Consider the following 288,358-nt stretch of genomic DNA (forward strand, 5'->3'; position numbering starts at 1 on the left):
TTTGTCTGCTCTATGTCATATTGACAACCGATGCCAGCTTGGTATCAATCAAATTAACTGACTAGAAAGAGACTCAAATGAACCACATAGAGATGCAAAGAAACTACAAAGAGACACAAAACAAGCACAAAATAAAGGTGAAACAACCACAAAGATGCATAATGACCACAAAAAGACCAAAAAAAGCCCACAAAAAAAGACAAAACTGCCCCAAAGTGTCTTGCTACTATGTGGGAGAGGTGGTGGGGCCTTTCACCTATCTGTACCCATTGTCTCATAATCCGCTCATGCTATAACATGGGCTGTTAAACTCTCACTGGATTTGATAAAAACTCAGGGCAGACAGGTTTATGAGCACATCATGTAGCTAAGTATGAAGTACAAACAGTGAGAGAGCAGCAGGAATACGGCAGTAAAATGTGTTAAATTATTAGCAGCAGTACATTTTAACCATAAATAAGCTTAAGAAATGGTTTATAAATAAGTCAATAATAGCAAAAGGCATTGAAACACCTAATAAGTGCAATTCCAACTGCCTATCATTGATATAATTGCGCATGTTATTCACTGAATGTTTAATCTGCTGTAAAAACCATGAAATTGCCACACATAACAACACAGCCGCACACTGATTAGCAGAAAAATAAAGACACCATTCTGGCTGCACCATGTTATCCCACAAAGTTGTCTAACAGCGGGCAAGCTGAAGGATTGTTTAGGGGATGAACTGCAGAGGCACAGCGTGATTCTTTCACTTTCTTTTCTCAGAGATTTGGGCAGCAAGGCTCGCCTACACACACCAGCTGGCTGTTGTCTGGGGGAATCGCCTCAGCCATCTTTTTTCTGATGAAATCAGAGGAAATCCACAAGCAGCCCAAGGCAGACCACATATCCTTTTTTTTTTTTTTTTTTTACTCCTTCTCTATTCAATAATTCTCAGTGATAGGCCTCTCCTTTGAGCACTGGCACCACTCCTCATTCCAATTAGTGAAAGGCAAAGAGGCCCCCTTGTTTGTCGGCACGCAAGCGGTAATTGGATAATCCCTGAAATTTGGGCGAGTGCACAAAAGGGAATCTGTAATTAAACCAGAAAGTCTGTCAAATATTGACACAGATGAGTCCTGCAAAGTACAGATACAGAGGATGAGTCAACATTATTGTGCAGGTTTTTAAAATCTACAAAGTTTTATGCACAAGGGCAGATTGTGACGTTTTTGTCATGAAGTTTAGTCTTAGCGAAAATTCAAATACATCCTTATATTAATGTGAATGCTCTTTTGCATTGCATAATCCCTTTTTTTAATTAGACTTAAATCCACCTTAAACTTGTCTGCTCGTGTTGGTTTATGTCTCCCTTTATGAACACAGTGGATTTAGCAGGTGAACTTAGTAAGGGAAGCTTCACTTTCAGACAGATTCACCAGGTTGTTGAGTTTCATGACAAGTGTGAGTGTTGCTGTATGTTACTCTCTGACATTTATGCGGATGACCAGTTTGATAACAAAAAAAAGTTCTGGAATTGACAAAAATGTCCACTACTCCTTGGAAACAAATCTTGCCCCAGTAGAAAATAATCTGACAAGACAGCGACTCTAAAGCAATGATAGCAACTCTGTGAGGCTTAGACACAGAGGTGTTCAAAGCTAAATGCTAACATCAGCATGTGACAGGGATGTTGATGGTCCGCAGATAAACACTTGACCATATTCCCCATGTTAGTTGATGTCATGCCATTGTTGCGACAGCCCAAAATTCCAAAGCCCCATCATTAATCCATCCCATTATCCAAAAACAAATGCCCATTACTCCAAAGTCCATTGTTTTTCAGAGAGTTCTCACTCCTTGCAGTAAATCTAAGTTTTCCAGAGTTGCTGTAGCCACCAATCTTGGGTGTTTTTAACAGACCCTTCTCTGCATTTCCCAGGAGCATGTGAGCCACTGACTCAGGGAGTTTTTACCGACTCCCTGGGGCTTTTCCTAGCTTCGTTTGAGTCCCCTGCCTCTGGTGATTTTTTTACCGACTCTTCACAGTGTTCCCTAGCTGAAATTGAGCCATTGAACCTGGGTGTTTTTAACCAACCCGTCTTTTTTTATCCAGCAACTTTTGTGCGACAAACTTGATCTCTTTGGAACCTTTCCAAGTGTTTTTTGTACCTTTCCAAGTGTTTTTTTTTGTAAAACTAAAACACACATTCACCACAGCTTTGTTTACAGTATCGCACAATGCAAACATTTTTTTGGATATAGGCTTGTCTAACCGAATGATTGTGTCTGCACCAAATTTCAGCAATCCATCCATTAGCTATTGAGACATTTCACACGAAATTTAAAATGTCAACCTCATGGTGGCAGTAGAGACAAAGCCATTATTGTCTCAGCAGCATTGACTTGGAACACGTTCTCATCCCAAATTGTCACATACCACTTTACAGTGGACTGCCGTATCTACGTATTTCGCTCTAGGTATCCTTCTACGTCTGCTGTTGACATTCTGAGATGTCGCTGAGCTATGCTAGCCAACGCTGAGACGTCAGCAAACACACATGCTGGCACATACGTTTAGGATTAGGGGAAGGAGGCACTTGGCAAGGGGTTGCAAAAAACATCATATTCAGATGGGAAGTGAACGCTGAACTCTCGCATGAAAGTCTAGGGTTTGTCGGATCCATCAACCACCATTGCTGCCAACCCTATAGGAACTTTTGTGCTTATTTTATTATGCCGTTACCTGCGGCGTTTTAACATGGCGTTGTCCAGCAGCATATCATGCGGACGGGACAGGTTCTGTTTAGCCTCATTCTCAAGTGACGCTGACTGTCTGCGTATCATGCTGATGCTGCAAGTGCCGTCCGCTGGCATATAATGACACAGCAAACAGTTCTGTCCAGCCGTGCTTTCAGCTGACGACATCCAGCGGTGTATCATGTGGACACAAAAGGTGGCTTTTGGCATAGGGATCCTTTGCCGAAAGCACTGCAAAAGCAGCAGTATTTGACCGTTTTAGAATGAAAATGGGCTTGCTATCTGCCAAATTTCAAGACATCCATAAACAGGTTGTGTAGGCATATCAGAAAAAACTTTTACCCTGCAGGTGGTCCTACATGAAAAGTCAGTGGCTCACCAAAGTCAGAAGGGTACCTCGTCGTGGACCATACATTTCTGTACAATTGCAATTAATTCTATAGTTGTTGAGATATTTTAATCTGGACCAAAGTGTTTTACTAATGGACAGGCCGCCATCACCATCTACGGGGCCATGCCTGCGAGCTTTGCAGGCAAACCTGTTAAGGTAGCGAGCAACTGGACTCCTTGTATTTGCAGCCTCTAAATGATGAAAGTTCAGATACCTCATTACAAACCTGCATGGCATTTTTGGAAGCGATCTCTGCTCACAGTGTGACCTGTGGACGTCCCATTGTGACAACAGTGTGCTGAGTTACAGATTTTCTCAACATCTCACTAAAAGCCATCACAACGAGACGTCTCCTCTCTCAGAGTCCACTTAATGAGAGTGTAGCGTCAGCTTTCTGGCTGCAATTACAGTGCTTAGGACTCTTTAATGATATGTTAATGGCTTGGCTGTATTACCTCTCAGCTGCCCAAACAACATTAAATACCCTGCGGCTGATTAATCCGGCATCCACAAAAACACCCAATTAGAGGGAAAATGTTTGAATCGAGTTCTGCCAACAACTTTAGAGCAGAATAGGAGAGCACTAAAAGAAATGCTACAGGATATTTCCTGCACAGTACAGTAAATGGACATGAGAGCTGAAGCTTGAGATCCTGATTTTACATGACTCTTTGTTATATCTTAGAGATTCAGACGGAGCTCCAGTGCAACATGACTTCAGATAACTTAGGGTTACTTTGCTCAAGGGCACAGTGCCAAAACACACAGCTGTTGCTGAACACTGGGAGTCATGAGGGTCAAACCTGTGACCTCTCAGTTACATAACGCTCTGTCTAACCAGCAGGCCGCCCTTTCTATTCACTGCTGTTGTGTCTGCATCAAAGTCAGAAATAGAGAAGCTGTTAAAATATCTAACATGACTTGCACTAATTAAGTGCATCTCTTTTTTGTTCTACTTTAATGTATGAAAAGGAGCTTAACAGAATCTTGACTTGTTGTCAAATTAGCAAGAATATCAAGACTCATGACAGGAAAATTTAAAGAAAATATCAAAGCATCCTCTACAGTTTTTAAAAAATAATGATCTGAATTTTAAATTTTTTAAAAAACAAAACCATTCCTTGCCATCATCATTGTGTCAAACACGATTAATCCGTGACACGTTTCCAGCAACTCCCAACTCAACTTCACTCTCATTGGCGCATGATTGCTGTCGACGCAGAACTAGCAGGGCAATTGCGATTATTAATGTGCAACATCTGAAGTTAAGCTCATGAGAGGGGGGAATTAATTTTCCAGGAGTTTCTTTCATGGCATAGACTGAGTGGTGACAAAGCACCGTTGAGTCTGCAGAGGAGATCCCATCCCATCTAGAAAAAACACAGCAAAGTCAAGTACAAGCGGAGGAGGAGAAACAACAGCCAGGTGCTGATGAGCACATTCTGTCTTGTACTGTGCTTAATCAAAGTTCTGAGTTGCTGACACTTGGGTATACTGCTTCCACTCTAGTATGTACAGAGAAGTGATAAATTAAAGAAAAACAGACATAAAGTGTCTCTACAACAGTTTCAGTGCTTCTTGGTATAGATTCTACAACTCTCTCAATCTTAACCAGAGGAATAAGTAATAATTCTTCTAAAAAATATTCCCTCATTTGGTGTTTTGGATTGCAGTGTCTGTTCAGTGTTTGTCGTTATGGAGTAGGTTTTCCTGCATAACTGACTCACCAGAAGTTTGACCTACATCAGTATTTAACCAGGAGTGGATTATGAGACAATGGGCCCCTGAGCATAAACACACAAAGGCCCTGTCACCTTTCTATAGGAATAAAACACTCAGACATTGTGGTGGTTTTCGCTGTTTTTTGTTGTTTTGCATCTCTTTGTGATCATTTTGTGTCACCTTATGGTTGTTTTGAGTCTTTTAATGGTCACTTGGTTCTCTGGTGTTGGTTTGGTGCTTCTTGGCATGAAGGGCGACACCTCATGGCCTGTGGTTAGGGGCGCTGTCATCTTGAATTAAATTTTTTTTTTAATGTGTGTAGAGAACATACTTTGGCCTTTGGGTAACATACGAGCAACATGTTCTCATCCCAAATCGTCACATTTTGCTACTTTGCAGTGGACATCTGCGTCTACATATTTTGTGCTGTGCATTCTTCTGTATCTGCTATTAATGTTCCACTGTGCCACTACCGTGATTTTAGGCAGCAACAGCGCATGGCAACCAACACTGGGACGCCATAAAAATGCACATGCTGGCACTGATGGTTAGGATTAGACAACAAGGTCAAGTTTAGGCAAAGAAGGGACATGGTTAGGTGCAGGGGGAAAAAAAGACATTTAGATGGGAAGTGAACACCTACTCCTGCATAAAAGTTCGGGGTTTGTTGGATCCACCTGTCCTACATGAACTCCGTGCTCCTTATAATATTTCATTACAGGCAGCATATCAGCCTTATGCCGTCCAGCGACACATTGTGTGGGCGTGACAGGTTCCATCCGACTGCGTTCTCAACTGATGCCTACTCTCCTTATATCATGCTGCCATGGCAGGTGCCGTCCAGCTGTCTGCCGGTGTAAAATGACACCATGGTTCTGTCTGGATGCATTTCTGAGCTGACGCCGTTAGGTGGCATATCATGTGGGCGCAAAAGGTGGCTTTTTGCATCGGGATCTTTGACAACTTCAGAATGAGAATGGGCTGTAAAAATGTAAAATGCCCTCTTTAGGGCTTGTGTTTTTTCTCGCTCATTCTAAAGAAACAAAAACATGGTTTTTAGTTTCAGGTGATTAAATACACTAATGAAAACATAATTTTGAATATTTTACTCCAATTCTGCCAATAGATCCCTCAATTCTACACATTGAACCTTAAAGTAAAGGTAGTAGTAGTATATTATTGGTAGTGGTAGCAGAGGTACCATTGGTAATAGTACTACTGCTGATGAAAGTGACAATTTAAATGCAATCTTGTCTTGGACTAATAATATTACAACCCATAAGACTCGTACTGCTTGTAATAGTGCTAACAATCATCATTTTCTCTGCCATGAAAGCCTCTTTCAGAGAGTCAGGCAGGTCTGTGCTTTTAGCTCCATCTCGTCTGTCTCTTATCACCTCTCATCAGCAGGGGTGGAGAAAGAGGTTAGAGGGGGGGGCTGCTCATCCGAGGCGAAGAGGAGAGCCAAAAGAAGGCAGCATCCTTATCAAAGGCCCGGGTGCTGAGCCTCAGTTAAAAATAGAAACGGAGGGAGATTGGCATCGATTTCTGCAGGCGTTGACGGCCCGATTGACAGCAGCACCGCAGCGTCGGGCTGTTGAGCCATCGAGGGAATCCGCCAGACTGCCTATGATGAGATGAGATGGGAAGATAACTTCTGACAAGCCCTCCACCCGCTACCCATCTCTAATCACCCTGTCTGCACACACACACACACACACACACACACACATGCACACACACAGAGAAAAAGTAATTACCACATGCATGCACACGCGCACACACTCAGGGACACACACACTCGCTGCCCCCTGAGCAAGTAATGGGACTTTGGCTGGCTGAGCATCCACCTGTCCGGTGTCTCCTGCCAAGCCAAAGCTCATGTGCTTGCACACATACAAAATACCTCTGGATGTCCCTCCACAGCCACAAGCCTCCGTCCTTAAGGGTTATCTCACTAAATTATCCTCCATCAGTAAATAGTGCCTAATATCCATGAGACACTCTGAATGGGGATGTCAGTGACCTTTGTTTTACTGCTGTAAATGAACTCTACTAAGTGATTATTGTTATTACACTGCCTGCTTTACTGCATTTGGATGTTGTTCATCTCCCCAAAGTATTAGCAGTAATTCAGTTGAGCAAGTGTGCCTGGCATGCTAATATCAGTATTTCTGGGGTGTTGGTATGAAAATTTCAGGGCTTTACATCATCAGAGGTTATCACCATCCTGGTATCTTTGAAGGAATACTTCGGCAATTTGGGAAATATGCTTATTTGCTTTCTGGCTGAGAGTTGGATGACAAGATTGCTACCACTCTTGTATTTGTCCATGAAATATGAAGCTGAAACCAGAAGCCAGTTACCTTAGCGTAGCACAAAAACCTACCAAAAAAACCCCCAAAAACCTACCTTTAGCTCTAAAGCTCCCTATAAACGCATTACATTTCCTTTGTTTAAAGCTGTACTGCGAATGCATGGGTGGTTACTGTTTGCAAATGGTATCACCAGACTGAAGATTTACTCTCGTTTTGTGACGAGCTTTGTCCACATGCCTTTTTGCCTCGCTATGTTTGTGTCAGGGATTTTTGTTGCTTCTGCTGTAGTAGCGTGCTCCTCAGATGGTCCATTTTCCCGGGTTGGGAAGTCATTCTTCCAACATTGGCATGTTTATAGACTTGAAGTTGTAGTGTGGAAACAACACAAACGCTACAAAGAATATGTGTTGTATTTAAACAACATGTTGATACATTTTGTAGCTTTATATTACAAAGTGATTTTTGTTCCAGACTTGTTGCTGGACCAGTTAATCCCCTAAAACAGAGGTTCCCAACTGGTATGTGGGTCACAGGTCCATTCTGAATGGACCGCAAGTGACTTCTGAGCGTGTCATGTTTGTAAAAAACAAAACAAAACAAAATCAAGTGGTGTTCATTTCTGACACCTAGCTTTTATTTTGAAGGACTTTTTCTGTTTCCTCTTGCATTGTGTTTAATTTCTTTGTGTTCGAAGCCAAGATGTTGTGGACATTTTGTATAATAAAACTGAATATGTGGTAATTTATAAAAATGTCACTAAAGAGAAATCTAGACTTCCCTGCACTGAAACTACTAAAATATGCTTTACCTGACTCATGCTAAATAACTTTTCTGACTAATCTACATGGATGGCAACTATTGGTTATAACCTAATAACATATTAAAAATTACATGTGAGCAAAAAATTGACATGCAATAGGCTATGTGAATTAATAATTAACCCACCAAACAATTGTTTACTTTTGCCACGTTTCCACATTTATGATGGCAACTCAGCAACTCGTGTACCAAGATTTTTGCCCACATTCTGAGCTATTGTTCCAACTTCAGGGGGCGTTCACCTGTTTTTCCCAGTCAGGAACTCATTTTTCCAATTATATCAACACCACATATATGCAGATTTCTCTTGGAAGCAAACATCAATTTGTCATTTTTACTTTCTCAAATTTGGCTAACTGTTTACAAAATGTTTCCAGCTTTTATGCCAGGCTAAGCTAATTGGTTCCTTGCTCCACTCCAAATGGATCACAAATAGAGCGGTATCACTCTTATCATCTAACTCAGAAAGGAATCATAATCCCCAAACTGTCAAGCTTCTATTATTATTTGAGGTGCATGGTCAAATGTTAAAGAATTTACAGTCTGAGCCAGAGCAAAATTAAAGTCACCCCCCCCTCCAAGTTTTATTAATTAGTAGACTGCATAGTTCTAATTTCTTTTTAGGATTTTTTGGGGAGATTGCAGGCCTGAAGGATAATTAATATCTGGTGTAGGAATACTGAATCCTTAATTCATTTATTTTGGTGGCCTAAAAGTGATCACATTTTAGTATACTAATTTTAAACAGTTTCAAACTATAGGCTCCAAATGATGATAAAAAAAAAAAGAATGAAAAATTTGCACTTTTTGCACTTGTTCATTTTGGACATATATTATTTGCTATACAAACACATTCATTCCACTGATTGCATGTTTAATGTCATAAATTTAAAAATATTCAGTTTTGCTGCAACATTTGAACCAACATTATGTACAGTAGTTCAGTTTATCACGAGCATCACAAAAGGCCCGGAAATCAGTAACTACAAATACAGTCTTTAAAATTCAAGGAGAAAGATAAAGTACAGATGAAAATGTCAGATTCACACAGGGACATTTGTCACACACTCTCCCCCTCCCTTTCTTTCTGTCGATTGTAAAATGATTCGATAAAGCCAAAATAATCATCATTAAAAGCTGAAAGTTTGACTTCTACTTATAATTAGGTGATTTGCAGCAATCTGCCACAAGGACTCTGTCAATCTGTCAGCATGATCCTCCTCCTGTTAGAATCGCCTCAGAGACAATTACTGTGGGCTCCTACTAATTAGAAACTCATTGAAATTTATGAGTGCCTGTTATGAATTATTGAGTTCTGTTTCCTGGGAGGGTCGCCATCAGGGAAGGCTAAGCAAGTGAAATTCTTACAGGCCCCTTCATCGGTGTGTTCGTCCAGGTTTGGTTGGAATATAACAAGGTGTGTGTCTCCCTCTCGTGGTGCAAGTGAGAAATGTGACATTTGAAGTGGTGACTGTAGAAGATGCAGTTAAAGGTGACACCTCCCAGACAAAAGATAAATAAATAAATGAGAGAAGCTGTTTACATATAGAAGTTTATACTGAAATTAAATGCCTAGTGTGGCACAGTGGCTCCATTTCCATATTTCTGGACATTCAATTTTAATATATTACATACATTTTGTTTGGATTTTCAGAAAACAGTGTGTGACAATAGAGACACTGGTGAGGTTTCTTTCCACTGAAGTGGGTGCTCTAGTTTGGCTCTAAATGGGACAGAGATGTCACCTCAGCACTTGGTCAACCTCTGAGCTGTTAAGCTTTCTGGGAAGCTTCACCTGCAGTTTAAAGTGGCTCTCACTGCCGTGGCGTGGATTCACTTGCTGGTCAGGGAATGCTAATGTGACACAAAATGCCTTTTATTTAGTTACATAAGCAAATTTTGTGAAAGGGCATTCATCGCTTAATGTAGATCCATATAATTCTTCCTTGTTGTCAGAGCTTCCTGATAGAAACTAGGGGCTAGGATTCAACACCTCCACAGCTGTGGCTGTGGTTCGATTCCCAGTCAGGCCATGCTGAAGTGACATGAAGTGACATGTCAACCCTTTGAAACTTGTATCAACATCACTTTTCTTGTGCTGCTTTCAGACGCCTTTTACAAGTATTTAAACATTTGAACTCTGAGCAAATGGCAATAACCAACTTGGTAAGAAATGTTCCACAAATTGCAAATCGCTTACTTTAAGCTCACATCATTCTTCCTCCTTGGCTCCCCAATTGTCTAGTGGCAAGGATTCAGCTTTGGTTCGATTCTTGAATAGGAGGCTCTTTCCTTGATTTAACTCTGTTATTTTATCAGAATAGACCTTGAATATTCAGCCTAACGCTGATTTGGCTTCACACTAATTGACACTGTTTAGTTAGTTAGTGTTTTTGTGCGTGTTTGTGGGGACGTTAACGTCACGTTAATTGTTAACCAATGGCTGAGTCAGGTCTGATTGAAGGCAGGTGTCTGAGAGTGCCTCCTCACTCTGTGGTTTATTTGAGCATGTGCAGTAAACACTGCTGGCTCTTATTCTTGTTGTGTGTCTCTGTTTGTGCAGGTATGGAGTGTATGAGAGATCTAAGTGAATACTGTATATGAATATCAAAATGATCTCTTTTTTCTCTTGTGTTTGTCTCTGTGCAGGCCAGGGTCCAGAGTTTGTGCTCCCTGAAGTCTGAAGTTTTGCCAGGCTTTTTTTGTGATGTTGGCTCAAAGAGGCCTGCCACGAAGTATGTAAAATTGTCAAAGTAGAACTTTGTTTAAAGTGGATATCCAATTACTGTTGATGGAAAATGTTAGTGTAAAATAAATTCCTAAGTGTGTGCCCTATTGAGAGTGAAGGTTAAGTGTTTCAGAGTTTTTCTTTTTGCACAGCCGTTATTGCAGTATCTACTGCAGAGAAAGCTGTTACTTTCATGGAGTCAGCTGACCACATGGGAGACTTCAGGAGACCGCGGAGCTGCTGGGGATGATCTGTCAATCACTCTGTCGCTCGACAGCGCCATCAACTCAACCTCCAGGAACACCTGCAAGGATGGGAAGTTCAAGCTGCTGGTCTGCCTTGGATCCAGGTACGCTGCTGTCAGTTTAATATTCTGTAATGTATGTATATACTATTCACAACAAACATGGGTTTTATGATGATATTTAGAAAATGTATTTCCAAATGATAAGTAGCTCTTTTAGATTTTTGGGAGGCTTCAGCAACTCTAATATGACAAATTTACACAAACAACAGAGTGACAATGACAACTTTTGTTAGACTTATGGTCATTAATTAACAATATTTACCCATTTAATGACCAAAGAGGTGGTTAATTATCAAATATGGGATGTGAAAGATAACCGAGTCCCATCAGGACACAGTGGATGCTGGTTACAAAGATATCATTTCCCCTTTTGGTGAATTGCACTCCATCTGTCAGAAATACTTTCTTGTAAAAAGAATCTCAAGGAACTAATCAATGATTTCACCCCCAAAGTTGCCAACAGCCTTTGTTGACCTTTCCTTGCCTTTTACACTTTTTACTCAACTACACCTTAAGCGGCTTTTGTAGAAAAAAATCTAAATATTGCATACTCAGCAGCAGCAGTCCTCTTTATCTACCCTGTTCCTCAGATAATAGTCAAAGAACCATTTTTCAAAGTAGATCAAATGAAACCTCAGATCTGCATTTGGTCTGCTAAATTTGGGAATGCAAACTGGAAATGAAAACTGCCTAAAATCAGTGATCAGTAACCTCCCACTTAAAATGCTCTGATTTTAGACCGACTAAAGTATAAATTCTAACCATTAGATGATGCTAATGTGATTTGGGCAGAACACACTATTAACATGAACAATCACAAAGACAGATGCTCCCAGCGCTCTTTGCTACAGTATGTACATATGTCAATGAGGAGACGAGACATTGACACTTCTCTAGGTTTGCCATTGAGTTCATAATTCATTGTTATTGGGAAGCAAATCAATCCAGACTGTACTGGTTGTTTTTGATTGTTCTAAAAACTCCCTAAAACGTCTATATGAAACCCAGCCACCTTTAATTAGTGTGGCTCTAGCTAAAAGGCCTTAGGCTTCAACTCATACTTTGTCGAAGGCTTCCCTGTAGCTCCCACTGGAGCAGCAAAAGGTGTTAGAGAACTTGTAGCACCCAATAAAGCCATTTACTGAAAAATATGAAATAACTTGATCAAAAATGTAATAAAACCCATTAATTTAGTTACTATTACTAAAGTATTCAAATGTTGTCACTGATATTGTAATATTATATATACACTTACAAAAAACTGTACCTTCAACTAAAGTGAATTCACATATCTTACCTAAAACCAATTTTAAAACTGTAGGTATTGGTGTAATGACGCTATAAACAAGCTACAAACCTCCTGATTCACTTTGCGCATGCTCAGTTTAGTCCTTTTTCTGCATGTGAGGAATTAGCACCCTGTGGCACTCACATCCAAATTTTATAGGAAAAGAAAGACATGACTTTTTTTAAAAATTAGTTTATTTTTGTTATAGAATTGCTTGTATTGAAGTTAAGTTTTCAAACTAAAATCACACTTATTACTTGTCTATCTTTATTTATTTCTTATGCATGCTAATGGCAATGTTTTAGCTATAAGCTAGTTTGTGGCTGCAAGAGTCTGGGTAAGTTTTCACAACACGTGAAAAAACAACCTACCTCAAGCAAAATCTTAACATATTTATACATACACACACACACACACACACACACACACAAATATTCAGTCATTGAAGTTGGCAGACTTTGATGTGCAAAACTGGTGGAGCTCCCCTTTTAAAATCTAATAGGTGATAAGTATAAATTTGTTACATTTTGGGAATAAAAAAATTTTGTGTCCCTCTTTTACAATTTTTGATCTGGACTGATGGAGTGGTGAGAGATGAGTCTGTCAGCTTCTCTCCATCCAGTGAGAAAAGCTCCGTGCACAGTGCCATAGCAGCTGGGATGAGTAGCCTCTCCAGCAAACAACACCTGCAGAGGCTGAAACACACCCAAGTGTTGTGAGTTAGCGGTTAGGGAATTGTATCCGTGTAAGAGAGTGAATGAAACATGTTTTTGTACCTGTGACTGTGCCCCCTTCGTAGGTAAGGGCTCCATAATGTTGTGAAAGTCCTGCACTGACCAACCATCTTCTGTGTGGCTGTATGATCCGCATGTCCAGGGGTCATGAAACCACTGGGAGCGCAGGACCCTCCTCGGGGTGATGGTCGAGTTTCCTACATACACACAGTTAGTCTGCGAGTGCTGACAGATCTAAAAAGGCTCAGAAACACTTTTAGAAAATATAAGGATCCTGCTGAGGAAGTGATGCTTGTGTCTTCTTTAGACTCACCTGTAAATCTGCGGAGGAGTTGTGTGATGGTGTGTGTGACCTCCTGGTCAGACAGTGTCTCCATATACGCTGACTCAGGCCCAGCCATCCAGCCACACAGAACATGGCCGCACCTTGAACTAAAAACAGGGCTGCATTCCTAATCAATGTATTTACCAGTTATTTTTCCGTAAATACATCATAAACAAGCCAGGCAAGCCACAGCATGTGTGGTTGTTTACCTCTCAGTGGGTTTGACTACAGTGAAGGCCACCAACTTCCTCATCCAGGACCTCTGCATATCTGGCACTTGGTCCACCATGAGATCCTGAATCATGACAAAAGAGGGAAAAGATCAGCTCAAATGATCGTACATGTTTGATTCTTTACTAACTAGTGGCAACTTTTTTGGGAAACACATGGGTGGAGAGTTCGACAGAATTGTATGGTCCGGGTTTCTGTTGTGGTGGTTGAGAATAATCTTTGACAGCTGATTCAACACTGGGGTTTAACTCAAGATGTGTGAGTTCCACTGGTCAAAGAAGCGCTCATCCTTGTACGGCTGCAAACTTCTGGTCAGTTGGTTGACTGGTTGGTCATTTTGCTCTTACCCGACCAAATTCGAATAGGTTTTTACGTTAATAAGGCCATGTGTCCACCAAAGCGTTCCTTCTCCCAGCTGGAAACAGCAGGTGTTGTTTTTCAGCGCTTGTACATATCCTATGTGAAGTTCGGTCTTCGTTGTATTTGTTAAGGCTGCCCCTTGAAAGTCGGACATTTGAATCATTAGCCAGAGACCCCTCAGTCGACTGAGGAGTTGGTTTTTTCTATGCAGTGTACTTCTGGGAATGATTTGGTCCCCAGATTTTGCTGCAGAGTGAGTGCTCTTGATTTTTTCGCTACTCTTTGGTAAAAGGAGTTGCAGACATGCAGGCAGAGCCACAGAGGAGGAGAGTTATACATACGGTAAATATGCACCTTTATTCAATGACTGCAAGTCTCACCTCATCTTCCCACACCATGTAGATGGCCTCACATTCAGCATCCCACCATGGTGCATCAAATTCCATAAATATTTTATTTTTTGTTCCAAAACCTATATTTTGGATGGCATGCGACTTGTTTGGAGGGAGAGGAGGGCAGAACAGGGTTGACTGGTGCTTCTTTAGGTGTCCTGAACAAATGGAGCAAACCAGAATAAAGGTTACAATCAGGAGTACAAGTATCTAAGTTATGTATTTAGAATACAAAATATGAATCACTGCTTTCTGTTACAGTTTAAATTGCTTGTATTTTAAATACAGTTGCTGTCTTTAAAAAAAGCTTACTTGAAGGCATTACTTTATTTGCTTTTTGTGTGCTCTAACACATGTTGATATGAGGACTTATCTATATGATACTTCCACATTTAACTGCAAAAATCCAAATAAGGTGGCGGCTGGCTGGAGGGAGATTGCCAGGCAGCTTAAAGTTTCTGCTAAATCACCATAGCGACCAACAGCCTATTTGCTGTTGGCTATATTGTATGTTATTTCCACTTAATATAACAATATAAAACTTGTGTTTTCTATTTTAGAGGTACAAACGCATTGAGATAGAAAGTACCTGCCCATCTTTTAACCCTTTGATATCTGGATCGACATCAGTTTTCTTATGCTGCATTTAGATGCTTTACACAAGCTGTTTAACCCTTTGAAATAAATATTTTTTTCCCAGCACTTTTTTTATTTTTGTTTTTTTACTAGTCTTACTAGCAAACTGTGAATGTTTGTGTCTGGTCTACCTAGAGGTACTGTGACAATGACGTGATCAGTGGCGAGCCTCTCCCCATCATCACACTCGATCATCACAGGGTTTTCTCTCTGTTCTGTGTTTTTCCAGTGGACACAGCGAACAGGTTTATTGTAGGTCACTAGACCACTGGGGAGCTCCGACATCAAGTTTTTGATTAGACCTTCATAGCCTCTGCATGAAAAAAGAAAATTATGTTTTTAGTCAATCGCTTACCCACATTCTGAAACAGTCATTTAATTAACAGACTGAGTAATGTACTGCATGTAAATGTAGTAAATAATGACTTAATGAAATTAATTATAGAAGTGATAGTTAGTTGCTCCACTAAATATAAGCAATGTTAGAGTGCAAACCCTGGAAATGTACAGTCCAGTCCAGGAAAAGTCTTGTAAATGGCAAAAAAGCTCCTAAGGTCCACCTCATCAATGCTTTGATCCAAATTAATACCATCCCCCTTTAAAATGTTACTGATCAAAGACAGTCGCAGAGATCTGCTGGTTGCATCAATGTCTTTCCACTTCTCTGCAGCTTGTTGTTTAGCCTGTGCAAGAAAGCAGGCAACAAAATAAACTCTTTATTACTGCAAGATGTAAATTATTATCAGCAACATCTGAGATACTCCAGCACAATCCAGAATTATAATGTTTAGTCATTGAGAGAAACGTACCTTTGAACGTATGTAATCTCCCACACGGGCCCAGGGATCTCCTCTTTCAATCATAAGTTCTCCACTTTCATACAACAACTCGGTAAACATTTCCGTAGCAGGATCAATGTCCTCAGTATTTAGCTTTCGACCTGCACAAGACACACAGAGTGCTGATTAGAAAAATACCATCAGATCACACTAATCAATGGCACTAGATACGTGTCATTAAATACAATAATGCAAAACAGTGGTTTCATATGTTGTATGTATGTTGTACGTATGTATGTTTAAGGCGAGACAACCCTGGTGAAAATAGTTTTTCATGCACTGCTCAATTTTGAGATTTTGGGCTATTTTGCGTCTTTTAGACCAGTGTACAGAAAACATCCAGAATACACTTTTAGCTATATTACTTGAGAGTTCTGTTCTGAGATGTTTGCAAAAACACATATTTTGTTGGAAGAAGAACCTAAAAAAGGGTTGAAAACTGTTGTCTTTAAGAAAACACTAATCATTATTTTTTTTATAGAGATAAAATAATCTGCTCCATGAATACCAAATTTTAGCAACCAAAACAGAGAATAACACAACCTTTGTATATTAAGGAAAGACCAAACTACAGCCTGATCTAAAATATAATGCAAACTAAAATAATGCATCATGTCAGGCCACGATGATTTTAAAACGACTGCTCACCTGAACTGGTAAAGCCGTTGTAAACAAAGGGGGGACATTCTCTGATGACCATGGCCTGGTTCTCTGGGTTGAGGGCCTCTGGATCCAGCAGCCCGTATTTTCGGGCCAGACAAAACACAGGATTCTGCTCGGATGGTCCATGGAGCCATTTTGCCCCTAACTCAAGGATTTTATCACCTGCAAAATATTGTGTGGTTGCAGAAAAGACATGCATTGTTATTAAAATGGAATGTGATAGTTTGGGTTTTTTTTTTTTTTTTAGCTTTTTTATCCTTTTTATGGGGATTTGCAGGATATTTACCTAATTAGAATTAACGGACATGAACTTTTAACAAGTGAAATTATCATCATAAGAACACAGTTGTTAACTTTTGGGATTAATAACATGTTGTGAATCATACTTAGATTTTTCTTAGGACCTTTCTTATAAACAACTTTAAGAAGAAACTTCGGAAGATATTGGTGCCTGAGGCCTACACATTAAAATCTGAAGTTGATTTTACCTTAAAAAAATCAAACTGATTGCCTTGAAAAATGTAAGTAAATATAACTACTAATCTTAATTATGTTTACTTTATATCTAACTGTTAAGTTTACCTAAAGTTTAGTTGTGTTTACTTAATTTTGTAAAGTTGTTGCAACTTAAAAATGACAAGTTTAACTAAATTAAGTCTCCAAGTTTTAGCAACTTTAGTAAACCAAGTTTACTGTGCTATGATTTTGTATTCTGAAAGATCCATACTAGTTAATCATATTTGTATACTTTTCAACATCGGACGAAAAACAGAACTTGCATCATTGACAAAGTCCTCTCCATCATGATCAAGTTAAGTCAGACTTTCACTGAAGCTGCCAACACTTAGAAAGATCAACTTCACTTGTCTTTTTTAAGTTTCAACAACTTCACAAAATGAAGTAAATACAGCTAAATTTTAAGTTGCCTAAATGTAGGCACTTACACATAATGTAAACATAAATAAAAAGATTTCTAGTAACTTTTACTCTTCCTTTTCAAGGCAATCGGTTTCCAAGATTATTTTAAGTCAGATCAACTTCATATTTTACAGTAAATTGTTGCTCACCCATTCTGCAGGTTTTTATTCTTCCTCCGCTTCTTGCAGTAGCTTCAAGTATCCGCACGCGACGAAATCCAGCGTTAACGAGCCGTTGTGCCGCTGCTATACCTGATATTCCGCATCCTATGATAACCACTCTAGCGTTCACACTCATAGACATAGCTGTATTAGTACTAATGCATACAATTGACTCTGCAGACAGCTGACAATACTGTAGTGAGAGGGAGTGTGTGTCGGTGAGTGACTGCACCTGAGATGATGAAAGCATGTCGGTTTCTGAGGTTATGAGGGAGTGCAGAACTGCCCTCGAGGTTATAGGAGGGTTTGTTAAACACACACAGTTAGTCTACTCCAAGTCTTGTTTGCCTTGTTTTTGCCTTGTTTTTTTTTTTTAAACTAATTTTCAGGCAATTTTCTTGTACTTATTTCTTGCTATTTTGGGGGTATTTTTTCTTTTTTTTCTCACTGCCTTCTTCCCAAGTTTTTTAAGAAAACAAGCCAAACTGCTCAAGCATCAAAGGGTTAAAGAAAGCATGCCTTCCAAACCCACAGGTTTAAAATCAAATTTCAGGTGATCCTTGGACACATCATGTGCGATGACTGTGTCTGTCAGAAAGAAAAACAAAAACAAACAAGCAAATCTGAGTTTAGAATAATAATATTTCACCCAAATAAATTTATACCACGTATTCTAGTGTTTTAATTTTTGTTAGTTGTAACAAATTGAATTTTTTTTCCTCCTCCTGACAGTAATGGGCTTCTAAAGTTTTACCCAACAGCTGGACAAATATTTGCACAGTGGAGTGTCCTAAACCATTAGGCTACAGGACGCCTTGGAGGGAGTTTCAGACAAGTTTGTTAGGTTATGTGGCGCTGACCCCCAGAAGCTGCAACGCTGTATATCTGGTATAGTTAAATTAGTAAGTTGTACAGATGTCTGTCATCTGGACTTACCTGCTGAAGTATTGTGGTAATGTCTGACCGACCTTGGACCACCACTACAGAAATGAGCGCTAACAACCTTCAGCGAAGCTTGAGAGTCTGGTTGGTTAACCAGGCGTTCCCAAAAATTGAGAATAAATACCCTTGCTCGACACTTCTGATCTCCCTTTTTTCAGCTTGACTTTTGGGCATTTTCTGCAATGCAAACAAATAAAATATGCCCCCGGAGTTTATTTTCTGAACTAGTCCAGAATCCAATGGAAAAATCCCACAGACATTTTGATGAGGGAGCCATGGTTGGTGCCAGCTTCTTTGTTGGCTTAAAAAAAACATCATCCCTGGAGCGCTCTATAATGTAGCAATTTAAGCTTTGTAACTGTGACCATTCTGTAACCTTACAGTACTGCAAATACTCCTTTGTATGCTTATGCGTATGTATACTTAATAATAATAATAGTATACTTAATAACTTGATTGAAAAGCATTTCACTTGCTTCAAAAACAGTGTTCTCCTCAATCTTACACACTGGACATTTGATAAAATTATTCAGTTTTTGTTAGGCTTGGTTTGTTTCTGTCCAAAATCTTGTACTAAGAAAATCCACTAGAGGGCAGGAAAGTGTACATGTTAAAGTTTATTTATTGCGGCTTGGTTAAGCCTTTGACACCTGGATTGGCATCTGTTTTCTTGTGCTGTTTTTAGATGACTCTCATAAGCTATATAACCCTTTCAAACCAGAACAAATTTGTTTGATTTCTTAAACACACACAGGAGAAAAGGCAATGAGCAACTGTCCCACATATTGTAACAAAATAGTAAATTGTGACAATAAAATGCCCAGAAAGCTGGTTTTGACAAGTTGTTTTTGATATATATATATATTATTATTATTATTATTATTATTATTATTATTATTATTATTATTATTATTATTATTATTATTATTATTATATTTTAAAATTATGTTACAGAAAAAAATGTATACATGATTTTTTTGTTTTCAATTTGTGGGTAATTTTAACTTTTGCATTTAAAAAGTAAGATCCGTAGGCTATTTAAATTTATGATAAAGTTAAATTAAGAAGCTGATTTAAAGTCTACTTAGAAAATATATTTAATATATATATATATATATATATATATATATATATATATTTTTTTTTTTAAAGGGAAGAAATTTTATGCACTTGACCAAATGTTATGTATTTCTATAGTTTATTTGATAGGGACTTTCACTTGTTACAAACAAGCTGTAGTAACTGATTTTTCACATATAGAGATTGTGGCTATTGCTAGTTTACAACTCCTGTCCCTAGTTAGGCTTTCAGTAACGAAAAAGAAGAAAAAAAGAGAAAATATCAAGGGTACATACAATAACAGTAATGGTAAAAAGAAGACAAAAAGATAAATATTATCTTAATAATATAATATTTAAAAAAAGACCCGAAATAAAACTAATCAGTGATATTAAAACTGTCACTGCAATGCATCTTCATGGAAAGTTTACGATACCTGTTCTCAATCAGCTATAACGTGATGACGCATAAACTGCCGTGGCAGCTGATTGGTCAATGTCTCCGGTGGGCTTGTCCGGGCGCGCGGGCATTTAAATCAGAGGCGGGGCTTATCAAACAGCTGGAGAGAGCTGGTGGCAGTGATTGAGCACGTGAAGTAGCAAACGGGTGCAGTCTACCGCCTTTTTGGGGAAACAGCGCGCTGAACTTTGAACTGAGGCTATTTTGTAACAATGTTTGACTTGAAAAAGAGAAATAGTTTGACTCTGAACTGCAGTCGCGAGACGGAGGAGTTCAGACGGGTGGCAGTCAGACGGAAGGTCAAAGGTGCTGCTGTGGACTGCGTCGCCTCACACACAGGTGATGTACCTTTCATATAAGTGTAGCTTTCTCACTATGGCATCAATTCTAATCAAAATAATGGCACAAAACCAGAATAATAATCAAGTAATTGCCCTGTTTTGGCTCCAAAAGAGCCAGCATTCAATGAAGGCTGCATAGCAAATGAAAAACTGCAATTGTTTACTTGCTAAAATGGATAAAAAGTGACCAGTCAAGTAGCAGCTACTCCCACTTACCCCTGTTAGTATTGTCTCACCGTAGACAAACTATTGAGTTTTAGTGGAGTTTGTTGCAAAAATGAATGGTGGTTATTGTTTTGAAACACTATTCAAATGTTATATGAATATTTACCAATATGTCAGACATTTGTCCATGTTCACTGCAACCAGATTATCCAGATTGTCAAGGTTTAAACTGCCCTGTAAGAGGGTGACCAGGGCAGCTGGTAAAGACATTAACCATTTGGAACCTGAGCAAACTTGATTGGTTTCTTCCTAAAACATTGGAAGAATGCACTGAGCACTTTAAAAAGAAATGACCCAAAAGTTAGCAAAAATATTGTAAAAAGTGCAAGAAAATTACCTGAACTTTAGCATCAAAAAGAAAAAAAAACTAAACAAATACAAACAAGGAAATGACCTGAAAAAGTGCTTAAATATAGTAACAATTCTGTGAAATCATTTGAAAAAAATAATTAAGATAGTTATAAATATAGTTTTTTTTTTAACATTTCCCCTAGCTTTTTAATGGAATAATTTTCCAAATTCACTACTTTTGCAAAACACTTATTGACAAGCTGCCCATTGACTTTTTCTGTGTTTTCAAAAGAAAGTAAACCTATTTGCTCTGGGTTTGAAGGTTTAAATGCACAGAAAATGTGAAGTCACTCCAGGTTTCAAAGGGTTAACACTCAATTTTATGCCTAGTTTACATCAGTAAATATTTCCGTCAGCTTGTGAATATAATGCCTCTTGGTGTTTATGCACGTTTTTGAATGTCATTATAGGCAGTTAGCCTGTTAGCCTCTTAGTTTGTCGGATTACTACAGTGAAATCTCTTTCCCCTGATTCAGCCTGGACTTTGCTTTCTTGTCTCGAGACCAGCATTTGTCAATCCCTCTCTGTCTCTCACACACACACAAAGCCATTGATGCAGAGCTATCTGTTTAGATTAGAAAAGTATGTTTGCTCCAATGGTACAGTCAGATGCAGGGTTTAACAATGCCGTCCATCTCTCTGACCTATAATGCAAAGTATTCTTTGGCTTTGTGTGAGGCTTGTTAAAACAAGAGTCTTTGCAAAATATGGCCATTTATTACATATTAAGATGAAAATCGCTTTCTTTATTTTTGCAAGAGGGATGTTAAAACTGGGAAAAGTGCCCCTTTTCTCTGTTTTCTCTGGTCATGTAGCACCAATTTCAAGTTTTATTTGAGCAAAACTCCACAAAATTGGCTATAATCAATATTTTTGTATTGGCAATGGATCGCATGACCAAATTTAATGTGTAAAGAGTCATTCGTTGTGATGAATCCTCTTTTCTTTTTTTGCTGTTTTTGTTTTACAGACACTGTTATGCTTTTTCAGTTCAATCTCACCACCTCCATGTATGATATATGTGTTTGTGTGGGAAACCCTGGGATTTTTACCCAATAACACCAAAATTAAATTGCCTACATAAGCTTCAGTGTTGCGGTTTTATGGGGGAGTTATGTGCCAAAACTATTTCTTGACCTGGAGTTGTGAATTACAACCAGCGGAGCAGAAAAACAAAAGGTGTGTTGTGAAACTGTTCCTGTTTACAGTTATAATTTTTCAATCATCTGGGTACCTGTATATCTTGATATAACCATTTTACCTAAGTTTAATGTCAGTGGACACAACTTCAGAATATTTTTGTGTTTTATTTTTCAATATTTCTTCAGGCTGACTCAGTTCTTCGAAAAAAACCTCAAGTGTTATGGGCTTTTGAATATTTGAAAATGCAGTCACCTATAGCTGTAACCTTCAATATGCATCTTTCTCTGTTGTTCTCCCTTAAGGTTTGATGCTCCACATTGACGTCAGTGCAATCTAACAACTACAAGATACTCTGTGGGAGTAATAGTACTCTATTTAGTGCTTAATGTCATCTCAGAGATCCTGAAATAACTTGTAAAACTGATAGTGGTTGGACTCTTTTGAGAAAAGAGAGAAGTGAGAAAGCGGAAGTATTAGTGTTGAGAAAGAAAGTAGGCTTTTAGCCCTCTACACATGACCAACAAATCTGTTTTTCGGCAGAGCTGGGGGCAAACAGCAAAGCTTTACTTTGTTATATAAGTTACGGATAATCTTGCATAAATTTGGAAACAACCTGCAGGTAAGAAAACAAACAGTGACACAATGTGTAAGTTGTTGTGATGTAAGGTTGTCAGATAGTCAGATTTCAAAGAGTAAAACAGGAGTGGATACTTTCATGTGTTTAACGTGTACAGTTTATTGTCTCGGATCTTAATTAGATCAAATAGAAAACCAAGAAATACATTAGTTTGGTCTGTGGGAAGTCCTGATAGAACCTAAACCTCACCTGGAACATTCTGTACTTTAGACCACATCTAGTTTAGTCTTTGGTTAAAGATCACATACGCATGATTTTGTTATAAAACGGTTTGTGTGTAAATGCATGACCAGGGAGTGGGGAGCATATTTTGTTTAAATGTGATATTTTTCTGACAAGGCAAAATTTTGCAAAACAATTGGTTCTGGTGTTTAGTAGCCCAAAGGGAAATAGATTTGCAGCGTGAGCACAAAAAGGAACATGCACAATAAAAACAACTCACAGACACATGACAGACTCAATACCAGTAACCACAACATCATAACAGAAACATACAAGTAGAAAAAAATCACGTTACAGGAATAGAAAGGGCATTGGGGGGGATTTGATACAGCAAAGAATCATAATGTTTTGTATGGCAATATTGTATTGATACATAAAAGCCAAGTATCATTTTTTAAAATATAAATTATTAATATTGCAAATACAAACTAAACTTTTAGTAGACCACTAGAACAACTAAATCAGTTGATTTGTCAGTTCATTAGATACATTTCACTGCAAAAAAATTACTAAAGTGAGATGAACAGACTAAAAACTTATATAATCTTATTTATTTTTAAAAATAATCTTATTAGACAAAACACAAAAGTTTTTCTTTGGGCACACAATTTGCATTTTAACAAAGGTAATAAAGTAAATATATAAATAAATATATAAATATATGTTATCCCAATACTCAGCATTTTGCAAATAATATTGTAGTAAGACTTAAGTATTGACAAGATCATATTGTTGGGCCTTGAGGATTCCCACCCCTGCAGGGCACAACTTGCAGTGCCAATAAAAAAAATACATGCAACAGAATAATGTTTGAATAACCGTAGAGGAAACACTTGAGCCATAACAGTCTCAACATGAGCAATACTATGTTAAGGTCAGTTTTTCCATTTGCATGTCATATTTGTCAGCAGTTGTAGGCTCAAGAGGAACAGGACCTCTGAATCATACCCACGCCAAACGTAGGAGAGTTTGTATGTTGTTTCCATGGATTAAACAAAACAGGTCTTCAAAGTTCAAAATGTGTGCATTTTATATCAGATGTAGTCAAGATCCCAAAGATGGCAACTTGTGTACGATGAATTTGTAAGACATCTTGATTTTTCTTGTAATGATGCAACCAAACGAATTTATATTTTGTGTTTAATTATTTCACCTGCCTGATTTAAGTTGTATACAGAAAATTAGTGTAAAGACATGGATATAAATGGTTTGAATAGTAATAGTGTATGTTTCCTTTAGTTGTGGGCGGCGGCGTGTGTGGCTCATACAGCTGTGGGGGTGCTTGTGACAGAGTCTTTGGATCGGAGGAAAAGTCTGATCCTGGTGCAGAGGAAGACAACGAAAGAAGCCCAGCTAAAGGATCACCTCTCAAACCACAAGGTATGTTGAAATCCAGTAGCCTACATACATAACTTGAAAAGAAATGCTATATTCTGTAAAAAGATGCAAATACATTTGAAATTGGTGCTACATGACCAGAGAAAACAGAAAAAAGACTGTGGCATCAGGGGTGTGCCATATCATATCATTCCTGATAATACGGGTATAATTTTTGATATGATAAGAAAAATTCATTTCGTGGTAATGGCAGTATGTTGACTTGTTGACATAATAACGTCATACCGTTACTCATAGCGACAACAACCATGGCTAAAGGTGAATTTGCCACCAGCTTTGTGGTGCAGACGTTGAGGTCTGAGTGACTTCAGTAGTGTGAAATCAGTGGTGTTCTTAGGTCTGGGCGTCTGGAGTGTTTTACGAACAGCGCCTCACTTTCTTTAGGCAACTTACCACTGAGAGTAAACTCAGTCAGCGGCTCTTCTGGCTGCAGCACAGCATGTCTCTCTCCCTTTTCTCTTTCTCCATGTGCACACACACACACAAATCTGGATTGTCCTGTAAATATTATCTCATAAAATAAAAAAAAATATATCTCTTTGCAGTACCTCCTAAACCAGCTCACCTCCAGAGTCCTCTGAGGGCAGGACAAGCTCAAGCCCACAGTCCCACTGCAGGGAAGTTATTACCTCAACAAAATAACAGCACAGAGCAGAGTCCCGGTAGAGGTTGTGGAGTTTCTGTTTTTTGTGTGAGCCCAGCAAAGAATTGTCGAGGCTCCCCGACTCTCGTCAAAGGAGGAGGGAGCAGTTTTTTGAATGGAGTGTGTAAAGCGCACAGCCCTGCCAGAAATACTCAGGGCATTCCACATCGTACAAGCAGTCCACTTTTAGGATCTCCAAGTCCAGGCAAGAGAGGCATTCAGAGCTGCAGCCCACTGAGGGAAGGAGGTCACAGCCCTGCTAAGTTGTCCCCAAGGAGACACAGCCCTCTCTCAGGATTTCTGCGGACCCCCAGCCCCGTGCAGGGCAAGATGGGGAGCTACAGCCCCGCCAAGAACTCTAAATCCTGGCTCGGACTGAACAGAATCCCGAGCGGCAAGACGGAAGAAGAGAGGAGAGTGGGAAAATCTTTAAGCGTGCCAGATTTGATTGTTTACCTGGATGAGAGCAGGTTTGATTTTTAATTTGGTCCATTTCTGCACCTCAATCACCTCATATAGCACTATATAGAATTCAATCATTTCTTATTGAGCTTATGACGTGATGTGCAATTTTGATGTCAAAAGCCCTTTGTGAAGTAAAATTAAGGACGTTTATAGAAAATCAAATTTATTGTTTCTATTTATCTCTGTCCATCAATTGATAAAACATATTGAGGATGATGCAAAGTTAAAGAATTATAAGACATAGTTACAAGATGTCATACCGTATAACTGTCCGCACCTCATGGTGAAATGCAAAAAAGCTACAAAAAGTATTAAAATATCAAATATTACCCTGAATCTCTGTGTTGCCAACAATACACTTAAATACTACAAAAAAAGTGACATCTAGTTTATTGTTATGCATTGGAGCATTTTGTTCAAAAATCGTCAATTGCCCAATGTCATCTGAGATAACAAGCAATCTGGGCAATTTTATGGAGCTTTTTAAAAAATTGTTATGAGACAGTATGATACACAATAAGGAAGGCCCTGAAAGACCCCCGCACAATGGTGAAAGATTAAAAAGTTCCCTTTAAAGAGTATTAAATTTACCCTTTTTGGTCACTGGTACACTGTGGGGGATACAATCTTTTGTCATTTGGGATAATGCTGAAAATATGGGTAAGGAACTTGAACAATTAGGGTTACGTCTAAAGCAATATTAGATAAGCTGAGCTCTTGAATTAGCTGCTGTCTCATTTTATATACTTACTAAGTATACTTGATTTGACAAGAAAAATTAATTGACGTTAAGTGGTATGACATTTTTGCGGATGTCGTCATATAATTTTCAATTAAAATGCTCAAAATACGTAATAGAAAATAATATAGATTCAATAATATAGATTTTTTTTAAGTAAATAAATGATATCCTCATAAAGGCAAAAACCCTTTTCATGTACTGTTTTAACCTATTTTATGTTTTTTGGTCAACTTGAAAAAGCCTTGTTTGTCACTGGGCCAAATGTTGATGGATTCACTTTATTTCTGCAGGATTCCCACCGAAAAAGCTGAACGCTCTCCACTGCAACTGCTGCATTCTCCCAACTGTGATGGGCCAGTCATAACAGTCAAAGCACCAGTCAACCATAAACTCAATCATGCCTCAAGTGAAGCCAATCTGTCAAGCAGTAGGAAGGAGCACTCTCCAGGACAAATGAACGGCATAATACTGGGGAAAGCTTTCACTGTAGTGAATGGGAAGGTAATGCGTGACAAAATGGAAGAGGGCAAGATGTCTGTAGGATACGGCTCCAGGTCTTCCTGCAAGTGGAATCAAGCAACTACAGAGGATGGCAGGATTCACAAGGAGTCTCAAGGTGAACTAAGTGATGAGGAGATGAGGAAGGAGAGAGGAGGAGGCGAGCCAAAAAAGGAAGAGAGCACAGAGCAGAAATTGTACAACATAGCAAACGAGCTGCTGCAGACAGAGAGGGCCTACGTGGCTCGTCTCCACCTGCTAGACCAGGTCAGTGTGGTAATCCATGTGCGGCTTCCTCAATGAGAATGCAAAAAAAAGTCTGTAAGAAAATGAAATGGAGCCGATTATGTAGAGTAATTTCATTGTTAGATACACTATGCTCATTGATGCCAAAGCTTGGGTAGACAGTTTTCTTCAATAGTCCTAAATCTGATGGAAAACCCTGCAGCACTTTATAGCAAAACCCCCTTTCTGAAATGATCTGTAATTCGTCTGCTGTCACTGGATAGATATTCTAAAGCCGGAAAACAGAGCCAAGAGGAGGTGTAAAGGTCTATTTTTTCGAAGTCCACTCAAATTATAATATGCTGAAAAGTTATAGAATTTTTACCTAATTATGAAAAAACAACTCCCCATGCTTTAACATAGATCCTGTTAATTTTTGAGCCATGGCAGGGATACTCTTTATCACCACATTCTCATCAAACTTGTTTCTTATTTTCATTTCTTGTGTTGGTTTACGTGCAAAACTAATTTAGTATGTCATGACTCTCTAACCCCCACTTCAGGTGTTCTGCTTACGTCTAACAGAGGAGGCAGGTCGAGGCTCGTTTCCTCCTGATGTGATACGAAATATATTCTCCAACATTTCCTCTATCTACTCCTTCCACAACCAGTTCCTGCTTCCTGACCTGGAAAACTGCATCAGCCGCTGGTGAGTGTTGTTTTGCGAAAATCAACTTGCTATGTGACAACTCAAATTGCTAAGTACATTTTTACGAACCACTTTAAGACTTTCAGCAGCTCTTCCAAGGCGTACTGCTTCATTGTTTAAACATAGTGGAAGTGAGGGTTTTTTTGCAAAAAAAGAACACTGTTTTTTACCGGTTACATCAGTCACCTGCTCTCAAGTGAGGCTGTTACAATTGCTTAAAAACAAGTAAGTCTGCAGTGCAGCTCTGGCAGAGCATCACCAGGGGAGATGCTCAGTGTTTGTCTTAATGTAGTAAACATCAAGACTTACTACCAAAACATTAAATATGATGGCTTACTTTTCTCAAATTATTTTGAGTATAAAAAAATGTGTAAATTATACATAAAGTCAGCCTTTTAACCTGTCCTTGCTTGTATGTTTTTAAGGACATTACACCAAAACAGAAGTCTTAACTCATAATCAGGACACATGTTCACTGTCCCCTCTTCTTAAAACAGAGGGCACAGAAAACATCCATTCAGTACACCTTCAACATGAGACATTTCCTGGACACACAAAAATACTCCAGTAAAGACAAAGGGAGAAAAAAATGTCCTCATGATGCCAATTATATCAGAATCTATCAATTTGTTATTACAGGTGCCAGTATCAGGCATTTTTGTCATTACCTCTATTAGGGCCTGAAGGGCCCCAAACCTAATTAAAAATATCTTCTCTTCCCATTATTCTGTATGTAACACGTTCAAATGTAGCCATTTTTGTCATCAATTCAATCCATTCCTTAAAACAGCAAATGCTTGATAATTTCCAGTGTCTCAGTATCATTCTACATCCTGCTGTTGTAGCCAGATGGACCCATAACCTCTTCAGTTCAGACCCAAAATACACGAGCTGGAGATTTAATCAACTGTAACTGAAACAATTTATTCAAGAGGGTAATAACATCATCCCACAGGCGCACTTTTTTTTCACAGAAAAATAAAGTGTTCTTGAGTACCAACTTCTTTCTCACTTCTCCAGCATCCTTGCTTAATTTTTTTATTTAAAAATGCAGTGAACACTTCCACTTCCACCAAAACTAGGTGTGAGAGTCCAGGCCTGGGTACTGTTTTGGTGAAGCACGCACCCTTCCTGAGGATGTATGCCGACTACGTCAGAAACTTTGACCAGGCCATGGAGCTGGTGAGGACCTGGACTGAACGCTCCTCTGTCTTCAGAAACATCATTCAGGACATACAGGTAAGACATACTCAGGAGGACAGGGGTGAAGCGGAGGGAGGGAGGAGTTGATGGCTTCTGGGGCTCCAGGCCCAAATGTTTTCTAAAAGTCCCAAATCTTTTGGGTTTTAAAATGCCTTCAACTCTGTGACATTCAGATAATCATGTATGCCCATGTTGTTGGTGTCTTTAAGTATTTTACTTTTCAATCTTCCAGCTTTACAAAAAGTAAACAAAACCAGCATGTTTATACAAACAGCTCACATGTAACAGAAAGCAAGTAACAAACAAAAATTTTGCTTGCCCTATTAGAAAAAAGAAAGAAAAAATGAAAAATAGCCATTATACACATATTAAACATTTACAATTGTATTTCCTTTTAAATATTTAATGAATAGACCCCATTTTTATTGGCCAAATTATCCCCATGAAAACGTATCGTAACGTATGTTGCGCTATTTCTGAAAGCAGGAAACGGTGGATGATTTGCATGTGTTTTTTATCCTATTAGGCTAATTCCTTAAATAATAAACATTCCTCTGTTGGCATAATATTTAATTCAGAGTATAATGCCATTTTACCTTGGCATAATTGGGGATCTTTGGTTTATAGTTAGAGCAGCCCACACTGATTCAAATTTAGATTTATCAGCTCAATATTCATTTTGTGAACTCTACTCCAACATTGTGTAAAAAACCCCCCAAAAAAACAGACTTCAAGATTTGTAATGCCGTTTGCACCAATTTCCCAACTCTACCTATATCTTGTGACTTTAAAAATAGTAACATCAGTCAATTTCTCGTTGCCGGCAGCAGCAGTGAAAATTAGATTAGAACAAAATAGGCTGTAGGCTCTACAGCAGTGATACTGAACTTATAGCCTGCGGGCCAAATCTGGCCTCTGATGGGGGTGCCGGGTGGCCCCTCAACCATTTTTTTAATTGACAGTTAAAAAAATGCAATTCACACTTGGAATTGGTTTTGTGCATTTAGCATCCATAAGGTGCCATAGTGCATAAAACAGCATCAAAGTAGAGCTTGTTTATCAAAAAATGCGCCAGTGGAGGATCCCCTGCACCCTGTGACAGAGGTCCTAACTTTGCCCCTAATGTCCTAAAATCATAGAAATGTCCTAAAATCATAGAAATGTCCTGAAATCATAGAAATGTCCTGAAATCCTGGAAACGTCCTAAAATCCTAGAAACATGTAAGGGGCCGCTTTGACTGGCCCCTGGCCTGTTGTTATTTTGCAAAAGTGGCCCCCAGCAGAGCAAGTTGACTATCCCTGCACTACAAGATTTTTTTCATTGCCAACTATTATGTTTTTCCTCAAATGATGTACAGATTTTTAGGAAATCTCTCTCAAAAGGCTTGAAAAAAGCACATAAAGCTGCTGTAAATGCTAAAAAACAAAAGTCAATGAATGCATCAGTGCTTATTTCTATGCATATAACAGTCCAGACGACTGAGGGAGATATTTTACTTATGTTGTCTTTTTTTAGAGTCAGGAGGTGTGTGGCAGCTTGACCCTGCAGCACCACATGTTGGAACCAGTCCAGAGGGTCCCACGGTATGAGATGCTGCTCAGGGATTACCTGAGGAAACTGCCCAAGGATAACCCAGATTATGATCTTGCTCACAGTATGTATACTGTACCATTATTACAACCATCATTGCTATTATCTTTACTTCACAACCTACCAATATCCTTTTTATGGTACCTCTTTTTCCTCATAAAGTGTCCGTTTGTCTCTAATGGGTCATTATATTTGCAATAAGCAGAATGAACGCATTTCTTTTTCTCCTCCCACAGAATCCTTGCAAACAATTTCCATGGCAGCCACCCACTCAAACAGCGCCATCCATAAAGCTGTACGTTGTCATTACACACCACATCATTTACCATTGTGCTAAGTAAGCTTTTCACCACTACTGCATAACACATAAACTGTATTATATTGTCAAAAATGATCCTAATATTGTGGTTTCATCTGTCTACTTGGTTTTTTTTATAGCTGTACAGTTGCTCCTCATACTTTAATTTGTTTTATTACATTTGGTGATGTTGGCATCAAAGAAAGAGAAAGTGTTTCTCTTTCTTTACCTGCAGGAGAGCCTGAAGCGTCTGCTGGAGATCTACGAGATGGTTGGCGAGGAGGAGGTGGTCAACCCGACCAACGAGTTCCTCAGGGAAGGTCGTCTGCTCAAGCTTGCTGCCAGGAACACATCAGCCATGGAGAGGCACTTATTCCTGGTTAGAAAAAAAAACGTAGACACACTATTTCTCTGGACATTTTTGTACAAACATGGATCCATAATCTTGCAAGAAGCTTTTAAATGTGCCGTTTTATTATAGAATAAGTTAAAGAATTATTTTAAACAGCAACTTCTCTAACTTGCTTTAGCTGAGAGTGCCTTAAAATGTAAACTAATTATGTTCATAAAAAGATAATTTGTAAATTTGTCTTGTAACTTTTCTCCACAGTTCAACAACTTTCTGCTGTGCTGCACTCCAAAGTTCAGCCTGGTTGGGCAGCGCTTTACCGTCCGCTGCAGGATCGGAGTGGATGGCATGCAGGTGCAGCAGACCAACAATGAAGACCACCCATACACCTTTCAGGTCTCTGGAAAGGAGCGGACCCTTGAGCTGCAGGCCAGGTGTGTGTGTGTGTGTGTGTGTGTGTGTGTGCGTGCGTGCGTGCGTGCGTGCGTGCGTGCGTACGTGCATGCGTGCGGTAATAGCAGGGTGTATCATATCAGTCGAGCTGCTTTTTGTTATTTTTTTGTTTGTTCGTTGACAGTTAACTGGTGTTGTCAGACTGACATATTGCAGACTGTGAACATCATCTAAGTGCATTTATTGTCTAAGTTTGCTAACTGTGTTTTGTTTTTTTGTTGTTTCTTTTCAAGTTCTGAACAAGACAGAGATGAGTGGATAAAGGTATTTTTATTTAGCTTGATGTGCAAAACACAGTAATTGTGACATGGATTACAAAAATTGTTGTTTTCTAAAACCTGTTTTATTTCTAGGTTATCCAGGAAGCCATTGACGTGTTTCAGAAGAAAAATGAAACCTTCAAATTGGCCTCCAAGGAGATAAATGTAGAAGAACCAGTAAGTTTGATACCATTCTAGATGAATGTTGTACTGTGTGTTTTTTTTTTTTCATGTGTTCAGAAAATTCTGTAAAACATCCCAGCTAAAGTGCACGTGTTTCACAGACTGAGGAACTCGGACGACGCGCCCCCCGCTGGATCAGAGACAACGAGGTGACCGTGTGTATGAAATGCCAGGAACCTTTCAACGCACTCACCAGGAGGAGACATCACTGCAGAGCCTGTGGCTGCGTGAGTGGCGACATGTGACAGCTTTGCATTGAACACAAAATACAGACAAAAGCTGTTTTTAGGAATAGATAGCATTCTCTGCTCCCCAGGTGGTGTGCTGGAAGTGCTCAGACAATAAAGTGGCTTTGGAGTATGACGGTAACAAGCTGAACAAAGTGTGTAAAGCCTGCTACTCCATCCTGACCAGTCAGAGAGGGGAGAGGGTGGAGGGGAAGAAGAGAAAGATACTGGAGGTGAGCTTTGTTCATTTTCTAAAGGTTAAAGAAAGTGTCCTTTTCAGGAGCATAAAATACAACATAACATGTAAGTCTTTAACAACATTTTATTTCCTTGTATGTGTTTCTCCAGTCCGAGGTATCGCCGCGGTCCAGTGACTGTATAATAAGTAGCTTCCTGCTGTATGGTGACAACCCCAAGACCTGGCAACAGGTGTGGTCTGTTATCACCCAAACTGAACCGCTGCTCCTCCGTCTATATTCTGCTCCACAGGTAGGAATCTCTGTGATAGAGAATAATGTTAATCTATCAATGTGATGTATTGGTTTGTTGAGTTTATTATGTAGGAGACATTTATTTTTAAACTTTGATCAATGATGCCTCATACTCGTTTCTGTTTGTATGTGAGTGTTATTTGGGTGGGAGTGTCTCTGTAGCATATGGATGTGATGTTGTCATACACACAGTCACTCCTCCTGAGTGGTAAACACACAACACAACAGTCACCATCAGGAATAATGCACCCACATGGAAAAAAGAGGAAACACTGCTGAAACAGTGAAGAGATGTTTTGCAGTCAACTGCAGAGTCTGATTTGCCATGCACAGTTTCTACTTTTACATCCACCACCTGCTTTTCTGTCTCTTTCATCCCCACTCCTCTATATCTCCAGGATGTGAAGCCCCTATCCAGTATACCACTCCTGGGCTGCATTTTCGAGGATTCCCCTCAGGAGCTCCAGTGTCAGCCTTGTTTCAGTTTAAGCCAAAACAAAACCACCCACACGTTCACTTGTGACGGCGTGGACCTTAAACAGAGCTGGCTGACTGCTCTCAAAGTTGCTGTAACTGGTGGCTATGACATCACCACCAGTGGCTCCAGATGTGGTGTCAATGGTAGTGTGGAAGATGGTGAGGAATTTATCATCATCGGTGATGAGGAAAACCACTCCTGAATGTTTGAGATCAGGTACTATGAAAAGTACTCATACAAGCATGTACACAAACATACAACAGACAATAGACAATATCCCATTGATGTTGAAAACCGAACATTTAATAGAATGAATGAAATCTAGAGGTAAAATTCAGGAATGTAAAGGTTGTTAATATCAATATTCAGACTGAGAACTGTGTTTTCCTTACAAGTGGCGATGTACTTTATTTCTGAAATGGTTTACAGTGAAATAAATAAAGTAAAGGTGTTTTAACATAAGTCAGACTACCCCTTTAACTACAAACATGGTTGCTTCAGCTCTGTACATATGGTCTAAAAGGTGCCATGCGATGTGCACCAGGTTGCTTTCTTACAGCGGACAGCTGAACACGTAATTGCATGAGGGTACCAGTGATACACAGAGGCTCTGTGGGATCATAATTGCCTTATAAAACACATTCAACTGATCCCATTTCTTCACAGATACAGCAATTGAATATTTACACTCAAAACAAGTAACAGCTAAACAAACTCTAATAAACATAATTAATGAAAAGAAATAATGGATAAAAATGACAAAAAATGACTTAAATTGTTGCAGGAGTACCTACATCATATCTTGTATGTGCCAGGCATGAAGCCCATGGAGTAAAAAAAGCACCATGTTAGCTTGTGTTTGGTATGTTTCAATCAGAAAGAAGAAACATCCTTTTCAGTAGCAAATAAACAATACGATGGACTTTAAGTGATGTTAATTTAGTTAGTTATTTCAATCTTTCTCAGAGTGTGTTTCTATGTAGCAGTAATGTAGTGATGGTTCCTAAAGGAGATTACCCGAAAACATTGACCTTGCACACAAACTGCTTAAGTAAACCTGATCTATGGAGGTATGCTGCCTGAAATCCTAAACGTTTCATCAAAGGGAATATTGTTTAAAGCTGCATTAATCAGTCTTTTTTAAATCTGTTTTTTTACAGACTCAAACTTGCAGATAATTATTGCTAATTTCTGTAGCTGTATAGCGCTTTTCTAACTAGTTATGGATGTATTAGTTTAGCTCTTAGGATGCAGACTGTGGGTCATGAAATCTGTTATTGGCTGACTATGTCAGACAGTAGAAAGTGTCCTGTGTGTTAGTTTTCAAAATCTCCGTCCTACTTGAAACTTGTCTCCGAGCTAGCAACCTACATGGTACAATGTCTTCTTTGCCGTTTAGTCCAGATTTGTGACGGGTTCAGCCAGATCTTTCTCCAGTGCTGGCACAGCACAAGAAAGGTTTGGCCCTGCAAGAGTGGTTTTATGGAACAACATATTCCAGCATCTGCAGACTGTTTCTGGCATTTTGGTAAACCGACTCTATCTACAAAGTTAGCAGATAGCTGATGGGGGTGACTGATGTAGAACTAAAGAAACATACAAAATAAAAAAAAGTGAATGCTAATGTTTCTTTTTGTTGCAGGTTGTGTAATCTGGTCATTGTTTGCTTACACATTTGCTTTAAAAAGCGCAGCGTCAGTGATGTGGTGGTAGCAATGTATGCCTTTTATTTTGTTCTTACCCTAGAGGCCAAAAAAATGATTAATGCAGCTTTAAGTTTCTCACTTAATTTTCAAACAAGTGCAACCTTTCTGTTGACAAAGCTTGTTCTATGGAGTGCTTCAAAATGTACAGATCTTAAAAGTTATAGAGTTGTGTCTTAACCGATTCTCTATGATCTACTTTGCAGACAGCAGCTGTTAAATAAATCAACTCAGTGTCTCTGAATTGAGAGAATCATCTGAAGTGGTGAACTCGCCACCTGAAGGCCTGTCTTTGTCTTGATATGAGAGCTGAAAAACATGACTCGACATCAGAGAAAAGCCTTAAAGACTAAACAGTGCTTTTTGTGTTACAGCTAAAGCCTTTGAACTGCAGGTCCAGGTGACAGTGCGGGTGCAAATGAGCCATTTTGAAGTTGCCTCCATGTTCATGTAAACGTCATCCTTGCCTGTTGGACATCATTACAAAATCTGATATGCCCTTAGCTTAACATCAATGGCAAATTGATCTTTTTGTTGCATTAAGAGGTTATCTCTATGCATGAAAATTGAAGCCATTGCGAAGCGCTTTAAACCTGCATCCTTTCAAATGGCCAGCAGGGTGCGACTCAACTGATTGTATAGTAGTGTCAGAGAAAACGACTCCCAACATTTTCCTTATGAGTTGATGGGCTCAGTTGCTAGTCTCAAGTCTTGTTCAGTAGAGAATGATGTTCATTTTTCATGGTCCCATTTTAAGTAAAGTAGACCATGAAGCAAGAAATGCTTTAGGGCATGGCCACCTTGTGATGATAAGGTTCTCAGTCAGATCCACCCATCGCTCCTCCACAGCTCCAGCCTTTTATCGAAATATGGTCACTTCTGGCTCCAAAAAAACAAGATGGCTAAATCAGCGCTTTAAAACGGTAGTCCACAAAGAAATTATTAATGTCACGGTGGCTATATCCACTTCTTTTATAAAGTCCATGATGTCAGTTAAACAGCAGTGCTAACAGACATGGCTCCTGAAGACAAAGGTGTTTTACCTGCTTGTAGTGACCTAAGTTAGATTTCAAGAAACGAGGCCCTGATTTGGACGAAGAGGCTTAAAGATGAGATGTGTAAATCCAGCACTTGATACAAGGAAAGCAACACTGGCAGAGAGACGGAGCCCATATCACACATACGCTTACACACTATACATTAAGGGAAAAAAAACAACTATTTACAAGACAGCTACCTCTCTTTTTCACTTTCATACATTGATCCTCAGTACACGTTTTGTTTCATCTTCATTTTGCTTCATCTTAGAGGAAGTTTCATTCAAAGGAGTTATTTGATCCTGTCATCATCTTAGTTTTGAACCTGCCATCCATGCATTCAAACACGGCTCAGCGTCGAAATGCTTCAGCTGTACTCAACCAGAGAATCACTTTATCAGCCGTGGGTGAGTAATCCATCTTAAGAGGCTGTCTCAAGCAGAACTGACCACATTACTCTGGGTTACAATACATGAGACCTGACAGTTGTTGCTCTTGCCATCAGGTTTTGAAGATGTGGATCCACGGCAAACAAAAGAATCACAGGGAGATATACAACAAAAAAAATATACCAGAGAGTTCCAGACAGTCCTGAAGAAGTCAGTAGTGCAGCACTCAAAGTTTGCTTGAGGCAACCCCCCCTTTAAAACCATCAGTGATGAAAGGCAGAAAGCCGGCCGTCTGTTGTCTCTCAACTGCAGCACAGCTGCTCTGACACCAGCAGGGTGTCATAGCCGTAGATCTCCAGCAGGTGGAGCAGGAAGAGCCGATCTCCGTGGGGATCCAGACCCATGGCCCTCACGCTCTCCTGGGTCAGCGTGGGATCAGGGCTCCCTGCCACCTCGCTGAGGGTCTGGAAAATCCTGTTGTTCTGCTCCAGGAAAAATCTGGAAAAGTTGACATTTAAAGGAAAGGGTGAGTAGTTTTATACAGCTCTGCACCCAGTTCCACAACACAATTAATCTTTTTTTCCTGTAAGTTTTCCTCCTACATTCATGTGGATTTCATGTCTTGCCTCTTTGCTGAACAGCAGCAGTGGTACGATGGAAAAAGCACAAAAACCCCCAGCACAAATCTACCCTTTGTGAGATTTAATAAATACAGTTACTGTGAGAGGAGGAGAAAGGTCAGGAGATTGTGTTAGGCTCATTAACTTTTTGATTTAATTTTTTCTAAGCTGTCAATGTGCTGACTGTTCTCATAAAAAGATCAAGTTGTGTCTGTGCTGCGCTCAGTGGTTAATCAGTAGTTATCACTCCACTGGCTGGTTAAATGAATCATGTTGTACTTACAGAATAAAAAGATCCTCTTCACTGGACACACAGTCTCCATTCTCCTCCTGGGAGTACAGCAACATCTGCCTACACACACACACACACACACACACACACACACACACACACACACACACACACACACACACACACACACACACACACAGACTTTATTTCACGCTGTTAACCTTTGAAAACCTGCAGGACACAGTGCACTATTTTTAATTTATACCATGTTGTGTAGTTGTGGTACAGGCTGTAATTAGACTCAGTGGTGCTTTGAGCTAAATGTTACTATGAAAAAATGCTGATACAGTGTTAGTATGCTTAGATTGCCATGTTTAGTAGTTACTATGGTTGACATCTGAGAAAACATGATACAGACACAAAATCTCAAAAATTGTCAAAAATTTTCCTTACAATTTGTCAGAGCCCAAAGTAAAATCTACTAACTATCATACATCATTCACTGCCTTGAATGAAGAGAAGAGCAGTACATTTTCACCTTTAAGAGGCTAGAACCAGCAAATGTGCTACATTTTGCTTGAAAAATGACTGAAACAATTAATCGATTACTAAAATAGTTAGCAATTCATTTTCTTTTGATTGACCAATCGTTGCAGCTGTAATGGTACTCCAATCAATATTTATTGATTTATTAATCTTGAACAACTGCCACAATATTCTCCTACCCTGTCTGTGGCGCTCAGGCCAAAGTCTGTTCGTTCCTACCGAACACAGAAATCAATGAAAACAACTCACAAACATGGCATCATTTTTTTACACAAGTACACAAATCATTACGTAAAACAGCTGGGGACTTTTTTTTTCGTCAAATGTTACTCAAAGAGGAGGAAATAGTGAATTTATTGGGGACTATTTTCAGCTAGGATGAATACACATTTTGAAGTGTTTACAGTAGCAGGGCAGAGTAGTGCAATTGACTCAAAATAAACTACAGTGTGTGCGCTCATTGTAAATAAAGAACATGTCTCTAAGTGCAATAGTGTGGCTCACTGATGTGTTTTTAATAGTTTTTGGACAAAAGGGTTAAGATATATATTAAACTTGGCTACAGGGGAAATAGGGGGGACAATAAATAAAGGTTTATTATAAAATATATAGAATTTATCAGACTCAGTTGCATGAGCCTTTAATTCCCACCCTGGTAGTAATTATGAAGTGTAGGCAGTTGTCAGAAGTGTTACCTACCTCTGTTCAGTGAGTTTGCGGTATTTCTCCCTGTCTGCGGTGCTGAGGCGGAGCAGAGGCTTCAGGCCGTCTCTGTAGGTCTTTACATTCTGATTGTCGACATACACATCATACAGATCCTTCTTCTCCTCAAAGATCTTCTCAGTAGTGCCTAAACGCACAGACACACACAGGATCTCTAGTAGACACTGACCAAAACTACAAAAGATGTATATAAGCCTAACGAGTCCTTTTTCTGTGGGGTTTTTTCACATGTCACCATGTTTCAAGCATCCACTTACACGCCACGTAGGAGAGCTCGTTCTCCAGGGCGCTGATATCGGCCACATTAACGTAGAAGAACGGGCGGAACTCGGGCACAGCCACGCCGATCCCGGGGATGGAGATGTTCGCCAGGCAACAGCAGCAGTACACTGAGAGAGGAGAGGGGGTGGAGGGTGAAATTAGATAAATGATGCATGAGTGTGGGTGAGGAACACAGCGACACAGGATGTGAATGACGTGGGCTGTCAACACCGATACAGCTGGAGAGAAACTGCATGTATGCTGAGTTTATTGGGCTCCGGGGCTCTAAAAAATGTATACACTTTCAGCAAAGTAAACATATGAAAGTAATTTTTAAAATGACTTTCAAATTAAAGGAATATTTGGTATTTTGTGAAAAACTCTGGGGTTTTTTTAACTAGATGACACTCGGATCGTGGTGCTTAAAGCGCCAAAAAAAAAAAATCGCCAAAGTCAACCGCAATGTCTTGTTTCAGAAATCTTGTCCTGGTTATTCAGAATAATCCACTGTATCATAGTGCAAAAGGAAGCTTGCATTTACTCATGGACAAGAGGCTCGTGACAGCGTCAGATGTAAACATCAGTGGCCATGAAACTGTTCACAAGTTCTGTGAAGTACCTTTAGCAACTGGGCCATGATTTCTGGAAAGAGACATCGCTGTTGAGTTTTTCAAATGCACTGGCTGGCGCTTTGAGCACCATAAGCCGAGTGCCATATAGTTCCATTGTGGGAGAGAAGGCAGAAATCTCTACAGCCGATATCTACAACACTCTGCAACTCACAACAAAACAATCTAGATTGATAAATAACACTACAGGTAAAAGAAACGAGATATATATTCAAGATGTGGGGGTGAACTTGATCTTTAAACTAATATTTAAATATTTCCATTCTCACCTCTGTAGCAGACCACGCCCACAGGTGGAGGGGAGAAGATGAGGATGCGTCTGCGCAGGAGAGCTAGTTTCCACAACACCATGATCTGCTCGCCAAAGAAGCGAATGAACTGGGACATACAGCCGGCAGGATGGGTGATCTGGACCACACGTATTTAAACACAGAGGTACACAAGGTTACTGAGTGATATAGTGTAAAAAAAAAAAACTCCTGCTGTTGAGTTATTGAAGTGGAAATGGGCTTCGTACCTTCATCTCAGGGTGCATGCTGTGGTTAATTGCAGCTCCCCAGGCATTAGCTGGACATGCAGTAACAACACCATCACCACTGGGGGGCAGGAGTGCTCTCTTGTCCTCATAGAAGGCCTCCAGGGGAGAGTAGTGGCCTGGGGACTGAAGCTGGAGCCTAGAGCAATAAAAAAATAACATTTTGGGGAACATTTTCTAAGAATGTACATATCTACACAAATATACAAGACATTGTCTTATTAACTTCACTTTGTTTAAGATAAAAAAAACAGCGTATAACGGATAACCTACGATCACAATACAGTTTCAGTTTTGTTGATATGTGTATGTGTATCCTCCCGGTTCATGAAGTGCTTTTTGGTATATATACGTATCTAGATTTTTCCTCAAAATAGAATATTTTAAGAATGGAACAAAACATATACAATACACAAAAATAAGGTAGAAAGGTAGTAAGGAAAGGAGGAAAGGAGTAAAAAGGGTTGCTGCAGCAATCTGAGATGATGGAGTATTTAATCAATTCATAAGTTATTCCATCAATATCATTGTTTAATTTTATACATGAGGTTTTAATCTGAATCTGAAAGCAGAAAATCATCATCATCTTTGAGAAAGTGAAAACCAGCAAATGTTTGACAAAGAACTTAAATTAATTTCTTACCAGAAGTACTGTAGATTCATTTTCTGTCTATCAACTACTTTATCAATTGAGTGATTATTTCAGCAATGAATTTGATTATCATCCAGGCTATATATTGTAGAGAAGATCACTCTTGAACTAAACAAGGATCTACGGTCTTGGCTGCATCGAAGGTTCATCGTCAGTGTTTTTTAGGGTTACATACATATGTTAGGATGCAGTTGTTTTATGCCAACACACATCTCAATGTATTACTACTGTCTTTGTAAGCATCTTTACCACTTCCCTGTAAAGTTAATTAGTTTTGTTAGCTGCAAGTGCCAAGAGAAGACAAATGAGAGTCAAAATCAGAAATAGAGGGACGGAGAGAGTGAGAGAAAAGACAGGGAAAAACGCATTCCGAAATGTCTTAACCATCTCATGACCAACAGTGAGCCCTTTATATAACTGCCATGGCAGTCAGCAGATGGGGAATCTGGAACAAGCTACGTGGGGAATGATGAGTAAGGAGCATGACCGCTGCATGACTGCAGGCCAGAAGAGGCCAGAGTGTGGGAAATGAGGAGACGAAGGCGAGGAGGATCAGGGAAAGCAGAGAGGAATGTAGAGAGAGCTGTGTTCAAGGAGAAAGTGTGACAAATCTGGAGAAGTAACGCTGAAGTACACGTGTCTGTCCACACCAACAAAGATATTAATGGGATTTAAAGATAAAGGAAGTGTAGCGTTGTTGAAAGAGAGAAAACAGAAGTCATGGAAAGTGTGAGAGTGGGCTATTTGAGATGAGGGAAAAGAAGAAGAACTACATGAAGAGAAGTCAAAAAACCCCACTAGTGCTCCCTTGTGGCCATATGTGAACTCACCTGTGGATTAATATTGCCATATTTGAAGCCTCAGACTAGTAGAAGCAGTAGTGGTATCAAGGGACAACCTCTTAGATTGATATAGTAAATTACTTGAAATAAAGTTTAAAGAATAATTAAGGCTGTAGGTTGTAACTTTTAAAAAATAGCTTTTATTAATATTTCATGAAACTGTCTCTACATCCTGACAGTGCTGCATAAGACAGATAATCAATGGGGAAAAAAACATGTACCTTTGCTTCCTTGTAGTGCTACCAATGGCATTTGCTGGAATCCACTGCGCTTGAACAAAAACAACCAATAAGAGCAGAGGAGTCTCTAAAGCAACTGTCAATCATTTCAACCTGTCAAACTAGGCAATCTGTCTGCCACCCACTGCCTGGAGCAAACTTTCTCATTTTACAGCTAAACAGTGCACTAAAATATGTTTCTGAAAACATTTTGAAAACTTGCATCACATCTAATGACTTTAGACTCGACTTGACAAAATAAAAAAAGATTTGCGACTTAATCTTAAACGGCAATGACTTGTGACTTCACATAGACTTGAGCCTTTTGACTTAAAATTCTTTATACTTTTCTCCAAAGATTAAAAAGTATGTTATTCAGAACATGTGCCATATATCATTTCTTTACGTTAATTTCTTGCTTCAACAAACATTAACGCTGTTCATTCCCAGCAAGTCAACACCTCCTTCTCCAAATCCACTTAGTTTAGACAGATCTGACAGCATCCAATAAAGTTGCAGGAGAGAACCATGAAGAAATAATGTTACTTTACTAAGCGCTGGTTGGATAAAATGATTCCAATGAAAGTTTTGTTTGTGTACAAAAATTACACAATGGTCAACAAAAAATGAATTGCAGTATGCAAAATGCATGGATCAAAAATTGCATATTTTAACAAATGAATACAAATTTTAAAAAGCATTTATGATTTTTTGTAAATTTATTACAATGTTATTCTGTTGAAATGGCATTACATTTGGTGAAGTGTGTATTATGACTTGTTTAGGTCTCCAAACTCAAAGTTTAAGACATGGGACTTTGGGTCTTGCCTAACTTGACTTGGGACATGAGTGCCATGACTGAAAATTTACTTCTGACTTGCGAAACAATGATTTGGTCACACTTTTGCAATGCAGTAACAGAATCTTGATTCATATTTGATCTGCGCTGCATAGTTTGACAGTTTGACTGCACTTCATAAGCCCTGATTGACATGAATGAGAGCTGCAATAGAGACTCCTCAGCTCTGATTGTGTCACAGTCTGCTCTGTCTCCCTGCTGCTGTGGGATTTTTTCCACTTACACCACCCCCATCTCTCTCTCTCCCCCGGCCACTCCCCCTCATCAGCCTCATCACCTCCACTTGATGCTCCGCTCTTCATCAAGTGAGTATTTAAGCAGCCTCACTCGACCAACTCGACTCGCTTCTTACCGCCTCACCTCGTCTCTGCCCCGCTAAACCTAACAGCCTTCTGTCTCCTACCACGAATCTTGCCTGTGCACTTCCTGGTTCTCTGCCTGTGGCTGTGTGGTGTTCTACTGCTTCGGCTCCGTCGAGAGAGATCGCCACTCCAGCCTTCTTCAGAGCCTCCCGCCGAGCGAAACATCCACACTGTGAGTGCCACTGGTGTTTATTTTTCTGATGGTACACCGATTCCCCGCCTGTCCTCATTGATCCTGCTTCCTGCTCCTACTGGATTCGTCTGCTCTGCTTCCTGCCTGCATGACTCCAACTCTGCTTCCTCCTTGACTATAAGCCCTGCTTGCCCCTCTTTGGAGTCCCCGCTTTTCCAACAAGCTCCCTGCTGTAAGTGTTTCTGCAACTTACCTGATACATTCAACTGTCAGTCTGCTCCACCTTCACAGTTTCCCCACTCGAACTCTGAACTATCACTGGTGAACGTGAGCTCACCTCAGTCTCACTACGAACTCTGCTCGACCCCAGAACTCCTAACTGCGCCCACTTACCTGCAACCTGATTATACTCACCTTTGCTCAATTCAATCTGACAAAAGATTAAAAAAAGCTCATTACCAACTACTCACCTGCTCTGTTGTGCTGCAATTAAGTCTTACCACACCCCGTTACAAACTGGTTGTTTTTGTTCAGCTGCTCTGGATTCTGGCAAATGCCATTAAAAAAATACTATTAAGGGGCAGAAGAACATACTTTTGTTCATAGATTGTCTGTCTCGTGTAGTACTGTCTGGCTATTATGACAGTTTTAGCAAATATAACACTAAGGTATTTTTTATAAACGTAATCAACACTTGCAAAAAAACCCTCACAAGGCGCTGGTTACTTCCTGAACCCCCAACAATACAGGAGTGGATAGATAAAATAAATGATATTTATGTTATGGAAGCAATTACTTTCTCTCTTTGCCCTCAGAAAAGTGTGTTCACTCACTGTGGACCAAGTGGGTGAAATATGTAAGACCTTTACCCCCAGATTTTGTAGAGGTAGTGGATAAGTGACCTTAATATGTTTTATTCATATTGCCATTCTATTTTTCTTTCAAGTCTCCTCCTGAAATATTTACAGAACCTTTAAATGTGCACTTTGTCTTTCACAAATTGTACACAATTCCTAAATTTTAGAAAAACTGAACAGTAGGTGAAACGTAACTGTCTTGATGTATGTTCTGTAGCATAAACTGCTGTCCAACTACGGCTTCAAGGCAACATCTAAAGTGCTCAGAAAAAAAATGAAATTTAAACATCTAAAATTTAATGATCTCTTGAGGATGGTTGTGGAATTTAATAAAAAAAGATCCAGAACTAAATGGCTATGTACTGATTTGTAACATTGGTCGGACAAAACAAACAATTTGAAGTTGCCCCTTTGGCTGTGGGAAAACGTTATATTCAGTATGTTGTGACATTGTTTAAGACTACGTTTTTTTGTTGTTCAGTGAAAGTAACTTCCTGCTGTGTGCAAAAGCTAACCACTGTTGTCTTACCTGACCTGGTGCTCCAGAAAGCTCATGTAGCGGTAGAGCAGAGTGTAGGAAGGAGACAGGATCCCTACTGACTTCATCCTCGCCCCCCTCTCCACCGTGCTCTCCACCGCCATGTTGGCAAAGCAGGCGAGGCCAAAGTAGCAGCCCTTCCGGAAGTAGCTGTGGATGGATAGATTGAGGAGAGAGAGGGAGACAGACGAAGCCATGAGTCATGAAAAGCAAAGGCACTGCCAGATGGCTGGGCTTTCTTTCTTTTTTTTGCCAGGCAACACTTTGTGTCGTCGTGTCCTGCCAGGAGGAAGACATGGGGCCGCATCCTAATACTCAACAATACCTTCCTCCTCTTGGTTGTGTGCCCTTCAGGTTAAAAGTAAGGTGAACAACTTCCTCTGTAGTGCAAATGCTTACATGAAGTCTGTGGTGACTCGGTGCGAGCCGCTGGCGATGGCTTTGAACTCCACTCCCTCCAGGTCCATGTCTTTGGGCAGACACCACTCCAGCATGTTTCCTATCACACCCACACAATATTAAAACACACAGGCGAGCAGACAAGCACTGATACAAGACCAGACTGTAAATATATTATCAGAATTTCATTTCATGTTCATAAAAACAACAGTGACACAGCCCAACTGGATTCCTTGGAATTCATTAGGTGTCGGTTGAGCGCTGACGCTCGAGCGGCAGCTGAGCAAATATGGTCTGATAGGAGACAGAAGGTGACTCAGCCAGTGTGGTTTTCAAACTAATCATTAGCTACACGTATCAGTCAGTGGCGTCTCTGCAGAAATATGAGTTCAGTCATTAGACTGAGCCTACACATCTGTATCATCCACCTGCGGCTGAACACAAAAGATGCTCCATTACCCCTCTGACAGCTGTTGACTTTAAGTATTTAGCTTTAAGCATCGTGCAGTGCAAAGTCCCTATAAAAGCTATTTCCTGTGCAGACAAACCTTTATTAAAAGGCCACTAGAGACATCTGATTTTTTTCATTACAGATTTTGTGAACAAAATCAGAATGCTTTGCTCTGATTTGTGATGAATCAAGTGGCTCTTGAACTCATCGCCATTCACTCTGTCAGCCTTCTGCAGCGTTATTATAGAAGTACTCAAATTAATTTTACTCTAATTAATCCTCTACTTGTTTAACCGCAGAGTAGAATCAGACATGTTGTGGTAAATCTTCAAGTCTCATTCGTTTGCTTCAAAAAGTAACCCTCACAATGTCTTTGTGAGATTGTTGCACATATTTACCTTCACATTCCTGATTTGCTGTCACTTTTTGTTATGACTTTTCCTGCCAAAATAATACCTTAAAAAAACAAGACCATGTAACAAACGAAGTACATTAGCTACATGAGTCCTTAAGTATTTTGTGTGGATTGCTCCTTTAATGAAGCAGAAATTGAACTTTCTATCTTGTAAATATGAATGGGGCATTTTTGATGATTTCTTGCCAAAACACACAATAATAGTCTACATTTTTGGTGTGATGCTAAGGCAGAGTAGATGTACATTTTCCTTTATATTTGAAAGGTCCAGTGTGTGTGATTTAGATGTATTGGTAGAAATGGTATATATAATTTTCTCAACTATGTTTTCATTACACACTTAGAATGTGCCATGTGCCATCTATATTAACATCCTGCATGTACATGACCTGGATACAACGTTGAAGGCGGGGCAAGCTTCATCGCCACGAAATTTCTCAGTGGTGCATGAAGCCAAAAAAGCTCGATTTCCACAGTATGAAATTACCCAGATTTTCTGCATTAATGGGGCTCACAGAGAGAACAACTTATGACGGCTGAATGTACCCGAGTGGCAAACCTCCACTTGTCGAATGGCTAACTTCCAGTTTAACGCTCCGCAAACTTAAATGGGGATAACATTATTAAATCATGCCGCCCTTCTAGACTTTCGAAATGTTATCAGACCAAATGGATCAAATCCCAACATTCAAATGTCATTTGACGGGGTGTTGTGACGCTCATCAAAATGTATCTACTGATTTAGAGATATCTCTTCACAGTCTGTTCCTGATTATGTCACCTGACGGACCCAGACGGTGGCTTCAAAGCCTGGCGCTGGTGCTGGGAGCTTGATCTATGGACCTTGATATACCGATCGGGTCCTCTTTCAGGAAGTCTGCCATGTTGTTTCTACAGAATGGACAAATCATTCACTCTAGATAGGGCCATTTCTGTTTTCACTTCAGCATCTGTACTTCTCCTACACTCTTGGCACATGGGAAGTTTCAGTTCTTCAACCTCATCGCTAGATACCACTTAATCCTACACACTGGACCTTTAACATAAGAGTGACATTTATGTGCACAAACTAGATATATCTTAGTGTGAGTGCTAAAACTAACATGGCTTTGTGCAATATTTTCCATCCATTTGTTCTGCAAATATGAAAGCATTTACTTGTATATTTATTTAAGGTTACATTATCCTATACAGCTACATATATTGGTGCACTTGTCTTGTATTGTCTCCTTTAATAGATTTACCTGCTGTGTATTATGTTAGTATCATATCAGTGTATTGTGAAAGATGATATATCCTGTTTTATCTGTGTTACTCTGTATATCCTGGATCTGGTATTCAAGTTCCAGTGTGCAGGATTTAGTGGTATTGAGTGGTGATGTTGCATATGGCCGAAATGAAAACGTGAATGGCTGAGGGGGGCCGATTTAGATAATGTGAAAATACCTGGGGGGCCAGCTGCTTCTCGTGTCATATGGTTACTTCTATATGTATATAAGTAACATTTAATATCGGTCTAAGGGCTATAACTAGCCCTTGGACATTATTGTTCCAAGGTAATGAAAACACATTTCTTAGTTTCAGGTTATTATACAATAATGAAAACATGTTGATGAATACTGTATTCAATTCCCACCATTAGTATTCAATTTCTACCTATGGCTTCCCCTAAATCCTACACCTTAAAGGAAAGATGTTGCAACAGCTCATTAGTGGACTGAAAGTCCAGGGGAGCATTATTGACTGTACAGACCAGGAACTGATCAGATAATCTACTTATAATTGAAGCCTCTCATCAGATGGTGTTTGTGCTAGAGAACTAATATCAGTGAATCGTCCACTGAGCACATTTTATTGCAGTAACGTTATAACCTGTTATAACCTCACCCTGTTCTCTTGGTCTCATGAGAATATGACATGCTGCAAAATCAGAAAGCATGTGAACTCAAGCCTGCAGGGAATCTCTCCTGTTGCATGAACTCCTGTTCTTTTTCCATCATTTTGAAACACTAAATCTAATGATTCTAAGATCAATTATTCCTCTAGGTGGATTGGCTACTATTTCACAGGGGCTTATCTTGTCTTCAACATGCCCCTCATTAAAAATGTATAGGCCTGCCTGCTCTCTGCAGAAACGACCAGCTGATTGATTTCCATCACGAAACTCATCCTGACATGTCTGTTCTGTAGTGAGGCGACAGATGGCTTTTAATCGTGTCTCTAAACTTATGGCCAGGTCAGAAAAAGCCACACCTGTATGAGAAATTTCTGCACACTTAGGACAAACACGCTGTCATTTCTGGGCGTCAGACACAGGATTTCCTCACATTAGACGATTTTATTCCCTGACTATAAACATGATGCTTTCTCTTTGTTGTTTAATATAGCGATGATATATTGCATATTTTATGTCCCACCTGATCTGGTGTTGAATGTAACGACAAAGACCGACACAATCTGATCCTTTTCCTCCCATTTCACCATCCTATCTTCCAGCGAAACCTCCCTGGACGTTAGATCCGAGAGATGCTGCTCGCTGTCGGGTAGCAGGGCTTCATCCTTGCCCGCCGGGATGCTGGAGGTCGCGGGTGGGGCGCTGCAGCCGTCTGAGACAGACCTGCTGGGACCCCCTGGACTGCTGCTCCACCCTGCACGGCTGTTGGAGGGGCTCGAAAGTCGGTCCTTGGTGTGTGCCGCCACCGGTGCCGCTCCGCCGGGCTTCTCCGCGGACGGAACCTCCTCCCAGTCCAGCAGAGGAGCTCGGTCCGACCGCTCCACCATCCTGTCGGCGGTCCCGCCTCGTCAGTCTCGCAGCGGATTGTAAATGATGTCTCAGCCGCCGACGGGCACCAGGTCCATCCGTGGATAATTAAAGCTCAGGGCGATTCCCACATTGTAAAGTTATTCTCAACTGTTTAGAAAGGTTGCATTTTGTGTTAAATTTACATTACGAGCCCGGCGTTCACATCTATCTTTATAATCTTTCTTGTCTGAGGTGATCATAAATTTGATGCTGTTGCGAGAGGGCAACTCCTTCGTCTAATGTGAGCTGCGTTCAAAACAACTCAGCTGTCACACTCCCTTTACTAAAGAATAGCGATTGAAAGCCAGTTACAGCATAACTATGGATGCAAACTCCATTTTTGACCAAAAAAAAAAAATCAACAATGCTTTAATTAGAAATTAATTTATTTTTTAATTCATTTATTTTGAGAACAGTAGCACCTGCTAAACATAAATGGATAGACCGCGATGTGACAAATTGCTGTAAACAGGAATGTACTTTTTTTTTCTTTTTCCAAAATAAAGTGAAATTCAGTAAATCTTCAAGCATTTTGGAGCCAATATTGCACTCTAAACCTCACATTCGACTGTAAAATACTGGCATAAATTTGATGGTAGTATATTGTTGATGTAATTTATAATATATTATGTAAAAAAAGGGTAGGATACTGGCAAACTACATATAATTCAGCAGAAATCTATGCTGTTAAAAACTGATGTAAAAATATGGCCAAATTAGCCAAAAAATATGTAGTTTTTTTTAAAAATCTAAATTAAAATGCTATAAATCTTGATGCTTTTCGGAGCCAATATTATGCTGTAAACCTCAAATTCTATTTAAGATCACTGTAATAAATTCCACAGTAATATGCTGTTTTAGTAATTTATTGTATTGGCGCTGTAAAATAATAGTAGGATGCAGGCAACTACAGCTGGCTGTAGTTCACCAGAATTTTACAGGAAAATTTGTAATTGTGAAACACTTCCTTACAATTATTTGCTGCACAACAAAATCAAAGAGTTGCTTTGTGAATTTATGCACATATAGTAAACAGTAAATTCTGTTATTTATAGATGCATTCCTGATATGAATGACAAATGCTATTGTTGCTACTATTATTTTTTTTAGTGTGTCATGTGACTATCTTTTGGTAAGAACATTTCACTCAAAGAACCTGATTTGTTACTAATATTCAAAAGTCCAAGTTTCTCCAAGAATGAACAGAAGGCCTGTATAATTTATTTGCTCATCATTCAGGCTAAATTTTACATTCATTATGTAAAGAAAAACCGACCAAAACTATTTATTTATACAAATCTTACAGCTTTATTATATAACAAATTGATGACATGTTTGGGTGTGTTCATACTTCTGTATATTTTATTTCAGTTCAGTTTAGTCTGTCTGGTTTGTACCCACTTGTTTTCATTTGTACATTTTTTGTATTGACCACTGAACGTACTGTTTTCAAAACTTTAGATAAAAAGTTTTTTTTAAAAAAAAAAAACCTAACTTTTGAACATTTGGGAACATTACACCGTTTTGGCTTCTTGAATGTACCCTGTACTACAGCGTCGGGATGAATCTTGTCTTTATGAGCAGCACTTTCGATTATGAGATTTATGTTTTTATAAAGCAGATTCATGTCTAAAAAAATCAGATACTCTTAACATGTTATCCGGATTCTCCACATTTAAAAACTGCACGTATGGCTGCTTTCGGTCCATTTAATAGTTAAACTTTTGGCATTTTCAATGTGTCGAATGGTGTGACGTAAAATCCAAGCGCGAGTCGGTGACAGAGTTCAGCGACACGTCAACCACAAGGAAGTAGGTGTTTGTCTAACCTGCGACTTAATTGCGGCTCGAAGGACCGAAGTCTTATCGAAATGGGTGAGTATTTTAACTATTGGTCAACAAAATCTGTATTTATCCTTTGACCACCTTGACTTACATGCCTATGATTAATTAGATAGCGTCATATCTCTGCCCTGTATCTGCCATCTCCATTCACGCGCAGTGCGCCTGTCAGTTCGCGAGCTAACGTTAGCTATTTACTGTGAACACGGTATGCTTTTCACTCATGGTGTGGAATAGCTCCTAAACGTTTTGTCTCCGAGGTATTCAGACTAACTGTTTTATTTTTATATTATCTATTTTGTGTCTACACATTGTCACCAAAGACGTAAGAGAAAAAGCACGACAACTTGCATGCTTGTGTAATGTCAGTCATGCTAAAACGTCAGTTAATGAGGCTAAGCTAACCTCAGCTAACTTGCTCGACCACTTGTGATACTCATAGAAATTTAGGCACATTGTGATGAAAATCCGGAGAAGAGCTGGGTTGAAAATAGTTCTCGATATAGACAAGCTCACGTTTTTTACGCTGAATTTATGACTGTGTAGCTGTCACATTTCTGTTTCCTTAATTCCTCAGAAACTAAACATACTTTTATCTATACTAGTATCTTAAGTATTTGGGACGTTTAATAGTGTAAGTTCTGCCAAACTGTAGCCTGCTTTTTCTTATATCTTCCTTTTATTTTTTACTGCTTATAATCGTCCCTTAGCTAAGCTGTGCAGTAAATATAGCCGGCTTCTGTTGTTCGGTCGAGTGAATTCAGCCTATCATTTTATTGTATTTTGCTTTTTTACTGCTTAGATTTTATATTGCTTCATGTTTTGTGTGAAGTACGTATTGTACTGATCTCTGTTTATGTGTATGTGTTTATATGTATGTATTATGAATGCTTTGTGTTTTGTTTTTTGTTTTTTACTGACGCTTCCTGTTTGCATTTTTCTTTTGCAGCTGTTTTACAAATTTCCCTGCTGTGGGTTGAATTAAAGGCTTATCTTATCTTGTCTTGTCTTATTTTTTTGGCACTTGATTTGCCATTGTTTAATCATCATTTGAGTTATTAAGTTCATGGAAAGCCAAAATGATGAAAACACCCAACGGCGCCTAAAGTGATGAGTTATAACGAGCAAATTCAAAGTTTTAGTTTAGGTTAGTATAGTTTTACATACATGTGTATATAAAATGCAGAAAAAGAAAAGCAAGAAGATTAAACACTGTGCTGGAGAGATTAGAAGCCAAAAATGGCTTATGGAGATACTGCCCCTATTAAAAAATTCATTAAAAAAACAAAGATTGATAAAAGAAAAAAAAGGCAAAGCAGTACTTCAAAGTTGATGAAAACGTACAAATGTAACTTTGCATTTGCAAAGTGAAATGCATTACAAATAAATCCAATGAAGTGTACGAGTCTTTGCAAAATCAAGTCTTCTCAGATGTTTTTTAAAATAATGATGATGTCATTATTGATTGTAATGATGGAAGTAGCTTGTCCCAAAGAGATGATCCTCTGTATTATAATGTATATTGATTCAGGAACGTCAGACAGTACGGAAAATAAAAGTCCTTAGAGTGTTTTGTGGAGTACGAGTGAATGTCATTTAATAATGAAGATGAAGCAAGCAAACGTTGGCTCTTTTGGTTGATATATTATCAAAAGCACTTATTTCTATCCATCTGTGTTGAATTTTCAGGTCAAATCTTCACTAATATCTTTGCCGGCCTGTTTGGCAGCAGGGAGATGAGGATTCTTATCCTTGGTTTGGACGGTGCAGGAAAAACAACCATTCTCTACCGGCTGCAGGTTGGAGAGGTGGTAACCACAATCCCAAGTATGTACTTTATTTCCTTACTTATTTACTTTTATTGCTCCTCACACAACATCCCTGGATTCATATCAGTTAAACTCTGGGTTTATCAGAGGTTGTGTTTATTTATACTGTAATATGAGAACAACCTATGTATGTACAGAGAGTACATTATGAATGGCATCTATCAGTAATCCTACAGACAAATGCTTTCATACAGAGAGGCTTCACAAACTCAGGCAGCCAGTCTGGTCAACAATCTTATTTGACACACAAACTCTGAGTGGAGAGAAGCAAATAGAGGAAACAAGTCTCACTGGCTTTAATTAAAATGATTACAACTGATACAGATTGCACTGATGTTGAAAACAAACACAATGTAACCGTCAGTTTGTGGTTTTTAAATACTGAGATGGAAGTGTATACGGACATATGTGCTACTTTAAAGCCAGAATATTTAGCCAGTTCAAAATCAAAAGGGCTATAAAGGTATTCTGGACACCTGTGGACAGGTTTGCAAAAAAATATTGAGTTAATTACATGCTGCATTTCAGGCGAGACGCCCCAGGTGAAAACAGTTTTTTTTATACACTGGTAATTTTTGAGATCTTGCACTATTTTCTTCCATAACATTTCTTCTTTGAGACGTGAAAAAAAAACATGTCAAAAACACATTTACACATAGTTTAGATTTTTGTTCTGGAACTATATGCAAAAGTGCATATTTAATTAGATCAGGCCTCGGCCATACACCGAACTTTCCAGTTGCATTCCTGTCTATATTCTAAAAGGTTTTTACAGAGGGGTTTGTTAAAATATCATTTAAAGCCTGATTTATAGAACATTTATTTCTAAAAACAGGGTGATTTTTTTTACTTTTTTTATGGCTGTTGACAGTATTTTCTGATTAATTGAGTGATACATTGAGATATCCAAAATTTCTTTTTTAATATGACAACAAAGTTTAACATGGCTTTATCAAATGTTGAGATTGCTGCTCTGGTAATGTATGCAAAACAGCACATATCTAATTACGTAATGCCTCATTTGCATTATAAAACACACAATTGTAGAAAACTTGAAATATTACAAAATAACCGTCTGACTTTAAGCAATCAAATGGGCAAATTCATGATAATGTCTATTTGATAAAATAAATTACTTTATTCACTTGGGCTCCCACCAAAAATCCAGATTTTTTTTCTCTGTGTGCTGTCGATTACACAACAGTTATTTAATATTTTAGCATCGTGTTGCTCATGCTTTGTTTATTTGAATGTGCAGATTCTGAATACTTGAATACTCTACCATGACAGCATAAACCTTCCTTACACACATGTCGTTTCAATGTGGTTTGTTAAATTTAAGGGCTTTGTGGATCACCATGTAGAGAGAATAGTTTTATAGTTTTATAATGACCACATTTTGTAGAGAAAAGCACATAACAAAATGGCCTGTGTTAGTAATTTAAATCAAATATGCTGCATATTCTCACCAGTGTAAAGAATTCCATAAGATATATCTAATATAGTATTTCAGGATTGTGCTAACTCTGTATAAAAATTCTCTACCAGTACAGTTTTTCTCACATTACATAGCCTAAGAATAGAAACTGATTGCAGATGGTTCTGCATGTACTGCAGTGCATATCGTAATTCCAGTACTCAACGGTGGCAACAATCAGGCTCATATTCTTTGACCTCACTGTACTCATATGAATTCCTCTCTGCACAGCAATTGGCTTCAACGTCGAGACAGTCACCTACAAAAATCTGAAGTTCCAGGTGTGGGATCTGGGAGGACAGACAAGTATCAGGTAGGTGGCAAGTGTGCAAGGACTGTGCTGCAGAGCTTCCAGGAATGATTGTGTGAAAATAACAGCCCGATCAATATGGGATTTTTGATACTGATACAGATTTTACAGTGGAAAAATTCACAGATTACCGATTTGGCGACTAATTTTTGAGCTGGAATGAAAATGGATCATTTCTATGCAGATTTTGCACTGACTTTGCACCAATATGACTAAGCAGAAGTACTCAGAAGGCTGCTTTCTTAAACAAACAACTTTTATTTAACAATGCACTTATTTAAAATTACATTCAAACAAAAATAAAGAATAAATAAAAATAAACATCTGTACTGTATGTGTTCAGCATCAGTCTTCCCTGACCATTAAAATAAAGAATATAAAAATAATATACATCAGTACTGACTATTTAAATAAAGAACAGATACAATAAAATATATAGCTAAATAAACATCAGCACTCTTTGGTATCAGCCAATTGCTGACCATTTCTAAACCACCCAAACATTGTTTTCTGCATTGTATGGTCTGAAAAAAAACTTTTCTTATTGGTGCATATCTTAAAAAACATATGCTCCGATATGTCTGTGAAAGGCTCGTAACGGCTCAGTTGACCGATATGACGGTTGGGCTCAATTCCTATTTTTTAACTCCCCTTTTTTAAATATTTGAACCTTCTGCCTTCATTCTTGCATCTTTGCGTCAACCCACCACCTTCACTCTTTGTCATCCTCCTTCTTTCTCCTCACCTGTCTGAAAACCTCTCTGCTTCTCTCTCTGCTCGATAGACCCTACTGGCGGTGTTACTACTCAAACACAGATGCGATCATCTATGTCGTCGACAGCAGCGACCGCGACAGGATGGGCATCTCTAAGTCTGAGCTGGTGGCCATGTTGGAGGTAAGATAGCTTTTTTTGTTAAAGGCAACCGAAACCACAGTGGGGGGTCTCATTCAGCAAACTCGAGAAATTTAGGTGTATTTTAGCATTCATCAATAGTATCTCAGAAGCTCCAATCTGTTTGTAGGTATCAACAAAATCTACATCTGCCTCCTACTGCTTGTGTAAAAATGAATGCACGTAAATATTGCTTGTCATTATTAGAAATTACAATTTTCATTTGTAAGGCGCTGTGTTATGTTTAGCTTCTTGGCCAATAAAAACTAGAATTTTACTACGATCTGTCCTATCAGAGCTCTACTTCGATCTGTCCCCTTCATGCTGCCACAGACAGAAGACAAAATGTTTTTTTCTCAAATCCAGCTCACCCAAAATGACTTCAATCTCCAACATAGCAAACGTTTTTCATTCTTCCTTTGTTTACGGCATGTTGGCAGGTCGAGAGGATGCACCTACTCATAGTAATTATCACCTCCTTATGTGGTGGTCACTGGCTGTTCTTGGGTGGTATTGTATGCTCATTTCTGACTGGTGGGAGGGTGCTGTCAATTTATGAATAATTGGCATTCATAAACATACACAAGAGCTTACGATCAAATCAAAGTTCCCTGCAGCATTCATGAATCTGGTGTAGGTTTTTAGTACCAAGTTGTTTCATGTGCAAATCTCTTCACAGACTTACTAACATTTTATGGAATCAGAGCCATTGAAACAAGTCCGATTTGAGAATATTTATAACAAGCTTTAAATCATATGCTAGTGGTAAAAAAACTAATAGTTAAATGTCCATAAATACTATACTATCACAGATTTTTTTCTGACATGTTTAGCATGTCTTTTCTATTGCATATTTAATTCCATACTAGTTTGACTTTTTCTTCGCATGCTTTATGACTGCCTATGCTGTGACATAATACTTTACTATGACCTATTTAATCACATCTAATGATATAGTAACGTGGGGCTTTTTAAATGCTATTTGTAATTACAGTATAATATGACTTTCTATTGCATTTTTTTCTGACAAACTATACTATTACATTTTTTAGTCACATTTTTTATGATAATGTATGACTTTTTGCATATTTCATGACGTACGATACATCTAGACTTCTTTTATTGCATTTTTAAATTATATACTATGACATTTTTTATCAGATTTGTCATGACTTACTTTAGTGTGACTTTTTTATTGCATATTTTGTGACATTTTATACTATGACTTTTTTTAATCACATTATTGACAACATACGTGTATACAGTGTACTACGGCTGACTTATTGGATATTGTCTGACACACTACACTATGACTTTAGTATAACTGTAAAGTATTCTGACCATATCTTGAAAAGTCACCGTTGTATGTCTTTGTGTACACAACTTAGGCAATTCTAGTTCAAAAAGCACTGAAAATCTCAAAAAGAAAAATTCAAATCACCGAAACTACACAGATGGTTTTCAAAATAAACTATTTCAGAACTATGATTTTGGTGGGATTTCAGTATTAATATTGTGTGCTTAACAGTGGTTACATGTCACAAAGTGTTAAGTTGCTCATTTCGCTTCCATAACACTGCACATATTTTTTACTGCCATTCTCCGGCACTCTTTCTTTTTATGAGTTGCTCATGTTCATGACCTTGTTATTTATCCAGGAGGAAGAGCTGAAGAAAGCTATACTGGTGGTCTTCGCAAATAAACAGGACATGGACCAAGCAATGACACCTGCTGAGGTGGCACAGTCTCTGGGCCTCCCCGCCCTCAAAGAGAGAAAATGGCAGATCTTCAGGACATCAGCTCTAAAAGGCTCTGGCCTGGATGAAGGAATGGAATGGTAGGCATTACCATACTTATTATACATAGAGAGAAATAATTCAAATGGGAATAAATGATTTTAAAATAGGTGTTATTTATGTAAAAAAAAGAAATTAGTATAATTAGTATAATATGTCAAAAAGGCATAGTATAGTGTGTCAAGAAAATGTTATAGTATAGTTTGTCAAAACAAGTGTTAAATACTACAGTGTTTCATAAAAGAGTCGACTCGACTCGACTCAACTCAACTCAACTTTATTTAAAAAGCACTTTAAAAAAACAACCACAGCCGAAACAAAGTGCTGTACATAAATAGACAAAACAACACAGACATAAAACAATTTAAAAAAAAAATGGTGAAATAAAACAGATATAAACACTAAGGTAATTGTTTTATTGTTTTTAAAAACGATTCAAAAAACAATTAAAACAATAACTAAAAACAGACCATAAAACACTAAAACAGGAGCAGAGTCTCATGCGGGGTTGAAAGCCAAGGAATAAAAATGGGTTTTAAGACAAGTTTTAAAAATGGACAGTGAGGAGGCTTGTCTAATGTGGAGGGGAAGCTCATTCCACAACTTAGAACAGAACTAATTTGCAGATCCAATTTAAAACCACTGTCCACCTTAAAACCCAAGTGTTTATGCCTCCACTTGATAGTGCTAGATAATGACTTTAAACAACTAAGAGGAAACTTCTACAATGGACAACACAAACTGTTATAAACAGTAAACTGTGTGCGGCGAGCTGTTTAAGAGTCTTATGAAACACAAAGATAAACACCAGGGAAACTGGACACGGGATTGCCTCCAAAAGATTTCTAGAGGGGCCTGGACAGGAGACTGCTGGCTTTCAATAATCTGCCAAAGAGCCCAAGTCAACAGGAGGGGGTCGACAAGGGTTACTGGGACCAAACACCATTAGTTCTGTATTTTTCTCATTGAAATTTAAAAAGTTGAAAGCCATCTAGGATTTGATGTCTTCAAGACATGCAAGAATTTGTGTGAGGGAGAAAGCATTTTTCTTTTTCAGCGGCACATATATGTGACTGTTGTCAGCATAACAGTGGAAAGAGATGCCATGCTTTCTCAGGATGGAGCCCAGGGGCAGTAAATACAAAGAGAAAAGCAGGGGCCCTAAAATCAACCCTTGTGGAACCCCATACGGCAATGGAGCAGAGCTGGACCCTGAAATTCCAAGGCTTACACTCATACTTCTGTCAGCCAGATATGATTTGAACCACTCCAGTGCAGTACCACAGATACCCCCAGGTGGCGTTGCCAGGCCTGTAGGGTATTGTAAAGGCTGCAGATAGGTCCAACAGAACAAGAATTACATGGTCACCAGAGTCATTGAGTCAGGAGGATGTCATTAAAAACTAGAATTTTTTGTTTCTGAAGTAGAGGCTGCACCACTGCATGTTTAAAGCTTAGGGGAACAACACCAGAAGACCAACTGCTGTTAATGATAGCCAGAACCAACTGCCCGATACTAGGGAAAACCTGTTTAAATAGGCTAGAAGAGACAGCTTGACAGGGTCGAAAAGAGTCAAAGTGTAGTATGTAATAAAAATGTCAGTCTAGTATGTAAAAAAAAACTTATAGTATGGTGTGAAAACTTCATAGTATAGTATATAGCAACAATATAGCATGTGTTGTTTTCAGCCACTTTTTGGACATGTCAAGATTTGATGTTTTTCGCCGTACTCTAGCATGGTATATTCCATTGTTTCGACATGCTATATTATGGTGTTTTTGGCCATTTTTACAAAATTCTATGCCATGCTGTGTCTTGGCATGCTATTTCGTGCACCTGTTTTTGGGACATGTCATTTTTGGCCATTTTTCTGACATGCTAAATTATGAGGTTTTTCGCCTTTTTGGCCTTCACTCCCACTTTGTATACTATAACGCATCTCTACAAGCTATTATATGTTGTTATTAGCCATTTTTAGGAGCAGTCAAATTTTGAGTTTTTCAACATACTATACTATTGCCTTTTTGGCCATTTTTTTACGTGATAAATTATGAGGTTTTTGGCCTTTTTTGGCCTTCACTCCCACTTTGTATGGTATAACGCATCTCTACAAGCTATTATTTAACCTTTTCATCCATTTTTAGGAGCGGTCAAAATTTGACTTTTTTGACTTACTATACTATTGCCTTTTTGACCATTTTTTGACATGCTAAATCATGAGGTTTTTGGCCTTTTTTGGCCTTAATTCCCATTTTGTATACTACTACTATGAGCCAAATGGAACATCCTAACTCAACATGGTATCTGGAAGTTTGGCTTAGTAGATTGAGCAGGTGCTTGGTGTTCCTGAGGTTGTTGGCTTGAGCCTTACTTAATACATTTTAAATTTGACTTTTATGCCATGAATCAAATAAAAATATCAGCCCTGCCAAGAACTTAGTTGCTTTCCGGTCTGACTCATATGTCAGTGGAGTTTTTAATAGATGTCACTCGAAGTAATGAGCTAAATTGAAAATCAGATACATAACTTGCATCAGAACAATTGGTTTAGTGGATAAAGCAGGTGCTTGGTCTTTCTGAGGTTGTTGGTTCAAGCCTTGCTTCTTACAAATTACTGTTGACTTGAATTGACCATGAATCAAATAAAAATTAAAGCTGTGCCAAGACTGTAGTTGCATATCAGTCTGACTCATATCATTTTCATTTTTTTTTGACATGCTAAATTATGAGGTTTTTGGCCCTTTTTGGCCTTTATTCCCACTTTGTATACCATAATGTGTCTCTACAATTATTATATGTCGTTTTCAGTCATTTTTAGGAGTGGTCAATATTTGACTTTTTCGTCATACTATACTATTGCCTTTTTGGCCATTTTTTTGACATGCTAAATTATGAGTTTTTTGGCCTTTTTTGGCCTTCATTCCCACTTTGTATACAATAATGTGCCTCTACAAGTTATAATATGTCGTTTTCAGCCATTTTTATGAGCGGTCAAAATTTGACTTTTTTAACATACCATACTATTGCCTTGTTGGCCATTTTTTGGCATGCTAAATTATGAGGTTTTTGGCCTTTTTTGGCCTTCACTCCCACTTTGTATGGTATAACGCATCTCTACAAGCTATTATTTAACATTTTCATCCATTTTTAGGAGCGGTCAAAATTTGACTTTTTTGACGTACTATACTATTGCCTTTTTGACCATTTTTTGACATGCTAAATTATGAGGTTTTTGGCCTTTTTTGGCCTTAATTCCCACTTTGTATACTACTACTATGAGCCAAATGGAACATCCTAACTCAGCATGATATCTGGAAGTTTGGCTTAGTGGATTGAGCAGGTGCTTGATGTTCCTGAGGTTGTTGGCTTGAGTCTTACTTAATACATTTTAAATTTGACTTTTATGCCATGAATCAAATAAAAATATCAGCCCTGCCAAGAACTTAGTTGCTTTCCGGTCTGACTCATATGTCAGTGGAGTTTTTAATAGATGTCACTTGAAGTAATGAGCTAAATTGAAAATCCGATACATAACTTGCATCAGAGCAATTGGTTTAGAGGATAAAGCAGGTGCTTGGTCTTTCTGAGGTTGTTGGTTCAAGCCTTGCTTCTTACAAATTACTGTTGACTTGAATTGACCATGAATCAAATAAAAATTAAAGTTGTGCCAAGACTGTAGTTGCATATCAGTCTGACTCATATCATTTTCATTTTTTTTTGACATGCTAAATTATGAGGTTTTTGGCCCTTTTTGGCCTTTATTCCCACTTTGTATACCATAATGTGTCTCTACAATTATTATATGTCGTTTTCAGTCATTTTTAGGAGTGGTCAATATTTGACTTTTTCGTCATACTATACTATTGCCTTTTTGGCCATTTTTTTGACATGCTAAATTATGAGTTTTTTGGCCTTTTTTGGCCTTCATTCCCACTTTGTATACAATAATGTGCCTCTACAAGTTATAATATGTCGTTTTCAGCCATTTTTATGAGCGGTCAAAATTTGACTTTTTTAACATACCATACTATTGCCTTGTTGGCCATTTTTTGGCATGCTAAATTATGAGGTTTTTGGCCTTTTTTGGCCTTCACTCCCACTTTGTATGGTATAACGCATCTCTACAAGCTATTATTTAACATTTTCATCCATTTTTAGGAGCGGTCAAAATTTGACTTTTTTGACGTACTATACTATTGCCTTTTTGACCATTTTTTGACATGCTAAATTATGAGGTTTTTGGCCTTTTTTGGCCTTAATTCCCACTTTGTATACTACTACTATGAGCCAAATGGAACATCCTAACTCAGCATGATATCTGGAAGTTTGGCTTAGTGGATTGAGCAGGTGCTTGATGTTCCTGAGGTTGTTGGCTTGAGTCTTACTTAATACATTTTAAATTTGACTTTTATGCCATGAATCAAATAAAAATATCAGCCCTGCCAAGAACTTAGTTGCTTTCCGGTCTGACTCATATGTCAGTGGAGTTTTTAATAGATGTCACTTGAAGTAATGAGCTAAATTGAAAATCCGATACATAACTTGCATCAGAGCAATTGGTTTAGAGGATAAAGCAGGTGCTTGGTCTTTCTGAGGTTGTTGGTTCAAGCCTTGCTTCTTACAAATTACTGTTGACTTGAATTGACCATGAATCAAATAAAAATTAAAGTTGTGCCAAGACTGTAGTTGCATATCAGTCTGACTCATATCATTTTCATTTTTTTTTGACATGCTAAATTATGAGGTTTTTGGCCCCTTTTGGCCTTTATTCCCACTTTGTATACCATAATGTGTCTCTACAAGCTATTATATGTCGTTTTCAGCCATTTTTAGGAGTGGTCAATATTTGACTTTTTCGTCATACTATACTATTGCCTTTTTGGCCATTTTTTTGACATGCTAAATTATGAGTTTTTTGGCCTTTTTTGGTCTTCATTACCACTTTGTTGACGATACGATTTACGACACGTCACTGCTGATAATGAGCTACATGGAACTCAGTATGTTATCTGGAGGTTTGGTTTAGTGGATAGAGCAGGTGCTTGTTGTACCTTTGGTTCTTAGTTCAAGCTTTACTTGTTAAAAGTTACTGTTGACTTTTATGCCATGAATCTAATAAAAATGTCAGCTCTGCCAAGAACTTAGTTGCATATCAGTTTGACTCATATATCAAGTGGGGTTTTTAACACGTCAGTGCTGGTAATGAGCTAAATAGAACATCCGAAATTGATATGGTATCTGGAGGTTTGGCTCAGTGGGTAATGCAAGCGTCTGTGGTTCCAGAGGTTGTTGGTTCGAGCCCCCCTTGAAACAAGGTGCATTTCGTTCTTATTCCACAAATCAAATAAAAATATCAGCCCTACCAACAACTTGGTAGATTATCGGTCTGACTCACATCAGTTGAGTTTTCAATAGCTGTCAATGGTGAAACTAAGATAAAGGGGACGCCGAACAGTGTTCAGATGTCTGGAGGTTTGGCTCAGTTGGTAGAGCAGGAGGTTGGAGTGCAAGAGATTGCTAGTTCAAATCTCACCTGTAACAGGTGGCTTTTGGAGGCTGCCATCTGAGCACAGAGTTCTCGTCAAAGCAGACATATATCAGCCGATACATGTTATTTTATTTATGCCACAAGATATAATTTGGTTGTACGTTCATACCGTTAAGACACTGATTGTGATATGGCAGAACACATTAAGGCATGTAAAGTTTATTAATATATTGTAACGAAAATATAAATCAACTTTACATGCCTTAATATTTTCTGCTATATCATAATCAGTGTCTAAAATGATATTTTAGGGCATAAAAAAAAAAATATCGGCTTCTATATATCTGTCTAAAATCGACAGACGTCACTGCCGATACTGGTTTTACCTGTTTCGGGACCACTTCACCTGTTTTTTTGGCAAAAATGACATATTAATCAATTTTAATGCCTTATTTCTTCTGCAATATCACAATCAATGTCTAAAGTGTATGAATCTACAGCCAAATGATATTTTATGGCATGAAAAAAAAAAAATATCGGCATATATATATATCTGTCTAAAATCGACAGACGTCGCTGCCGATACTGGTTTTACCTGTTTCGGGACCACTTCACCTGTTTTTTTTGGCAAAAATGACATATTAATCAATTTTAATGCCTTGTTTCTTCTGTAACATCACAATCAGTGTCTAAAGTGTATGAATCAACAGCCAAATTATATTTTATGGCATAAAAAAAAATAAAAAAAATATTGGCATCTATATATCTGTCTAAAATTGACAGACGTCACTGCCGATACTGGTTTTACCTGTTTCGGGGCCACATACCTGTTTTTTTTTTTTTTAAATGACATATTAATCAATTTTAATGCCTTAATTTGTTCTGCAATATCACAGTCAGAGTCTAAACTGTATAAATCTAAAGCCAAATTATATTTTATGGCAAAAAATAAATTAAAAATATGTGATTATATATATCTGTCTAAAATTGACAGACGTTGCTGCCAAAATATCATTTGGCTGTAGATTCATACACTTTAGACATTGACTGTGATATTGCAGAAGAAATAAGGCATTAAAATTGATTAATATGTCATTTTTGCCAAAAAAACAGGTGAAGTGGTCCCGAAACAGGTAAAACCAGTATCGGCAGCGACGTCTGTCGATTTTAGACAGATATATATATATGCCGATATTTTTTTTTTTATTTATGCTATAAAATATTCTTTGGCTGTAGATTCATACACTTTAGACATTGACTGTGATATTGCAGAAGAAATAAGGCATTAAAATTGATTAATATATAATTTTTGCCAAAAAAACAGGTGAAGTGGTCCCAAAACAGGTAAAACCAGTATCGGCAGCGACGTCTGTCGATTTTAGACAGATATATAGAAGCCGATATTTTTTTTTTATTTTTGCCATAAAATATTCTTTGGCTGTAGATTCATACACTTTAGACATTGACTGTGATATTGCAGAAGAAATAAGGCATTAAAATTGATTAATATATCATTTTTGCCAAAAAAACAGGTGAAGTGGTCCCAAAACAGGTAAAACCAGTATCGGCAGCGACGTCTGTCGATTTTAGACAGATATATATATATGCCGATATTTTTTCTTTTTTTATGCCATAAATATCATTTGGCTGTAGATTCATACACTTTAGACATTGATTGTGATATTGCAGAAGAAATAAGGCATTAAAATTGATTAATATGTCATTTTTGCCAAAAAAACAGGTGAAGTGGTCTCGAAACAGGTAAAACCAGTATCGGCAGCGACGTCTGTCGATTTTAGACAGATATATATATATGCCGATATTTTTTTTTTTTCATGCCATAAAATATCATTTGGCTGTAGATTCATACACTTTAGACATTGGTTGTGATATTGCAGAAGAAATAAGGCATTAAAATTGATTAATATGTCATTTTTGCCAAAAAAACAGGTGAAGTGGTCCCAAAACAGGTAAAACCAGTATCGGCAGTGACGTCTGTCGATTTTAGACAGATATATAGAAGCCGATATTTTTTTTTAATGCCCTAAAATATCATTTTAGACACTGATTATGATATAGCAGAAAATATTAAGGCATGTAAAGTTGATTTATATTTTCGTTACAATATATTAATAAACTTTACATGCCTTAATGTGTTCTGCCATATCACAATCAGTGTCTTAACGGTATGAACGTACAACCAAATTATATCTTGTGGCATAAATAAAATAACATGTATCGGCTGACATATGTCTGCTTTGACGAGAACTCTGTGCTCAGATGGCAGCCTCCAAAAGCCACCTGTTTCAGGTGAGATTTGAACTAGCAATCTCTTGCACTCCAACCTCCTGCTCTACCAACTGAGCCAAACCTCCAGACATCTGAACACTGTTCGGCGTCCCCTTTATCTTAGTTTCACCATTGACAGCTATTGAAAACTCAACTGATGTGAGTCAGACCGATAATCTACCAAGTTGTTGGTAGGGCTGATATTTTTATTTGATTTGTGGAATAAGAACGAAATGTGCCTTGTGTCAAGGGAGGCTCGAACCAACAACCTCTGGAACCACAGACACTTGCATTACCCACTGAGCCAAACCTCCAGATACCATATCAATTTCGGATGTTCTATTTAGCTCATTACCAGCACTGACATGTGCGGAAAACTCTTCTGAAATATGAGTCAGACCGATATGCAACTAAGTTCTTGGCAGAGCAGATATTTTTATTAGATTCATGGCATAAAACTCAACAGTAACTTTTAACAAGTAAGACTTGAACCAACAATCTCAGGAACATCAAGCACTTGTCCTGTCCACTAAGCCAAACCTCCAGATGCCATGTGTATGTCTGATGTTCTATTTAGCTCATTATCAACAGTGACATATTTTAATAAATTCTACTGATATATAAGTCAGACCAATAAGCAACTATATTTTATATATCTGTCTGCTCTGCTGTCATATGGTGTTCTTCCTTCTTGTCTCTCAACCCTTTTTCAAAAACTACCTGTGTCAGCTGAGTCTCAAAGCATCAACCTCAGACATAACATTAACCTGCTTTACTCACTGAACCAAACCAAATACGTTTTAACTGGGGTGGACACCCTGCTGTCACAATATCCGTTCATTAAGAAAAAAAAGACACATTTGCCAGGAACCTTTTAAAAATAGTCAAGCTTTATTTTTTTTTGAAAAAAAAAAAAAAAAAAACAGCTACAAAAGAACAAAAAAAGCAACATAGCAGAGTTGTTTGCCAAGTCAGCTCTCCTGGCTTCCAGTAGCTGAAAACACAAGCAGTACAATTAATACTGCTCTGTGGTGTTAACACAACACATTCACATTCAGCACAGTGCATTCAGCGTTTTTCTTTAAATCTTACCCTTGCATCGCATTGTAGTGCCTGTCTTTTCCATCAGTTTTGGAGACACTGCACTTTCCTATAAAACAGAAAACAACATCAAAGTCACTTTGGTGAACATATGTATGTGGGTTTGAACAGCGGGGAGTCAATGTGGCACATCACACATTTATATTCTTGACTTGTAACATTTAATTCACTCAGAGAGTCGTGCAGAGATTCACTTAAGGTACAAAGTAAAAAATAAGTTACTCACCTAATATCTCCAGAGTGTCCGCTGTCCTGCGTGTCCTCCTCCCGCTGCATCAGCTGATTGTGATGAGGATCAGCTGCAGCGTCGCGAGTCCGCTCCTTCGAAAAAATGAATCCAGCGCCTCTTCAGCTGTTCACCGTCATTTTGACATTTTGGTCTCGCGTTTTGCAGAGCTCTTTCTTGCTACTCTGTTATTTTTGGGTTACATGTTTCCATGTAAACAAACACACGTACTTCGTCTCGTTTTCCCTCCGTGTGTGTTCAAATTTCCGTGAAGAACAGATGAATACTAAAATTGTCATCCAATCGGGACACAGGAGGCGGGACAAAGCCTTAGCAACCCTGCTGTTTGGCTCAGAGGACGGAACAACTTGGGTTTCACTGGCGAATCAATGCGCAGAAATTGATGATGTAACCACGTTGAGTGCGCAGCGTCTGGATGTCTAAACAGAGCATATCTGATATCAGTGGAAAGCCTAGATTCTCCACTTTAAAGCATGTTGATAGGATTAGCGGCTCAATAGTCAGACTTTAGAGGGAATTCTTTATTAATACAACAACACACCACTCATCTCTTAGCCAACTGCTTTCCATTGCTTCCGTTTTTTTATCAGGACCGGATTTAGTTTTTTGGGGGCCTGGTGCCCCAGCCTAACTGTCTTATTTTGATTTCACCCATTCTCTAAGTGGGAATGATGGTGGGCTGTTGGCAGCTGTAGAAGAAGTAATGCTGTTCTCTACACCCTCACTGTAACTATAATAGACTAGTGCAGGTGATAAGAGTTGCAGGAAATTTGTTTTAAATGACATTTAAACACAGGGCACACCACGGGATGACAGGCTTTGACCTGACTTGGCAGTCAAAGAGGAAATACATTAATTAATTAATCAGCAAAAGATGAATATTGTACAAAGAATACAAATAAAGAAACATTTAATTGTTCTCTATTGGTTGGTAGTAGGAGCTACAAGGAGTCATAACCTCATGAATTCCAAACCTCAATTAAAGCTGCAAGCAGTGATGAACAGGCCCTCGCACCCAAACGTATGTCAGGGGTACTGGTGGGACGCCAGCTAAAGCAGTCGTTCATTTCTGTGAGAGTCAGATAATGTACGCAGAGAGTTTGGACCCTTGAGTGAGCCATCTCACATGGTATAGTACTTCCAGCGGCCACTAGGTTGCAGCAAAGGAGACACAAATTCCATGTTGTATTGGTTTGCATCATTTGTAGACCAAACCATGTAAATATCATGTAAATCCCATGTTAATTCATCGCCAAGGGGCTGAGAATGCACACACCATATTTTAAATTGAATGTGTAAATCCTGTAATCCAAAAATGGCCATTTTTTAGACATGCTAATTTATGAGAATTTTGGCCTTTTTTGGCCTTCACTCCCACTCTGTATAGTATAACGTGTCTCTACAAGCCATTGTATGTTGTTTTCAGCCATTTTTACGAGCGGTCAAATTTTGACTTTTTCTACATACTATACTATTGCCTTTTTTGCCATTTTTTTGACATGCAAAATTATGAGGGTTTTGGCCTTATTTGGCCTTCATTCCCACTTTGTATACTATAAAGCTTCTCTACAAGGTATTATATGTCGTTTTCAGCCATTTTTAGGAGCTGTCAAATTTTCGACTTTTTCGACATACTATACTATTGCCTTTTTGCCCATTTTTTGGACATGCTAAATTATGAAGTTTTTGGCATTTTTTGGCCTTTATTCCCACTTTGTATGCTATAACGCATCTCTACAAGATATTATATGTTGTTTTTAGCCATTTTTACGAGCGGTCAAATTTTGACTTTTTCGACATACTATACTATTGCCTTGTTGGCCATTTTTTTTGACATGCTAAATTATGAAGTTTTTGGCATTTTTTGGCTTTTATTCCCACTTTGTATACTATAACACTTCTCTACAAGCTATTATATGTTGTTTTCAGCCATTTTTAGAAGCGGTCAAATTTTGACTTTTTTCGACATACTATACTATTGCCTTGTTGGCCATTTTTTTTGACATGCTAAATTATGAAGTTTTTGGCATTTTTTGGCTTTTATTCCCACTTTGTATACTATAACACTTCTCTACAAGCTATTATATGTCGTTTTCAGCCATTTTAAGGAGCGGTCAAATTTTGACTTTTTTCGACATACTATACTATTGCCTTTTTAGCCATTTTTTTGACATGCAAAATTAGGAGATTGTTGGCCTTTTTTGGCCTCCATTCCCACTTTGTATACTATAACACTTCTCTACAAGCTATTATATGTTGTTTTCAGCCATTTTTAGAAGCGGTCAAATTTTGACTTTTTTGGATATACCTATTGCCTTGTTGGCCATTTTTTTTGACATGCTAAATTATGAGGGTTTTGGCCTTATTTTGGCCTTCATTCCCACTTGGTATACTATAACGCATCTCTACAAGCTATTATATGTTGTTTTCAGCCATTTTTACGAGCGGTCAGATTTTGACTTTTTCGACATACTATACTATTGCCTTTTTAGCCATTTTTTTGACATGCAAAATTAGGAGATTGTTGGCCTTTTTTGGCCTCCATTCCCACTTTGTATACTATAACACTTCTCTACAAGCTATTATATGTCGTTTTCAGCCATTTCTAGAAGCGGTCAAATTTTGACTTTGTTCGACATACTATACTATTGCCTTGTTGGCCATTTTTTTGACATGCTAAATTATGAAGTTTTTGGCATTTTTTGGCCTTTATTCCCACTTTGTATGCTATAACGCGTCTCGACAAGCTATCACGTGTCATTTGCAGCCATTTCTAGGAGCGGTCAAATTTTGAGTTTTTCGACATACTATACTATTGCCTTTTTGCCCATTTTTTTTGACATGCTAAATTATAAAGTTGTTGGCATTTTCTGGCCTTTATTCCAACGTTGTATGCTATAACGCATCTCTACAAGCTATTATATGTTGTGTTTAGCCATTTTTACGAGCGGTCAAATTTTGACTTTTTTCGACATAATATACTATTGCCTTGTTGGCCATTTTTTTGACATGCTAAATTATGAAGTTTTTGGCATTTTTTGGCCTTTATTCCCACTTTGTATGCTATAACGCGTCTCGACAAGCTATCACGTGTCATTTGCAGCCATTTCTAGGAGCGGTCAAATTTTGAGTTTTTCGACATACTATACTATTGCCTTTTTGCCCATTTTTTGACATGCTAAATTATAAAGTTGTTGGCATTTTCTGGCCTTTATTCCAACGTTGTATGCTATAACGCATCTCTACAAGCTATTATATGTTGTGTTTAGCCATTTTTACGAGCGGTCAAATTTTGACTTTTTTCGACATAATATACTATTGCCTTGTTGGCCATTTTTTTGACATGCTAATTTATGAAGTTTTTGGCATTTTTTGGCCTTTATTCCCACTTTGTATGCTATAACGCGTCTCGACAAGCTATCACGTGTCATTTGCAGCCATTTCTAGGAGCGGTCAAATTTTGAGTTTTTCGACATACTATACTATTGCCTTTTTGCCCATTTTTTTTGACATGCTAAATTATAAAGTTGTTGGCATTTTCTGGCCTTTATTCCAACGTTGTATGCTATAACGCATCTCTACAAGCTATTATATGTTGTGTTTAGCCATTTTTACGAGCGGTCAAATTTTGACTTTTTTCGACATAATATACTATTGCCTTGTTGGCCATTTTTTTTGACATGCTAAATTATGAAGTTTTTGGCATTTTTCGGCTTTTATTCCCACTTTGTATACTATAACGCATCTCTACAAGCTATAACATGTCGTTTTTAGCCATTTTAGGAAGCGGTCCAATTTTGACTTTTTCGACATACTATACTATTGCCTTTTTAGCCATTTTTTTGACATGCAAAATTAGGAGGTTGTTGGCATTTTTCGGCTTTTATTCCCACTTTGTATACTATAACACGTCTCTACAAGCTATTATATGTCGTTTTCAGCCATTTTTAGAAGCGGTCCAATTTTGAGTTTTTCGACATACTATACTATTGCCTTTTTAGACATTTTTTGACATGCAAAATTAGGAGGTTGTTGGCATTTTTGGCCTTTATTCCCACTTTGTATGCTATAACGTGTCTCTACAAGCTATTACGTGTCGTTTTCAGCCATTTCTAGGAGCGGTCAAATTTTGAGTTTTTCGACATACTATACTATTGCCTTCTTGGCCGTTTTTTTGACATGCTAAATTATGAATTTTTTGGCATTTTTTGGCCTTTATTCCCACTTTGTATGCTATAACGCATCTCTACAAGCTATTATATGTTGTGTTTAGCCATTTTTACGAGCAGTCAAATTTTGACTTTTTCGACATACTATACTATTGCCTTGTTGGCCATTTTTTTGACATGCTAAATTATGAAGTTTTTTGGCATTTTTTGGCTTTTATTCCGACTTTGTATACTATAACGCATCTCTACAAGCTATTACGTGTCGTTTTCAGCCATTTCTAGGAGCTGTCAAATTTTGAGTTTTTCGACAGACTATACTATTGCCTTCTTGGCCGTTTTTTTGACATGCTAAATTATGAATTTTTTGGCATTTTTTGGCCTTTATTCCCACTTTGTATGCTATAATACATCTCTACAAGCTATTATATGTTGTGTTTAGCCATTTTTACGAGCGGTCAAATTTTGACTTTTTCGACATACTATACTATTGCCTTGTTGGCCATTTTTTTTGACATGCTAAATTATGAAGTTTTTGGCATTTTTTGGCTTTTATTCCCACTTTGTATACTATAACGCATCTCTACAAGCTATTACATGTCGTTTTTAGCCATTTTTAGGAGCGATCCAATTTTGACTTTTTCGACATACTATACTATTGCCTTTTTAGCCATTTTTTTGACATGCAAAATTAGGAGGTTGTTGGCATTTTTTGGCCTTTATTCCCACTTTGTATGCTATAACATGTCTCTACAAGCTATTACGTGTCGTTTTCAGCCATTTCTAGGAGCGGTCAAATTTTGAGTTTTTCGACATACTATACTATTGCCTTCTTGGGCGTTTTTTTGACATGCTAAATTATGAGGGTTTTGGCCTTATTTGGCTTTCATTCCCACTTGGTATACTATAACGCATCTCTACAAGCTATTACATGTCGTTTTCAGCCATTTTTACGAGCGGTCAAATTTTGACTTTTTTGACATACTATACTATTGCCTTGTTGTCCATTTTTTTTGACATACTATACTTTTGCCTTGTTGGCCATTTTTTGACATGCTAAATTATGAAGTTTTTGGCATTTTTTGGCCTTTATTCCCACTTTGTATATTATAACATGCCTCTACAAGCTATTATATGTTGTTTTTAGCCATTTTTACGAGCGGTCAAATTTTGACCTTTTCGACATACTATACTATTGCCTTGTTGGCCATTTTTTTTGACATGCTAAATTATGAAGTTTTTGGCATTTTTTGGCTTTTATTCCCACTTTGTATATTATAACATGCCTCTACAAGCTATTATATGTCGTTTTCAGCCATTTTTAGAAGCGGTCCAATTTTGACATTTTCGACATACTATACTATTGCCTTTTTAGCCATTTTTTGACATGCAAAATTAGGAGATTGTTGGCCTTTTTTGGCCTCCATTCCCACTTTGTATACTATAACACTTCTCTACAAGCTATTATATGTCGTTTTCAGCCATTTTTAGAAGCGGTCAAATTTTGACTTTTTCGACATACTATACTATTGCCTTGTTGGCCATTTTTTTGACATTCTAAATTATGAGGGTTTTGGCCTTATTTTGGCCTTCATTCCCACTTGGTATACTATAACGCATCTCTACAAGCTATTATATGTTGTTTTCAGCCATTTTTACGAGCGGTCAGATTTTGACTTTTTCGACATACTATACTATTGCCTTTTTAGCCATTTTTTTGACATGCAAAATTAGGAGATTGTTGGCCTTTTTTGGCCTCCATTCCCACTTTGTATACTATAACACTTCTCTACAAGCTATTATATGTCGTTTTCAGCCATTTCTAGAAGCGGTCAAATTTTGACTTTGTTCGACATACTATACTATTGCCTTGTTGGCCATTTTTTTGACATGCTAAATTATGAAGTTTTTGGCATTTTTTGGCCTTTATTCCCACTTTGTATGCTATAACGCGTCTCGACAAGCTATCACGTGTCATTTGCAGCCATTTCTAGGAGCGGTCAAATTTTGAGTTTTTCGACATACTATACTATTGCCTTTTTGCCCATTTTTTTTGACATGCTAAATTATAAAGTTGTTGGCATTTTCTGGCCTTTATTCCAACGTTGTATGCTATAACGCATCTCTACAAGCTATTATATGTTGTTTTTAGCCATTTTCTGACGGTCAAATTTTGACTTTTTTCGACATAATATACTATTGCCTTGTTGGCCATTTTTTTGACATGCTAAATTATGAAGTTTTTGGCATTTTTTGGCCTTTATTCCCACTTTGTATGCTATAACGCGTCTCGACAAGCTATCACGTGTCATTTGCAGCCATTTCTAGGAGCGGTCAAATTTTGAGTTTTTCGACATACTATACTATTGCCTTTTTGCCCATTTTTTTTGACATGCTAAATTATAAAGTTGTTGGCATTTTCTGGCCTTTATTCCAACGTTGTATGCTATAACGCATCTCTACAAGCTATTATATGTTGTGTTTAGCCATTTTTACGAGCGGTCAAATTTTGACTTTTTTCGACATAATATACTATTGCCTTGTTGGCCATTTTTTTTGACATGCTAAATTATGAAGTTTTTGGCATTTTTCGGCTTTTATTCCCACTTTGTATACTATAACGCATCTCTACAAGCTATAACATGTCGTTTTTAGCCATTTTTAGGAGCGGTCCAATTTTGACTTTTTCGACATACTATACTATTGCCTTTTTAGCCATTTTTTTGACATGCAAAATTAGGAGGTTGTTGGCATTTTTCGGCTTTTATTCCCACTTTGTATACTATAACACGTCTCTACAAGCTATTATATGTCGTTTTCAGCCATTTTTAGAAGCGGTCCAATTTTGAGTTTTTCGACATACTATACGATTGCCTTTTTAGACATTTTTTTGACATGCAAAATTAGGAGGTTGTTGGCATTTTTGGCCTTTATTCCCACTTTGTATGCTATAACGTGTCTCTACAAGCTATTACGTGTCGTTTTCAGCCATTTCTAGGAGCGGTCAAATTTTGAGTTTTTCGACATACTATACTATTGCCTTCTTGGCCGTTTTTTTGACATGCTAAATTATGAATTTTTTGGCATTTTTTGGCCTTTATTCCCACTTTGTATGCTATAACGCATCTCTACAAGCTATTATATGTTGTGTTTAGCCATTTTTACGAGCGGTCAAATTTTGACTTTTTCGACATACTATACTATTGCCTTGTTGGCCATTTTTTTGACATGCTAAATTATGAAGTTTTTTGGCATTTTTTGGCTTTTATTCCGACTTTGTACACTATAACGCATCTCTACAAGCTATTACGTGTCATTTTCAGCCATTTCTAGGAGCTGTCAAATTTTGAGTTTTTCGACATACTATACTATTGCCTTCTTGGCCGTTTTTTTGACATGCTAAATTATGAATTTTTTGGCATTTTTTGGCCTTTATTCCCACTTTGTATGCTATAATACATCTCTACAAGCTATTATATGTTGTGTTTAGCCATTTTTACGAGCGGTCAAATTTTGACTTTTTCGACATACTATACTATTGCCTTGTTGGCCATTTTTGACATGCTAAATTATGAAGTTTTTGGCATTTTTTGGCTTTTATTCCCACTTTGTATACTATAACGCATCTCTACAAGCTATTACATGTCGTTTTTAGCCATTTTTAGGAGCGATCCAATTTTGACTTTTTCGACATACTATACTATTGCCTTTTTAGCCATTTTTTTGACATGCAAAATTAGGAGGTTGTTGGCATTTTTTGGCCTTTATTCCCACTTTGTATGCTATAACATGTCTCTACAAGCTATTACGTGTCGTTTTCAGCCATTTCTAGGAGCGGTCAAATTTTGAGTTTTTCGACATACTATACTATTGCCTTCTTGGGCGTTTTTTTGACATGCTAAATTATGAGGGTTTTGGCCTTATTTGGCTTTCATTCCCACTTGGTATACTATAACGCATCTCTACAAGCTATTATATGTCGTTTTCAGCCATTTTCACGAGCGGTCAAATTTTGACTTTTTCGACATACTATACTATTGCCTTGTTGGCCATTTTTTTTGACATACTATACTATTGCCTTGTTGGCCATTTTTTGACATGCTAAATTATGAAGTTTTTGGCATTTTTTGGCCTTTATTCCCACTTTGTATATTATAACATGCCTCTACAAGCTATTATATGTTGTTTTTAGCCATTTTTACGAGCGGTCAAATTTTGACCTTTTCGACATACTATACTATTGCCTTGTTGGCCATTTTTTTTGACATGCTAAATTATGAAGTTTTTGGCATTTTTTGGCTTTTATTCCCACTTTGTATACTATAACACTTCTCTACAAGCTATTATATGTCGTTTTCAGCCATTTTAAGGAGCGGTCAAATTTTGACTTTTTTCGACATACTATACTATTGCCTTTTTAGCCATTTTTTGACATGCAAAATTAGGAGATTGTTGGCCTTTTTTGGCCTCCATTCCCACTTTGTATACTATAACACTTCTCTACAAGCTATTATATGTCGTTTTCAGCCATTTTTAGAAGCGGTCAAATTTTGACTTTTTCGACATACTATACTATTGCCTTGTTGGCCATTTTTTTGACATGCTAAATTATGAAGTTTTTGGCATTTTTTGGCTTTTATTCCCACTTTGTATACTATAACGCATCTCTACAAGCTATTACGTGTCGTTTTCAGCCATTTCTAGGAGCTGTCAAATTTTGAGTTTTTCGACATACTATACTATTGCCTTCTTGGCCGTTTTTTTGACATGCTAAATTATGAATTTTTTGGCATTTTTTGGCCTTTATTCCCACTTTGTATGCTATAATACATCTCTACAAGCTATTATATGTTGTGTTTAGCCATTTTTACGAGCGGTCAAATTTTGACTTTTTCGACATACTATACTATTGCCTTGTTGGCCATTTTTTTTGACATGCTAAATTATGAAGTTTTTGGCATTTTTTGGCTTTTATTCCCACTTTGTATACTATAACGCATCTCTACAAGCTATTACATGTCGTTTTTAGCCATTTTTAGGAGCGATCCAATTTTGACTTTTTCGACATACTATACTATTGCCTTTTTAGCCATTTTTTTGACATGCAAAATTAGGAGGTTGTTGGCATTTTTTGGCCTTTATTCCCACTTTGTATGCTATAACATGTCTCTACAAGCTATTACGTGTCGTTTTCAGCCATTTCTAGGAGCGGTCAAATTTTGAGTTTTTCGACATACTATACTATTGCCTTCTTGGGCGTTTTTTTGACATGCTAAATTATGAGGGTTTTGGCCTTATTTGGCTTTCATTCCCACTTGGTATACTATAACGCATCTCTACAAGCTATTATATGTCGTTTTCAGCCATTTTCACGAGCGGTCAAATTTTGACTTTTTCGACATACTATACTATTGCCTTGTTGGCCATTTTTTTTGACATACTATACTATTGCCTTGTTGGCCATTTTTTGACATGCTAAATTATGAAGTTTTTGGCATTTTTTGGCCTTTATTCCCACTTTGTATATTATAACATGCCTCTACAAGCTATTATATGTTGTTTTTAGCCATTTTTACGAGCGGTCAAATTTTGACCTTTTCGACATACTATACTATTGCCTTGTTGGCCATTTTTTTTGACATGCTAAATTATGAAGTTTTTGGCATTTTTTGGCTTTTATTCCCACTTTGTATACTATAACACTTCTCTACAAGCTATTATATGTCGTTTTCAGCCATTTTAAGGAGCGGTCAAATTTTGACTTTTTTCGACATACTATACTATTGCCTTTTTAGCCATTTTTTGACATGCAAAATTAGGAGATTGTTGGCCTTTTTTGGCCTCCATTCCCACTTTGTATACTATAACACTTCTCTACAAGCTATTATATGTCGTTTTCAGCCATTTTTAGAAGCGGTCAAATTTTGACTTTTTCGACATACTATACTATTGCCTTGTTGGCCATTTTTTTGACATTCTAAATTATGAGGGTTTTGGCCTCATTTTGGCCTTCATTCCCACTTGGTATACTATAACGCATCTCTACAAGCTATTATATGTTGTTTTCAGCCATTTTTAGGAGCGGTCAGATTTTGACTTTTTCGACATAATATACTATTGCCTTTTTAGCCATTTTTTTGACATGCAAAATTAGGAGATTGTTGGCCTTTTTTGGCCTCCATTCCCACTTTGTATACTATAACACTTCTCTACAAGCTATTATATGTCGTTTTCAGCCATTTCTAGAAGCGGTCAAATTTTGACTTTGTTCGACATACTATATTATTGCCTTGTTGGCCATTTTTTTGACATGCTAAATTATGAAGTTTTTGGCATTTTTTGGCCTTTATTCCCACTTTGTATGCTATAACGCGTCTCGACAAGCTATCACGTGTCATTTGCAGCCATTTCTAGGAGCGGTCAAATTTTGACTTTGTTCGACATACTATACTATTGCCTTGTTGGCCATTTTTTTGACATGCTAAATTATAAAGTTGTTGGCATTTTCTGGCCTTTATTCCAACGTTGTATGCTATAACGCATCTCTACAAGCTATTATATGTTGTTTTTAGCCATTTTTACGAGCGGTCAAATTTTGACTTTTTCGACATACTATACTATTGCCTTGTTGGCCATTTTTTTTGACATGCTAAATTATGAAGTTTTTGGCATTTTTTGGCTTTTATTCCCACTTTGTATACTATAACACTTCTCTACAAGCTATTATATGTCGTTTTCAGCCATTTTTAGAAGCGGTCAAATTTTGACTTTTTTCGACATACTATACTATTGCCTTGTTGGCCATTTTTTTTGACATGCTAAATTATGAAGTTTTTGGCCTTATTTGGCTTTCATTCCCACTTGGTATACTATAACGCATCTCTACAAGCTATTATATGTAGTTTTCAGCCATTTTTACGAGCAGTCAAATTTTGACTTTTTCGACATACTATACTATTGCCTTGTTGGCCATTTCTTTTGACATGCTAAATTATGAAGTTTTTGGCATTTTTTGGCTTTTATTCCCACTTTGTATGCTATAACACTTCTCTACAAGCTATTATATGTAGTTTTTAGCCATTTTTAGAAGCGGTCAAATTTTGACTTTTTTCGACATACTATACTATTGCCTTGTTGGCCATTTTTTTGACATGCTGAATTATGAAGTTTTTGGCCTTATTTGGCTTTCATTCCCACTTGGTATACTATAACGCATCTCTACAAGCTATTATATGTCGTCTTCAGCCATTTTTACGAGCAGTCAAATTTTGACTTTTTCGACATACTATACTATTGCCTTGTTGGCCATTTTTTTTGACATGCTAAATTATGAAGTTTTTGGCATTTTTTGGCTTTTATTCCCACTTTGTATACTATAACACATCTCTACAAGCTATTACATGTCGTTTTCAGCCATTTCTAGGAGCGGTCAAATTTTGAGTTTTTTGACATACTATACTATTGCCTTGTTGGCCACTTTTTTGACATGCTAAATTATGAAGTCGTTTGCCTTATTTGGCCTTTATTTCCAGTTTGTCTACTATAAAACGTCTCTACAAGCTATTACGTGTCGTTTTCAGCCATTTCTAGGAGCGGTCAAATTTTGAGTTTTTCGACATACTATACTATTGCCTTCTTGGGCGTTTTTTTGACATGCTAAATTATGAGGGTTTTGGCCTTATTTGGCTTTCATTCCCACTTTGTATACTATAACGCATCTCTACAAGCTATTATATGTTGTTTTTAGCCATTTTTACGAGCGGTCAAATTTTGACTTTTTCGACATACTATACTATTGCCTTGTTGGCCATTTTTTTTGACATGCTAAATTATGAAGTTTTTGGCATTTTTTGGCTTTTATTCCCACTTTGTATACTATAACACTTCTCTACAAGCTATTATATGTCGTTTTCAGCCATTTTTAGAAGCGGTCCAATTTTGACTTTTTCGACATACTATACTATTGCCTTTTTAGCCATTTTTTTGACATGCAAAATTAGGAGGTTGTTGGCATTTTTTGGCCTTTATTCCCACTTTGTATGCTATAACGTGTCTCTACAAGCTATTACGTGTCATTTGCAGCCATTTCTAGGAGCGGTCAAATTTTGAGTTTTTTGACATACTATACTATTGCCTTGTTGGCCATTTTTTGACATGCTAAATTATTAGGTTTTTGGCCTTCTTTGAGCTTTATTCCCACTTTGTATGCTATAACGCATCTCTACAAGCTATTATATGTTGTTTTTAGCCATTTTTACGAGCGGTCAAATTTTGACTTTTTCGACATACTATACTATTGCCTTGTTGGCCATTTTTTTTGACATGCTAAATTCTGAAGTTTTTGGCATTTTTTGGCTTTTATTCCCACTTTGTATACTATAACACTTCTCTACAAGCTATTATATGTCGTTTTCAGCCATTTTTAGAAGCGGTCAAATTTTGACTTTTTTCGACATACTATACTATTGCCTTGTTGGCCATTTTTTTGACATGCTAAATTATGAAGTTTTTGGCCTTATTTGGCTTTCATTCCCACTTGGTATACTATAACGCATCTCTACAAGCTATTATATGTCGTCTCCAGCCATTTTTACGAGCAGTCAAATTTTGACTTTTTCGACATACTATACTATTGCCTTGTTGGCCATTTTTTTTGACATGCTAAATTATGAAGTTTTTGGCATTTTTTGGCTTTTATTCCCACTTTGTATACTATAACACTTCTCTACAAGCTATTATATGTCGTTTTCAGCCATTTTTAGAAGCGGTCAAATTTTGACTTTTTTCGACATACTATACTATTGCCTTGTTGGCCATTTTTTGGACATGCAAAATTAGGAGGTTGTTGGCATTTTTTGGCATTTATTCCCACTTTGTATGCTATAACATGTCTCTACAAGCTATTACGTGTCGTTTTCAGCCATTTCTAGGAGCGGTCAAATTTTGAGTTTTTCGACATACTATACTATTGCCTTCTTGGGCGTTTTTTTGACATGCTAAATTATGAGGGTTTTGGCCTTATTTGGCTTTCATTCCCACTTTGTATACTATAACGCATCTCTACAAGCTATTATATGTCGTTTTCAGCCATTTTTACGAGCGGTCAAATTTTGACTTTTTCGACATACTATACTATTGCCTTGTTGGCCATTTTTTTGACATGCTAAATTATGAAGTTTTTGGCATTTTTTGGCTTTTATTCCCACTTTGTATACTATAACACATCTCTACAAGCTATTACGTGTCGTTTTCAGCCATTTCTAGGAGCGGTCAAATTTTGAGTTTTTTGACATACTATACTATTGCCTTGTTGGCCATTTTTTTGACATGCTAAATTATTAGGTTTTTGGCCTTCTTTGAGCTTTATTCCCACTTTGTATGCTATAACGCATCTCTACAAGCTATTATATGTTGTTTTTAGCCATTTTTACGAGCGGTCAAATTTTGACTTTTTCGACATACTATACTATTGCCTTGTTGGCCATTTTTTTTGACATGCTAAATAATGAAGTTTTTGGCATTTTTTGGCTTTTATTCCCACTTTGTATACTATAACACTTCTCTACAAGCTATTATATGTCGTTTTCAGCCATTTTTAGAAGCGGTCAAATTTTGACTTTTTTTGACATACTATACTATTGCCTTGTTGGCCATTTTTTTTGACATGCTAAATTATGAAGTTTTTGGCCTTATTTGGCTTCCATTCCCACTTGGTATACTATAACGCATCTCTACAAGCTATTATATGTAGTTTTCAGCCATTTTTACGAGCAGTCAAATTTTGACTTTTTCGACATACTATACTATTGCCTTGTTGGCCATTTTTTTTGACATGCTAAATTATGAAGTTTTTGGCATTTTTTGGCTTTTATTCCCACTTTGTATGCTATAACACTTCTCTACAAGCTATTATACGTAGTTTTTAGCCATTTTTAGAAGCGGTCAAATTTTGACTTTTTTCGACATACTATAGAATTGCCTTGTTGGCCATTTTTTTTGACATGCTAAATTATGAAGTTTTTGGCCTTATTTGGCTTTCATTCCCACTTGGTATACTATAACGCATCTCTACAAGCTATTATATGTCGTCTTCAGCCATTTTTACGAGCAGTCAAATTTTGACTTTTTCGACATACTATACTATTGCCTTGTTGGCCATTTTTTTTGACATGCTAAATTATAAAGTTTTTGGCATTTTTTGGCTTTTATTCCCACTTTGTATACTATAACACATCTCTACAAGCTATTACATGTCGTTTTCAGCCATTTCTAGGAGCGGTCAAATTTTGACTTTTTTGACATACTATACTATTGCCTTGTTGGCCACTTTTTTGACATGCTAAATTATGAAGTCGTTTGCCTTATTTGGCCTTTATTCCCAGTTTGTCTACTATAAAACGTCTCTACAAGCTATTACGTGTCGTTTTCAGCCATTTCTAGGAGCGGTCAAATTTTGAGTTTTTCGACATACTATACTATTGCCTTCTTGGCGTTTTTGACATGCTAAATTATGAGGGTTTTGGCCTTATTTGGCTTTCATTCCCACTTTGTATACTATAACGCATCTCTACAAGCTATTATATGTCGTTTTCAGCCATTTTCACGAGCGGTCAAATTTTGACTTTTTCGACATACTATACTATTGCCTTGTTGGCCATTTTTTTTGACATGCTAAATTATAAAGTTTTTGGCATTTTTTGGCTTTTATTCCCACTTTGTATACTATAACACATCTCTACAAGCTATTACATGTCGTTTTTAACCATTTCTAGGAGCGGTCAAATTTTGAGTTTTTTGACATACTATACTATTGCCTTGTTGGCCATTTTTTTGACATGCTAAATTATTAGGTTTTTGGCCTTCTTTGAGCTTTATTCCCACTTTGTATGCTATAACGCATCTCTACAAGCTATTATATGTTGTTTTTAGCCATTTTTACGAGCGGTCAAATTTTGACTTTTTCGACATACTATACTATTGCCTTGTTGGCCATTTTTTTTGACATGCTAAATTATGAAGTTTTTGGCATTTTTTGGCTTTTATTCCCACTTTGTATACTATAACACTTCTCTACAAGCTATTATATGTCGTTTTCAGCCATTTTTAGAAGCGGTCAAATTTTGACTTTTTTCGACATACTATACTATTGCCTTGTTGGCCATTTTTTTTGACATGCTAAATTATGAAGTTTTTGGCCTTATTTGGCTTTCATTCCCACTTGGTATACTATAACGCATCTCTACAAGCTATTACATGTCGTTTTTAGCCATTTTTAGGAGCGGTCCAATTTTGACTTTTTCGACATACTATACTATTGCCTTTTTAGCCATTTTTTTGACATGCAAAATTAGGAGGTTGTTGCCATTTTTTGGCATTTATTCCCACTTTGTATGCTATAACGTGTCTGTACAAGCTATTACGTGTCGTTTTCAGCCATTTCTAGGAGCGGTCAAATTTTGAGTTTTTCGACATACTATACTATTGCCTTTTTAGCCATTTTTTTGACATGCAAAATTAGGAGGTTGTTGCCATTTTTTGGCCTTTATTCCCACTTTGTATGCTATAACGCATCTCTACAAGCTATTATATGTTGTTTTTAGCCATTTTTACGAGCGGTCAAATTTTGACTTTTTCGACATACTATACTATTGCCTTGTTGGCCATTTTTTTTGACATGCTAAATTATGAAGTTTTTGGCATTTTTTGGCTTTTATTCCCACTTTGTATACTATAACACATCTCTACAAGCTATTACATGTCGTTTTTAGCCATTTTTACGAGCGGTCCAATTTTGACTTTTTCGACATACTATACTATTGCCTTTTTAGCCATTTTTTTGACATGCAAAATTAGGAGGTTGTTGCCATTTTTTGGCATTTATTCCCACTTTGTATGCTATAACGTGTCTGTACAAGCTATTACGTGTCGTTTTCAGCCATTTCTAGGAGCGGTCAAATTTTGAGTTTTTCGACATACTATACTATTGCCTTTTTAGCCATTTTTTTGACATGCAAAATTAGGAGGTTGTTGCCATTTTTTGGCATTTATTCCCACTTTGTATGCTATAACACTTCTCTACAAGCTATTATATGTCGTTTTCAGCCATTTTTAGAAGCAGTCCAATTTTGACTTTTTTCGACATACTATACTATTGCCTTGTTGGCCATTTTTTTTGACATGCTAAATTATGAAGTTTTTGGCATTTTTTGGCTTTTATTCCCACTTTGTATACTATAACACATCTCTACAAGCTATTACATGTCGTTTTTAGCCATTTTTAGGAGCGGTCCAATTTTGACTTTTTCGACATACTATACTATTGCCTTTTTAGCCATTTTTTTGACATGCAAAATTAGGAGGTTGTTGGCATTTTTTGGCCTTTATTCCCACTTTGTATACTATAACACTTCTCTACAAGGTATTATATGTCGTTTTCAGCCATTTTTAGAAGCGGTCAAATTTTGACTTTTTTGACATACTATACTATTGCCTTGTTGGCCACTTTTTTGACATGCTAAATTATGAAGTCGTTTGCCTTATTTGGCCTTTATTCCCAGTTTGTCTACTATAAAACGTCTCTACAAGCTATTACGTGTCGTTTTCAGCCATTTCTAGGAGCGGTCCAATTTTGAGTTTTTCGACATACTATACTATTGCCTTCTTGGGCGTTTTTTTGACATGCTAAATTATGAGGGTTTTGGCCTTATTTGGCTTTATTTCCCACTTTGTATACTATAACGCATCTCTACAAGCTATTATATGTTGTTTTAGCCATTTTCTGAGCGGTCAAATTTTGACTTTTTCGACATACTATACTATTGCCTTGTTGGCCATTTTTTTTTGACATGCTAAATTATAAAGTTTTTGGCATTTTTTGGCTTTTATTCCCACTTTGTATACTATAACACATCTCTACAAGCTATTACATGTCGTTTTTAGCCATTTTTAGGAGCGGTCCAATTTTGACTTTTTCGACATACTATACTATTGCCTTTTTAGCCATTTTTTTGACATGCTAAATTATGAATTTTTTGGCATTTTTTGGCCTTTATTCCCACTTTGTATGCTATAACGCATCTCTACAAGCTATTATATGTTGTTTTTAGCCATTTTTACGAGCGGTCAAATTTTGACTTTTTCGACATACTATACTATTGCCTTGTTGGCCATTTTTTTTTGACATGCTAAATTATAAAGTTTTTGGCATTTTTTGGCTTTTATTCCCACTTTGTATACTATAACACATCTCTACAAGCTATTACATGTCGTTTTTAGCCATTTTTAGGAGCGGTCCAATTTTGACTTTTCGACATACTATACTATTGCCTTTTAGCCATTTTTTGACATGCTAAATTATGAATTTTTGGCATTTTTTGGCCTTTATTCCACTTTGTATGCTATAACACATCTCTACAAGCTATTATATGTTGTGTTTAGCCATTTTTACGAGCGGTCAAATTTTGACTTTTTCGACATACTATACTATTGCCTTTTTAGCCATTTTTTTGACATGCAAAATTAGGAGGTTGTTGCCATTTTTTGGCCTTTATTCCCACTTTGTATGCTATAACACATCTCTACAAGCTATTATATGTAGTTTTTAGCCATTTTTAGAAGCGGTCAAATTTTCACTTTTTTCGACATACTATACTATTGCCTTGTTGGCCATTTTTTTGACATGCTAAATTATAAAGTTTTTGGCATTTTTTTGGCTTTTATTCCCACTTTGTATGCTATAACGTGTCTGTACAAGCTATTACATGTCGTTTTTAGCCATTTTTACGAGCGGTCAAATTTTGACTTTTTCGACATACTATACTATTGCCTTGTTGGCCATTTTTTTTGACATGCTAAATTATAAAGTTTTTGGCATTTTTTGGCTTTTATTCCCACTTTGTATACTATAACACATCTCTACAAGCTATTACATGTCGTTTTTAGCCATTTTTACGAGCGGTCAAATTTTGACTTTTTCGACATACTATACTATTGCCTTCTTGGGCGTTTTTTTGACATGCTAAATTATGAGGGTTTTGGCCTTTTTTGTCCTTGATTCCCACTTTATATACTATAACGCATCTCTACAAGCTATTATATGTTGTGTTTAGCCATTTTTACGAGCGGTCAAATTTTGACTTTTTCGACATACTATACTATTGCCTTGTTGGCCATTTTTTTGACATGCTAAATTATGAAGTTTTTGGCATTTTTTTGGCTTTTATTCCCACTTTGTATACTATAACACATCTCTACAAGCTATTATATGTCGTTTTCAGCCATTTTTAGAAGCGGTCAAATTTTGACTTTTTTCGACATACTATACTATTGCCTTGTTGGCCATTTTTTTGACATGCAAAATTAGGAGGTTGTTGCCATTTTTTGGCCTTTATTCCCACTTTGTATGCTATAACGTGTCTCTACAAGCTATTACGTGTCGTTTTCAGCCATTTCTAGGAGCGGTCAAATTTTGAGTTTTTTGACATACTATACTATTGCCTTGTTGGCCATTTTTTTTGACATGCTAAATTATGAAGTTTTTGGCCTTATTTGGCTTTCATTCCCACTTGGTATACTATAACGCATCTCTACAAGCTATTACATGTAGTTTTCAGCCATTTTTATGAGCAGTCAAATTTTGACTTTTTCGACATACTATACTATTGCCTTGTTGGCCATTTTTTTTGACATGCTAAATTATGAAGTTTTTGGCATTTTTTGGCTTTTATTCCCACTTTGTATACTATAACACATCTCTACAAGCTATTACATGTCGTTTTTAGCCATTTTTAGGAGCGGTCCAATTTTGACTTTTTCGACATACTATACTATTGCCTTTTTAGCCATTTTTTTGACATGCAAAATTAGGAGGTTGTTGGCATTTTTTGGCCTTTATTCCCACTTTGTATACTATAACACTTCTCTACAAGGTATTATATGTCGTTTTCAGCCATTTTTAGAAGCGGTCCAATTTTGACTTTTTCGACATACTATACTATTGCCTTGTTGGCCACTTTTTTGACATGCTAAATTATGAAGTCGTTTGCCTTATTTGGCCTTTATTCCCAGTTTGTCTACTATAAAACGTCTCTACAAGCTATTATATGTCGTTTTCAGCCATTTCTAGGAGCAGTCAAAATTTGACTTTTTCGACATACTATCCTATTGCCTTGTTGGTCATTTTTTCGACATGCTATATTATGATGTATTTGGCCTTTTTTCAATATGCTATACTAAAAACAACATGTTTGCCATGAAGAAGTATATCATTAGCTTTTTAAATATTTTCTATATCTAGGTTCAAATTTGGAAAGAAACTCCCACACACCAAAAAACAGAAACACATTTATTTTTGACAGTTTTTGTTAGATAATCAGGCAAATGTGTGGTACTGTAAGAATGAGAGGCCCTCTAAAGTAGGCAGGTACTGAAGGGCCTCATGTACACCAGAAAGGCATACAGAAATCAAAATCCAGATAGTAATGATTATGATATAATAATATTTATTATTATATACATAATTATCTTATTTATAGAGTTTTTCTTAATATTCAAGATGCTTAATAGAGTCAATAACAGAGTCAATCATAAAACATACAGAACAAATAAAAAAGAAAGACATATTTGAAATACATGATGGGTCTGCAGTTATGTTAGTTCAGATTTTCCTGATGATGACGGCAGAGTAGTCCACCAAACACCAAACAGTGATGGTAGTCCTGAACGCAGACAGAACACTTCAATTGTGATTCTGGAAAAGCAGATCCTGACAACGTCGTGAGCTCATCCAGGAAGTAAATCCAGTGCTGGACCCTTTCCCTGGTTGTGTCGATGAGGAATGTCCTTTTTAGGTCCTGGTATATGGTGGGCCCAAGAGGGATTTCACAGCAGATGCAGTGCAATTCAGAAGGGTGATGTGGAACAGTGTTGCAGGGGCTCATCCTTGAAAGATCCTAAAATGTCATAGCACGGCATGAAGATTTTATGAAATATGTTATAGTTTACTATTAATATGAAAAAGAAAAATAATTTTACAACTCATTAAAAACTGTGCAGTTTGGTGAACCTTTTTGCCCATTTTTTTGACATGCTAAATTAGGTTTTTGGCCTTTTTTGGCCTTTATTCCCACGTTGTATGCTATATTGCGTCTCTACAAGCTATTATATGTAGTTTTCAGCCATTTTTAGGAGCAGTCAAATTTTGAGTTTTCAACATACTATACTATTGCCTTTTCGGCCATTTTTTGGACATGCAAAAATATGAGGTTTTTGGCCTTTTTTGTCCTTGATTCCCACTTTATATACTATAACGTGCATCTACAAGCTATTTCATGTTGTTTTCAGCCATTTTTAGGAGCGGTCAATTTTTGAGTTTTTCGACATACTATACTATTGCCTTTTCTGTCATTTTTTGGACATGCTAAATTATGAGGTTTTTGGCCCATCTTGGACTTCATTCCCACTTTGTATGCTATGACACGTCTATGCAAGCTATTTTATGTCGTTTTTAGCCATTTTTAGGAGCGGTCAAATTTTGAATTTTTCGACATACTATACTATTGCCTTTTCGGTCATTTTTTGGACATGCTGAATTATGAGGTTTTTGGCCTTTTTTGGCCGTGATTCCCACTTTGTATACTTAAACGCGTCTATAAAAGCTATTTTATGTCGTTTTTAACTATTTTTAGGAGCGGTCAAATTTTGAGTTTTTCGACATACTATACTATTGCCTTTTCGGCCATTTTTTTGACATGCTAAATTATGAGGTTTTTGGCCTTTTTTAAGCTTTATTCCCACTTTATATACTATAACATGTATCTACACACTATTTCATGTCGTTTTCAGCCGTTTTTAGAAGCGGTCAAATTTTGAGTTTTTCGACATACTATACTATTGCCTTTTTGGCCATTTTTTGGATATGCTAAATTATGAGGTTTTTGGCCTTCTTTGAGTTTTATTCCCACTTTGTATGCTATAACGCATCTCTACAAGGTATTATTTGTCCTTTTCAGGCATTTTTAGGAGCAGTCAAATTTTGAGTTTTTCGACATACTATACTATTGCCTTTTTGGCCATTTTTTGGACATGCTAAATTATGAGGTTTTTGGCCTTTTTTGGCCTTGATTCCAACTTTGTATACTAAAACGCGTCTATACAAGCTATTTTATGTCGTTATTAACCATTTTTAGGTGTGATCACATTTTGAGTTTTTTGACATACTATACTATTGCCTTTTTGGCCATTTTTTGGACATGCTAAATTATGAGGTTTTTGGCCTTTTTTAGCCTTGATTCCAACTTTATATACTATAACGCTTCTCTACAACCTATTATATGTCATTTTCAGCCATTTTTAGAAGAGGTTAAATTTTGAGTTTTTCGACATACTATACTATTGCCTTGTTGGCCATTTTTTTTGACATGCTAAATTATGAATTTTTTGGCATTTTTTGGCCTTTATTCCCACTTTGTATGCTATAACGCATCTCTACAAGCTATTATATGTTGTTTTTAGCCATTTTCTGAAGGTCAAATTTTGACTTTTTCGACATACTATACTATTGCCTTGTTGGCCATTTTTTTTGACATGCTAAATTATGAAGTTTTTGGCCTTTTTTAAGCTTTATTCCCACTTTATATATTATAACATGTGTCTACAAGCTATTATATGTCCTTTTCAGACATTTCTAGGAGTGGTCAAATTTTGAGTTTTTCGACATACTATACTATTGCCTTTTCGGTCATTTTTTGGACATGCTGAATTATGAGGTTTTTGGCCTTTTTTGGCCGTGATTCCCACTTTGTATACTAAAACGCGTCTATAATAGCTATTTTATGTCGTTTTTAACTATTTTTAGGAGCGGTCAAATTTTGAGTTTTTCGACATACTATACTATTGCCTTTTTGGCAATTTTTTTGACATGCTAAATTATGAGTTTTTTGGCCTTTTTTGTCCTTGATTCCCACTTTATATATTATAACATGTATCTACAGGCTATTATATGTCCTTTTCAGACATTTCTAGGAGCGGTCAAATTTTGAGTTTTTCGACATACTATACTATTGCCTTTTTGGCAATTTTTTTGACATGCTAAATTATGAGTTTTTTGGCCTTTTTTAAGCTTTATTCCCACTTTATATATTATAACATGTATCTACAACCTATTTCATGTCATTTTTAGCCATTTTTAGGAGCGGTCAAATTTTGAGTTTTTTGACATACTATACTATTGCCTTATTGGCCATTTTTTGGACATGCTAAATCATGTGGTTTTTGGCCTTTTTTAGCCTTGATTCCAACTTTGTATACTATAACGCTTCTCTACAAGCTATTATATGTCATTTTCATCCATTTCTAGGAGCGGTCAAATTTTGAGTTTTTCGACATACTATACTATTGCCTTTTTGGCAATTTTTCTGACATGCTAAATTATGAAGTTTTTGGCATTTTTTGGCCTTTATTCCCACTTTGTATGCTATAACGCATCTCTACAAGCTATTATATGTCGTTTTCAGCCATTGTTACGAGTGGTCAAATTTTCACTTTTTCGACATACTATACTATTGCCTTGTTGGCCATTTTTTTTGACATGCTAAATTATGAATTTTTTGGCATTTTTTGGCCTTTATTCCCACTTTGTATACTATAACGCATCTCTACAAGCTATTATATGTTGTTTTTAGCCATTTTTACGAGCGGTCAAATTTTGACTTTTTCGACATACTATACTATTGCCTTGTTGGCCATTTTTTTTGACATGCTAAATTATGAAGTTTTTGGCTTTTTTAAGCTTTATTCCCACTTTATATATTATAACATGTGTCTACAAGCTATTATATGTCCTTTTCAGACATTTCTAGGAGCGGTCAAATTTTGAGTTTTTTGACATACTATACTATTGCCTTTTCGGTCATTTTTTGGACATGCTGAATTATGAGGTTTTTGGCCTTTTTTGGCCGTGATTCCCACTTTGTATACTAAAACGCGTCTATAATAGCTATTTTATGTCGTTTTTAACTATTTTTAGGAGCGGTCAAATTTTGAGTTTTTTGACATACTATACTATTGCCTTATTGGCCATTTTTTTGACATGCTAAATCATGTGGTTTTTGGCCTTTTTTAGCCTTGATTCCAACTTTGTATACTATAACGCTTCTCTACAAGCTATTATATGTCATTTTCATCCATTTCTAAGAGCGGTCAAATTTTGAGTTTTTCGACATACTATACTATTGCCTTTTTGGCAATTTTTCTGACATGCTAAATTATGAAGTTTTTGGCATTTTTTGGCCTTTATTCCCACTTTGTATGCTATAACGCATCTCTACAAGCTATTATATGTTGTTTTTAGCCATTTTTACGAGCGGTCAAATTTTGACTTTTTCGACATACTATACTATTGCCTTGTTGGCCATTTTTTTTTGACATGCTAAATTATAAAGTTTTTGGCATTTTTTGGCGGTGATTCCCACTTTGTATATTAAAACGCGTCTATACAAGCTATTTTATGTCGTTTTCAACCATTTTTAGGTGTGATCACATTTTGAGTTTTTAGACATACTATACTATTGCCTTTTTGGCTATTTTTTTGACATGCTAAATTATGAGGTATTCGGCCATTTTTGTCCTTGATTCCCACTTTGTATACTAAAACGCGTGTATAAAGTGTATTTCATGTCGTTTTTAGCCATTTTTAGGAGCGGTCAAATTTTGAGTTTTTTGACATACTATGCTATTGCCTTTTTGGCAATTTTTTGGACACGCTAAATTATGAGGTTTTTGGCCTTTTTTAGCCTTGATTCCAACTTTATATACTATAACGCTTCTCTACAACCTATTATATGTCATTTTTAGCCATTTTTAGAAGAGGTTAAATTTTGAGTTTTTCGACATACTATACTATTGCCTTGTTGGCCATTTTTTTTGACATGCTAAATTATGAATTTTTTGGCATTTTTTGGCCTTTATTCCCACTTTGTATACTATAACGCATCTCTACAAGCTATTATATGTCGTTTTCAGCCATTTTTAGGAGCGGTCAAATTTTCACTTTTTCGACATACTATACTATTGCCTTGTTGGCCATTTTTTTTGACATGCTAAATTATGAATTTTTTGGCATTTTTTGGCCTTTATTCCCACTTTGTATGCTATAACGCATCTCTACAAGCTATTATATATTGTTTTTAGCCATTTTTACGAGCGGTCAAATTTTGACTTTTTCGACATACTATACTATTGCCTTGTTGGCCATTTTTTTTGACATGCTAAATTATGAAGTTTTTGGCCTTTTTTAAGCTTTATTCCCACTTTATATATTATAACATGTGTCTACAAGCTATTATATGTCCTTTTCAGACATTTCTAGGAGTGGTCAAATTTTGAGTTTTTCGACATACTATACTATTGCCTTTTCGGTCATTTTTTGGACATGCTGAATTATGAGGTTTTTGGCCTTTTTTGGCCGTGATTCCCACTTTGTATACTAAAACGCGTCTATAATAGCTATTTTATGTCGTTTTTAACTATTTTTAGGAGCGGTCAAATTTTGAGTTTTTCGACATACTATACTATTGCCTTTTTGGCAATTTTTTTGACATGCTAAATTATGAGTTTTTTGGCCTTTTTTAAGCTTTATTCCCACTTTATATATTATAACATGTATCTACAACCTATTTCATACCATTTTTAGCCATTTTTAGGAGCGGTCAAATTTTGAGTTTTTTGACATACTATACTATTGCCTTTTCGGCCAGTTTTTGGACATGCTAAATAATGAGGTTTTTGGCCTTTTTTGGCGGTGATTCCCACTTTGTATATTAAAACGCGTCTATACAAGCTATTTTATGTCGTTTTCAACCATTTTTAGGTGTGATCACATTTTGAGTTTTTTGACATACTATACTATTGCCTTTTCGGCCATTTTTTGGACATGCTAAATTATGAGGTATTCGGCCATTTTTGTCCTTGATTCCCACTTTGTATACTAAAACGCGTGTATAAAGTGTATTTTATGTCGTTTTTAACTATTTTTAGGAGCGGTCAAATTTTGAGTTTTTCGACATACTATACTATTGCCTTTTTGGCAATTTTTTGGACACGCTAAATTATGAGGTTTTTGGCCTTTTTTAGCCTTGATTCCAACTTTATATACTATAACGCTTCTCTACAACCTATTATATGTCATTTTTAGCCATTTTTAGAAGAGGTTAAATTTTGAGTTTTTCGACATACTATACTATTGCCTTGTTGGCCATTTTTGACATGCTAAATTATGAGGTTTTTGGCCTTCTTTGAGTTTTATTCCCACTTTGTATGCTATAACGCATCTCTACAAGCTATTATATGTCCTTTTCAGACATTTCTAGGAGCGGTCAAATTTTGAGTTTTTCGACATACTATACTATTGCCTTGTTGGCCATTTTTTTTGACATGCTAAATTATGAATTTTTTGGCATTTTTTGGCCTTTATTCCCACTTTGTATACTATAACGCATCTCTACAAGCTATTATATGTCGTTTTCAGCCATTGTTACGAGCGGTCAAATTTTCACTTTTTCGACATACTATACTATTGCCTTGTTGGCCATTTTTTTTGACATGCTAAATTATGAATTTTTTGGCATTTTTTGGCCTTTATTCCCACTTTGTATGCTATAACGCATCTCTACAAGCTATTATATGTTGTTTTTAGCCATTTTTACGAGCGGTCAAATTTTGACTTTTTCGACATACTATACTATTGCCTTGTTGGCCATTTTTTTGACATGCTAAATTATGAGTTTTTTGACCTTTTTTAAGCTTTATTCCCACTTTATATATTATAACATGTATCTACAAGCTATTATATGTCCTTTTCAGACATTTCTAGGAGCGGTCAAATTTTGAGTTTTTCGACATACTATACTATTGCCTTTTTGGCAATTTTTTTGACATGCTAAATTATGAGTTTTTTGGCCATATTTGGCCTTCATTTCCACTTTGTATGCTATAACGCATCAAAACAAGCTATTATATTCTGTTTTCTGCCATCTTTGCTCTCCATAAAAATATCTCCTGTTAAAGTTATACAAGTTAGAAATATGAACATGCTGCAAAAAAACCCCTAAAAAATGAATAAAAATTGTCCTTTTAAGTAAACATTAAAATGACAACAAATCAAAACATTCCGTTTTCTTTGCTCTTATGCCATTTTGTCAGAGCTGGATGCTTGGCATCTTTTCTTGGCAACAAGTTCGTTTAGGTTTGGTGTAAGGTTCTGTGTTGTGGAGATTCTCAGGATGGACTGCAGGTGTTCATCAGTGAGACGACTCCTGTGTGCTGTATTGTTAATCTTTGTCACTGAGAACAGCTTCTCTCACAGATATGTGCTACCAAACATGCACAAGGTTCGAGACGCATGTAGATGGAGCTGGAGCATTGCTTCAGGAATAGAGTGAACAAGCTGTGCGGGCCCTGCAGTGTTGTACTTTGCCTTTAGTGTCCCATTACACTGCAGCTCTGTCAGCTCCATCTGAATCTGTACAGATGCAGTTTCCACATCAATGGCAAATGGATTGCGAAGCAGCTCGAAATTCCTTTTTTGTGCTTCAAAGTCACCAAAGCGCCGTGCAAACTCAGTGCGAGTCCACTTTTTTCACCGCACATCGCCGGTGCTCCATCTGTTGTAAGTCCAATACACACCTTCATCATGCAGCTCTTCAGAAACACTTCCTCCTTAAATGGCCGGGCTGATTTGGCTATCTCCTCTTCCACAATAAAACTTGCTTTCACAGCAGCTTCACTTTGTGATTTCGCTCTGGTGAAAAACGTCTGCTGAGATGTCAGATTCTTCTTTAACTCTTCTACTTTCTGTAGCTTCTGCTCTGCATTCAGGTTTTTCAGCTTATCCTGATGTTTTGTCTCGTAGTGCCGTCTTAGATTAAATTCCTTATTTATAGCCACATTAGCTCCAGAAAATAAGACACACAGGTTTACCGGCAATGTCAGTAAACATATACTCAGCCTCCCATCGATTTTGAAAGGCTCTGTTTTCAGGATCAACCTTTCTCTTTGCCATTGTTAGGGGCTAGCTTTGACTTTACAATAGGGTTGTATACAGCAACAGATGCTTGACTTGATTGACGAGGAAATGTTTCCGATTAGCATATCGTTTGGCAAGGCAGCTATTGCGCTGCATTATGGGATCTGTAGTTTGCCTGTTATAAGCGCTTCATATCGCCAGGCCATTGATAACAATAATAATAGACCTATATAAAATGATCTCTTGGGCCAGATATAATTGTACGCCGGGCCGGATGTGGCCCGCAGGCCTTGAGTTTGACACATATGTATTATACTATTGCCTTGTTGGCTGCTTTTTTGACATGATAAATTATGAGGTTTTTGGCCTTTATTCACACGTTGTATGCTATATTGCGTCTCTACAAGCTTTTATATGTAGTTTTCAGCCATTTTTAGGAGCGGTCAAATTTCGACTTTTTCTACATACTATACTATTGCCTTGTTGGCCATTTTTTTTACATGCAAAAATATGAGGTTTTTGGCCCTTTTCAGCCTTGATTCCCACTTTGTATTCTAAAACGCATTTATACGAGCTATTTTATGTCATTTTTAGCCATTTTTAGGAGGGGTCAAATTTTGAGTTTTTTGACATACTATACTATTTCCTTTTTGCCCATTTTTTTACATGCTAAATTATGAGGTTTTTGGCCTGTCTTGGACTTCATTCCCACTTTATATACTATAACGTGTATCTACAAGCTATTTCATGTTGTTTTTAGCCATTTTTAGGAGCGGTCAAATTTGAGTTTTTCGACATACTATACTATTGCCTTTTCGGCCATTTTTTGGACATGCTAAATTATGAGGTTTTTGGCCTTTTTTAGCCTTTATTCCAACTGTATATACTATAACACTTCTCTACAAGGTATTATATGTCCTTTTCAGCCATTTCTAGGAGCGGTCAAATTTTGAGTTTTTCGACATACTATACTATTGCCTTTTTGGCAATTTTTTAGACATGCTAAATTATGAGGTTTCTGGCCTTTTTTGGCCGTGATTTCCACTTTGTATACTAAAACGCGTCTATACAAGCTATTATATGTCGTTTTTAACCATTTTTAGGTGTGATCACATTTTGAGTTTTTTGACATACTATACTATTGCCTTTTTGGCCATTTTTTGGACATGCTAAATTATGAGGTTTTTGGCCTTTTTTGTCCTTGATTCCCACTTTATATACTATAATGTGTATCTACAAGCTATTTCATGTTGTTTTTAGCCATTTTTAGGAGTGGTCAAATTTTGAGTTTTTCGACATACTATACTATTGCCTTTTCGGTCATTTTTTGGACATGCTAAATTATGATGTTTTTGGCATTTTTTGGCCTTTATTCCCACTTTGTATGCTATAACGCATCTCTACAAGCTATTATATGTCGTTTTCAGCCATTGTTACGAGCGGTCAAATTTTGAGTTTTTTGACATACTATACTATTGCCTTTTCGGTCATTTTTTGGACATGCTAAATTATTAGGTTTTTGGCCTTTTTTGGCCGTGATTCCCACTTTGTATACTAAAACGCGTCTATAAAAGCTATTTTTTGTCGTTTTTAACAATTTTAAGGAGCGGTCAAATTTTGAGTTTTACGACATACTATACTATTGCCTTTTCGGCCATGTTTTGGACATGCTAAATTATGAGGTTTTTGGCCTTTTTCAGCCTTGATTCCAACTTTATATACTATAACGCTTCTCTACAACCTATTATATGTCATTTTCAGCCATTTTTAGAAGAGGTCAAATTTCGAGTTTTTCGACATACTATACTATTGCCTTTCGGTCATTTTTTGGACATGCTAAATTATGAGGTTTTTGGCCTTTTTTGGCCGTGATTCCCACTTTGTATACTAATACGCGTCTATAAAAGCTATTTTATGTCGTTTTTAACCATTTTTAGGAGCGGTCAAATTTTGAGTTTTTCGACATACTATACTATTGCCTTTTTGGCCATTTTTTGGACATGCTAAATTATGAGGTTTTTGGCATTTTTTGTCCTTGATTCCCACTTTATATACTATAATGTGTATCTACAAGCTATTTCATGTTGTTTTTAGCCATTTTTAGGAGTGGTCAAATTTTGAGTTTTTCGACATACTATACTATTGCCTTTTCTGCCATTTTTTGGACATGCTAAATTATGAGGTTTTTGGCCTTTTTTGTCCTTGATTCCCACTTAATATACTATAATGTGTATCTACAAGCTATTTCATGTTGTTTTTAGCCATTTTTAGGAGTGGTCAAATTTTGAGTTTTTCGACATGCTATACTATTGCCTTTTCGGTCATTTTTTGGACATGCTAAATTATGAGGTTTTTGGCATTTTTTGGCCTTTATTCCCACTTTGTATGCTATAACGCATCTCTACAAGCTATTATATGTCGTTTTCAGCCATTGTTACGAGCGGTCAAATTTTGAGTTTTTCAACATACTATACTATTGCCTTTTCGGTCATTTTTTGGACATGCTACATTATTAGGTTTTTGGCCTTTTTTGGCCGTGATTCCCACTTTGTATACTAAAACGCGTCTATACAAGCTATTTTATGTCGTTTTTAACCATTTTTAGGTGCGGTCACATTTTGAGTTTTTCGACATACTATACTATTGCCTTGTTGGCCATATTTTGGACATGCTAAATTATGAGGTTTTTGGCCTTTTTTAGCCTTGATTCCAACTTTATATACTATAACGCTTCTCTACAACCTATTATATGTCATTTTCAGCCATTTTTAGAAGAGGTCAAATTTCGAGTTTTTCGACATACTATACTATTGCCTTCTTGGCCATTTTTTTAACATGCTAAATTATTAGGTTTTTGGCCTTCTTTGAGCTTTGTTCCCACTTTGTATGCCATAACATGTCTCTACAAGCTATTATATGTCATTTTCATCCATTTCTAGGAACGGTCAAATTTTGAGTTTTTCGACATACTATACTATTGCCTTTTCTGCCATTTTTTGGACATGCTAAATTATGAGGTTTTTGGCCTTTTTTGTCCTTGATTCCCACTTTATATACTATAATGTGTATCTACAAGGTATTACATGTCGTTTTTAACAATTTTTAGGAGTGGTCAAATTTTGAGTTTTTCGACATACTATACTATTGCCTTTTCGGCCATGTTTTGGACATGCTAAATTATGAGGTTTTTGGCCTTTTTTGGCCGTGATTCCCACTTTGTATACTAAAACGCATCTATAAAAGCTATTTTATGTCGTTTTTAACAATTTTTAGGAGTGGTCAAATTTTGAGTTTTTCGACATACTATACTATTGCCTTTTCGGCCATGTTTTGGACATGCTAAATTATGAGGTTTTTGGCCTTTTTTGGCCGTGATTCCCACTTTGTATACTAAAACGCGTCTATACAAGCTATTTTATGTCGTTTTTAACCATTTTTAGGTGCGGTCACATTTTGAGTTTTTCGACATACTATACTATTGCCTTGTTGGCCATATTTTGGACATGCTAAATTATGAGGTTTTTGGCCTTTTTTAGCCTTGATTCCAACTTTATATACTATAACGCTTCTCTACAAGCTATTATATGTCATTTTCAGCCATTTTCAGGAGCAGCCAAATTTTGAGTTTTTCGACATACTATACTATTGCCTTCTCGGCCATTTTTTTGACATGCTAAATTATGAGGTTTGTGGCCATATTTGGCCTTCATTTCCACTATGTATGCTATAACGCATCTCTACAAGCTATTATATGTTCTTTTCAGCCATTTCTAGCAGCGGTCACATTTTGAGTTTTTCGACATACTATACTATTGCATTTTTGGCCATTTTTTTGACATGCTAAATTATGAGGTTTTTGGCCTTTTTTGGCTGTGATTCCCACTTTATATACTAAAACGCGTCTATACAAGCTATTTTATGTTGCTTTTAGCCATTTTTAGGAGTGGTCAAATTTTGAGTTTTTCGACATACTATACTATTGCCTTTTTGGCCATTTTTTGGACATTTTAAATTATGAGGTTTTTGGCCATATTTGGCCTACATTTCCACTTTTTATACTATAACGTGTCTCTACAAGCTATTAAATGTCATTTTCAGACATGTTTAGGTCAAAATTTGACTTTTTCGACATACTGTACTATTGTCTTTTTGGCCATTTTTGGCCTTTATTCCTACTTTGTACACTAGAACACGACTCTACAAGCTATTATATGTCGTTTTCTACCGCTATGTCTTTTTTTTAGCTATTTGTTCAATATGTCATATTTTGTCATTTTCCCACATACTATACTATGATGTCTTCGATCACTTTTTCGACATGCTGTATTTTGATGTTTTTGGACGTTTTTTTATCAATACTATGACGTGTCACTATATGCTATGTTATGTGGTTTTCAGCTGTTTTTTGGAATTTTTTTCAACATATGATAAATCACAACAAAAAGTTATAGTATGGAACGTTGTCAAAAATGACACTAAAACGTCAGTGTAGTCATTATGGGTCACGAAAAACGTCATAGTGTAGCCATGTAAAAAATTACAAAAAATATGTCATAGTACAATCGGTTGTTAAAAATTCTGTAAAGAAATAGTGAAGTACGTCGTGAAAAATCCTTAACAAGTCTCAGCATTCTTTGTCAGGAAGAATCTTGAGAAAATGTCAGTGGTTAGCTTTCTAGTTATTTTAAAGCAAAATACTACTAAGTATGTACTAATACTAAGTATGACATTTATCATTCTCGTTAGGATTAGTTCATACTGCACAACACTTTATTCTTTGCGTTTACCCAGCTTGAATTGTATTTGTTCTTTCTCTTTCCTAATAGGCTGGTGGATGCCCTCAAGTGTCGGCAGTAAAGGCTCCCACCCATTTTGTATATACTCCTGACCTTTGACCTTCCTGTATGAAGCCTTGTGACTGACCCCTCTCTCCTACACCCGTGACTGCACTCCTCCCCAACTCCAACCCACCTGAAGCCTTGGCCTAACGCCTTTCAAGCCTGGGACTTACAAGTGAAGGCTGCAGTAACGTCTGGACACACAAAGCCCCAAATCTTCCAACAATGGTGGCACAAGTGAAGCTTTCATAGAGCTGTGGAACTTCAGTGATGGACAAATTGGTGTCTACTTTTTTTCCTGTGTTGAAACACCTTAGAACAGACTTGTTAAATATTAATTCACGATTGCATTTTTAAGCAACGTAAATTATCATGGATTAAAAGGAATCTATAAAAGAAGGCTCTGATCTGACTTTCTGTAGCATTTCTAAAGTCAGGCATCTTTGCTGGACAATGTTAGCTTCATCTTCTCTCAGAGCGTTTAAGTATTTGGCATGTTTTGCAGCCAGAAGGAGATCGGTTTTTGATCGACACTAACATTAGCAAGATGTTATAAAGATACACTGAGGGGGAAGTGGTTTTCCCAAAAGGCACAAACATCATCAGGGGTTCCATAGTACAAATTTAAGTCCTGCTCCTAACCTGAGTAACCAGAGGTAAGGACACATCATCACTGAGAAGCAGCTGCTTGATTGCCAACTTATTAGACAATTTCTGATAGTATGCTAGACTAGCCATACCTGTCTGTACAAAAATATTCTGATTTACTTTTAGAAATTGCAAATTTTACCCAGCATACGCTAAATATCCTCTAGCCAAGTGTTACTGCAGCCCGGGCTGTTTTTGTACTATAGTCAGGCAGATACATTATCATTGATTTCTATTGTTGTTTTTCCTCCTGTTCATTTGTGGTGTTCCCACTTTTTTTTAAAATAGTAATTTGGTAGAGAAGCATTTTTCCATCAAAATCATTGAGTGCAGCTTTGGCATATTAGTCATTTAGTTACTGAACACTAACTGTATGCTCAAAGTTTTATGGTTGCATATTTATATCTGCTTGTACAGTGAAAATGATTCTCAGTAAAGATTGCTATCAGTGATTGTACCAATTTGTGTTAAGACTTTGATTTTCAAAATTGCGATATCAGACAACAGATGACCGGTAAATAATTTTTTTTTTAAAATACTTTAAAAAAAAGAAAGCAGACACCCTGTATTTGAGGGCAGTGTCCATGCTACAGTGGCTCTTTGCTGCATGTCATCCCCCCTCTCTCCCCCTTTCACGCTATCAGTCTTCTGTTCTATCTAATAAAGGAAAAAATGCCAAAAAGTAATCTTACAAACAAAAAAAAGACATGTAAAAAAAATAAAAAAGATCTGAAAACCACATAGTATAGCATGTTGAGACATGTCATAGTATAGCATGTCGAAAAAGAAGACCAAAAACATCACAGTATGTCAAAAAATGTCTTTTTTTATTACAAAAAGTTGTACATTTAACTGTTGGGGATTTAAATCTGAGGACAGTTCTTCAATTTGATCTTAATGGAAATGAAAATTGAGTTCATATTAAGTGATGTCTTAGCGACACAGACTTCCTGATATATTATGATTTTATATGGTCACTCGCGGTTTTCATAAAATTAGTTTCTCGCACACACCGCAAACACTCACGGAGAAACATTTGTTTTCTGGCTTTTCTGTGAAAGATGTGACGTCAACTTACGTGTTAAACTCCTTATGTGACATCATGAAGTTTTGCTTGCAGAGTCATGTTCCTGTGTCAACTGTCCAGCTTTCGTCCTATCTAGCGTCCTTGATGAATCAGCAACGTGGCTCACTTAACCATCGCCAGGTCTTTGAGTGCGTGGCTCCGGTGCTTCTTTGCTTTATATCCGGGCCGGAGGAACTCGATCTTCCTTTTCTTGGCTTCGATTTTGTTCTTGTGCTTCTTGAGTTTCTTTTTTGCTGCGATGTCTGGGTTAGCCACCGCCTGGGGATAACAGAAGGAAAAATGTATTACTAAGAATGAAGCTTTTCTGTGTCGTGCTGAGTATGCACTTTGGTGTTCGCCGTACCTGCATGGCTCTGTGTCGCTTGCGCGCCGCTCGTCTCGTTGAAAACTCCTTCTGGACCGCAGAGAAAGCCAGAGAGAATCTCTCCAGCCCCACGTGTCTCTTCAGCAGCTCGATAAGCTCCTGTGCTAGGTTCTTCAGGGTGGGATCTGGACAAAGACAGAGGGCGGGGTCAGCTGAAACCACTAGCGATTTTTGTCGGAAGTCAACGGTTCATTTCTGCGTTTTTCTAACTTAACAAATCTATACACTGGACAAAGACAGGTTAAGAGCACTTACCCTGATCTGCATAGGTGCTGTCTAGCTCCCTGTACAGGGGAGTGATGATTGTGGACAGATAGGGGCCGAGACGTTCCTTCCCCAAGTCCATGGCTATCGCCCCGAGGAACTTAAACACACATGTTCTCTGTGGCAGCAAGGGGTTGGAAAAAAAACTAACTTAGATAATGGAATGACCGTCTTTAGTGGTGAAATGCCAGTTGCTGTTAAATGTATTGTTGTGTGAGAGTGACTCAGACATTAATGTTTCTTTGTTTACCTTAACGGGAACTTTGGGAGTGTATGCAGCCTCTCTTTTAGCCATCAGTGACAGCTTCTTCATCAGCCACAACAGGGAAGGAGGCCGATCATCCTTGTCATCTTCCTCCTCTTCCTTTTCTTTGTCATCTTCCTCATCCTCCTTTTCTTTGTCATCTTCCTCCTCCTCCTTTTCCTTGTCATCTTCCTCCTCTTTCTCTTCATTCTCCTCATCATCTCCGTTCTCCCTTTCCTCTGCCTCCTCTTTCACTTCTTCCTCAGGGGCAGTGACGTCAGACTCGGGGGAAATGAGGTAGATCACTTTGCCGACGAACAGCAGGTTCTTGATCACCTGTGGGCGGAGTGGAACGTACCTGTGACTCAAACATTTGCGTAATGTGAACTGCGCTTCGATAGAAATATGTTTTGATGGCGTTCGGGCACCTGCTCTCCTGACGTCGTGTCAAGGAACTTGGACTGTAGCTGATGGCAGAAAGACAACGCCAGCTCTCTCATCTGAACATCATGAGAAAGGAAGAAACAAGTTAGAGAGATGCAGAAACAAGTTTACAGCTGAAGAAACAAGTCCTCACCTTCTTGTCCAGGTTGCTGGTGATGAATGCGGTGGCTGGTGTCTGAGGCGAAGCATCTCCTCCCTCTCCTCTCCAGAGAGCAACCAGCTGCTCCGCCTGATGGGCGGCAAACAGCTGGCCAAAAAGCTGTGAGGCGGTCAGCCACACCCAGCAGTGAGGGTACCGCAGGTGGGCTTCAATGTGACCTGCAGGAGACAAAAAAAAAAAATCAGTGCATGCAGAATGTGTGTGTGTAAGTGGTAGATAGGTGGTGTGTTTTGGTCCATTACCCCAGATGTGCTCGAGTGTGTCCTGAGGTTTGCTGAGCTCCAGCAGGCTGCAGTGTTTGCTCAGTTTGGTAATGAGAGTCAGATAACTGAACAGCAGCCTGTCGGCTCCCCGCTCGTCCTGCTCCTCCTCGATCTGAAAGACACAAGAGTTAAAAACCTTTTCCTCTGGTTTTTAAACCTGTGGCCAAAGACACTGTGTGTGTGTGTGTGTGTCCCCTCACATCTTCGTAGTTGTCGGGGTTTATCTCTTTCTCCAGCAGAGGCAGCAGCTTGTCTATACGGCGGGAAAACTTCTCCTCCTCCACCTCCACAAACAGACCACAAATCTGAGCCCCGAGACGCCGTAGGCTGGCCTGAGAGGGCGAAAAATGATTTATGTTTCCATTAGTTTAATTACAAATTCAGCAGTTTAATTTTATTTCTATCTCTTTTTGTTCTGGATAACTTAACTAGAATGCTTCTGTCCTATTTTAGTCAGCTGTATGTCTATTAATATCCCCGTACTTTATGGGAATCCTGCAAATGTTACAGAATAAAAAACATTTATATGACATGAATTTGAAATGCTACAAACACTTTGATTTTTACAGCTACAGGAAGTTTGGAGTTTAGCATAGAGCAATTATTTAATGGACTAAAAACATAAATAATGCCATAACAAGACCAGAGTGCAGTATGTGGAAAAAAGTCATTGTACTGTATGTTACAGAAAATCATACAGACACACATTGCTATGACATTTTTTCGTATTTGACAACATACTAGACTATGTCTTTTTTCATGATTTTTGATGACACGTAACTATGACATTTTTTTCATGATTTTTTTACGGCATACTATACTATTGGGCTTTTTGATGATTTTTGAAGACAAGCAGTATGACTTCATTATTTTTGAAGACATACTATACTGACATTTTCTTTAAAAAAAAGAAGTCAAAAGTGAAACCACACAAATATTAGACAAATACTAAAAAAAAGAAAAAAATAAATTCATCTTTAAATAACCGAAAAGCAGCTGATTTCACAGACCGAAACCTTTTATGTGTGTGTGTGTGTGTGTGTGTGTGTGTGTGTATGTGAGTGTGTGAGTGTGTGTACCTTTTCTGCATTCAGCCAGGTGTTGACGAGGGAAAACAGGGTGTTCTGGTGGTTATGGTCCAGCTGGGTCAGCAGGGCCTTGATGGCCATGGCTGCCATTTTCTTACAGCGTGCTGAGTCATCGTTGACCACGACCAGGGCGAGCGGGGCGAAGAACAAGCCGCTGTGCTGCAACAGCAGTTTCTGAGGAGAAAGTGTTCATGTATATTAAGTCAAAAATCAGCATCACTTAAATGTGATGGCTCTTACGATGAAGCTCGTGGTCTGGGTTTATTACAATATTGAGGTTTTTGAGTGTTGGACTGATGGATTATGAGCGGGCACCCTGGGTGATGATGCATGCGGTGTAAACCAAACGTCCCAGGCTTTTTCTGTCCGCATGCAGACCTGAGGGGAAATATACTGACCTGAGGGAACGTCTGGAAGATGTAGGCCAGCATCTCCAGCACAGACTCCCTGCCTGTGTCGTGCTCATAGTGCAGCTGAGCCACCACAAAGTCCAGGTGCTCTCTCAGCCTCCTCCCCAGAGGGTAGTCCAGCAGGTATTTTAGATAAATCTGCAGAGCATTAACACTGGCTCAACACAAGATTCTTAAAACATTTTATCATTCTGTTCATAGCACAGAGGAAAAATATGGCTAGTCGTTTTTTTTTTGTTTTTTTTTTTTTAAATGTGTACCTGTCGACAGTGGATTCTGATCATGCCGTTGCTGCCGTTGACAGAAAGCTTGGCCACTTTTTTCAGCACCTGCTCCATCTCTGGAACAATGAGCTTCCTGGACAGAATCGCCTGCAGGAGAAAGCCAAAAAAAAAAAAACATGTACAACAAAAAGATTTCTCCCTGGAAGAATCTGTCATAACTCTTTAATGCTAATTCACATTTTTGTTCCTTATTTATTTATTTATTTATTCGTGTATCTATGTATGTTTGCATGTATTTCCATTTCATTTCATTTTACTTTACTTAAAAGGGACAGTGTTCAGTTAAAAAAACACAAGTCAAACAGTACACAGCATATGATATAAAGTGATTCAAAGAAGAAGACCCGAGACAGAGACACATTTAAAACTTCACAGAAAAGAACATAAACACTCAGCTCGATGTCTGACTGGTTACCTTCAGCAGGCTGAAGGCGGTGGCCTGGCGAGACTGGTCGTAGATGTCCTCCTCAGCGTATCCCAGCAGAACTTGCAGCTGTGTCTCAGAGATCTTGTTGCTTTTGACATTCTTCACCAGTATGGTGATGGCCTGACGGACAGACGGACAGAATTTACATCATAAATCAATGCAGAAAATGCAACTTCTGTTTTTTTTTTTTAAATTAGGTTTCGCAAATTAGTCGGAGCAGGTCCACAACCAAAAAATGTAATTTCCTTTAAAAAAAACCCAAACATATTACAGGACCTTTAATGCCTCCTGTGCTTCGTTTCCCTTCAGGGTAATTTCCTCAAACTAACAGATGTTAGCTGTTTATCTTCAGGTGTGTGCATGCATTTGTGTTTATTATTTGTGTGGTACCTTGAAGCAATTCTGGACGAGGTGGTAGTTCTCCCCTCGGGCCGCTCCGGCTTTGGAGTAATCCTTCAGCAGGACAAAGAGCTGCTTGGTCAGCTGGTCGGCGTTCTGCTCCACTGCTGGCAGCGGGAACTTTAACAGCCAAGTGAAAGCCACCAGAGCCTCTGTGATCACCTGGGAGGGAGGGGAGACGGGAGAAGGAGGTGGAGGATAGTGAAGAGTGGAGTACAAGACATGATATCAAAGATCAGACCTGGTTTGACTGATGGGACATAAAAGGTAACCGTGTAAACGTAAACTGCTTGTACCTTGACGTGCATGGAGCTGAGGCAGTCCAGCAGCAGCACAACGAAAGGATCCAGCATCTCCAGCGCCGACGTCTCTGACGACGTCACTTTGGATTTCTTCAGACTCAGGTGGAGCAGCTGAGAAATACGCAGACACATATGATGGCTAACAGCTCAAACAAAAACCTGTTACATTACTGCCTCACAGCTTGGAGTGTTTGATTGAGCACCTTGAGGCCGGCGTCCACCAGGATGTGCATGTTGGTTCGGCTGCTGACCGGAGCTTTCTGACCCCCTCTCTTCGGAGTTGGAGGCAGCAGCAGGCAGCTGGGAGGCGGCAGTCTGGGGTCCGGGGGAGGCTTTGCTGAGGCTTTATCTCTAGATAAACACACGTATACTGTGTCATAAACTGTAGCTGATAAAAAAAGCTCTGAGGTGATTTACTGTAAAACGATGCGAGCGTGTGTGTGACTGTACCGGTCTCTCTTGGTGAGCAGCGGCAGACTCTCGCTGATCAGGCCGTGGCACAGCAGCAAGATATCCTGAGAAGTCATGCCCTCGTTGACGAGCAGACCCAGGACCAGACGCCGCAGCACGGCACCCACCCGGTTACACACCTTCAGACTGCATGACGTCTCCAGGATCTGAAAATCAAATTCAGTGTTTCATTGTCAGGTAGCTTTTGTTTTAAGGAAGACTTTGATGCATTATCACCTAAGTTTAAATACATTTTGTAACTTTTTATTCAGGATCCAACCAATATTGGCTTTTAAGGGATAAAAACAATACCAATTATTAGTAGTTAATGAGACCGATAACTGATATTTGGAACTGATATGCATTTACAATAAAACTGAAAATCTTTCTGTCAACATTTAGAATTTGGAATAAAAACTCACAAACAAAACTTTGTTTAAATGCCTTTAGCAAAAGTTTAATGGTAACTGAAACATTTAACATCATATACAGCAAGTTTCAGGCAACCTTTTTTTTATAAAGTCGAGTGAAAATTTGAATTTAAAAAATGAATAAATAAAAATCGCTCCCTAAGGTTTTACAAAGTAAAAGTTCCTCCCGTGCTGACATTTTTACACTTTTTAATTAATCAATTTAATCTGTGATCATTAAAATAAAATGCTGAAACAGCCAAACGTCGGCCCCAATAATCGGCCAGGTGGTTAATCCGGCGAACCCTATTTTTAAACAAATCCCCACTCACCTCCTTCAGGGGCAATATGAACTTGGTGACGCTCTCCTTGCTGCAAAAGCGGGCCAGCAGCTCGTAGGAGTCCATGCTCTTGCTGTGCCGAGCCTCCATCAGCTTGGAGACGATCCCCTTCACCTCCTTCTCCTCGGCCACGGCCCCGAACAGCTCATTGTTGAAGATCTGAGCGAGAGGGAAGGCACACAATTTTAAAAAACAACTTAACTACTAAACATAGAAGAGTCGAGGAAGACGTTCAATTTGAAGCGTTCTCACATCAAGGAGCATGTTCATGCACGGGTCCAGGTCACCGCTCTTCAGGGTCGCACTGAGGACTGACAGCAGCTGGTATACTGTGAATGTTAACACGTGGACCTGGGTAGTGGGAAGCGCAGAAAAACAGGCAGACATATTACAGCTTTCAAATGTAACACTGATATGCTTTCATGGTTGCGTCCCTGTGTGGGTCTCTGTGTACCTGGTAGCCCTTGACCAGGACCCCTTGCATCTCTTTGAGCAGGTACTGCAGATACCTGCAGCCTAAAGCCTCCGTGATCTTCACCAGAGTTCCCCTCGCCACGTCACGGATCTCCTGGAAGCGGTTCCTCAGCAGCACACACACCTTGATCAGGATCCTGGATGACACACACAAATATTCACCAACACATTTAAACAGACACTATATCAGCACCTTAAAGGGCCAGTTCACCCCAAAATCAAAAATAAACATTCTTCCTCTTATATGTAGAGATTTTTATAAATCAAGATTGTTTTGATGTGAGTTGCAGTGTTGGAGATATCGTATCAGTAGACAGAAAATATTCCTAAAACGGCTCACAACAAGGTCTGGATTATCTTGAATAACCAGTTAATGATTTCGAGAAATAAAACAGTCTGGACTTGTAAATAGCACTTCAGGTAAAAGGAAAAATATGTATTTTTAATTTGTGGGTGAACTGTCCCTTCAAACAGCAGATAAAGACAAACACTTTTTTCTTCAACACAAATTTTGGAAACACGTCCAGCATCCAGTCTGCATACACACAGCTGCATACCCAGGCAGGTTGGCCTCCATGATGTGTGGAGGCAGAGTCTGCATCAGTTTGACCATGGCGAAGGCTAGTGGTATCCTCACCACCTCCTCGTCCTTCACATCCTTCGACTTCACTGCCTTGTGCTCATCGTCACGCTTTACCTGGACGACACACACACACACACACACACACACACACACACACACACACACACACACACACACACACACACACATCCACTATTATACTGCTGTTCAGAGCTTTCAGAACAGATTGAGACTGTATATGTGTTTATGCACGTCATACCTTTGCAGTGAGACACTTCTGGAGGCGCGGCAGCACGCTGTTGTTAACAGTCTGGTGGATGGCGCTGATCAGCGACTCCAGCTCCTCTGTGCTCTGCGGCAGCCCGATGGACACTGCAGCCGGTTTAGGAGCCGTTGGCCCCTTAGCTTCAGAGGTGGCTGCTCCTTTAGAGACAACATCCTTTTCTCCACTGGTGGCGTCCGTTTCCATGGGGACTTCAGATGGACCAGTCTTACAGTCTACCTCCATTGCCTCATCATCATCACCATCATCATCATCGCTTGCTTCTGATTCGTCAGCTGCAGCTTGCTCATTATCATCTGCGTTGACTGCGACGCCCTCAGCTTAAAAAAAAGATATTTAGTTTGATTTAGGATGTTTTATCAATATGAAATGAGACACATTATAACATAACATTTATCAGACAGGATTGGTGAATCACCTTCTCTGGCTTTTGCAGCCTCCATTTCTCTGCTGAGGGTCTGATGGTCAAAATGGAAAGCCTCCAGGACAGTGACCAGCAAACTGGATTTATGGTGGTAAAGCACAGGGGAGAACAGGAGGGAAGACGGGAGTCTCTTAGTACAGACGGCACAAAATGCTTTCATAATCATTTAAATATCCTGAATTAAAATGAAAAAAGTTCATGAAATGCACCACAATAATTGAAAACATTTTAAAAAAAAGGGTGATTTATAGTCGAAGCCTACCTGACAGCCAGTTTCTGCTCAGCCTGCGCTGTCTGCAGGATGTGGATGAATTGTTTGAGGTAGTAGAGATACTTCGACCAAGTCAGCCTGCGACACACCGCGCCCACCACCTCCACCGACGCTGATATCATGTTCTCATGCTGCAGTGTGTGAGGAGAGGAAAGTCAGACGCACAAACAAATAAACAAAACGTGCATTTTTTTCCACTTGAAGTTCTAAACGCATGTCTTAGTCACCTTGAGCATCTTTTCATCCAGCAGAGCGGTCATAGCGTACGGCATGATGTAATTCTGGAGCGAACGCGGCGTCATCACCACTTGGCCTTCAGTCAGCTGCTTGGCCAGCTTCCTCAGGGCACGACCACGACGGTGGATCTGAACCGAAAGGAAAAACACACAAATGTTAGTTTGAGTCTGAGTTAGAGGGAGAATGAAGACAGAAGTGAGTTTCCGTGGTTTCTCTCTTACCTGGATGTGCTTCATGTGCTCAAAGAAGTCCGACTCGAGGTCACTGTAGTTGGTGAGCTGCACCAGGTCTCTGAACTCTTTCTTGGCAGGAAAGGTTTTCACCAGGCAGGCCAGCACAGTGGTGTATTCATGCTGCACACTCTGGAACAGTGAAGGCGGAGAGTCAGCACGGCACCAGTTTGGAGAAGCAGGCTGGACTGCCGACACAGAATCTAAGCAATGTACTGCTGTGAACGCTGGCAGCAGCAAAACATATTTCAGCCACTTCAAAAAAAAAAACAGGTCAGAGTAAAAAAATATCAAGCAGTCAGAGAGCTTTCCAAGTGGGAACCGAGGCTGCTGTCAATGTTGTCTTCACCAAATTCCATTGAAAAAACCAACGAACAAAAAAAATTGTAATTTCATCTTGCAGAACACGGGAGCTGCTGGACTGCTGCTGTCTCGATCAGTTTGTTTTTTAGTGTTTTTAGTGTGTGCTAGTGTTAATTTGGAGAATCTGAACTAAACCACAAACAAATGAACAGCTGAAGGCATCAGTCCAACAACTTCCCATGTTGTGCAAAGTAAAATTATTATTTTTGTCAAAGGAGTTTGGTGGCTTTGAAGAGAGTTTAGATAACTGGAGAAAAGGCTTTCTGACGGCAAGGTAAAGCACAAAAAATATATATAAACAGATATTGATTTAGGTGGCTAAAACATGCTTTTGTTGTGGCCCCCATCCATAGTTTAGCTTTCATGGTGTTACTCCATTCTGCTTCCCCAAACTGGGGGTGTGCTGGCTGACCTCTACAGTAAGTGATACACTGACAATGATCAAATACCTCACAAAACCACCCTTCAAACCTCACAAAATCCCAACTTATTCGAGAGTTTCAAACAACTCTTGACAAATCTGGTGTAAATGGAAAAGGGAAAATATGTGTGTGTTCCTACATCCGTCTTGCTGCGAAGCCCCTTGTGTACAGCGTCCAGGATGGCGTGTTGCACGATGTCTCTGTAAAGCTGTTCTCCAGCCCCGACCGCCGCCAGCTGGGTGATCACTGCAGACAGACATAAGGTGGCGTTGTCTCCCAGCGACATGTCACCAATCTGAGGGTGACAGGAGGGAAAAAATGAATCAAAGCTATTAAAGCACTAAAGTTGTATTACTTCAGTACAGTATATCTGTATCATAAATCTGCTGACCTCATACGTGTGGAAGCAGTTGTGCATAATGACATTGATATATTCCAGGTCCAGAACTGTCATCTCTTTGACTTGTCTGGTGGCGTCTTGGAAAGCCGTCAGACGCACGTCAAAGTGGATCTCATCCAAGTGCCGACTGTCGAACGCGTTAAGCTGCAGGAGGGCGAAACGATGAGCGTTTAGATGAATAATTCAAGAAAACATCCCTGATATTCCTGGTAGATGTGTAAATAATAACATAACATTTAATGGTGGTGTAATAAATGACCTCACCTTTGTCGCTAAATCAGTGATGTACGCAAGTGAAGGGTCCAGATCTGACACAGTCTGAAAGCAGAGACACATAAAAGAAAAAATAATTCCTTTTCTTAAAAAAAGACAGAGAAAGACAAAGTTACATTTCATATTTCTTCAATGATATTCAGTAACTAAAGATTTTATCATCCATATATGAACATTATTTACAGCAGCCATAGATTCCACGACTCTGTACATGTTTTATGATTTCTACTTATTCCATGACTTTCCAGGCCTGGAAAAAACTGTAAAATTTTATGACTTTTCCAGTTTTCTCATGACTGTGGGAACCCTTTAAATACTTTTGTTATTTTGAATGAGTGAATAAAAAATAATAGTGTCTTTTTGTGTACTGTAACACCACCAATATCAAGTAAGAATCTGGAAAAACGTAATATTTTTGTAAGGCTCTCTGCTGTACCTGGAAGACATTAGTGAGGGCCTGCCTGGGCAGCTTGTTGTGGATGACGGAGAAGAGTTTGCTGAGCGGTCGCAGGAAGGCGGAGGGCTGATCACACTGTCGCAGCAGGTTCTGCACTGTGGCCAGAATGTCGATTTCTGTCTCCTGAAATAAACACACGGTGAGGTTGTTTATGAGCAGGAGGAGACACAAACTCTTTGATCCCTCTATCTGTGAATCTCCTAATCTCAGGAAATAAGACGGGTAAAATGAGGGGCGGCGCTGAATATATCTGAATGCACTTTATGTCCGCAGTCGTCTGTGCTATGTGGACTTTTTTTTCTGTTTTTTAAACTAATGGATGTGTTTCAATGAGGCAGTCTTTATATCCCAGACGAAGTTCCTTGGGGGCAACAAATGAATTTTAAATCCTGACTGTCGGACTTGGTAACAAAATTCCTTTGTCCGGAGTTGAGCCTCCAAGGCATTTTCCTGATACCTGATACTCCAATCTCTTTTACTACTGTAAGACCAAAATCAGTGACCTTAAATTTAACCATTCATGACTTAGCCCTCTTTTTTTTTTCTTTTTTGTTTTTTTTCCCATAAAAGAGACAAAAAAAAACCCATTATTCTTACTTGTTGATTTTTGCCTTTCTGGAGGTAGGGCAGCAACAGGCTGATGAGCACCGAGCTCTGCTCCTTGTCGCTCACAAATCGACTGACCCTGACGGAGCAAAAGTCACACATAAATAATTTTTTTAATGAAACAAATGCATATAGACTATATTCAAAAAAGATACAATCTTACTTACAGGCAAACAGAAAATCTATACTGTATGTTTTCATTCAAATAACACACTGACTTGGAGAGGATGTTGAGCTCTTTGGCCACCTGCGCCCTGAACTTCTTCCTCTTGAGTCTGTCGGTGTTGCGCACGATTCCGCTGAGGTACTGCAGCAGGGTGGATATGTGAGGCAGCAGCACTCTGGAGCCCTGATTTAATGAGTCTGGGGGAGATACCACATGCACATTTCACTTTGCCCAGCAGCAAGTTATAAGATTTATATATACAGGATATATCACAGATAAAATCAGGCAAACTCTGCACACCTGCAGTGACAAAAGCGCCCTCTTTAGGCTGCGGGAACACACAGCCATTGACGCTTAGCTCTGTCTCAGCCTCCGAGGCAACAAAGTCTTCAGTAGTTGCTAGGGACTCGGCTATGTCCATTACCATAGCGATGGTCACTGGGGAAGCATTTTTGGCTGAGAGGAGGGCGAAAACGTTAAGGAGGACATCACACTCCGGCTGGTTTGACCTCTGCTTGGCCAACAGGGGGAAGAACCTGAGACCGACAGATAAAAAATACATCCTTAAACTCACTTTGGACAATAACTACTATTAGCTATTAAATATGTTCTGGTAGATAGATAAGATAAAAGAGGAAGACACTAACCTAGAATTTTTGCACCACAAATGGATGAGTTTCAGCAGAGGGGTGGGGGAGTAAGGGCTCTCTGTTGGGAGGCGACACACCTGCACAAAAAAAATGGAAGCATAAATGTATGGCCAAAAAAAAAACAAAACATAAAAAGACAACAGTTTTTTTGAAACACCCACCTGAGGCCAGACCACAGCCTGAAAGACAGCATCCAGTTCGTCTCCACTGAAACTGTAGGAGTCAAAGACGTCAAAAAAGTCCTGGATCCTTAGGATGCCGAGTCGCCTCAGGTACTTCAGAGGATTGATGCAGCCTGCACGCAGCTGCAGACGACAGAGACAGAACGCAGCACTGAGACACTGAGGGGTTTTTGGTTTGCATCTCTAAATAGATGGGTATAAAATTGGAAAAAAGGGCAACTGGCAACTTGAAAAGAAGCCTGGCCCAAAACTCAGCAATAAAATAAAATATAACTAAGTGAATTATGAATATAATTTTGTGGACATTTGTTCTCATTTTTTTAATATCATCTGTAATCCCCATCAGCTAATTTTGAGATAATTTCTTTGTCATTGTTAACTACATTTTTGTAGTTTGCAGGACATTTCTTGTCAAGTTGCTCATTTTGTTTTTGCAATGTTTTTAGAAAAGAAATGTGATGGTGAAAGATGTCTGAATGCAGCAAAGGAGAACTGATGTCAATTCAGGTATTAAAGGGTTAAAGGCTGGCTTTCGATTATGCTTTTTTTTTAGATGTAATGTTTGTATTTGCAATATCAAGTGGAAGTAAAACATTTCAACCTGTAAATATCTGTGTGATATACTGATTGTACACATTTGATTGTCTGCCTTTTGTGCTCACTGATCCAGAACTTAAGACTGGGTCAGGCAGCTTCTGGTTACGTGATTGCAGTGCGGTCCTACCAGAGAAAATGAACAATGAGCTTGCAGATTTGTCAGGCTGATTAATCTGTATCCTGAGTACCTGGTCCCTGCTGTCCAGGATGGTGGACACAGAGGCGGTGACACACAGCAGGATCTGCAGCACTTTGGGCAGGTAGCTGTGGATGAGGTGGCCCAGTTTGTGGATCACCACATTGATGATGTTCAGCAGGCTGTGCTGACGGCCCAGCGGCAGGACGGCGCCCACGTCCGTCTCAGCTACGGCTTTCTCTACTGCTGCCAGGCAGGAACCTGACGACACGAAGATCGATGAGAAAAATTCTGCTGTTAATAAAGCTGTTTTTACGCCCGATTCTGAAGGAAGCATCAGTTCACGAGAACGAGAACCTTGATGTGTTAATTTTAATCAAAGATCACAAATCACACATGTACATTAAAGATGAGGACGTGTCATCTGGCACATCTTTTTTTTGAACCAGAAACAACCTAACAATGTAGAAAAATGACTTTTTTTGACTGTTATTGAATTTGTCCTATACTTCGATGTACTTCTACTGTTTTTGCACCTTGTTTTTTTTTATTCATACTTGGGACCTTGTTTTTTATTATCTAACATTTTAATATTTTAGTTTTTTGATATTTGTAATTTTTTTTTTACTACTATATTGTTCTTATGTTGCTTATACTGTACATCATAGCTGCTGTAACATTGAAAATTTCCCCACTGTGGGACTAATAAAGGGTTATCTTATCTTAGCTATAACAATCTGTTTAGCACTAGCTTAACTAAGACACTTTTTTATTATATTCCGCTGCTCATAAGGGTCGTAAAAGTATGAAGCATCACGCCTTGAAGCTGAAGAAGTTTTTCTCGCAAATGTTGTAAAAATCAAAATTGAAATCTCTAATTAACGCAGGCATTCAGACCCTTAATTCAGTACTTTGTAGAAGCCCCTTTGGCAGCTTCCAAAAGAAATTTCTAAAATCATATTTTGATATGTCATTAGGGTTTACTGAATGTCGACTGATGGGTAATTTAAAAAGACGTCTACAACGCAATAAATTGTGCAAAAAGTGAGGGAGTCTGAAAACATGCTGAAGCCACAGTACAAGGTGCTTTTGTCTGAAAAAAGCTTTAAAACTGAAAAAATTTCTCATTTTCTACCACAGGCTTGTCCCACCTTGGCTGTAATGGCTGACAGGCTCCAGCAGCAGGTCGATAAATATTCCCAGCTCCTCGGTTTGGCAACCTGCCAGGAAACGCAGGATGATGGAGGAGCGAGAAGTGGCGCTCGCCTTCCCCTGAAACTTACTGCCGGCTTTACTGCGCAGACGGCCGAACAGGATCCTGCATCACAAACAGGGAACACAAGGCTGGTGACTGAGAGATCAAATGTGAGTGTTGGTAAAAGCTTTGGTACATTATTAACTGGGAAAATCCTGTAGTTTTCGTGGGCAAAGTAATTAAATAAATCAGTCATTTATGCATGAACATGTCTGCAGTTCCCGAAGTGCATCTCAGGGCCATGTCTGAAACTTCTAAATGAGCAGATAATGTTGGCATCAAGCAGCCAAACACAGAGCCAATATTATAAAGATAAAAGTCCACACTGAAAGTGTGGGAGACAGAGAATCTGCAGAGGCACGTTCCTCTTGTTTAAAAACCTGCTGTTGCTTTCGTCTTATTGGCTAAAATGTTCCCTTTACAAATTCCAGGTAACACTCGGCACCTAATTTATATACAAATGGTCATTTTGCAGGGAGAAGTTTTCCTTTAAGGCAGCTAAAAAACAAAAGCCAAAACATGCTCTGCCACACACACACACACACACACACACACACACACACACACACACACACACACAGACACACAGACACACAGACACACACACACATACCTCATAAGCAGTGGGATGAGTCTGACTCTGTGTGAAGCATCAACCACTCCTGTCTCCTCGGATATGTTGAAATGGACGATCTCCTCTTTGAAGTGTTTGTCGTCCAGTAGCCTCTCAAGATTCTCCCTGAATAAATGCACGAAAACAAACGCCAAAACACATCAAACACTCAAAACTCCTACCTACCAATAATGTGACCTCATAATGATCCTGTATGTGTATTTAATAACCACGTTATAAGACATGGATTGATGAACGGCGTACCAAACAAACACAAAGGAGTAAATCTGTATCACAGGGTCTGTGCACTGAAACCAGGTCAGTGTGACAGCCTGATCCTAAACAAAGAGTCCCACAGAACCGCAGAACTTCCGCAGACATGCACATCTGTCAGCGGGCAGGCTGGAGGTACAGTAAACGGATAACTTAATAACAGACGATAGAGGGCACGATGTCAGGTGGAGACAGCACTCAGGTGGAGGTTAACATTCCTCCGCCTGTAACCGTAGAGGACGGAGGACGAGAGGTCTGATTCCTATCACACATGCTCACAAGGACCCCATTGAGGGAAAGAAAGAAAGGGAGATTGTTGTTTCAAGAGAAACATGACTGTAAATGTGCCTTTGCTGTCTGCCTCTTAAAGCGGTTAAGGCAGAAGTCTTACTTGTACGGCACTATGTTGGAGTCTTTGTATGTGAGAAGACACTCCAGAGCGGCTCGCTGGATCTGCTGGTCCTGATGGCAGAGCAGCTGAAAACACAGAGGGGAATAAATCAGCAGGTGTTAATATGTTAAAACAGAAAAGGCCCAAGCATCCAAAACTCCCAATCTTTTTTTTTTTTGCATGTTGTCTCTGATGTTGGTAATGTTTGACAAAAAGGTGCGTGTGATAATTTAGGATTACCTGGTTATAGAGCTCACTGAGGCTGCTCTCCAGGTAGAGAGCGCGAGGGTTGGTGAATTTGGCGAATACTTTCAGATGGGCGATCAGCTGTCTGGAAGGAAAAAGGAAATGTATATCACCAGGTATCAAAGCTACTGACCCTTCTTCTTTAGTTACATTTCAAAAAAGGGGTTTGTAGAAAAATATGTTCATATATCTCCAAGTGAGGTATCATAAAATCATTTTTGTGGTGACAATAGTTCACTCTTACGATGCCATATTTTCCATTTGTTACCCCATCATTTTCAGCCACACACTGACACCCAAAACATATTTCAGAATTTTTATACAAGTTTGGAAAGAGAAGTTCATAGTTTTCCAACGATATCCTTATTGTGTTTGTACTCAAATATTGAGCAAAATATAATATAATATAATATAATATAATATAATATAATATAATATAATATAATATAATATAATATAATATAATATAATATAATATAATATAATATAATATAATATAATATAATATAATATAATATAATATAATATAATATAAAAATGCACAAAATATTCTGGACACAAAACAAGCATACCCAACAAAACAGAGCAGGAAGATGTGAAAATATTGTTTATGTGGGAAGAACTGCAGCCGTTTGATGAACAAAGTTAGCATACACGGGAAACAACAGACTTCACATGACAACTTGGATTAATTTTTATGAAAAAACGTTGTGATTCTTTAAAACTGGGCCCAAACAGACTAAAGGAATATGAATAGAGGAGGAATGGACACATTCTGACTTTCTGACCATTTGAAAAGTCTTTTTTTTTTGCCTATCATGCCGGTTAATTGAAATAAGTTATACTTTTTCTGTAAAATGAACTGAATGATAAAAACCCATTATCCCATATTCTGCTTTATTACTATCACGTTGAGCCTTTCGTTGATAGTTTCAGGGACAAATTTTCGCTGCTCGTCTGTCATCATACATTCATGCTTCAAAATGTTTTTTATTGTCTGAATTTAGCAATAAGAGTTTCATATTCTGAGAGCTGACGCTTTGTTCATTTAAATGAAACAAAACCCTAAATTGACCCAAACTAAGATGTTGCCATAAATCAGGGAACTGATTTTGATAGAGCAGGCCACGTTTTATGACCTGACCGCTGTTGATATTCAATACGTGTAACAGGTGTTAATGACGACGATAAAGAGGCGGATGAAACAACATTCAGCGTGATTCGGATGTCTTACTTAGCAGCAGCTTTTCTTGGAAGAGCCTTCCTCTGTTGTCTGCCTCCCTCCTCTGCCTCCTGCTCCTCTTCCTCTCGCTCCTCCTCATCCTCCACAGCCATCCCAGACTCCTCTGCGGCAGCATCATTCACCTTCCTCAAGTCCTGAGTGGGCGCCACCAGCAGGTCGGCGGGGTAAAACTCATTCCTGGCAACAAGAGACATCCTGGTTAGATATTTGCAGACTTGCAGGATAAATGAGAAATGATCCCAAATATTTAAACTCTAACCTGATGAAGCGGAGCAGCAGAGGGCTCAGCTCTCGACTGCGTGGTTCCACTCGCTCAGGAAACTGGGTCATGCAGCGCCACAGCAGGCTACGGAAGTTGGGGAAGTCCGTCCTCTCATTGGGGTCAGAGGTCAGCTTCAACTGCTCTAGGAACAGCACCCCGACGTCCCCGCTTTCAATGACATCGCAGCCCGGCTCGCCCTGAGGACCTGACTCTTCATCCTCTTCATCGTCGTCTGCATTCTCCAGCAATTCTTTTTCTATGATACACAGAGAGGAAGATCTCATTTTAACTTCTTTTCTCTGTACATTTGGCCAAGCAGTGAAATCCGCTCCTGCAGGACGCTGCAATCAAATTCAGCACAGCCTTGCAAATTTATCCACATTACTGTAACTTTACCGTTATTCTGACCATTTAAAACGAGCAAAATCCCTTTTTGCTGTACGGCTGCGCACAGCATATTGATTTGCTCGCCCCCTCTCGATCTGTTTATCATGAGACTACTGCTGCACGCCACACCCGGGACAGAGTCACACACACACTGACATGGCTGACTGTTAGCAACAAACAGCAAATGTTACTCAACAGTTACTATTGGGTTTTTTTCAGTGTGAGATTTTTGAGACCATTTAACAGCACAGTGGTTCCTCCCGCTTCCATGACTTTTCAAGGACAACTAATAAAATTTCAATTTCCAGGGCACTTTTCTAAACACACACACACAGTCTGGAAAGTCTCGCTTTCCATAACGAATGGCGAAGGCTTGGCTGGTATGAGTCTTGGAAAATGAGAAAATCGAGCGAGTTTTGCTTTCGTTCCAAGCAGAAAATTAGTTGTTCATTTATTTATTTATTTACATAGTTGTTAGAGTTAATTTGCCTTACTTCACGTTGCACGTTACTGATGCAAATATTGCACGTCACATTGCTGATGCTGAAACAATATGTCGTGCAGCATTACATTACGTAATAAATACATCACATTACGTGGATGGTTGTCCACGAAATGTTACTGTAAAAATGTATTTCATTACACTCAACAAAATTCGATAAGTTTTCCAAAACCTTCAATGATTTTTACTAATTCCATGACTTTTTCAGGTCTGGAAAACAAGACTGTAAAAATTTCATGACTTTTTCACGTTTTTCATGGGAACCCTGTGAGTCAGATGTTGGCCGACACTGCTAAGTTAATTCGTGCTAATCAGGCAGAGAGAGCAGGAGGAGAGCGACTCAGAGAGAGTCCTTCAGCACTGTTTTGAACTGCAGCAATCACAACTATTTTTGCAACTTTCTCCTGCCCCTCAATTTCAATGCAAAAAACAGCAACTCAGAACATTTCAACACGCATTGCAGTTTTATTAGAAAAGCTGACAATATCAAGCACTTGTGCAGTACTGCAGGCAGCCTTACCAGCCAACCCTGCAACCATCTCCAGATGCTCATGGTAGACCTTCCAGAAGTCCTTGTTGTCCATCCCTCTGGCATGGCTCCTGTGAGGAGGAGAGAGACTCATTTAAAATATAAAACACTTTGACTTGTTGAAAATTTTTAATATTTATTCAAGCAATACAGACGAGTAAGAAGCTGTTAGCAATCCTCAGTTAATATCTATGTTTTTGAAAGGGACATATATCCATTTATGGCATGCTTAGAAATGTCCACTTTTATATAAAAAGTGCTCAACTGACAAAAAGTAAATGCCTCAATTAATCAAAAACATCATAAGCGTGTGAATTTCAGCAGAATTTATTTTGGTGGGTTACACTCACACAATAAGTTCAATGACGGCGTCCCACAGTGGCCTGAAGTTGACAAACAGCATTGCGATGAGGTAACGTAGAGGCACCTGAAGGAAAACAAGAATCTCTTAAAGTTTGTGTACAGAAATCCTGTCACAACAATAAATGATCAATATCATCTTGGAATTGCAGAAACAGCCTGGAGTGTTTCGTCTGTACCTGCTGGAAGGTGCCGGGCGGCCCCTGAGGCAGACTGCGCTGCACCAAGTCGTGTCTCAGCTTGCGGAGGTGAAGCAGCTTCTCCCTGTAGTCCTGCACCGAAGCCGGCACCAGCTCAGCCTGCAGGCAAACCGCAAACACCGGCTGCACCTCCACATTCTCCTCGCCCTGCACAGAGGGGCAGACACAGAAATAAATACAACATTATTGTTGCCCGTATTTAATTCATGAGAGTGTGGACTGACGGCCGTACCTCAGTCTGTGGAGGGAGCTCTGCCTCAAACTGAGAGAGAATCCTCAGAGTCAGCAGGCGGATCTGAGAGAGACAAACATTGGTTAAAATCGGTGGTAAAAATGTTCATATTATTCGGGGTGATCTTGTAGATAATGAGGACTCTCTGTTGCTGTGACTGCACACATACCTTGGAGATGTTGGAGGAGAGGTTGGCGTGCAGTATCTGGTGGAGCTCCAGCAGTGCACTGTGGGACAGGTGCTCTGAAACGCCGCTGACTGACAGGCGGGTGTAGTACAGGTCTCCTAGCAGCAGGGCAGACAGATCTGTGGGAAACTTCCTGTAACAGACATGATGGTTATGAGCTCAAAACTTATGTTTACTAAACAGATGTGTTTTTATATCAGTTGCAGCTAAAGGTTGCTTCCTATTTATCCAGCAATACCAATCAACTGTGAGATAAACTGATAGACGAATACTGGTACTTACCGCAGGATTGTGTTGATCTTGTCCACAGTGACCAGAGAGAGAAGCTGGGCAGAGCCGTCCAGAGTGAGCAGGCAGCTCAGCGCCTGTCTGGCTACAAACAGACCAGCTGGAGGGTGGAGAGTGGAGACGGGACAGACGGAAAAGCTAAACTTAATGCACTTTTCAAAATCTTTGTTCTATTTTTCAAGCTTGTTCAGGAAGACTTCAAAGATTTAAGGGTACTCCTTTGAAAGAATGAAACTTTCCTCTGTTTAAAAGCTGTTGATGATCATACTAAACAGACAACTTAAATGTACAATATGTGATTTTCTGCTACCAGAGGTGTCAATAAAAATAATAACCGTTTGTTTGTTTGTTTGTTTTTTTACACAGGGCCGAATTATCCGCAGGTCTCCTCCTCCAATGATTTAAACCGGTAAAAACACAGGACAAAGCAGTTTCACTTTAAAAATCAGTGTTTCTCCAACACCAGCTGATAAGGATGGAAAATACAATACTTTTCAATGTATATAATATTAATTCTTTGTGCAAAATAAGAGAAATATTTTAACTTTGGGTTGTTGTTTTGTTGATGGGCAAAAAATCAGTTAGTGATATCTGCAGATATTGGCATGTTGGCCGATCCCAGTATCTGTTTTTAAAGCTAATATTGGCTAATACTGATGACGTGACGTTATTACCGCACATCTTCCATATTTCATCCTCAAAGTCACATATGTTTTATGTTTTTATGAAATACTAATATCATATAGACCAATCTTAGTTCATGTGATCTTTTTTTTTCATTTCTGTGTCTGAAGCTCTTTATACAATATAAACATTAAAAAAGAGAAAACACAAACCTTTTCCCAGTTTCTCTGTCTCAATCTCACACAGGAGGTGGTTTAAGAAAGCCGTCACAGCGGGAACAACACTGGCTGGAGCAATGGGCCTGAAAATTTTTTTTAAAAAGTGGATACAACATATGAGTATAATGAACAGAATACATCAGTCAGACCTGTCAGCAATGCTCACAGTGTATGCTTCTGCTGTAATATCTGACTATTTTTCTCCGACTTTCCACATCAAACCATAATAAATCTTAATAATTCCTGTTTTGTTAACATTCAATGTTTTTTAATGAGGCGACTGCTTTCAGGTTACAGTTGATGTTGAAAAAAACACTTTAAACCAACAACTAATGCCATGACTATATCACCAAAGTTAGAGAACACGTTTTGCAAACTTTTTTTTTTTAACAGTTTCCGAATCCATTTTTGCATTCCCAAAGAAAATATCAACTTCCCAGACTCTTCCTGTCTAAGAAACATCTTTCAAAGACAGTGTGTGTTGTCTGTGTGTTACCTGAGGTGTGGCAGGAGCACCAGGGCGGACCAAGGCAGTGACAGGTTGGTGACGGACTGGTTCTGCTCCTCAGGAAACTGGATCAGCGACAGCACCAGCTCTGGCACCGCAGGCTGCTCTGATGTTTCACTGCCGGACTCCTTTTTGCTAAACACTCTGCTCGAGGAGAAAATACACACTGATTACCCGAAAATAATACAGTCGTTTTAAACAATCCGAGAAGATTCAGGATTCAGGAAGTTATCCAGCATTTTTGAATAAAAAATAAAATATCTGATGTATACTGTGGTGTCTCACCCTGTGGTCTGTCCGGTGAAGAGCAGCGGGTAGGTTTCAAAGGCCATGGAGCCATCTGTTGGGGGCGGGGCTTTAGCGAGGATGAGACTGACCAGCACATCCAGGCCACAGTTACGAGACAAGGCGTCTCCGCAGCCAAACAACCCAGTGGTGAAGCGCAACAAGCTGGGAAGGAAGAGCTGGAGGAGAGAGAAGGAGACAGAGTTAGTATCGAGGAGAAAAATCCTGGATTGATGAGTATAGAGACAAATCACCTGTTCAAACTCCTTCATGGTGAACATCTCCTTGGTGAACTCCAGGATCAGATCTTCTCCCGTCGTGCTGCCGAACACCTTAAAAAACAGAGTCAGACGTAAACACACAAAGCATTCTTTCCCTCACGCAAAAATACTCTCAAAACTCTCAAACGCACTGTTCAGCACAAATACACACCTTCTGAACCGTCTCCTGGATGAGAGCTTTGGGCAGAGTGATGTTCTCCCCGAGGAGCAGAGAAGAGGTGATCTGGAGGAGCAGACGGGAACAAGAAGCCGACAGAGAGGAGCTCTGAATCAGCCGCAAAACCGTCTGTAGGCAAGAGAAAATGAGACGACAACGTACGATTAAAGACGCCGTTTTGACTTCAGGAGGACTAACAATATGTCTGTTGTGCTGTACGTTACAAGATCACATATATTAGTGTCCTCGTCTGACCTGACAGACGGCCTCCGGCTTGGTGACCTTAGCTCCGTCCTTGTGGGACACCAAGGTGTGGAGAATGAACAGCAGCCTCTCCAGCTGCTCTGTGGCTTGTTCCGCGTCTTCTCCTTTTGCCTCCATGATGCCGAGGACCTCCATCACACTGACCTGCACACGCAGACACATCAGCGTCACACCAGGAAGTGAGTGAATGCTTTGACTTAAAGTTTCAAGCTTTAAATCTTGAATTCCCAGCAGACGCGCCGCATCGTGGGTTTCAGAAGATACTTAATGAGGATTCAAGTGTTTTAAAAGGACTAAAACTCAGCCAGAAATCTTTAAATCATGTCATTCATTACTGAACTCTTAATAGTTTTAATTTTTTCTGCAGACCACAGCGCAAAATAAATGAAATGAAATAACAACAATGAACTCAATTAACTAATTATCTCTGAAGCCTGCTTTTTAAATAACCTTGCCTTTCCCAAAATTGTCCCCAACAGTCAATATGTATGCAAAAATAACAAAAAGTTGATTTTTTATTCATCTGGTATTGTGCCTTATTTTATGGATCTTAACGTATCATGTATTGTATTAATCATGTATTGTATTAATCTGCTCTCATTCAAAATGAGATCAATTTCTCTATGAATGTCAGTTTTTTTGTTTTGTTTTGTTTTTAACATGTTTCTGGGATACTTGTCTCCTGCCGGCAGGAGGAGTGAGGAGTCAGCAGTCTACGATGTTACAAAACAGTCAGTAAAACAGGTTTTTCAAAAATTGTTTGTTAATGATGGCAACCACGAGAGGTACTTGAGCAACCAGCCTTAAATGCGTGGACAAAATATAAGCCTTGGTCCAGAAGTTTGCTTGATTCGCCGCAGACAGAAAGATACACACACTCACACACACATACGACCAAACTGATGACGTCCTCCAGTCTAAAGCCTGCTGAAGATAATAAACAGAGTAAAACAAGTCAGACATCTCGCCCACCTGTACGGACTCCCACAAAATAAGGAAGTGTTCTCTGTCAACGTGACTGGCTGCAGCCTGGGCCATGTGATCCAGAGCGTCCCTGACAGTGTCCCACGGCAGAGAGACACCTGGGCTGGATGAGGGTCCGAGCTTACGCAAAGCTACAGGGAGAGCCTACGAGAAAACGAACATTCAGGATAGCTTATTTTACAGCTGCGTTCAGTCCTTAATTCAATGACATTTACCCTTTGCAAAAAATTTTTTTTGCATTAAGCGTTTTTTTTTTAACTCCACATAATCTGCAACACTTCCAGTTTGTGTTAGACCACCTTAAAATGAAAACATTGTCCATCACAAAGCGGGGATTCGGTGCACAGCGTCACCTATTACTTGAAAAAAAGAAAACTCACATTTGCAGCGCAGGAGTGGAACATGTGTCGGACTCCTTTGCACATTTCAAACAGCAGCTGACCTGCTCCCTCCGCCTTGTCGGGGTGCTGCTGCAGATCTGAGAAAACATGATTCAGCAGACTGTCCAGATCTGGAACCTGCGCGACACAATGAGACACCATTGAAAACAAAAATGATGACACTGAATTAGTCGGTAACACCAAAAACTTGCTATAAAGTCTGTAATTCAACTTTAAGGCATAAGAAAGATTCGTGTTTAACTCCTGCTCACATGCAAATATCTCACCTTTCTCATGAGGAAAGAGAAACTCTCTGCTGCAAACTTGCGGATGTGCTCTTTCTTGTGCTCCAACAGTGCGCTGTATATACTGTGGAGTGAAAACAGGTTTTAATATCTCCATCCAACGAGTAATGTGCACCCTTTAACACATCGACTTTATATCAGTGCTCCAACAGCTTAAGGTGAAGTACATTTATGACTTTTTTTAATGCCACTCGGAATTAAGTTTAATTTTTTAATAACCAAAATTGAAGACCAGCAATTTTATTTTGCCCAAATGTTTCTAGTAACATGAAACATGACATTTTATTGTAAGAAATAAGTTAGATTATCTACATCAATTGCTGAAAAAAAAAAGACCAACCCTTTTTTTCCAAGAGTGGCACACATGAAAGATAATAAACATTTGTATATTATCATAAATGTATCTGTTTTTTTAAATTTTTCATCAGAGGTTAGAATTATCTTTATCATTTCTGGATGGTTTTCTTGACAATGTCGCGTTTCTCACTCTGCATGTGAGATTCCACTGCTAGAAATTGCATAAAGACGAGATTAAGAAGAGGAAATTTATTAAATTATTTTGCATAAAAGTAGAAATTAGCAATTATTTTGAGATTTCACAATGTAATGTCAAAAAAAAAAATCTACTTCCCATATCTGAGCTTCTTTAAAGACTTCTGAAAGAATAATTAAAGTCAATATAATGGCACTTAAATTTTTAGATTAATAACTAATAATTAATTCAGTGACTTTTTGAGGATTTGCAGGAACCGTGCAACAGGGAAAACAGATTGACCTGTAAAGCATCCGCAGACTCCATCTTTATTCTCTCACCTGTAGATGTTGGTCATGTCCTTCACCATGAGCCTCCACAGGTACTTGTAGAGGTAGGAGAGACAGGTGAAAGCCCACTCCAGCAGCTCTGTGTCTTTGGTGTCCAGCAGAGAGGTGATCAGGACGAAGAAGTCGGGGAAGTGTGGGTAGAAGTCGGTCTGCAGGTCTCTGGCCAGCTGCACCACCAGACTGGAGGAAGACAGAAAGGAGAGATACGGCTTGTAGATCACCTTGTAGCTCAACATTTTTTATGTGCTGCGGTTAAAATAAGATTACTTACTCCAGCAGCGGCTGGTAGGCCAGACTGTTTTTGACAGCCAAGTGCGTTTTCAGACTCTCTACGATCGATTTCTGATGGAAAACCAGCATGTTGAATGACTGGCTCTGATTGGAAACCTCTTTCAAAAATGTGGCTGTGGAAGGAAGACATTTATTTTACATTAGCTACAAACACACAATCTTTCCTCCTTGATAAAAGTGATATTATGGCAATTTTTAAAATATTAATGTGTACATACTAAAATGCTCTGTCAAGTTGAGGTCTCTCCATTTTGTCAGTCCTTCACAAAAATAGGTTTCTACTTCCTGGGGACAGAGCAAAAAAGTCACTCAGGTGCAAAACCATATTAGAGACTGTTTGTTATTTATTAGAGGGGGAGGGGTTGTGCAGAATGGGGGAGGCGCTTCAAATATTTCTAATACTTTATTTCTAGCAGTTTTATGCAGAAAGAAAACAACAGGACAAATCATATTTAAATCAAGTAGACGAGGACAATACTTAGAAAGGAAAGATGGTAAATAAATAACAGTTAGAATAATAATCATAATAACGTTATTTGAATAACACATTTTATACAGGAAATGCAGCCCAACATGTTTTACAACAAATGAATTACATGCACCAAGTGCTTCACATGAAAAGACACAGAAGACATAACAAAAACTAAATGTAAAAATAAGATCTGAACAGAATGCATACAATGCATCTTGGATAAAACCCACTGATAATAATAATAATATTATTAAAATAAACCCATCACACCCCCTCCCTCAAACAAAAAAAGAAAGAAAGAAGGAAAATAAAAAAGAAACGTGACATTAGGGCAACATGATCTGTACATCACAGCTCTTTGAGACAGGTGCACAGGTATGTGACACCTATTGGTCTTTTATTATTTTTTTAAGAACAGGGGAGGGAGTTATGTGTCTATATTTGGCTTAGGAGAAGGACCTTCCATATGTAATTGTTGTTTTTGTTTTTATGTTGGATACCCTCCATGCACCAACCGGATTTAAAGGCATGTTTTCTTTAAAAATCTTTTTTTTTTGGAAATATGGTTATTTTTTTTCCCGCAGTCGCTCAGAGAAAACCATCTGTAGTTTCAAAGAGGGTCATGATATAAAAACAAAGTCACACTGCAGCTAACCCCCTACTCTTATAAAATAAACAAACAAATACAGGTACAGTACCCTAACACTGAGAAGCACAATGTATAAATGAACCTATGAACCATTTCGTTGCCAAATTTACTGACTGTACAAACCTCTGCATAAGATCCAGTCCGGTCAATACGGTGGATGACATCAATGTTAACATTGGCAAGTCTTTCTGCGAAAGTGAGAAACTGCAGAAACACATAAGATATGTTATAATCTCTCGATGTAACAGGATAATAACAGGTCAACAAGAAGAGGGACACACATTTATTAGTCCCCTGGGGGAAATCTGAGTGAAACTTTAAGTGTACTCTTCGACAAACTTTTGCTCGACAGTTGTTTGTAGCTCCTGCGTCTCTGCTAGCATCATGCTGCAGAAAGTTTGGACTCACCCTGTAGGTGTTCTCAGATTTGTGATACGAAGACTTGGATTTAATCTTCATTTTTGGCGCGCTGCTTAATACGTTATAAACTGTATTCCAACGGTCGTCTTGCGATTTGAATTTTTCATGAAAAATACAATTTGTTTCTTCGCTTGGCTAAAACTGTTTACACACACGCCGATTCCAGGGAGCCGCCATTTTGAGAAATGCATTGTGGGAAAAAATTACCCGCGTGGTCTGCGGAAAAGAAGCGAAGAGGCAAGAGCGAAATCCTACCTTCACTTCCGCCTTCGTCTGAGGTTCCCGCCTCCGCACTTCCTGTTTCGTTTACTTTTTTTTTAAAGTTAAAATTTTGTAACCGCGAACCATGTAAAAGCATGGAGCCAAGAACTATGTTTGAATAAGGTATGTTAATATCATCAGCCACGTATCGCTATGACCCTTGTAATAAATTTAGTTTATTTATTAGTTATGTCCAATTGCAAGATAATGTTCGTTTATATCCTACAATGTTATGTTTACATTTTTGAAAACACTTGGCTTGTTTAATTTGGAAAAACTTGCAACAGACTTAAAACATCAATTATTTTGTTACCATATAACACCTACAGTATATCTCCTCTGGGCTTTAAGAGTGGAACCGTTTAGCAGTATCTCCAAGGTGAGTTAATTGCAGTTTAGGCTACTGCAAAATATAAAAGTGTTCAATTTCAGCCATCAGTGGTTATTTAATGATGATTTAAGGATGATTACATGTTCACCAATAATTTGACATAATGAAACCAATCATACATTATTATTATTAAAAGACAAACTGCTAGCGCAGGTGCTACACACCCCCTTACAAATTTGTCCAGTTTGATCCAAGGTCTTCCAATGCAATTTTTTATTGCCACATAGCATGTTGTTTTTAAATATAATCCATTTACTTAAGAATAAAAAAAATAATATTTGTTCCAGTTTTCTTAAGTAACGAGATTATTATCTAAATTTTGAAAGAAGTTTTCACGAAAAATGTTCTGCTATTATTTTTCTGATTTAACGCGATACAAATCATGTAATCTCTGCTCTTGTTTTTCTGAATTAACAAAATAAAAAATCTCATTAATCCACAAAACAAGGGCTGGGGTTTGGGATTGAGCATTGGGTTTCTTACATTTTTTTCTCATTACCTTTTTTCATTTATTAGTAACCCTTACACAGAATCACATACACATTCACACCTGTTAGGTGGTGTTTGACATGACTCAGCACCTATGAAGCCAAAACGTCATCTGTGGTATTCTTTTCCCATCATACATCCTGGGACAGGAACTACTGGAACAGAAGCTCACCACAGTGGAACAAAAATGTGTTGTGGTCCTAATTATGCAACACAGAAATGGAAAAAATGTGAAATATTGACATAAGTTTCTATCTTGCTGATTACTGCATGTCCCAGGTCAGTTTGACCGAGCAAAATGATCAGTGGGATCAAAACTGAATACCACACATATGCTAAAACACCCATGTAGAGAAGACAAATTGTACAATATCATTCTGATAGGCAGCAGCTATTCAACACAAAAGGGCTTCTGCTCCCAGAAAATCTCACAACTTTTCAAACCTTTTCCTACATCCTCCAAATGTTAATAAAACCACAGTTTACTCAAGTGCTGCCTCCCTTCCCTTCCAACTTTGCTAAATTGTTTAAATTTCAGAGGTCTGTTTTGCACTTAATCAGAAGAAGTGAATAGCACGTACAGTACTGGAAGAATTGTGAACAATAGTTTAAAAAAAACCCAAATGCACAGATTAGAAACGATTTCCGTGCAAAGAAAGAGTATCAGCAAATAAGCTAAAATGTGGACAATGAAAAACATTTGCAGGGATGTGAGAATCTTGTTTGTTTCTGCTGTTTCTAGATTTTATTTCAATACTTTTATCTTAACTCATATCGTCTTGAGTCACTCTACTTGAATAAATTTTAAAGAGTCACTTCCTCTTTCTAGTCACTTTTACAGTCACAAAAAAGAGTTTCATAAAATATTTAAACTGTGGTCACAGAGTGGGAGCTGATATCACAAATATAGTTTGTATAGTTTGTGTTTGTAGGCCATGGGCAAACAACTTATAAAATTGGACTTAGACAATAAATCAGAAAAATATGTTTCATCACATACTGTGATCCATCCAGACATGTTGCAATACAAAATGTATGGATGTTTCCTTTCGGGAAATTATGAAATGTATTGATAAAGTCAGTGGGTCTCATTCATTAAATGTGAGCAGAACGAATTTGAGTGTAAAGTGTTTGCAGAAGGAAATGTACGTGTATTCTGTCATTCATCATTATGTTAATAGCCCTGCCTTTGACCACTCGTACTGCTTGTGTAGATAAGGAATGCACATAAATATTGCTTGTCAACTTAGAAATTACAAGTTCAGTTCACAGGGTATAGTGATCTGTTATGTTCACAATATGCAGATAAAACACACAAGTTAAACATGACAGAAGAGAAGAAATATCGACATATCAACATATTTAGCTAAATTAGTTGTCAATTAGAAGATTGAGTAAAAAAAAACAGTGATGGCTGTCTGAATGTTTAGCAACTTGTGAGATCATCACAAAGCCTAAAATACTGAGCCTGTGCACGACAAAGCCCAAACCCCACCTGAATGAAACCCAGTGAGTCTATGGACGTGTTTTAACTATGTTGTGAGGACATCTGTTTACATGGTCACATTGTGGAGACTCACCTCCCTTTTGAGGACAAAAAAAAGTCTCCCTTACAGAAATATTACATTTTAGGGTGAAGACTTGGATTAAGGTTAGGGTAGGGTTAGGCGAGGAGTGGTTGTGGTTAGGATTGTGTCTGTGCGTGTGTTTGTGTGTGTGTTTTCCTGACCTGATGATAGCTTTATCCTGTGGTCAGGTGAGCAATTCATTCTCTTCGCCTGTTGACTCCACATGTGCCTGCCTGGAATGCGCGCACACACACACACACACACACACACACACACACACACACACACACACACACACACACACACACACACACATAAAAGGTTTCGGTCTGTGGTCCTGCCCTCTGCTCAGTGTTCAGTGTCGAGCGAGTATGTGGTGTATCAGGTCCTCCATTTATCCATTTGTTTTTCCACTCTGAGTTCAAAACCGATGGAACAGTTTGATTAAGTATTTGAAAAGTTTTATTTCTAGTTTTGGTTTGACTTCTGCCAAAATGTCAGGGGACTCTCTGGTCACTGGCTCCTTTGTGGTGACTGACTATGTGGTGTTTGCGCTCATGCTCCTGGTGTCTGCTGCCGTCGGAGTCTACTTCGCCTGGGCAGACAGGGGCCAGCGGAGCTCGGGGGACTTCCTAATGGGGGGTCGAAGACTGACAGCTCTGCCTGTCTCCCTGTCCCTGACCGCCAGCTTCATGTCAGCCATCACAGTGCTGTCCAACCCAGCCGAGGTAAGGTTATTCCCAAGGGACAAACTGAAACACACTTTTTTGGTGGGACTGAAATACATCACATTTCCAGTGCAGTGTCCCTGATTTTTCTATAATCTGAGACATAATGCTGGAGACAAAGACACATGCATAGGCCTTACTTGAACTTGCATCCTTATGTTCATATATGCAGTGTTATTTTAGTATTTGTGCTAAATGTTCTAAATTTTGGTTGTGTCATAAAGGGGCAGGACAGGGGCTACATGTTTCTGACATCTTATTTTATTCTGTAAACCTTTTTTATCTGCGAAGCACTTTGTTCTTTAGTTTGAAAGGTGCTATATAAATAAAGGTTATTATTATTATTATTATTATTAAACATTTAAACTGTTATGAGGCGTATTTGTCATACCAATGCTACTATAAAGGGAACTAATAGATTAATAATCCCATAGAACACAGAAACAATGTCATTGAAAACATTACTAACTAATATTATTATTAACTATAGGTGTACCGCTACGGAGCCAGTATTGGATTTTATGGTCTCTCCTATTTAATGACGATGCTGGTCACATCTGAAATCTTTCTTCCAGTCTTTTACAGGCTGGCCATCACCAGCACATATGAGGTGAGTGTGGTTTGCTTTTTAGATGAGCCTTCATGTGGCTGTTATTCACTAACACTGAAGAGCACATCTTTGTTGAAGTCTGAGGTTGATATGGCTCTGCTCCAATAACTATGTTGAAATGGAGTTAGGTGAGGTGACATGGGTTTGGGAAGGATAGTTTTAGAGCTCTCTTGTTTTATACATTATATTGAAATTTCTTATCCGTGCAGAGTGAGTCTGCTTGTAACAACGTGGTTCTACATCAGCAGAAGTGTGTTGTGCAGAGCTGCAGGCTACTGGATTCAAGTTTAAAGCAATACTTAACCCCCAAATGATCATTTATATATCAATTACTTATTCCATGTTGTGTTGAAATCCAGAAAAAAAACTTTCTTCCTCAAGTGTCCACAGTGAACAAAGATTCCAAAACTTGAGAAAAGTCTTGACTAATTGAAGTAAATGGGGTCCACATTTAACAAAAGCAAAAAGATACCAAAAACAGCCATTTACAAAGTCTCACACGAATCATGCAAAATAATCCAAGTCTCATTTATCCAGATGTCTGTTCAATACTTCCCTAACTCATGCATTTTTTGATAAAATTGTAATGCTTAACACTACTTGTCCATCTGTGAGACTGTTTATGCGGAAATGTTCAATAATGGAATTTAAGGTAATTTAGAAGCAGTCCAGGAGTAGACATAAAGTTAGTTGGAGCAAATTAGGCCAGTGGTCTATTTGTGATAAAAGATAACTATAACTTTTTGAATTCTCATGTCAAAAATGTGCAATTTTTTTCTCTGTTAAGTACCTGGAGCTGCGTTTCAGCAGAGCAACCCGTCTGCTGGGAACTGTGCTCTTCATCACTCAGACAGTGAGTAAGAAGCCAGACAGCAGAATACATCATGACAGACCTTTGACCTTTGACTTTCAAACAGCAAATCTGACACCAGAGGGTCATTTGTGTCTGTAATATTTCTCTCACAGATCCTCTACACTGGAATTGTCATTTATGCCCCAGCTCTTGCTTTAAATCAAGGTATGTTAGTTTTTAGTCCAAAGTGGTCAGATTCATGAAACATTCCTGCATAAGGGCTCTTGAAACTGCTCGGTTTTGCTCAGCTGACTTTGACTGAAACCCTCCCTCCCTTTGCAGTAACTGGGATGAATCTGTGGGGTGCAGTCATTTCCACAGGTGTTGTCTGCACCTTCTACTGCACAATGGTATGTGACTAAATCTGTTCGAATGAGTCATGCTGAAAAAAAAATAAAAAAGTAAGAAATGTCTTTTTTTTATGGCAAGTGTTGGCATCACTGAGATGTTATTCTTCAAATTGAACACACACCTGTTTGTTGTCTACATTGTTACAGGGGGGTCTGAAGGCGGTGGTGTGGACAGATGTGTTTCAGGTAGAGAAAACCAACATAACAAGTGGCTGGTGTGGTACCACTGTTATTATTTCTTCAGTTTTGACTAAATCAGGGATTGTTGCATCAGAACCCGACCGATACTGGATTTTTCTGTCGTAACGATATTGGAGAGTAAAAAAAGTCATAAATTGATATATCGGCCAATGTTATATATATACATATATATATATCTATATATATATATATACATATATATATATCTATATATATATATACACATATATATGCAATTATGTGATGCAATTATCCCTCAGATGTGGTTAGCAACTGCATGTGAAATAGACAACGTAATAAAGGCAGGATATTTTATAGTTTGACAATAAACTTTTATCGTCAAAAATGAAATCAGTGCACTGAAACAGTAAACTTCATTGGGATTTTTCTCGTTAAAAATAGACTTTACATATCATGCATATCGGACCACATATCTGTGATGGGCCAATATCAGCCGATAATATCAGCTGAGCGACATATCGGTCAGGCTCTAATGTGCATGTGACATTCTTTTTTTGTGCTTGCTAGTGACAATGCTGTTTGGTAGCAGCTGAAGGACACCACAGCAAGAAACTGATCAAATTTCTTTCAAAACACAGAGTCTTTGGCTCATGTTTTGAATTTGCATTATGCTTAATGTGTTATCCATGTGCAATATTTTAAGTGCAATAAATTGGTGGAATTGAGGCCATTGTCGGGACAAAAATCAGCAAGCTAAATTATCAAACTTTTCCCCTCCAGCTTGGTGTCATGCTTGCAGGCTTCCTGTCTGTCATCATCAGGTCTGTGGTCGTACAGGGTGGAGTCCTCCCCATCATTTCAGATTCACAACAAGGAGGGAGAGTCAACTTTTGGGAGTGAGTACGTGCCAAAATATTCAGTTGAATGGCTCTGTTTAACAGAGGGAGGAGATGAACTCTCAGAGGGAAAGGTACAGGAATCGCAAACCATTTTCACAGAACTACTGCAAGAGGGAAAGTTAAAGTACTTTCAACAGTACAGTACTGTTCTATCAGCTATACGCTGTTGTGTTCATGGTGCTGAAACTTTAAAACCCCTTTGTTCTGTCCGTCTCTCTCCATGGTGCTGAAATGTTTAGTCCCAAACTGTGTCCTAAATCAGAGTCTGTATCCTGGGAAGTCTGCATTTGCACTTGGTGCATGTAATTTCTTTGTTGTAAAACATGATGGACTGCATTTCTTGTACGAAAGGTGCTATGAAAATAAAGTGTATTATTATTATTATTATTATTATTATTATTATAACTATTAGCTTTTTATTTAAGTTTTCACTGAAATTCAAAATGCCTTCTTTTTCTGTTCTACTAGCTTTGACACAAACCCACTAAGGAGACACACTTTTTGGACCATAACCATTGGGGGGACATTTGTCTGGGTTAGTATCTATGGGATCAACCAGGCCCAGGTTCAGAGATACATCTCCTGCAAGAGCATCACTCATGCAAGACTGTGAGTCCTGTTTAATTGGTAGAGACATGATATCAGCTATAAATCTTGGCAACATTGGCTACTTTGTTTGTTTGTTGCCAAATTTTTCATATTTCTGTGGAAACAATTAATGAAAAACTTAAGGTACCCCTGATTAGTGCACTGTGGTGGAGATAAAGAAAGTTTTCACATGTTTCTGTGCACATGCTTTGCTACTCTGTGTGTATTCATTTCTTTCTTTTTTCAGATCTCTGTACATCAATCTGTTGGGTCTGTGGGCCATCTTGCTGTGCTCAGTGTTTGCAGGAATGTGCCTCTTCTCGGTCTATAAGAACTGTGACCCGTGGACCGCTGGACTGGTTTCAGCTCCTGATCAGGTGCACAGTGTGTGTGCTCAAGTGTCGGAAGAGGCCGTATCTGGATGAGAGTTTACAGCTATGGTTAACTGTGATAATGCTCATTTTCACTGGTGTAAACTTTTGAGCCAAGTTTAAGTTTGTGGCAATGAAGTATGCATGTGTGTAAGTGTGAATGCTTGTATATACTGTGGGACTCTAACTCTCCTGATCACATGTGAAACCACTCTCATCCTTCCTCTGCAGTTGATGCCATATTTGGTGATGGACATCTTGGGACACTATCCTGGCCTGCCTGGACTGTTTGTTGCGGCTGCATATAGTGGATCTCTCAGGTTTATACAGGACATACATGCTTTAATTTTTTAATTTACAACGAAACATGGTAGTAACATGCAACTGTGTGTGATTGTCTCAACCCCAGCACAGTGTCCTCCGGCATCAATGCACTGGCTGCAGTGACAGTAGAGGACCTGATCAAACCATACACTAACATGTCTGAGAAACACCTGTCCTGGATATCTAAAGGACTAAGTAAGTGGATTGTCCTCATGTACAGTATTTCATCTAAATAAATAGTCTGTTGAATGCTAGGAGGTACAAATCCCTAATGTTGTTTGCAGGTCTTGTATACGGGGTTTTATGCATTGGAATGGCTGGACTGGCTTCACTAATGGGAGGGATATTACAGGTAGAGTGAATAATCTTTTGCAGGACTCTGCCTGCGGTTTATGATTTATTATCAAAATGAAAACTGCAACTTCACTGTGTTTGATACACGTTTCTTTATACAGGCAGCTATCAGTATATTTGGGATCATCGGAGGTCCATTACTTGGCCTGTTTACACTGGGAATCCTCTGTCCATTTGCCAACTCCAAAGTAAGCCTGACCTACTTTAAATTTAGTTTTGTTGTTGTTTTTGTTGTTGTGATTCCGTGAACAAATGCTAATCTTTTTTTTTAAAAAAAGGACATTAATCCAGTATTGTAAATTGTAATTTTTTAGATTATCAGCACAATTCCCAAAATTATACGACAGCACTTTCTCATTTAACGCTCTTTTAAAATGTCTGCATACCATTTATACCGGTTTCCCCAAAAGGGAAATTTTCAGCATTTTCAGAGATTAAAATGTCTCCTAGGGAGCTCTGTCAGGTCTTGTGTCAGGGTTGGTTGTGTCTCTCTGGGTGGGCATCGGAGCCCAGATATACCCTCCCCCTCCTGAGATGACCCGACCTCTATCACTGACCACTGAGGGCTGCAACTTCACCACCACAGAGAGCCTCAACTGGACCTCCACTGCTCTGCCAACACAGCCAGCCTCCATCAACACAGCCCCAGCACATGACATTAATGCCAAGTAAGTGTGTAGTTTAGTTTCCTAATTAGCACTGTTCTTCTGTCTATATGTCTATACGATTTCACTTCTAATGCACTATTTTCTGATCATGTATGTTTTTCCCCACCTGCAGGCCTCTGCTGGCAGATAACTGGTACTCTCTGTCCTACCTTTACTTCAGTCCTATCGGTACTATCATAGCTATTAGCGTCGGACTGTTAGTCAGTCTGTTTACAGGTACATAACATATATTTTTGCATAATTTCCTTTTTTGTGCTTATCATTGTTTTGAAAATCATATTTCGCTGTCCTGTTTTGTGAGCGTCAAGTTTTTTTTTTTATGTGCTCTTTTGTGTTCTTAATATACATTTCAGGAGGTTGGAAGCCAAAGGTGGAATCGAGGCTTACATTAATGAAAGAAGACACGTCTCTTTATCACTTGTTTAAGTTTTTCAAGGACAGAGTGAGTGCTGCCACAGTGAAACAATATCAAATGCTGTAGACTCATATTGGCTGCTGACTTTCTGCTTTGTGCTCCTTTTTGAGGTCATGAGACAAACGGGAAAACTTGACCTGACGAGGGACAGAGAGAGGGACATCGGCAGCACCAATCCTGCTTTCTGTGATGTTGAGCTGGACTTAACAAAAAGCAGCATACCTACTTGAAATTAAACTAATGTTTGTTATAAATTTCTGGTCTAATACAAGAAAAGTCAATGAAGTTGTGTTACAGTGAAAAGGTCTGTGTGGAGTTTGCATGTTTTCCCTGTTTACTTCGATTGTCCAAAGACATGCAGGTCAGGTTCATTTAGATGGTCCATATGTACAAATGTGAACATATGACTCTGTCTATGTAAGTTAGCCGTGATATGAGCTGACAACATGTCCACCTCACACTGCAAATCATAAATATAATTTATATGTGAATGGACAGAATAATTTTTGTTTTTCTTAATATTATAGGACATTCAAGAGATATGAACATGTGTTTACAAATGCATGCCAGGAGGACATGTGTGAACCCTGAGCAGAGCCGGTCTTGAAAAATCAGCACTACATTAACTCCCCTGATAAAATATTCATTCTGGCATTTTAAAACTTCAATTGTTTGGAGAAAAAGAACATGATACAATGGAGAATGTGAACATTAAATGTTATTAATTCTAGTGTTGGATTTTTTTTTTAAAATTTTAAATGACTAATTATACTGTTACATTCTAGAAAATCAATAGCTGATGCATGTGTTATTATGGATTATGAAAAATGACTCAATAGATAAATGTATAAATTAATACATGAATAAATACATAAGTAAATCAAAGAATAGTTACTGAAGTAAATAAATAATGAATGCTAAAATTAAGTGTTATAAACAGGACAGAAATAAATATCTAAAATTTATTTCTACATTTTTGTTCACTTACATTTATTTATTTATGTATTTCCGTTTCTGTATGTTAATGATGTAGAAGGTCCTAACCCCAGAGTAAAGCTTTTATTTATTTCTGTTTTTATTAATTTATTACTTTATTCTGTTATATTTTTTACACTTTTATTGATTATTATTATTTTTATACATTTACTTATGTATTAATTTGTCTGTATTTATTTAGACATTCATTAATTTTCATGTTTATTAATACATTTACATTTATGGATTCATTCATTTACATATTCATATAGCTCTGTACTTATCTACACATTCATTTTTTATCCTCCACATGTGTGGTCAGAAAACAAGTCAACGACACACACAGACTTACACATTTAGGAGTTGAATGGTTACAAAGCTGTCTTATTGCTCTTCATTGTTAAGTGAAAATAACGTAAAAGGGACTCATTTATTTTAAGTTTTGGTCTGACTTCTAACAGAATGTCAGGGGACCGTCTGTTCGCTGTGTCCTCTGTGGTAGCAGGTAGTACGGGTGGTGTTTGCTCTCATGCTGCTGGTGTCTGCCTGCACTGTGGTTTACTATGCCTGGCTGAACTGGGGCCATGAAGGCTCCACGGACTTCCTAACAGGCGACCACAGTCTGACAGCTCTGCCTGTCTCACTATCTCTGACCACTGTACTGATGCCCACCCAACCATTTTCAGGTTACAGCAGATAGGCTTCATGCTGGATTCCAAAAAATAATCTCCTCCTGACAGCTCATTTTGTGTCAGATGCAGCCCACTGAATGCTGTTTTCTTTAAGTAAGTCAAGTAGTTTTAATTTTAGCCAAAACAGTTACTCATTACTTGTTGACTTAAAACATCCCTGTCAGTGTACTGTCTCTCCTTTGACAACAGTGGTCACATCTGAGGTCCTACTCTCTTAAAAGGCTGGCTATCACATCACTTATTTATGAATGGGGCTTTGTTCCACAATTACTGCATGGCATTATGGTGTAGTGGCTGATTCTACAATGTTTTGCAGTATGAGTTTGTTCTACATATTCACAAAGCCATAAAATCTGAACATTTCAACAGATCTAGCTGGTTGTTTTCTGAAATTTGTTTTTCTTGTCTAAATTAAGAGAAATATTGAGGCTGGAGTGTATAAAATGTGATTTGTGGAGGAAATAAAACATGATTTGGCTGAACTGATTAAAAATATATTTGATTTTAAATTTCTGTGATGCATTATTGTTTTTTAAGCAGTAAGTTGGGGTGAACTAGGGTGGCCCAGTAGCAGAGGTAGATAACTGAGAGACATGGGCAATGAAGAATGGGGGGGATAATAAATATGCAGCGTCAAATACTTTTTAAAAAGTTAGAGACTGAACAATACTCCTTGGGGGACCCTGACAAGGAAATTAGTTTATCATTTAAACCAACTTTGGATTTTTTCATGGAGTGATATTTTAAGTTATTGTTCATGAGTAAGACCAGTAATTTCTGACTTAAAATAAAAAAATATCAAAATACATATTAGTCAGGTTGAATACAATAACTTCTTGGGATCTGATTCAAAAATATCTTTCTGTTTTAAATTGAACTTAACTCTGATGTACAATAACAACCTAAAAGCCTTTTATATTGTATTGTTGTGTGTGTTTATGTCTCTGTTGATTATCTGGAGCCTAGCAATCCGTCTGCTGGACACTGTCTTTGTCCAAACAGTGACTAAGACACCAGTAAAAACATAATGACAGGGCTTTGACCTCTGTGGATAAAACCACAAATCTGACACTTTTTTCCAGTTATTTCCGTATTATTTCTGTCTCTTTGCCACAAATCCTCATGCTGGAATAATCATTTAGACACCAGTCTTAGCTTTAAACAGGTGTCACTCAAGTAAACATCAATACAAAAAGGGACTTTAAGCTACCTGGTTTTGCTCAAAGACTGTTTCCGATTACTAGTGTTTGAGGTTTGGATCCCTGGATTTGAATGGAAATACATTACAATACCTGTTTGTGGTCTGTAATATTACAGGGTGGTCTGAAGGCTGGTGGACTGAGGTGTTCCAGGTAAGCTTCTGGATGGAAGAAAAATAAACATGCTGTGGTTGCTGCAGTAATATCAGTGCTACAAAGAAAGATTTATGAAATCTGTATCACTGAAATTAATGAAATTTACCCATTCAGTATTAAATTGTGTAATACACTGCGGCTTAAGGCCACCACAGCAAGGAATGTATCACAACTGATGGGAAAAAGGATAAAGATTACAGCTTTGGGCTGCAAAACTTTATTTAAATTGTCATCTTGATGCCAGCTTGCACAATATACATTCTGCGAAAGACTGCAATATTGCATTTAGGGACAATTTCTAAATAATTGAAAGAAAGTATTAGCAGAAAATTTTGAAATGTAACTGCATTTTTTTATTGGTGCTTTTTGTTTTCATTGTTTTTTTGTAAAAGAGCCATCTTATTATGAAACCAAATGGACCAAATACTGGTTGGATTTCACTTGTAATATTTGACATGTGGAGGTGAAATACAGGTAGTGTGAACCTGGAAAAAAACAAATAAAGATGCGAAACAGATATATAAGATTATTGTGATGTCACTACAGCATTGTGAATCATTTCTATCCATCGTTTAATATTACACAAATATATCCCATTACAATCAATAGCTACCTCATCACAACTGTATTCTTGAACCATTTGGAGAACATATATATATATATGTATATATATATATACATAGTCTCATTTAGAAAGTAACACTCTAAATGTTTTCACACCAAAGTAGATGGTTTTTATCTCCACCTAAATATTTTCTTTAAGGACAGATTCCTGCAAAGGACTATAACTGTGAGTTATTAGCTGGAAAACACAAGGGAACCACAACATAATGAAGCCTTTCCTAATCCAAATTCAGAGTAGATAAAAAATAGGACAGAAAATAAACATTTTACACATTTTTACAAGGTTTTATCTAGGCTCTCTCTCTCAAAAAAAGCTTAAAATGTGAAAAATCTGTAAACAAGACTTGGGATTTGAAGACCTCTCCTTCTCACTAAGAAATTAAGGCTAGTTTTAACATTTGAGTAGACGCATATGAAATAAGTAGTTTCGGGTCCCCCTTCAGGAAGTTTTGAGCATGAAGCACTTTTTGTCTTGCCTGCTAGAGATTTTCTCTGCACCAATTTGTGCCTTTTCTGTTTCAAATTTTGCTGGGCATATATTTTGTTTCATCAAAATGAAAGTCTTATGCTACATACATTGTTTTTACTTGGGTGGGGGATATAAATATTGAGGGGTACCTGTCTCCCATGTTACCCCCCTGAAATCTACACTGATTTCAGGGGAAATCAAGAAATGACAGTAGAGGAGTTAAATTGTTGAAGAATGCTGCTGTGATTTTAGATTTATTATGGTAGCACTGCTTTAAAATACTGGTTGTTTTCTTTCTAATAGTGCATTGATACATAGTCATGTACATTCACTCTTCAAGAAATCTGACCATGTGTTTACAAAAATATACACTGAAATAGGAAATACATTTCAAAAAATGATTCAGTCAGTCTGACACCTTGGCTCTCACAGTTAAGAACTGTTCTGGACGAAAAACTGAGATATAAATATGCAGTATATACAGTGTTTGTGATTTCAAACATCAAAATAAAGCATAAATACAAAGAACATTCTGTAACAGCTCCATTGTCTTCATTTTCTGGCACTTTCTAAAGATGGATTTTAATTTTCTTTGTGAGGCAAGTTGATTTTTTTTTTTAATAAGGGCAACTTTTTCTGCAGTCATGTGTACTGCATCTTAATAATAGAAGTGTGTATGTGAAAATACCAGACTGTAGCATTACATGATGAATTCTTAACACATTTTGTGTACTTTCCTCACAGCTTGCATTATAATTCAAGGCTGTCTGTGTTTGTGATTATTTTTCTGGGTCGTAATACCTTTTCTTCATGGCTCGATATTTCCTGAGGAAATAGAGAGCCTCCAGTTCCTTAATGACAAAGTCACCACGGTCCACCAGCTTTTGGATCTTTTCAGGGTCTGTCACGTCTTTATTCTTCATGAAAGCTGACTTCAGGCGCTCTCTGAAGTAAGCTGATCCCTGGGGGTACTCACGGCCAAGATACAGCAGCTGTGGGAGAAAGATTCAGATTCAGACTTAATCGTTCTCTATGAAGGTTATTTGTTTTCACAGCGTATACAAATAAACCCTCAGATAACTCAACAGAATGTAAACGGGCAAGAAAATCACAATGAACACAGCAAAAGTCTGTCACAATGTGCCCAGGCTATTTAAAACCAAAATGGCTGAGGGCAAAAACTCCTCCCAAAGCAGGTTTTCTTAGAAAACAGAAAACCTGACAGCCAGAGGGGAGGAAGGTGAAGCAGGGGGTGAAGGTGAAGGTTTAGGGGGTGCAGAAGTTGTGTGTGGTAAGTGCTCTGCAAGTGGTGGCACAATGTCAAAAAGGGCTGGCAGGTTAGGGGAAGGGAGGCCAATTGTTTTAGAAGAAATTCTTGCTTTCATTGGTGAGGGTGAACATGGTGACATAGCAGGCAGTGCAGTGCAGGAGGACTGGTTTAATGATGCTGTATTCCTGAAAATGTATAACGCAAAAAAAATTGAATAACATTTGCACTTGATTTAAAATTTAATCCAATAGTGTAATAACCTGATCAATAATGTTATAAAATGTCCCGATTTTTACCAAAATGTTATATCACTCAGGTGTTAGTTTGTGTTTTTTTGTAAAACTCTCCAACATTTCATGGAAATATGTGCCTATAACAAGATAGGGGAGGATGACTCTTATTTATTTATTTTTTAATCTTCATCACTCAAAAGGAAACTGTATCTAGTAAATAACAAATGATGATATACTTTGTTATGTTATATTTATGTGCTGATATATGTATGTTACTGCTTTTTTGTGTTTTGTTTTTATTAGTTATTAGTTATTTTGAAGTGTTGTGTTTTTTTTTTCTTTCATTATATGATATTTGACTAATACAAAAACTTAAATGACACAAAAACTCTCCGCTGGTTGGCCATTGATGGTGGAGTAGAGTATGTTTAAATTTGTGTCAGTCACTTACTGTTTTGTAAAGCTTGATAACCTGACCCCTTAAAGGGTTGGCCATGTCAAAACGAGATGGTCTTTCACACTTCTGAAAAGACAAAAGCAATAGAGAAAAATGCCTGTTAGCTGAAATGACAATGACAGCAGTGATATGAGCATTTTTTGGGTAAGTGAAGGATAACAGAAGCCAGTAAAACACTATGACAAACCAAAGTCATAAAGATAAGAGTTGTGACATCTATCTACCTGGCTAGCTCCAGCTGAGCAGCTAGCGTGTTAGTTAGCATTTACACAAACGAGCGCTGCATTTATCACGTGCCTCACGGATAAACATATTAAACAGTGCATTCATATTTACACGAGTAGTTTTGTTGGGTTAATTTAATCCAGCGGTTGCGATAATAAAGAGAAGTCTCCTTTTCTTTGTCCTTCCTGCTCAGCTTGTACACGCTGCCGTAGGTCGTTTCGTTGTGTCGCAAATGTAAACAGATAATTGCGCATGCGTAAGCGTTTCTATGGTTACCTGGACGCGCAGAGCCTTTTAGCTACAGCATGGTGAGTTTTTACAAAGTTTTTCAAACAAATTACCCAAGTTTGACCTTAAATCATGTTATATTCAAAGAATTTAAGTCACATGGTTGAACACTAAGTATAATATTGGTACAAAACTAGAAAGTACAGCAAAAGACAACGTACTAACACAGGATAGTAAATAAAACACTAGAAAAAGCGACACTGCGTGGCGTTCAGTTTCGTTTGTGTCGTTTTAAGCAGAGCCCTTTATTCTAGTGCACTAGTTTTAAGAAATGAACCAACAAATGTGACATTATTTGCGTCAAACTTTATTCAAAACATTCAAAACATGGGGTGCACATTCGAGATTTTCATTATACAAGTTGTAAGCAAATAAAATATATTTCATAATATAAAAATGCCGTAAAGATAAATTAAGATAATATAAATTTTGCACAATCAATAAATAAATGTAGGGAAAATAAAAAAAATAATAATACAAATATAAAACTTTTGGGTCTGCTAAACAGAATTTTTTTTTAACTTAAAAATGTCTTAATAAGGTAATAGTTTTTGCCAATTTACAATTTTTGAGTTTTAAATTTGTGTCAAGTATGTTTTAAAATTAGTATTCAATAAATGATAATCAAGTTAAATCAATATTATAAAACAAACATCAAAGTTCTGCAATCATTAAAACCTATTATCAGTGCAATGTATTTAAATTCACTGTAAGTTTTTCAAGATGGAGCTTTTAATTTCTATATGATGCTGAACAGTTTAATAAATAATAGTGCATTATTTGTTTTTGTTATATTTAGTGAGTAAAAATCAAAATCGTTTATCTGTCACGTAAATGTAGTGGTACAATGATTTCCATTTTTTCTTAAGGGAGCTTTGGTGACATTTTGTAACTTATTTCAGGGTGCAGTGAGTTAGATTAGTGACATAAGTCAGTATTTTTCATATCTAAACATCATAACAGATCTATAACTGTTTGGGTCCTTCTAGCTGGGGGCCTGATGGTCAAGTCCACCCATGATTATTGTGACTCTCACTTTCTCATACAGGGTCCACACAATTGTTGTGCTATTCTTTACATCTGTCATGTAACTAATCTAGACTGCAGGAGGTGTAGAAATGCAGGAAATCTGTTTTATATTACAATTTCTCTTCTGCATTGCTTTCAAGTAATAGGAAGAATCCTTCATTTTGTACTTATTTTTCCTTTGTGCCTTGAATTCATGTTTTGAACCTTCTTTAACTGTCTTTCTATATTTCTCGTGTGAATGATAGCCACCCAAGAAAGGAAAGGTAGGAGCATATGTCAGTCAGCACATTTACAATTCTGCATTAATCTGATTATCACAGGTATGTAGTTGAAGATATTTGCAGCCAGGTATAGAGTATACATCCTGCTCTTACAGTAACAAACACACTTGTGTGTTTCTCCTCAGTAATGTACCCTTTGACAGCCAAACCTACAGTATTGCTGCATCACTGTTAAGCACTCATTAAATGTTTTGCTGGTTTAAAGTCATCAAAGGGACGTAAACTGACCAAGGCCCAGAAGGCCAAGCTGCAGCAGCAGGAGGAGGAGAGGAGGCTGCAAGAGGAAGGTAATCCAGATATCTGGCTCTCTTTTAATCTAACTGGGGTCAAATTAGATACTTGTTAGAAGCACTGGCATTCATGCAGCGTAGTTGGTTAGTAGGAGGCAGAAAATTGATTAAAAGTAATCTGTTTGATAATCTGCATTGAGCTTCTGCCAGTCACTGCTTAGGAATTAACAAGACTTCTATAGTTTTAGGGTACATGTTGACATACTGTACATACATAATATTTGCTTTTGCTTTACAGAGGAAGCCCGGCTGCAGGCAGAGAAAGAAGAGCAGGAAAGACTGGAAAGAGAGAGAAAGGAGAAGGAGCTAGAAAGGCTCGAGTTAAAGGTATAATGTCTCCATGGCATACATGTCATGTTTTGTAGGTTTAATATAATATGCACTATTATCTTTTTAACTGTATCCTTATGAGGTTAATTTTCAGACTGAAAACACTAAAACAGCTCTTTTTGGTAATACATAGTATATCTTCACTGTTGTAAAGTGAGTGTTGGCATGCTGCTTTTCTTTGAATGAGGATGTCTTTTCCTGACAGGACCAAGAACGCAGAGAAGACGAACTGAACGAACTCCGCCATCTACTGGAGGAGAATCATACTGCAGTAACCAAATGGAAAACTGATGCTGAGGAGAAAGCCAATGTGTGTGTTCCTGTCTGTGTTAAAGGGAGACTTCACAATGAATTTAAAAAAAAAACTTGGCACGACATATGTATTTTTCCCTTAGCAAAAAATGCAGTAAAACTTTTCTGGTCCATACTCAAGCACAGAAAAACAAAACTATAACACAAAAATAACAAAATATTAATTGTGTCCCTATCCAGATTGAATAAATACAAAGTAATATGCTCAATAAAAAAAGAATCTGGCTGATATTAACAGACATGGTGTTGTTTGTGTGCAGTGGGAGAGGTACATGCGATGCGATGGTGCTCCAGACCCAGCAGTACAGCAGGAAGTTAACACATATATCAGCCTATGGAGAGATGACCCAGAGGTCAACATCACACTCGTGTTCAAGCAATGTAACGTCGCTCTACAGGTCTGTATTCTAAATGTAGGTGATCAAGGTCTGTGGATTATCTTGACTAACTGGGTCATGATTTCTGCAAAGAGAAATTGTTTTTAAATTTTTTAAAAGTATTTCCTTGGAGCTTTAAGCACCCAAAGCCAAGTGCCATCTAGTTCCATTATATTGGAGCGAAAGCAGGCATCTCTACTGGCGATATTACCAACACTTGGCAACTCACACCAAAACAATCTTGATTAATAAATACCACTACAGATGAAAATATGTATTCATAATTTGGGGATGAACTGTCCATTTAAACCAAATGATGTCCTTTGTAGCTGATGGAGGAGCTTGAGGCTCTGCTTAGAGATGTCACAGATCCACATGAGGGACAGAAGTTTCAGGAGGGTCTCACACACTTGCAGGAGCTAATCCACTCGAAACACCACCTCACCACTGAGGAGATCCTCAAGGTACAACATCTAGTTGTACTTGTGCTTACTTAGTAACTTTACTGTATATGAGTATAAGTGTATAAGGCTACATACTAGCAATTGTTTATTTTTTTGGGTATGGGTTGCTTTTCAGTATTTTTCCAAGGTTCAAGAGATGGCTACAAACATTGTGTATGATTTTGTTGCATGTGTCTCTGTGGTCATAGAGGGCCAGTGCAAACATTGACACTGAGACAGGCAACATGCAGACTGTGATCAAAGATGACAATGTTACACTGTGTCTGTGGGCCAACCTCAAGAAAAATCCAAGGTTTGTGGAGCAAAAATTCAGATTATCTTGGTTAAATGTGATAAGTTTTTTTTAAGTTTCGTTACCTTAAAAACTTTTGCTAGGACACTATATTTAGAACATTTGTATTCTTTCTAACCATTCAGGTTTAAAGAATTTAACTTTGAAGAGGTGGGCCTAGGCTTTGAGCTTCCCAAACAGCTGGCTGTGAGCAATATCGCAGTTCGGATCCTTCACACACGCTATGACCACCTGTCCTTACTGACCAGGATGGCTCACCTGAAAATACACACACCCAGCCACAGGTCTGATAGTGCTCGTACCTCTGCTAATACAGTTATGGAAACTTAAAAAGTAACAATAATGCTGCTAATGCTTACCCTTTCCTCTGTGTTCTTTGCTCATCTGGTTGGTCGCAGGTCTCTTTCAGGCGCTGAGGAGGTTCCAGCAGACACAGATGCACCAGAGCAGGAGGAGACAAAAGCAGAGGGGGAGGTTAAGGAAGACAGTGAGATGCAGCAGAGAGTGGAAGAGGGGGAGCAGTCCATCCAAGGATTTGAAGGGAGGAAGGTAAGATGGAACGATACTGATCTGGGTTACTAGACTCAACGTGAAGTTTTCATTGTGACTGAGAATGTATCTCACAGAGTGTAGCCAGTCTACAGTCGAGGAGAAACAGTGCCCAACCTTCGGATGGCCGAGGGAGCCAGATAGAGACACAGATGGAGGCACTCGGTGGTAAGATGCCCAGCCTGACACTTCCTGTCACTCCTGATGTAAACAAAAAGAGAGCAGCATCATACAGGATGTAAACCTGCTGTCACTCAAAATGACTGACAGGTCTTTTAATACACCAACCATCAACTAAATCTAAATTGTTGTTAATACAGATGGATGATTTTCTTTTTCTCTCTTCAGGTGAGGGGAATTTGACTTCTCCCTCAGTGCAGCTGACAGCGATAGACAACAGAGAGTGTGTCCAGGTGGTGGATTTAATGCAGCACACACCTTTGGGTGGGGTCTTCTACTACGACATGTTTCACCTCCCGCCACAAGCCCACCATGTCAACGGCTGGGAAATTAGAAAGGTGAATATAAAAACAGGCCCCAAAAGTCGACCTCACACAACACTCTCAGTGTTTCCGAGACATTATTTAATTTGTGGCAGCACACCACAATTTAAACAACTGCTGCCACAAAAGGATGGGGTTTTTTTTTGGAGCTGGACCGTTTATGAGGAGCTCTGTTGAAATATATTTATCATTAGGTTATGCACCTTTTGGAGAGTGAAGCATACTCTGGGCACAGATGGAGCAGCAGAACATCAGGCGCATTGAAAGTGAAACTTAACCGTTCATTCTGCTGGGTCTAAAAGTTTGCATCCACTTACAGGCAGCTGCTCATCTCCTCTTATCTCTAATTAGCTCTGCATAGATTTACAGATCATTTATACACCCCATGAGTCACAAACGAAAAAAAGAAGTCAAGGAGAGCTCCACCTGTGCAGCTTTCACGGACCCCCAAAAAACCCTCTGAATTTGAAGAGGGCACACAGAATGATACAAAGGGACACTAGCTCGTAAAAAAAAAATTGCTTGTCAATTTTCCCAACCAACCCCACAACTTGTTGTCAGCTATCTCCACACTTACACTCACATTCTGCAGGAAACACATAAACGGACCCTCCATTTTTTTCCAGCTGCTGGACAAAGGGCTACAGGTGTTCTCCTACCCTGTGGAGAAATCCAACTTAGATGATAATGGCGCTCTTACCTGCCCTCCTGTTGGTGTGTCTGTGACGCTGCCTGACTCTGTCGTCTTCTTGGAACCTCCTCAAGTGGCTCGCTGGGATGCTACAGGTAGGATCAGGGTTGCAACAGTATGAGATTTTCATGGTAAGATAACCATCTTAGAAAATATTGTTGTATCATGGTAATATATAATTATTATTATTATAATCAGTCAGAATGACCCTTAAAGGAATAAAAACAGAAGGGTTAGTTTTGGTTGAATACATGTCTTTACCACTATATGTGTAAAATGTATCCCTTTTGAAAATAACTAATGTAAAGGTGAGATTCTCTATCCAGATCAGGTTTTAAAAGGCACCAAATATGTTATGGACATCTATATGTTTTTTTCCAGTGAAGCAGTGGAGGATGGATGGGATCACTGATATGTCTTATGAGGAAGCAGAGGGCAAAATCTCCTTCAAGATGGACTCCTTCCAGGCCTTTGTGCTGATGCAGGAAACTTACGCCAACTTTCCCTTCCAGAGCTGGGAGCTCAGGCCTTTGGGCCAAGACTCAGCTCTTTTCACCGTCAATGGGGCACTCATCGACCTCAGTATCACAATTCAGGTAAGAGAAAAGAAAATTCTGTACGCACATGACAGAAAAATAAAAAAGTAAATGTAACTTGACCGTTTTAATGTGTTTTTGTGCCTGTTTGAATAACAGGGTGATCAGTGTATGTTGCAGTCAGAGCAGGAGAGAGGTCTGTCTCACCTCATGGGGAAGTGGATGAGTGGCCCTGTCCTGCAGAGAGCCATGCTCAACTCAGGGATCAACATCTTTGTGAATGAGTACACCGACAAATACGTCAGCACCTGCAGCAAGGTCTGCATCTTCTTCATATTAGGCTTTAGAAAAGCAAAATACTAGAGTAGAGTCTGGTTTAGTTTTATTTGTTATCAATTCTGTGTTGAATGCACAGGCCAGTGTTGCAGAATATTGTCCGGCACGTATCCACATATCAGTGTAAAAGTGACATGTGATAAGGACATGTTAGTCTAAGTACACGCCTGTATTTTTTTACTTTTTGAATGCTAACATTTCCGAATAAAGAAAAAAAAAAACAAGGCAAGGCAAAAAATATAAAACTGTTGCACACAGAAGCAGTCTGCTCACTGTTAGGCTCCATACAAAAGCTTTTCTTCTAAAAGGCATTGTGTACTTTTATAAGACAACATTTCCATCAGATTTTCCTCAGTATTGCAGGTTCAAACGTTGCCTTAAAGGTCCAGTGTTTAGGATTTAGTGGCATCTAGAAGTGAGGTTGCAGAATTGAAACTTATCCTGTGTGCCAAGCCCACAAAAAAACTACGGCGGCTGATTAAAAAAACATGAATGACCATTTTCAGAGCTAGTGTTTGTTTTGTCTGTTCTGGGCTACTGTAGAACAACATGGCGAACCCCTTGGAGGAGCACCTGCTATATATGTAGATATATAGCAGCTCGTTCTAAGGTGAAAAAACACATTTTTTTTCAGGTGATTATAAATTAATAAAAAAATAGTAATAAATATTATGTAACACATCTGGTGCCTTAAAGAGAAACACTAACTTTTTATTTGGAGTCTAACACTGTGCAGACCTTCTTTGTGTCCTACAGTGTTTTAAGCTTTGCAAGTTTTTAGTCATAAACCAAAATATTTGTTAAATATTTGTTGTTAAGTTAAAATTTTGGCCAGATGATGGTGCTAAATGAAAAGTTAAGGGATCACCAAAGCCAATGAAAGTCATATCAATTCCTTCCCATAGTCGTTTGAATTTCACTCAAAAGCAAAAAATCTTGATGCAGACTCAAGGCATCACCAAAGTCAATAGGATTAAGACCATACTTCTTTGTGCAAAAACACCAAGGCAATTCATTTAACAGTTTTTGATGTATTTCAGTCTGGACTAACCAATCAGTACTGCTGTCTCCATGCTGCTGGCGTGGTTCTTAAAAATTGAATTTAACATATCAGATCTCTGTTTCTTTAGCAGAGGTAGGTGGTTACATGTCTGGAGTGTTGCACACATTTTAACGATGTGACAGGAACATGAGAAAAAGGACAATTTCTCTATCTTATGCTTCAGCTCCACAGAGTGGAAAATTATGCCTCAACAGCCACAACACAACACTCTAATAAACAATCGTCTCACTGTAAATTATGTAAACTTGAGGGGCCACTCTACAGAATGAGTAACTTCCTCTGATTTAACTTTGATACTTGCATATCACCAGACTAATTCCAGCATTTTCCACTGTGTTATAAATGTGCTGTGTGGTTCCTCTCCTCTTCAGGACCCTCTTACAGAACATGCTGCCTACGAACAGATGGCCCTCTTCGCCTCTGCCTGCGCTTTCTCGTGGAGCAAGTGGAATGCTAAATGTGGAGCTGAGAATCTTGTCATGCAGGTATTCTTGCAAACAGCTCTTTAAATTAAGCATTCTATCTCTTTTCCCCCCAATGTGGAATGGGCTGTTTGTATTTTCTCCCTCTCCTCTGCCAGGTGTGTGAGCATCTCGGATCTGACCCAGTGCCGAAGGGCTCGTGGAGTCTCTACCTACTGGGCGCTCAGAGGAGTCAGAAGCTGGAGATCATAGAGAAGAGTGAGGCTTTCTGTGCAGACTTTTGTCCTGGGAGTGAGTTTCACTCCACCTTCATCCACATGCTCCAAGACGACATGAGCATTGAGGGCATAGCCAGGACAAGAGTATCCAGCTATCTGTTTGTCGATACAGTTCAGAGCCTGCTCTGTGCCACTCGACCCCTGATGTATTCATAACCTGGCTGAAATTAACTTTTTCTAAATCAACAAATTAAATAGTTTTTTTTTTTTAAATTCTTTAAAAAAAAAACCTGAATTTGAAATTCGGATGCACATAAAAACACACGTCCTCTATTGTAGAATTGGCTACTTTATTTGTGCAAAGTTTCACACATCATCTTTGGAACATACAAAAGACTATGAAGTTGAAAACGGTGACAATCACAGCAAGAACACAAAAAAAAAGAACATAAAAAAACCCTTTGGTGTTAAAACTGTAACAATGTAGAATTATAACTTAACAAAAATAAACAGATATTCACATATCCCCACTCAAAACTAACAAACTCATAAATATAGATTTCAACATTTTTAAAACACTTAAAATGAACATTTTATTACCAGTGTTTATAGACTTAAGTTATAAAATGTCCTCTGCAAAATTCCATTAAAAAGGCTGATTGTCCTCCGTTTCCTTAAGTGCATGAAATGTGTTTAAAAAGCCGTTGTCCATGATGTTTGTCAATGGAAATCTGCACAGCGGCCCCATTGTGTGACTTGGTGAATCAGTGCTGTCATTCTCATGAAGTTGTGACATGATTGTTCATCTTTGCACCAGCTCTGATGACTGATGAAGCCTGATTAGACAGATTGTGTTCTGTCCGGGTAGACAGACACCAGCGCTGACGGGAAAACTGCATCATGATGTGTTCGGGATGTTGAGCAGCCCACTGTTGCCCACACCCGTAACTGCTTCATCTCTTAAAACAGACACACGCATACACACACACACAAAGACTAACTAATTTAGCAAACGTGATGTGATGCATAAAATCCTTCACAGGGTTAACTATCCCCTGAGGCCTGGCCTGTGCTGTCAATGCAAGTCTTGTTTTAGGAAATCTTCAGGCACCAGTAAACATCCCAGCAGCCTCCGCTCAGTTGCTGTGCACTTTGCTTTCTCCATCACCATCCCAGTGCACAGATCATTTCTTCAGAGGGCTGATGGGCGGTAACACCATTCACTCCGGGTCTCAGGGGCTAAACGGGGGGCTGTCCGTTGTGCCGGAGCCCTGTGTAGGGCCACAGCAGCTGCTGGATGGTCATCCAGGAGTCCCCGGTCCCCACAGGCGCTGCATCTACAGCTGGCTGCATCACCAGGCTGGCCAACAGCGCCAGGAGAGCTGCAGGGGAACCACAGATATTTACCAGAACACAGAATTAGATGTTAAAAGGTATTTGTTTTAAAACTTCTGTGTGGATAACTGGCTATTGATTTGAATTGCAGAAATATGTGAAATTGGCAAACTTTTTTATTTCTGTTTTCATTTTCAGCTGTAACTAACGCTTAAAGATATATAGTTGAAGACAGTGTTCCAACCTATCTGACAATTCTGCTGTGTTTATTTTATGTACCGTGTTATTTTACTTTTTACACAGAGATCGCGCTATAGAGAGCACGTTTAAGTCCTGCCCCCTCTGGAGGTGTGACGACAATTCATTGCTCTCCATTGACTTTGCATTGCATGAAGGTGCCTCCTTGACATTTACGTCCGCTAGCAAACAACAGAAAAATACCTGAAAGCTGCTCTGTGTTGGGATGCACTACCAAAAAAGTAAAGAACCCTGAACTAAGCTTTATAAGCTGCCAAACAAAAAAAAGAGCTTTCCACAAGGACAAAAGTGGGTACAGAAGTGAGGGATCAGCACTAAGAATCGGGGAAAACTGTGAGCTCCTAACACTTACTGTAACGTGACCATCAAGTATTTTGCCAATTTGACCAGACAAACTGTAGAGATTGAAGCTTAAGATTATTCTCCCTCTCTTGGGAGACATACAGTGCTGAAATAATACTTCGACATGCTGACATCTAGTGTATTAGCTAGCTAAAGGCATGTTGTTGGCTTTTCAGCCCTTGTTTGCATTTTGTGGCACCCCCCTGGTGGTGTGGCTTCCGGGATACGACGCATTTGCACTCTCTCTCTCTATAGGGCTGCTACAAAGTCCCTTATGCCGCCTTTGCATTTTTTTTAAAGATTATTTTTGGGTTATTTTTACCATTATTGATAAGAAAGCTGTAGATTGACAAGAAGCATGGGAGAGAGAGGGGGACTGACACGCAGCAAAGGGCCACAGGCTGGATCGACCTCGGGCTGCTGCAAAGGCCTCAGCATATAAAGTGAACACTCTACCAGATGAGCTAGAGGTCGCCCCCGTCTTAGCATTTTTACACAGAACCAAACAGCAGGATCATGCTGCCCAAGGATGTGATTTAAGACGGCTTGCCGGCATCGCAGAGGCAAAAGAGGCTTAATGTGCAACACAACAGCATTGGCCTCTAGTGTCACATACCATGCATGTGGGCAGCACTTTGTAACTGACAACAATGGCATCACGTGGTGATAACAATCATTTACCATGCCCTGTTTTACAGCGGCTGATCTCGTCCTCTGCTTGGAGGGTAGGGAGCTTGTGAATGTGATTGTTTTCCCGATTTGTAGACAACTACCGCTAACTGGTAGCAGCTGCTTTTTAAATCTCCCATAGTGGGTTGCACACGTAATACAATATCAACATCACCTTGAATGTATGCTATATTTGGAATATTTTCTCCGCTTTACCATACACACTAAGCAATCATACCGTTTTTGTTAATGGAGTCTGATGGCTTTATGATAATGTCTTCAGGAACATGTCAGAAAGGGCTGATTGTCAGCTAGTTAAAATGGTTAAAATACTGTAAACATAGTGTAAAGTTAAACTGATAATGATATGTAGGTGGGCCTTTAATAGGTGGCTAAAAAATAACCAACTGAGGCAGCGTTTGCTCAGCACCATTTAATGTTATGTATGTGATGCAAGGATTTTCTATCCACAAGTTGCAGTAAAAGTAAAAAAATACAATATGGTCTATAGTATAGGTTGTTTATCTCTACTGTTGTCAAATCCAGGCGGAAAAATATCTTTATAGTCTGTGCGACTGTAAAAAATCATTTTAAAATAAGTCCTACAGACAGACTGAGTGTACCTGCTAACACCACCACCATCGCCAACCAAAGCCAGAGACCTCTGCCTCCTCTGGCTACTGCTGCTGCTGCGGCCGCCCTCGAAGAGGTCAGGCTGTGAGACAGAGACTGGGCCATTCCTGGGTCTGTGGATGTAGGGCTGGAGGAAGGGCTCGGACTGGAGGTGGGCACCAAAGAGAATAAAATGTTAACACATGGTGGATAGTAAATGAGGCATGAGAGAATTTTAAAAATGCTCTCAGATGAAGCGAGAGATTGAATAAGTTACCAAAAGTGACTCACAGGGAAAGGAAAAGGTCACCACATTACGTGTTTTAGTAAAAACTGTGGGTCATTTGTGGTAACTGATGCAATGGATGGCGGGCGGTGAATTAGCTGCAGTTTGGTGCAATCTGAAGTTGGCTTCAATGAAGCAGATTTTGCCGCCTGTTTCAAACCGTGTCAAAGATGCAAAACCATTCACAACATCAGCATAATGAGAAAGCTGTCAGCAGCACAGTTAATAGCAGTTGGCATGGAGGTGGATTTGAGCATCGACTGGTGAGGCAAAGGCAGCCGACAATTTTGGCCTGAAATCTGTCAGCAGTAGGAGTGCTGCTTTAAATCACTTAACAGTCATCAAGAGAGTCAGTGTGAGGTTCTAAGTGGCTTTTGATTGGCACTCGTACTTGATAAACACAGGCCTTTTTGCATGCACTTATTGTTTGTTTTTGTGTTTTTTGGATAGGGACAGAATCCAAGAAGCACTTCCACTTTGGACTCTCCTCCCTACACACTTACAGCATTACAAACAGCTCATCCTGACTCCTGAGCAATGTGGAGGGAGGAAAAGAGGAGAGGACAGTTCAGAACAACATGATCAGCTTGCACAAAATACTCAGTTGCCCCACGTAAATAAAGAATATGGTCAAAGTGTAGTGGCACATAAAATTAAGGAGGCAGAACATGTTAGTAAACGACACACAAGACCAAGCCGGGTAAAGATGAATTAGTTATCAGTTAGCTGCAAATCAGAACTTGAGATCCATGCATGAGACACAAATCACAAAGCTTTTAAAACACTTGTCACACTGACATACACTGATCTCAAGACAGTTAACAGCTGAAGGAAGTCGATCATTTCAGGACACTCCAGTAAAAACGCTCTGTTAACATGATTAAAAGCTGCTGAGCCCCTTGAGCAAAGAGGAAGCTAGTCCAGCACAGACCCATGTAATGAAAGAGTTTCATCACTTAGGAGGTTCCATATACTCACAACTTTATGCAGCTTTGTTAATTTTTGTAACACAAATGATGATCTCACACTGGATGATAAATCATTTTCCTGCTTGCTATTAGTGGGACTAAGTGGTTAGCAAGAGCAGTGATGGTAACAATTGCTGAAAAGGTATTGGCAGAACCATCAGAGACCAACTATGGTGGTAAATGAAAACCTGGACACATTGATGGATGTGTAATCTCCACACGCCACAGAAATTTTTTCAAGGCACAGTCCACAACAAAATCAAAGACATAATTTTCCTCTTAACTACTACTTCTGTCTAGTATAATGGAACTAGATGACACTAAGCTTGTGGAGCTCAAAGCGTCAAAAAGATACATTTGAAAAACTCAACAGCAATGTCTCTTTCTAGAAATCATGACCCGGTTACTCAAGATGATCCACAGACCTCGTTGTGAGCAGCTACATGGAGGAACTATTTTAATATCTGCCAACTTTATCACTGCACAGAAGTGTGAATTTTCTATTAGCTGACCTGGAGTCAGCTAATGTTACAGCTCAACCAAGGTAGACTCCAAAAATAATTACATATCTCGCCCTGTCATGAGCACGAGAGTCTCAAGTAGATTAATGTTTCCTTCTGCACAATGATACAGTAGGCGGGTTTAGTTTGGTAGAACGAAAGTTGTAGAAACTGCTCACAACAAAGTCTGTTGATTATCTTGAGTAACTGCGCCATTATTTCTTGGAAGAGAAATTGTTGAGTTTTCCAAATGCATCTTTTTGGTGCTTTGAGCACCACAAGCTGAGTACAATCTAGTTCCAATATATTGAAGAGACATATTGGTGACATCTCTACAGCAGATATCTCCAACACTCCACACATCATTCAATAACTGTTGTGCTATTTATCAATTGAGATTAATTCAGTCTAGATTGACAAATAGCACTACACCAGTAAGAGGAAGAATATGAGTTTTTGATTTTGGGGTGAACTGTTCCCTTTAATATCAAATAACAGAGATCAAGTAAAAAAATATCTGATATGTCACAGATGATTTCTGACAGCAGAAAATGTTGTGTTTGCAGGTACTGGAACCTCAACGCAACTAAATGATGAACTCTTCCATTATGCAGCTAGCCTCTTAGATGTTCTGGCAGAAAGTGGTGCTGCAGTAGGCTAGTGGTGCGGGTTTAGTTGGACTAACGTCTTGAGGGGCAGAATGAGGGAGGTGAGTTTGCTGCCCAGCTCACTGAGACTGGACCTCCTCCTCTCTGCCTTCGGCTCCTCCTTCTGCTCGTCCTCCGACTGGCAGTCGGTGTTGTCGTAGGCCGTCCTGTGGGCACGCGTGGGTCAGGCATTCACAAACACACTCTTCAGTTGCACATTCAAATACGAGCATGGCTTATAACCACACTGATTCTGTATGTGCACATGCACTCATGCACATTTCATGCATATGCAGCTAACAGATGCTCTCCTGCTGTACACAAAGATACATTTTTAGAGATCCTTGCAATATAACATATGCATGCCCAGCAGTTCAATTTCCATGCTCAAATATTACATCATCAACCCACAAAGCAATTTCACAACCTTTCAGATATTTGGAGAGCAATAAAAGTGCTTCATTCATATCACAGAAGCTTCCATTTTGGATTAGCTCATAAAATAGAGATAATTCGATTCTCCTCATCCAAACATTTGAAAGCAACATGATGCCAATAAAAATGAAAAAAAAGACAGAGAAAAAGTCCACCCAGCCTGTTACTTTACTTTACAAAGACACAAAAGAAAAATGTGCAAGATTTGGAAAATGTCACAAAAGTATGTCTGCTTCTGATAAACACTTCCCCATGCGAGGGCGGACCAGATGCATGAAGGATGGCTGCTGAGTGGTTTACGTCATCACCACTGATTCTTTCATGTTACAAAAGATTACATGTAGTTTGGACTTTGTTTTCAGCCGTCTAGGCTTCACCCTCTTTGTTAGAGATATCAGCAACTAAGTGTTTTCTTTGAAAGTTTCACATTTGTTATTTAACTGCAATTTTTTTTCATATTAGTGCTGCATTATTTAACACTGCTCTGTCAGTCGTTTCACACTCCCAAAAATTTGTTGTTCTTAAGACTTTTTTTTGCATAGTTGCTAGGAAAGGCAAGAGTTGATCATAACCTCATAACCGTTTACCCTGTGAAGTTTTATTTGTAAAAAATAATTTCTTCACAAAATCCACTGCAAAGTGATTTGAAGAAATGTAAACTTGACCAAAACTAAAATAAATGGACTGAAACATCCCAGTATTCTTCTCTGTTGCACCAATGGTAATGATGTCATACCATTAAGTCACCGTCTTTATGCATCTGGGGCCACTGTGAAAAAATGTGTGAGACGCAGCCAGCATGATATCCTTCCTCTAACCTCGATGCTAGTATGTAGTCACTGAATGAAACTGGCACACTGCGTAAATGTCATCACTTAAGTTGGCATGTAGGTAGCTTATGTAGCGTGGCCCAAATATTTATTCACTCCGATTTCATGTTGTAGCCGGGTTCAAATAACCCTCAGGTGAATAGTGTTGACGCTAGAGTGACCAGATGAGAAGGGTAAAATTTTGGACAGGGGAGTTGGAGTTGCTCTGAAGAAGTGTCCTGGCTGTGTTTACAAAACTGTTGATCTACTTATTCATGTAGACCATCTAGGTATGCTCCAAACACATTTCTTGCCTCATAATTCGATCCGGGTCATTTAATACTGAGTATCTGCTGATGCTGAAACCGAGTCTCGATCTGATAAATTTGTTTTTCCAGATAATTCAGCTGCACAGTGCATACTTTAAGGACGCTTCTTTTAAGTTATTTTTAAAAATACCTGCATAAAAGCTGTTCTTTGAGCTTTTTATTTTACTAGCCATTATAACTTATTTATTTATTTTACAAAATAAAGTATAAAATGACAAACCCTCCTTCAATCTTGTTGGCCATCTCGCTGTCTCAAGGGAATGTCTCTCGCCTTTTAAGAGTCCAGTGTTTGCTGTTGAAGTGCAGCCTGTGGGTCAGTAACCTGAATGACCTGTATTCAGTTGACTGTTGATTTTCGTCTGCACATCTTTTGCATAGATTAGGCTTCATTCATAAATAAGCCACATTACCTTTTTGCTCACGGAGCTTGTGCACTTGCACTGAGTGGTGAGTAAAGTTGTAGTGACCTCAGCACTGCTGTCCGTCTCCTCGCAGCAGGGCAGAAAAATATTATTGTTACTCTTACTATTACTATAACTGATTAATTTTTTGGAACAAACAGGACAGGATTCTGGATTTGGGCATAATGGATTTGGAACCATCCAGCATGTTTCAGGACATCTGGTCACCCTAGCTGAGAACTGCGCAGTTTGCCTGTTTCAAAATTCGACTACATTTTAGCGTCTTCCCTTCTTCTTGGCATGTCTTACCCCTTCATCATGAGAGAGGGCTCTTCAGTGTCAACCCAGGCCGCAGAGCTAACAAAGCGCTTTAGTGGGGGGCGCGCACTGCTCTTCCCTGCCACATTCCTGGAAACCATTGTTATCACATAGGGGCATAACAACAACAACAACCCTCATGTCATGGAGCAGCAAGCTTTGGAGGCTTGAGAAAGAAAACCAGTCACTTCCTGCACACCAGGAACAATGCTGGTGTGTTTTAAAGGTAGAGTCATTTAAACGGTCGTCTTACTTTACATTTAAACAAACTCTTTCCTCCTCTAAATCCCATTTAATGTCCCTCTACATATTTCAATCCCACATATTAACACACACATACAAATACCTACCATGGGGATCGCCTGGTCAGTCTCTCTGCTTCAGCATCTGAGCAGTCTTGTGTTTTGGACTGTGGTGGAAAAATAGAACAATCTGAGTCATGATTCATCTAGACAAAAATACTCCTTTATGCAACAACAAACATTTTAAACCTGAATCCATATTCCATCACACCAAAACATGTCTGACACTTAATACGTGCATTGAGGTTCATTTTGGTTTGATTTTGGTTTGTTTTGACTTTACATTTGTAGTTAAACCACCATCGAACAATTTTCATGCTTTGACCCACACTGTTTGTAGGTTGCACTGAAAGCAATCCTAAGAAAGAGGGGAAATAGTGGGATCAAGACAACAACTTTTATTTATGCAGTTTACAAGCAGATGTCTAATTATGGTGGGAGCAGCCAATGCAGTTCTAAAAGTATATTTTGTGATTATTTTTTTTTAACTTTACATCAACCTTAGGGATCAATCTGCTCTCTTGCAAGCAGGAAGCTTTCTAGTGAAGCATGCTTTGGATTCACTGTGTTGTATTAAAAGTGCAAAAAGCCCAGTGGCTCATTGTATCAAAACCAAAGGACATGCTCCATGACTCTTATTGGACAAAAGCAGTGGCAGCATCATCCTCACCATGTCAAAGTGCATGTTGCCTCCACCAGAGCGGGGGATCGCTGCTATGCTGACCCGCCGGGTTGATGACTGTTGGGGGTACAAAGGAAAAAAAAAAAAAATTCTAAACATTGTTGCACAATATGAGCACATTAAGCAAACATTAGTCCCCAGTAAAGGAAAATAGTGATCATATGTAACCTAACTGCAGCTGACCTTGTAGTACTGTGTTGTCTGCTTCTTGCCACGGAAGTCATCTGAAAAGAGGAACATTGTAGTTATCTAATATGTGGTTTGTGTGCATCATCACTGAGCTTATAGTATACACACATATACCTCTTTTCTATAAACACACATGTACAGTTAGATGATATGGGCTTGTCACTACATTGAGCCAGAAAGTGTTATATGAAGGTTCAACACTATTCAGAGCAACAAAAAAATCTAAACCTGCATTCAAATATCTATCAATTTTTCATTGCAATGTCTGGTGTGTCTAAAGAGTCTTAATGTCATTCCCAAGTCTTTCAGTTCTACAAGAAAATTATGACAGTGGATATTCCAATAGTTGCTTACTACGAGCACATCAGGTTTTCAAGTTAACATGTCTATATGGTGTTTTTAAAATGTTACAAGATACCTATCATTGCGCATATGTATGCAGAATCTGTAGGGGACAAGACAAGATCTTGGTATCAGAAGTAGTCTGTTTTCCACTCGTAGTCTATCTGCAGTCTGAGTAGTATTACGTTTGAGTGGGAGATAAACAGACCATCTGGCGAGCTGGAATGCATTTTGTCGAAATGCAATCTCGGAACCCATTGCCTGTTACAGACAATGAGTAAGCTTTAAATTAGCTTTTTAAAAATTTATCTGCAGTCATATCTTTTTATAGAGATTAGCCAAAATTAAACGAAGAGCAAGTCTTGGTTCAGACATCGGTTTCTACGCCGGATCAGCCTGAAATTTCGGCCTTCATCCCCACAGGCTGCATCATCATCAGATGATAGGCGAGCGGTTCTGAGATTGTATCATGAGTGAAATTAGTAGTCATCGCCATTGCTGAGCATTTTCTCCTTGGAACTGAAGTATACCAATAACAGCCTCAAAAACACAGATTCAGACAGCCAGAGGTTCATACCTCACAAATCTAAGGAACCAATTTTGTCATCTTGCAGTTTGGAACTTTCCATAATGCCACAGCGACATGAGAGGTATCCAAGGAGAAGCCAGGTATTGCTATATGTCAGTATTTTGCGAGCTCATTTTTACTTTCACTTCAACTTTTTAGAGTGAGCAATCAGGAACAAGGTTTAAATAAAATTAGCAACACATTATGAGCAGTTTACTCACAGGTTTGTGTGTTTGATGGGCAGAGTCAAAGGTGGCTGAGGTGTGGGTGGGTTTAGAAGCAGGTACTTATTTGTGTACTCATAAGTCTGTGCATACTAAATTGAGCAAAGGTGTAGTTACATCTAAACTATTTTAATTTTATTTTATTTTATTTTCATGGAAAAAACTGCTCAATGTGTAATTATTTGATTAAAAAACAAAAAAAAGATGAGTATTTAGGGGTTTAAAATGCCAGGAGATAAACAAGTTAAGATACTGAACGTCAAAAAATAGTAGCTGTGTAGTAACATGAGTAATTAAATGGTAAAAAGTTTAGAGCTTTTCTAGTCCTAACGACCACTTGACAACTATGCTTTGCATTACAGGTACCATTCATCCCATTCACCCCATTCACACATTCACACTACCTCCTGAGCCACAGCTGCCCCAGTCTTAAAACATAGTGGAGTCCAAGAGTGTGTTGCATCTTGATAGCATGTAACCATTCTGTAACCATTCCCTACCTCTTTCAGTTTGTGATCCAAATGACCTCTCGTTCTGCATGAGTGCCTCCCTCAGCTCCAGCAGCTCGGCGTGCTCCTTGGTGTACATTCTCCTCAGGTTTTCCACATGCTGGATCATCACCTCCACAGCTTTGCCAATACGACTCTCCTGAAATCCAAAAACACAAAGCTCCATTAAAGCATCAGAATTAAATTCACAAGACAATACAATTTGTTTTGTTGTTGGTACAGGAATAAATAATCAAACTGCAAAATGACAACAAAAAAATGTTGGCAACAAAAACACACATTTATGAATTATTACTCACCTGGTGAATAGCTCCTAGCATCTCAGAGCGACTGGACACTCTGGTCATGGACTGGATGAGGATGTCAAGGTTCTTCTGGAGCCTCTGGATGATCTCCATGGACTGATTGTCGTCCTCACACAGAGGAGTCAGGGCCTGGAAGGAGAGAGCAGGTCATTTATTTGCAACAGCCAAAAATAAGAATATCTTATCGGTGAAAGCAATCAGATCAACTTTGTACCTATCTGTAAAAGCCAGCACCATGAGCATCAATCACAGTTATTACTAAACTCACACATGTACCATAGCTGTACTCTCAAAGGTGTGCAGAGCACATTATTGTATAAAAAATAGGAGCCGCCCAGAAGCACCTAAAATTTTCAACAGGTAACCATCTACAAGTGAAGAGACTGAAAATGCACAAAAATGACACTTTGCAAAATAAATTTCTTTTGTTTTTGGTAATAGTGCAAAGCAAATACTACATCCACAGAAAGCTTGACAGTCACACACATACTGTATATGTTCACTGACCTGCAGTAAGCCTTGGCAGCTGGATACCTCCCTGCGGACATTCTCCTCAGCCAGGTCACGTGACCTCTCCTCCAGCCGGAGTCTCTTCTCCAGAGTGAACATGTCGCACTTGAAACCCAATGCCAGACGCTGGAACTCCGCCTGAAAACATGAAACAGATACTTGGCACTCACTGCTGGACACATACTGTATGTAGCATTATATCCTGCCAATAAGCAGACGAGATGACCATTTCTAAAGTTTCCATGTTTGATTAAGATGAAAGTTTCCCCTATCAAAGACAGCATTATTATCCTTTGATGGTGGTTCTAAGAGTTACAGATTTGAGGATGGTAAAAAACAGTGTGGACCGCATCATGGTATCATTTGTCAGCCTTGTGGCATGCAAATAATTTTACAAAATTTGGCAACCTTTTATAGATCACTTCAATTATATCAAATCTTCTGACAAGACTTAAGATTCATCCATCACCCTTCTTTAAAAAAACATCCCTCTTTTAATTTTTTTAAATTATTTATTATTTTTGTTTGTAATTATTTTCTCTTTTATACTTAATCCCTCATTTTTTTCCTTTTTTTGATTTAAATTATGCCATGCCCTATTTTTGTTATCATCCTTCATATGTGTGCATGTGTAAAGAGGTTTCTTTGATTTGTGTTATAAAAACACAATAAATAATTTAAAAAAAGACAACTTTATCATTTTCTTCTGCAACACAAGATACATCTGTAAATACCCAACTTGTGAATTTTGAAGCTTTGGTGCGTCTTAAAAGAGGCGGTTGCCGACAAGTGGCTTTATGAGACAACAGAGCGTCTTCACGCCAAACATGGCATCACAGCCTCGTAGTGGTGGTGATGATGAAGTCATGCCACTGCAGTGTATTTATATCCTAATGTAAGTGGCTATAAAGTGGTTTTCAATTGTGATGATTACCTTGCTGAGCTAACTTCTAGGTTGGCCTACAAAACTGATGGATGTGCAGATAAGGCTATGTAAGATAAGAATTACACAACTTTGTATTTGAACTGAGAATTCATGCTTTCAGACCGCTGAATAAAAGTTCATTAAGACAATGATTCAGACTCATATGTGGCTTTCCAAATCTACTTTTAAACACACATAATCCCAGAGTGTAATATTTATAGTAAAACAGTGTCTCCAAGATCTTATGGTACACATACCTCAATCTCCTTGTCGTTAGGTGACAGGCTGCAGACAAAGACACAACAATGAGACAAGTCTTATTATTATTATTATATGCACACATGGATGGTCATAGATTGAAGTGTTATGTTACTTTGATAATTTGCCCTCTTACCTGTTCTTTTCCTCTGCACAGGTGCCACTGGTGTCTGAGATTAGTGACATCTCAGCTAGCAAGGGAAATAATGAGCAGGTGAATCATGGCATGACAAATACCTGATCAAATGATGTAATTATGACTTAGATTTTCAAAAATTAAATGTAAAAGCATTATTTAAACATTTAATTACATTTGGTATCAAAAGACAGATGGTAAATATTAGGCTCTAAACAATATCTAGTATATAACAGTCTTAAAAAAATATATCTCACATACATTCCTTCTCAGTGACTGCACTTGTCTCACTTTGGTCCTCCTGAACCTTGTGCTCCTCGATGGCCTCCATGCCACGGGACAGCTCCTGCAGGGTCCGGACAAACGTTACAGCTTCTCTCTGATCGTTCTCCCCCTCCTGATCTCTTTTTAACCCTGATCCCTCCATGCTCACATTGCCATCAACATCCATATTGCTCCCTTCACTTGCTCCCCCTCTGCTCTCACTTCTCCTTCAATGGTTTTTACATAATAAAGGTGAAACATGAAGATTCAAAGCAGCTGGCAGTGTCGCTGGCTCTTGATTCTGAATGATCTGATCCTGAGTGGAGCCAAAATGAAACCAGCCACTCGCACTTCCTCTCCTCTTTTCCATACACACACACTCACATAGCTGGAAAGACAGCATTTCTCTTCAGGTCACATGGAGATACTGATGGCACAATCACATCACTAACAAAGAAATGTTATCTTGATAACGCTCTGTTCAACATGATCCTGGTCTTTTAACAAATCTGCTCTGAGGCTGTTTAAAGCTAAGCTCAAGCTTAGAATGTAATAAAACTGATAGCTATTGACACTCAGTGACAACTAAGGGTGCACAATTAATTGAAATATTATCAAAATGGCAATATGGATAAGTGCAATATGCTGCTCTGACCCAAAAATTGCATTAAGTAAGAAAGGGAAGCTGCCTATAAAGATCACATAGATTTTTCAAAATGACCAGTCCCACTTAAATCACAACTCATATTGCAATATGCATCGCAATAATTACATGATTTTGTTTTCTGTATATCATGCAGCCTTTGTGTCAACTGTAAAATATAATTTATTGTTTGTATCACATATCACATGCTACAAATTCTGTTCTGAACTACATATAGCATCTGGTAGTAGATATAAAAATGGCTCAGTTTGCTATAAAATCTTACTGCTTCTTTATAAAGAAATGAAAATGAATAAAATGGCAAAAACTTAGCAATGATCCTGATTTGTGTAAAAGCAGTGGTCAACTCCAACAGTAGTCGAGCAACTGACTTTAAATAAATCCTTGTCATCACTAAATGTGGAATTACTAATCAAACAGTCAAGTTAAAAAGAAAGTGGGAGCAGAGCAGGTCTTACCAGTTCCCTCTTATTTTTGCCACAGAGGGGGAGGGAGTCCTTTTTGGCTGCACTATCCTCCGATTGGCTGGGGTCAGAAGTCATGCTGCCCATGCCGCTCCCTGACTGGCTGGCATGTGTGACAGACGATCCTGACTGAGGAGAGCTGCTGTCAGAGAGGGTGGTCACTCCGCTGTTGGTGAGCCGGTCTGTCCCTGGATGGAGGAGTTGTTGAGTGGGTGGTCAAAGTTACACGAAGATGTTTAGAAGGCGTGAACAAACACTCCGCTTAGGAATATCAAGTTCTTGCTTTGCCTCCTTCGTATACATAAATTTGAGTTTTTTCTTCCTACCTTCCATGCTGGCGGCTACTGTTGGCACCTCTGCTGTACTGTCCTGCACACTCTCCTCCTCTTCGACCAACACAGGTAACAGACAAGTGCTGAAACAATACACATACAGTGCACTTTTACACAGTACTATAGCATTTGCAAAAAGAGTCATCTAAACCTTGATGTCTCTAAAAAAAATGGAAAGAGAAAAAGTTCTCCATTAGCAGAAATCCCTAAAATCTAGAGTTTCCTGAGCTAAAAGTTAGTGACAGTGAATCACTCACCTGTCCTCCGCTGCGGATCTGTCTGCCGACTGGTCCCGGCTCACGCTCTGAGATGGACAAAAGTGGAGAAGGAGGGAGGGGGTGAGAAAAAGACAGGTGGCCTTGCAGCACATTTTTCTGCCCCACATTACAAGAAAACAGTCAATGATTAAAAGACACACATACATTCACACATGTAGCGTACCTGTCCCATGGCAGTTAAACGCTATCTAAGCTCTACAGTGAGTCGCAGAGAAAGATTGGACTGATTCCTTATATAATGTGTTGCTTCATGGAGAGCCCTGCAGCTCTGAGAGTGTGAGTGTGTGTTGCTGAGAGGGGTGCTCAGAGAACACGTTAACACTGGCACAGTGCTAAGTAGTGGAGGCGGACTGCGTGCATACACAGTAGTGTGAACACACACGCACAATGGAGCAAGGTGAGCACTCAGAGCAATGCAATGGGATATTGTGTAATGAGTGTGCATAATATCCGTTCTGTCACAGCTCAAAATAGGAGAGAGCTGTCCAACAGTTACACTGAATACAAAATCTGAGGAGACTTAAATGTCATTTTACATCCAAAGAAAGCGTCAGCCAAATAAAAGTGGCCGCTGCTACCCAACTCACTGCTTATTCATCTGATCATTCTTTCAAAAGATTCATAGCGAAAGTTGAAATGATGCAATCCCCCTCAAAAAAATCTTTGCTAAATAATGCAGTGATTTCAACTTTGGTTTTTTGAACTTGCACAGTCATGTCTCATCTTAGTTATGGTATTGCAGACAACAAATGCACTCCACCAACCTTCACAACATGTGCACACACACACACACACACACACAGATACACGCCGACACACGGCTGCTGAACACTGATTTAAGCACATGCACTTTACATTGTGCAATAACTTCACAATTTACTATAATCCTGCTACTACCAGTTATTTATTGACATTTAGGAAAAACTTAATTCTGTTATTTATGTTGAGTGTTATTTGTCACTGTTTTGACTTAACGTTTTCTGTGGTTTTACCTGTTCTCATCTTATATTAATGTTTTAATTTAGTTATGATTTCATGTTCTCATTTTGTTTGTGTTTAGCTGTCACCCTGAGTATCAAGCATAATTATGTTGTACATATACAACGACAATAATGTGTCTTATGACTAATCTTCTTGATAGTACACAAAGTATCTCACATTGGCTCCACAGTGACAAACTAAAACATTATGAATCTCTTGCATGTATTTATTAATAATAAAATATGTAATATCCTATAATAAGACAAAACTGTAAAAAACTGTCACTCTGCATGATTTTTTTTTCACTTTTGGTACTTGAAGTACAATTTGGTTGTTACACTTCTGTACTTATACATAAGTAACAGTTGAATTTAGGGCATTTACCTGTAATGGAATATTTCCAGACCATAGTATTTCTGCTTTTACTTAAGGATCGAAGTACTTCTTTCACCACTGTTTATCAGTAATGTTTATGATTTATAATGTCTTTGTAAAAAAAAAATGGGGAAAATAGTGAATTTGTAACTGTGTAAAATCATAACATAAATTATTGAATTTCACTTAATTTCCTTTACTTGGACAAACAAATTTATGCCATCTGTTAAATATTATTAAAGATTTAAATATACATAGTGAGATAATGCTGTGATAAAAAGTAATTCATATGGTCTATACTGCCTACTAGAGCTGAGTGATATGGAGAAAATCAAAAATCACAATATTTTTGGCCAAATACCTTAATATCTGTATGGAAACAATAATTTAGGGTTGATAACTGGTGTTTTCACACAATATTCACACAATGATATTTTTGTTAAATAAACATCAGCAATGTAGATATAACACCTAGGCAGTTAAAATCAAATAATAGATCAAATAAAAGTCTGGTAAGTTCAGAAATTACATCACTTTACTGTAAAGCTGCCTTTAAAACACTAACGTTATTAAGATATCCACAATCTTAGACGATATCTAGTATCATATCACCATATTTATATGATATATAGGTATATTGCCCAGCCCTACTGCCTATACCCAACATAAATATGAGGACAAGTCCTGTGAAAATATCTTCCATTTACAAGTAAAACTAGTATTTGAATATATCCAAATGATTATATTAACCTCACCTCCTTCTCTTTGCTAGAGGATTACAACTAGACTCTTAAATCATTAAAAAAAATCAATTTGGCTGAAAACCTTTCTTTAACAGGCTTCCATGTGTGTAAAACTACATTTTATTGATGTTCAGTGTCAAAGCCTGCCTCCCTTGGCTCCCCGCCCATCTCTCAGCAGGGAGGCAGTCGAGCAGGCACCTGCAGGTAGCAGACCAAATAAACCACTCTGATCGATCCCTCAGCAGGATGCAAACCAGACTGTGGTGCAACAGCATCACAACACAACTTGGCTCTAACATGAAATTAACACGAGCCCATCCACAAGAGGCCGGACATAATTACCATGAAGAAATCTTATTGTATGGAGCAACATCAAAGCAAATCATTGTAAACACTAATTGGTCCGAAGAGACAGAGGATACCATGATGATCCCTTGCGTCCTTTGTTAATGGGCCTCTGAACATCATGGTCATCTTTTTATTCTTCGGCATTTATATAATAGGTTGTAAAGACATTTAATTTTGATAATTAATTAACCGTGTAGGTCATTTATCAAGCAAAAATGCCAAACATTTCTTCTTTCAGCTTCTCATATGTAAACAGTTTGATATTATTCTACCTTATATGTCATATAGATATTCAATACCGTTTCCAGGCATAGATTTAATTGTTTTCTTAAAAGGTAAATATAACAAGGCTATAACACGGCTCCTTGGTTAGCAGCAGAGAACAGAAGAATGACTGTTGTAAATATTAACAATATCATCACCCCTTTTGCAAATGAAACCAGTTCTGTTCTGGTTTTTGCACCTAATCTTGAACCGTTCAGAGCATTTTGACAAAAAAATTACTTGGTCCAGAGCCTGAAAAGTTGGCTCCCAGCGGAAACCAAAAAATTGCAGGTTCTCCTTGAACCTGAACTGCAAACTATATCGACATCAATGGCTGTATCGCATTCTAGAGATTGGAAAGAGAGGATGGAGAGGGCAACAACTGAGAAGTCAAGTGAGAAATAAACAGAAAAAAAGAGTGTGCAGTGGTCTAAATAGTTGGCCCAGGCTTGTTTTTTTTAGGGAAAAGAAAATGTCTGTAATAACAGAACAAAAGTTGAAAGGAAATCAGTGTAATCCCCAGTTTTCTGTTTACTTCCATTGTTCACTGTGCAACACCCTGTGGTGTTGACACATCCTTGATTACAACGGTCCTCTAGATCAGTGGTTAACAACTGGTGGGTCACGGTCCAAAGGTGGGTCCCCACTTCAATTTGAATGGACAGCAAGTGACTTGTGAATATGTCAAGTTTTAAAAAAAAACACTTAATTTTGAGGCACAGCGTTTTTATTTTGAAGGGACGTCTGCGTATTCTTGCAATATGTTTTATTTCTTTGTGTTCAAAGCAAAAGTGTTGTTTACATTTTGCATATGTGGTAATTTATAATGTGCAGACCATGCACTAATGACTAAGGAGAAATCTGGACCCTGTGACTGGACTAGTTGGGAAGCACTGCTCTGGATAGCAACAAAGTTACGAGGGTCATTAATTAACCATTTCAGAAAGTAGAGCTACTTTGGTGGAAATGGGGTATAGGGGAAAGCGAGGAAGGTGCAGCTGGTGTTAGTGTATCAGTACTGCAGAAATGTGTAGTGGGGGCACCTAATAGCTCAGTAGAGCTGGCACCCCATGTACAGAGGCTACATCCTCACCGCAGCAGCCGTGGGTTTGATTCTAGCCTCAGTCTTTTGCTGCATGTCATCCCCTCTCTCCCCCTTTTAGCTCAATCTGTCCTATCAATAAAGAACAAAAAAGCCCATAAAAATAATATAAAAAAAAGAAAGAAAATAAATTGTGTAATTAAACTGTTTCAGCTCTTCAGTATCAATATGTATTTTTGGACAGCACTAAACTGGAATATAATATCTTTGTTTTCTTTGTTTGAAGTGGTAAACTCAATGAAAATTCTAAAGTTGCGCACAGGAAAACCGCAATTATGTTTAATCCTTCATGCAATTTTTCTAACATTTAAACAAACATGTCAATCAGCTGATTAGAACCAAATCAATACCAAAAAATACTTGTTTATGACATCATCCTATTTCAGCCTTATTTTAAATGACATCTTCTCTTTCTGTCTTTGTGACATGCTATGCCTAGCTGTTAGCAAATCTGAGGTATTTCAACTTGATGATTATAGTTAGCAATAATGAAACATATTTGACAGCTTCGTAAGCCTTATTAAGTATTTAGTACTTGCCTCCTTTGGCAACAGAGTTCAGGGAAGCCGCAGCCACTCCGCCTGGAGCAGTAAGCAGAAAGATGGCCACCTGATTCTCTGATCTTTCCCTTAATTTGATCTCTCTCCTCTCCTCCTTGCCCAGGGCAAAGACTCCCTCTCAGGCTTTCTGAAGTAGGGCCAGTCCCTGCCCTGCCCGCCGAACCCCCCACATCTAAAAACACACCTACTCTCACTCAGCAAGGAAACACATGCAGCTTCAGATAGAAAAAGAGGTCAAAAAGAGGAAGGGGAAGCAATGAGGACCTGGTGCTAAGGAGAATAGAGGAAGTTGTATTCCCTCATGCATTAGAACACTTCCCCTGTGCTACTAACCTTAGTACGACTCATGGCTCCTGCGCTCAAATCCGCCTCGCCGTCTTTCTCCTCTTCTCCTCTGTGGTCCTCACTGGTTGGCTGGATGCTGACCACAAGTGAAAGGTCAAAGGTCAAGCACTATCCATTTCTATTATTCTTGATTTACACATTAGAAATATACAATAAGACACAGCTGTTACAGTATGAAATAGTAACAGAGATGAGGAACAGCCTTCGACTCTCTTTGTAGGCGGACTGTGCCTATGCAAAGCATGGCTGCAGAGATACTAATTATGCTACACACTCCGCCCACTGTGGGGAAAACACCCATTTGATTAGCAAATGTGGGCCAGGTCATAGGGAAATGACGAAACTCTGAAATGCTGACTACTGTGGGTATTGATAACACCTAGCAACTTAAAATCTAGCAGGGATAGTTTATACTGCTATGAAAATGAGTCAGGATGCAGGATGAGACTGTGTGGTAGCTTCGGGTTTGTGCCCCCTAAGCAGGGTTTGCAAAAAACAAACACCAACTAAACAGGTGTGTCTGTTGATACAGTACATGTAGGTGTGATGAGGAGCATAAACTTATCAAGGACACAAAAATAGAGAACATTGCTTCCCAGCTTGGGCCTGTGCAGGCTCTTTTTACTTTTCTACATCTTATTAGGTAGTTCTCATTAAACAGCTCTGTCACCAGCTGATGCATCATGTGTGCTGAGTCACATTCACTTATTTTTTTTGTTCTCCTTTAATGCATTCTTTGTTTTGGGAAATCCTGTTTTGTTAATCAGATATTTTAGTCAGATGTGTCATGGGAAATAAGAATGATTCAGAGGGCACAGTGAGAAAGACCTGCTGTGCCACATTGGAAAAAAATTCACTGCCCTGTGTGATCCCTCCCTTTCTCTAAATTGCCTTTATTTTTACATTCTTGTGAAGTGCCTGGAGTAAGCTAGTTTGGTAATATGCTATTGTTTTGTATATTTTGGAATTTCCATAAGGAGAAAGGCAGCCTAGTATTCTGATTATGTACCCCGTCTGTCAAATACAATAATTATTTCTTCACTCACCTCTCAGTCTGGGTAATGGTCTCATCTGTTTCAGGTGATGTGCAATCGGGAGGAACCATCTGGGCTTCTGTGGGAAGGGTATTATTAAGTATGACCGTTTGCTCCTGTTCTGGTGAGTTACTCAGATTTTGGTCTGGGCCACAGGAGGGCGACTCTGCAGTCTTAAGACCCTCTGCATCTGTGAAGACAAATCAGTGTGAAGTATTACCAATGTGTATTAATCAGTACACTCCAGGATTACAGGTTACTGAGTAACCAGCTGTTGAAATTTACTCTTCTCTTTATGTATTTAACTTCTGTTTTCTCTTCCGATATCTGAGCTTTACTGCCCAGTAAAGAGTATGCTTTGAAAAATGTTGTATGGCTTTCTAAAACATGAAAAATATGTGATGTGTCTTCAAATGCTTTATAAGATTTCTGGTGATGAAATTGGCAACACTAGTGCCAATCCTCAAAAATAAAGTCTTGCGGACTATATGCATTACCTATTTACTGGTGCAACTTTCCAGATTAAAATATTGCCAAATTGCAGACATTTTGCTATCAGCTTATATTATGCAATTCAATCAGTTTGTTTGCGGCCCTATTTATGCTTGGTCTAGTGCTAGTGTTGTTAAGTTAATGATTGCGGTTGGCAACTGTACTTTTCCCAAGCAGCCTTCAATCATATGCTGGCTCTGTCAATTGGCACTCAGTCATCAAAACTTTAAGCTGCCCTGATCTATGTATTACCTTTTCATTGAGATTAAATATTTAATGTAGTGAAAAATTATTTTAACACCTTTTTTAACAACTAGAACATTTCTTTCTCTGTGGGAAAAGGAAAATAAAACAAACTATTCACTACATGCAAACTGCTTCAACAATTAGTACATGATTTTACAAAGCAGTCACGGCATTCTGGATTCCCAAAAACGACTAAAACAATAAAAATGATGTTGATACTGTGGTATTTGGAAGAGTTTGACCTTCATCTTACAAGATTTGGTTAAATCTTCTCTCCCCTAAACAAACAAGTGAGTCAGGAAATGACTCACTCTTTGGTTAAGTTGTAAATGCACACAGTTGCACGCCTGGCTGACAGGGGGAAGAAGAAAGTGAAACAAACAGTGTGTGAGAAACAGAAGGGGGGGCTTACTGTTGTTCTCTGAGTGGGACAGATCAGGGAGAGCATCCGCCTCTGGGTGTGTAATGCTGACAGCCTGTGAGTGGGCGCTCAGTGGCACTGCTGCCTCCTCCTGAAAACACACACACATGCACACATGCACACACATGGGCACGCACACACACAATGATAAATATTAAAAAAAGAAAAGGGGTGAAAAGATCAAATACGCAACACACACTAAGCATGCACCAAACAGCAGGCCCACAGTCAGTCAACAGAAACAAACCTTTGTCAGATGAGAAGAAATTGCATAAGGACTCAACAGAATCTAGCGGCTGACAGACAGCACAAAGCATCTGCTCCATCAGTGATGGATTGCTGGAAAGACCCCCAATTACTGTCATCTTCACAGGAATTCAAAGGCAAACATCACTTTTGTACTTACTGCAGCTATGATGCAGTGTTTAAATTAGTTTGAAAGACCTTACAGGCATGAAATTAATTAAGCATTGAGGGCTGCAAGAGAGCAGAAGGCATAACATCCAAGATCAGAAAGTGTAAAGAGACACTGAAATCATGGCTGCATAGCAAGTACGTGTTGCAGAATAGATTTTCTTAAAATGCGGGTACAAAATCCCTTCTTTTGCCAATAACAGCAAGTCCTTTTCCCTTTTACCACAGTGTGACCTGAAAGTTTCATCTCTGTCATTCTATATAAGGAAGCAGCTTCAGCGTGAGAATGCAGACTGCTGTCTGTGAGCAGAGCTGTGAATAATGATATGTGAAGAGTTATTTGGTAGGCAAATGTCAGGAAGAGGAGAGGAAAGAGATAGCATTCAGAAGCTTAGAGTGTGGAAGAATAGAGGGACAGAATATATCATGTATAACACAATAAAAGGCACTTAAGACTTCAGATATGTCTACAGCAGGGACAGTCACTGTTTAAATACCCCCTTGATGAAGGTGTGTTCAAGGACATTCCTGTATCTGACGACTGAAACTGAGGGTTGAAATGTAATATGTCTTGAGCACCAGGAAGAGTTTGAAAAGAGTCCCAGATTGTGACTGCATTACCGTTTAAGTGTGACAACAAAAGCGTGATAAAAGTGAGGCGCACTAAATGTGCACTGGATTAAATAACTCATCTGCTGTTTCAGACTAGATCTCACGCAAAAGTAGAATTACCAAAAATTTAGCAGCAGCCTAAAAGGTTTTTCTGTAATATTACATATAGAGATTTTGTGGTCAATGGGTTAAAATATATATAACAGCCAAACATGAACAGATGTCTCTAATCCCCCTTGAAGTTGTCTATCATAACTTGAAAATCTTCCTACTTCCTTCCCACCACTGCAAAAGGAAGTATATCATTACATTCCCAAAAACAGCAAAGATCTGTTTGCCAAAGGAAAAAATGATGAAAAAAATATCTTAAACCAAGGTAAGCTGAGCACCAAATCTGTTTTGGTACTGTCATGCTTCCTCCTAGCACATTGTTGTGTAACTGTCACACACCTGGCAGCTGCACAGTACAACTACAGTTATCTATTGTTGGCTCTGCACAGGCTGAGCCTTAGTGTCCTGCTCAAAAGCACCTTGGCAGTAGTTGTTTCAGGGTGCAGACGTAATTGACCCTCATTTTCCGAGCAGGTGTGAAAGTTCAAACCAGCAAACGGACAGTCACTTGTTCTTATCTAAAAGCTCAGTGTTGTAGTACTCGAGATGGGTCTTGATCTTGATCTTGACAACTTTTTGAAGGTCTTGGACTCAACTGCATTTTTATTTGGTCTTATCTCAGAACAAAAGGAGTCAGGATTTTATTTAAAGACCGTTCAGTAAACAATTACAGGGACATCACTTAATTGCCTGTCCAAAAAAAGGAGTGATGAATAAAGTTGATTTCAGCTCCTTAGTATTTGTATTTGTTTGCTTGTACAGAACACTTCTGCAATGCCCTCTGACTATTTTATCAAAACATTTCTACTGGTACACTTATACACACTAAGACAGAAAATAGCTATTGAAAAATTTGGGTGTTTTTATGGGAATGTTTCTGTGGCCCTGAGTGTCAAAACATTTTACATTTTACAAATGCCACAATTTCACAAAACAGCGTTTCACAAAACACAACATCATTTCACACATGATGTTTCTCAAAACACAACATTTTATAAAACACAACATTTCATAAATGAGGTAACGCTGTGTGAAATGTTACGTCTGTGAAATGTTGAAGCGTTTTCTGAAATGTCGTGTTTTGACTCTCAGGTCTACTGTAGAATGTGGATGTTTCAGATAAATGTGAGAAGTGGCTGTGGTTTCCATGTTCCCCATTTTATCGTGTGTCATTCGGTGTGGGTCTTGCACTGGTCTTGTCTTTTTCATGACTTTGTCTCATTTAAGGTGGTCTTGAGCACAACACTGTGTAATCTCTACAGTGCTGTTATTTTGTTAAGGTTTCACATCTTCCTCAATAATTTTACACTCTTAACAGTGCAGTCCAGCTCTTGTGCTCAGTGTCAGACTCCAGTAGTTGAAATCTTTGATTCTTTTTGCTGATGTTAATTTTTAATATCAAGGAGACACCAAACTGTTTGTAGAAATTAAAGAAAGCATTATCTGAATCAAGGATGATTTTTAACACTTTGCTGAAATTGCAGCACCAAGCCACAGGCATGTGGGTTTCAGCAACATCAAAACCGGTGCTATCGTTCGATAATCGCATGTGAAGCACTGAAAATTAATTTGTGCATGATGCTTCTAGAGACTGAAAGACATTAGGAAGTTACTAGTTTATCTGTATTACTAAAATCTTGATGCCAGGATAAAGATGAGTAGTTCTCTCCTTGAAACAGTTACACAACTTTGGTTAGCAATATCCAACTCACTTGCCCACAATTATTGAACTACTGTCAAGTAGTTATCTTATTTATGCAACTGTAAGAAAATATTTAGCATAATATTGAGGAAAATGCATAGTTAAAGGACTGTGCACAGAGGACACACCCAGGCGCAATCCCAAACATTGTGGTGAGCATCTTGCAGAATTATGTTATGGCAGGAAACACTTGAGAAATTAATTTACCTGCAAAGCTAGATGGTTAACCTCTGGCTCTGTGCAGGCTGCAGAGTCTGTAAGAGACACAAAGGAAGAGGAGAAAATTAAACTAAACAAAAAAGCTGTTCATTAAAAACCAAAATGCTTGTCTAATTCATCTACAGGGGTTAACAGCCATCCCAAAGCAACCCCACCTTTAACCATAAAAGGTCAGACTGTCTATTATGCAAGACATTGAGTTGAGGGAGGGGCTAAGAGGTTAAAATACCATGCATGGCTAAGGTAGCATTAATGACCACATTCACACTCTTGTTTTCTTTTGCTCTGCCTGCCAGCTGCTCATGCAGGCTGAGGAATGGGGGATTACTGAGCTCACTTCGTATCCTCGGACCGGTCGAACACCTGGCCATACAAGGATCTTGAGGAAGAGAGGCTTTCACATCCTGTGTAGACACACACACTCACAACCTTTATAAGACCAGGGCCACAACAAACCATAGAAGGCAGGGGTCTACCGCCAAGGGCCTCAGAGTGTGTATCCTCACAGTGAGTGAGTGTGTGTACTGTACTGGTGCTTCAAGGGTGGCTGAGTGCCCTGTGACTCCCATGGATTACAGGGGGATAATCCACACACTCTTTCACTCTCTCACACGCACACAAACCAACACACAAAGACAATAACTTAGTATCTAAACCATTTTCATGTACAGACTTTATCCTGTGAAGCACTTTTTAAGACACCTGCAAATTGATGCACCAGCTGGACATTTGACTGAACCTAAATTCAAAAGGTTAAACTAGTATTGCTGAGACTAAAAACTGGGCTTTTTGGCTTCACAATATGGATTTAAAAGGGTAAGAACGACTTCAATATCTAAAATATTGCTGTGTGATGTGCATTTTTATGACTAACATTAGCTGTGGGTTAGCAAGAGCCAAGTATGTTCAATGTAGGCATATATAATCTAGAGCTAGGAATGTGGATAAAATTACGTTGGTTAATATTCTCATGCATGAAGAAGAGATATGATGTATTAGTTCACATTCTTGTTACATGAGGTCAGCTTCAAGGATTATTTCTAGTCAGGTGGATCTAGGAGTAGGAACAGGGTGAGTTGGGGTCAGAACAGGGCTATACAAATATTAGACTATATTGAGCCCTATTTGGTTTGGCTTTATGAGTTAGCTCTAGGCTAATTATGTTGGATTTTAAAGGCTCAAGGTAGATTCATCATCCTTAATAACAATGTCAGGGCTGGGAAAATGTATAGGGTCGCTAGAGGGTCCTGACTCCACAATAACAAGGGAAGAGTGGCATGATCCTGGAGAAGTCAGTGGTCAGATTGAGAGGACGTTGGGGCAGTGGTGCCTCCAGGAATTTATCATAGAGGTTACCAACTTGGGCTTATCAAAATGTTGGAGTGGCACACCAAAACCAAACGCCATAACTGAATTTCATAAATTCTGTTATGTTGTACAAGTATATAGGCTAGTTGAAAACTATGTAAATTGTGAACATTTAGGATATACTTTGGTTTCTTACTATACATTTATTGTTAATAATTATCAAAATGAGGGGAGAAAATGTAGAAACCTACCAAACTGTCAACAAAACCTTGTCACACATCAGCGCATTAGAAGTACTTTACATTACATTTGCTGCTGTATTTCATTACGTGAAGGCTTATCCACAGAAGATTACTGTAACAATGAATTTCATTACACTCAACAATATTCCATGACTCTTCCAAAACCTTCAATGATCTCAATAATTCCATGACTTTTTCAGGATTTCCATGACTGTGGGAATCCTGCAATATACATCTTTAAAGGTTATGTAAGTAACTTCTTACTAGTATTAACATTTGACGATAGGTTAAAAGGTTGCAATGTAACTTATAAACTATGACTTTCTCGTCTACCTCCAGCAGCCCGTCGACTGACTTCTATGTAAAAGATTTGAGCCAAATTTTCATGAAAAATCTCAAGGACTGAGATTTAATCTGTCAAAAAATAATTCGAAACAAATACAGCTACAGCAGACCTGTAATATTAAGTTGCTTAGCAGATAAACTGTTGAGATGTTGGTTGTCCATCTTTGTGTTCCCACTCACCTTGACCCTCTCCTGCTGCACCATGCCCAAGCTGGGCCTCCCTAGAGATTGCAGACTGAGGAGTGGATGTGTCCCTCACTTCTCCCTCTCCAGCTGTGTCCACCACTGTCCACTTCTCCTCCCCTTCCTCCTCTTCTCCTCTGTCCGTTCGACCGCCTTGTTCTCTGCAATTCCTCTCTGCTAACTCGTTTTTCAGGAAGTCTTGAAGGGCGAACTCCTCATCCCAGTCCAAGTCATCTCCAGTCTAAAACAAACAATAAAAGAACATTTAGGCAAAGACAAGGTCTCAATAAAAAAAAGCGTAAGATGAAATACTCAAAAACCTGCCAAAGCCTGATAGTAACAAATCCCACTTTGGCAAAAGCAGGACTGGAGGTGGTGAGGCCAAAGTTTAGTGCTAACTGTCACTTTAGCTGAAAATAGCACAGCTGCAAAAAAAAGCCAAACTATTCCAACAGGCACCAGTGTGAGAAATGTACTGGACACACTGACAAGTGTTTTCTGGGGGGAAAAAATGTGCAGAAAGAAAAATTACAGCAAGGACGACTTACTAACAAAGCTTTCAAAAACAGAGCTTATCATTTATATATCTTATTTTTTATACTGTACTTTCCTGTAGTGGTTCTTTCCTGATCAAGAGCTATACAGAATAAATGACTTCAGAGTCAGAACTGCATTATCTATAAAAGCAAAACTTGTTTACTGTATGCAAATCTATCTACTTGTGTTTTGCAGTAAAAACAATGGTGCTGCAACAATGGAAATGTTCAAGCATGTGTGGCGGTGCATTTTGTATGAGGAGCAGTGCGTAGGTGTGTGGTCGCATCTGATTCTGCGTGTGTGTGGGTGCACATGTCCACTTGAGCCGCCAACTCGCTCTCAACTCTCCTCTACCAGATACTCCATCTGTCTGAACACAGTATGGGCTCTGTCAGTGCTCTCCAAGCAAACGCTCCAATATCCTTCTATTATGGAAACTGAATGCAACTACAAAAACACACACATGTAAATTGTTGAAGTTGGATGTATTCCAAACCCAATATGACAATATGATGCTCACTTCCCAGACGGTGTAAATTTCATTGAATATTATAATAACAATGCACAGTGACTCAAGATTGAGATGATAATATTATTCCGTCAAAAGAGGAAACAAGCTGCTGTTTATTAAACATAGGTTTATAAACTGGAGCCCTGTGATCCAGCCCGTACATCCTCTCTGACCTCTTCCTCTGGTGCAGGTGTCTGGCATGAGGCCTCTCTGCTGTCTTGAGGTGTCTTTAACTGCTCCAGCTCCTCACACAGCTGCCGCTTCTGGTTCTCCTGCTCCTGCACCCTGCGTGTAACGATACAAAATCTTGTTATTTAAAAACAGCTGAGGGATTATTAGTTTTTCAAGAGAAATTTGGGAGAGATGCCAGATTATCAAATCAATCTTAACTGTCCAGAGCGCTACAAAAACCCATGCACATTGCACAGAGATCCTAGAAGACAGTACAGTGGACATACTGTACCCAATCCGCAGGCCCATGCAGTGTCCCATTCTGTTGCCCAGGGTGACCAGCGCCAGTTCTCCGACTGGCCCAGTATTGGTTCCTTTACTTCACGGTTTTGCAGATCCAGTCCCAGGCCTGACCCTCTAATCTCAGACTACACAGAACCTAAAATGTGTCCTATACCCAAACCTTGTTCCCAGCACTGTCCTCTAGTCCACTCTTACTTTGACCAGTCTGTATCAGCCCAAACACTCCAGAGCAGGAGGTAGAGCTACACCTACAATGAGCCCTCTTCAGTTTCCTTTTCTCCCGAACAGTATTAAAGTTCCTGGGTTCACCCTGGCAACTAAGCACCAGTAAATCCAAGATGGACAGCCTGACCAGTTCTCCTTCTCTGGTCTCATGCTGTTCCACTCTGGCTCTGTTATATATCTGAAGGGGATGGCCGTCTCCATGAACACACATACAAACACACACACACCCGGCCAAAGGCAAACCCATCACAGAGTCTGAGTGAAGTCCAGAATTGGCGTAGACCCAGACCTAGTGAGGCGGGCCCTCTGGGGTCACTGAGGCCACGATGACTGACAAGTCTTTCCCCCACTCAGTACAACTGACTGGCCAACTGAGACAAAGCACTGGAGATCACAGGAATACTTTATGCCAAATGATCACTTGTATATCAGTTACTCAACCTGTGTTATGTTGAATTTGTGAAGAATACTTTTTCAAAGAATGTGAACAAAATCAAAGACATGTAGCGCACCACCAGCAGCTGCTGTGATTAACGAGGTAAAATAAGTGTTTTTGTCAATGGAGTCTGGCTTTGAAGAAAGAATAGATACGTTTCATTTCCAATTCAGTTTTAACTACTAAGGTTTTAGCACAAAAGCATGTGTTTTGGAGGTACTGAGCATATGATACATGAGGCTTGGATTAGACTGAACAAGTCGTGTGAGAGTTTGTGAACAGATGTTTTGATATAGTTTTGCTGTTGTGTAATACAGTCTCCTTCAACTCATCAAGAATCTTCTCCATAGTTAGATTTTTTCATTCACCATGGAGGCATGTAAAAAAACACTGGCACTGGACCTGAAATCTGAAGATTTAAATCTTCAGACAGCAACCCCTCCATTGACTGAGATTCTTCAACTTGAGCAGTTGTTTACCTATTTATATTTTTGTCAAAGTGAGGTGTACCTCTAAAGACATTTAAGTCCCCAGATGTAGCAGCAGAGTGAGCGCTCTATGCTTTAATGCTGCTCTAATATGCAGGCAGCTGTGTACCCAGACCCAGGAGACAGCTGCCCGGAGGAAACGAACCTTTAACCAGTCAGGCTCTGAGATCATATTATCCTCCGCCTTCTGCTTCAAAGTGATGAATTTACAGCTCACAGCAACTTAATGTGTTATCTCTCAAACTGTATATGGACAAAAAGGAACCCACAGTCGAAGATTAGTATTGAAATGCCAAATCCGATTCAACTGACATAATTCTGGTACAGCCATATGAAAAACGTTTTCTTGAGTAATTGATATACATGTGGTCATCTTGGGGTCAAGTATTCTTTTAAGTAGAGTCTGGTGTTGTTTATGTAGTTTTATTAAGTTCAACACATCTACCCTAATGGCAGAAATAACTTAATTGGTCCATAAAATTATTTTTAGCTCTACCCAGTAACTTATTTATATTAATTTACTCAGGACCACGGGGCATTTAAGATCCTGGAGGCTCAACAGCCACCCTAACAAGCTTTCAGAGGTAGCTAAAGGCTTGTATCAACATGAAAGGTCAGCTAGGCTAAGCATGATAGCTTATTATACCTATACTGCTTTTTAGTTAGTGATTACACAGATAGATTTAATCAGCTTCCAGGTTACTAACTAATGCCTTGTTCATGAGCGTCACTATTACCCTCCTTACCCAGAAAATAGCTCTGCCTACAAGGGTTCAACTTAACCAATAAGATCATAACTCCTCCTCAAAGAAAGGTTTTCCTACCTTAGTCGAGTTGCCTTTAATTTTCCAACACAAGATTCACTGTCAGTAGCTTCTCTTCTGTCTTCCTCTGGAATTTCTTTCACCTTCCTCTGCTCTCAAACCAAATTCTTAAACAACATCACTCACGTCAACGTTCAGCAGCTCACACATTTCTGCCTGCCCACTTACTCCAACATCCACAGAGAGAGCAGACAACAAGGCTTTCCTCACCGGACTGAAAGGTGCAGGATCTCAGTGCGGGACCTCCTCATGTTACTGGCCATTTTGATCAGCTCCTTCTCCAGTGAGTCTGTGTACTGGGCCAGCTGGTCCAGGCTGAGGGCCCAGTTTGCCCTCCTCGCGTCCAGCTCGGCCTGCAGTGTCTGTGGGAAGACAAGGCCGAGGGTCAGCCGCGCGGCCTGAACAGCTAGGTGTCTTTTACGCCTCCGAAAAGTTCTGACACCTAGGTGAAACAAAATCTTTCCATGTCAGCTGAAGAACAGAAGGCAGAGTTGTGCTGGTACAGCTCTGCTCTACTAATGATTTCTATCTCATTTGCTATGTTTACTGCTGTATGGCAGTACGTGGCTAATGAATGCAGAGTGGCAACAATGCAGGAGGAGGGGGGAGAGAGAGAAAGAGAGACAGAGAGATACAGAAAGTTGGAGTGAGGGAGGAGGGAAGTGGGTTGTGTTCATGCTACAACACACTGACTAAACAACACTGCTTGGATGGGGCCTCTTGGAGAGTTATATAAGTGAGAGATCTCTAGAGAGGAGAGATAGTGTGTGGGAAGGAGAGAAAGAGCAGATAGGCGGTGATAGATAGAAAAAGACTGCAACAGGTGGGGAAAGGAAGATAGATATCACTTTATATAATTTCATGATTCATATATATCTTAAAAAAGAGGAACCGAGATGGGCTTTTTCAGCCTGAAATCAACCCATATGCATATGCAAACATGTAGGACTGCATACAGACATTAACACTGCAGCACACTGTGAAACTGATGCTTAAAGATCCTATGATCATTTTAACTTATGCTAAGTGTCTTTAAGCACCCCCCCAAAAAATGTATTATTATTAAAAGTGTGTGTGAAAGTGTATCTGACCTGGACACTTGTGTCTGTGTTGCCCGCTGGCTGTGTGCGGTCATCCAGCAAGCCTCTAGTTATAGACAACACAGAGTGGGTTTCTTCTCTGAAATCCCTTTTCTGAGAGACATAAAGAGGAAGCATGTTATGAGAAAAAAATGCTTAACAGTGAAAGGTAAATGCCTTATGCACAAAAATAGACAGACAGACAAGAGGTTTAGACACATAAACCTGTTACATCAAACTGTTCTAATTGTTGTGTGCTGCATCTTAGCCTTTAAGAGAGCTCCTAAAGTGCAAAACTGTTAGGAGTAGGGAGAAGGGCTTTTAACGGTTTCCTAAAGCAGAGGAGAAAATGGCAAAAAGAGAAAGACGTAAGAGAAATGTCCTCCACAGGCTGACTGACAGCGACTTCATGAAACACTACAGATTAGACCGTGCAGGGATAATGTTTTTGACTGAGCTCATTAGAGATCTGATATCAAATAGAATTAGTGCAACATTACCAGCATTGCAAATACATGTAAGTCAATAAATGTAACAACTATCAGAATGTGAAAAAGCTACTGTGCAAGTATGCCTATGTTTTCAAACATTTTAAAGGCGACCTTTAAAGTATGGATTACAATTTATTCAAAAAATAGGGAGGGAGGCAACAGGTAATTTAACAAGACATGGCCCCAAATTAGCAAAAATTTATTTTAAAAAGGTTACAAGAAAATTACCTGAATCTAAGCAAAAAAAACAAAACAAAAACAAACAAGAAAATGAAATGACATTTCTAATACTTCTTCCCCACTTTTTTAAAACTAAAGTAAATTTTCTTGCAATTTATGGGACATTTTTTACCAAGTTGATCATTTTCTTTTTCAAAGCAAACCAATTTGCTCAGTTTTCAGGGTTAAGTCGCTTGTGAATGGTGTCTGAACGCAGCACAAACCTGATGCTGATCCAGGTTTTTAAGGGTAAAAAGAGTGTGTCATATCTAAGAGGGTAAACCAAACACCTTAATGAAGGTAAACGTTTTTATCTATTCCTCTGCCAGAATTTCTCATAGAAATTTCCTAAATCATTCTGGGCTAGGACTCCTTGATAAAATTTATACTAATTCAGGAGCTTTCTGAGAATAGACTCTGAATATTTGTGAATACAACCTGAATTCATTTAAGAGCCATGCATTACCTATCTAATCTTAACCTGGTTGTAATTAAATGTGATGAAAACTTCAAGGTGATCGTCAACTTTACGTGAATCTCAACAATAACCCCAACACAGTCTGAGTGAGTTTCATCTGAAAAGGGAAGACCATCCAAATACACCTAAAAATGCCTACAACTCTATGTGATTCCAAGTCTTGAAGTTAAGCCTCAAAAGTTCAACATTACGGTATGAGAAAAAAATTAAATACCTTTAAAAAATATTGATAACTGAAGCCAAACTTAACAATGTTTGTCTTTACTAAAATGCTTTTCACATTTGTTGCAGCTGATGCCATGTTGACTTTGTGTTGATGGGAGCAGAGTAACATTTACAATCAAACATAACAAATAAAACACTTGACACAAGAGAACAGCTGTTTTACAGATGCCAATTGCCCACTACAGTTTAAGGTAAATGTCAATATTTTTGTTAGTACAAGTCAGGGCTTCACACACACTTAATCACACTTTGTTACCAGTTTATTCAGGAGGCTCTTGAACTCCAGAGCCATGTGTTCAGGGTTGGGTCCCTGCAGCATCAGCAACACCTCCCTGTCCAGCGTCTCATCCAGAGGGGAAGCAAGGCTCATAGTAGTGGACAAATCAACTCCATGAGGTCCCTGCAGGAGATAGTAACATATTTACAATGTATTTACAAGGGTCAAAATGGATATATTTACATTTTTTTTTAACCGTTTTGTGTTTACAGGACACCATGGGCATTGCAGGACATTGACTGAGTGGTCCATTCTATGATTTTTCATCAGATAATGAATCAACTAAGAACTAGATACAATACAGATATTTATACACATATTTACACATGTATTTTATGTGTGATTATTTATTTATTGGTATGTATTTACTGACATGCATCTTGTTCACGTGATTGGTCACATGACTAGCATCTTAGCCCTGAGGAGAGATCCTTAAATGAAAAAGTGTTAGGAGTTGGGAGGAGGACTTTTAAGGGGCTTAATCTAGTCTGATGAGGTGTGGTTGTGCTGTGATAACTGGATCCCAACAGTGTGCGAGCCATTTTTTGCCTTTTTACTTTTTACTCATGTTTGTTTCAGTTTGGATTGGATTTGCATGCATACTTTTGCTTCTGCAAAATGGGTTTAAACCACTTTACATCAGTCTAATTTTTACAGAGATGGACTGTAGAAAGTAAACGACATGTAGAGGAATGCACATGGTGTTCAGACAGAGCTTTGTGTTGTGTACTATTTGAAAAGCCCTGTTTGTTTGAGGGAGAGCAATCTTTGACGATTAATTTCCTGTCTGTAGGCAAAAAAATTCTCTGAACTATAACTGGGATCAGGGGTACTATAAACTTAGATTACATAACAATGTGCAACAAATTAGTTGCCACAAGGAGGATGTCAAAGAGATGTAGCAACAGTCAAGAATTTAAAGAAAAACAGAAATTAAAACAGTAGGTACAGAAAAATTTAAATAAATGCAAGAATGTAAAACAAAATGAGAGATGTGAGAATTAGAGCAAGAAGGAGCAAGATAAATAATAAACAGCATCAAAGAAAAGGTGAGTAAATGCAAAATGGAGAGTAAGGGAGTGCTGACCTCCAGTGGTGACTGTGCCAGAGCCAGTTCTGTCTGTAGGGATCCTGAGCTGCTCTGATTCAACCTGTACGCCACCGACAGGGACAGACCAGCCCTGTGCATGACGCGGGAGGAGAGGTTGGGTGCAGACAACAATAAACAAAGACATTAATTCGACAAAGGTGGAAATGGATAAATCTTTCCAAAACTTCCTAGTACAAAGAGCAGAAAGAAATTCCTGGAAACTTCTACGATTTCTCCTTACAGTTAAAACCAAGTCCTGGTAAAGATAAAGTTATTTTTAAAAAAAGCATTGTAGCCCTGAACAGAGCTCCTTAGGTGAAAAACTTTTAGGAGTTGGGAGGACGACTTTTAAGGGGCTGAAACGTTTCTTAAGCAGAGGACAAACAACATATTAACGCTGTCATACCAGAAATGAAATTGATCCCAAATTTAAGATATCTGGCAACTGTAAAAATGCAACAGTGCAGCAGTGATGACTTTGGTCTGTCTCAACCTTCAATCAGCAGAGTGATCACACTATTAATTACTGCACTTTCACAGGTTCATATTGTGATGCAATTCATTTAATTTCCACTGGGTGTCCACAATTTGCAGGCTTACAAAAGGGCAACCCATTACATTTGTACTGACACCAGTTCCTGTACCTGTAATTCCAAATCTTTTTTTCAGTACATGACTTTCTCTGTTGAAATGTAAATCCTGGCTCTGTGGAGCTGTTTCAGGACAACTCTGACTCTTGTCCAAATTTAGGATTCCCAACCAGATACACTCTCAAATACCGAAATTTGGCACCGATTTATTTAATGTGAATTGATACTCACTAGTACAGACAAAATTTGGTTGGTATCCTAAAAGTATCTAGTTTGGTACCCGACTAATCACATCTTTTGAAAGAATGCGGCATACCCAATACATCCATGGTCTTATTTTGCAACGGGGTCTACCAAACCTCCTCACTAAGGTTAAAGTTTCTGTCCCTTCCTTGCTCGGAGTCACTCTGAGAATTTTCCTAAATCATTGCTAAGACAGGACTCCTTGCTAGAAATTTTTAGGCCAAATTAGGAACTCAGAGAATATTCTCAGCATGTTTGTGAAAATGGCCCCAAGAAAACACAAAGTTTAAGAGTTTCTCCTCCATACATTCATAGTGTCAAAAAGTATGTTAGGGCTGCACTATGCAAAAAGAAAGAAAATCATATTCCGATTATTATGACAGATAATGCGGTTATGATATGGGTCATGATTTTAGTGGATGGTACTTCTTGCATTTCATTTTCACAGAAAAAAATCTGAATATAATGATGTGATTTTTGCTGGGGTCTGTACCAAACGAGCACGTTCCCTTACGTCTGGAGTGTGATATGTAGGCCTGGGCCTCACTGTAGCACCATATTGCTGAATTTAGAATGGTTTATTGTGTTGTGACAGCTTTTTACCCTTACAAAAACAACAGCACCTCCTGCAATTTGGATATTGCACTTTGCCACAACCTTTTGATGATTTCCACAGCCCTAGTCTACTTCCTTGGTAGTCTGTCAGCCCTACATATCTCACACCCCTGCCCTGCCTGGTTACTCTTGGTTTACTTACCCAGTCAGGTCTGGGTGTATCATCTGCATCTGGGCCTCCAGCTTGCTTTTGTCCGCCCTCAGCAGCTGTAATCAACAACAGAGAAACCGACATGACTCAGTCCATCCCATTAGTTATTCAGAGGTCAACGATGCTGTCCACCGTTTCTCCAATGATACAAATTTGTTGACTCCCTTTCTGTGTGTGAAAGCACAGCAGGTGTTTCATTTCCCACAGTTGGTCTAAACAACTTAAATACCAATGACGCACATGCTGATAATTGTACCAACACACTGGACACGGCAGAGATTTGTCTGTGTTAAATTAGAATTTCACATTTAGCTCTAAACATTTTTGGTATTTCCCCAAAATATTCACATATATTTTCAAAAGTAAGATCACAACCTGAAGTTCATGGTCAATATTTCAATCCTGTTGAGGTGTTGTAATCAAGACTCAAGACTTCTGATATGCTTTCTTTGGTGACTCTTTTTGCAAATCTCATTTAACATGAGGGGTTTTTTTTATAACTGTAAACAGGAAATCAGAGAGACTCATTTCAGCTAAAAACAAGAAAAGAGTGAAAGCAGTAAATATCTAAGAGAAACTAGTGGGGGTTGTTAATAAATGAAATCAGGATATAATGAAATTCAACACACTGACCTCTGTGATGGAGGAGTATTCCTCCACTGCTACCTTAAGCTCATTGATCTGTCTGCTTTTCTGTAAAAGGAAGCAAACAACACAAGACAAGTTTTTAAAAATAGAATAAAGAAAAAAAAAGTTTGCGTCACCCAGACATTAGATTTAAGAGAAATGTAAGCAATAAAATTGGTAGCTGAAGCAAGTAAGATTTGATTCGTTATGTTTTGTTTTTTGCACAATAAAAAAAACAGCAGGAATACAAAAAAACCCATTACAAAAGAGGAAACAAGTTTGCAAAAACAAAAGTATAAAAAAGGGTTTATTTATGCTTAAAAAAGAATTCTAATCCCAGAATTACAAGAAACTACAAAAGTCATGTAATCAAGAAAAGTAAACAAACATTAAACAAAAAATCAAAAAGCAAAGATAAAATAAGCAACATAAATCAAGCAAAAACATGAAATAGATTCAACTTTGCACTGAACTGGTGTTAGCTGAATAGATTCCAGGCATTTTATGTATAGAATGATCAGAACAGCCGCAAATAGCTTTACAGCGAAAGTCATATGGATTATAAAACATAAGGCACTGACCTCCAGAATAACAGCTTCCTTTTCACCAACAACAGCATCAAAAGAGTGTATTTGCACCTGAGGACACGAAAGGGGCAGTAGCATGAGGACAAAAAGAGAGCACAAAACAGTAGCAGCATGTTCCACGAAGTAATTCTAATGCGCCTGAGACAGATTAACAGTGAAGAGTGAGGAAAAAGCAGATACACACTCAAAAATGCGAGACGGGGGAAAAAAGAATAATTGAGGAACACTGTGTGAGAGGTACGCGAAGAGGTAGAGATGTAAAATTGCAGAGCAAAATCTAAAATTATTATGGCCAAATAATAAAAAGTACCTGAAGGTCAGCGTTAATGTCACACAGCTCTGTTATTCTCCTCTGAAGCTCGTCCGTCTCCATGGTGACCTTGAAGTTCTGGGGAGCCATCAGAGGGGAGTTAGAGCAGCTGGTCGCATCCTTTTATGAACAAACTCATAACAGTGTACTCTCTCTGTGAGCTATCTATGGATGAGCAATGTGAAGTCAGCTAATTGATTTTACAGACAATAGTTCTCTTTGGACAGTGAAGTACCTCTTCCTGAAGAGAAGCAATCTTGGCAATGAGACTCTGGTTCTCTCTCTCCTGAAAAGAAGAAATTCAATCGATAGCACTGAGTGAAAAAACATTTTCAGTCCTAAATTCTCTGCTCTAAAACAGCCTGACAGCTTGACTGTAGAAAGTCAGTCTACCAAAATTCCTTAAGATATTGTAAAATACATTATAATTGTGATACTTTGTTGAATAGTTTCACCATTTTATTTAAAAGCTGAATGTAATTTAGGATGTGGATTTTATTGGGAGAGTGCCAACTATGGCTAAGGGCATCTTAATATTAAGTTTAATATTGGTACTGTGCCCAAGTGCAACTGTGGGCATTCTCCACTTCCCTAATGCTTTTACAAAAGTAGTGCTGTTCTGTATCCAAGCACACTTAGGGTCATCATCTACGTGACAGTTTTGTTGAGCTAACAGGGTAGAAAAGGACACCCTAGACGAACACTGCTGCCCCTGAGACTGTCATCAGCAGGGACTGGTGGAGCAGAGGGGTGAAGTTCTGGGGTGAAGGAGCTGCTGTTGCCAAGAAAAAAGCTCTACATCTCCTGCCGGAGGCTCTGGCTGCAGGTTGAAGGCAGCAGCGAAGCTGGTTCTGGTTCTGTCTGCGTCGGGCTTTGTTGCCGTCTGATATAAAGGCATCTGTATTAAATTAAGACTGTTTCATAACCGAACAAAAACGCCTTGAGCTTTTGTTAAATAGCAAATCCACATCTGTGTTTTGGTACAGTTGGTGTTCACACTTGATAACACACATAAACCATACTCAAGAATACTTTTTCAAGTGGACTTGGGCACTGATTGGCATTCTTTGCCGAGTTACGGTGCACAGTGTTCACACTAATTCTTGGATTCAGGCCCAGGTCACTGATATGAAAGCCCCCGACACACCGAGCCTTGTTTGAAGTTTTCATCATTTTTCTGATGGTGCTAAACATTTTCCAAACTTAATAGTATTATCATGTATATGACCTCCATGCATTCTGTATGGCTGACATGGCTCTATATTCAAGCTTTGCAAGGCTATGTTTAACACCAGCATTTTTCATCCAAATTCAACAGCAGTTGATGCTTTGACTTTTGGTCTGCAAAGCAGGACAGAACATTTCAATGTACATGTTTGCCTGTGCTATTTAATGGTACAAAATATATCTATATCTCAAGGTATTATATCAAAGTTAGAATTTCCAGCATTGTGAAAACACTACTGTCTAAACATTACTGTGTCTAGTGTACTTAAAGAAACTCTTGTAATAAATCAACAGTCACATGCACCATGTACGCACTTAAGCATGCAAGCAGAGTGCACTTTTATAGGTTCTCTTTGTGCTGCTGAGTCTGACTGACCACATGTTTACTGTGTGCAGAGGCACGAGCTCTGCCTTCCTCCGTACAGCTCAGAGTGGCCTTCATCTCCTCCACCTCCTCCTTCAGCATCTTCTCCTTCTGGGCCAGCTGCTGGTGACTGTGCGAGAGGATAAACAGATGCAGTCAACAAACCATGGTGCGCTACTTTAAATCTGTGCTGCACTTGCATGAAAATACATCTTACACCCTGTTCTGAGTGCGGAGCTCCTCATTCTCCTCTGCTAGTTTCTGGTTGCCATCCTCCATGCTGTCCACCACTTGCTTCAGCTTCCTCACTTCCTCCTGGAGCTTTTGGTTGCTCATCTGAAGGTCGGCAACGCAATACACCAGCTCTGACGTCTCACTGATAAGACAAACACACACAGGCAGGGGTTAAACTGGGACCACTGGAGCTGAGTGCTGCCTCCTGTCATCCAAATCACACTGTTTTCTTCATTACCACAGCACTGCCCACTCTCATACTTTTGGTTGGCTTTCAGACATGGTCTCATGCTGACCAAACAAATGAAAAATGTAGGCTCTTTTTCTTTGACTTTATTAAATAGATGGAGTCATCACACAGCAGCATTATTGACGCATGTGTCTCCGAAGTGTGAGAGGGGCAGTGAGTGATTTACCTCATGTGGTACAGCAGATGTAAACTGATTCATTATTTAAATCTTCTTATGTGACATTGTGATCTCAAAGCAGCCTTATTAACCTAAATGCTTCTCTGCACAGCAAACCGGTAACAGGTAAGCTGTTGCACACTGATTCCAAGTTTATACTGTGAAATCAGTGAGAACAAAGCTGCAATGCTCCGTATGACAATAGCACTGTCAAAGCTGTTGGTACAGCATTAAAAAAAAAATGACGTTTAGAAAACTTGAAAGCAGCATTGCTTTCCAGAAACAGTGGCATTATTACTGTGGACTTTCCACACCCACAGAACACATCGTCTACACTTTTCATTTTAACTACTTTCTACTGAAGAAATACTGCCCAAGGAAAATTGTCGACAGCGTGCTCAGTGCAAACCACCCTGCTGATATCCAGAACCCCAAGTAAAGTCATTCATGGGACGCTCTGGATTTGTGACCATCACCACCCACTCCTGCAGTTTGGGTTTCCACCCTTCCACACCTAAGCCCAAAGAGGGGGTGCTCAACTCAGGTCGCAGACAGCTGTTCACATATGTACAGCAGTCAGTTATGGTTGCAACCTTGACCTACATAAAAAATGCAAAAGTTTATCCCCTTTTTTTAAATCATTTTTTAGTGTAAATAAAATTCCAGAAATGGTTATTGTTACTTCTGTTATTATCTTTTGCTTTTGTTTGTGTTTCAAATGTTATCTGACTGAACTAATACATTTCAAAGAGTGAAACAAGTCATTTTTTGGGGATTGTAATCCAAAGAAGAATTTATCCAGCATTTTATAACTGCAACAGTAGTGAGGGAGTAGGCTATGGCGATCCCTATGTCATAAGCACAAGTAACTACTGGCTGAGATTGGTCTGAGCTTGCATGTTCTCATATGCACTCTTAGGCACACACAGAGGGCCAGTAAAGAGAAAGATTTTAAATGCATTGATCAGAAAAAGTGCTTCCAATATAACTGTATTCCAAAAATTGTTGACCCGCAGTTTATTTTTTGCCTACCCAATCCTGCCCGCAGCAAAGTTAAAACCCGCTCCCGCAAGATTTCCCACAGGATCCCAATCCCAATGCATCCGTCTACTCACAGGAGGGTCCCCCCTTTCATAAATCACAATTTAACCCCTGCATAGACTTTAATGCAACATAGTTTTCTAAGTCAACAGCAGGGTTGGGGATCATGCACAAAAAATAAACAAGTACGCTGGTTCAAAATCACACAAACATTGTTACATACGCTCACTAATTCAAACACACTTACAATTCTGCTCTGGATGCCTCCCCCCCAAAGGCCTCCAAGCTTCCTGAGGTCATATTGAGCAGCATCGACCTCTTAGCTAAAACACATACAAAATACAAAAAAATAATATAGGATATAGGTTATCAGAATAAGATGCGTGTGCAATACAAGGAAATGAAAAGCAAATATGAGTGTATATGCACACTTACCAGAAAGACTGTCTTTGTATTTGACAGATTCCTGAGTGATGTCATCCGCTTGCTCTTCCCTGAGATACAACAGAGAAATCTCTCAAAATCATCGCCATCAAAATGAGCAAGATCAGTGATTTTCACAATCTTTTAAAAGGCTTTATCAGTCATGCTCTATGCTGTTGCTTTCAGACTCCTGAAAACATGTTTGAAATGATTTATTGAACTGTTATATTTTTTGGAGCCTGGTACACTGAGAACTAAAAACAAGCAGCTCTCTGCTTAGTCTGAAACTCATACTCTGCATGATGTACAAACAGACCCTGTCCGTACTGCAAAGGGAGCTTGCTAGTTGAGACACAGTCCTTACTCATCTGCAGTTATACTACTGTGTGGTCAGCCACTTCATATATAGATATATATAAGCATGTCTTCACCCACAGTTGACGCAGGGACCCTATGATGTAGCCAGTAACAAGATGACTCATCACCAGAATTGGAGCTCTATCACAGCAGTTACAGCCCTTCAAAGTATGAAATCTTAGCTTTATTTACAGCCCACACGTCAGGCCAATTTTTGAACACCAGAACCTAATGGCTAAGATGCATCAGATCTCTCAGGTTGGTCAAAATGTGACTACTTGCATAACAGATACATGAATAGTATATATATATATATATATATATATATATATATATATATAACTATTGTGACTTTTAATTTGAATCTACCATCTGAGTCATAGCAAACCAGAGATGGCAAATGCACATTTCATATAGGCCTGACAGAGCACAGGGTGCAGTGCCTCTGAGACAAAAGACAGCTTGTAAATGTAAATGCACCCAGCTGAAACTACTGGGTAAACATTCTCACCAGTAATCTCTCATCTGATACATAACACGCCTACACAATATCTACTTGTATAACTCAAACTGAGTATATGAGAGACTCTTTCTAAAAAAAAAAAATTTAAAAAAAGCAAAGGACTGGTGCAGATGGTGCAAGCTGTCTTTGCCTTTTCATGCCATGTTAAAGAGGTTGGGGACTCTTTAACGACAAATGTGTAGAAGGAAAGAGCCAATATGTGGAACAAATTAAGCAAATTATTTAGTCACAGTGCAGATCTTCTTTAGGAAAACACGTTACGGCAAAAAGATATTGATAAATCATACGTTAAAAACACAAAACAGAAAAGCAAAATCTGGTGCACTTTAGGGTGCAAAAACAAAGGCATTTTCACCTTTTGTGCCTCACTCACTTTCACAGAAAATGAAATCAATAACTGCACCAACTGTTCATTTTCCGTTGCTGCACATATGAACTCTTCACCTCAGAAACTGTGCCAGATCTCATACTTCTAAGGTACATTTTTAAGTTTTTAAAGGTCAACTTCAACTGTCACACCTGCAATTTGAAATAGGTACTTCAGCAAGACAAGTCCCTGACCAGAAAGGTCACAGCATGTACTGTATCTACAGAACAGTACTGCTGGATGATCAGGATTACTTCACACCCCAAATGGCCTTTTTTTTTTTTTTTTTTACATCAGTTATTCACACCTGGTTACCTGGAATTTGTGATGAAAAGTTTGTTTTTCTTGAATGTATCCGGTAAATGACAACTCCAAATATTGAGAAAATTCTTGATGAACTAGGGGGCCAGGTTTAACAACAGAAAAACATCCTTTTAAAAATTCTCACATGACTTTTGTAATGTCCAATCCAAATCTCATTTATCCAGTTGTATGCTCAGTACTTCCCAAACAGACAGACTGGATTATTCGTTCCTCGGAGGCAAATGAAAAAAATGTTTTCTTTACTAATTCAATGAAACTTGGGGTCAGTACCTGATTTACAAATTGTCATTTGTCCTTTAAGGCCACTTCTGCTGGATGAAAACTTGCTGAAAAGCTAAAAGCTTGACATTAGATGTGCCAAGATTTAGACCAACCAAGCAACCCTCCTGTGAGTTCTGACTTATTAATAAAGGGATATATGCATGAGATATCAGTCTTTTTGGGAATAAAGCCCTTAATTTATGTTTGTTTTACGGTACCCGTTGTTGCGGCAGTCATCAATCCACTCCTTCATGACAGCATGGTACGTATCCAGGTCAATGGAGACATCTTTGTGTTCTGGATCGAGCATATTGCAGAGGTCCTCTAGTCCGCTGTCTTCTGAGCTGCGACTGGTGGTGTGCCGCAGATAGTCCACAATGTGAGATACGTACACTTTACCTGGAAGATAACAGATACACTGTAAAATATTCTGTCATCTTAAGACACTTTTACCCATTAGAACCGATGGCTCGTGTTAAATTTCTCCTCAATCTTTTTGTCTGTATTCAGTTATAGGCGGGGGCAGCAGAAGCAGTAACCATAACAACAGTAACTTTTTTTTTGGAGATGGTTTCACACATCTTTCAACATTGACATCACTTTTTAAAAAGCACCTCAGCCTTCACATAGTTATCACAACAATGGTCTGAACTGTTTTCTTTCCTCTGCAAAAATGATTTCAATGACCACTTCTTTCAACATTTATAATTACCTTTCTCACTAAAACTCAACCGCCACCAATTCTCCACATACTGTATCTTCTACTATTTTCATGTTTACAAATAGTACTTTTCTTAAAAACTGTTTAATTTCACATACGCCATTACTCAAAGCTGAATTACACAGAAATCTGACATACTTTCACAGCGATAGTGTGATTAAACACATTGAAAATCTAACAAAACAAATCATAGCTGAATCCCATTTTAACTGAAAATCCACAATTATTTTCTTCTAGCTTTCAATTTTAATACCATATATGAAAAAGGAATATTTTTTTTAATTATTCTCACATACCAATAAACTCGCAGATGACTGAGATAAACAGAAAGGAAGCAAAAAACAGACTTAACTGCCTGAAGTGCACAAACAAAAGAACAGACTAAGAGTGCAATCAGATGCAGGAGCAAAGGTCAAAGAACAAAAATGGTTATCTTTTTCTTAAAATGGTAAAAAAAAAAAAAAAAAAAAAAAAAAGATCCTCAAAATCTGGCAAAAAGATTTCAAAGACATTTTTAAAAATGACATCCTTCGAACATCTTTAAAGGTAGCACTTCCCATACCTCTGCTGCACAAGATGGCTTAGCCTAGAAAAGCATTGAAAATGCAGAGAAAAAACTCTAAACTGATGAGAAACGTAAAAGATGCAGAGATAAAAGGGACAGATTGGGTCTTGCCGTTGCTAGAGGGCCCAAGTGGAAGACACAGACAATGCTGATACTGTGCGACTGTGAGACTATGAGAGAATTCCTTATACACAGAAAAACACACTGTAACACTATAGCCAATGACAAGTTACAATTAATCATTAGGCTGCCGTATTGCTGGGAGACTAAAATACATGACCCAATCATAAATATCTGTGAGCGTTTGTGTGGGCGTACCTCGGCGCTGCGTGTCACAGGCATGGAAGATAGTATCGAGTAGATTCTCCTCACAGATGAGGCTGATTTCTGCCATATTCTCCTTCTTGTTTTCAGAGGCCAATGACGATCCTGAGCATGAATATGCAAAACACACACACCAAACACAGGGTGGATTGAGATGTGTATCAAATCGTGCACATGATGCATTCCCATAAAGACACAGCAATGACTTTGAAAGCTCCATAAGCTTTTCTAACTTGAAGATAATTTTAAATACCTATATATTGACATGCTTCTTCAAGACACATTGGTGCAGCCGACACACAGGCCTAAATAAACGGTAACTGTGTCACTGCATTACTCATTTGATCAATCAGTCGTCTCTCTTAAGGAGCAAAGCTGTGGCACTGTTTACTGACTGAAGAGAAAATGCAACACAATTTGAAGTTTTTAAAGCAGTATTAAATCACAGCTTAAAGAAACAACATTGCTCTCACATTTAATGACACAGTAGATCCATGTGTATTTTCTATTTTGTATGGATGCATTTCTGTGTTTTGATTTATGGATGTATTGTCTTTTCTTTTCGCTATTTTAACTTTAAAATAGCCACATGTGGAGAGGTGTTGCAAATTAGCATTTTACTGCAAACAGTAAACACAGCCATCTGGTTGTTGTGCATAACTGTACAATTCTAATGCTGCTGTGATGTCCATATCAATGAAAAGAAAATCAACTAGTGTGATGTCCAGATGCAGTATCCATTTACAAACTTACAAAGGGCAAGGGTTAGTTTGGGGCTACAACTAATAAATAGCCACTACATCCCCTTTAACCCTTGTTCCTCCCACTCTCAAAACAAAGACTTCAGTTTTTTATGCTGCAGTTATAAGTGTGAGCACAAAACCGAAATATTGTAGGTTTTGACCTAGATACTGACACAAATAACAACTTCAAGAAAGAATAAAACCAAACTTAAGGCCCTTATCAATTCTTTAAAAAAGAAACACAGCTAGAAGTACTGCCTTTCGATTATATGCCTCTGCCAAGTCACGTTGTAGTTTGTCCTCATGCCTGACTCATATCATATATATAGTTAAGACTTCGAAGAAATTTAACAAAAATGCATTAAATTGTTATTTTTTTCGGCAAAATGGATGTTATCACTATATTGGCATGTGAATAATTTCCAGTGAGAAACAATGCTGTTGTAACGTGGAGACTATTTCCACAGAGGATTACAGAGGACTGATACAGAGCTCTGTCACGCGGTGCAGCTTCAATCACCTGACGCTCAATATCAGCAAAACCAATGAGCTTGCGGCGGACTATCAGAAGAACAGGAGAGAACACAAAGCCATGAGGGTAGACACTGCTTCAAATATGGATGTTGCTGCAAATCCGAGAACATGGATGCTTTGCGCACATCTTCAACGAGGCAGCACAACAGATCTATACAATCAGCATAGTTTCAAGATTAGTGTCACAAATTCAGTATTTCACCACATTTCCCCTTCTGTTCCTGAATGTTCAGTGTGGGAACATTTAGGGGTCCTGTTCAGAATATGAGGTCACAGAGAAGTTGACCTTTGAGCTTTTGGAAAATGCCATCACTTCATCATTTTATCCTATTAGACATTTGTGTGAATTCCTACGTTGTAACCCAAAACAGGCTTTGTGAGCTTCCAGTGAACTTTAACAATCAAATTTTGATCAGTTCAACTTTAAGAAGCCAATTCGCGGGGAGGGCTGGAGCCAATCCCAGCTGTCATTGGGCAGAAGGCGGGGTACACATATCTCAGGGCCGACACATACAGACAGACAACTTTTCACGCTCACAGTCAAACATAAGGGCAATTTAGAGTCACCAATCAACCTGAGCTGCATGTCTTTGGACTGTGGGAGGAAGCCGGAGACCCCGGAGAGAACCCACGCAGACACGGGGAGAACATGCAAACTCTGCACAGAAGGAATCGTGCTTAATTGATTTTTTTTTTTTTTTTTTAAATCCCTCAAGGCAATTCTAGGATATGACATTCACGAGAATGGGACAGACAGCAAACCGGAAAACATAAAACCTGCAGCCAAAGCTGTCATCAGTGCAAAAAGAAAAAAAACAGGATGCCTGGAGCTTCTTTTGAGAAACCTCGAGTTCTGAAGCCCTATGGAAATAGCATTTTCAATTTTTAGATCAAACCTTTAAAGCACCAAATTTTCTCCTCTGGACATAAACATAAACTCAAATGTAGGATTTTTTCCCCCTAATTATCCCTCTTCTTCCATTTTATCAGGTAGCTGCATTCTCTGTCTTCTTTTCATTATTACTGTTAAGCAGCTTCTACAGATAGCCTGTTTTGAAAATCTAACTTGGGATAATAAAATTGTTACTTTCCTCTAAAAACAAATTCTCCAGTCTACAACCTAAAACATGTGTCTATAATTGTTCATAATTTCAAGCATTTCTTGCTGGTGCCAATATTAATCAAATCAGCAGTTTTGTTTCACATATAAACCTTAACCCAGGATCGACTTACAAGCTTTTTCCAGTACTTCATACTGTATCTCACATTCCTTATCAGCGGATGGAGTTTGCTCTGCACAAACAGAACAGCATCTGTTAATAAAGACCATGAGATGTGGCTGGAAACACTAGAAAAAGCTTGCTTTTTCCTCTCTTTCAAAAGAACTATTTCAAGGTCATGAAAAAACTTTGTTGCTTAATCTGTTTTGTGTTTGCTGCTACAAAAACTTGGACATCTCAGCTGGCCAGCAGCCGCTGCTCCCTACCTCCATCTCCCAAAGACAGTCTTTTCACAACCAGAGCTGGGTAGGGCAGCTCACACTCTGTTGAGTTCCCCGTGTCCCCTGAGCAGAAGTTCAGGTTGTAGGAGAGGGTGCTGTGGTTTGGGGTGAAGGTACGACACAGAGGCGGGCTCCTGCTCGGCCTCTCGCTCTCGGGCTGTACGGACTGGGGTCCTCGTGTGAATGTGAAGTAAGGGGAGTCTTTGGCCTGGGCTGTGGGCGTTGAACAATACCTCTGCCATTGTTTAACTTGTCTTAAATCACTCCCATCAGCACCTCTCCTCTCACCCAGAGTGCTGGTGATGGTGTATGTGACATTAGTTGGTGTGGAGGGGGTGCATGCTGGGGTGGAAGGGGTAGACAGAGGCACAGAGTTACCCAGACTGCACCTCTGCGAAGCTGCAGAGCTCGGCATACCCATCCCTCTCCCTTTCCCCCTCTCCCTTTCGTCTCTGTGGATGGTCCCTTTCTTCAGGATGGCCTCCAGGTTGTGCCTGAGGCCGCTCTGTGGGCTGTCGTAATTGCTGGAGGAGAGTTTGGGAATCTGGAAAGGTGAATTTGGCTCTCGGTCACCACGCCACTGAATGGTCTGCAGTTTGCGGCAAATGCTGTCCACGGGGTTGTGGCGTCGATTCGGCTGGGGCGTGTAATAGTCCATGCTGCTGATGGCAGGGCTGCAGTGATGGCTTCCTGGCTAGAGGAGAGGTTGAAGTCTGAGGAGAGAGAAGAAAGAAATGTTGACTTCAAATGCATGCAAAGTTGGGAAAATACAGACAAAAGAGCATAGAAATAAATTGACAATAGTTGTTATTTTGCTGGACGGTGAACTCAACATGAGTTCTTTTTTTCCTCAGCAGCAGTTTGAGGAGTTTGAGTCGGTCGATCCGGTAGATCAGGTAAGAGCTGATAAAATCAGACCGATGAATGAGAGGAGTAGCTGGTGCAAAAGTAAACTTTGAGTCAGTGCAGTTCACAATTCAGTTTCACTTTCACTGCATCTGGCCTTCTGCTGCTCTGTCTGTGACCAAAATATGTTCTATGCTGCAAGAGTGTGTTACAATCGATAACTGAATGGCGTGTATATTCCAATACATATATACTGTGTGTATATATGTATATATATATATATATATATATATATATAACTCTATGATGTAGAACTACTCCATAACTGGCATAACTGGCACTTTTAGTCTATACAGGACTGGTTCCCAGGTTTTTATAACTCCAAGGATAAAGGCAGAAAATGACCAGGTAGAGCTGCAGTGTGGAAACACAATAAATGTCAGTAAAACAGAGAATAATAGGTAATAATTTAGACCAAGATGAACTAGCCTGATATGAAATGACAGCTATGGGATGATAGGAGCCATGCAATGCCAAATATTAAATATCAGTTTACAGATTCTGTGGTTATTACAAACGGAAGTTCTTGTGTTGACAACTGTAAAGCAAGCAGGAGCCAAGAAAGGACTGTAAAAAGGAAGAGGATGAAAGAGGAAAGACAAGAGGGATAGATGGGGTATCAAATGATAACGTCCCTAAACCAGAAACAAAGCTAAATCAATAAAGATACCACACTAAATTAAAATGAGAGTTCAAAAAAAAAGTTAATGCTCATGCAAACCAGTCCACACGTTTCCAGATTTTCACCGTTTTAGTGCGGTAAATTAAAACAAATGTGTTAAAGCAGTCAAACTATCTCCTGACTGCGCTCCAGGTGTGCAAACGTGCTAATTAATTCAAAAGTTTGCTTTAAACAAACAGCATTTATTGCAGTAAACATCTCATTTTCTTTTACACAACTCACTGCAGTTGAAATTTAAATTTGATGCGGAAATCACAATTAATATCATAACAGGACATTTGTAGAATAACCACCTTTTTATATGAAAAAATAAACAAGCTTAAAAGGATCGAAAGGTTAGGACGCTAACGACAGCCACAGTAACACATGAAAAACGTCATTTAAACAAGCCAAAAAAAAAAATACCGTTAGCGACTCGAGGGCATATTTATCTCCATACAAACATACACCTGAGCTCAAAGTCTTCAAAACCCACCTTTTGTGTTACTCTCTCAAACAGCCTTTGGGTAGCAGGATACTGTCACTTCGCAAAGCTAGTAGGAGCAAATATCCACGACGAAATGTTTGACCAACAGTCACACACACGGGCAGCACGCGCACAGGTAGTTTGAGGCTCAGCGCTCGAGACAGAAAGAGTTAAAACGTTAGTGGGTGTTCACGACTCTAAAAATAAGACAGCACCCCCTCCCTGCGGCTCGAGGGGGTCACAGCACTTAGTTAACAGACCGGGACAACTTCATATCAATTTATAGTGGTATAAAAGTCTAATAAAGTATATGATGGGTTTTTTTTCGCTTTGCGGGGGCGTTTATAAATTTTCGAAGAAATTGGGGACTTAGCCCCTACCTCAGCAGGGGGGTCCAGGGGCATCCTTCCCCCTTTTATTTATTTATTATTTATATATTTTTGATAAACAAGCTCTACTTTGTTGCATTATTATGCACTATGCATACCCTGAAAAACTTTTTTTTTTCAAATTCATTATAAATCGCAGCAAGAAATCGATAGATAGATAGATAGACAGATAGACAGACAGATAGATAGATAGATAGATAGATAGACTTTATTGATTCCAAATTGGGAAATTCTGTTGTTACAGCAGCAGATAATTAAAAGCAAAAACATATAATATTACATGTAAATATTGAAATCTATATCAATAGAAGATAATAATAATAATAATAATAATAATAATTATAATAATTGCATAAAATTAAAAAAGGATACAACTTAGAATACTCTGTAAGAAGCCTATAAAATATATATGCATATAATATATTTTAGATTATTATTATATATATACTGAGATATAAGCCTAAATGTATTCATTATTTCAATATTTGTATTTTAGTAGGCTATATTTAGAGTGAAGTAAAACACTGAAATACTGGATACATTTAGAAAAGTATTTGTAGTTTTTAGTAATTCATATCGAGTGAAGAATACTATGCAAATGCTATTATTAAAAATTCATAGACTAGAGTTAGAAAAATAGTTACATGTATGTATTTTTTTCCAGTGGTGGAATGTAACTAAATTTATTTATCCAGGTACAAGTACGAACTGAATGATTTTTAGATCAGGAGCTCTCCTTTGTAACCTTGTAAGTCTATAAAGTAAAAGAAAAAAAAAAGACAACAAAAGAAAGCAACAAAATCCCGACATGATAGTGATATTCAGCCACTGGTTTACATCATTGTCAGTGTGCAGGAAGTGCTGAAATATTAATTGTTTGGTGCCATGACAACTCAGTAATGGGGCTGGTTTTAACCTGAGCAAACAGTAAGCGGGTTAGCAGCTAGAAGACGTGAAGGTGCACAGCCGGTTTAACTTGCATCACACCAACCTCTGGGTCAGACGTCTCTGCTGCTCACAAGGTAATTCATTCTCAAATACTGACTCGTAGATATCGTGTGCGTAAATGTTGGGGACGAATTTTGGAGACGCAGGTTTTGCTTTACTCTGGCAATAAGCTTAAGTACACAATATATTAGAAAAAAGCATAATTATTGATGTTTTTCGGACACATGCCTATTTAAAGCTTCTATGTGGACGACTATCTTGCAGTGTCACCATTTAGCCTAATTCCATGTGTAGTTTGTAAGGGCCAGTGATATATAGTAGTTTTATTACTGTTTACACCTGCATTTGAAAATATATTTTATGAAGTGAGATGTACATGGGGCTTTTTTTCAGGCTATAGGGTTTCTACAGCAGTTAAACTAATTTTTAGAGAGCAATTTGTTTACGTTGTTGTGAGAAAATATTATATGACCTCATGTGAATAATGTTAAGTGACAAAATGGTTTAATGAACAGACAAAAACTGGCTCAAATAGTTGTTAAGTCCTGTTCATCAGGGTATTTCCCAGGTGTGACATAGACCTTCAGCAATGCACCGTTTTAGGGAGTAGTGAACATTGTTATTTGTTTTTTTTAACTACTTTTAGCAGTAGCCTGCTGGTTGTTCAGCTCCATTCATTATTCAAGTAGTTAAATAGCTTTTCATTGTTTAATTTTTTATATAATAAACTACTGAAACTACAAACAATTCTAGGGCATAAAGGGAAAGGAATGATTTTTTCTTTAAAAATGTTTCTCTGCTCAGTCATTTCCACACTATCTTTTTCATTTGTCTTTAATGAATAATTTTTTTATTACTTTTTTTTTTTTAAATTTGTTTTAAATATATCCTACTCTATTGAAAAACCTCTGTGAGGACTTTGAAAAGGGATATGTAAGTCAGATGCATTATTGTTTATATTATTACTCCAACTGACCTACTTTGCCCACAATTACTGATAAGTACTGATTATTTTTATTCATCAAAAACTGTTCAGACAAGTTGTCACGTGATATTTTAGAAGTTGGCTAACCGGGTAATCCTGCTTGGTGCAATACCGCCATCTGGACTCTAGTTTCTGGAGACAGATGTCTGACTGATGGACATTGTATACAAAGTTGTCATACCTCTCACTTTTCCATAACAGTAGGGTATTTTATTTTTGTTTTATGTATGACTGTGAACAAGTGGGCATCTATCAATCAACTCAATTAAGTACCATTTTTAACTAGCATGTCACTTTTTGTGTCATATTTTGTAATAATTTTGAATCACATGTACATTATCAAATTGATCTCTTTTTTTCTTTTTTACAAAGTAATTTGAAATATTTGTTTTGAGTAGCTTTAGTTAACCAAACTATGGTAACTTTGCCATAGTTTAAATTCTTAAAGTGTGAACTAATTGGTAGCTTGAAAAAGCTTACAAAGTAGCTTCTTCAACACTAGCAATAGTCCTTGTTTAGTCCTGCAGTGTGTTTACTTGTTAGCATACTTTAGTTTACTTTTTAAGAAATCTGTTTGTATTGTCCTCCTTTTTTAAGGAAAGCTGCCACATTTCCACCATCACAATGGCAGACAACAACATCCCAAGCTTTAAGGTACTGAAACAAGTTATTACACAAATATCTTGTGGCTGTTTGATTTGTAGTATGCATGGTATCCTGTAAATGTCAATAGATGTCAATAATGCTGTAGCATTATTGACATTATAATTATAATTATAATGTCATTATAACTATCACACATATATTTCTCAACCATTAAATTATAATTATCATTATAATAAAATCATTAAATTATAATTATCATTATAATCTAAGAGCACCTACCCTCAGTTGCTGCTCCAGCTGCAGCATCTTGATGATTCCTTGGCTTCCTGACACCTAAAAATCCTCCCTGTGGCTCCACACAGAAGATATTCCAGTGCTGCTTCTTGTCCTCATGTTGCCATGAGCGGCACTGAAAGGCTTTGACAGCTCCAGTCATTCAACAGTGTTTTTAATATGACAGTAAAAAACACATGAAAAACATATCCAATGCCAGATGTTTAATTTAGCTCTAGACGTCTCTTTAAGTAGAATACTGTCCAAGTTGTCGCCATTTTTTAAAGGGAAGGACACGACCAGTGTCTGTTCCTGTACACCTCTTCCTCCTGGCGCAGCCTGCTCAGCAGATCCACTTTCCCAGCTCACGCTAAGTAGCTGGAGCTTTGCTTGTTTTCTGACCCTGAATGTGTGTGCAGTAGACAGCAGGCTCAGATGGAGATTAGTGGACATGTGCAGACGCACACAGACAGACAGACAGATGCACACTTATAAGGAGCGTTGACTTTGGTGTGGAGAATTTGAATAAACATTAGCAGAGAAGACCAACTTCTAAAAGGAAGATTAAACAATGAAGCAAGTTTATTGATGTGTATGTGCATTTCATGTTACACTGAAAAGGATAATCAGACAATAAGAAAACTTAAGCATAGAAGAAAAAAAATGCATTACTTCAACGACTTTCACACAGTGTTGCACTTTTGTGCAACACTGTGTGAAAGTACTTCCCAGTACTGTAATCTGGGATTATGATGCACCAGGAGGGACGGAATAAAGACCCAGTCTAATCCCAGCCACTTGGAACAGATCACTAGCTGAATGGCGAACCAGGAAGAGGTGTCTCTTTCAAAGAAGGATCAAATAACTCAGTGTTGTAGAACAGCAGGAAGGGACAGCACTTGTTCTTGTTAACTATCACACATATATTTCTCAACCATCTGTTAACACAGCACCATGACTATAGTATGGTGACATAATGGATTTAGTGACTGGATTCAGATTTAACTACTGTCATGCTATTCTATATCTAACTGTGACCTTTGACCTATAAGTGAAGTAGCTGAGAAAAATAGATTCACAGATAAAGTAGCAGCCTGTTTTTGATTACAGTGCCTGTCTTTTTGTCTTACTGATGTTACAAGGTCACAGGTCTGGTGTCCAATTTTGCAGCAGTTTGGTCCATGAGAGGTGACTCCTGTTGCTTGAGGCAATCTTTGACTCAACATGTTATACACTGTAAATGTTACAGCAACCCCTGCTGGACAAACGCAGACTGGAAGAGAATTTTAATAACAAGCAACAAGTCAAAAGTTCTTTGGTCATCCAGCAATTAAATGATTTTTTCATGATTTGATGATGGAAATGATTTTTTATATTTTAAACCATACAACTCCACTAAAGGATAAGCTCGGATAACAATGAGTACGATAACATGGACATGAATAATTACAAGGCTTATTCCTGTTATGGTCATATTCAGCCTGTAGTGTTTACATGAGCACAGAGAAATCGGGTTATTTATATTCTCCATATACATACTGATGTCTCTTAGAGAACTCCAGCTAGCATATTCAGGGTTTCTCAGAATATGGAGTTTGCATGCTGGACCACATTAACAGGATAAACAAAAAAACCTGATGGTAAATGGATTATTCATGTCCACCTAAATGTACTCAATGGAGATGTTGGTCAGCACTCTCTGCACTTTCAAATGATATAATAAAAAACTGTATGTCCTGTGGCAAAGAAAAAATAATTATGCTTGAAGAGTGTATATTTCAGAAATTGTTTTAGGCTGAAAATTGTAGTGAGCGACAGATATCACCCGGGATGTTCTGTAAAAATTCACACCCATAAGGGGGAGAACAGTAAAAATACTCTGCTGTGATTTGAGTTAAACCTCTATGGTAGTCACAGCACACCAGTCCCCGTGATGTTTTGATTCTATGTTTGCAGTCAAATAGAGCGTCAAAAAGAAGTGGGAAGAAGAAAGAATAAAAAATCTGATGAATAACAATAAGTGTTCCTTTATGTGTTTTATAGTAGGCTGACTACATTAGTTTAAAGGGTGCATTTTTGTGTGGCGGTACTGCCAAGATAAAAACAGTGTTTCTGTCATACATATATACCTTTGCCCGTAAAGTCACTACTTTCTCTGCTGTTCTGTTCTGTAACCAGGCAGCTGACCTGGTTGTTGAGCTGTCTTCGACTCCAAAGACCAAACCGAACGTGGTCTCCTTCGGGTCCGCCTTCACTGACCACATGCTGACCATAGAGTGGAGTGCGAGTGAGGGCTGGCAGGCTCCGGTCATCAAGCCCTTTGGTAACCTGTCGCTCCACCCAGCCTGTTCGTCACTACACTACGCCATACAGGTAACAATGAAGCATTTACACTCCCTTTTCTGTAGCGGTTATTAATCTGATATGTTGCATCAGGAGACTGACTTGACTGGTCTGACTGCGGTTCAAGCAGCTGATTCATACAAGCCTGGATGAGTCATGTTCAAAACACAAAAGATCTCACAAGTTGGGAAAAGATTGAGTAAATGTGAAGCTGAACAACAAGCAGAATGCATTTTAAGTATTGAAACATAATATCACATTGCACCAAGTGCATAATGGATGTTTTAAGGTTTACTGTGTGTGATTTAGTGGCCTTTAGTGGTGAAGTTGCAGATTGCAACCAACTTAAACTTCTCCCACATATCAAGCATGTAGAACTACAGTGGCTGATGCAAAAACGAAAATGTCTCTATCTAGAGCCTGTGTTTGGTTTGTCCATTGACTACTGCATAAACAACATGGTGAACTCCATGAAAGAAGACCGGCTCTGTATAGAGATATCAACAGCTCGTTCTATAGTAACAAAAACACCGCAATCGTTTGTTTTAGATGATTATATACTAATAAACACACAGTTATTGATATGATATTCCATTTCTGCCACATCCTACACTGAACCATTTAAGACACAAAAACCAAAACCAACCAGGATCTCAACCACAGCTGTAGCCACCATTAGTGACAGGGAGGTCACAAGCTCCTGTTTTTTTTATAAACGTTACATGCCATAACAACCAAGTAACACCTAGTGGTCATTTTAAAGGCTATTTCCAGTGTTTTAATTTGACTTCGTATATGAAACTTGTGACATCACAGCAGATAAATAAGTCAGTTAGTATTTCTCCACCAGAGATGTTTTCCTGCTAGCATTTAGGGGGTTGTGAAACAGCACATAGATCTTAAATTTGAGACATAAACATGTGAAGCTTTATTTTAAGGGCCTCTAAATTCCTTGTCAGTGATGGTTTCCTGGAGTCCTTGAGTTTATAAACATTTGTTGATTTTGGGAAGAACTTTTGTTGAAAGTGCTTCTCCATTTGAATATTAAAAAAAGAAAAAGTAATTGACCTTGATCATCAAAAATGTAATATTGAAGAACGGTATGATTACAAAAAAAGTGTGAATCTGGTGTATCGGGAGTTGGTGGACTTGAACTCATTACCTCAGTAATTCTAAAATTTTGACCACAGCCCAAATCCTAACCCCTCTTCTCTTCTCATCAGCTGTTTGAAGGGCTTAAAGCATACCGTGGGGATGACAACAAACTGCGTCTCTTCAGACCGATGCTCAACATGACACGCATGTCCAACTCTGCAAAGAGAGCTTGTCTACCTGTAAGACGGATGTGAGGAATGAATGGATGGATGAATGGAAGGACTGGTGAAAGGATACATGACAGTGATTAGCAAATGACTGTTTTTGCCCTGAAACTGTAACTTCAGCAACAAATTCAACTGGACCTTCCACTTCTGATAATTCACCAGTGCCATAGCTACACTCTGCTCTTTTCTTGTCTTCTTGTCTCAATTTTCTCTTCTCCATCTCTTCTTCAGGCCTTTGATCAGTCAGAGCTTCTGGAGTGTATCAGGCGACTGGTAGAGACTGATCAGGACTGGGTTCCTCACTCAGACTCAGCCAGCTTGTACATCAGACCAACATTTATTGCCACTGAGGTAAGGAGGATAATGAAGTGCAGCAGTAATGTGTGGGCAGACGGTTTGTTCGTTTCAATACATTGCTTTGTGTTTATGTCTTCACGGTAGACCTGTCTGGGTCTGAAGAAGCCTTCCAGTGCCTTGCTGTATGTGATCATGTGTCAAGTGACCACCTACTTTGACAATGACGCAGAGGCCCTGTCCATGTGGGCCGACCCAAAGTACACACGGGCCTGGAAAGGAGGAACTGGAGACTGCAAGATGGGAGGGTGGGTAGCTTTTATGCTTTATGCTTTTATTAACTGATAATTGATCAATTCACTCAGCTATGGTTGGATGAGGTGCATAAAGGTGCCCTAAGAAATTCGTCATAGAGGTGGCCAAATGGGGCCATTGAAAATCCTGTGGTGGCACATAAAAAAAACAAAGCCATAACAGAATTTCAGCGATTTTATTATGCTGTTGAAGTATATAGGCTAGTTAAAAACTACGTCAGTATAATATATATGATATACTTTGGTTTCTTATTTGCAGCTAATATTACTAATTATCTGATGTGCATAGACTAATGCTGGTACGGTTAAAATTTTGAGTTCCACAACATGTTTTATATATCTGCAGTTGACATTTTAGATGATTAATTGTACATACAAATAAAGCTTTAATTTGAAGAGGTAAATTAAAAACATGGAAACTAGCCTTCTTAAGTTTAGAGGAGACATGTGGATACCCATAGAACCTATTCTTATTCAGATATTTTGAGGTCAGATTTCAAGGGACCAATTTGAAAATGGCGATGTCAGTTGATCCCTCCCCAAAACTTAGCCTATATTTGGAGCATGATTTGGTCCTTATCTAACAAGCTATGGCGACATGGAGGGTACTAGTGGATGCTAGGTGGTATAGTTTTAAAATATACCACTACATTTGCAATAGTTTGAAATATGACCTGCCACAGCCTCTTAAAGACAATAATGTTGGCCACTGGAGGTGCAGAACAATCAAGCTTTCAACTGTCCTGCCCCAATGAAACAAACTAAAATATTATTCTGTTTGCTCAGTCTTTCACCCAAAATATACAAAATACTGTCAAGCAGTTTTCATACCCACACAATCGTTGATTTTTTTAGGTGGACATGGATAAAAGTACAGTTTGCAGTGCTGTAGGTGCTAAAGTAACTGTAATTGCAGTTGTTTGTTGCGTTGTATTTCTGCAGGAACTATGGATGTACTTTGTCCGTCCAGTGTGAAGCAGTGAATCATGGGTGTCAGCAGACGCTGTGGCTGTACGGAGAGGACCACCAGCTAACTGAGGCAGGCACCATGAACATCTTCCTGCACTGGATCAATGAGGATGGAGGTTAGTTGCACTACCAGAGTCTTATCTGGCTGATCACAGGCTGTTTTGCTGTGCTGTAGGTGAAGGGGTCAAATGATTTGTTGGTTCAATTTCTATATGTACCACAGAGGCAAACAATGATCACACTCATGGCGAGTGATTTAAATACAAAATGTGGAGCTAATTTGACCTCTGCTGGCAGAACAGTGTCACTACATTATAATTGCATACAGCATCTCTAGTAATCACATTTTTTTCCAGCTTGCTTTAAAATATTTAAGGTTTTGTTTTATTGTATTTATTAATTGATTGTTTTTCAGAGGAAGAACTTGCAACTCCTCCTCTGGACAGCATCATACTTCCAGGTGTGACCCGACAGAGCATCCTGGAACTAACCAGAGAATGGGTGAGAAAGACAAAACCATAAAGGTCAAAATGCATGGATATATATTTCTATTTGGTCATCACATTTTCTCTGATGCCTGTGTTCTTTTCTTTGCCCAGGGTGAGATTAAGGTGACGGAGCGCTACCTGACCATGAGCCAGCTGTGCTCTGCTCTGAAGCAGCAGCGGGTCAAAGAGCTGTTTGGCTCTGGTACTGCTGCCATGGTCTGTCCCATAGGACACATTGTTTACCAGGGAGAGGTAAGAGACAGCAGCCTGTCTGAATTTACCGTTGCATATTCATAACCTTCTACGTGAATCACTATGTGCTCTCCTTGGAGTTTCTGTCACTTGCTGTGTCATCATTATAAAATAGATTAGAGTAAGAGACCATACAGTGGAATTGGAATTTTTTTAATTAATGTTTTTTAATTAATTAATTATTTTTTAAATTAAATTTCATGTAATCCTAAAATCAACACAACTATTGATAACAATTAAAATCAACTACAAAGTGTACACCATGTAGTTTATATCATATGCATATTATAATGCCTTATAATTTAAAGCTAATTTTTGTTGTGGCCAAACAGTAGAATTACACTGTCATGTGATGCTCTGCAGCTCAGAAAGACTTTTAAAGACAATTAATTTACATAGCAAAAAAGATGTATGTATATACTGAGCATCAAACCCACCCAAAATGACTCATTTCACTATCATTAGTTTATCCATTCAGTGTGATAGCATTTGGAAAGTCTAGAAGAACCGCACGATTAAATAATCAACCTCCATTCAAGTTAATGGAGTGCTACACTGGAAGTAGCCGGCCGAAGTCTCAAGTGCACATGCTCTATAGGATGCAAAGTATGGAGGCAATTTGGGGTAACGTTATATGCGGCACTTAAAGTATTTTGAGGTCATGTGCCAATAAGTAACTATTATAGGAATGAACAGAGCCCTACATTTGGTGTCTTATCCAGGTCTCTTAATCTGTCCATATTTCTTACTTTATAGGGACAAATTCAGTATGCAATATGTAGAACCTCACAGTTACAATACAGTCACAACAATTTACTTTTTTAAACTTTGGTTTTTGTCAGATAGAACAAATGCACAAATGAAATACAAATATTTATGCTTTATAGTTGCTGGTAGGCAGACTTTATCACCTTACGATAGAAAGCCTTTTTTAAAGTCTTTATGCTAAGCTAAAGCTAACTGGCTGCTGGGTGTAGCCTCAGTCTTTAGCTTCAAGTTTCAATTTATTCGCCCTCTCATCCTCCACTTCATGATAACTTTTTGTCTACCCCCTTTTATTTTAGTTATATTGTAAAAAAAAAAAAAAGTTACACTCTCTTTATTTGATTACAGTTTTATATGATAAAAGGGCACTTTAATACTAAGTAGTTAATATGTGAATAGCTTTAAAACTTTTAGAAGCGTAGTGCTTTTTAGACTAAGGCTGTGAGTCTCTTGTGACCACATGGACAGTTACATCTTTAGAAAGTTGTCAGAACCCCCTGGCTACTTGTTTTAATATCACGATATTTTACTTTATGTGCACTGTTCTCATGATTTATATTGCAACAAGTTGGTTCACTGAGCCAATTAAATCATTAAAAAAGTTTGTATTTGTGTGTTTCAGAACTTGTACCTCCCCTGTCAGGATAAAAACTCACAGCTGACCTCACGGATAGCAAAGGAACTCACAGATATACAGGTTGGTGGATGCACAGACACACCGATGCTTCAATGCATACGCGTATACAGACACACATCCCACCAGATGTTTCCCCTCGCTCAGTAACAGCTGGTTGAACATCTGTGTTCTTTGCACTCCTGTCACCCTCAGGACTCTATTCTTGTGTAGTAATGGGTTACTTTAAATGAAGTGTTCAGTAGTATGATTAGAGGAGAAAAGGAAAGAAGAACAGCATCCTACAAAACAAAGGAAAGGTTAGTAGCAGTAATTTTGGCAGTAAATGACAATGCCTATTCTTTGTCACATGTCTGCCTTGTCAGTGCTCACATATTTACAAACCTTCTTCATTGCCTTATTGAAAAAAATAAAAATGTTGACTCACTAAATTGAAAATATGGTCGATGAAAGGCAAGACCTAACAAAAACAAATAATCTCTCCATAATTGCATTACTGTGCAGTTATCTAAGTGCTTATTATGTAACTCAATGAGATAAAAGTATTAAGTTGTTTTTGCACCATTGGTCTTCATTCATTGTACACCCACTGCATGCATTAACTTGCCTGCAAGTACATAATAAGTGAAATATCTTATTAGGTAATGAGTAATGACTTGGTAATATTAAACATGGCCTACAAACACAGCACCTCTGCAGTCTGCGCAGGTTTAAACAGATTCATAATGTTCCTTGCTGAGGGCTTAATTTGTGTTAATGAGCGTGTTATGTATAGCTGACTTTCTGTTATTGTGCTGTGTAATGAGCCTATTATTAGGCGGGGTATGAACTCGAATATGAGCCTCATTTTCTCAATTGTACTGGTAAAGGCCTCAGAACAGCGTACACCAAATCATGCTCTTTGTGGTCAGTGGCGGAGGAAGTGTTCAGTTCCTTTACTTAAGTAAAAGCACTAATACCACACTGTGAAAATACTCTGTTAAAATTCCTACATTAAAAATGTTACTTAAGTAAAAGTAAGAAAGTCTAATCAGGAAAATATACTTAAAGTATGAAAAGTAAAAGTACACAGCTCAGAAAAATAAAAAAACAAACAAAAAAAAAAAAACAACAACCCAAAATTCAAAACAAGGAAAAACATTACTTGAATGCTTTGGGTTTTTAAAAAAAAAAAAAAAAAAAAATGCCAAAGAAGCAAATTTGGGGAAAAATAAAAACACCCCAAAAACTCAATAATATTAAAATAGCTGCCAAAGCACCCAGTTCAGAAAAATAATAATAATACCTAAAAAAAAACTATCTTGATCAGCTGATTGTATAATCGACTAAACATTTCAGCTGTACTCATACAAATGATTGGGTAGTTTAATTCATAACAAAACAGTATATTTTATGCACTGTTATGAAAAAAATCTTAATTTGTAAAGTAACAAGTGACCGAAGCTTTTAGTTAAATGTAGAGAAGTAAAAAGTAAAATATTTAGAACCTGGATCGACATCAGTTTTGTTCTGCTGTGTTCAGCCGCCTTTCACGAGCATTTAAACCTATGAAACCTGTGGAAGAAAAAATTAGCGGCGAGAAGAATATTAGATATAAAGGAATGTCCAAGCAACAAGAAATCTAATAATTATTTATTTCAAATTATGTTACAGGAAAAAAAAAGTTTTTTACTTTCTTAATGTAATGTTTTGTGTCTCCTTTTTTCCCCCTCCTTTTTTAGGGATATTTTCAAGTAATTTTTGCTATCTCCCCATGTTTTTTTTAAAGAAATCCAACCAATTTGCTCAGGTTCTTAAAGGTTAAAGAAATGAATTGCATTTATCAATGTTTTTTGAGCTAAGCTGAACTAAATGATTTGAATCCGCAGAGAGATTTGAAATAATAGGTCTCCACAAGTATTTCTGGGGCTGAATTAAACCTCAGTGTGTCCTTGCCGATGATGAATCATAAACTTTGACTGGAGTTGCACTGGATGCTCCGCAGGCTCACTCCTCTAAATGATATGAGCAAAGGTGGCCTTGGTTTTTTTTAATCTTCCTGATTTCCTTAACGTCCTCTAAACACTTTGATTAGTTGATTATCTCTTCAACTAGGGACTTCTGTCCTCTTGTCTTTTGCTTTGTCTTTGTTTACTTTTCGGTGCCCTATCTGTGGTTTTGTTGTTTTGTCTTTCTGGCCAGGCGATTAGCATATCTGCTCCCTGCATCATCCAGGCCTCGTGTTCCTCCATGATGTGTGTTATGAATGTGTTAACCACATACACTTTATATGCGATAACATCTTCCTTCGTCGACAGTGCTTCAGAGAGAGAGAGAGAAAGAGAGGGCAGAAGAGGGAGAGCGACGGCCTAATGGGGGAGTGTGGAGAGTTGGAGATAGGGGCAAGACAAACTCCTGAATTCTCTCATTAAGCTCGCTGTAATTGCACAAACCCAATTATTGCCTCAGCCTTTTGTGATCTTCAAAGCCAAGATGCTGCAAATGAAGCCTGGAACAAGTGGAAGAGGAGGAGGAGGAGGAGGAGGAGGAAGAAGATTTGGCGTGTGTGTGTGGGGGGGGCAGCGAAGCTTAATGAACAATAAAATCGACAAAACGCTGGAAAACGCCGCGCTCCTTCCGCAGCGCTGTTAAATCTGTTGACATTTCATTTGGAGGGAAGCAGTGCAGTGTTATCCCCCCACACACACTCCTCCCTCCCGCCCCTCTTGAAGACAACATTGTGCAACAAACAAACGAGTGGTCTGAGGCAGCAGATGAAAGATGGGTTTACTAAGTCGCCCTGCTGTTCCTCTTTCAAGTTAATTAGAAATCACATTCTTTTGTTTCCCCTTCGCAGGCGTTTATTTACTTTCTCACTTCGACCATTAGAACAAATTTGCAACATGAGACACAAATAATTGGATTTGTCTCCGCGGCTGTCACGGATTGGGGAACATTTTGTTTTGATTTTTATTATAGTTCCTTTGCTCTGTTGTGTTGTGCTCTGTCAGTGGCTGAGTTTGCAGATTTGCTTACGGATATTTGATTTCATTTTTTGATTTGTGTTTTGCTCGCAATTAAGCGGCAGCAGGCAAGAGAAGTTTAGTGCTTAGTGACATGAGATTTTTGTTCTTCTGCGCGGGCCCTCGGAGGACTCTCTTGTAACCTTTTCATGACCTTTCTTATCTTACAGTATGGACGCACGCCCAGCGACTGGACCTTCCTGGTGTAGCAGCAACGAAGAAGCCTGCACGTGCACAAAGACAAATGCGTGCACAAGAGGGACGCACTGCACATGTGCATTAATAAGAAAACAATGTGCAATATTTGTAGTCTCACTGCAATATGCTGGCTGTGTGGCGAGTGTGTCGTACCACTTTACCTCCTTTTAAGCTTAAATTAATGACAAACACACAACTGTCCAAAATAATTAACAAAAGTAGGCTAATGTCTCATGCAATACTGCACAATAGCTTACAGTAACCCAGCCACCACGGCTTATTCTGCTGCTTTCCAACCAAGATCCAGCATACAGCTGTGGCTGCGATCAAACATGAAAAGAGAAAATATATGTGAGATGTTAGAGTTACAGAGAATTTCATATCACTTGTGTAAGAGTTACGAAGCATCTACAAGACGACCCTAACTAATTAACTAATCTTCATTTGGGCATGGCATGAAAACAATAAAATAATTGTACCATCTCAAAGTTTTATTCAACAGCAGTTTAAAGTGTTGAAAGTATTACTGAGACCATTTTCAGGTTTTAAGTGTGAATTTTTTCTTTACAGTTTTAGTTTGTACTTTTTATTGTTTCAGATAATGTCTTGAAATTTTGGGCATTTATCCTATTAATATAAACTATTTTTTAACATTTAGAGTCTACAGACAGGGCATTGCACACATTACCTTTTAGCAAGACCATCAGACAAACGCATTGTAAGACCAGAAGTAACACACAGAAGTTTCTTTACTACCTCGTAGAACTTGTTATTAAGTCAGTAGTGAGGGACAAATAGTATTCAGGTCTGTGTGAATGGGTTCTTGGATTAGAGAAGTGTCTCTTGCTGTTAATATAGTGAGAGAAAAGTTCTGCTCACCATCGCACATTTGCACTCATTGAAAATGGATCGTCAATATGAATACTGTAATGTTTTATGGCGATTTATGCATGATGCACTTTGCTCTGGAGTTAAAATGCTATGTTCAAGATTGTCAATAAATAATTATTTCTAACACTGGGCATTTCAGGTTGTGGTCACGCACTGTTTGTACGTATATCGACGAAAAGTAATGCACCAGAATCCATATATAAAACTTATAATTATGGGCCAGGAATTCGTATAAAACTCACATAATTAGGAAAGCTGCAATCACGTGATAAATGCATTAAATAAGTAGTAGTAAAGAAGGAGTAAAGCAGTAAAGCAGTAAAGAAGGAAGGAACAAAGGTTGGGTTGGCAGATTCGTCAAACTAATACACAACTTCTTGTGCCTCGTTGCCAACACTTGCCATACACTGCAGGTAGAGAACAGAACAGGGAGGGGAAGGTAAAGGAAACAGCAAAGAACAAAAACTCAAACCCTGAAAAAACCCAAACCACAACACATTTCTTCTTTTGTTACTCTTTGCCTTCTTCTCATGTTTTTGAAAGAAATCAAGCTAATTTTCTAAGGTTTTAAAGGGGTTACAGGAAGTTGGACTTTGTGTTTGGGGCAGCCTTTTATTTCAGTTTTACTGTTAAAAAAAAGTTTTGTTGTCTTTATTTATTACATGTTTTTCATATGAAAGAAATGTATTATGTGAACAGTTTTAAATCTAACTAACTATAAGCCATATGATTGGGATGGCTGTGATCCTGTGACTAATGTGCGTACAGAAGGAAAGAAGGAAGTAGTATATAGAGCGAAATTTGATGTAACAAAGCAGGTTGGGGTGGAAGATAGCTCAAACAAACACAGAGCTTTCTCCCAGGAGACCAGAAATTATGTCCTGTTTGAAACCAAGTTAACACTGATTTACTTTATGGTACGTTGTTGCGTCCCGTTATGTACTTAACGTAACAATGTGATGACGCCCAACTATGTTTCTCTTCATGAACCTAACCTACATAATCGTACTTTCTTAAACCTAACTTACATAACTTTACTTTCCTAAAACATGATTCTTTCCTTAAACCTAACCTGACCAGTACTTGCCACTTTGTAGGGTGCAAGTTTGTTTAATATCATATGAATCAAATATAGGGTTGTACATTATGTATGTGTTGGGCATTTCCACCTCTGGTACTTTCCCAAGAACCTTTTCAGTAACTAAACTTGCATTTGGACCAAAGGAAGCAGGGTCTAAGTTTAGCGCCTGAACAATAGGTCCAGCTGTAATAAAAGCTCACAGCGCTGTACTTTCCAAAGGTTCTGGAACTTTAGGGGCGAGCCAGGCTCGGCAAAGACACTTCTACAAACCTTAATGATGTTGAAGAGTGGAAGTGTTTGCCCCCCCACACACACACACACACACAATCAGAGAACTTGGAACAGAACCAAAGCCATCAGCATAATGGAGTCATAACAGAAAGCCATCAAACCAGAGAGCCCTTGGCTGTTTGGCTCTGCACAAATGTGCATGCATACACATACACACACACACACGCACACGCACGCACACGCACACACACATACACGCACACAACATAAGGATTCACTGTACTGGTTTAAAAATGAACACTCAGAAGGTAAGCTGTGTCCACCACTGAATTCATGCCTCATTAATTGAGGTCTTGTCTGTATGTCTGCCTCTATCTGTGCATGCATTGGATGCACATGTATGTGTGTGTGTGTGTGTGTGTGTGTGTGTGTGTGTATGAGGGGTGCCCAGTTGCGTGCTGGATGATTTTTGGCTCTTTATGAAGACAGCTCATTTTGGCGCCAGCTCTTTCCTTGTGTGCAGTGGCACAGCTGGTGTAGAGCCCAGTGACTGCACACACATACACACACACACACACACACACACACACACACACACACACATACATGAAGCGCATACTTCAAAATGCGTAACACCATCTAGCCTGCTTAATTCAGGCCATGGTATCTAAACATCAGGTATCTCAACGTCTCATACTCTCATCTACATCGCTTTCTTTTCGTTTCCAGTTTGCTTTTCCCTGCAATGAAACACTCACAACAGTTTGTTTAATTGTCATTAGCTTTGAATTAAGCTCTTCACTCCATTATTCACCCACAGGGATCATTAAAATGATCTAATCTAATCTAAATGACATCTCGACAGGTGAGGACATGTTGTTTAAGGGCATGTTGGCGTTATCTCTACTGAAACTGTTCCAGGAACACTAAACAGCAAATCTGAGTTGTTAATTCAGTGATATGTACTTTAAGTTGACAGGTGTTGATTGGACAAGTTGCTTGAGTCCTCTGAAAAAGCTGACGAGCCTATGAGGCAATTATTTGTAGCTATGTGAAAGTGTTTAAAGTAAAAGCAACTCTGATCGTGTGGAGTGATGTAGACACTGGCATTGAGCTGATTTAACACCGTCAGAGGTTCAACTCTTCAGTCTATGATACATTTGCCACAGTAGACCAAATAGGGATACTGGATTGAATGTTTCTCTATTGTTCATCCCCAAACATGGATTGATGAAACATGGATTACTGAACAGACCTGCGTGACAAAGATCTGGGGGCCAAAATGTCAGGAGTCCCTGGCAAATTAACACATAATAACCAGAGAAAAAAATCAAAAAGAAACAAAAAGCTGCACAAAATAGCTGCAATAGCAATAGCTGGAAAATGACAACAAAGAGACACCAAACAAATACAAAAAGACAGATAACAACCAAGAAAAAACATTAACTCAAAGACACAAAACAATAGAAAAAGGACACAAATAACCTAAGAAACACAAAATTACTACAAAGAAGCACAAAACCCCCAAGAATGTGACAAAATGACCTTGAGGAGACACTTAATGACTACAGAGTGACAAAAACAATGCCTCAAAACTACAGAGATGCAAAATGACAATTCACAATATTACTACAGAGACAACCGCAAAACCCCCATAAACCACAGAGTCTGTGTGTCTTGCTCCTGCATAGGAGAGGTTGTGGGACCTTATGTATGTCTGTGCCCTTGGACCCAGTGTCTCACGATACACCCATGCCCCCAAACATATTGGTTTGCATACAACTGGTAACCCCCTGTAAGTAAAACTATGAAGAACTACTGACTGTTTTCAGCAAAAGAAAACAATGTGTTAGGAGAGATAAAATAACAAAAATGCTTGTCTTTTTTCATTTTTCCCAGATGGTCCTGTATAACTAAATGGACACTTTTATTTTATTTCTGGGCACTTTATCACAAAATTTGCCATTACATGGTGATTTAATGATTTTGTGATGTGCACCGCATGTTTCATGGGTGTTTTCTTTGTTCCATCCCTTATACATACACATATTTGTCTCAGTTCAATTTATCGAGCTTTATTGGCACGCTAGTCGAGTATATATTGCCAGAGTATCTCTCTCTCCATTTCTCTCGGCTCATAGTATTTTTCCCTCCAGCTGCTCCATCTTTTTTTTAATTCTCTCTCTCCTTCTCCCTCACAGAAAGCAGGGACCCCGGCAGGCCGCTTCCATTCAGCCGGAGGACGCCGATGATGTTTTAATTGTCACTTCTTGTTAAGGCGGCCATGACATTCACGCGGGGACAGAGGGGAGGCGGTCGGCGTAATCAGAGGAAATGGAGAGAAAGAGAGAGAGAGAGAAAGAGAGAGAGAGATGGCACCCATTCAGATACTAAGAGTGGTATTTGGCTCTGAGCTGTGTGCCTCCTTCCCTCTCTTCCCTCGCTCTCACCCCGCCGGGGCATGATCTGATTTGACAAGCACAACGCTGTCATCTTGAGTTTGTCCAATTTGAAATTCTAATTAATGAACTCAGCGCCACTTTGTGTTTTTGTTGTTGTGTTCTCCCTCTTCTTCTCCTTCCTTTTCAGGCCAGTTTGTCTTCTATTTGTCTTTTCTTTACCCTTCCCCCTTTCCTCGCTCCTCCGGTTCTTCTTCTTTGGAGGCAGTGTGACTGCAGAGGCCGCTCTGGGTGAGATTATGGTCTCACACCATAACAGATGATATCAGTGGCTTTGGGTCACACAATTAGAATAAAACTGAGTGTGTGTGTCTTGTGAGTGTAGTGCTTTTTTTTGTTTTTACATATGTGTATGTGTGTGTGTGTGTGTGTTCTCTTGTCTCTTTTCTGTTTCTCTCAGAATCCCTAATGAGGAAGCAGAGAGCGGAGCGATGGCTGCTGATGCTGAAGGGCAGACGAATGGTCAGTCTCTGTTTCCAGAACTTCACACATTCACTGAACACTCAGAGGAAGAAGCCAAACTAACATCCTTTTTGCACCTCACATCTGTACACAGCACATCAACATAATGTCCACCCCTTTGATGGTGGTAAAGTCAATGAGGAAGTGCTTTTTTTCTAGGGATGCAAACTGATGTTTATATATTACATAAGGAGGACACCGTCATAGAAAAGACATAGAGACAAATGTGACCACAATTTGGATCTCGGGAGATGCAGGTCTGCTGTTAGTTGTGTGAAATACACTCCCATGCTTTGAATCGTGTTGCTTTTGAACAGCAGAAGTTGCAACTTAGAAACTCAAGTCTATGGGTCATTCTATCTGAGCTCTTATTGCTCTATGTCCTCTCCTGCACCTTGAAATCCTTAAATGTTTCACTGATTTTTTTTCTGATTTGTTTGTACTATTATTTATTGTATTGTTTGTAGTCTTAACCGGTTCAGGTACATAAGCGTTTCACAGTGCATTGCACTTTTGAACTTGAAACTTCCTTGTTGTTCCAAGGTACAGATTCATACCAAAGGTGATGTAGAATTTATATTCAAAGCTACAGGACTTAACAATGACCTGCCTGAGGTGGTCAAGGCTGCAGACTTGGTCTTGTCTTGGTCTTTTAAATTACTTCAAATAAAAGTAAAAATCCCACCTTTTTTCAGAATTGTTTTTGGGTCATTTCATTTATGTTCTATGACATTTTATTTATTTTCACTCTGTGTTTTATTATGTGCATATGGTCACAGCGCATCCCATATGACTGCAACATCTGGGGTTCAAATCTGCCCTTGGGATCTTTTTTCATATCATATTTCACCCCATTTTTAAACTGTCCTCTTTTACTTAAAGGCAAAAATGCAATAATAACAATAATAATAAACATGCAATCTCCTCTTATAAGACTGGGTATCAAAATCAAATCAAATCAAATCCCAATTAAATTCTTCTTGTTGTGAGACAATATTAATTGATCCACAAAACCAGCAGTTTATGTGTAAATAAATGGGTGACAAGTAAACAAAGAAAAAACTAAAAGTGGAGTGACCACAAGCCTCCAAAAATAACTCTGTCTCCTAAAATTGAGGATGCTTTTAATAAACATAAGTGAAGTAGCACAATGTACTACTTGACCAAATCTGCAAAAAATTTACTGACAAGATTTTACATTTGTTTACCCTTTGATTTCTGCTTGTAGCAAGGTGAGCAGAGCCGCCCACAAAGGTGAAAAAGCTTCCTGGGGCCCAGCCGCAATGGGGGCCCCCTAGAGGCCAGCAATAAAATAAAAATAAAAATATTCACCATTACTTATTAAATCAATAAAAATAAACATTGTGTTTATTGTAGCTTTAGTAAGATTTAGCCTGTTTCATAATTTAAAAAATGCCACTAATTAAAATATTATGAGTCATTAATTTTGTATGCAAAAAAAGAAGATGGCCACATGACCTAAGAAATATATTGATCTAAACTGAAAGAGAGAAAGCACGCACATGCATTGATAAGAGTGAAGCAGACATAGGGAGGCCCTATTCCTTTTCTTATCTTTTAACGGGTCTAGTCATGAGAAATGTTTTTTCTTCTTTTTTTTTAAAGTTATGCACACTTTTCACTTTATCGAGATTATGGACAGATTTTGGGTAAATACTAAAAAAGACAAGATCTGTTTAGTTTTTCAATATTTAACCAAAACCATGATCATTCAAAGTTTTATTCTTGCCTAAATATATCTTTAGAGTCTCAGTTCTGCACTTTGTACACCCTCAAACATACAACTTCTGTATGTACAAGAATAGAAAATGAAAAATGTTGCAAGTGAATAGACAATTGGAGCAATGAGGAAACAAATTAGTTGTAATCTAATTTCTAGGACACATGGCTGCTGCAATAATCTAACTCTAGAAGAGGAATTTTCCATAAGATTTTCTCCCTGACTTTCCTGCTCCGCACATTTTTTCAGATTTTTCTTTACTTTGCAACAGTAATCTTTTTGGTCGAGCCATTTCTCTCAGACACTGCAGAATCCTGTTCAATTTAAATTCAATTGAAGTCATGTCTTTCTTTACCAGCAGGTGGTGCTAGCAGCCTACAAACCATGGACCCCAGCACAGCTCTGCTTCAGAGTCGGGGGTAGAAAGAGAGAAAAAGGGGAGAGGGAGTGAGTTTTTGGAGGCCTGCCAATCATGATGAAAAACCACTGCAGAACTAATCTATTTCCATGCCCGTCCTAATCCACCAACACAACGATGGCATCATTTAATCACAAAATCATCATCACCATCACCACTATCACCATCATCCTCCTCTGCCTCACTCCCCTCCCCCTCCGCTGCATTAATAAAAAATGTATTTTTTGTAAATAAGAGCTCATGATTAAGAGCAGATTAGCGTGCGCCTTCAGACGGACAGACAGACTCTGATGGGTTTTGTTAACACGAGAGTAACACTGGGTGTCAGTTGTGTGTGTCTGACATTACATCAACGTTATCCTCCTGCCGCTCATGTTATCGCTCTTGGCTTAGAGTTTTAGGGGACTTTTTAACAGCAGCGCTGCTTAAGAGCTTAGAGTAAATGGATGGATGGATAGATGGACGGATGAAGATCAGGCGTACACACATGCACAGAGAGATCAGTGTCACTCACATGGCTTCAGCGCCAAAGCCTGATTTGCTTTGTGGTAAAAGCTGTTTTATTTCTCATCAGTGTTGTAATGGAGATGCTCTGCTGTCACACGACACTTGAAGTCTCAGTTTGTACTGAAGAGGAGAAAAATCTGCCATTTTGCAGCTCTGGTGTTCACCTCATTCTAATTATATTATACATATTTTTTTTAATGTTCAGGTTTTGGTGGTTAAATGCAGTAAATCAAATTATTTTAGTTTATTTATTTGCACTTTCAAATATAGCCTAATGAAAAAAAAAATAGAAAAGGGATAAGTTAAACTATGCAGGATTTTCTGAAAAACAACCAAACATCTTGACTCCTACAAAAGTAACCCCTCAATCATCTCTAGAAGTGTGTGGCGGTGTATTTAACTGCACAGACTCTGCCCTCTGCTTGAGTTGTCGCTATTGTCCTCTTACTTTGCTGTGTTCAGGACAATTATGAGTGTGTCGCCAACAACAGTGCGCAGCGGATTTATAAAGAAGGTAGCGACCAGGTGCCAGAGCTTAAGCCGCATGCATTCAAGAGGCAACTATGAAAATCGTGGACCCATTGCAAATAAATTACAAATATAGCGAGGCAAAGCGCCACTTTCAGAAAGCTTGTTCTAAATCGGGAATGAATTGGGGGTTGACTATCATTTTCGAAAGTGAGCACTGAAGAAGAGGACGGTGATGAAGACCGATGCTTGCCAACAGCTTTTCCATTACAACAAATGTAACATTCCTAGTAGGCTAAAGCTTGCAGCGTAGGGAGGAGAGTTCAAGTTTTAATGTTGTATTTACAATACCTTTAGAAATGTGACAGTACTTAAAAATCTGTACTGGTTAAAGATTTTAGTTATTGCCTCCTGTTTTGTCTTGAAAAGGTAAAAAAAAAAACTGTGCTTAAAGAAATTCTGTGCAGGATTTTCCTTAAAAACAACTTACTATATACAACTATATGTTGTACAACTATATACTTGTACAAAAGTACTTGCTCTCAATCAACACATATGAACCAGTAGAAGTTTGTGGCAGTGTATTTATCTGACCCTGATCTCTGTCTGTATTTTCTGATTTTACTTTTATTGTGCTGTTTGGGACCTTACTAGGCACAGCATGAAGGTGAGATCAGAACTTTATAAGTAGCAACTAGACTGTAAAGCAGCATGCACCTAAGAGAAAGCTATGAAAATGATGGACACAATGCTGAAAACACGAATATAGCGAGATGAAAGGTCAAGTGGCGTGAATCTGGGGTTGCCTTTTCCATTCAGTTTTGCTGGCTTAACTGTTTACAAACAGTAACCAACAATTCCTACACAGTATACCTTTAAGGAAGAGTTGTAAAATAAGAATGGTCAGAATATTCAGTAAAAACGATGCATCATTTTGTTGTTTTTATTCATTCTGGGCAACTGCTAATTGCACATCTGTGTTCAATATGGTGACTACGTGAAAATGATTATACCATTAAAATACTTATGTTTAAAATGCACAGCATGCATTTTTTTCTTTTTTGTCAAGGATTCAAAGAAAGGGGTGTTTAAAAAGTTAAACATTATGTTTATCTCTGTTTTATCTCCACTCCCTAATAACTTTCATGCAGTCCCTTACTGCTCAAGCTCAGTGCCCTCTTCTTATTTCGTGCCATAGAGCAACCAAGCAGATTTTTTATGACTAACAAAATAACATGCAGAGTAGAGGCTGCCAATCTTCTTGCCAATGGTGTTTGTTCATGATTATTGTAACAATGTCTCTGAATTGAAATGGAAATGATTTATTTTTAGATTTGCCACCACAAAGTGTGCTTAATATTTCAACCTTTCATTGCTTTTGCTTTCCGTCCCTGTGGGTGAAGCATGTAGTTTATTTGCAGGTGGGCGCATTTTGTCTTGGAATGCAGGACACCTACTTATTATTCGGTGTTGTGCTGAATATTTGTGTGCATGTGTATCAAAAGGAGACGTTGGTCCTGACGGTGAGTAATGTTCTCCAGGCCTGGCGGCTGGCACTGCTCTGTATCCCTGCAGGTGGGAGTGAGTCACACACACATGCATGCACGCACACACACACACACACACAAGCAGTGCCACCCATTTCATGCTGACCACCTCAGTGTGCCAGCCCAGCGACCATGGCAGCCAACTGGCCAATGAACAACTGTCTGTCTGTCTGTCTGTGGAGCAACAGCACATACCACCACAGCAGCTCAAGTGAGGCTCTCTCTCTCTCTCTCTCTCTCACTCTCACACACACACACACACACACACACACACACACACACACACACACACACACACACACACACACACACACACACACACACACACACACACACACAGTCATTCTCTCTCATTACTCACACAAGTCTGACACATCCCTGTCAAATGCCAGCTCACATTAAGGTGGAGAGAAGGTACCTTTCTCTTCTCTGTTTATTCGGTTTCCCTGTCTGTCCTTCTCTCATAACTCAAGCTGCTTTACTGTACGACTTATAAACAGCATGAAATTGAGGCATTATTGCAATTTCCAAGACATACGCAACAGCAAAACATATTTATATCTAATATGAATCCCATTTTGTTTTACACAGTCTCAGAAAGTGCAGTTACATGTATATGTTTTAATTGATTACGGAGCCCGTATTGCATTATTGAGACTGAATTGTCAGTATACTGAATAACGGTTATTGATAGGAATTTTAAAACCTTGCTGCAAAATCCATAAATGCATTTTACTGGAGGGGTTAAAGTTCGAAAAATGCCACTGCCTCCACTTCTCCTGTCTTTTTCTCAATGTTATTGCATTTTCTCTCCCTGTTAGTTTTTTGCTCTTTTTTATGTTTAATAAAATGTTGACTGAAAAATGTTGTATACAAATGCATAGGTATTGGGTTTCGTCCCATACAACGTCCTGTTTAACTGTACAAGCATCACAAATCATTGTAAATGACCACATCATAGCACTTAACTGATGGGTCTATCCATCAACTATGAGTTGTGGATTTACAATGAACTGTGCAAATGTGTGTGTCTGCGAGACTGCTGTGCGTGCCTGTGTGTGTGTGAGAGAGACGCCCTTTTCCATCATTTGCTAATCAGATATCATAATTTGCTCCAGCAGAATATTGAAATGTGTCTGCCGGTATTTGTATCACTCCATCGTGGCTGAGCAAATGACGATGTGACAGGCATGGTAACCCACCAGACGTGACATTGTATGTGTGTGTGGCTATGTGTATGTGTGTGTGTCTAAGTGTGCTTTAATGATGTTCTGTGGAATCGGCGATGTATGGTTGCCTCTGAGCGCAGATAAAACAGTTAAACACAGTAATTGCCATTTACTCTCAGCTGTGCTCGTGTTCCCATGGGAGAGCATGGCGCTCAGTGGGTACCACACACACACACACACACACACACACACACACACACACACACACACACACACACACACATCTTACACATCTTATTTTAGAGGATTTTCATTAGCACCTCTTCTGTTTTGTAAGGTTTAATCCTGAATGTACATGCTGCTGCCACTGCGTGTGTGTCTGTTTGTCCATAGTTATGGTCTTGCAAGCATATCAATACTACACTCTCCTTGGGCAGCTGAAGGTTTCTGGGTTACTTTACTCCTCGCTCTCCGTTTCTCTCTCCTCTAAATGAGAAAGAAGGCTCATTCGCACTTATTTTTCCAGAAATCTTTTTTTTTCTTTTTAATATTATGCTTGTTTGTTGACTTTTGCTGCATATAAAACATAATTATAACTTTCCAATGTGTGTATGAATGTATGTGTGTGTGTGTGTGTGTGTGTAAGAGAGAGAGGGGGGGGGTGGGTGTTTCCTGATGTATAAATTAAAAGCACATAACTTCTCCTCCAGGTCACTGAAACAACAGAGCCGTCACCCGCCTGCCAAGTATGAATGTGGGGTGCAGAGAGGGACATAAATGACCCATTGTGAGTGTGTGTTTGCTTTGCCCTGTCCTGAGATGTGTGTGCAAATGTGTGGTTTACATGTGTCAATACAAACGTGTGCGTACAATATATGTGTTTTTGCATGTGTTTGAGCATATGTATTTTTGTAAAGTGTGTGTGTGATTGTGCATGTGTGTGTTTGTGTGGAGGTCTTGACTGGGTTTCTCAGAGTGTGATTAGGTGATCGCTGCTTTATATTCCCCACAGAGGAATAAAGAGAGTATTTCCCCTGAAAAAACAACAGCGCACAAAGAGTTCTTTGACACGGCAGTGTGTGTTTGTGTGTATATGTGTGTGTGTGTGTGTTTGGGCAGAGGGGGTTTGGCGGCTCTGGTCTTGGACCCTCTGAACTCCCCTCAGCTGTGACCCACTGCTAGCGAGGTCTGACAATACCTTGTACTATGTGTGTAAAGACAACATTACTCAGGCTGCCCTGGCAAGACAGAGCTCTGTGTTCACGCTGGGATGCATTTTAATGACATGTTGATGACACCGTGTGCAAGTTCAGTGTGTCTGTGTTGTTCTGATTTGATTTATTGTTTCTGGTGCATTACGATTAACCTTTCTGTTGTGCACGGTGTCTTGTTGAATCTCATCTGTGGTTTTTTTGTGTGGTTTGAGAGGCCAGTGGTAATAATGACATATGCACCAATAAAACTACCCCCCCCAATAACCTATATTGGGCCTCTTCTAGCCACTGTATGACAGTTGGATACCATTACAGGCAGCTACCTACCAGTAACTGTTAATGCAATACGTTCTCAGCCCAAATGGTCACATGTTGCCGCTTTGCAGCGGACTTCCACATCTATATATTGTTTTACGTATCCCTCTGCACCTGCTTTTTCTGTTGCGGAATGCCGCTACTGTGATTTCAACAAATGCACATGGTGGGATGAGCACATGGTTATGTTTACACAGCACATGCACATGGCAACCAACAACAGGACGTCTACAAGCACACATGCTGGCATGGATCGTTAGGATTAGACGAAGGAGGCACAGTAAGGTTAAAAAAAAAACATTTTCATTCACACAGGAAGTAAACACTGGACTTCTTCATGAAAGTCCTTTGCTGGACCTATCAACCTCCCTCCTGCCTGCTCTATAGGCTCTTTGTATTATGTCTTTACCAGCAGCGATTCAAACAGACAGCTTTCTGTGGTGTATGATGCTCACGCCACAGGTTCTGTCTGGCTGCTTTCTCAAGTGACACCACCCATCCACATATCAGGGTAAGTGCCATCTGGTGGCGTATGATAACAACATGACCAGTTCTGTCCAGCTACATTCTCAACTGATGCCATCCAGGGGCGTATCATGCGCACATGAAAGGTGCCTTTTGGCGGTGGGTAAGTATTTATGAGTATTTAACGAGTTGTGACTGAGAATGGGCTGGTCATACATGCATCAGGTGTAACCTTCAGCACAAACAACAGCAGGGGGTGTTGGGAGCATCAAGGCTTATTGGTCCGGGGCCCCCATTGTTCGCTGTAACAACTTTATGCCAATGTTTGTGTTTACAGCCAATTTTGCTGCCCCCAAGTGGCAAATAAATCTTTTTTTTCCAGTTTTAAGTCACACTATGTAATGAAAGGAGAATAATTAGTGACTCAAACTTTCTCCAGATGCAGCTTTTCCTCATTGGGAGGCTGTGTTTTGTGTTTTGTCTGACAGTTTAAATCAGCTGTCTTGTTTGCTGGAGATGCTCTTCTCTGCTGGACCACCTTGGCAATGACAGTAATGGGTATATTTCGACATAACAATCATGACTAATGCAAGGCTTAAATATTGTATGGATGACACCTTATCCTCATGTGACATACCAAAAATTTTCTTTTTATCTTCTGTGTCTCTTCTTTCATCATTTTTCCCTCTCTGTTTCTCTCGCTCACCTTGCTGTCAAGGCATAATGCCATGTTGTACCAGTGTCACCAAGTGTTAATACCATAGCTGTCATCACAAAATCCCACGTCTCCTGCCCCCGCCCTTCTCCACCCTTATATTCATCTATATCTCCTTTCACATCAAAGGTTACTGCACCTCCACCCCCCCATCTCCTCCGATAAAGACAACGATTAGTAAAAAGGTAGGCAGACACACTGACAAACAGACAAATATATAGATAGATGCATTTTCCCTGGAGCTCAACGCTGTACCACACACAGACAAGCACACAGGGGGATTATTTGGGAAAATTCCAGGGCATTTGTTCCCGAGTGGCACCGCGGGCCTCTGAACACCGGCGATTCAGCTAATGTCACTGTGTGAAAGCATCAATCTATCAACAAAACCCTACTTTGTAGGTCAAAAGGCTTTCAGCATTGCAGCAAAAAAAAACAACAGCTCCACATTTCACCAGTGAGTGAGAGAAAGAGGCCTCGAGTGAGACTGAAAAGAGAAAATTGTTACTATTACCTTGGAAGAGGCAAAGAAAGTACAGAATAGAAAAAAAAAATTCTCCATGAGAAGGAATAATCAAGATGGTTATTTTTCTGCCGGATACCGCTGCTCCCTTGCATTATCAAAATTGATCGTGCCTATTTTACAGGGGTAGACACTGAGAAATAAAGAGGTACGGAAGGCCCTATTGTCGAACCGACACATTTCAAACACTGTGATATTGTTGCAGTTAAATGGCAATTTTGTTGGGTGCAAGCAGAATTCCTTTTTTTTTGTTTTTTTTATTGCGGAGTGATGCCATTCTGTGCTTTTTTAGTGACTTGAGCTGGCGACAGGGACTCATGGATCTGATCACATAAACCCTTTACTGTGTCTGTATGTTGCACTTGTCTATTTCATTTTGATTCAAAGACAAGTTTAGATACATGCATAGCGACCTCCTCCTTTGACCTCCTGAAATGTAGTCATTTCAATGTCATGGTTATATCTAAAAATGTGCCTACTGACCTGACAATCGCCAAATCAATTCCACAAAGTACTATCCAGTTGCCAGAAGAAAATGTTGGAATTGTATGTTTCTGTAAAACACAAATATGTTGCATTTGTACATTTCATGTGTCATATCAATGCTTCTAAAATGAAGTAGTACATAAACTAACCTTATTATTGGGAGGTCCCACATATTTTGCAGGGCTGCATCACATGGCCAATGCGCTGTCGGGAATAAACAAGGAAGCAGTCTCATAAGAAGGTTGAGTGGTGGATGGGACACAAAAACTGTTCCCTGGGACTTTCCCCTTTTTTCCAAGTCATGTGAACTTTGAGTAAGTTTGAGGTTTGTCCTCACCATGTTTCTTTTCCTTAACCTCATCAAAGTGACTTTACTTGCCTAAACCTAAACTCCGTAATTGTACATTAATTATGTAACTGCACGTTCAGGACGTAAGGTCATTCATGGGGCACTAATTTATATGATACACAAACTGTTGTGTGTGCACTTTCATAGGATATATTACAACCTGTTCTAAGAGAATATGTTGTGATAAAGTAGATAAAAAGTGACAGAAAACGGAGATAAAGAGGGGATGACATGCAGCAAAGTGTTCCAACCCCAGAGCACTGTGATAAGGACACAGCCTTAGTACATGGTGCACATGCTCTACCAGGTTTTTTAAACGTAGATATCACTGCATTTCCTGTCATGATAGTGGCATGAAAAGTGACTGTTTCTTACAGAGACATATAGCTGCCTCCAGTGGGAACTATGCTGGCAAAAGCAGGAATTGTAAGCCAAAACACAACCTTTTCTTAACCATAATAAAGTAGTTTTTGTGCCTAAAGCTAAACACATTAACTACAGAATGTTGCGATGTATAGTTTCAACGTATCTGCTACATAATAATGTACAGATGTAACATATTCTTGGTTTATAGAAATGTACAATGCCAACATTTTTTCCGCTGATTGGATTGGTGAGTAGTGATATCTGTCATCATACATCTCCCCCTTTCCTGTAAATATGACTGGTGTTTCACATTGCTAACATGTAGGCTACTGTGTGCAGCACAAGACTAAGTTTGAAGGTTGAAACAGAAAAAAATGCTAATTCATAACTACACTGTGCCGTGATTGCACCTACAATTTATACTGAATTAACGAACTGAAGAAAACCTGAAGGAGCACCCTCTCTCAAAGAAGAAACTAAAAAGGAGACTTATCAGATGACATCAACTAAAGAAACAAATGACACACATATGAACCCCACATACAAACACACACCTCTCTGCCCTCCAGAGGTACACTATCTGCAGCAGGAAGTCCCATACAGACACTTCCTGTTGGTCCCAGGAACAATGGCTATTGTCGCAGTCTGCACCACTCTCAGATGCTGTGACCTCACCTCCGCATCTCAGCTGACAATAAATCCTCCACCTTTAAATGGAACAGGCGATGATAGATTAACAAGGTGACGGCGCCAAAAACATAAAAAAAAAAACAGCGACAGGGTTAAAAATGGCCAAATATGGAAGACTGAGGCAAAAATGCAAACAAGGTGAATAGCACGGTTGGTTGTTCTCACATTCTATTTTGTGATGTTTTCTAAATTGCTCATGTTGTTTCCAATTTAGCACCAAACTCCTGGCGCCAAACTTCTGCTCAGACAAGGCAGAAGGACAATGCAGTCACTCTAACTCAAACACTGAGCTGACATTTTTCAAATGACTCACAAATCCAGCAAGAGCTTCGACATCCCAGCCTACAAGAGTGAAAAGTCCACACATTCTAAATGGAAAACATCTGTATTTTTTAAACTGGACCCTATTTTCCCAAGTTCTTGTGCCTAAATGACTAATGGAGACAATTTAAAAAAAAAAAAAGTTTAAAAAGTTGCGAGAGACCGCTGCAGCAACAGTGGCAAAACAGGCTGCAATGTAACCCCTATGGGCAATGATGCACTGCCAATCCAATTACATTTAAAGTGCTCGTGTTTCGTGTTGTTACTGACAGACTGTTCCGATTATTATTGTAAGTGTCTCTCAACATTACGGAAAGGACCCTACAGAGAAATTAAATGTTTTTCTTTACCTTTCGCTTGTTCCGGTGTGTCTGTTGTGTGTGTCACCAGGTCTCACTCAAGGAGAAAGAAGACTTTTTCTGAAATCTCATGAAAGGCGACCTGTTGCAGGGAAAAAAACAGTGGAAACGTCAGTAAAAGTTGCTGAGAGGAGTGCCAGAAAGTGTATGTTGAAGTACAATAAACGTAGTGTCATGAGGAGACTTTTGAACCACGTTAGAGAGCTCCACGTCTGCTCTTTCTATGTGCTTTTTCAGCCCGTTCTCATTCTTATTCTCTAGTGCTGCTTCAAAACGTCTGGCATAAGTTTGCAACACCAATAGGCACCTTTAGTATGTGGTTGTATGTGGCTGGTTCAATTTGAAATTTTGAAAATGCGTGTAAGGTTGCAAACAGCACCACTCAATTCATCTACAAAACAAAACTACACCAAAATGTGGGATTTTTTGGGGTGTGGCTGACTGGCTCTGGAATTAGGCGGACCAGGTGGTGTATTAAGGAAGCTCAGGAGGCAGAGGTCCGTGCAAGAAAAGGCAGTCATTTATTAAGAAAACTTACAACAGAAACACAAGAGCAAAAGTCCTGGGCAACTTAGCAAAAAACAACTGAGACAAAATCAACTGAGAAGAAGAAAAACAACAGCCTCTCAGCTAGCTTCAAACAGACAATCATCCAACCCGAGTCAATTCCCAGGTGTCCTTATAACCCCTCCTGGCCCCACCCCAATTGGACTCATCCACTTCAAAGGGTTAGGATAAACCAGGTGAGGAAAATAACAACCAAACTCATCCTAGAGGTCAATATCATTATTTAGTTGGCAAAACTTAAGCAGTTATACCACAATCACTTCATTGATACCCCTAGGATGATCCACACTCACCAAATCTTCTATTTGTCACCAGGGCCTGATCACAGCCACAGCAAAAACAACTCAGGCTTGTTCCTCTTTCAGAGTTATTCAAAAAGAATGAACTGTTTACAAATCTAACATCACTATCATGCCAAAGCAAAGTATCTTTCAGAGGGCGAGATGTGTAAATGGCTACTGGTGATCTCAGCAGGTAAAGTGCTTTGCTCCATCAACATGTCAGTGGAAGGTACTTTGTAGGTGAGAATAACAGGAGCAAAGTATTCAAAAAGGCAATGGGCCTAACAATGGGGGTCAGGGGTCAAATTTGGAGTGTTTTACACGTGTCTCCATGAGAAACTGCCTTAACACAGAGTAGTTGAAACCAGCTGGTGTTTCCCAGAAACAAACTACAGTTTTTTAGGAATATGATCGTGACGAAGTGAGTTCATATGGAGCTTGCATACATGCACCCACACAGAAGGAGTGAACCAGACATAACACTTTTACTCCCCCAGACAATCCTGGGACTCAAACTTCTGTGCAGCATGAAATAATAAAAAAAACTCTAGATAACATATTGAGAGAGAAACAGAGAGAAAGAAAGAGCATTGTGTTCATTAATCAGTTGATGACACCGCTCCAGTGGCCCTAGCAGAGTGGGAAATAATGGAACACAACCAAGCTCCCTTACCTTATGTTTAGCATGATCCTCGAGGGTGTTAGAAAAGGGTTCCAACATTCGACAGTGCTTTTTTTTCTATGTGACAGTGCGTGTGAGTACGTGTGTGTGTTTCAGCATCCCTTCGTCCCCATCTGTACAGAGCAGCTGCCGTCAGGATGCTTCTGGGGATTAAACGCCTCTTTCACACACAATCTGCGCCCCCCCCCCACCACCCATCCACATCTTCTTCACCTTTCCACCTCCTTCCATTTCTCCCTCTCATTCTCTCTGTATCTCCCTCTTTCATTATTTCATCTTACCGCCAGCACCGGCTTTCTCATTTGTCTCCACCTTCATATATTTTAAAGACAGAATCCACAATCGTTGTGCAGCGCCACGTTTGACCAGTGTCATGTGGTCTGGATGCCATGTGGTTTGTAAAACGTGTATTAAAAAAAACTTTGAGATATTTTAACAAATGGCATTAACATTTTACTTTCACCAAATCTAACCTACATCACTTTACGCTGAGTTTGTAACAGGAGTGTCAAATAATATTGCTTTTAATCACAATTAATCGCAGAATTTGAAAAGTTAATTGTGATTAATTACATCTATTAATCACTTGCTTTAAATTTGACTGTTTTGCATTACAAAACAGTTCTGAAGTCCATACTGACATGATAAAGCAATTCTTACCAGATTATTTTGATTAGGAATCAAATGACAGCAAAAAAACTGCACAAGGCTAGCATAAAGTGGGGATGTCTGTAAAGGGGAGACTTGTGGGCACCCACAGAACCCATTTTCATTCAGATATCTGGAGGTCAGAGCAGAGGTCAAGGGACCCCTGTGAAGCGGCTATGGCATTTGTCCATCACTAACATTTAGCCTAATTTTTGAGTGTTATTTGGCCCCCTTTCTGAGAAGGTAGCATGAAAAGGTTGGAGCCACCGGATTCCTCAACAACTTTAGTCTGAACATGCACAATATGAAGCCACACGCAAGTGAGTGACTGCTGTGGCCGGTGGAACATGAATGTACACTAAGAAAGGGAAATCTGGGTTCCAAAATAGAAAAATAAAGGAGAGAAAGGAAAGAAAAAGAACTGACGATGTTAAAAAAAAAGAAAAAAGAAAAGAAAAATTCAGAAGGCACGTAAGAGACTCATGAAGCAAGAGAAAAAGGGTGGGGGGCCTGCAGAGACTGCTTATGATTAGGGCCTATAGAATTTGGTGCTACGCCCATGCCTGAATGTACAGAACATGTACATTGCACATTACTCTGTAAGAAAGGAACAAGATAGCAGATATGTTTAGAGATTTCAAGCCTGACGGAAGCAAAGCTTTTTTTCTTACCAACTTGGAAACAGCTATGAGAACCCAACTCAACGTCTGAAGCAGAACTATAACAAGTGTCACATTTTTATGTGCTCAGCAACGGCAGCCAAAATGCTCTCACTGCGTTCACCCTTTCAATATCCATCACAGTCCCTGGATCCAAGAACAGCCATACAAATGTTCGTTGCTTCTAACTGTAACGCCACTTATATGAAAGATTAAATGAGAAAATACACACTTAAGATTTGAAAGGTTAAGTATGTGGACAGGACTGTTTTTAAGTGTGAAAACATAATGTGCATGTTTGTGAGGAAAACTGTGTGACAGAAAAAGAAGTAAATTGTATGCATGAGTGTGTGCGTCTGTGTGTGTGTGTGTATGAGCATGGCTCGAGGGGTGAGTGAGTTTTATCCTACTGTCAGAGAGAATGTGTCAGATTTCGACTCCTTTGTTCCTTGTCGCCGAGCCTTGTCGTTATGTCTATCCGTGTGTGTGTATGTGTGTTTGCCTGCCATCCCTGTCGGCTTTAGTTATTAGTCAGTGGCTCTGTCGAGAGGCGCCTTTTTTTCCCAAATAGTTTTGAAGTCATAAATCCATAAGCAGACAGATGTAAGCTGGCGACCAAATACAGATATATATTAGGCATTCCCCTGGATCCAGCAAGCTGCTTGATGGGACATAAATGCAATCATATCCTTTCTCCCAAATCCCTCAGAGCTTTCACATTCTGCCTTCACCACTGCTCATAGACTATTAAGATACAGATGCTCTTGCTGTATACACTAAGTCGGTTGAGATAATTCTCATGTATACCATATGTCTTCCCTTAAATTTCGATACACTGCATCTTCTCTGAAGTGCTGATAAGACATTTGAGTGGAATACATCGAGCATTGTGGTCCAAAGCGTCGTGTGGGCTGCAGCGCTGGACCGCCTGCAAAGAAAAAGCAGAATGAAAGAGACAAACTGAGTGAGCACATTTTGAAATAGGTTATTTAGAGTGGCAATCAAAACGGAAACTGAGTTTGGAAGTAATCTATCAGATTGTGAGAATGGGAACAAAATAGGTTACATCCTGTCTGTCACCCAAACTGTAAACCCTTTGAAATCATTATACTCCTATTACTGTAATTGAGTCTGAGAATAATACCAAATGCTTCAATAATACCAGATTATGAATTCATTATGATATGGTGAAATAATGCTGGCCAGATGCTGTCGTTTTGTCTGACCGGAAAATGAATCTAATCCAAACTGGACATCTGACAATGGAGGTTTTCACAACCCCCAGATGACTTTGAACAGGTTTTTAGGTTGCATTCATTTGCAAAAAAATACTAATTAAGCTCAGAAAAAACACAGGAAATCAGAGCTGGCTGCAGCATGGTGACTGCAGGTGAATACAATTACTAATGTCTGGTTGTGATTCTGCAACTCTATCACATCTTCAATGTTAATAATTATTCCAATATAAGTTCATAATTCTGGCTAATTTTCTCTTAAAATAAAATGTCCATTCTGTGGCAAATCTTGGGCCGCATAGGCAGCTGCCACTATAGGCGCCAAAAAAAAAAAAAAAAGCCGCTTTGAGTAGCAAAAAAATATGAGGGAAAATGATCCAAAGATTTAATATTATTATGGTTGGTCTGTGGTAGGTGTACAGCCTCTAATAAGAAGTAAATGTGAAGAGTATTAGAGTAAGAGAAATTAAAGACAAAAAACATCCAAAAAAAAGAGAAAGATGAACTGCACATATTGTATTCTTTTATTGTTGTTATTTATTATAATTGTTTGCATGGGAACGGCGGCCAGAGAAAAAGGTGTGTAAAGGGTCCCACACGTGCAAGGTCCAGCACTGTAAGCCTTAAGTCCGAAACCTCAAAATAAAACTAGGGACTCTTAAACTTGTGATGGGCAATTGTTGCTATTTTTGATATTTTTTAGGGGAATACAGGGTCGTCACATCCTTCAGATATTGCTTCCTGGAGGATGCTGTTAAAAAATGTTGGTACTTTTGGGTGAAAGGACTTTTAATGTTTTTCATGTCAAAATGTAAATATTCAGCTCCTCTGTGTTTCTCCTCTTGGTTTTTACACGGTGGGTTTATAATAAAGAATTTGTAGCAGTAAAAAGTACGAAGAGAGAGCTTTAATTTATAGTAATTTGTGGCTTGACTTCAAAATGTGGTTGTTAGGTTAGCCATTAGCAAATAAAACCCAGATGAGGATGATTGTCACATTCTCTTTAGGGTTGGTTGCTACATGTATTTACATGTATGTTATTTATAATACTATACAAGGATAAAAATTCACCAACTAATTTTACTGTTTATGTTCTCTCTCTTCAGAAAATGTGTTAGGATGTTGCTCTTCAACAGTTGTGTGACGATCAACTCTTTGATTTGGATGGTTGTCAGGTAAGGTCACTCCATTTCTACCTGACACTTAAGGCCTCCGTTATATATTGAAGGGGAATCTATAAAGTATACAGATATTGGAGAATTTAAACAAAAATAAAAAGTTACAGTCAACCCTCTTCCCCCCAGCTATGTTTAATCAAAACAATGATTTACCAAACAATTGATAGAGAGGACATAAAACAAGGAAATAAAAACTAAACACTTGAATTAAGTTTATTTGTTCATTAAAAATTAAACTATTTTATAATTTAGAAAATGTTTTGGCACATAATTTTAAAAAATAAAAAGCCTATAATGTATACTGTGAGGATGAATAAAATATGCTGAACAAAGACCTTAATAATTATAATAATCTGATTCCAGCGTGCCACTATTGTCTGGTGTCTGCTTTCAGGCACACAGAGGTGGTTTTGGAACAGGAAGCACCGCCTTGACCCTTGCTTCCTCCATCGCGCCTTGTTTATGTTCCAACGACTTCCTGCATTTCTCTGTCATTTCTCAGGGCTTGAAATAGCCCCGGCCCGGCGGATGGATATATCATGATATATTTGTCTAGCAGAGCGTATACGTGTAGGAATAGCAGTATAAGCTGAAGGGGAAAGCTGCTTCCTAATAACTGCAGATTGCTGTGGTGTGATTGTAATGATAGTTTCCAGTCACTAGAGGGAGGTTAAGCCTGAGCTATGTGAGTGAGGTTCATCTGTGGAGATACAGTATATGACAGGAGGTAAGATTACTGACTTGTTTCACTAAATGCTCTTTCTTGTGTTTGAAATATAGTTGCTGTTCAAGCTAAGTGTGTTCTCAAATGCAGAATTTGATTTGTACATGCTTATACTTAAGAGGGAATTTAAAACTGAAGGTATTTAAAGTAGCAGCTTTAATACCTTACCAGTGTTTTGTTTTGTTTTTTTTTTAAACATTTTTACTTAGGTTTGCCAGTTGCATCATTAAAATTATAGTCAGCATTAATATAAAGCAATAAATGTGATTTATGTGCATGCAACCTATCCTCTGGACATCATGCCTTCCTGTAACAGCAGAGTATGAAGCACAGCTTTTAATGATAATCATCTTTACCATCTTAAGAAGTTCATTAACAGATATACTGTTTTGATATCATCCTTGAAATGAGAAAGAATTCAGTATCTCTGCTGCTACTTAAGCTGTGACTCTTGTGTCAAAGACATCCGCTGCACAAGCGCAACTTCAGACAAAAATGTTTTTATCTTGAAGGAGAAATGAATAATGGGATGGATGTCTTTGCAATTAACTGACTTCTCTTGCTGCATCTTTGAGCTGAAGCAAGAGAGAAAAAGTGTTGGTTTTGGGTGCCTACTGTTCCAGGAGGGGTTGGGGGGAGGACCCTGCCTTGTCGCCCCAGCAGGGTGTCATTTGGCCGGGCTCTTAAGCTTCAGGCCCCAGGGGTCTGGCGCAGGCTGCCAAAATCCTGGGAAGGTAGCTGTACTACAAGCTACTCAAAAGTAATACATGATGCTCAGTGTGTTTGTCTGTCCCTTTGTTCTTGTTAATGAAATCAAAGACAGGCTAAAAAGCTTTTTTTAGGCCAGAGAAAATTATTAAGTAACCCATAACATGGGCACATAACAGTGAATCCAACATTTTTTCTTTATAATGGGAGCATGATAGTGGTTGCAATGTAATTTTTCTGTATGAAATGAATTACATCAAGCGTGATATTCCTGACTGTAATTTTGAACGCATTGTGGAACTTACATGGCAGCATAAAATAACTCCACTAACTATAGGAATCCATGAAAATGGTTAAGAGGTCAGAGACAGCTTTGTGCTGTGAGAGGAAACTGACAATAAGATCTTTTTTCAGATCAAGCATTAAAAGTTATGCTCATAGTATAGTGAAGGCTTTCTGATTCCCATCCCTCCCACCCACCTACCCACACCCACACCCACAGCAACATCCAAGAAACTATAAGGAGACGCAGTGAGAGCTGCAGATGATCTTGATTTGGAGCAGCTTTAAACAAATTAGGGCATTTCTGATGCCCAGTTTTAAAGTAAAAAGACCAACACTGATTTTGGAAACAATCCCAAACAAACCCAAACATGGAACCTCACACAACTACAGTGCTTTGTGAAAAAACAGATTAGTATGTCATGTTAGCATGAAAAGATTTAGGTCTTTGTTGTACAATTAGACAAAGAGACAGGGCTGAATCAGGATTTTAGATATACTGGGGTCATGAGTTCAAGTCCCCCACAGAAACCCCATCCTCCTGTCCAACCTCCAAAACAAAGACTGGGATATTCCTTAATTTGATTGTCTTATATTAAATCAGCCCATTTAGCTCTTCAATTATACATTTTTTTATTGAGTTAAGTTCGTTCAAACACAGCTAAATAAACTATAACTACAATGAGTTTGAGAGAAAGACTGAATAAGTAACAGTTATGAAAAAGAAGTAACCACTGTAACATTTTAATGGGCCTCTATGCTGATTTCTATCGAAGTGAAGTGACATTGAATGTGACACAAAGAAACAGAGAGGCATACTTATCTGCAGCAGAGCCTTGCACATGCCTACAGTCTACTGGCAGTGGGAACAGAGTCAACTGCCTATTTTTAGCAGATTTTCCTGCATTTAAAAGAATATGCACATATGTGCTACTTTTGGTGGGGAAAAAAAGGTTTAAGATAACTGTCTCTGTTTTCCTAATGATGTGTACCAGATTATTAGGGAATTTATTTGGAAATTACAGGTCAGTAAAATAATGCTTTGTCGTTCTATTTTCAAACTTGATTCTTAAAATGCTGTTCATTGTTTAAATGTTGAGTCTAAAAAGTACTGGAATAAGCCTAAAAAAGTCATGTGCTAGTTTTTAACTGTAGAATGCAAACTTGTTCAGGCCGGTTTAACCACTCTAATTCTTAGAAATACCAGAGGACATGACAGTGTTTTCAGTGGAAGCACATTATCCAGTATAGCTCAGCACTTCTTCAGATTAAGATGTACAGTCAGTCTGAACTGTCATCGTGGCCCTTGCAAACTATCAAAGGGTCAAACAGCAAACAGTATAATAAAATATGTTTCTGAAAACATCTGAGGCAAATTTTCATTCATATTTGTTCAGCGCAGCCAAGTGTGAAGGAAGTCCACAAGCAGTGATTAACATGACTGACAGCTGTGTCAGAGGCTCCTCTGTTCTGATTGGTTGTTTAAGTTCAGGTGTGAAAGATTCTTGTAAATGCCATTAGAATTACTATGAGCAGAAGTACATGATTTTTCTCACAGATTAGTTGTCTCTTGTACTACTGTCAGCAACATTTTTGGATTCCTAAAAGTTATAGACTTAAGATGAAGAAGACATTTAATAAAACATTACATGATGGATGGAAAATTGTCAATAGGTATTTGACATTTTCTGACAGACTTTTAAATTCAACAAAAGATTTATACTGCGACCGAAATATCTGAAATCCTCAGATTCCCACAAAGTAAAACTTGTGAATACACCTAAAAAACATGACATGGATCAATAAGGGAAATGGGAAATGTATTAAAAATTACAGGGAATAATGACCCCCCCCCCCTTTTACCCTTCTCTACTCCACATTCTTGTGGCTGCATTGTATCAAACTTTGGGGTGGGACATTTTGAGCTGATGGCAAAAATCAAACAAGTCGACTTTCAGAAGTGTGAACACACACACGCACACGCACTCTCCCCCGCACAAGTAGAAAGGGAGAGAGAGGGAGATACAGAGTGAGAGGGATGGATAGAGAGAGAGAGCCTGTTCCCTGAGCTACCTAGCTGCTAAACGCTGAAGAGAGGAGAGTGAATTTGGACTGACATCCCAGTTATTGCTCATGACATTTGTGCATCGTCCAGGCGCATATGCGCAGTAAAAGCCGCACCTAGGGGAGGTTGTGTGTGTGTGTGTGTGTGTGTATACCGATGAGCTCAGCCCAGCTGAGGACAGACAGTGAATGAATAATAAAGTGTGTCAAACCTGACCTATGCAGTCACTCTATTTAGACGTTCCCTTGTTTGACCACCAACCTCGCCTCCATCACACACACACACACACACACACACACACACACACACACGCACACACACAAAACATAAAGCCTCTTGTGTGAGCTAACTTCGGAATGAGGAGACGCCAGTGAGAGCCTTTGTTTTCTTCAGCTTTAACATACAGTAACTATTGAACTGTGAAAGTGAATTGGACAGGGATCAACCATATAATATAGTTTTGACAGCCTTTGAAGCGCATCCGCTCTGCCCCCACGCTTTTGCTGATTGCCCCAGAGCCCTTTTTCTCCTCTGCACAGCCATACTGTGGCATTTACAAGGTACAGTGGGCAGCAAAACGCACATTAGAAACAAGTAAGCATACATGGAGAGAGTGGGGGAGAGAGAGGGAGAAGTCCTGCGAGTGAAGCACAGGGCAAATCATTTCACATGGTCAAGTAAAACAGCAATGCTGTAGTAAATAAAAAGCTTGGTAATCAATGATCTGTAGCTGGTGAGCAATGTGAAAACACTAATTTACACAAGTAATCAATCCACTATTAAAATGTATTATTTATGTATGCCTTTGTCTGTCTATTCCCATAGTCTGTGATAAATGAGACACAGCCATTGTGATGTCACACAATGATTTGGATTCCAGTTTTAAAGTCTTGAGTTTGGCATTTAGGCTGTTGCCATCATGGATTTTAGGAGCCAGAAGTGACTGTATTTGGGCAAGAGGGTGGAGCTGTGGTGGAGTGAGGGGTGGATCTGACTCATAGACTGTTGCGATGCATTGTAGATAGCCTGTCACTCAAAGCTGCCACGCCCTTTTTATTAAGGACATTCCTAACAATTTCCCTGAAGTTTAAATGGAAGTTTAACCTTAGACTCGTCACCTGCTCTATATATTCTCTTTACGTCTATTTATTCTTCCAACTTTTGAATAACGGCTATATTTAACATGTGACACATATTGTATATATTCCCATTGTTATTATGTGTATCTCTGTTGTTCATTGTAGCATTGCACACAAGTTTCCATTTTTTTATATTTTGAACTTACATAGTAGTTTTATACACTGTATTGCAGCATAAGGCACAGTTTTATATTTTACACACTGAGCCACTGTTTAGCCTCACTTAACCAAAGGCCTTCCTTTTTCCTCTGGGTATTGGAATAAGTTTAAGCAATTTTTAATCATCTTATTGACTAACTGGGAATATTCCTACTTATTTTGCACAAATTTAAGCCTTTATAAAATTTAAATGTGCGCATGTTATAAAAGTTCAGGCCCTTGTACAGTTTTCATGAACAGGAAATTAACTATAGGGATGAAAGCTGTTTTTTTTGTACTGGGCTGTAAACATGTTTATTTCTTTTGTAAAGTTGGGCATTTTAATGGCAGATTTTTAATGTCTTAGTACATTGCTGGTCGCCATGACATCTGCAACAGCTTCAGTGCTCCCTCTCCAAGTCTCTGGAACTCATAGATAAGTCGAGTGAGCACTCACAGTTTTCCTTATCAAATCAATAGCAACAGTCTGCCACAAATGTTTGTATCGGGTGTGTTAATACACACTGTGGAGGGCAGACCAAAATCATTCCAGTTTTTCAGCAGACTATTGCTATTGATTTAACCAAAATGAAAGAAAGAATTAGTGAGTGGATATTTGCTGCTGGCTGGTAGTGATACTCTTAAGACTTCAAGAGACTTATTACAGGGGCAACGATTAGAGCTTGTTCCTCACTTTGTTCTGCCTCTGGAGGGATGAGCATCATTCTTCAAAAAGATATCCCTGCTGTCCAAAACATCAGCCCAAAAGCTGTTCAATGTGGTTCAGATTTGGTGACTGTAAGGCCAGTATTTCTTAAATAATTTTCATCTAACCAGTGCATGAACTGCACCAGTACAGTAAAAATAAATGGGGTGGTTTAACGTAAATATTTAAGTAGGAGTGGGCGAAATGGCCAAAATATCATATCATGACTTTTTTTTAGGCAGGATCACGATAACAATTTTATCACGATTCTTTTTCATTTTGGATTTTAATACTATTGTGCATTTTACTTAACAGTACAACCAAGGGTATTTTCCAATTTAAAAAATACAGCCCTAAAATAAAAAAAGAATAACAGAACATTTAGGCCAAAGAACCTTTTTAACAGATTTTAATCTGTGTGTGCAATTTTGTTTTCCACTGTTTCAATGGGAACCATATCTTTTGTCAAGTAAAATATTATCAATGTTATTTTGGAGGACAAACTCTTCAGTGTTTTCATTTTCATCCATGACTTCCCACTTGTGAAATAAAGAGGGAGGGAAAAAAAATCTTAGACTTGACGGTTTGCTATGATTGGTTTATCTGAAATGGACTAGCAAATAGTGTGCTTCTGCGGAGAAAAAAACAAGACTAGGTTAAAACCTAGTATGTGGCTGGACTGTGTACAGTGGTTCCCAACCTTATTCCTTCAGGGACTTATTTACTATCACTGAGTACACTGAAGACATATTTTGGGATATTTCATATTAAATTAAGAGAAGATTAAAAATGAGCCAATGTGCCTCTGGCCCCAGGCCCCCAAATCACTACATCTGCCCCTGGTAAATTTCAACTCTTAACTCATAATTGTTACATCAGAATACTAGCTTTTATCTCATAATTTTTTACCTTTACCCTACCTCAAACCCTGGATTTGGCCATTGAAGTGCAAAAAAATTTGAAAAACATAATAAAGTATTTTGTTTATGTAAATGTATATACACACAATCACAGTTTTGCATTACAGAAATAGACGTGTTCTTACATTACATGTCCTGATGATGTCTGATGGATCTTCGGACAAGTAGTGTGGTAGACCAAGCAAAGCTGCTGCCCTTCTCTTCTTATTTGAGTCCTAATAAATAAATATGCAGTGGGATCAATGTTACAGCAAACATATCAAATAGTGCCTGTTTTTATCCACTCCAGCTACTAAACATACATCTTTCTCAGGGCAGTCAAAAGTGTTTTTGAGTGCCTGCTTCTTTCCAGATGTGGCTGCTGCTTTGTAGATCTCAAGGAGTTTTGGGACCAGACCATCAATCTCCTCAAAGAATGATTCAAGGTCTATGGGGACAATTCTCTTCACTTGTGCCCACATCTGAGGAAACACAGACAAACACTTCTGAATAGAAGACAAATTATCTGACACACACACACACACACACACACACACACACACTCTGTCTCTTTGTGTGACTGATTACCTGTCTCTTATGGAACAGAGCTGGACATTTTTTAATGACTTCTGTGACGAGAGGTTGATCTCCAATAATCTTGTCTCCAGGGGCAAAATGTCGCAGTCATCAGGTCTTGAATCAGCTGGTGATCAGGCTTGTTTTTCAGCATTTCCATCTCCATCATCTTCTGCTTTTCATCCACGTTTACAGGACTCTGTCCTTCCAGTGGAGTTGGACAGTAATGGGCCGATTTCAACCATAGTCCTGTAGAGAGATGTTTCACAGCATGTAATCTAAATTTAAAATGACCAAATTTACATAATAAAGGCAAGAATACACCATGATGACAGCAACCAAACAAAACCACAAAAGACACAGATATGGTTAATTAGAAAAATGCAGAATATTGACCCTATTGCAGATCTACTGTCTCATCTATGAAATTTTGATAACTTCAATAGCAAAAGTATTAATGTTTAAACTCACTATTTTTTAAAATTACTAACTAAATTTAAACACAACAACCCAAAGCCATTGAGATTACTTTAAGCAGCAGGCCCTAATAGTATACAATTCTGGTTATATCTCATTTAACCCTGGTGGTCTGAGGGATCACTGTGAGGGTTTGAATAGTGGCTCAGTTGGCAACACTGTAGCTGTGTCCGAAATCGTCCCCTATCACGGATATAGTGTGTTCGCCATTTTGTAGTGGTGTATGAATTATCTGCTGTTAATTTCATCCACTATATAGTGCACCATAAAATGCCCACAATGCACAGCAAATTTAAGTGTACAAACGATGTACACTACATTCATCTCCCATCTACCACAATGCAATGCTGCTGTGTATTTCCGGGGGAATAAAATTCCAACGTAGTGTCCGAAATCTCGTTGGGTTATTCCTTATATAGTGCACTATTTAATACACACTATATAGCGAATAGTGAGTAAGTGAATGAGGGGACGGTTTCGAACACAGCCTGTGTGTGATAATAGCTATGATATCATCATGTTTGCAGCGCAAGGTTCACTCAACAGTTATAAGCTCGTATTTCAAATTTAATGTTTGTCTATACAGCAACACCTACAATTGCTCTGATAGCCGGTCCTATAACACATCTTGAACTGTCACCAGTTCTGGACTAACAGACATGACCTTTTGCTATTCTCGAAGTGGGGTGGGGATAACAATCGGAGTCAATATTGGCGGAAACATACGTTAGCTCGCCGGCAAGCCTAAAAAGTTAACGTTAACCAGCTCACTTTTTAATGCAGTCAATGTTCGGTTAGTCTCCGTCACGACAGTTCGTTTGCCAGACACCTTATCACAACTTAGGAAGTCAGTCACCAGAAACTATAAACAGCCTGAAATAATTTCCACTTGAGTTTAAAAATAACCTCATATTAGTGGCTCTGAACTTCTTTGCAGGACCATCGTCTATCACGAACGTAGCCGAAAAATGGCCGACGCCGATCTAACGTTAGCTAACGGTTAGCCAAGCTGACATCGTTGTCAATGTTTGTTCCGTGACCAACCGCGTTAAACTAACCGCTCACGTTTATAAACATTGACACACCAACAATTATTTCCCTTGCTTGGTTGTCTGAAGTCGCTGATATAGGTCTCACCTCATTTCTGCGGTAACTCTCCTGTAGTCTCCCCCGCTGAATGGACACTGTCCCGGTCAGGTCACTGTCAGGTCACTGACAAAATGTATTCCTCCGCCGTTGTCTTCTTCTAGCGCCGCCAGATTACAAATTGTATCAGCACAATTGTCGCCTGATGTAGTGTTTAAAAAAATCACATATCCTTGCTCTAAATTTTACATTTTATGTAAAGGTGAAGATGCTTCGAGACTTAATGTCCAGGGCTGTTTTCACCGCGCCTTAATACCTGAAGCGCAGGCTGTTTGACAGAGAGAGCATGAAGAGTGACCAAAGTAAAACAGTGGAAGATATGAGCTCAGGGGTGGAAGATAATGCGTTATCATCATAAAACCTTAATACTATGCTGGATTTGTAGGTTGCTGCTTATTAAAACCTTTTCCGAAGTTGTGACAGACCTCTTTTCAATAATTTTTTTATTGAAAAGATTTCATTTAAAATGTTCTGGCATAGAAACAAAGTGAACAACTTTTTAACAAGGCACGGTAATAGAATAAATCATAAAATTTAAATAAAATAAAATAAAAACCAAATAAACAACTAAATAAAATAAAATAAATTCACAATTAATCAATACATTTCTAAGAAGGCATTTTCATTTTCAGTGTAAATGACATACAGTCAGCAGACATAGGTCGTAGGTCAGCCAATGAACGAGCTCGGAGAGCGCGGAAGGAGCAGAGCCCTGAGCAGCTGAATGAGGCCCCGCCCCCACGGCTGTATAATACATCCATGTTTGAGAACGGTCCTCGCGAACCAGCCAATGAGTGAGCTCAAAGAGAGCAGCACTGACCAATAGGGTGGCAGGAGGTGGGCACTCTAATGTTTGCAAAATAACTGCGTCATTCTGCGCGAGCTTGGCGCTTGATAGGAAGACCAAGGAGTAGCGTAACGAACTCTTGACGGCCATGCTAAAAGCGGGGTGAGTGTTTTACGTTACAAAGATGAGTTTTACACGGCAGTGTATGTTTATGAAAAACAATACACCATAAACTGGCTTTTACGCCGTATGTTAAACCCCGGCCTGCTCATGTTATATCAACTCTGTTAAAAGTGGGCAAAAGCGGAAGCGTATTTCTACGTCATATCTGCGATTTAAGCAAGCTAACTTTTACTAAGTAATTTACAATCAAATAGCATATGCACTAAAGACTAAAAGTTAAAGTGGTAGCCAAATTAACTTTGACAACATCCACCAGTAGCTTGCAGAAGATTCAATGGTGTTTGTTGATGAAATATATGACAAATTAGCAAAAAGATTTATACTAGCTATGTTACATGAAATATGACATTACTGAGAATTTAAAGTAGCACATTTTTTGGTCATATAGTGGCAATAAAGCAAGATATAAACACAAAATTAATATAATGTTTAAGTTAAATTTGTTAGCAAACACTTGCCCTTTTACATACCTAGAAGCACAGAGTGCGTTAGCATTAATTTGGAGACAATTCCTGGCTTTTTAGATGCCTTACTAAAACTAGTCCGCAAAGCTTCAGTGCTAGGGAGCTGCAACTTTTTTTGTCTGCTGTTTGGAGCTGGACATGTGCCTGCAACAGAGCTTTATACAGTGAAGTTAGGGGTGTACCCAAAACAATGAACTGAAAGACCATAAAATGCTTTGAAGAGCTGCCCTGCACAGTCAGGTAACATTTCTATGTGGGTTTGTGACTACAAGTGACTTTCTTTTACATTACACATGAACATTTCACCCTTAAGATTATGTTACAATAATGATTAGTACTTCAAAAGACCACCATATACAAGGTAAAGTTTTTTGGGGGGAGTTTTCCTGAGTTGCTGTGAGGGTCCAATGACAGAGGGATGTTATACTGTAAAGCCCTCTGGGGCAAATTGTGATTTGTGATAATGGGCTGTATAATTAAAACTGAATCGAATTCAAAAGAGTGCCCCAGGAATCAGTCCTAAAACACGGAAATCAGTTAGCAGTTAAGCACCCCAGGTTCCCTTGTCTTGAAGTCAAAGTTGTTTTTTTTAAATTGGGTTTTGGTTAGAAAGCCAGAAATAAGGTCTGTGGTTAACGCAAACTACAGATACTTTCACATTTTGTTCTATGACATAAAATGCCGGTAAATACCACATTCATACATTTTGTAGCTTTTATGTGTCTTAAAATATGTGGCTGCTATCAAGTGAATGTCATCACTGATTATGGCTTTACAAACTTGCGGTAAGAACAAAACCGTATTGTAGTTTGTTTATTGCCTAACCTTGTCTTTTTACTTATTATGATTGCATTTATGCTTATAAAATCTTAAAAGTGGAGTTAATTTGTGAAGATTATCTTGCTGGACAAAACATGTTGGTATCATAAATGTTTATTTGCCACAGAACTCGTTTTCTGCCATAACCCAGAATCCAATGGAATAATCCCAGAGGTTTTGTGACAAAGGAACAAGGGTGACGTTAACTTCTACATTGGCCTACAGAAAAACATCATCCCTTGAGTACTCTATAGCTGGCTCATTTGCTAACCTGCTAGCCCCACAATCAAGCCTCCCTCTGTGGGCAGCAGAAACTTGGCTTGCTCAAGCAGCTGTGTTAAATGAATAATAAAGCTTTGTGTTGAGTTGACATGCATAACAACTCCTGATACTGACACATTAAAAGTTATTCATCTTGACAGTCTACAGCTGGATCTTGCTTCAGGGCATATTCGCCCACTGTGCTTTCAATTCTGCTTGCAAATTTAGCTCTGACCAATATGGCTGCACAACTGTATTCTAATACCCACAGAGCCTGTGGGACCATCCCAGACTGTCGTCGTTATTTCTTGGGATGCTAATGAATTCCAATCATTATGATATATCATAAAGAAAATGTGTCAGATTTATGTTGATGTAGTCTTTTGATAGATTATGTGGTGGAAGTTGACAGCTGCTTTTTTGTCTGGGGAAGTTTGGAGATGCTGGCTGGCCTGCTGTACTGTTGTTGGCTGTTTGGAGAGGAAACAAATTGGTGTCTCCTCCCCTTGGTGCCTCAGCCTTGTGTAATTTTCCCAAACTTGGTGTGCATGTGTGTGTGTCTATGTGTGTGTGTGCACGCATGTGTGTGTAATGTGAAGTGAAGTGAAGAGAGGGAGCAGGAAAGAGGTGGAGTGGCGAGAGAGAGACAGAGAAGTGACACAAATCAATGTGAGCACCCAAACCACCATCACCAGCAGCAGCAGCAGCCTCCCCGACCTCCATCACCTCTCTGCCTTTCACAGGGAGGGACGGATAGAGACAGAGTCACAGAAAAAACAGTCTCCTCTACAGCACAGCATCCGGTAAGTCCTACTAGAAACAGAAATACCTCTCCCACTATACACAAGTTGTGGAAGCGATGGCAACAAGGGTGCGCTGGCAGTGTGACTCGGCTCTCCAAGGCGCAGAGCGCACAGAGCAGGGCAGACAGTCGTGGCTAAGCGCCTTTTTTCTGCGTTTCCCGTGCACCAGCTCCTCTCCGCTGCCTCTGTCACTGCTGCTGCTGCTGCTGCTGCTGCAGGAAAGAGGAAATAATGCTCAGCACAGGACAGCGAGAGAGCTGCTGCCGCCAGTCCTCCTCCATTCATATGTTTTAAAGCCTGCTGGGGATTAGGGATTGGATTGAGGGAGGCTTATTTCCGCCAATCACCACCCTGTCTCTCGCAAAGCAAGAGAGAGCTGGTGGGTGAGTAGTGGAGAGAGAGGGGAGAGATAGAGAGGAAGTAGAGAGGTAGTTCTCTCTATGATATGACATAAATTTTGCCTTAATAATCATGTAGGAACATTGTTTATACCTTTTCTGTCTTTGGTATCAGCTAGTGTGTTTATAAGAAACTTTTTATGGATTTATGGTAGTGGTTTTCAAGGTGTTAGATAAAGTGGCTTTAAAGTAACTGTTTTATTATGTCACATAAATTGTACAACTGTATCTAACCGCCCCAACACTTTATCATATTTGGCATCTTTGGATACATTTGATTTGATTTTGGATTTGATTTCACTTTATTATTAGAAATAATTCTATAATTTGTCTTGCATTCCAGGTAGGAATGCTATATATTAGGGTTGGGCTATAAATCGATTTTATCGATTAATTCAAATGTGTGGTTCACGGCGAACCACTCATTTGCGAAAGCGAAAATCTCGACTTTCGCCTCTGCCATACACTCCCAAAAAAGACACAGTCTGGTCATTTGTAACGCAGCGGCAGATCTCGAACAAGCCACAGACCGCTGCAAAGTTTATTTAAAGGCTGTTGCAACAAAAGGCAGCAGCGCGACCACTTTGTTTCAACATCTCAAACAGAGGCAGCAGCCGAGGGGGAAAATGTGTCTTACTCTGAGATGCACAAGACCGCGTCAGACTACAAACAGCCGGTAAAAAGCAGCCGACATTAATGGAAGCATTTTCCCGCCGTGTCCCGTATAACAGGACAGTGAGGGACTAGAGACCCCCCGCCAGGGGGGTAGAAGCAAAACTGCCAACCCTCCCGATTTTCCCGGGACTCCCCCGTTTTTCCCTGCCCTCTCCCGGTGTCCTCCTGGCGTCCCATCTCTCCCGTATTTCTCCCTATAGAGACCCCGACAACGCACGTATTCTCCACGGAGGACAGGGGGTCACGTCCGCCCCAATGTACGAAAGAGGGAAAATTGACGGAACATCCAACAGCAGCTGGTCAGAGAGTAAATACTGAAAATGCACAAAAATAGTTATTGTTTTGTTTTTATTAAACGTGTCTGAATACAGACTGTGCGCCAGATGTGTGTGCGCATTTGGATACTAGAGCGCAGATGTTTGGTTTGGCTTTCATGTTGGAATTTTGAAGTGAATTTCTTGATAATCCTTGAATCCGGCTTTTATTGTACCATCACTGCAATTGTTGCTTTGTTAAGCTGTGACACAATAGAATACACACTGTGCTCTCACAGAATGAGTGGTGGTGGTCTTCTAAAAACTGGTCTCGAAGCACATGAACAGCCCGTTCATGTGCTTCGAGACCAGTTTTTAGAATTGTACTGTACCACTTGTGCCTGTTGTATGGTATTATCTGTGAGGATTTGTCGTAGGTAGTGTAGTCAGTGTCGTACTGTAAATGGTTAACATTATTTTCTGTTGAACAATCAAATTGGGCTGGAGCCCTCTCTGGTAATTGTGGTCTAACAGGGACTGCAGTGTCAGTCTGTTGGTCTGTTTCATTCTCTTTGGTTTTCACAGAAGTATCTCAACAACTATCAGACGGATTGCAAAAACATTTTGTACGGGCATTTGTGGTCGTCAGAGGATGACTCTGACTGACTTTGGTGATCCTCTGACTTTTCCTGTACCACCACTAGCTTGTCAAACTCTTCACCTATTTGGTGATGAAATTTCTCAGCTTCGACTAAATGGACTGGTGCAAAATGTCGTAGAGGCATTCATTTTGAATTTAACCCTTTGAATCCTGGAGTGACATCAGTTTTCTTGTGCTGCTTTCAGGTGCCTTTCATAAGTATTTAAACCTTTGAACCCAGAGAAAGCTGGTGAGATTTCTTTAAAAAAACACGGGGCATGTATAAATAAATAAGAAAAGTTTCACATACTGCAAGAAATTGGTAGAAAATTATTTTGACAAAGTTAGGGGAAATGTCAAGTGAAAAATGGTAAAAGCCAGGGCTAAACTATCAGTATAGTTACCACAATTACATATTTCAAATTATGTTACAGAATTATTATGATTTTAAGCACAATTTCCAATTTATTTTATTTTATTTTTTATAAATTTTTAGCTAATCTTCTTGGTCTTTTGACTGATTTATTGTGTATTTTTGGGTCTTTCTTCTTTTGTTGCTCATTGCCTTCTTCCCATGTTTTAAAAGAAATCAATTTTTTCAGGTTTCAAAGGATAAAATAAAAGCGAAACGTATAAAATGCCATTTAATTATAACAAAGACATGCATATCTTCGTATCAAGCTTCAATGCAGGATACATATATTAGAAAAAGTTCAATATTTTCTTTCCACATGTTGTCTCTCTTCAAAAATCCCATGTCATAGCACGTGACCATGTAATGAGCCAATCATCCAGTTTACACCCTTTGTGTTTGTGTATGTGTCAAACTCTCCTGCCGTTTTCCTTTCTAACAAGCCTTACATGTGCCGGCGTCCTGCCAGCTAATGCCTGCCTTTATGTCTTGAGCGCTGGGTGTGTAAGTGTGTGATTGTGTGACTTTGGCTGCTGGAACTTTCTTGAATGGTGTGCCTTGTTCATTAAGAGTTTAGAGACAAACTTTGCTCTCCTTGTTCATTGACAGTTTGAGGAATTACAGGAGTCTGCCAGTGTAAAAATCAAAGCTGTTAAAGCCTGAGGAGACTCCACCGTAAAACTGTGTCCTGTCCGTGCAGAAACTTCGCTCCTGTGTGATCTATTTTTTTTACTAAAACAAACTCTCAAACCATTTGTTTCATTGAGCAGTGTTGTCTTAGACCATTAGTAAGGACTGAACTGACCTACAGAACATTATTGAGGTAAAATCTTTTTTCTCCATTAGAGAGATCTAACTTCCATTTATATAGTTCAAAACAAACGGTTTTGATTTCTGACATATTGTACACATTTGTTGATTTTATTATCAGGCCTATTCAGCTCTTTGCTATTCTATTCTAAATTTACTTTCCTGCTCAATTTACTTGAAGAGCCAACTGTAATCATCGCTGAGTCATACTGTAAATGCACTAAATGTGAAGTGTGTTTGTTATTTACAGTTGTACAGTATCAGTTGCCAAGCAGCGGTGGATATTGTTATCAGGCTGCAGCATCAGGGATTGGTTTCCGCTCCCCGCTTTTAGACAGATGAAAACATGTACTGTACACAGAAATACACACACAAACACTTTGCATTTGTGTGTGTTTGTGGTGAGGGTGCACAAGTCCCGAGGCCCACAGAACGAGACACATTGTTAGACACAGGTAAGAGTCAGACCGAGACAGACATCTGTCAGTCTCTGAATGGTATTTTCCCAATGCGACTGATGAGATGACTCTCTCTCTCTCCCTCACATACACACACACACACACACACACACACACACACACACACACACACACACCTACACACATATACAAGAAGAGGGCTCAGGTGAGGAAGCCTTGTGTGTTCTGAGTGTCAGTGCTTTAGTGGGGTGTTGATCTCGAACAAGACAGGAAGCAGTAAACAAATCCCCCAACATGTGGCGGCTTGCTGGAGCATATCCCTCTCCTCTTCTCTCTCTATCACAGTATGTTTGTGTGACTTATGGCGTGATAAAATATAACAGCTGAGTGAAAATTGGAACAGTTCCTCAGCGGCGCAGAGATGTTAGTACACTCGAAATGGAGTTTGTTTTAGTGGAAGAAATTGTGCAATAAACAGCAATCAAAAACACATTTGTTGAATAATATAGGCTTACAAAATCAGCCTGCTGCACAAGTGAAAAGCAGTGTTGGATGTTTTTGTCACTTGTGAAATAATATTTAATCCAACATGACCTCTGAGATGAACTGTAAGTGTTTAATTTATGATGGGCTGTCCATGTTTGTAGATCCTGGTCTCTTGATTTTTCATAGAATTGTATTAGGACAATACTATCATATCATGCAACTGTTTAACAAAAACATGTAAATGTAAATGCAACATCAGTGTGGTCAATTAATACTAAAGTTAGCATACAGAAGCAATTCAATAACTTTTTAGATGGTAAGCAGCCAAATTGTGTTGATGTTGCTTGTTCAACGCGTGACAACCACCTTGCAGAACTGTTGTGGCTTGCAGTGTTCACTGTGTTGACTGACAGAGTTGTTGCTACAGCGCTGCAGTATCTACTTTATTTTCAAAATTAAAAGCCAATAATTCACTAATTTATGGAGCCATGCAAGCCACTGCATTGTCAATAACACTGTCTTGCAAATATTTCACAATTAAAAGCTTCATGTTAACAACTCAGTGTTTCCAACAGAATAACACTCTAAAAAAGAGTTTTCTGTGGGTCTTTGAACACAGTGCAGCAGGCAGTTTCCATTAAATATTTTTTTCCATCAGCAGCAGTTTTTCATTCACGGGGTGGATAATTGATCAACAGATCCGCTCACAGCTGATCAGATTACATCAACGGATGAGAGGAGGTGTTTGTAAGTGAAAACAAAGTTTTAGATTCAGCAGAATGAATGGCTAAGTTTCACTTTCAATGCCGTTGAAAGACGTTCTGTTGCGCCATCTCTGTACCAAGTGTGCTATAAATAACCCACTGGTATATATATTCAAATAGTGCTACTAATAACCAGTCCAGCTCCAAAAATTTATTTGTGATAGTGGATGAATTAGTTATGGCGAACCAGAAAAAAATAAATAAATAGGAAACCCTACACCTGAGAGAATTCTGTAGACAAAAACATTGTCAGAGGGCTTTTTTAAAAAAAAAAATCAGATAAGGAAACCTTGGTTTAAGCCTAAATATTTATACTTTTATGACTGTATAGATATGGAAACTGTAGTGAAAGGTGGTATAATGCCAGTATTACCATCAAAACACAATTTTCACAGTCTTTTTTTAAAAAATGTGTCCCACAGAGAAAAAAACAGCAAGACTCTGAATCTCTAGATGTTTCGCAGCTGAGCAGCAAGTGAGCAGCAGCTGAGCCATGCATAAGCAGTGCTTCTGACGTTGGCAGTGTAGTTGCTCTAACTTGTTAACATGACTGCTAAAATAAAAAAAACAAGTTCTGCAACATGCAAGTGCTGCTCAAGCAGCTACTGTAGCCAGGGTGTAAGAAAAAATATGTACCGTCACACCTCTAGCAGACATACAAAATGGAGTACCTCATCAAAACATTGCTTCTCGGAAGTGACATTTTTACACATTTAATAACAATCCAGTTGATGGAAACACTCAATGCTGTAAATAGAAACAGTATCCCACCTTTCATTTCTTTGACTTTTAAAATATCAGGGATGATTTCGTTGATACTGAATTGCAACCTTTTTTATTTAATCCACCTCTCATTTGTAAAGCGATTGTGACAAACTCAGAGTTTTACCTGGATTCACCTTGTCACTATACTTCATAAAAGCACAAGTGCTTACCTAAGTACACACTTTGTACATTGTGTCTCCTTGTCTCTCTCTCTCTCTCTCTCTCTCTCTCTCTCTCCTTTGTAGTCTGTACCCCTATTTTGTTCTCTCTCTCTCTCTCTCTCTCTCTCTCTCTCTCTATCCATCTACCTAATGATCTATCTATCTTTTCTCTTTCTTTGCATCTCTCTGCAGACTTTGGACGAGGCAGAGGAGTGCGCTGCCAAGACGTATGAATTATTAGACTAATGGGCTTAAGTGGCTTGTCCTAACATTGTCTCCCTCAACACATAGTCATACAGAGGCTTAGGAGAATACACAAAGCAAGAATAAAAAATTAGAATGAAACCAAAATACCATCCCCCTCCTCTCACTTGTCTCCTTTTTTTTTTCGAGGTCAGGATTAAAATTCATCAGAAGGAACCGTTAACTTTCCCCCTCTCTCTCTCTCTCTCTCTCTCTCTCTCTCTCTCTCTCTCTCTCTCTCTCTCTTCTTCTCCTCTCCCCCACCTCCTCGCGTGTCTCCTCTGTTTTGTAAGCGCGAAGTGATCCATTGTTATTAAATTGAGAGATGTGCCGCACGCTTTCATTCCCTGTGGAGGCTTTTAGTAAGTGAGCTGTTACAATATTTGGCTTTAAAAGATGGCAAATCTCCTTAAAGATGGAGAGTGAAACTGGGACAGATAAACTGCAGTGTATGTTGCAGGATGAGCAGATGCTGGCGGGGATGAATAGTTGAAGGAGAAAAGGAGACGTAGAGGAGTTTTGTGTGTAAAGCATGACATAACACTGAGGTCTCCATGAGCTTAGTATGAGCTTTGGTCTTTGCTAGTTGGTTCTTAGTAGCTTGTTGTGTCTGTGTCTGTGTCTGTGTCTGTGTGTGTGTGTGTGTGTGTGTGTGTGTGTGTGTGTGTGTGTGTGTGTGTGTGTGTGTGTGTGTGTGTGTGTGTGTGTGTGTGTGTGTAGGTTTCCCACCATTGTAGAGTTAACGATTTAGATTTTATTTGGATTTAATCTTTTTAAAACCCACCAAGCTTAATAAACCTTTAAGATGATTTTTTTCAATTTGTCTTCACAAGTGACTCTCAAAAAACATCTCACAGTTCTAGAGCTGTTTGTAACCTCACACAGTGCTTAATTCACATCCATCAGTGTTTTCCCAAAATGTATTTAGAGCATGTTGTGCTACTGCTGTATAGAAATCTCCACATACGAAGTCAACTAAGCAGCCAGAGTTGGGGGAAAAGCAAGAATTATGAGTCAGTCACTCTCAGATGAGAGTGCTTCGATCAATCAGTCACATATTAGCGGCATAACCGGCAGATATTTGTTCTAAATAGTTTGAAGGCTGATCAGAAGAGCGAATCATAATGCAAGAAAATTCCTCTGTGCTCTGCTAAAATAGCCTCACTGGTCTGGCGGTTCTGACAAGGTAAAAGTTGTTTGCACATGATGTCACGGCACCCCAAAAAACTGCAGATGGGGGTGGGGGTGGGGGTGGGGCAAGATGTGATTTCTGCATGGAGAAGTGCTATAAAAAGACGTAAGTTTTGTGCCGTTTACAGCTGTGGCAGCTGGTCAGATTAGGAAAAAAACAAGCTACTTTTGAGTACCCATGACGGCAAAAATTTAAAATACTAATGGAGAAACAGTGGCAGAGATGGATTAAAAACCTCAGCCCAAAGTCTGAAGAAACAGTCAGTCAGTGTTTGTGTATGCAGTGAGTACTATGTTTTGTTTTGCCTTGACCCACGTTTTCAACAGTGTTTCTGAACAGCTCTGAGAATGGTTGACCCAACAGAACAAGGCAGAGAATAGTATCTACAGTAAGCCAGCTAGCGCGTAGCCCATAGCTAATGCTAGTGCTGAATCAGACTGTGATTCTCAAGCAAACACACTAACCCCCGGCAAAAACAAGATGGCAATCATTAAATGCTGCTTCCGATCTGATGTCATTGACTCCCACAAAATAGTTACAATCCTCAGGACTCTTGTATGCCTTCATTTGGTTAGCCGTGTAGTAGTAGGTCCACAGGACTTAATAATTTGTGATATCAATCGCCTCTACACCATCCGTAAAGTGTAGGGATCATATCCAGGGTGTCTAGAAAAAAGTAGATGATGACTACTGCATGCAGGTCGGTCTAAAGCTTTAGCATACTTACTGTTTTTTAGCTTTGTTTTGTTGTGTATTGTACCCCCAAGCTCGACATGGCATCTTAATGTTTACCAGCTCTGTCTCATCTGCATTTCTTCAGGATTTCAGTTGGAGAGCAGGGTTGATTAGCGGAGCCCATGCGCATTTGCAACAATTTTTGGTTTTGATGTCATTACTGAGAGACCTGTTAAACTCTTTGGGTGCATTTTCTCACACAGGTAACTTGTATCTACATTCAATTCATTTTAATTGTATTTGTATTAAACAATATTACAAATCCTAATTTATCTCAGAAAGATTTAAAAACATAAAACACTCTCTTTCCTAAGACCCTCACAGTGGATAGGGACACAAAAAAAGTTTTTACAAGCAAATTCTCAATATTAGTTGAAACACTAGATGTCAAATGTCGCATCTGCCACCGTGACATAGAGTGACTGTAAGAGCATGTGTTTGAGAAGCATATATTTAAATGTAATTTGTCATCTACAGATGTGTAAAAGTATGTGTCTAAAGCCCTTCTTGTGTCACTGGGCGCACTAAATATCTTCCGGCAGCGCAAAATATAACTCACGCACTTCAGCATCGCTGGAAAAAATCAAAGGGGAAACGCTGCCTGTCATACATCACTTTTGATCTCACATGAACAGGGTTTGCATTTAGCCAGACTTGGGAACACAACTCAATGGAGACTAGCCTATAAATAAAACCATTGTTGAATGAATGAATGTGAATGAACAAATTGTTTACTTGATGTAGCAAACTAATTATAGGCTTATCCTGTTTGCAGTGTGAACGGGTTTGAGCATGAAACTTCATCACCCGTTCCAGATAGCAAACTGCCACTACCTGACCTTTTCATAGAAATTGGTAAAATGCAGAGGTTGGCCGGAAGTAACAATGTATAACAATCTATTACGATGTAAGAGTTAATCTTTTTTGACTAGATATGAGTCCACAAAGAATTGAATGCACAAATTGTTTGACTAGAAAATATTTCGTACTATTTGTTACTTGGTATTTCTCGGCTGATACCTTAAAAGTACAGAGTACCGATACCCAGCCCTACCCTTCATTAGTTTGAATGGGACTGGTGCCGAAGCAGACAGTTGAGAAAAAAAAACTATGGGAGGGTCTGGCAGGAAAAGTTAACTGTGCTTAACTTTCGCAGGACTACAGCTTAATGTCATCTGCCAAGATGCTGCAGTGGCCAATCAAGTATGGCAGGCAAACAACATAGATTACTTGAATGCTGTATTTCCAAAATGATCTCATGATTGTGATGATGAAAGATCGATAAGATGCTATTGTGATAACATTCTAGAGTTTCAAACTGCTTGTTAAAACCAGATGTGTTCCTCAAACTGGACTTGCTGATCAAATTTAATGTCTCACTGGTACCTGAAGCAAACAGGCCGCCTCCAAAACAGCCTGTTGAGTTTGTTTTTGGCCTGAACACTTGCTGACACCAATTTATGTTACTTGATTCAGAGTTTTAGCTGCGTTGCCAAGCAAATGTTTCACTTGTTGATAGATAGGATCACAAACTTTTATAGTTTTAGCAGAGAGTGGTAAATGGTAAATGGACTTGCCCCTGTCTAGTGTTGCGACCACTAAAAACACTTTTACCCCACTTGCTCCATTCTCCTATTTTCTCTCTCTCTCTCTCTCTCTCTCTCTCTCTCTCTCTCTCTCTCTCTCTCTCTCTCTCTCTCTCTCTCTCTCTCTCTCTCTCTCTCTCCCTCACACACATACACTTGTACATTATGGCCAAGACTACCACACAAGGTGCCACCTCCACATAAGTTTAACATTGTCAGAGTCGAAATTTGGGGTTCGGTATCTTGCCCAAGCACACTTCGACACGTGGACTGGAAGAGCCAAGGTCAAACCACTGTTCCTTGTATTAGTGTACGACCCACTCACCTGAGCCACAGCTGTCCTGGCCCGTAGTCTATAGGTCTGATTGTAGATCACAGACACCTTGCCTGTAAATGTCTTTTTCCTGTAGTTGATCCCATAGTTTAACAAAAGTTTTTGGTGTAATGCTGGATGCAGGCATTTTCAGCCTGACAGCAGCAACTGCTGCCTCATAATTTTAGAGATCTCATTATTTTAAATATTTGTCTGTGAGCCTGTTAGAGAGATGAGATTCAGGATATTGAAAGGTCAGAAGAATGATTTAACCTTCCAGTAGAAATCTTTGGTGCTGTTTTTATGCCTTTTTTTCCACTATAAAAGACCATTTTTGTGTACACAAGTACACATACCATCAAACCTTGTACTCAATCAGTGGGTCAAGCAGCTCCCACCCCTTAAAACAAACTAAAAAGATTTCAAAAAATAACAAAACAAGAACCGACAAAAAGAAGTGCACCCCTTGAGGCCTTCCTAATGAACCAAAGTCCAAGTCGGACAGATGCAGCCTATTTCCAAACTTTTTTTTCTCCTGTTCCTTTGTGCATCAAACTCTTCAAAAAAAAAAACATAACAAGCTTCTTTCATGGATCAAACGAGAGCGGCAGTGCTCATTGTGCCAAAGCAGGATAAAAAAGGAGACAGAGAGTGAGAGAAGAGAGAGAGAGAGAAATACCTTATTATTGTTATCAAAGTAAAGCCAGCTCCTCTCCTGCTGCTCTTATGGGACCTCCCTGACTCTCTCTGCTCGTAGACTCAGGGGGAATCTAAACATGACCCGCATACACCCTACCCCCTCTTCCTGGAACACGCACACACACACGTGGGCCTGTCTTGGTGCACGTCGTTTCATTTGTGAAATTAGTCCATTCTCTCTGACCCTGTCTTTTCATCAGGCGCGGTGGTGCATATTTTAGTCCCTTTCCTGCGCTTGTTTTACTAATTGGTGGCTATACTTTGCCCAACACTGATATCCTTTGATCATCTCAGATCATTACGTTTACCTCATTAATTTGCTCAATGTGATTTTTCTCCCCCCAAAAAATTTAAGGGTCCGTGCAAAATTGGATTAATAATAGATCATATGAGCCAAGAGAAAGTGCAATTCCTTTGTGATTTCTCCTCTACTTCTCTCACTCTATCTCTTTCTTTCTGTCTTTTGCTGATCATCATGTTTCATTGTCCTGTGGTGACATGCCAGCTTTAAAGGAAACAATTCACTCATTCAATATTTTGGAATTTGCTGACATAAGTGGATTCACATGATACTAGAGCTGGAGTTAGGATGTCGGGACGTATTTAGCCTAGCTTAGCATTAGGAGCAGGGGGAAACAGAAAGCCCAATTTACCTCTAAGCTTTTTTAGCATGTTTTATCTTGTCCACAGATTTTCATTTTTAGATTGTTCTTGATATGTTCATTAAAGAAACTACATATCACGTTCAATTAGTCAGTCTTAAAGGTGTTGGTAGGCATTTCTTTTAAGTGTCGGACATAGACAGGCTAGCTGTTAACCCCTGCTCTTAGTCTTCATGCTAAGATAAGCTAAATACGCCCTGCTAAATACGCTCCGGCTCCATCATGCACAGACACAAGATTGGTATTGATTGAAGGAAGCAGAACATCATATTTCCCAAACTATTCTATTAAAGTTCAATAGGCTAGTCTTACACACTCAAACTTACACACACAGACCAAAAAACCCAAACACAGCAGGAGCAAACATCCACTTTTACACAATGTTGCCACTTTTTGCTCCACAGAGTCAGTCCTGTTTGTTCAAACATACATTAAACATAAGAAAGAAACACTGTAATTCATCCAAACTGTGTCAAGTCTACAATCATACTCCACTTACACTCACCAGCTGCGATTGTAAGGCTGTCAGTACTTCCTGTATCACACTGTTTCCTGTATTTCTTCTCCTTTTCAGCTTCAATATCTCTTCCAAAGATATGGTCCCTAACAATAGGCTGGTGTCTGCGCTTTGTTGGTGACAGCTTCATTGTCAATCCACCCAACTCTAAATTGTGTTGCACATAAAGACGTGTATCTCCCTCTTCCTTTCTCTTTTCTCTCCCTCTTGTTCTCTTCAGAGCAGATTACATCTCGGATCACTCTGTCTGCAGGCGCCGCTCAGCATTGTGTTACGCTTCTCTGTTGTTGTCATGTTGAGCTCTGCGCCCTCCTATTATCATATAGATAAGTGAATGTTCTGTTGCGGAAAGACGGGGAAACGCGGCTGTAATGTAGTGTATTCTGTACGTTGTTAAAATTGCCCCCTGTCGCCTCTGCCATTGAAGACGCCTGCTCCTCTGTCATAGTTGTAAACACAATCGCAGAAGATTGTGAGTTTTCTTGGGCCGAGTGTGTGGGGGAAAAGATGATGCATGTTTGTGTGTTTTCTCAGTAACTTAGTTTTGTGAAGTGATAGGCCATTTTGCATCTGAGTATGTGCAGAATATGTGTGTGTCTTTACAAGGGTGCAGCCCAAGTTTAGAGTGTGTGTGAGTGATTGTTGAACCACGGGTGGTAGCACTGTGTTCTGGATGTTATTTCCAGTGTTGGACAAAAGACACAACTTTTTTATTAGCATCAAAGCACAGATAGTCCTACAAAAATATAACTCCAAAACAAGTGATAATGTATGCAATTCAGTCAAATGTTTACATGAGATAAAGAACTGAAGTACTTTATGTTAAAAATACTTTAAAAAAACAGAAGTGCATTATCTTTTATGTTAAATGATGTTTATAAACTGTAGAATAAAAAATAAAATATCCTAAAAAACCTATAGAATAGGCCTCTCTGCTCTGTTGTTACGCTTGGTGTCAGATGTCAGCAAAATTGTCTGTTTTTGCGAGTCTGTGAACGCAGTACAGTTGAAACTCATCATGAGTTATTTTTATTCATTAGCATTAGTTTGAGTTGCGGCATGAATAATTGAGTAGTTGATGCAGTGAGAGCTGATCAGATTGATGGATGAGAGGAGAAGCAGAGTACAGAGTGAGTGAAAGTAAACTTCTCATTAGTATAAACATAATTCAGTCTGTAACCACAGAAGTACAGAGTTTGGTACTCAACCCTATTCTTTATGCTATATGTCCACCCCTGGCCATTTCAAGGTTAAGACAAGGGAAAGGCATTTGACGATGGCTTACGCTGAACATTACAATCAACGTGCAACATTTTCAGCAAGAACTTGTATATTAAGACAATGTACATTTGTGTGTCATTGTATGCTAAGTGTAAAAAGTGTCGAAAAGTGTGTGTTTGTATCTACAGGAGAATTTCTTTGACAATGACAAAGTGAGTTTAGGCAAGAGGAAAATCCCGCACAGCTCTCGCCCAAATAGCTTTTGGGTGCCACTTCTGTGTGTATGTGCGTGCCTGTGTGTGTGTGTGTGTGTGTGTGTGTGTGTGTGTGTGTGTGTGTGTGTGTGTGTGTGTGTGTGCATACACACACACACACACACGTCAAATATTGACTGTAGCATCACAGAAACACACAGCCCTCTCAAGATAAATGCATTGGTTAAACTAGATTGCATCACTTTGCTGGGCTAGTTAGCCCCAGTAAAGTCCAGTCCGGTCCAGTCTAGTTCAGACTTGTCCACCCACTCCGATTCAACTCGGCTCTGTTTACTTCAGTCAGTTTTAGCAGAACAGTGTGAACTCAGCCGGAGGAGCTGCAGGCCGTGATGTGATGACTCAGAGATGGAAGGAGACAATCTGTTCCCTGTTCAGCCCCAGGTGTGCATGTATGAGTGTGAGTGTGCACATATGACACATGTGCAGTGTGTGTGTATAAGTGCTAATGTTCCTCAAGGATTTATGCACTTTGATAAATAAAACTAAGCTTATGATTCATTTATATTCTTTATATTATTGACTTTGATGGATGTATACATTGGGATTTATATAGGTAGAGCTGTGTCTGTTGAATGTCTTTACCACCATTTCTAATATCTTCCAATATTTTGTGAGTTTGAGTTCGAAATTAAATAAGTTACCCGTGTTGTGAAGGAATTGTTCCTGCAACATGCTGCTTGATTTAGTGCCTGTGGAGTTTGTGCACAGCACTAGCTGTGTATAGTAAGTGTAGGTGATTGAGTGTGGTTACTATTAAAAACAAACTCTCAGTGGTTAAAGGCCAGATCCTTCAAATTTTCATAAAATCAAACCATTTGTTGATGGGGTTTCAATTTATCCCATGCAAATTTAGGACCACAGGTGACTGGAAATCAATGGAGAGGGTCAACCAGAAGAAAAAATTAAACTGTCAAAATAAAAGTGAAATATGTGAGAATTTTACTGTCAAGAGAACAAGGCACTTTGCGAATGATTTATTTGCCTGCAGCTTCAGATTGAGCTACAGTCAGCTAGTTACTGTGATGTATAGTGATATTAATTTAGTTGAGTGGCACTGATTAATATTGTGGAACTGTGGAATACAGGTTGGATGGTGATGTTGTGCCAAATAGGGATCATCTTACATAAATTGATTGCCATTCACGGAAGCGCGCAGCCTGTTAAAGCCATATTGCCTGTTTTATATAAGTCTACAGCTGCTTTTATCTGCAATAACAGTCATCGCATGCAAATGCACATAATTTTATGTCCATGGTAATGGCAAAGGTATGTGTTTGTAAAACTTGTGGCAAAAGAAATGCTTGCTGTTTATAGGCCTATAACCCATTAGAGGTGGTTTTACACAGAGCGATTATAGCTCACGCAGTCCTTTTTACCTGTTGAATTACATTTAAAGGGCCAATACCACCCATAAAAGGCAGTTTTACACTTGCCAAAAAGTAATTACAGCTCCTACCTTGTGACTGAAAGGTTATTTATGCCTTTCAATGACTTGATTTCATTCATGAGGGTTATATTTGATAGATTATAGCTCGCTCAGTCAATTTTACCTATTAAAATACATTTTAAGGGGCAATACAACCCATCAAAGGCAATTCCCACTTGCCAAAAAGTGATTGCAGCTCCTGCCTTGTGACTGAAAGGTTGTTTAAACATGGAAATAAACAGTGACTCCTTAAAGGGAATGAATGGTACTGTGACTTTAGTGTAACATGACTACTTTTTATAGCTGCTTTTTTTTTGCAATAGGTACTCGGGTAATTATAATTTTTGCAATTACTTCCAAATATAGTTACTTTCAACGGTATAGTTGTTATTTTATGTTGCTGGTACAACTGCATTGTATGTGTGTGTGTGTGTGTGTGTGTGTGTCTGTCTGTGTGTGTGTGTTTGTGCGTCTGTCCCCAGATTATCTTACAAACTACTGGCTCAATCAGTCTGATATTTTGTGTGAACATTTATGATTGTATGCTCAGGGATCTCTCATGGTCGCGGTTATTCACAACCTGTTTTACTGACTTTTTTATTCTGTCATTGACTGGTGACTCCTTTTAACCGGCAAGTAGGGGCTGCAAGTTTTCTGAAAATTGGCTCGACTGAAAACAATAAGCTTTACCATCTGTTGCAGGCCACAGTTTGGCTGTCATCATGGTTCAAAAACAAACGTCAATAGAAAAGTTTGGTTTTATTTTGATAACATCTGAAGATTCATTAATCCGTTCATTAATTGGCCATAACCGCTTATCCTCTTTAGGGCTGGAGCCTATCCCAGCTGTCATTGGGCACGAGGCGGGTCACACCATGGACAGGTTGCTACAAACTATCCCACAAAACAGCATTTTTTGCTACCTTAACCACCATCTTAACTGTAAGGGAGCCAGGACGAACAATTTCAGTGGGCACAGCTGGACTGAATTCCAGCTGCCATGGTTGTGGTCTGGTTTGGTTCCATCTGTCCCACAGTGTCATTCAACACCAAAAGCATCTTAGAAGCGGAGTGTTTTGCCTGCACAATTTGTTAGACTTGGTTTGGTCATTGTCCTTGATATTTGTGCTTCTGCGCTAGTAAGCAACAGTATAACTTGATCTGCTCTGTGCAACGTGCGGTGACTCTGTCAAAATTCAACAAGCCGTGTGTTTTTCTTCTGGGAGGCTTCTTGCAGCACATCTGCTGGAATTAAAAGAATTGTCTTGAGTGGCAGCGGTCAACCTAGGCAGCCGCTTGGCTGCGTAGCGAAGATTTTCACTCTACAGAGTGCACGTCTATAATTTTCATTATGCCATTCCTGTGTATCAGAGCTGCTCCTTCACTGTAAAAGCACTGAACCGATAACAAACTTCTAAAGTAGAAACGGAGAAAGCGATAAAAAAGTTAAAAACATTTAAAGCTAGTTGACTGCCCTCTGCATTTGAAGAAAAAAAAAGACTCATAGTTGACATAACATCTCTAGAAAGAGTGAATAATAGAACAGTCAGAGGCAGTTTAACTCCACCATATGTTCATCATAACATCAATTTTCTTTTTATTCCTGTGTGAATTTGTGTTAGTGTTTGTTTTCTTGTTTGTCGTTTCCACCTGTTTTCTCCTTGTATATTTGAGCTGGTATGTTCCTGATAGTAGGTCACAGTAATACAATATGTGTGTGTGCCTTTATGTTTACATGTGTGTGTCTGAAGTGCTACATGTGCCAGGCTGAGCACAGCTTCCCTCTGATCCAACACCACAACCACTACCTCACACACACATACACACACTTCCTCCCTCCTCCATGCGTTCTTCCACTTTCAACATCCATCCCTTTCTTATGGAAAAGAGCCAATTAGACTTGTGTCTGTTTGTTTTAAACAAAATGGCTTTTAATTAGCGCGATCAAAAAAGCTTCTTTCTGCAGGCCCCAGGATCCACTTTGTAGTTCCCCCTCCAGATCGCACATGGGTTTGATGCCACCCGATAGGACGCCAAGACAATCAGAACACTTTTATAATGAATACACACACACACACACACACACACACACACACACACACACACTTTATCACTTTGTCTCCATCTATCGCTTGTTCTCTCTTAAAGTCTTTTGGTCTGTTTGTTGTATTGTTATCATGGCCATTCTTTTCTGTTGCCCACTTCCTCTTAATTCCTTCCTGTGTGGCTCCTTTCTTCTCTTTTGTCCTTTCTGTCTCTGATCTGTTGTTGTGATGACGTGGCCCAGCATGGCTCACTGTTGGACATTAACTAGTGTCCTCTGTCTTCCGCTTCGGACACATTCACTTTCCAAATTGCGAATTATTTTGTTCAATATCACTTGATATCTATGCTATGATGCAACCCATATCCCATGATCTGCTGGTGTTGTGAAAAGATTTGTATTTGGAGTAAAGATGTGTTAATATGAAGCATACGTTTCTTATTCTTTATACCTCCTGCTACCACTCAGCCATCAGCAGTGCCTGGCACACAGCTGGAGCTGAAGGGTGACAGCGATGAATGTCTAAGTGCAAGTGTGTTTGTATCTGTCTGTCTCTGTGCATGTGTGTGTGTGTTTCTGGCACTGCACCTGTAGTTATATATGCTTTGTTTATTTTGCCAGATGCTCTCACACCTCTGACTGTATATTGCATATATACTGTATGTGTGTGTTTGTGTGCACATCTGTGTGTTTCTTTGTTTGTGTGTCAGGTGATGTCCACTGTATTGTTGGTCTGTTGCTGACAGTGGCTGCAGGGAGTAAACATGTGACCCAATCAGCTCACTATTGCTCAGCTCACCATGGCTCCTAATTGACGTGTGTGTGTGTGTTTGTGTGTGTATGTGTCTGAGAAGAAATAGGTTCAACTGACAGCTGTCAGGTTGCTTGACTCAATCACGATCTTCTCCGTCTAGCTTTCTTTCTCATATTCTGACATGCACACATACATTCGCACACACTAAAATCACCAAGATGCATTATTTAGTTATGTAGAGACCTTTTGGCAAGACATTTATATACATATTATAGCTTTAGAATTAATATTTTATTTAATTAATTTTTTTTACAATATGCTGTATAAGTATAAAGTTTATTAATGTATCAGTTATCATAGCCTTCTAAGAAATGTGTTCAATGTGACAGTGACTGTGCTGTAGGTAATAATTACAACTGCCAATTAGACTGGTATGGACATAACAAACAACCCAGCCTGGTAAATAAAACTGCTAAAAACACTAAAAAAAAGCAGTTTCATCGTAAAAATCTGTCTTTGTGAAGCTTTTCAGCTGACACAGTACCTTGAGGGGGAGCTGCTGTTAGCTTCTTCTTAGCTTGATAAAGGATCCAGATGTTCGATGACTAAAATACTTAATCTGGTTAAAAGATATAGTTAATAATGACCAACATCTAAACAGTGACTGCAACATGACTTGAAGCAGAAAGAAGTAAGTCAGCTGAACATGTTTTAGTGTCCGGCTATCTGGCTTACAGCTGGTTCTTATGGAAAACCCTGCCTTGGTGAATGGTAGCAGGAGTATCAAAAAATACATTTTGGCAGGCAGCAATATTGAACAATGACTATGCAAATGACCTGGTCGAAAGCATTAACAATAGCTTTTTAACAACAATATTAACATATGTCATCAGTCTAAGAGTAATAAAATTACATAAAAAGTCTAAGCCCCGTGACTTTAATTTAGAACTGAATTAAAACATGCGCTGCTTCATAAATGCAGAATTCAAGAATGGACAAACTTGAAATGAAAATTTAAAGCTTGTTCGAAAAAACTACCGAATTTTGCCTGGCACTGTGACATGGTGTCTCTCCAACATTACAGTATATAACCTTGTGTGGCGACTCTCAAAGCCACCAGTGTGAAGAAGGAGCTGTGACAGTGCACTGTGAGTGGGCATTCAGAGCTAAGCAGTCACACTTTATGGATGATTCCCTAGACAATTGCCGGAGCAGTATCCCGGCTTTAATGGCTGCACAAGCCTGATTTATTATACAAGTTAACCCTGACCCTACTCTACCTCGCAGCATCACCTTCACCGCTGCACACACACACAAACTCATGCACAAGATTACAACACCATGCACGTGTTGGAGCCTGATGAATGAACAGAAACAAAGCACGATAGGGACCCATAACAAGACAATACAGATGATATGTAGGCTTATGTTAGTGATATAGCAGTGTGTGTTCGTGTGTGTGTGAGCTGCACAATCTCTTTACCTACTACAGTTACAACCATATTGTTGATATGAGTAGCACTTAACGTAGACCCCATTTGCCTGTAACCTTCCCTCTCTTTACTTTCCTACTGCTCCCTGTCTCTCTTACACAGTGAGTACTTGTTGTCGTGCAAGAGCGTGTGTGTGTGTGTGTGTGTGTGTGTGTGTGAGTGTGTGTGTGTTAGCACACTTAGCATAGAGCCCCCTGGTTTCCCTTCATTTCCATATAATTAGATTGTGTGTGAAAGGCTACTTCCAGTGCATTGATTAAGTGTCAGAGGAGAGGAGAGGAGAGGAGACAAGCATCTCTGGGCAGAAGAGGGACAGGAGGGGGCACGGCACTACAACAACCTGTCACACACATACACGCACTCACAAACACACACACATACACACCCACACACACAAACACAAAGCCCCTCCTCTCCTGTCACTGTTATAGAGAGCGACGTCTTGTCTCCTGAAAAAGGCTCTGACAAAAGGATATGAAAGTGTGTTTGTAATAATGACCCATATTATGTACAGTATGACATTGCCCCTGTTTCTTTTTTTGTTTTGTGTGACACAATCGGAGCAGACAGTCGTAGCCTTGTGTTTTCTCGGACTAGCCCCCGTTGTCTCCGTCTTAATTTATGTTTTGCTGTGGCTGAGTCTGACTCGGGTGTTATACGACCGTCTGCTAACCTGCCCTATATAAGGACAAAACTACCGGACTGGGCTGAGCTGAGCTGTGCTGGGCTAATGGATTGCAGTCTTTCCACAACTGGATGTCTACTTTACCTCAAGCCAAACTGCATTCCAGAGGACTAGTGAGAAAATCTTTCCTACATCTCTAGCTTTCCTTTTCCTTGCATTTCTTCTGTGATCATTTCAGGCTGCTTTTGAGACTCTTCTTAGAACTTCTAGGAATTTAGTGTTATTGCGCTAATGCTCCCCTAATAAGTCACTATAGAGTTATATAATTCATGGGCAAAATGTCAAAGATGCATATTGTAGTTTTCTCAGGGCCGGGGGATATAGACAAAATCAATATATCACAATATATTTGAGCAAATTCCTTTATCAATAACACAGCGTTATTTTGGGGTTGACTATTGGTACTCTCACCAAATATTTAAACAATGACATTAGTCATTACATTCACATTACTTGTGATTATTTATAAAGTAAAAAAGTTCTGAAAATGAAGTCACTTTATTGTAAAAAAGCCTCTAAAACCAGGAAAATACAACACTTATGATATTACGATATCCAAATTATATGATATCTGGTCTCCTGTCACGATATTGATATAACAACAATACATCACTTAGCCCTACTGTTTCCGATGGATTTTAGTGAGCTTAAGATGGTTAGGAGTTGAGGATTAAGCATGTGGTTACATTTGGGTGAAATGTAAGAACCAAGGTTTTATGTCAAATCACATCCATGAACCCATGTGCTGCTACCCTGCTCCTAGTCTTGGAACCCGTTGGCTATTGGTCTCATGACAATATACCTCTGGAGGTAATGGCCAATAGGCCAAGTTTCAGTGTAGCCAGCTGTCATATAGACCAAAACTTTCTCTTCTGGGTGTTTATCATTTTTTATAGCCTGATGAGCAACTTCAGACACGATATACACAGTTATGACTTTTTCGTCTTTGTCAGATGATGGATTCCAAGATTACATTTTGGCCAATAGGTTTCATCTTGCTTGCTCTCCAAATGGACTGTTTACCTGTATGCAACCAAACCTGTTTAAAATGTGGTTGGTCCATACCACTCAGACTTCGAACTGAAACCAGAATTCTTCATATACCAAAATATTCCTCCATTTCCTTGGATTCAGCATATATATACTGATATCTGTTTACAGAGATTAATGTTCTTGTGTCAACTCTATAGGCAGCCTCAGGTCCCCCCACCATCCCGACCTCTACATGCATGCGAAGCTTTTAGTATTGTTAACTAACTTTCTTAACTTACAATAGAGAGATGACAGGAAATGATGGGAGAGATGCAACAAAGGTCTAAAGGTTTAATGAAACTGTTTCATAACTGTCTGTAGGATTGATAACTGGGTAAATTTGACCTGACGGTGTGCAAGATAAAAGGTCAGAGGGGTCTCCTCCACAATCAGCAGCAATCATCATTTAGAGAAAATTGGTATCTATGTAAAGTATAATGGCAGTCCAGCCAGAAATGATTAAGATAGACGAAAGACTAAACCCACTAAAAATCACTATATTTAACGCTTGCCACAAGTTTGAGCTTTATGGAATTATAACAGACATTTGTTTATATCTACAGCTGTTTGTGATATGTGGATCTTTGGCTGGAGGTCTTTCCATACCTGCTTGTTACACCAGGTTTGGTGGAGAGCGAACAGGATTGAACCTGACAAGTCAAGTGGGGCTGCTTAAAGCCCCAGCTGAGTTTGGATAACAATCCCATCCGCGCGCACACACAACTGTGCTGTAGCTGCTCTCTGTGCTAAGTGCTAATTAGCAGAACAAAGCATCTGTTGTTCTTTTAAACACACGACAGTTAAATATTTCATCTATCCGCCTGTCTCCACCGATCCTCAGCTCCGCTGGAGGAGCAAGAGGAGGCAAGCTGACAGCACACACATACACACACTTGCCTTGAATGTACATATACACACACATAAATGAAGGTACAAGCCAACATACAGAAATAGACATGCTGAGACACACACACACACTCCGCCTGTGCCCTCATGTAAGCTGACAGCAGCATCGGCATAATGTGCAATATTAAAGTGAACAGGACCTTTACTATAAACACCATTCCCCTTTAGAGAGAGAGCTGCAGGCGGAGAGCTGGAGGTTTGGTCTGAGAGAGACAGGGCCAATGGCTAAGTGCTTATTACCCTGCCTCCCCTGATAGTTACAAATATACACTTTGTTCTTCCTCTGTCTGAGGTAGGAGAGAGGGGGCGATTAAGAGAAAGAGAGAAAGACCACAACCTGGAGAGAAAGGAAAGGTTAAGTGAGTCGAATGATTTGAGATAGAAAAAAAAGACACATCTGATGCTCTGTCTGTCTCTTTCCCACCCTTGTCTTTTTCCTCTCTGTCTCCCCTCCTCTTCCTCCCTCCATCTCTGTCTCTCGTGGCTTGAAGAAGGAGTGTGGGGGCAGAGCGCTCTCGTCTTGTTAAACGGCTGGCAGATGACAGAAAAATTAGAGGCATTTCGCTCTTGACAGGTTGTTGTGTGTGCGCGTTTTTTTTCTTCTTCCGTTTTTTTCTGCTTCAAATGTTTTTTGTCAGTTTGTTTTCAGTCAAGCTGTCTCGGCAGCACAATAAGTGCAACCGGTGCACGCACGCACACACACACACACACACACACACACACACTAAGAGTCACACACACTAAGAATCACACATGCAAAAACACATGTGCAGGTTTTTTGTGTTCTCATAGGAGACAGATCTGATTTTGTGTTCTCAGATTGGTGGCAATGGGAGGAGGGAGAGGAGCCGTTCGCTCACAAAGACGTCTTCCCCTCCGCTAATTATCGAGACAGGCTTTGATTGCCTGTTTGGAAACAGTTTTTCAAACAGCTGTAATGACGATGATTAGGCGGCGCTGCGAGTTCTGTGCAGGCGGAGGGAGGAGTGTGCAGTCGGCCCGTCCAAACATCTCACCACCTTGTGTTTACATGAAGGTGTGTGTTTGTTGCAACCGTGTTGGCATGTCATTTTATAAAATTATTTTTACATTACAGTGGGGGCTTCTTCCCTGTCTGTCTGTGAAATGTTGCTGTTTGAGCTGACAAAGGCGCCTTCAGGTACTAACCACCACCTTTTGAAACAGTGGATGCTGCAAAATTGTTATTTTTGTGCTTTTTAAGGTAAAGTGATACCTCAGTTCCTGCTTCACTGGTACAACTACTAGATAGATTTTCTTGTTAGTGCAGAAAACAAACAAACAAAAAGGAAAAAAGTCACATTAAGTACAGATATAATACAATTATTGGTTTTCTCAGCATTTAACCTTTCTGTCCAGAGAGACTAAATTTACACACAGACATAATCCAGGAATGATAACACTTTAACACATGCATCTAGTGTGTGTAAATGAAGACAAAACAATGCAAGATTGCATGTTTAAGATCTTGAATTTTGTGCAAAGACTGAAGTTATCCATTTTTGTTTGTGAGATATTAGGTTTCCTGGTATGTTGCACTTATATCTTAGTGGAATCCTGACTTCATGGATAGCTTTTGTGGAAGTTTGGAGTTTTTATGCATCCATGACAGACAGCTATTGTAGGAGGCATTATGTCTCCTGATCCTTTATCTGTTCCATTCTTGTGAACGAGACATCTCAAGAAAGCCTTAATGGAATATCTTCAAATTTGGCACAAAGGTCCACTTGGACTATATAATTACTTGATTATAGTTTAGTGGTAAAAGGTCAAAGCTCAAAGTCACTGTGACCAAGCCAAACATGTTTTGGGCTGTAACTCAATAATTCACATGCTAATTATGAAAACATTCCTCATAACCAGTGTCAAAAATTAACTTTTTGACTAACTGGCCAAAAGAACTGGTAAATGGAAAGGTCCACCAGCCAAACAAATTTTCTATTAGCCAAAATAGCAAGCAGCAGACTCACTTGAGCCAACAAGTGATAGTTTTGTTAATTAAAAACAATTTTTAAAGGCCAGAATGTATACCAGAATGTATACATAACTTGAGTATTTAATTATTTAAAAATGCTGCAAAATAACTGGAGAATGATCACAGAAGCACTTGTTGACCTGTTGATCAAGAATTGCTTTGCTGATAACAATATGTTTTGGATTTAAAACAGATTTTTTTTTAATGTTGCCTTTATAGAAATAAATGGGATATGTTGTGTTGTTAGCATCTAAACATGCTGTGACACAACAAGACATTGATGACAGCTCTGTTTCAACAAAGGAAACAAGAAAAAGGGAGAAACTCCTGTTTAAATAACCTTCGAGGCCATTTGAGTTTAACTTACTGAGATTACAAGGTGCATTTGAACACACCATGATCAGCATGCAGGTCCATGCACTTGGCTGTACAAAGCAGCGCAGATGTCAAGAGTTTCCGAGGTGTACATGAAAGCACCATGAAGTCGCTGTGATGACGCAAAGTCGTCTCAGATACAGACAGACAGCAGAGAACAGAGGTGTCGCGACCCAAAACACTGTAGATTTTTTGCTGTCCTTTTTTTGTTATGTGACTATAATGGCACAATTTTTACTCATCATTGTGGCAAATAGCCTTCTGAGATTAACTCGCGGAAATGAACATTTATGCTTAGTGGGTATTAGTTTCGGACCCTGCTCACAAATATCTAATAGGATGAAATAATGAAGTGATGACGTTTTATATCCAAGAGGTTATGGTGAATTTTACTGTGACATCATAATGTTCTGCAAAAACACTTTTCTGGCCATTTTTCAATGTCATAACTCGGGAACAGAGGGAAAGACACTTTGTCAGATGCTTAATTGGGTGCCCACCTTGAAACTGTGCTGATTGTTTAAATCGTCTGTGCTGCCGCGGCAAAGATGTCTGTGAGGCATCCGTGTTCTCAAAGACATCAATTCAAACCGCGAGTGCAACTTGACTGGTTGGTGGAGGCATACAACCGCGAGGCAGCAAATCTAGTTTATTTTCTTCCGTTTTGATGGGAGTTTGTAGAAGAAACAGGAAGCAAAATGAGCTGATTCTTTTCTCACAGATGGTGGAGTGACTCAGGGTCGAAATGATGTGAAGGGATGTGAGCGGCAACATAGTCACAGCGCCAGAGTTTGCAAATTGTTAAGAACATTTGTTCTGTTATGATTTATAAATGCTTTAACTCATGTAGCTCCATTGTGATGGCTCTTTGGTGATTCCTCTGTGTTGAAGTTGTTTTCAATCTGTTATGAATCATATAAAAGTTTATTTTTAAGTTTTATTACTGTAGTTTAGCATTAACCTGGAGGAACCCAAGCTGTCTGACCCTCATTAGAGTGGGGAAGCATTTGAAATGAGCACCAAACAACCACACAGAGTGGCAGCCAGCTTCTCATTAGAGAGGGAGAGAGAAAGATAGAGACAGAGACAAAGAGAGAAATAGGGAGAGAGCCAGAGTGGGAAAAAAAGAGAGAGACATCCTTGATTTGATTACTTCTGCCTAGACAGACAATGCAGTTCAAGTGATGAGAAGTCTTATTTGTTTCTCTTTGTGTGTGTGTGTATGTGCATGTGACTTTGTGTGTGTGTGTGTGTGTGTGTGTGTGTGTTTAGTCTCGGGGATGAGCTGATCAAGACAGAGGTCATTCATGTTAAGTGGGCCCCAGAGAGTATAAGTGTGTATATAGGACAGAGAGAGAAAGGGAGAGAAAATATTTGCACATTTGTGTTGATACACAGACGAGTAAGCATGTGTTCGTGCGACTCTGTATCATGAAGACTAAATTGCCTTGTAGTTTAAGTCCAGCACTCTTGTAATTGATGTGGACTGATTGATCAATGCTGGTTCAAATTCAGACTCAAAAAAACACAAGCAATCTGCTAGTTTGACTGTGTATAATCAAGTTACATCCAAAATTTTCATAATTTTAACTGAATTTCAGTTTAAACCAAATTATTCAGTGCTCGTGCCCACCACTGTCATGTAAATATCAGAACATTATTTGTTTCATGTCTTATTCGCCCTACACAGATGTGATGTTTTTTGTTGATGCTTTTTTTTGCCACTTCCGTCAGTGTCTAAGTCTCATACTTTATAATAAATTAATTAAAAAAATAATGAGAAAAATCAACAATAATAGCTATAACTTTTCTGTTTAATTTGGATTTGTCCCCACTTAAACTGCTTTTCCACTGAACGACAGCTCTTGTCTTTTTAACTCAAATTGCTTTGTCTTGTACCAGAAATGTAAATCACCTCACTTCCTTTGCGACAGAGGACTTTCCCGCCTGACACTGCACGTTTGAAACAGCAAATGTAAGCTCTTTCATGAACTGGTTATGTCAGTCAACGATAAACGGTAGCAAAACTGACATCAATGTTATCACTGTAGGGAAGAGGCCAGAGGGCACAGCTGCTGTTTTGGCCTACGGGAATATATCAGCATCCGCACACCCACAGCAAAGGAGGGAAACACACATGTAGCTCACACAGAATACAAAGGCATAAACTCATAGCGAAGAAAGCACACACATATAATGGCTGTTTTTTGAACACCAACATGTGTTACACCTGGGATTAGCTAGATGTTTGTGAGATCAAATGTTGTCCACCATCCCCCATCCTTCTTCCTATTATCTGTAATGTGGTGAATAATCCTCTTGTGGGATTAATCTCTTTTGAATAGCATTTGTTTCCATGCTGAGATAGAATTAAAGCTCTTGTTCCACTTCTGGATGGCATGTACGTGTGTGTGTGTGAGAGAGAGTGAAATAAATACATGTGCAATTGAAGTATTCCCACCCTTTAGAAATTCAGCATATCTTATGGGGAGAATTTTTTTTCTCATAAAGTGATTAAAAGGAATTCCAAAAACGGTCTGTTTCCTTTAGGAATGATTGTCCTGATTAACTGTAGACATCTGTTTATGTTTGAATTTGATGCATTTAATTTTAACTAGGTTGATGTGTCAGTGTATCAGAGTTTGTCCCATAGCTTTGATTCTCAGCCTGATGGGGCAAAACAAATACAGAGCTGCGGCTTTTATTTCTCTCAGTGACCTTCTGTTTTAATCACATGCGGTGTGGCTTTATGCACTTCATTTGCTGTTTTTTTGACATCAGTGTACATGAAACATTAGTGGCCTTTTTTGCCTCCATGACGGTGATAGCCATGGCTGGAGGCATTATATTTTTCTGTGATGCCGGGTTGACAATGTATGTGAAGCATCCATGTTTTAGAGTAAGCAACTTTGCACCAGCATCCATATTTGTAGCATGGCCAACTGTCATGGCTGCATACAAATCTGAACAGACATGGTGGTAAATTGTAACTGCAATTTTACTGGTTTGTTAGGAGTATACAATCACGGGGCGGTAATTAAGTTGCAACTGTAAACTTAAACTGTAGTTAGCTATTATGAATTATAGCTTAAAGAACAACGATTGTAATATACAATATCTTATGATCTGCATTGGATGCATAGTGAAAGCAGCACTGCAGCTACAGGTCTACTGTGCACAGCATTTTCAATGGACACCATATACTTATGGGCGTAAGTAAAAAAAAAAAAATAGACTTGAAGTCTTATAAAGACTCTTTGGGTCACAGTTATGCTTGTATCATGACTTGTTTAGACAGCAGTATTGATTCAAATGATAGCATATCTTTAGAGTCAGACAAACTGCAGATTGATGGAAAAATGCAGCTGAAATGTATCAGATGTAGACAGGGTGTAAGAAATTCTAAGTTATGTTCTGATTGTTCAAAATTGAAAACAATTGCTGATGATTAACAGCTCCTGCCTGTAATCCATGAGCAGAAAAATAAGACAGATTAGTGTAACTGCTCCAAGAGTGACTGTTAGTGTGGCTCCTGGCTTGTCAAGGGCAAGTCTGTCTGAAACACAAAGCATGCATTAGAAAGAAGGCTGGCTGGCAGTGAGTAATGTGGGCTTACCTCTGGTCAGCAACAGAGGCTACCTCCAACCAAGATCTCCCGATGAGTGGCCAGCCCAGACAGCATCAGTAGACAATTCTTGTTCAAGTTTTTTGCTGTTGATGGTGGTCAGTTTAAAATGAAACACAGCTGGAGGTAGTAGGTGCTCAGTTGTCCCAGCAAAAGCTACATGTAGTTCTGGGTGGGGTCTCATACTCTCAAGGTTGTTTAGCACCGATATCCCTCGTGGACGCTGTTTCCCAAAAGACTTATAAAACCTGAGCCACCAGGTTAATTGATAAGCCCACCACCAATCAGCCTAAAAGAAAGGAGGATCTACTCAAATACGAAAGAACATACTGCTCAGCCTAAAAGGTACTGTGTAGATTCACCATCTTTAGCCACAGTGCCGATGTGACTCCTTTAGCACTTTCATTTTGCCTGTTGATCTGTCAGTCTGTCTCTTTGGTCCAGACTGAAATATTACAACAACTAATGGATGGATTGACATGAGAGTCAGTTCAGAAATTCATTTACCTGTCAGAGGTAATTGCTATACCTTGGTCAGTTGAGCAATACTGTGCTTTATGTCTAAATACCTTCGTGTTAAGTGCTAATCATCAAATGTTGGCATGCTAACTAAGGACTCACTTATACTCCCTTTTATGTATGAAAATGGATCATTTCAAACATTGTAAACATCACTGCTGTCATACTTTCATGTGTTCGTTATGATGACACAATAGATGGGTCTACAGGGCACAGGAGGTTGTAATGATGTACCTTTTAACTGAGGCAGCATTATAGATGGCATGGTCTGCGAGTCCTTTTGGTACATATGGACCGAAAATTATTTTCACTATGGTATGGATTTGTTCTGTGTGCTGCCATTTTTAAAATGTCTTTGTTGTCTCCTATGGTTGTATCTCGCTTGACCCGTGCTACACTGCCCCCACAATCTCTGATGGTACTGCTCTGTGTGATCTGTATATGTAAGCTTAAAGGCAACTTGTAATAATACGTTCAAAATAAAAGCAGAGGACGGACAGAGGGCTCTGTCTGTGTCTGTATATGTATCTAACGTTGAGTATAAATGAGCCTTTAAGTCTTGTTATATAGTAACTCACAGTTGACTTGATAGCATGTTGGACAAAGACATGGACATTTTATTTACACCTTAGCATCTAGTACCACAAGCACGCATTAATCATTTTACTTAGTTTCCAATATATTCCCTCTCTAATGACACAATTAAGCGCCTTCATTTTATCTGGCACATGAAGCAGAGTTGTTGTTGCGGTCTTGGCTAAATTTGTTGGCTGACAGTCAGGTGGGTTCAGCTCTGATTGTCCACATAGATAAGTTAAGCAGTTGAACCAGCTGAGCTGTCAAGGCATGAGCCAGAAGTACCATGAGACAGTCCTTGTCTTTCTCAGAGGGCAGACCAGTTCACTGACCCACACAATCCTGCACAAATTATATTTCTCTCCCTAATGTTGCTGTCGTACTCTAACGCTTAATCACATTAAAACATTAAGAAACACATCTGGCCCTCTCAGACGTCTTCAGATACCAGTTGTTGTTGTTGTTGTTGTTGTTGTTGTTGTTGTGTTAGAGCCGGAGAGACAGCGAGAGAGCGACAACATGCCAAATATGTGTCTTTGTTGCTGTCTGTCTCTCAGACAGAGGTGAAGAGAGACAGAAAGAAAGGCAAAGAGAGATAGACAGGAAGAAGGAGAGCTGTAATTTAGCCGGCTGACAGAGGAAGTGAGATCTCTTGGGGGTGTGTGAGTGTGACACTCTAAATGAATAGAGACATCAGAGTGTGAGTGTGTGTGTGTGGACATGAGGAGAGATCTGCGCTTGGTGTGTTTTACTCACCCTGTCAAACCAAAGACAGCCCTAAGTGTTTTTATCAACCTTCCTCCTCCTTTCTTCTCCCCGTCACAGCTCTGTGGGGTAAAATGTATGTGTCCGTGTGCGTCTAGTGACTGCCAAGAGGGAGATGTGCAACAGGTAGGTGGCAGGAGCACAGTACGTCCTTTCCTTCTTTGTGTCATGTTGATGTTTCCTTCCCCATCTTCTTCGGGGTTGCCAATTCTCGTGAGAGAAAACAAGCAACTCAGACTGTCCAAAGCACCAGCATTGTCTGCCACTGGCTTAAAGCATTTTTCACATACAATAAAAAATTAAGATGACTTTATTTTAAAGACCTTGAATCTATACCTACTGTACTCAGTTTGATTTTTTTTCTTGTTAGAAATCAAAGAAATCATAATTTTGTAGTGACACGATTCTTCTCTGTCTTAAGTTCAGCAGTTTGTTTGGTCTGTCGCTGGTTCAGCTTGTTGCATTTAATTCAGTATGGTAGCAATAGTATGAGATTTTATATGGTTTGATAACCGTCTCACATTTAACCGTCTCACATGGTTTAATGGTATCCCTGTGTACGGCAGTTTCCCACATATTCAGTTATTTGAGGCTGGCCACCAAAAAAATCATCTGCAGCCACAAATCAATTTATAGCACAAAAAATATACACACCATGCGGTTATTCATTGCACCAAACTCTCTGAGCGTTGAGCGTACTGTTGTCATATATGGAGCAGAAGAACACCAGGCACAGTGAAAGTGAAACTTAACCGTTTATTGTGCTGAGTCTAAAAGTTTGCATTTTACGCAGTTTCTCCTTTCATCCACTGATATGCAAGCATAACAATGTCCGACTCTAGAGATGGGGCACATTTTTTTAAAAAATAAAAAAAGGAGACACATGCACACAAGATTAAAGAAAAAAATAGGTTTCCTGTCTACCGCCACCATTTAAGCCTAAATCAAACTGTTGAACAATGAGAAGTGTTGACTGGATGGACCTCTCCTAGTTGCTTTAGAAATTGTAGAACTTGTTTTGCAAGATAATATATAACTCACAGATATTGGGTCAAAAGGGCAAATCTGCAATGGATCCCAGCCTCCACAAATCCATAGCTGATGCTCAGTTGTCCAGAGCTCTCACTCAACCCTGCAGTAAGTGTGTGTGAGTGAGTGTGTGTGCGTGTGTGTCAGCCCACAGCTGTCAAAAGCGAACTTGAGTACAAACAGTCAAGTCAAGTGAGTACAAACAAGTGCTTTCCACTTTTGACCTCCTCAGCAGTGACTGTCGGGTTTATATCACAGATAGAAAAGAGCTCTTGTGGCAAATTAATTGCTTTACTTTTTTAAGAGGACATGTCATACTTTTATTTTGTTTTTTTAGATGTCTTTGAAATATTGTGTGTTTGTTTGTGTGTGTAACTTTGTATGCAGCAAAGTTAACTGTATGTCTCTACAGTGTGTTGCTCATAATGTAACTATTTGAGGATTTCGAGAAACTCCGGTGAACAACTTGAAGCCTTAAACTGACGTTGCCTATGCTTCTAGTTTCTGCAGTTTACATTGTATGCCAATGGTTTTCCTTTAACCTCTGAAACCTGAATCTACATCAGTGTTCTTGTGATGTGTACGGACACCTTTCACAAGTATTTAAACCTTTGAAATCAGAGCAAATTGGTTTGATTTCTTTCAAAAACATGGGAAAAGAGGCAGTGAGCACCTTAGGAAGAAGGGTCCTCCAAATTGCAAAAACAGTAGATCTAGATTTTTTTTTTCTAAAGCTGGGGCAAAATGCTTAGAAAACTATCGTGAATATATTTAAAAAAATATTTTAGAGAATTATGTGGGTTTAAAAAACGTTTTCCACTTTACGTTAAATACTTTTTACTAATACATAAAGACACTTTTTTACCAATATATAAATAATAAACCGGCCAATATGTGACAGTTTGCTTGACTAAAAATGAATAGATGACCAAAGATGGTAGCTGACCCTTGAATCCTCAAGAAAATGTTTTTAACCCCTCTCAATTATTGCCGGTTTTCTTTTTCTTTTTTTTTTTGTAAGTATGAGGGAGTTTTCACACCTGTTTCTTTCAGAGGAAACTGTGCAGAAATATCGAATACAGAATGCAGAATTTAAGACTGAATTTTAAAGGTGCTCCCTTTCAAATGCCATGACCAAACTTCTTGTTTATTATATCAAAAAAAAAGATTTTATTTGTTTTATTTTTGCAATTGTGCCATGCTCTGTGTTCATGTTTTTAATTAGGGTGTCATAAGACCACTGGTGTGACTGTGACTTTGTCTTTTTTTCCCTGACATTCGGTGACATTTCTCGGAAGCATAACTTTAGCAAAATCACATTTGTCTTGTCTTCAATTCCTTCCTCTTCTCTTCAAGGCTTTACTTTGTGACATGTCCTTTTTTTTGCTTCCCCTTTCTTCTGAAAGAGGTTTCTCATACTGAACATCTTTTATTTTAGAACAGCGCAGCAGAGAGTGGTGATGGGGGCGGGTAGTGTGATTTTTAGGGTGTGTAACTACTGCTTTTTTACATTGTTCTCATAAATGACCGCACCAATCAGTCAAACCATTGAACCCACTCAGTATCCGTTGAATTATTTTCATACATTTCAGGACCTTGAAAACTTATTCTTACCTAAGTGTGCAAAACCAAGCTGAACCTTAAGCACACAAAAAGGTCAAGGAAATGTGGGTTTTGTTTCACAAGCATCTTTAGATGATATGATTCTTACACTCAAAATGCTTAATTTATCTCCTGGTTTTTATGTTTACGTAAATATGACATTTATACAACAAGAGATGTTATTATACAATAGCTTTCATTCTAATCTGACGAAGGATAAACGCTCTCAAATCTGAAAGTGCATTCAGCATCTAACGAGTAACTGTCTTAACTATGTGATCTTTTTTTTTTCCCTCCCCTCTCCTGGGACCAGGACCTCAGTTAGATGAGTAAGCTGTCCAGTGTGCAATTGTATTCAAGTGGTTGCAAGTTTTTGCCTTCACAAAGGCTTGTTTGGTCTGGACATCAAGTGGTTTACTGAAGGGTTTCATCAGACACACAGATGGTGAAAAAATTCACCATGAATGTGCATTTTGTACTTTTTTGTTATGAGTAAGATAGTGCTAGCACACAGTTTGGGTTGGCAGAGCAGCATGCAATGTCATAGACATATTTTACTATTTCCATTTATTTACTTTTCATTTAAACGGTATGAGTTGTCCGTCTCCGACATGGAGGTGGCTGAGATGCAGCTAGCAATTTCCGAAGGGTGGGCGCAACTCATTCACATCGCCATGTACACAGTTTTTCCATTGCTATTGTAATTGTATTGTTATTGGAATCTGAATTGTTCCCAAACAAATGGCAGGACTTCCAGCTAAAGTGTTTCTTGCATTGAAATAGGAGTTTGGCACTCAAGTAAATCATATGGAAAGGGGCGGCTGTGGCTCAGGAGGTAGAGTGGGTCGTCCACTTATTGGGAGATATGCAGTTTCGATCCTTTGCTCCTTGACTCCACATGTGGTGGTATCCTTGGCCAAGATAGCAAACTCCAAATTGCTCCCAATGATTGTGACATTGGTCCATGTGACTGGTCAACCAATGAGCAGGAGGCCCCTTGTACAGTAGCCTCAGCAACCAGTGTATATTTGTGTCTCATTAATCAAAAAATAAAGCCTTAATTGTTATTAAATTGACTTAAATAAATCTTTCAAAAGTCTTGAAATTGCTCAGACATGGCAAGTGGGATTTTATGAATCTTTTTTTCTGATGTTGCATGGTAAAATCTCAAAATAATGGGTAACGTCTTTTTTGTGGTTAAATAATGTAATAAACTACTTATCTTAATCTTGTCAGGATGGAAATCTAATCGTTGGAATCTCACATGCAGATTGAGAAACACAAAAATCGTTCAGGAAACAGGCCAGGAATGCCAGCTATTTCCCACCACTGTTGGTAAACTAAATAAATGTCTTTATGATAATATAATATGTTCATTCTCATCCACGTGTTCCACCCTAAAAAGAGTTATTCTTCCAACATTTGATGTGTATTTTCTAACTTTTTCACTGCATAAAAAAGTCATGCTTGTGTTACAGTAAACTTTTGGGCAAAATAAAATTGTCCTTGTTTAATTTTTGCAATTAGAAAATTGGTCTTAAACTATTCGAAGTGGCATTAAAAAGTCCTACAAAGTCTTAAATCTAATTTGCCTTAAGCTGTATGAACCTTGGTTCTAATAGGATAAATAATCATTGATTTCTGTCATACCACTGTTATAAAAGTGAAATGCTGTGTGACTATTGACTAAAGCTTGAGCCGACCATGACTATAATAGAATTGTACAAAATGTCACTAAACACATCTTATTTGCTTCCTTCCCCAAATGACCCCAAATAACCAGTGTATGAATGCACTAAAAGCACAATGTCAAAATGCTTATACTGCATTTAAAGCTGCAAGCCTCATCTTCCCCTTTATGCCCTGCATGCATTCCCAGCAAACGAAAAAAACTGTTTTGGGAAGGGGACAGTTTCACTAAGATGTTGTTCACGCTGCCTTTTGTGCTTTTGGCTATATTTAGAATCCATTTGATAGTTGTGATAATGTTTGGAAAAAAACAGGCCAGACTGAGCCAAAGAAAGAATCACAACCATCCTGTAAGCTGAAGAGATGTATCACCACAAACATCTGGGTGGCATTTCTTTCTGCACGTGACCCTTGTTGCAAACAACAACAACAAAAAAAAAAGAAACCTTGAGATGATGCAACAGTTTGCTGCAGGACACCGGTTCATTCATCCAGTGTGCTCCCATTTGCCAGATGACGCAGACAGTTGGGATGAATCAGACACATCTGATCTCAGACTAGCTATCAACCCTCCTACATGTGGTGCACATGAATCTGTCCGATGATGGCTGATCCCAGATCTGAGCCAGATCTGAGGGGTTGCAGTGCTCCTAAACAGGAAGTGGATGAGATCAAACGCACCAATCAGATTGCGGTGTAGTGAGACTAAACATCATCACCCCACAGGAAGGAAGTAGCTATGTCTGAATTACACAGACTACCACGAGTGTGTGTGTGATTTACACAGACCAGCATTTACATCCCACACCCAAATATTTACCTCTGTGCAACTGCCACCCTCCAGCACAAAGCTGTGATTAGGCAGAGGGGAGTGTGTATTATGTGTGTTTGTGTGACGGCCTACAAACTGTGTATGTTTGAATGTGTGAGTGTACTGTATATGTATGTATATGTCTGTCTGCATGCGTGTGTGTGTGTGTTAAGGGGTAGGAGTGGAGGTCCTACAGGGACCACCTTGGTGAACAATGGCTCTTTTATTCCACTGGAGCGTTTGACTGGACTCTGTGTCTCAGAGCAGCCACACACACACGCAGAGCCAGACAGGAAACACACGTATCCATACACACACACACACACACACACACACACACACACACACAGGGGCACGCATTAATTTGGTTACTTTTTGGGGTATCCAGTGGGGTCATTTTTTTTGCTTAGACTAGACACGTGTGTTTCTCTTTGTGTATGTGTAGTTAGTCAGGTAATTTGGCCCACTGGGCTGCAGCGTGAGACACTGTGGAATGTGGTAGCAGTAGTTGGTTACACTTTTGGTTTGAGGGGGCAGGGGAGCAAACCGGGGGAAACCTCTGTAGTAGCCGAATCCTTTATTTTTAATCCCAGAGAAGCCTTATCTGGTAACGTTAGGTTATGAAGACTGTGACCTTTTAAGAGCAGGCTGGAGATTGTTGTTTGCATGATTCTTTTTAAATATATTCGAAATAAAAACCATAAAAGCTACGGTATTCATTCTTTTGCAGCTGAAAGCTTAGGCTCCTGTCTTCACCGTCATCACGTCATGACCTTAAATTACCTTCCATGCCATGTAAATGTAGTATTTTGCCGTGATTATGCTGGTGTTTCCATCATCCCGTATGTATACATCAATCTTAAAATAAAAACTGTAATGGCTAGAGCATTCATTTTTTGCAGTAGAAAGCTAAGGCTCCTGTCTTTCCCTACATGCTGTGCAAGCGTAATATTCCCCAATAATTATGCCAGAACTTTCCCCGAGAATTTCCCTGTAATGACCGCAGGAAATCGTTATTTGCATAATCTTGTATATAGTGATCTAAAATAAAAAGTAGCATATTCTTTTTTTTTTCATTTTTTTATGGTTTATTGACTTAAATTTATTGACCTTTTAGCTTAGGTTGTACAGATTTATACAGAGTGGTATGAAGCATTTGATGATACTCCAGGAAATCACAATAAGTAGAAACAAAACAAAAAAAAAAAAACCCAAACAAACAAAAAAACAACAACATAGGCACTAGCAGACTATTTCTCTTTCAAAGGGTTAAGGTATTTGATTAATCTCCATATCAGGAAAAAGCTCCAGACTAACTAAGAGCAATTCCAAAAGAAAAAAAAACTGTAGTGGATTTGATATGAGAGTTTAAGAACAAAAGACAACAAAGGTCTCAGAACTCAAATTATCTCCACCCTCGGCTGCCATTAAATATATTCTCAGAGTAACGCCAATGTTGGCAGCATTTCCTCCAGCAGATGGGAAAATGGGAAAGTATTAATGTGTTTAACACTGCGAGCTCTGAAGAACAAAGCCATCCGTGGCCAAACACGGCTTTATGTTTTTCTGCCCGTGGATTATTATCGGAAATCTACCTGTGAAGACAGTCATGTTGGCGTGTGTTGTTCTCCATTGTATGTATGAACAAAAAAAAAAACCCAGGGGGAAATGAGGAGAGCCACGAGTCTCATGTGTGATGTTAACAGATTAAAGTCTGCTGCTCTGTGGTTAGAGAGACTGAGTTGTGTGAAACTCAGGGACGAAGAGTTCATTTTAAGTTATGAAACAAAACTGCTGAAAATCGATGCTCAGTTTTAAAACATCAAATTGTTGCCTACTGTTGGCTTTAAAACATCACTGATGACTTTGGATGTTTCAGACGACTACCTTTTGAACACTAACTGCTGACTTCTGCAAGTTTTTAGTTTGATTTCCTATTTTCCAGGCAGCCATTGGATTTGGTAAATGACAATATAAAAATCAACTTGCAAAGACTCATGTAGACTTGGAGAGCTTTGACCACAGATTATTTTCACTGTCAGTCTGTTAATAGGCATTTTCCTTATCAAATACTTAAGTAACCTTTTGATCCTTATGTTAATAAAAACAGACCAATTTACAGCATTCACAAGTTTACAGAGCCCAAAATGATGCCTTCAGATTGACTGTTTTTAACCCAAAGGGACCCACAGGACCATTTGAGATCTCGGCTAACATTACTGTCTTTAAGAGACTGTGGCTGGCTAACTTTTCAAGCTTGCGTGAAGTTAGTGGTGTCATGTGAAACTGGACCACCTAATGCATCAATTTGTATGGTAGCTTTTTGGGAGGGGACCTAAGTAACTGACAAGTTAGATGAAATTTTGGCAAGGGAAAAACTGTAATGGCCATTTTCAGAGGACTTGACCTCTCACCTGAAGACATCTGACTGAAAATGGATTCTGTGGATACCGACAAATCTCCCCTTTAACAGCGTGCCCACTTTATGCTACTCCCATGTTTCTTGCATGCAGCATAAATATATTATTTTTGCCTATTCAAATTTTAGTCATACATTTTTTTGAAACTTGACATCACTGTATTCTGTATTCTGAGGTCTCTACACTGGCTCCCTGTCTCTCATAGAAAAGACTTTAAAATTCTTTTGCTAGCATATAAAGCACCGAATGGTTTAGGCCCAAAATACATCAAAGACCTTCTAGTCCAGTATGAACCATCAAAACCACTCAGGTCATCTGGTGCAGGTCTGCTCTGTGTTCTAAAAGTCAGAACTAAACATGGAGAATCAGCATTCAGTTTCTATGCTCCGTATATCTGGAACAAACTACCAGAAAATATCAGGTCTGCTGAGAGTCTGAGTTCTTTTAAGTCAAGGTTAAAGACTCACCTGTTCACTGCTGCCTTTGACTAAAAGGCTTTTTACTTTTTAAATTTTATATTTTACTTCGAAACTCTGAACTGCAACTCTTATCTTAATATATGTGTTTTTATATTTTTGGGTTTTATCTGTTATTTTCCTACTTGCTGTTTTTAATCATCTTTTACATGCTTCTTGTATAATGTTTTAAATGTGTTTCCTTTCCCCCTGTTGTTGTATTTCAATGTTCTGTGTGAAGCACCTTGAATTGCCTTGTTGCTGAAATGTGCTATACAAATAAACTTGCCTTGCCTTGTATAAAATGACCCATAGTGACCTTGAGGATAAGCACATTATCATGAATATTTACAGCCTCAAACAAGAGACCTTGGACATTGAGAGGATGTTTAGCTTTCATAGGTATATTGACAATAAGGCAGTTTCTCAGCAGTTTCCAGAATAGAGGTGCTCGCTGTCCAGTCGCAGGATAATGCAATTTTTACAGAAATCTCTATGAGTTAAATGTTTTTTTAAGATACCATATCACAGCTGGGCGTTTTCTGTGGTGTTCCTCAAGATCTTTGTGTCTTTGTGTGGTATTTTGGAGGGATCTCGTACTATTTTTATCAATTCCCGAGAGGCAAAAAATGCTTACATTTTGCACTACATCCATGTAACAATGGGTATCACCCCAAAAATTGCTACAACAACTTATGAGACATAACTGAGCAGAATATCCACCATATATATTTTCATCATAATGTTCTAAGCTCTTCTGCACTCTTAACTTTTTAAGTTTGAATAGGGACCTAACCAGAACATGTTTATTACAGACAGTGCTAGGCTGCATCTCAAATTAAACCTTAGGGTCTCATCTTACAGGTGAAGGGTACACCTCTGTTCTTCCATAACAAAAGACAAAAATTGGTCTATGGCGGGTCTCTTAGGGTTTAAATGAATAAACTATACAACAATGTAAAGTAAAAAAAAAACAAAAACACCAGCAAATTGTTTGACATTTTTGCCTGATTGAGGACTTGAGAAAACAAGGAGGTATCATCCTGTACTACCATTTAAACTGTGACCACTTTAATAAAAAGCTCCCATGAACAATTGTACATATATAATAAGAAAACATCAGGGCTGTTGTTTGTGTCCATTTGTGTCTGTATCTTTCAAACTAAAAGCTCAGAAAGGTGCTTTAAATATTAGAAATCAAATTCATCCCCTCTTCAGCACCACTGACATGTTTCTCACAGTGTGAGCTCATTGTTACTGAAGCAGGTTGGCCCGTGAACCTGAGCGTTGTGCGCGTCCCTCTGTTGCCTAAAACAGATAATTACTATAGGTTTGCCATCTGCAACTGTCCCAATCCCTCCTCTTGATTGCATTGAGCCCCAAATGACCAGATGTTTCATCACTATTATGGCATTAGAGCTGAGCTCAATAGGCAGATGTGTGTCTCTCTCGGCTGATTGTTGTCATGATAGAGAATAGTCTGATTACCTCCTCTGATTAGGCCAATGGGCCGCTAATCCCCCCACAGCCGCTACAGACGCAGTGTGGGAGTCCTGCCCTGCACCTCTGAGAATGGGAGCAGGTTATACAACTCATACACGCACACACATGAAGGTACACACACCAACAGTGTGCACACAGAAAGGATAAACACACACAAAGATGATTGAAATAGTGGTAAGATTGAAAATACACACAGGATACATAGCAGTAAATGTGCATGGCTTTTCAGGTTGATAGAAACAGGAGGATACAAATGCATGAGCCTTTACACACACACACACACACACACACACACACACACACAAACACACACAGGCACAGAGTAGTAGACAGGGGTCTGATGTCAGGGTTTATGACGTGAGCTTGGCCACTCATCCCAAATGTCATGTTTATCTGATCCGTATTAAAGACCCTGTGACAATGGAACAGATGGGGCTGCCTTTTGTCCTACAAGTGCACATAGGACACACACACACACACACACACACACACACACACACACACACACACACACACACACACACACATACATATATCCATGTAGGCTCCCTGCTCTCTCTGTCTCTCCCTCTATTTCTGCCTCTCTTTCTCCGTAGCTCAGTGGGCCGTTTGAGTCAGGTTGAGGTTGTGTGATTGTGTTTAGCCAAGCAGAGTGATAGTGCTCTACAGGGGAGCCAGCCTGCTCTCACCACGCCAGACGGACAACATAACACACACACACACACACACACACACACACACACACACACACACACACACACACACACACACACACACACACACACACACACACACACAGCTGCTGCAACTCCTGCACAGTATTTTTTAGATATCCCTTGCTGGTTTTGCTGTCCTAAAAGCAACAGAGGTCAAATGTATTCATCAGGTTTACACAGTGTTTTCATAATTTGCTTTTTTTTTTTCCACTGCTGTAGCTACAGAAAAGGCTGTCTGCCTCAAAAGTTCACTTTTGACTGTTTGGTGAGCAATTTGACCTAATTATCATGGAGTGACTGCCTCATGTTAAATCTTTGTCTGACAAACTTCTCAACTGCGTTACCTTCCTTATAAGGCATCTCTAAAGCTAATATTTTAGATATTTTAAACCCATCATTGTATACATTGTTTCATGATTACTTGCTTGCAGTCTCATTCACTACCATTTCAGGCACATTAATGCATGTCTTGACATGCTATCACCACCTGTTGATTAGTGAAGTGGTGTGAAACCATTGGCAGGGATATGTACTCCTTGTGCATATTCATCAGGTATAAATATAGCAGTATAGATGTTGGAGGATGACTGTGTGTGTACATGCTTATGGAGGAGCTAATGGGAAAATGCTCAGATGTTTTAAGCCTACATCAGTTGCTCCTTCTGTTGTTAGTTCAAGAAGTGTGTGCTCCCTTGACTCAAACAAAATTGATCTCTTTACTGCATGTGTCATTTTCAAATATTTCATTTTGAACAGTGTCGAACATCCAGTTGTCTCTGCGCTAATGCCACTCATGTCTCACTTACGAAAATCAAAACGTTATGTCTGCTTGTCATCCGCTCTATTATTAACTGCTATAACTCCTTTGCAATGGCTGTTCCCTGCAGGAAAATTTCCTCGGGTCCAAGGAATTCGACAGATCTAAAAGCAGTTTCAAAACAACTGTTTTGGCAATTTTCTGGTGTTTCTCAGCCCCTTCAGTCTGTCTGCACTATTGATTAGCTCCTGTTTCAGCAATTCTCCCCAAGTTTAGCTGTCAGCTGGATGACCCTAACCCTTGCTCTATGACCTGTTCAGACATGTTGAACAAATGTTCCGATATCCTATTAATTATGGTAAAACAACCAGCACTTTACAGGCTTTGTTGATTCACCCCTTATCAATAGGTGATGCTCATTTATTGAAAAAAGGTCTGTAGTCCTACTAGATGTCAAAAAATCCACTGGGGTCCTGCAATAAGTCACACAGCCAATAGGTTACCGTACTTCAATTGTCCAGATAAGTCTATTTTATAACATTTTGCACATTCAGGCTTCTGTATGTTGACCACTTTTGTCTGTACGAAGTGTCTGCTCTGTGCTTTGGCCATCAAATGACCCAATGCAGCCAGCATATTGCCCTTCAATATTACAGCAGTCATACTGCAGAGTGCCTTGTACAATGCACAATGGAAGTAAGCAGTAGTGGCAAGATGGCAAATCACACTGATTAGCTGAGAACTTTAGTTCTGAACTTTAGTTCTTAAAAACAAGCATGGAGCAGCTGTTAATGACGATAAAAATACAATTTTGTTTTTTTAACAACACCAGGACATCGACTCTTAAACAAGCTTAATCAGTGATGTACTTTGCTTGACCCACAGGTGACTTCTGCCTGTTTCCCCTCATGAAATTGACGTACACCTAGATGACTGGAGCATGTGTATGTTTTTTTTCTCAGTGGTGTGTGAAATGTAATGGATGCATTGTTCTCTAGTGGAAAAGAGAGAGAGGACATTAAGCCCGCTGTGACTCCCTTAGGCCTGCCTCTGTGCACAAATGCTGCCCTGTCGGTGTGTGTGTGTGTGAGTGTGAGTGTGTGTGAACATGTGGACATTACATGGACATTTACATGTAAATGTGAAGTTAAAATTTCACTCAGCTGGAATATACTATATGTTTGTCAAGTTTGTAACTGTATGCCTGTGTGTGTGTGTATCTCCAGTGTGTGTTTGGCTTCACTGTATGTATGTGTGCTTGTATCAGGTTGTTTTTGTGCATGTCAGTTTGCTGGTGTGTGCCTAAGTGGCTATTGTGTGGACACAGTGGAGAAGTGGGAGAGCGGCTCGCGACATAAAGCCACCAGTCCAGCTCTGCGGCTCCACCAGCAGCCAGCCAGCCCCATTCGGCATGCACCTGGCGTCCCCTCACACACACACCACCATTATTAATTGCTAATACATATTTATGTGGCACAAATTTGCCATTTGTTTATGCATAAAATTATCAATAGCGAGGGGCGCTTAGCCAGAGAAAACGGTGACCTTTTTAAAGAGAAATAAATGGAACGGTGTGTGTGTGTGTGTGTGTGTGTGTGTGTGTGTGTGTGTGTGTGCGTGTGTGTGTGTGTGTGCATGTGCGTGCGTGCGTGTGTGTGTGTGCGTGCGTG

At 38.9% G+C, this 288,358-nt stretch overlaps 10 protein-coding genes and 2 long non-coding RNA genes across 21 annotated transcripts; 6 read left to right on the top strand and 6 right to left on the bottom strand.

The window, feature by feature from the left end:
- Positions 1-12,823: 12,823 nt before the first annotated feature.
- LOC121961702 (peroxisomal N(1)-acetyl-spermine/spermidine oxidase-like) lies at positions 12,824-17,716 on the bottom strand. Its single transcript, XM_042511765.2, has 10 exons — positions 17,563-17,716; positions 16,481-16,657; positions 15,803-15,933; positions 15,489-15,676; positions 15,125-15,306; positions 14,346-14,515; positions 13,584-13,669; positions 13,363-13,481; positions 13,092-13,246; positions 12,824-13,010 (listed from the first exon to the last, which is right to left on the bottom strand). The coding sequence occupies exons 1-10, from the start codon at positions 17,714-17,716 to the stop codon at positions 12,873-12,875; spliced, it is 1,500 nt and encodes a 499-aa protein (XP_042367699.2). The 3' UTR covers positions 12,824-12,872.
- Positions 17,717-20,116: 2,400 nt separating this feature from the next.
- LOC121961239 (FYVE, RhoGEF and PH domain-containing protein 4-like) lies at positions 20,117-33,628 on the top strand. Its single transcript, XM_042511149.2, has 16 exons — positions 20,117-20,373; positions 24,193-24,333; positions 24,897-25,464; positions 26,492-26,966; positions 27,488-27,633; positions 28,716-28,872; positions 30,353-30,491; positions 30,664-30,722; positions 30,961-31,104; positions 31,336-31,508; positions 31,761-31,791; positions 31,881-31,964; positions 32,072-32,197; positions 32,287-32,430; positions 32,546-32,686; positions 33,087-33,628. Exons 1-16 carry the CDS (start codon positions 20,247-20,249, stop codon positions 33,366-33,368), a joined length of 2,937 nt encoding a protein of 978 aa, XP_042367083.2. The 5' UTR covers positions 20,117-20,246; the 3' UTR covers positions 33,369-33,628.
- On the bottom strand, positions 33,448-49,820 carry LOC121961240 (DENN domain-containing protein 11-like). The gene is made up of 9 exons (XM_042511150.2): positions 47,985-49,820; positions 44,702-44,801; positions 44,294-44,452; positions 39,824-39,980; positions 39,576-39,714; positions 38,674-38,805; positions 38,393-38,543; positions 37,199-37,267; positions 33,448-36,793 (listed from the first exon to the last, which is right to left on the bottom strand). The coding sequence occupies exons 1-9, from the start codon at positions 48,346-48,348 to the stop codon at positions 36,598-36,600; spliced, it is 1,467 nt and encodes a 488-aa protein (XP_042367084.1). The 5' UTR covers positions 48,349-49,820; the 3' UTR covers positions 33,448-36,597.
- Positions 49,821-50,100: 280 nt separating this feature from the next.
- arl1 (ARF like GTPase 1) lies at positions 50,101-98,771 on the top strand. The gene is made up of 6 exons (XM_042511313.2): positions 50,101-50,244; positions 51,901-52,038; positions 53,749-53,830; positions 54,612-54,723; positions 56,379-56,557; positions 97,655-98,771. The coding sequence occupies exons 1-6, from the start codon at positions 50,241-50,243 to the stop codon at positions 97,683-97,685; spliced, it is 546 nt and encodes a 181-aa protein (XP_042367247.1). The 5' UTR covers positions 50,101-50,240; the 3' UTR covers positions 97,686-98,771.
- LOC148185889 (uncharacterized) lies at positions 56,564-61,198 on the top strand. The gene is made up of 2 exons (XR_015775565.1): positions 56,564-58,407; positions 58,573-61,198. It is a non-coding gene; the product is annotated as an uncharacterized LOC148185889 (long non-coding RNA).
- utp20 (UTP20 small subunit processome component) lies at positions 85,292-137,694 on the bottom strand. Of its 3 annotated transcripts, XM_088072924.1 has the most exons (63): positions 137,624-137,694; positions 128,504-128,575; positions 126,836-126,974; positions 125,337-125,417; positions 124,311-124,377; positions 124,073-124,205; positions 123,793-123,981; positions 122,962-123,043; positions 122,675-122,812; positions 122,283-122,438; positions 121,302-121,454; positions 121,041-121,175; positions 120,863-120,940; positions 120,609-120,787; positions 120,312-120,467; positions 119,810-119,898; positions 118,968-119,073; positions 118,668-118,818; positions 118,499-118,561; positions 118,246-118,413; positions 118,057-118,133; positions 117,698-117,777; positions 116,286-116,544; positions 116,018-116,203; positions 114,778-114,868; positions 114,538-114,623; positions 113,874-113,999; positions 113,157-113,323; positions 112,058-112,266; positions 111,252-111,395; positions 111,088-111,167; positions 110,741-110,976; positions 110,493-110,637; positions 110,266-110,353; positions 109,648-109,791; positions 109,203-109,256; positions 108,930-109,082; positions 108,678-108,833; positions 107,745-107,885; positions 107,514-107,651; positions 107,278-107,417; positions 107,010-107,092; positions 106,568-106,911; positions 106,283-106,422; positions 105,706-105,862; positions 105,504-105,602; positions 105,243-105,410; positions 104,501-104,667; positions 104,254-104,401; positions 104,045-104,161; positions 103,740-103,910; positions 103,338-103,469; positions 102,899-103,009; positions 102,627-102,776; positions 102,220-102,402; positions 101,341-101,472; positions 101,120-101,252; positions 100,851-101,035; positions 100,702-100,773; positions 100,280-100,609; positions 100,021-100,147; positions 99,745-99,890; positions 99,120-99,659 (listed from the first exon to the last, which is right to left on the bottom strand). In XM_088072924.1, the coding sequence occupies exons 6-63, from the start codon at positions 124,159-124,161 to the stop codon at positions 99,504-99,506; spliced, it is 8,283 nt and encodes a 2,760-aa protein (XP_087929050.1). In that variant the 5' UTR covers positions 124,162-124,205; positions 124,311-124,377; positions 125,337-125,417; positions 126,836-126,974; positions 128,504-128,575; positions 137,624-137,694; the 3' UTR covers positions 99,120-99,503. The 3 variants fall into 3 exon arrangements, 2 of the variants coding, with proteins under 2 accessions (XP_087929050.1, XP_042367137.2); XR_015775564.1 differs by lacking the exons at positions 126,836-126,974; positions 128,504-128,575; positions 137,624-137,694 and adding exons at positions 85,292-85,758; positions 125,622-125,825 and having other exon boundaries at positions 99,393-99,659; XM_042511203.2 differs by lacking the exons at positions 126,836-126,974; positions 128,504-128,575; positions 137,624-137,694 and adding an exon at positions 125,622-125,825.
- slc5a8 (solute carrier family 5 member 8) lies at positions 128,604-135,309 on the top strand. The gene is made up of 17 exons (XM_042511116.2): positions 128,604-129,070; positions 129,561-129,680; positions 130,468-130,533; positions 130,647-130,698; positions 130,816-130,883; positions 131,031-131,069; positions 131,826-131,941; positions 132,413-132,553; positions 132,780-132,909; positions 133,135-133,223; positions 133,313-133,422; positions 133,512-133,579; positions 133,683-133,769; positions 134,032-134,249; positions 134,362-134,465; positions 134,603-134,691; positions 134,775-135,309. The coding sequence occupies exons 1-17, from the start codon at positions 128,837-128,839 to the stop codon at positions 134,892-134,894; spliced, it is 1,851 nt and encodes a 616-aa protein (XP_042367050.1). The 5' UTR covers positions 128,604-128,836; the 3' UTR covers positions 134,895-135,309.
- A 547-nt stretch (positions 137,695-138,241) lies between the features above and the next one.
- On the bottom strand, positions 138,242-141,211 carry lyrm5a (LYR motif containing 5a). 2 transcript variants are annotated; one of them, XM_042511117.2, is made up of 3 exons: positions 141,076-141,211; positions 140,734-140,805; positions 138,242-139,771 (listed from the first exon to the last, which is right to left on the bottom strand). In XM_042511117.2, the coding sequence occupies exons 2-3, from the start codon at positions 140,776-140,778 to the stop codon at positions 139,559-139,561; spliced, it is 258 nt and encodes an 85-aa protein (XP_042367051.1). In that variant the 5' UTR covers positions 140,779-140,805; positions 141,076-141,211; the 3' UTR covers positions 138,242-139,558. The 2 variants fall into 2 exon arrangements, with proteins under 2 accessions (XP_042367051.1, XP_042367052.1); XM_042511118.2 differs by having other exon boundaries at positions 140,964-141,184.
- A 17-nt stretch (positions 141,212-141,228) lies between these two features.
- dnai7 (dynein axonemal intermediate chain 7) lies at positions 141,229-149,169 on the top strand. Its single transcript, XM_088072928.1, has 16 exons — positions 141,229-141,272; positions 142,768-142,849; positions 143,091-143,179; positions 143,388-143,492; positions 143,755-143,892; positions 144,201-144,335; positions 144,524-144,627; positions 144,753-144,911; positions 145,026-145,176; positions 145,254-145,344; positions 145,525-145,694; positions 146,306-146,465; positions 146,752-146,966; positions 147,066-147,224; positions 148,677-148,790; positions 148,886-149,169. Exons 1-16 carry the CDS (start codon positions 141,270-141,272, stop codon positions 149,159-149,161), a joined length of 2,151 nt encoding a protein of 716 aa, XP_087929054.1. The 5' UTR covers positions 141,229-141,269; the 3' UTR covers positions 149,162-149,169.
- Positions 149,170-149,276: 107 nt separating this feature from the next.
- Positions 149,277-201,832, bottom strand: irag2 (inositol 1,4,5-triphosphate receptor associated 2). 6 transcript variants are annotated; one of them, XM_088072925.1, is made up of 39 exons: positions 201,508-201,832; positions 196,232-196,959; positions 193,463-193,573; positions 192,077-192,257; positions 190,039-190,097; positions 189,851-189,926; positions 188,139-188,297; positions 187,934-188,051; positions 186,566-186,616; positions 186,331-186,408; positions 186,015-186,071; positions 185,440-185,499; positions 184,798-184,862; positions 183,205-183,298; positions 182,097-182,240; positions 180,440-180,541; positions 179,559-179,710; positions 177,075-177,186; positions 175,851-176,094; positions 173,764-173,810; positions 170,709-170,808; positions 169,571-169,748; positions 168,513-168,600; positions 163,786-163,832; positions 163,523-163,611; positions 163,191-163,384; positions 162,066-162,150; positions 161,805-161,859; positions 161,668-161,695; positions 160,483-160,623; positions 159,970-160,104; positions 159,662-159,809; positions 158,022-158,062; positions 157,827-157,895; positions 157,205-157,263; positions 156,846-156,944; positions 154,601-154,729; positions 152,173-152,327; positions 149,277-150,327 (listed from the first exon to the last, which is right to left on the bottom strand). In XM_088072925.1, the coding sequence occupies exons 2-39, from the start codon at positions 196,902-196,904 to the stop codon at positions 150,185-150,187; spliced, it is 4,566 nt and encodes a 1,521-aa protein (XP_087929051.1). In that variant the 5' UTR covers positions 196,905-196,959; positions 201,508-201,832; the 3' UTR covers positions 149,277-150,184. The 6 variants fall into 6 exon arrangements, with proteins under 6 accessions (XP_087929051.1, XP_087929052.1, XP_042366916.2 ...); XM_088072926.1 differs by lacking the exons at positions 154,601-154,729; positions 201,508-201,832 and adding exons at positions 152,951-152,977; positions 198,310-198,478; XM_042510982.2 differs by lacking the exon at positions 201,508-201,832 and adding an exon at positions 198,310-198,477.
- Positions 199,602-213,104, top strand: bcat1 (branched chain amino acid transaminase 1). Its single transcript, XM_042510985.2, has 11 exons — positions 199,602-199,711; positions 201,220-201,276; positions 203,680-203,874; positions 205,068-205,178; positions 205,398-205,517; positions 205,608-205,768; positions 206,717-206,859; positions 207,159-207,244; positions 207,343-207,483; positions 208,871-208,945; positions 212,055-213,104. Exons 2-11 carry the CDS (start codon positions 201,247-201,249, stop codon positions 212,091-212,093), a joined length of 1,101 nt encoding a protein of 366 aa, XP_042366919.2. The 5' UTR covers positions 199,602-199,711; positions 201,220-201,246; the 3' UTR covers positions 212,094-213,104.
- A 17,444-nt stretch (positions 213,105-230,548) lies between these two features.
- LOC148185890 (uncharacterized) lies at positions 230,549-243,303 on the bottom strand. Of its 2 annotated transcripts, XR_015775515.1 has the most exons (5): positions 242,961-243,303; positions 241,359-241,595; positions 241,094-241,252; positions 240,917-241,006; positions 230,549-232,624 (listed from the first exon to the last, which is right to left on the bottom strand). It is a non-coding gene; the product is annotated as an uncharacterized LOC148185890 (long non-coding RNA). The 2 variants fall into 2 exon arrangements; XR_015775514.1 differs by having other exon boundaries at positions 230,551-232,624; positions 240,917-241,252.
- Positions 243,304-288,358: the final 45,055 nt, after the last annotated feature.

Source organism: Plectropomus leopardus, chromosome 22 (assembly GCF_026936395.1).
Source record: "Plectropomus leopardus strain MGB_pleo_1.0 chromosome 22, ASM2693639v1, whole genome shotgun sequence".
In the NCBI taxonomy this organism is placed as follows: Eukaryota; Metazoa; Chordata; class Actinopteri; order Perciformes; family Serranidae; genus Plectropomus; species Plectropomus leopardus.

Coding starts and splice junctions, on each gene's coding strand:
- lyrm5a (XM_042511117.2), bottom strand. CDS start 140,778: ATGGCCAACCCTTTAAGGGGTCAGGTTATCAAGCTTTACAAAACA. Junction 139,772..140,733: donor TTATCAAGCTTTACAAAACA/GTAAGTGACTGA, acceptor TTTCTCCCACAG/CTGCTGTATCTTGGCCGTGA.
- slc5a8 (XM_042511116.2), top strand. CDS start 128,837: ATGTCAGGGGACTCTCTGGTCACTGGCTCCTTTGTGGTGACTGACTAT. Junction 131,070..131,825: donor TGTGGACAGATGTGTTTCAG/GTAGAGAAAACC, acceptor TTTCCCCTCCAG/CTTGGTGTCATGCTTGCAGG. Junction 132,554..132,779: donor AGCATCACTCATGCAAGACT/GTGAGTCCTGTT, acceptor TTCTTTTTTCAG/ATCTCTGTACATCAATCTGT.
- arl1 (XM_042511313.2), top strand. Junction 53,831..54,611: donor GGAGGACAGACAAGTATCAG/GTAGGTGGCAAG, acceptor TCTGCTCGATAG/ACCCTACTGGCGGTGTTACT. Junction 54,724..56,378: donor AGCTGGTGGCCATGTTGGAG/GTAAGATAGCTT, acceptor TTATTTATCCAG/GAGGAAGAGCTGAAGAAAGC.
- LOC121961702 (XM_042511765.2), bottom strand. CDS start 17,716: ATGTCTATGAGTGTGAACGCTAGAGTGGTTATCATAGGATGCGGAATA. Junction 13,482..13,583: donor GTAGTCAAACCCACTGAGAG/GTAAACAACCAC, acceptor CCCTGTTTTTAG/TTCAAGGTGCGGCCATGTTC. Junction 13,247..13,362: donor ACTCCTCCGCAGATTTACAG/GTGAGTCTAAAG, acceptor GTGTGTATGTAG/GAAACTCGACCATCACCCCG.
- bcat1 (XM_042510985.2), top strand. CDS start 201,247: ATGGCAGACAACAACATCCCAAGCTTTAAG. Junction 203,875..205,067: donor CACTACACTACGCCATACAG/GTAACAATGAAG, acceptor TCTTCTCATCAG/CTGTTTGAAGGGCTTAAAGC. Junction 205,769..206,716: donor GGAGACTGCAAGATGGGAGG/GTGGGTAGCTTT, acceptor GTATTTCTGCAG/GAACTATGGATGTACTTTGT.
- irag2 (XM_088072925.1), bottom strand. CDS start 196,904: ATGGACTATTACACGCCCCAGCCGAATCGACGCCACAACCCCGTGGAC. Junction 186,617..187,933: donor CTGCACACAGTAAACATGTG/GTCAGTCAGACT, acceptor TCTTCTTTTCAG/GAGAGAGAGAACCAGAGTCT. Junction 160,105..160,482: donor GCTGCCAAGGCTTACTGCAG/GTCAGTGAACAT, acceptor CTCTCCTTCCAG/GCCCTGACTCCTCTGTGTGA.
- LOC121961240 (XM_042511150.2), bottom strand. CDS start 48,348: ATGGTGGAGCGGTCGGACCGAGCTCCTCTGCTGGACTGGGAGGAGGTT. Junction 38,806..39,575: donor GGGCGTGGTCTGCTACAGAG/GTGAGAATGGAA, acceptor CTCCTCTCTCAG/TGTACTGCTGCTGTTGCCTG. Junction 38,544..38,673: donor CGAGCTCTCCTACGTGGCGT/GTAAGTGGATGC, acceptor CTGTGCGTTTAG/GCACTACTGAGAAGATCTTT.
- LOC121961239 (XM_042511149.2), top strand. CDS start 20,247: ATGTTTGACTTGAAAAAGAGAAATAGTTTGACTCTGAACTGCAGTCGC. Junction 27,634..28,715: donor GAAAACTGCATCAGCCGCTG/GTGAGTGTTGTT, acceptor CACCAAAACTAG/GTGTGAGAGTCCAGGCCTGG. Junction 30,492..30,663: donor AGATTATGATCTTGCTCACA/GTATGTATACTG, acceptor CTCCTCCCACAG/AATCCTTGCAAACAATTTCC.
- utp20 (XM_042511203.2), bottom strand. CDS start 125,672: ATGAAGATTAAATCCAAGTCTTCGTATCACAAATCTGAGAACACCTAC. Junction 103,010..103,337: donor CCGCCTTCAGCCTGCTGAAG/GTAACCAGTCAG, acceptor TTTCTCCTGCAG/GCGATTCTGTCCAGGAAGCT. Junction 100,610..100,701: donor ACACGACGTCAGGAGAGCAG/GTGCCCGAACGC, acceptor CTCCGCCCACAG/GTGATCAAGAACCTGCTGTT.
- dnai7 (XM_088072928.1), top strand. Junction 142,850..143,090: donor GAGGAGGCTGCAAGAGGAAG/GTAATCCAGATA, acceptor TTTGCTTTACAG/AGGAAGCCCGGCTGCAGGCA. Junction 145,695..146,305: donor ACGGCTGGGAAATTAGAAAG/GTGAATATAAAA, acceptor ATTTTTTTCCAG/CTGCTGGACAAAGGGCTACA.